Source organism: Phyllostomus discolor, chromosome 12, assembly GCF_004126475.2.
Source record: "Phyllostomus discolor isolate MPI-MPIP mPhyDis1 chromosome 12, mPhyDis1.pri.v3, whole genome shotgun sequence".
NCBI lineage: Eukaryota > Metazoa > Chordata > Mammalia > Chiroptera > Phyllostomidae > Phyllostomus > Phyllostomus discolor.
Genome location: NC_040914.2, coordinates 76,962,771 through 77,216,265, shown reverse-complemented (window position 1 = coordinate 77,216,265; position 253,495 = coordinate 76,962,771). Strand labels below are relative to the sequence as shown.

Below are 253,495 nucleotides of genomic sequence, written 5' to 3'. Positions count from 1 at the left end.
TGTCACCTTGGCTGCACTCTTGCCTCTGATCCCCTAAACATTTAAAGAGAATTCCAAGAATTTGCTTTCCACCAGACTCACAATGGGAAGAGGAACCAGGTTACTGTGTACATGCATATCCTATCATCATGCCTCCAACCTCCACTGAGTAACACAAGACTCCCACGCTTCCACTCCCTTGGTCTCCCAGAAGTGTAAAAGACAGACAGGCAGCTGTCTGCAAGCCAAGTGTGCCCCCAGGCATAGTCCAGGCTTGGGCTTCTCGGCAGAGCATTTGCTCTCCTGTAGTGCACATGCTCGTGAGTGTTGGGGGGAGAAGAAAAGTGAATAAACAGACAAAGAACCAAGTAATATGCCAGGTGATGAAGTTATGGACTGAATGTTTCTGTCCTCCCCCAAATTCACAGGTGGAATCTCGACCTCATAATATGGTGGTAAGTGAGGTCTTGGGGAGGCAATTAGGAACAGAAGCAGTCTTGAGGGTTAGAGGCCTCGGGATGGGATTAGTGGGCTTAAAAGAGTCATGAGAGAGCTTGCTTCCTCTCTGCTCTCCGACAGGTGAGGACACAGCTTGGACTTGACATCTACAGGCAGGAAGTGGGCTCTCATCAGATACCATATCCACTGGCACCTCCATCTTAGACTTCCAGCCTTCAGAACTGTGAGAATTAAGTATCTGTTGTTTAAGCCCGCAGTCTGTGGCATTTTGTGTTGGCTACCTAGTTGATGAAGTGAGAGGGTAAGTGCTCTGAAGGGAAATCAAGCCAGGCAAGGTGATGGAGAAGGCTTTCAGGCAAAGAGGTCCCAGGGCCTTTCATAGGGAGGGGCATCCATTGGACCAGGGACCTCAGGGCAGTGAGGCCGTGAGCCATGGGACTCCCTGGAAAGGGCTGTGTTGTGGCCATTGCACAAATGAGGAAACTGGGGTTCAGAGAAATTGTGTCCTGTGTCCATGCTCACACTCCTACAAAGTCACAGAGGTAGGACTGGAATCCCAAACTCCATGCCCAGTCTCCCTGCTATATACCCCTCACCTTTTCATGGCCAGGAGACTGCATAAATAAACAGACATGTGTGCCCAAGGGCTTAAAATCAAACTGTTCCCCACACAACGCTAGACCAACCCCTTTCATAAAGAATGAATCATCTGCATAAGCTGCATCCTTGGAGGTGTTCGTGGCAGTGTTATTTATTACAGCCACAAACCAGGAAACAGCCTAAGTATCCTCCTGCAGGCTTAGTAAATTAGGAGAGAGTAAAATACAAGAGATAACATAGTCATTAAAAGGATAATAGTGAAGCTATGTAGAAACACTAGAATTGCTCATAGCTATCTGTGATTGAATAAAAATAGCATGAAATAATTTCCTAAATTCTGCAATTTAAAAATAAAGATACAAAATTGTGTGTGCTCTAGGATTTCCCACAATGTACTTGAACAAGTTCTAAAGGAGAGCATGGAAAATGGAAGTAGTTGTCTTCCCAAGAGACCAACTCTGAGATCGCTGCTAACTCTGCCTCATGAACCCATGCATTCTCCCCACCAGCTGCCTGTATGGTCAGGGGCTGGCATGGCCTTAGGGGCCTTTCAAATTGATGGGGAGCTGGCCCTGAATGTAAAAGTGCTAAAAGCCATCTTGCAGCTCTGCAGCTTAGAGCTGGGAGGCCCTTGTCATCCAGGAGGAGATGAGCCTGCTGGGCTGAGCTCCTCACTGCTCCTGGCCCTCTCTGTTCAGGACCTGCACTGCACTTGCATGTGACCCTTGGAGGACAGGTACTCTGGGGAGAGAGCCTTGTGTGCATGTGGCCTTAGCACTGCTGTGTGCCACTGGCCTCTCAGTGCCCAGCTGCATCAGGCTGGGAGCCCCTCCACAAATGTAAGGAGCATTGTTGGTGGCCAACTGCTATCATCTATAAAAGGGGCTAATGACAGTGCCCACCTCAGGTCCTGGCTTAATCCTGCTGTGAGAATCAAGGAGCCAGGACACTTAAAGCTGTTCATAAACAGCAACTGCTGCTCTTCTTCGCTGCTGTCATTATCAGCATCCTTATGGCCAACCCCTCAAACAGAGAAACAAGTGCAGGCACTAGTAAATGGATACTGAGGAATGAGGATGGCTTCTCTGGAGATAGACAAGAGCAGCTGCAGCCTCTGTGCAGGGTGAATGACTCCCGTCTGTCCCAATAACTTGGGCAGAACTTGGGTGTGGCTCAGCCTCGCCCCAAGGACCCCCATCCACTCCCAACCAACAGCCTTTCCCAGAGAGAATCCTTGCAGCTGGAACATCCCAGGAACTGGCACAGAGGTGGGTAGGAATTCCCCCCACTTTTCCCTCAATTCCATTTACACCTCTAGCTTAATGAGCCCAAACTGCTGGGGGCGTCTGGGTCACACCTTTTCACTTGATTAGAGCAAAACACAAATCTGGCTGGCAGCAGTTTCCTCACAAAGGGAGCTTCTGCAAACTGTGAACACATTACCTTCCTGCTGCAGCTCTCACACTGCTCAGGAGATGGGATTTGATGGTGCTGTGTCAGCTCTGGAAGCACTTACGATTTTGTAGTCAGCTGCAGCCTGGGGTAGGGGTTATAGACCCCAGTGTTAGAGTCAGGCAACCCTTGCATTGGCTGCCAGTGGCTGCCAGTCTCCAAGATGGCCTCAGTGGACCCCACCTCCTGGTATCTGTGCCCACATGTAGTCCCATTGCAACTGAATAAGACTGACTGTGTCAACCATGGGGTTTTGAGGAATGGTGAGTAGCTTCTGGGTGAGGTTCTAAAAGGCATTAAGCTTCCTCCTGGCTCTCTCTAGGACCACATGCTCTGGGGGGACCAGCTGCCACGTTGTGAGGATACTCAAGCAGCATAGCAGGGAGGCCACATTGGGAGAAACAGATGTCTCCTGCCTACCTTGGAAGCAGCTCCTCCAGCCCCAGTTGAGCCTTCAGATGAGACCTCGACTCCTGCTGACATTCCAGCTGCAACCTCTCTAGAGCCCCCGAGCTAGACCCACCCAGCTGAGATTGTGCCCAAATTCCTGACCCACAGAAACTATGAGGTAATAAATATTTGTTATTTTAAATATTTCTTAATTTAATGTTTTAAAATATTTAAGCCACAAAGTTTTGGGAGTAATTTGAACATAGCAATAGAGAACTAACACACTGCTCCTGTCAGTTATAGCCGTGTGATTTGGGGCAGGTCAATCTCTCAGAGTCTCAGTTTCCCATCTGAAGAATGCCTACCTCTGATGGATGTTATACAAGTAAAATATTTCATGTGAAGCTCTTAGCATAGTGCCTAGAATCTATCAAATGCTGAACAAATATTCACTATTACAATAAAACTTCTATGTAAATATCTATATCATAAGCTAGGAAAGGGTCAGGAAGACCTAGGTTCAGACAGATGAGTTCAAGGAAAACTTTGTGGACAAAAGAACATTTGAATTGGTCTTTAAAGGATAAGCAGGACTGGCACATGGGGAGAGAGGAAGAGCAGGCAGGCAGGGCCTGCTGTGGATCGCTCATGCTCAGTGGAAACTTGGGTCTTGAAGAGGTGCTTATGGGAGATAGGACTGTGAAGGGTAGTTGGGGTCAGTCTGGAGTGCTGGATTTAAGGAGCCTAGAACTTACTTTGCAGGAAGCAGGAAGCCCATGGAGGACTCTGAGTCAGCCATGGGAAGCTGGAGGGACTCCAAAGTGTGGCACTTCATGGCAAGGCCACACCTTGTTCTCGTGGTCCGCCCAGGTTGAACTTGGTCTTCTGTGAGGTCAAAACCAGGTGCATAACAACACTAAGACATTATTTGTGTTTTTCACAAGTTGACCTTTGCACTGATGCTATAGATGCAAAGTTGACAAAAGTACAGCTGCCTGAGCTCATTTGAGGCCTCAGGACCAAGGTACGCTCATGGTCACTGCATCTTTCATACTCTCACGTGCAAAGACACGCTGCTTCCCCTGAGACTGTCCTTGATGAGGCAGCAAAGTGATGGTATACATTAAATCTCAACCCTGAGTAATCATCTTTTAAAATATCTTCTGTGACAAATGGGAAGTCCACATAAACTCGTTCTGGTTCTTAATTTTATGTGTCAGCCTGACCGGGCCCAGGGGTGCTCCGATGGCTGGTAAACTTTAATTTTGGGGTCTCTGTGAGGGTGTTTCTGGAAGAGATTAACATTTGAGTCAGGAGACCTAGTAAGGAAGATATGCCCTCCCAAAGGTGGGTGGGCCTCATCCTTCCACTGAGGGTTTGAATTGAACAAAAAGGCAGAAGGGCAAATTTGCTCCCTGAGCTGGGCTGTCCATTGTCTCCTGCCTTCTTCATGCCAGCACTGCTGGTTGTTGGGCCTTCAGACTTGGACTGAATTACACCACTGGTTTCCCTGGTTCTCTAGGTTTCAGATGGCAGATTGTGAGACTTCTCAGCTTCCATACATGTGTGTTTGGCATGCACACACATGTATGGCCATGCATACCATGCATGGACACACACATGCATGTCACAGATGTATGTATGGGTGTACTTATGTTTACCAGCACACACTTAACAGGGACATCTGTGAGTCTCTCCCCATTTTCTTCCATCTGCCTCTTCCTTTTCTGCCACATCAAGGAGACAGGATTACAGAACCTGATCAGAGCATCTGCCTGCCCGGACTTGTCAAAAGTCCTGTGTCAGACCCGTACTTTCCAGGCTCAGCCCTGTTGGCACCTTTCAAAGGGCCTGAGCACCACTGGATGTTCATGCCTTTACCTAGAGCCACACAAACCATGGGGAACAGGACCTGTGGCTGACCTCCCTCCCAGAGGTGTGGTAAATAAGGCTGACTGTTCAGGACCAACACCACAGGTATAGGCACCCAGGGAAAGGCCCGGCGGGATAAAGCAGCCCCCTGCACAGGCGAGCCATAGCCCCAGTCCCCTGCTGGCAACACCTCCCTCCATGGAGCCTGGAGAGGTGAAATGGTGCCAGTGTCTCTAGACCGCCCAGTGTGGCTTCCTGCACACGGCACAGCAGCCGTGCTTTAGAAGCACTTCAAGAGTGGTCCCTGCCCTGGTTGGTGTGGCTCACGTGGTTGGAGTGTCATCCCATAAAACGAAAGGTTACAGGTTCTATTCCCAGTCAGGGCACATACCTCGGTTGCAGGTTCAGTCCCTGGTTGGGGCATGTACAAGAGGGTATGCACGAGAGGCAACTAATTGATGTTTCTTTCTCCCATTGATGTTTCTCCACACCCCCTTCCTTTTCCCTCTCTCTAAAATCAATAAGCATGTCCTCCAGTCAAGATTGAAAAAAAAAAAAGAGTGTCCCAACCCATGTCAACCATGCAGGTTGGAAGGTGGCCACTACTTCAGCAACTACTTGTGGCTAGAGATGAGTTTTCCGGCAACTGAAAATTGAACTGGTCTCCAAATCCCTCTTCCTCCCACTGTCCTCCTCCTCTTCCTCAAGCCCTCTATCCTTCCTCCACTGTCACCCCCAAGCACCCACCCATCCCCACCCCATCTCACATGCCTCTTACTGCACAGTGCCATGTGTACCCCTGAAGCAGACACAGTGTCCCCTTCGAGGGCTCCTGGCTGAGGCCCTGTCTTCCTCATGGTGCTGGGGTCCCTAAGCATGTTTTACCCTCAAGAGAGGGGACAGTTGGTGCTGCGGGGGAGGGAACCTCCCCAGAAGTGGTTCTCGAGAAAGGAAACCTTGGAAAGTTGCAGGGCTCTTTCTGAGCCAAGGGAAACCTGGACTTTAATGGGGAAACACAGAGCCAGTGACAGGGAAGTTCCTGTGAATCTCAGTGTGTGCAAACCAGATGGCCCCTGCCTGAAAGGAGCCCCAGAGATGAGGAGAACGTGCCTTCACTTAGCACTTTCCAATTTACGAAGCTCATTCCCAGATGCTGAGCCACTTGAGCTGATCTTCACAGCATTCAGAATTACTGCCATCTCCACAAAAGTCCTGAGAAGGGGGTGCCAGGTGGGGGCATGGGGTCTCTCTGGGCACAGCATCTGATCCATTGAGCTGAAGTCTGGCTGAGTTTGGAATGTCTGGGAAGTAAGGTGCTCATTCACTCATTCTTCCCCTCAACCAATATGTGGGGGGCAGGGTGAGGATGAAAATGTGTTGGCAGCTGTGTGTGCTCTCAGTTCTTCACTTCAAGCAGGAAAGATTCCACAACACGAGTCTAGGTGATTTTGAGAGTACATTGATTAAAGCTGGGGACAGTGAAACAAGGAAAGGCTTGTGAGAGAAGAGGCAAGATCATATCAACAGGAGGGAGCCTGGGCAGAGCTGCCTTGGTCCTTTGGAAAGAAAGGCATAGAGGCAGAAGAAGTGAGCCAGCTGGCTGTGTGGACTCAGGAGACAAGTTACCAAGGCAAAAAAGGGCCCTTGGAGAAAGAAAGCAAAGACATGTGCCTTAGGAAAAAAAAGGAGTGGGGGAGGCACAGGTGTGCTCCAGAGGGCGAGAGAGTGCGCACACTGGGTCCTTTGCCTTAAGGGCTTTTATGTTTCCTAAAGGCAGGAATTTTAGAAGAGGTCTCAGTGGAGGATCTCCATAGAATATTCATCAGCTTTCCAGGTGTGTCCTTTCAGGTTCATGTTCTCTACTCATTGGTTGCTGCTAGGGTAGGGGGCCATCGGTCATTGCATCTGGTCCTGATGTCAGCCATGGTGTTGGCTCATCTGGTTTTGCTGCTTTTCTGAGCCTGGTGCTGAACATAACTGAGGCCCAGATGTTATCTCTAGTTTGACCAAAACTCTGTCTCTGTGGTCAACAGACTTGAGGCCTTGTTCCTAAGATGATTTGATGCTGATCAGAACCTCGTTGTCCTGAGGGCTTAGTGCTTAAGGAAGGGAGTGACTGTGTGAGAGAGAAGGAGGCAGGTGAGTCAATGTGCTGGATGGGGCTGGTTTGAATCAGCCACCTGTCCCAGTTTCCCTGTTCCACTTGCCAAGGAATTTTCCTCGCTGCTTAACTATCCAGCCTCAGATGGAAATGGAGTAACCTGGAGTATTGAATGTGGAAGAGGCCCAGAGGTGGGCCAGGCCCTGGGAAACCATCTCATTTGCAGAATGCTTTCAGGATGCCCGGGCCCAAAGGCTGAGGGGTGCCCACCCACCAGAGGTGGGTCAGAAAGGCCCAGGCCCCTTGGCCATGGGCTGGGACAAAGGGAATGAACCACTGAGGGAGGGAGAGCTGCATTAAAAGCAGTGAGGTGAAACCCTGAACATAAAATGGGATGACTGTTATTAAAAAATAAGAATGATCCTAAGAAGGAGTGAGGAGGCCCCAGGAAACTGGCACCAGGGCTGCAGGAAGAGGCGAGTGCCTCTGCTGCTTCAGAATGGGGTGGGAAACAGGATGGGGGTGGGGTGCTCCGCCTCTTTTGGGCACTTACATCCAGGGTGCCTGGAGTCCCTGAAAATGGGGGTGTATACAGAATGAGCTGCCAGCTGGATTCATGTATGTCAATGCAGGGTCCAAGGTCCAAGGGAGAGGTTGTGCAGATGCCCCTCCTCTTTTTCCTTCTCTCTCACTGTGAACACTCAGGGGGATGTCCCCCTGCAGGTCTCCCCACAGCAGGAGGAAGTGAGCCAGGAGTCTGGGCACGTGAGGTGGAGTGTGTGGGCCCTGTGGGCAGGCAGGGCTAGTCTGCTTTATCCTTAGTTTTCCTGGCGGGTGAGCCAGACCACCTGAACACTTGGACACCCGAATAGCCCTTTCTCCTGCCATCAAACATGAGCTGAGAGCTCCAAGAGGGGACCAGCAGCTGAGAGATATGTCCCTCAGGTGACACATCTGAGATGTGTCTCAGAGGCCACGGTGCTCTGAGTCCAGGAATTTCTGAGGTTGCCCAGGGCAGAGCCGTGGGACTGAGTGGCTGGAGAGGATGCCTGGGAACCATGCTTAAAAGCAACACCCCAGAGCATGCTTACTGTCAGGAAAATGAGAGGCTTGGGAAGCTTCCAGACAGTTCCATGGCCCAGCTCTGCCAGAGTCTGGACCCAGCAAGAGGCCCTGGAGGGGGCCTGCTTTGCTTAGGTCTACATTCCAGGTTCAGCGTGGACATGGGGTAGGAGGTAAGCGGAGCACAGTATTGGTCCACAGAGGCCTGCCTGGCCCCCTCAGCAATTCTAGCCACCCACTGCAAAGGCCCAGGCCCCGAGGAAGGCTGTTGACAGAGCTCCTGGCCCAGCCTCCATTCAACATGCTTGCTGGGGCCTGCCCTCACACCCACCCCCAATCCTGGGGTCTGGACTCAGACTCCACCCTTGGCCTCTTCTGCTGTTCTATCAGAATGATTTTTGAATCCAGGTCACTTTGGGTCCAGTGCTCCATTTCCAGACCCAACATGGAATCCTTGGAAGAAGCTGGCCACGCTCCACCTAGGCTTCTCCCTGGGAAGCCCTGGGTGGGGGTCAAGGTGGCCCTACACCCAGTCCCAGCACCTGCCTGCTCCTGGCCCTGCAGCATGTGTGGGCTGTTCTAGTGGCAGGAAGCAACCAGCAGAGGCCAGTGGATGGAGGGGCTGCCGTGCACTGGGCCTGGGACTTCCACAGTCTGATTCTTGCAGCTTCCTCCTCCCCCCAGGCTCCCTACGAAGCTATTCCAGGAACACTTCTCTATCCTTGTGCTTTTCATTTGCATGCTCCCAGAGCACATTTGCATGCCTAGTAGGGCATCTGTGTTTAATCAGAATGACAGCTGAGCAGTCACAGCCCTTTACCTTGGGCCGTTCCGGAGTTGGCGCCATGCCAGCCAGTGTGTAGCACAGCCTCCTGTCATTGTACCCTTCCAGCCACCCCTCTGGGCCCCTCTGAGCCTCAGTCTCTCTTCCTAGAGTGCAGGAGATGGGACCAGAAGGTCCCAAGCCCTCCCAGGACCCTTTCTGTACAGGATCTTATTGTTTCCCCCCAGACAGAAGATGCTTCCCCTGTGTTACCTGAAGTTGGGAGAGTGCACAGGAGCCAGCCAGCCCCTGGGCAGCCTTTATTGTCACAGACACAGTGTCAGGTTGCTTCTTGGCCCAGGAGAACGTCATCTGGGGAGATGGGGTGGGGATGTACATGGAGGTTGTGTGCACACTGCTAGGCAACTTACTGTCCAGAGCAATACGGGAAGGGTGCTTGGGAAACTGGAGAAGACACAGGCAGGATAAGGTGACAGTAATGGTGAAAGTGACAATGATGACAAGAGTGACAATGGTGCTGAGGGTAGTCCACCAAGCTCCCATTCCAAGTACATGGGCCAAATGATTCTACAAACCCATCCATGCAAACTTCTCAGACCCACGGAAAGGGGCTTCTACGGTGGAGGAAAGTGCAGCATAGTGAGCAACTGGCAGGGTCCAGTACCTGGCAGGCACTCCTCATAAAGGTGACACATGGGTGCCATTGCATTCAAGTCCAGTCCAGTTCCATGAGCAAAGGGGAGGACAGACCCATCCCTGGCAGAGGGTAGGAGGGAAGGTGGAAAGGGAAGGAACCCCACTAGCTTGACCAGGAGTGGCTGCATGAAGGACTGGATGGCCTCAGGCATCAAAAGATATGGAAGCATCCCCTGGACCAGGGAGGGGCAGGAGAGGAGAGATGTGGGTTTTGGGTCCTGGCTCCATCAATCACCACTTACACCTCACTGAGCCTCAGTCTGCTGGTCTGTAAAATGGGTCCAATGTGGCACCAATTGCACAGTGGTGGGAAGACTGGATGAGAACTTCTAAGGGAGGGAGGCTGGATAGACATTGTTTCTGTATTTTCTTTATCTCTCTATCAAGCAGAGGCCAGCTGGAAAGAAGTTCAGGAAGGAGCCAGCAGGGGCTCAGTGCCCACTTGATGTTCTGCCTCCCAGAGCAGATGACACAGGTGTCCTACTCCTGTCCCAGTTGATCCTCTAGATAGGAAAACAACAGGGTAGGTGGCTATGGGCCTCCCTGGAGGCTATTCCCTCCCTGTCTTAGCCACAAGGTTCATGAGGAGATCCTCCCACCAAAATACTAGACAAACTTCCCATTGAATGAGCCTCTCCTGGGCCAGCTCTTTACCCTTGCTGAGAATGCAGCCCCATTTTACAGATGGGGACACAAGCTCAGAGAGGTCTAGCAGCTTTCCCAGGGCCACACAGCAAGCCCACAGTAGAGCAGGATCCAAGCTCAGACACCCCAGGAAGGTCTGGCTTCTGCTCCTGGTGTGTTCAGAACATGAAGCAGGTGCCTAATGCACCCTACAAATATTTGCAAATGGTGGCGATAAGGTGGATGGGGTGTGCCCATGTCCATGTGCAGAGGAAAGAGGACCTGCAAAGGCACTGGGTCAGGCCTGAGCTGCAAATCCGGTCCAATCTGGCTGTTTATTTGATCAGCACAATGATTACATCTTAAAAGTGTGATTTTCTTTGGGTGTGGTGTGGCCTCTTATTCCCCAACCCCACTCACCTCCTGGTCTGCACCTGGCTGTGCCCCTCCTAGACTGTCACTGCACCTGGTCAGTGGCTGGTGTGTATGGGGACAGTGGCCAGGTATGAGGGACAGTCAGACTCCTGTCATCTGCCCCTCCCTGACTCAGCCAATTTCACACACCTGCAACTCGAGACACAGTGACGTAGTCCTCCGGCCTTCAGTAGGAAGAGACCTCAACCAGCCTTCACACATGCAGGTATACAAGTGCCCCAAGGGCAAGCAGTGTGAGGGCTCCCTGAGTTGAGCTGGGACCTGTGGCTGTGATAAGGAGGGACATTCCAAAGAACTTCAGACTAGCAGGAAGTCCTCCAAACTCCCACTCAGGGGACCAGCTCCTATCTCCTGTCCAGCCAGACTCCAAGACATCAGGGATGATCAGCTATCTCCAACTGACCAGCTGGGGACCTGGATTCTATGTTGGTTCAATAGCCTGCTCTTGGGCCTCAGTTTCCTTTGTGTTGAAATATGGGGTTGGATGGAATCCATGGTTTACATTTTTAGCATATCTATCTCTATGAACCATCTTCCCTCCCAAAATTTTTTTTACATGGAATCTTAATATTCACTCATTCCAGATAATATTGTCCAGAAATATGTAAACTGGACAGTTGGAATTCCAGGGACCTGGGGTGGGGCTAATGGTTTTGCTTGGGCACCCTCAAGACAGCCTCTGATGGACTCACAGAACCCCCATTCTCTAGGGAATCCAGTTTGGAATGCTTGCACTGGGTCACATATCAGAATCCTCCCAGCTTGGTCTGGGAGTATGTGGTGTTCCAAGCTCCCCACAGGGGCTGGGGACTGATCAGGAACAAGCCCTGCGTACTTGGCAAGGCTCACGAGATCCAAGCTTGGTTTATGTTCTGCTGTCAAAATCTTGAAATGCTTCATACTTTTTAAATAAGTGGCCCATCTTTTTTTTTTTTTTTTGGTCTGGTCGCGCCTGTTACGTATGAGGGGCGGAGCCTTAGGTGTTCACCAGGATGGGGCAACCCAGTCACTGGGTTGTGATGCTGTAGGTAGGCGTGGGGTCCAAGAAGGAACAATGGTGGTTGCTCTGCTCTCTGTGGACTTCAGTCCCTTCCGCCACTTCCCCCAAGCAAACTGGACCTTTCTGGTGCTGATTCCAGTGTGGGTGGGCTTGTGCACCCCATGGGTCTTTCTGACAACCTCTCCTGTGAAGCTGGGAGTCTCTCCCTGCACCTCAACTCCCACAGGTGTTTTCAATCAGTGCCCCAAGGCTCTATTTCCCAGCACTGGGATCCTGGGTTGTGCACAGTGCCTTGCTTCACAATTGCCACCTCGCTGGATCTGCTTGTTGCCACCCCTCGGCGGGGGTTTGCCAGCTGCCGCTTGTGTGCTCAGGGTCCTCCCACTGAGGTCTTTCATGCCTGGTCCCAACGCTCTTTGTGTCTTGACCCCTCTCTGACTGGCTGCCTGACTCCACCCCTCCTACCAGTCTGGATGAACGTGTCTATTTTAACTCCTTGGTTGTCCGATTTCCATACAGTTCAATTTTCTGTCAGTTTTGGTTGTTATTCTGTTTCTAAATTGTTGTTGTCCCTATCTTGGTTGTGCGAGGAGGCACAGTATGTCTACCTATGCCTCCATCTTGGCCGGAAGTCAACAAGTGGCCCAAACATTCATTTTTTAATGGGCCCTGCAGATGATGTAGCTTGTCCTGCCTCTAAGCCTCAGTTTCCTCATCTGTAGAAGGAGATAGGGTGGATAACGGCAATAGCTGCTATGGGGCTGTGCTGAGTGACACATGCTAGGCGCTGAGAAAAGGTCATGGTGCAGGAGTGTGGCCACGTAGCCCCTCTCCAGCATGCTGCCCACTTGGGACCCTGGGGCATGGAAGCCATGCATGTGCACATGTGCCCTGCTGACCTGGCTGCAGAACAGCCTCTTCTTCTGGCAGGTGGGTCGGCGATGTGTCAGCAGGCTGGGCAGGGTGGGGCCCCTTTCCTACACTCCTGAAGTGCAGCCTTTTCAGACCCTGTGCTGAGAATACCCAGAGTCCAAGCAGAAGACTGGCCCCCATGCTTTCCTTGAAAACATGCCTGGTGGACCCTACTGGCCCTCACCCAGATGCCTAGCAATTTCACTTCTTAGTCGTGGGTAGGTGCGGGTTGGCGCTAGGCGGAAATCCCTGCACCCACTCACTGCATGCATCAGTTCAGATGCAGATGGGCTGGGTCAGCCTCCAGTGGCCCACTGATCAATATGGGGCTGGCTACCAGCACAGGGGTCTGCTGGGACAACCCTCTGCTCTCATAGGCCTGGGCAGCTACAGGAGCGGATGGTCCCTCACTGGGGCTGATGGCAGCAGAAGAGACATGCTGGAAGAGGACTGGCCAGGGGCTCCAAACCAAGACGGGGTCTGGGACTCCCTCCTCAGGCCACTAGACAAAGTGAGTGTATGATTAGCACATTGCATATGCCTTCAAGTTTATGGAACCTTCTAGAAGCAATGACCTGGCCTGAGGCTGACCAACTCACAGGTCATCCTCAGAACTCCTCAGGATAATTCCTATAAACTCCTGCAGCCTCCTGGTCTTCCTAGGCCCTGGAAGAAGGGCCATGTAGGCCAGATGGGAAACTCCTCTGTGGGATGTGAGGCTTGGTCCTTGTCAGCAGACTGTGGACAAGCACTCCTCTCTCTGGGTCTCCAGGGGCCCTTCTGGCTCAGGATGACCATGGAACAATGGCAGGGGACTGGCTCCCTATAGGCTGGCTGCCTAGGGGACATTGGTGGGACCTCTTGGGTCTGGGCTATGCCTTTGATGTTCCTGCAATCTACTGTCCAACCAGAGGTCAACTTGCCCAGGCCCTGGGACTTTGACCCTCTGAGGGTTGGAGCTGAGCCCTGGGCCCCAAAGGCCAGTGGATTCTTGGGTCTGGCCTGTAGGCAAAGGGAGCCACTAAAAGGGGTTTGAGTGGATCTTAGGAATAACAGTGGTGACAGCATATGTTTCTCACTCTTGAAGGTTTGTAAAGCTTAGAGGGTCAGGTGTAATTGGCACAAAGAAGATACTTGCTTAATAAACATTTTCTCCTTGAATCACTATATTCAAACAGAGTTCACTCATGGAGGAAAGAAAGGATGATTCCCATAGCCCTGAACTGATGTTTGTGCAGGGCAGGGGAGTAGCAGGAGCTGGCAGGGGGAACATCTCAGATGGACCAGCTGTGTTAGGGACCTTCATTCCCAGCTAGTAGATGAAGAGACTGAGGCTCAGAGATAAACACAGGCAGAAAGTGGGTGGTAGGTCTTGGACTCCAGTGGTTACTTTTCCAGGGCCCAGTTAGGGCCCTGGTAGGGCCAGCTGGACTCCTTGGTGGCCAAGAGGTCTTGCTTTCCCACAGAGCAACTGAGACCCCAGCCATTCCCCATGCCCACCCCTACAGAAAGCAGTAATGACTCAGACAGGAAGGGCCCAGCTGTGGTGGTTCATGGGGCTCTGGGCTTGGGGGTGGGGTGGAGTCAGGGATGTGACTCCTACAGTGAAGAAGCAAGACTCAGAGCTGCTGGGGCTTAGAGGGAGCTGGGGGTCGGCAGAATGGCCTGAGTCCCCTGGGAGCCACTGTGCCCCTCCTCCACTCCCCAGGTCCTTGCTGAGTTGACCATTAGGGCATCCCAGGTCAGAGTCAGGGTGGTCTCCCTTCCAGTAGGCCCCAGGTGCCCCTGGTGACACATGGCTCCAGCCTATGGCCACCTGTCCTGCTATCCCGTGATCTAGAGTTGGTAGGCTATGGTGGGTCACGAGCTCAGCTTGATTGCAGACCAGCCCACATTTCCGGGGCCCCACTGGGTGTCTAACAGGGCTGGCTGTGCTGCTGGGAAACTCCCGTGAGCCGGGCCCTCCCCGTGCCCTTCCTCTTTCCCCTGGCCTGGCCTAGCTGGACTACACCTGGGGACCATGGCCTGCTGCCTGTGCCTTCCTTTTTCTTAGGCTCTATCCATTCAGGTCTCCCTCTGGGGGCTCTGTGGACACCCCGGCATTCCAAGGGCTTAAAAGCCACCAGCTTCTTCCCACAAGGAGGGGATGTGGGATGAAGTTCTCTCAAGACCTCTGCACCACTCCAGGTAGAAAAGGGAGGCTGAGGCCCAGAGCATAGGGAGCACCTGTCTCCAGCCATGCAGCCAGCCAGGAGCCCTGCAGTGACCCATTTTTAGACAGCATTGGGCCTGAGGTGGCTCTAATGCTCACTGGGTAAGGCCACATGCACCTGTTGCCCAGAGAAGAGAGTGACACCCAGGTCCAGGAGCTGGAACAGGGGACAGGCCACCACACACCCTCTAGCCTTCTAATCCCGCTTTCCACCTTCCCTTACTTGGCTGGGCTTCCTTCCTGTAACCAGAGAGCCACCATCATCTCCAGCCCTTGGGCTAGTGGTCCCAGCCTAGTGGTGCTGGTCCAGAAGACTAGGGCCCCACCTGGGGACCCATCTGGCATGGGGAGCGAACCCTTCAGGGCCAGGTGTCCTGGCTCTGTCCTTGTGTCAATGCACAGCTGCCAGGGATACACTTATACTGAAGATGATGACAGACTCAGAGTCCCCACATCCTCCAGGACTAACCTTGAGACCCAACCACCACACACAGCCCTCCTTGGACACACTCAATATTCCTCTTTGAAACTAAAACCCAGAACTGACTGTTGCCCTACAGGTAGCTTCAGATGAGCTCAGAGTAGAGAGTGACACCTGCCCTTTATTTGATGTCTTCCCTGGAAGACATCTGCAACCCAACATGTTCAGCCTCTCTCTAGGGCCTTGGTGTGCCTCCCTAGGCCTGTGCTCAAGGACCCTTCCTCTCTTTAGCTCCCACTAAGCTCATTCCTTCCCTGGGCTCTACAGACTAGGTCTTGCCAAAACCCACCCAGGTTGCTCTGTTATCATGGCTCCAATGACCACACATAGGGGGCACATTTGCCTTTTTTATTCCACCATCTGTGTCCATGGCACTCCCTGCCATGCCCACCTGTGGGTTTATCCATGTGCTGGACTCCAGGACCTCCACCTGAGTCCCTTTCATAGGTCTCTCTCTTCACAGCCTTCCTACACATTAATTACAGTTGCCCAGGCTCCATACCCAACTCCTGGGTGGGGGAGGTGGGAGGAAGGGTTGTAAGGGGGCACACAAGGAAACAAGAAGATGAACATGTTCAGTTCCCTGGTTGTGGTGATGGTTTTGTGACTGAATGCATAAATGAAAATGTAAATTGTACATTTTAAACATGTACAGTAGATCATATGTGAATAATGACTCAATAACACTGTTTAAAGAATGGTATTAATGGTCTGGACAGCAGACTTGAAGAATATGCAAGAAAGCCATGAGAAGGAATGCAAGGGAGAAGATAGGGTATACACAGGGCAGCACACAAGTCCTACACAGGTGGCTGACCTTCCTGTGAAGAGCCAAGAACAGGTGAAACAGAAGCAACAATCTGATGTGACAGAAGGAAACTTTCACCATCTAAAGAAGGTACAGCTTACCTTGCATCTGTGAAATTAATGAAAGAAAGAAAAAAAAACACCTGGACTTCTGGCCAAGATGGAGGCATAGGTAGATGCACTGTGCCCCCTTGCACAACTAAAAGAAGGACAACAACAAATTTAAAAACAAAAACAACCAGAACTGCCAGAAAATCCAACTGTATGGAAGTCCAACAACAAAGGAGTTAAAACAACATTCATCCAGACCAGTAGGAGGGGCGGAGAGGGACAGCCAGGGCAGAGACGGCTGGAGGTAAGGCTGGAGATGGCTGGAGATGGCTGGTGGGCCAGGTGTCCCACATTTGCATGCAGATAAACCAGGAGGAACAACTGGGGTGCTAGACAGACTGAGCAACCCAGGGTTCCAGCTCAAGGAAAGTTTCAAAACATCCTACTGTAAAAACCTGTGGAGGTTGCACTAATGGGAGAAACTTCCAGCCTCACAGGAGAGTTCATTGGAGAGACCCACAGGGTCCTAGAACATATACAAAGCCACTCACCTGGGAATCAGCACCAGAAGAACCCAATTTGCTTGTGGGTAGTGGGAAAAGTGACTGAAAGCCAGTTGAGGGCTGAGCAAAGCAGCATTGTTCCCTCTCTGACTCCTCCCCCACTTACAGCACCACAGTGCAGTGATGTGGGTTTCCCTGCTTTGGTGAATACCTAAGGCTCTGCCCCTTACAACATAACAGGCCTGCCAAGACAAAAAAATATGGCCCAAATGATAGAACAGACCAAAGCTCCAAAAACAGAACTAAGCGATAGCTAACTTATCAGATGCACAGTTCAAAATACTGGTAATCAGGATGCTCACAGAAAGGGTTGAGTATGGTCACAAAATAGAGGAAAAAGTGAAGTCTATGCTAAGCGAAATAAAGCAAAATGTGCAGGGAACCAACACTGATGGGAAGGAAACTGGAATTCAAATCAAAGATTTGGAGCAGAAGGAAGAAATAAACATTCAACCAGAACAGAATGAAGAAACAAGAATTCAAAAAAACAAGGAACATCCAGGACAACTTTAAATATTCCAACATATGAATCATAGGGGTGCCAGAAGGAGATGAGAAAGAGCAAGAGATTGAAAACTTATTTGAAAAAACAATGAAGGAGAACTTCCCCAATCTGGCAAATGCAATAGATTTCTAGTAAGTCCAGGAAGCTCAGAAAGTCCCAAAGAAGTTGGACCCAAGGAAGCACACACCAAGGCACATCATAATTACATTACCTAAGATGAAAGATAAGGAGAGAATCTTAACAGCAGCAAGTGAAAAGGAGGCAGGTACCTACAAAGGAGTTCCCATGAGACTCTCAGCTGATTTCCAAAGAAACCTTGCAAGGAAGAAGGAACTGGAAAGAAGTATTTAAAGTCCTGAGAAGCAAGGACCTATATCCAGGATTACTCTATCCAGCAAAGCTATCATTTAGGATAGGAAGGCAGATAAGGTCTGCCTTCCCAGATGAGGTCAAGTTAAAGGAGTTCATCATCACCAAGCCCTTATTATATGAAATGTTAAAGGGACTTATCTAAGAAAAAGAGGAAGATCAAAACTATGAACAGTAAATGACAACAAACTCACAACTATCAACAATGGAACCTAAAAAAACAAAAACAAAAAGTAAGCAAACAGCTAGAACAGGAACAAAACCACAGAAATGGAGATCACATGGAGGGTTATCAGCAGCGAGGAGGAGAGGGGAGAATGGGGGAAAAGGTACAGGGAATGGTAGGTACAGAATACACAGGGGGAGGTTAAGAATAGTGTGGGAAATGGAGAAGCCAAAGAACTTATATGTATGACCATAGACATGAATGAAGGTGGGGGGAATGCTGGTAGGAGGGGGGTGCAGGGCAGAGGGGAATAAAGGGGAGAAAAAAAGGAGACAACTATAATAGCATAATCAATAAAATATATTTAATTTTTTTAAAAGTAAAAACCTTAGATGATTCTTAGAGGAAAAGATTATTTTAAATGTTGAGATTAAAAAGATAATTCCATTAACTTTCCAGCCAAAAACATTTAAAATATTATACTAAATCTGTCACTTCTTTAAAAGAATAAATTTTGAAAACATCAGAGCAATACAATCAGAGTTTGAGAGAAAATAATTCTGATACAAGATTTTACATAAAACCAAGATGTTATCCTGTGTGGTGTTAGCACAAAGACATTCTCAATTATGCTAAAATGCAGAAATTATGCCACAGGTGAACCACAATCTAACAACCAAATTAAGGGTGGGGAGCATAGAAGAATAAGGAAGTAGTGGTATTGTAGACCATCTGAGAGCAACAAATTCAAAAATAGAAGGAAATCCAAATAATCATTATAGTGTGGATAAAAAACAGGATACAAGTGCCAACAATAATTTTAAAAGAAAATTGAATATATTAAAACAAATAACATCAACTGAGCCTTCCTTTTCCTAAATGCCCATCACACTAGGGAAGGGCAGAACTGGATGGGATGGAGGCGGAGTCTGTGTGGGTGAATTTCCTGAGAGGACGGCTCGAACATTCGTAACTGATGCAGCTACTCAGAACAATAGGAAGTCAAGTATGTTTAAAAATAAGGTAACTTCAGGATAATTTAAAATAGAAAGAATATCTCCAAAGAAACTAGTGAAAATAAACAAAGAACAGTCTATCTGCCAGTAGTTAGAAAATGAAGGGAAGAGCAAACATATGGGCACATGCCTGTGTGTGTGCACACACCCCCAAAACAAACACAGAACAACAGCCCTAGGATGGCAGGAGCAATAAACATGTCCCTGGCTTGTGTGACAATAAATGCAAATACATTTGACTCATTTTTAAAAAGACAAAGCCTCTCAGATTTGAAAAATAAAAACCTACCTGAAATCTATAAGAAAATATCTAAAAGAAAGCAAATCAGAAAGATTAAAATTGGTAAGTTAGACAAGGCAGGCCAGGTGATTCAAACAGAAAGAAATAAAAGTTTCAGTGTTGAAAGTGGAATTCCACACACAAAGCTTAAAATAACATAAAAGAGATACATTCTTATTGATGAAGGGTATAAATATAGCACAATGATAACCACTTAAAACCATTAATATTATTAAATTAATATTTAAAGATGGTCATTGATATTCAAAGGGTATTCATTCATATGTATTAAACGGAAAATGAGTTGCATAGACCACATATCCAGTGTTTGACAATCCTGAAGGCAGAGTACCCAAAATAGACTGTTTTCAATGTTTTCTAGGCCTTAAGAAAATTTTTTAAAATTAAACTTTTTATTTTGAGATAATTAGAGATGCACATGCAGCTATAAGAAATAATACAGAGAGGCTCCGTGCGGTCTTCACACAGTTTCTCCCAGTGGTGCCATGTTTCAAAACTGTAGTGTGATGCCACAACAGATGCGGACACTGATGCAGTGGAGACACAGAACGTTCCCGCCCCAGGAGGACTCGTGCTGCCCTTCAGCCTCCCTCGCTCTCCCACCTTCCCCTTAACCCCTGGCAACCACTTAGCCCGTTCTCCCTAATTTTTGTCATTTCAGGGATGATACACAAATGGAACCATGCAGTATGGACCTTTTGGGACTGGCTCTTTCTCACGCAACCTATTTCTCTTGTGGTCCACCCAAGCTGCTGTGTACATCTGTTTGTTCCTTTCATCGCACTGGGGCAGACAGACCGCAGTTGGTTTAACCTTTCACCTGTGGAAAGACAGATGTGTTGTTTCCATTTTTAACTATTGCAAGTAAAGCTACTATGAAAGCTGCTATGAACACCAGTTTTAGTGTGAACATAAGTTTTCATTTCTCTGGGATCAATCCTCGCGGGTGCAACGCTGGGTAATATGGAAGCTGCATGCTTGTTTTAGGAGATACGGCCAAATCGTTTTCCTGAGAGGCTGTCCCATTTGCCATTCCCAGTGGCATCGTCTGAGAGATCCAAAGTTTTCCCCAATCTCACCAACCAACATTTGGTGTGGTCGTTATTTTTTATTTCAACCATCCTGAGATACGTGTAGTGAAATGTCACCATGGCTTTAATTTTCACTTCCCTAAGGCTAATGATGTGGAGCACATTTTCATGTGCTTATTTGGGCTGTCCTCCTTGTCCCTTCGTTTTTCCCCTTTCTAATCGGATGGTCTCCACAGTGTTGAGTCTTGGGAGTTTTCCATATATTCTGCACACTTGTGGTTGGCAAGTGTTTCATCCAGTGTGTAGCTTGTCTTTCCATTCTCTTAACAAGGCATTTCACAGAGAAAAAGTTTTTAATTTTGATGAGGTTCAATTTATCAACTTTTCCCATTTGTGGATCATACTCTTGGTGTCAGCTCTAAGAATGAAAACTCTCAGGTAGCCCCAAGAGATTTTTTCCCTGTGTTTCTTCTAAAAGTTTTATAGTTTTACATTTTACATTTAAATCTATGATCGATTTTGAGATGATTTTTATCCTGGTAACATAAACTTTACCATTTTAGAGTCTACAGTTCAGTGGCATTAAGTACATTCATAGTGTTCTGCGATCTTCAGTACCAACTCATTCTTTTCCATTATTTCAAATGTAAACTCTGTACTCATTAAGCAGTCACTCCCCATTCCCTCCTACCCCAGCCCCTGGCATTGCTCATTACACCTTTGTCAAAAATCAGTTGGGCATATTTGTATGAGTCTGTTTCTGGGTTCTCTATTCTGTTCTATTGATTTATGATCTATCCCCCTACCAACATCATGCTTTCTTAATGCTGTAGCTGTATATTAGGCTTTAACATCAGGTAGAATGATTCCTTCACTTTCTAGTTTTTTTTTCAGTGTTGTTTTTAACAATTCTAGCCTTTCTGTAATAATTTTAGAATAAGCTTGTCTTTGTCTTAACACCTTCCTGAGGTTTTGATAGGAATTGTGCTAAATCAGTGTGGGGGGAACTAATGTCTTTACTACATTGAATCTTCTAATCATGAACATGGTATGTGTTTCCATTTACTTAGGCCTCTGGTTTTTCCTTTTCTTGCCTTATTGCACTGGCCAAAACATTCAGGACTCTGTTGAATAAGATTTGTAAAGGTAGAAATCCTTGCCTTGTTCTTGATCCCAGGGGAAGGATTCAGTGTTCACCATTAGTATGATGTTAGCTGTAGGTTTTTGTAGATGTTTGTTGTCACATGAGGTAGTTCTCTTTCATTCCTAATTTGCTGAGAGTTTTACCATGAATGGGTGCTGGATATTTTCAAATGCTTTTTTCTGTACCTATTGATATAAAAATCATGTGATTTTTTAAAAATCACATGATTTTTTTAGCCTGTTAATTGGTTTTTTTGAATGTTGAACCAGCCATGCATAGGTGGAATGAATTCTACTTGGTTATGATGCTTAATTATTTTTATGTATTATTGGATTTGATTTGCTAATATTTGGCTGAAATTTTTTGCATCCAAGTTCATGAGAGATATTTGTTGGAAAGTGCTCCCTCTTCTTCTATTTTCTGGAAGAGTTTGAGAGGATTTAAATGCTTGATAGAATTTTCCAGTGAAAGCATCTGGGACTTGGAAATTTATTTTTGGCAGGTTTTTAGGGTATGAATTAGATTTTTAAAAAATGGTTGTATAGCTATTCAGATTGTCTATTTCATCTTGGTTGAATTTTGGTAGTGTGTGCTTTTCAAGGAACTGGTTCATTTCTTCCAAGTTGTCTAATGTGTGAGTGTAAAGTTTTTGTATTATTTCTTTTTTTAATCCTCACCAGAGGATATGTTTATTGATTTTTAGATATAGAGAGATAGAGATAGCTGGATGGATAGATGGATAGATAGATAGATAGATAGATAGATAGATAGATAGATAGATAGATAGAAACATTGATTGCTTGCCTCCTGCACAAGCCCCAACTGGGGATCGAACACAGCCTAGGTATGTGCTGTGACCAGGAATCGAACTGGCGACAGTTTGGTACACAGGATGATGCTCCAACCAGCTGAGCCACCTGGCCAGGGCTTGTATTATTTCTTGACAATCTAATTGCTGCAGGGTCTGTGTTGTTATTCCCTAGTACATTGCTGATATTGGTGATTTCAGTCTTCTTTCATTTTCAGTTTTGTCAGTCTTGCTAGAATTTTATCAATTTTACAATAATAAACTTTTATGTGAAAATAACAGTGCTAAACTATACAAGGCAAAATTTGTTTGAAACAGTGTGAAAAAATTGATGGATAGAATAGCAGTGGTGTGATGTATATACTTCTCTCAATTTTTGACTAATCAAATTAGCCAAAAAATAGATATAGAGGAACTGAGAACTATTATTAATTAAGTTAATTAAGTAGACCTAAATTTAAACTCTGCACCCCACAATCAGGAAACACATTCTTTACAAGTTCCCTTGTAGCAAGTACTAAAACAAATCACATTTTAGGTGATAAAGAAAGCCTTGGTTATTAGGGTGACCAGCTCATTCCAGTTTACCTGTCACTAAAGCACTTATCCTGGGAATCCCCTCACCCTCAGGAGAATCAGGATGGATGGGCATGCCAGATTTTGTCCCAGCAGAATTTAGAGACCACAGTACATTAACATTTTTGTTTTTTAAGTTTAAATATTTTATGGCGCTATTAGAGTAGCCTCAGTTTTTTTCCCTTTACCCCTTCCACTCAGCCTGCCCTCCCCACCACAGTCAACTCCTACACCATTGTCCCTGTCCATAGGTCATGCATATATGTTCTTTGACTAATCCCTTCACCTTCTTTCAACCAGTTCCCACCTCCCCCATCTCCTCTTACAGCTATCAGTCTGTTCCATGCATCTCTGCCTCTGGTTCTATTTTGCTTGTTAGTTTATTTTCTTCATTAGATTCCACTTATAAGTGAGATCATGTGGCATTTGTCTTTCACCAACTGGCTTTTTTCCCCCAAAAGGTTAGAGGACTTTTATTTTTTTAAGTATATTTTATTGATTATGCTATTATAGTTATCCCATTTTTTTCCTCCTCTTTATCCCCCTCAACCTTGGACCCACTGTCCAGCATTCTGCCCCCACCCCTTAGTTCATGTCCATGGGTCATACGTATACGTTCTTTGGTTTCTCCATTTCCTATACTATTCTTAACCTCCCCCTGTCAATTCTGTGCCTACCAATTATGCTTCAACTATGCTTCTTATTCCCTGTACCTTTACCCCTCATTATTCCCCTCTCCCTCACCACTGATAACCCTCCATGTGATCTCCATTTCTGTGGTTCTATTCCTGTTCTAGTTGTTTGTTTACTTTTTGTTTTTGTTTTTTTTAGGTTCCATTGTTGATAGTTGTGAGTTTGTTGTCATTTACTGTTCATAGTTTTGATCTTCCTCTTTTTCTTAGATAAGTCCCTTTAACATTTCATATAATAAGGGCTTGGTGATGATGAACTCCTTTAACTTTAACCTTATCTGGAAAGCACTTTATCTACCTTCCTATTCTAAATGATAGCTTTGCTGGATAGAGTAATCCTGGATATAGGTCCTTGCTTCTCAGGACTTCAAATACTTCTTTCCAGTTCCTTCTTCCTTGCAAGGTTTCTTTGGAAATCAGATGAGAGTCTCATGGGAACTCCTTTGTAGGTACCTGCCTCCTTTTCACTTGCTGCTGTTAAGATTCTCTCCTTATCTTTCATCTTAGGTAATGTAATTATGATGTGCCTTGGTGTGTGCTTCCTTGGGTCCAACTTCTTTGGGACTCTCTGAGCTTCCTGGACTTACTAGAAGTCTATTTCTTTTGCCAGATTGGGGAAGTTCTCCTTCATTATTTTTTCAAATAAGTTTTTAGTTTCTTGCTCTTCCTCTTCTCCTTCTGGCACCCCTATGATTCAGATGCTGGAATGTTTAAAGTTGTCCTGGAGGTTCCTGAGCCTCTCCTCATTTTTTTGAATTCCTGTTTCTTCATTCTGTTCTGGTTGGATGTTTATTTCTTCCTTTTGTTCCAAATTATTGGTTTGAGTCCCAGTTTCCTTCCCATCAGTGTTGGCTCCCTGTACATTTTCCTTTATTTCACTTTTCATAACCTTCACTTTTTCCTCTATTTTGTGACCATACTCAACCATTTCTGTAGATATCATGATCACCAGTGTTTTGAACTCTACATCTGATGGATTGTCTATCTCCTTGTGGCTTAGTCCTTTTTTCTAGAGGTTTGATTAGTTCTTTCATTTGGGCCATATTTCTTTGTCTTGGTGCACCAGTCTGGATGAATATTTCTTCTTTAACTCCTTGGTTGTTGGACTTCCATGCAGTTTGACTTCCTGGCAGCTCTGGTTGTTTTTGTTTTTAAATTGGTCATTATCCTTCTTTTGGTTGTGTGAGGAAGTGATGTGTATCTACCTATGCCACCATCTTGGCCATAACTCCTCCCAACTGGCTTATTTCACTTAGCATAATAGTCTCCATTTCAATCTATGCTGTTGCAAAAGGTAAGAATTCCCTATTTTTTTTACTGTTGTGTAGTATTTTTCATTGTGCAAATGTACCACAGGTGGGATTTTCTTTAGCCATTCGTCTACCGATGGGCACTTAAGTTGTTTCCAAATCCTGGCTATTAGAAGTAGTGCTGCTATGAACATTGGGGTACCTAGGTTCTTTTGAATTGGTGTTTCAGGATTCTTGGGATATAGTCCCAACAGTGGAATCACTGGATCAAAAGGCATTATCCATTTTCAATTTTTTGAGGAAATTCCATACTATTTTCCACAGTGGCTGCACCAGTCTGCATTCCCACCAACAGTGACCATTTTAAATGAATAATTAAAAGGTTTTTACAATTCTCAATTGGAATTTAAAACATAATCTAACTGACTATCTTAACAAAAAGAAAACCAAAACTGTAATTACAAAATACTTAGTAAATAATGAAGTTCTTAGATTTTTATACTTATATGATATAGTTCAAATTAGACTGAAAGAGACATAGTAGTGTCCTGAAATATTTTCATTACTAAGTGTGGGGTAAAAGGCATCTGAATTAAGTTAGAAAAGAGAAAATAAACCCAGGCAAAATAGATAAATAAATAAAGCACAAAAATAAGGAGACAGAAAAAGTCATATTGATAAATGCAGCTGTTTGATTGAGAAATTGACTCAACAAACAATAAAATAGTTTAATTTACACCTAATCTAGTCCAGAAAATAAGAAACTGGGGCACAAAGTACAGAATAAGAAAGGGGATATATCTACCAATTAAGAGGTTAAAAATCACAAGAGAATATGCATAATTCTATCCTAATATATTCTAAAATATTATTGAAATACATAGTTTGGTAGAAATGGGAAATGACCTTAAGAAGTAGAAAGTGCAAACACACCAGAACCAGAACCAGAACCAAAGAAGAAACTGAAAAAAAATTTGAAAGTTGCTCCAAGGAGGGCAGTAGGCTCAGAAGTTTTCACAGGCAAGTTCTTCTGGCAAGGAACATCAATTCCTGATTTATTTTATGAAGACAGCCTAATCCTGATATCAAAGTGAAACACACAAAAAGAAGAAACTATAGACTGCTCTTACTATGGATATAAACCAAAAACTGGAAATAAATACTAGACACTGAATTTAGCAGTGCAGTGAAGAATACTGTAGTGTGACCGAATGTGGTTCACGCAGAAATCCAAGGATAGTTCAATATTAGGAAATCTATTTAAATAATTCAAATAATTCATTATATCAACACACAAGGAGAAAAGTCCATTATATAACATTACCATTCACTACTTGGGGGTGGGGTGTTTGTTTATTATTTTGTAACTTTCTATTTTGAAATAATTTTCAACTACAGATGATTTAGAGGAATCGTATGAAGAATGTCTACACACCTTTCACCCAGTTTCTCCAATTGTTAATTTACTGCAGTTCTTTATCAGTTTTTCTCAACATAAACATATTATTATATTTTTCTGACCATTGAGAGTAAGTTGCAGACAAGATGCCTCTTCAACCCTAAACACATCCAAGTAACTTCCTGTCTTAAGGAAAAACAACAACCTTCTTAGTAAACTTCCAGCACAGATGTGATTGCAGAACCAATATGTGACAGACAAGTATGCAACTTTCCCAACAGGCGTAAAATAAGGCTTGAACGAAGTCTCACACCCAGCTTGCAGAAGAGGTGACCACACCGCCCGCCGCCTGTACTATGAGGCACATACACACTTGGGTAGGCACATGCAGCCTGTGGTCCTGGAGCCTGCCCAGGCCAGCTTGGGAGAGCTGTTGGTGTCCATCCCCTTCCTCTCCAAGTTCAGTGACATCATGTTGGGGCTTGACATCAGCCACATTGGGAGGACTCATACCCAGAAGTTGGCAAATGCTGCAAAGCAGTGTTTTGATGTTTTTTGTTTTTGGGGTTTTTTTGCAGTGCTTGCTTACCAGCATGCTACCACAATCCAGCTCACATAAACCAGTGCACACATGTGCACACACAGCCATAAACCCCAGCTGGGAGCGCCCATGCCGCTCTACCCATGGAGGTAGCTGCAGGGGGCTGGGGTGCTGGGAGTGTGTCAAAGTCAGACTGCCTGGGCTTGGAATTCATGTCTGCCCCTGACCGAGTCTCTAAGCCTCAGTTTCCTCGTGTGTCGACAGCATGCTAGTGTTTCAGGGATGTTAGGAAAACTGACTGCAGGTAAAGCCCACCTAGGGTAGGGGGTAGTGTGGTTGGCACATGGTGAGTGCCTCACAGATGTAACTGTCATCCTTCCAGGAGCTGGTGACATAATGCCTACCTCTTGTCTGTCCTGTGTGTCACCGAGCAGGCCTCGGGCAAGCCCCAAGGAACACCTTACAGGCCTCGCCCAGGTCAGCCCCAGGGCAACCACACTGAGGGGCCTGCCCACAGGACAGGGAGATCACCACTGTCCACAGGAGCTCTTCCCCCATAGCTACTGTGGCTGGGGTCTATGAGGGGCAGGAGCTCCATGAATGGGGATGGGCCACCCTGTTCGGGAGCTCTCCCTCATCTGACTCATTCAGTCTCCACCTGGCACCGGTTGTGTGACAGGGGATGCAGTTAGAGCAGAACTAAGACCTTCCCACTCACAGAGCTGCCATTCTAGTGGGGGACAGTCAGCAAAGAAGATGAGTAAGTACTGTAAACATCAAGCAGGGTACAGGTGTGGGGCTGAGTGTGTGTGAAATGTAGAGAAGGCTCCTCTGGGAAGGTGTTGCTGCAAAGTGGGCGTTTTAGCAGAGAACTGGAAGATGTGAAGGGAGCCACGCAGATTTCTGGATGAGGAGTCTTCCAGGCAGATGGAACATGAGCGAAGGCTCTGGGTGGTGCAAGAGCTGGGGGGGTGTGTTCCAGGAAGAGCACAAAGGCCTGAGTGGCTGGAGGGGAGAAGACAGGACAGGAGAAGGAAAGCCTGCAGTTGGTCTCTGTCACTACTGCACTTGACGCTTCCTCAAGTCTTTCAGGGAAAACTATGACAGAAATAAACACAAGATCAGGAAGCCAGAAAGGCTATGGGGACTGGCCCAAGTCCTCCTGTCCTGTCTGGGGTGGGAGAGATGGGGACACGCATCAAGACCCTGGGAAGCAGCATCTCACCCTGATGTGTCACTGCTCACACCCAGAAGAGCTGGAAGGGCCCCAGGCAGGGGTGGGGCGACCTCAGGGCTGATGACTACCTGCAGGGCTGGGTGGGCCAACCCCCGAGGTCTCTGCCAACATGTGGGGCCCCAATGGTGAAAAGGAGCGGGGGTAGAGGATGTGAAAGGAAGACCCAGACACACTGTCCAGGTGCTCAGCCACAGAGGCACACCCTCCGGGGCATGCCCATGCATGCTCACGAGAGCACATGGCAGGCAGGCAGGCAGGCAGGCACACCCCTCACAGCCCATCCTGCACTTAGATGTGAAAACAGGGGTTTTCACCCGCTCCCACACTTATGTCTGGAGTTCCACTGAGGCCTCACCTAACTTGTGAGGAGTACCATCATTATATGCTAGGGGAAACTGAGGCACAAAAGGTGCAATGTTACAAGGCTGCACCTCAGAGAAACTGGATCTGGCTGGAGGCTGTCGGCCAGCACATCTCTGCACTTGCAGTCACCAGAGTGTGGACAGCCCCTTCCCCCTCCCCTCTCAGTTCTGCCCACTGCACAGCCCTGGAACCGGGCAGCTGCAGAGCTGTAAGCAGTAGGTAAGCCAGAACACCCTGGGGAATATCTCTCCTGCACCCCGACCACCAGAAGAAACCCCTCTGCCAAAGTGGCACCTGGCCAGTTTTCTGGGAACCAAGGGAGGCAGGTATGGCTCAGCCAGCCACACACCTACCCTGTCTGGGGAGGGGCTGAGGGTGGGAGGCACTTGGTACCCACTGGGTAGCCTCTAAAGGCATGCACCTGGATGGCTCAGACAGCTGCTGTGGCCCACCCTGCCAGCAGCCCCCAATGATGGATGAGGCGTGAGCCTCTCAGGCAGCAAGGCGCTGACCCCAGCTGGGGGTCCTCTGTCTCAGCCCATCTGTCAGGGTGATGGGTGGATCCCAAGGGGGCTGAGGGGTGGGCAAGTGTGGGGGCAGCTACGCCACCAGCAGGCTCACACACAGGCATCCAAGGGGGATAGGGCTTGGGGTCATTCTGTGCCTGGTGTAGCTCTGTGGTCAGATTGTGGCTGCCCTCCCCCAACGTTGCCCTAAGTGTGGCCAGTCTCACCCCCACTGGACACCTAGTCTGTTATTGCCCTATGTCCACATAGGCTCTCCCCAGCTCAGTGATCAGTGAGCCCCTTTTATTTCATCTTGGCAGGTGTTCTGCTGCCGCCCACCCTTCACTTGTGCAGTGACTGAAAATGGGCAGGGGTGCAGGGAGATGGGAGACCACCACAGTCCTGGCTCCCACCACCACGGCCAGGCAGCAGGTGTCCCTGCCCGGCAGAGTGGCCATAGACCTTGGGTGCCGCTGCAGCCCCGGGAGTGCTTCCAGCCCGTCAGGTGCCTGCAGGATGCAGGAAACAGAGCTTGGTGGGGCGGAGGGAGCTGATGGGGGATGGACTGGCATAGGATGACCATCCCAACCCAACTGAGCCTGGGTCTCTGTGTTCACTCATGGGAAATGTGAAGTCCTCCCATCCCTTAAGCCATGGCCACAGCCCTTCTCATGGAGCTGAGCATCCTCTATTTCTAAAAGTGCTTCTCTTCTAATTCAGATGAGTCCGGCCCACCCCAGCTGAATCCTGAGGTTGGCTAACCTGGAGGGAACATGGGCCAGGCCCAGCTCCCAGAGACATAGAGCCTTCCACCCAGAGGAGAGCCTTTCTCCTGGTGGAAGGAGAGCACAGGAGCCTATGAGGAGGATAAGCAGCCCGGGCCACTTAAAAAGGAGATGAATCAGCTACAAGGAAAGGGAAGAAAGCTCTGACACAAGCCACAGCGTGGATGAGATGGCTGCGCCAGAGAGGGAAGCTGCGTGTGGATGATTCTACCCAGTGTGAAATGCCCAGCGCTCGGAATTCCGAGGACAGGAAGCTGCTCTGTGGCGGCTGGGGTGGTAGGGGCGACTGGGGGTGGGGACGGATTTCCTTTTGGGGTGATAGAAGTGCTGTGGAACTAGGAGGGGGTGGGTGCCCAATACGGAATGTGCTAGATGCCACTGAATGATGCACTTTCAAATGGTGACAGTGGTGACTCTTACGTGTATTTTACCACGATTTAAAAAAAAAGAATGGTCAGGGAAGACCTCCTAAGGGGGAGGCATGTGAGAGACCCCTGAATGAAGAAGGGGCATTGGGCACTATGAAGGAGAAGCATCTGGAAATAGCTGGTACCTCAGCAGGAGCTGTCAGAATGTTCCGGAAGCAGCAAGGAGGCAGTGAGGAGAAAGGGGGCCCAGTGGGCCCAGGGAGGCAGTAGGTGGGAGGGGTTTCAGGGAGGCAAGGCTGAAGGGTCAGGAAGCCTCCAGGTGAGGCCATTCCATCTAGAACCTCCTCTAGCCTGCAGCCTGGGCAAACCCTACAGAGAGGAGGGTCCAGTGGCCTAGAGGTCAGAGGTTGCCCTTGGGGGGGCGCTCACCTCAGAGCCTAAATGCCAATTGTGACCAGCAGCAGCTGGAGCTTGGGTGGGCATTGACTCAGTGCCGAAAATCAGCACGTATTCAATGTAGAATTTTCCCTGTGGTCCCTGGGCCTCAGCCCCATGGGAGAATGAGCATCCTGTGGTGGCCTTCCCTTCTTGTCCATTTGGGGCACTTCAGGGAGTTTTGAAGATAATTAAGGCTGTCAAGTCCTTAGAGTAATTGGTAAGGAAAAAATTAGTACCAAGAAAAGCAAAGGGATGCCTGAAGATAGAGGCGCCCACCACCCAGAGCCCAGAGGTCCATCCGCCACCCCTTCCAATCACAGCTGCAGGGAAGTGTTCAGGCGAGCCGTCTGAAGCAGGTGAGTTGGCTTGGGGTGACCTTTGACCCAGAGTCATCCTGGCCTTGGTGTTTCCAAGTGGACCACAGCAGAATGGCCCAGCCAGACCCTGAGAGGACCCCTCACACCTGCCCTCTGGCTGTATCGACACCCTTCCATGGGTGCCTCCCTCCCACCTGCATTTGCAAGGATGTCGGTCACCTGCCGGGCTCACGGGAGGCTTGGCAAGGGGGCTTGCAATCAGGGTTGTTTTTCCTGGATGACAAGAAGGCGGGAGGTGGGAAGTCTGTGGAATGGTCACTCCTGGGGTCACCCAGACCACTCCTTCTGGCTCCACCTTGAGGCCTTTACACAGCCTTTACTCAGAGCAGGGAGGGGGAGGGGGGCCACATGACAGGGGCACCTGCCCCCAGTCTTTCTTCATCCTTGGAATCAGTCACTTCCTGCTCCAGGGACCTGGCGGAGGGTGCGCTCACCCACTGGGACTGTATAAGTGAGGGAGAGGGTGCTAACGGCTTTGAGCAGACAGCTGGTGCCATCCCCCTGCTGCCCTCCCAGCTGCAGTCCTGACCAAGGCCTCTTACTGCGTGTCTGTCCCGGCCTGAGGTTGGCCTTGACCCTCTCGTCCACTTGGGACCCTGCTCTGACCTCTCAGGTAGACTCTGCACAAGGCTCTGGCTGCAGCCAGGCTTGTACGTCACAGCGTAAGCATGTCTCCTCGCAGCCCATGTGTTTAATCACGTCCCTGGCTCAACTGCCAGCTCCAGGAGGCCAGGCCCATGTCCACCTAGCTGGCTGCTCAGCATGTGGCCTGCAGTGGGCACCCCATAAATAAACACACCTAGAGAAGGGGCGGGAGCAGAAAGGCAGAGGCTGGCGGCTGGGGCCAGGGCGGGCGGAAGACCAGGATGGTGACAAGGTGGACCCAATCAGGAAGCTCCGAAGTACGACACGAATGTGAAGTTCTTACGTAAGAGGAGGGTGATGGGAGAGGAAGGGACGGGCTCTGGGCTGGGGTTTCCACTGCTCGGCAGCCCGGCTCTCTGCCGCCGCCCGCTTCTGGGCTTTCTTGGCTGGGGCTGCTCCTGACAGAAGGGATGCATGTTGTCAGGGGCGGGGGGCTTGGCATGTGTGTGTGTGCATGTGCGAGTATGTGTGTGTGTTTAAAATACAAAAAAAAAAAGCGTGGCTACACCCAGCTGCGAGAGGCTGGCCGGGCTCCGTCCGTGCCAGTTGCCTCTGAGCTGGCACTGTGGGGACAGGAGGAGGGAGAGGTGAGAGCCGCCACGGAGGGAAGATGGACGCTTGCCATGGACGAGCAGCGGGCTAGGTGCCTCCTGGGTGCCCGTGGGCTCACGGGGCCAAAACCCATAAACAAAAACCACAGAAAATCGCCAGCAGCCCATCCTGGGGAGGCAGCAGCCGCTTGGCAGCGGAGCCGTGGAGGACCCAGCTGGGAGCAGGTGGACAGTGGCAGCCAGCGAGGCACAGGTATGGTGGACTGGGGCTCTCTGGGCAGGTGGCTGGCTCTTGGCCTGGGTGTGGGTGATGTGGCCCGGCAGCCTGCAAGGGACAGCTGTGTGCAGCGGGGTTCTGGGCCAGCATGTTCAACCCCCGCTCTGGCTCCCTGTGCGCTGCCATGGGCACAGGAGGTGGCCTACCACCCTGGGGCCCACGTTGGCCAAGTGTAGTGGCCAGGAGCCCTTCACACAGCATAGGAGCTGCTCCTGTGCAGAGGAAATAAAGCAGGGCTGGCTGGCTGGGTGTGGGTAGAATCAGGGTTTGAGGGGACAGCAACCACACCTAGGGGCCCTGGCACAGCAGCGCCTCTGCCTCTAGTGCTTGGGCCCCTCCCTCTGGGCTCCTGGGGCTGTATTGCCTCCAGCCCATGCCCTGCTGGCTCTTAGAGCAAGGTCCTCTCTGTCCCATTTTTGGAATGGTGTCCCCAAACCGTCCTTGAATGTCTGTCTGTTTCTTCTTGCAGTCCAACCCAGGGACTCAGGTGGGGATGGGAGGAGGGCTGGAGGGTGACACCTGGAGGGGCTGGGAGATCCCAGGAGAAGCATCTGACTTCCCTCCCTCCCATCTGCCCAGAGCCCTGCAGCCTGGCTTGGCACGGCTGCGCCTGTGTGCGGACCGGTGGGACCACAGCCAAATGTGGCCATCAGAGGGAGCTCAGGCGGCTGTGCCAAGGAGCCCAGCTGCCGAGGGCACGGGGGCAAGCTGCCCGGGTGGGGAGGAGCCGTGCATGGGGGAGTTCCTAAGACAAAGCCCTGCTGGGCAGAAAGGGCCAAGAAAGCAGGAGAGGCTATGTGGGCTTATTGCTCGCCGGGAGGTGGTAGTAAGAGGGCTCGTGTGGAGTGCTTCCAGCCACGATGCCAAGCCACCCCTCCCTGGGCAAGATCCATAGTGGAGGCGGGAGGGAGCCTCCAAGCTCATCAGGCAAAGGGTAGAGGGACTTATGCCTTAGGCTGGGGGTACAGGAGCAGAGGGACATCATTGCTGCTCAGAGGACTCTAGGCTGGATGCTGTACTGTGTGATGCTTGGAGCAGCCAGAGTAGCTCCAGAAAGAAGGTACTGCACAAGGATGCCTGGGGCCCGTGGCAGGGAAGGATATGAGCATGGACCCCTGGGGCCCATGCCCTGGGCAGTGGCCAGTCTCAGCTCTGCCAAGTAAGAAGGGGTTTGAGCTATGAGAATGTGAAGGCCAAGGAGCCTAGCCTAGGAGGCCAGTGAGGAGCTTCCAAGGTCTGTGCTGGCTGAGGGGGAGTAATGTGGGGGTGACCCAGTGCTGAGGGGCACAGGGAACACAAGATTCGGAGATAGGCAGGTGGAAACGGAACAGGAGGTGCTTTGGGACTTCAGGCCAAGGCCCAGCCACAAGACTACTCAGGCAGAGAGCAGAGGCTCTCAGTGGTAGGCCGTCCTCCCCGACCAGCAGGTGATGGGGCTTCCAAAGAGGGTGCCCAGGCCCAGCCTGACCAGCCCCTGGAAGCCAGTGGGATGGTTCTGGGTGCTGGCCAGGAGCTGAGTTCAGGGTCTGCACACCAGAGGCCAACCTAAGGTCTCAGAGCCTCAGCTTGGTTGGCTGTGAAGTGGGTGGGCACCCCTCGGCACATAGGCTGGCATGGACCAGGAGGGTCCTGTGGATTGTGCCCTGGCACCAGCCCAGGTTTGTCCAGGTCTGTGAGATTGGGGGGATCCTTCCTGACCCAGCCCTAAGACTCTCCGTCGCTGCCTCTGACACCCCCACTAGCAGGGTAGGTGCTGCCCTATTCCAGGTGAGCCCTGGTCTGAGCACCCAGCACGGGGTTTAGAACCGGAAGGGCTGCAGGCAGTGGTGACTGGCCACCACACCTCCAGCGATGGGAGGCAGGAGAGCCCCAGCCACAGCCTCATTCCACGGCCCAAAGCCTATCAAGCCTGGATGGGCTCCTCTGCCTCCCTGGACGGCCCCTCGTCCCAGCCTCACCCCAGGCTGTGGCCTCATCTGAAAATTCAGACCCCGCACCTTCTCCTCTGAGCAGCCCTGACCTGGCCACGGGCCTGGGTGGGGAGAGTGGGCACAGGGAGCCGTGGTGCGGGGGAACCAGGGAGCTGACCCACGACCCACCCTCACAGCCGCCCCCACAGCAGGTCTGTGTGCCCAGACCTGGAGCGGATGACCCGAGCCAGTGTGTGACAGGGAGAGAGCTGCCCTCAGCGGTGGGGGCCGGGAGCCCCTCATGCCACCTCCAAATTTCACAGCCCTGCTTCCTGCGCGGGCTTCCAGCTCCCCGGAGAGCCCCACCAGATGTTCCTCGACCGCCACATTGCTTCCCTAATGAAATATTCATGAAGTCTTTCTGCCTCTTGACAGAAAAGCCGCTGCAACTCCCACACCTCCCAGAGGGTCCTGGGAGTGAGCAGGCACTGACCATCCCCACCCACCCTGTCCTCTCCAAACCTTGGTCACCCTGTGTGGCACCAAGCCATCCTACTCTGTGGCCCAGCAGGAAAGGGACCCAGAGCTTCCAGTGGTCCCATTTTAACCCAACAAGACTTGACCCACAGCCCACCGAAGTCCCTCCTGCTGTGTGGTGGCCAGCAGCTCTTACTGGCACTTTGGTCATCTGGCACCCATCCATCCATCTATGCATCCATTCCTCTGTCCATCTATTTGTATGGGATCAGTTGAGAGCCTACTACGTGCTGTTTCTGGACGTGGAGATTGGGCTCCATAATGCCAAGGGAAATGGACCAGCCCTGGTCTCCGGGCCAGACACATGTGATATCCTCCACGCTCCAGTCATGCTGGGCATCCCCCAGGGCCTCACAAAGCCCATGGAGAGCCCCGGTCATGGTCCACAGCCTGAGCCTGCCAGTGGCCAGCTCGGGTGTCCTCCCAGGTTTCTGAAATGTAATGGACAGGGTCTCAGTCACTGTGCCCACTCCCCAGCCATGCCTAGGGAGAGTGAGTACGGGGAGGCGGGAGGCTGTGGTTGGGGACTAGCACTGGGGCCAGCTGAGTGAGGGGCCTTGGCAGGGTCGCTTCTCCAGGCCTCCTCACTGTGCAGACCACTCCTACATGTGGGGCCAGGTGCTCCACATGTGCGCATCCCAGCCTGGGGGGGGGGGAGTGGGGTGCTGTGCCCTGCCCCCGGCTCCCTGGTCTTGCTGTAGCCCTCTACGAAATGAGTGCACTAACTGGTGGCTGGGACTGAAGGCCCAAGCCCTGCTGTCAATGCCTGTGGGTGGCCAGCTAAGAGCCACCTGCTGGGGTGAGCCCTGGGCAGACACTCACCAATGGTGCCAGGTGCATCCCTGATGGCACTGATGCTGGCTGCCTACACCCTCCTGTTTGGCCCCACCCCAGCCCTTCAGCCAGCACTTTTGCATCTCTGCTCAGGCAATAACTGAACTTGCGTGCCCTACCCTTCTCTCTCTGAATCTGACTCATGCTCCAAGGTGCCACAATGCTCCTCCTTCCTCATGGATCCGTGGGGTGTGTCTGTCCAGGAAGGTGAGACTCAGGTGGTTCTCATGGCTGGGTTGATGGATGAGAGGGTGGGGGCTGAAGAGACAGGAGAGGAGGGTGAGGGTAGCACACCCAGAGCTCAGTTGGTTGCCACAAACCCTCTCTGCAACTTGGTACCCATGTTCACTTAGCGCTCTGCTCACAGTCAGGGGCAGGGTGGTGATGAGGGGCGGAGGGTACAGGAGGAGCACATGACCTTCTGTGAGTGTGGGGGGCGGGCAGTGCTGACCCTGAGTGCACAGCTCGGGGCTGGCCAGGCCCAGTTCAAGCCCCAGCTCTGTGCTTGCTGTGTGAGCTTCGGCCCCTCTGAGCCTCCACTTACTCATCTGTAAAGTGGTGAATTCACTAGAATTCACAGAAGGGTGACTCTTGGCTTGGTGCCTGGCCCAAACCGCCCTCAGGGAATGCCAGTAGGTAGTGACCAGACTCCATTCGGCCAAGGCTGGCCCCTGACATCAGCAGCCCTGGGTTTACACAACCCCTCGGCCCCCTGTCCTCTGGGTCCGCCCTCAAAGGGGACAGGGGAGCATGGGCCCAGAGGAAACTTCCAGTTAAGCTGCCTTCAGGAACATTGGTGCTGTTGGCAAGGAGAGGGACTCGGGAACCTTGAACTCTGTACCAGACCACCCTCTCCTGAGGAGCCATCAAGGCCACCCAGCACCCCCTGCAGGGACCCGTTGACTCTTGTTGGGGGAACAGGGTGCGGTGTGCAAGCTTCCAAGCACTGTCTTGCTCTGGCCCCCACACCTGGAGTGGCCAAGTGCAGTCCCACGAGTGGGTGGCTCAAGGAGCTTGGAAGGAGGGAAAGCGGCCTGTCAATTTGTCTTACTTAGAGGTGTCCTTCCTTCACTTGGTCGCTCTGCTCAGCCAGGGTCTCCCTGGTCTGAAGGAGGGTGGTGGGGACAAATAGCTGCCCCTGAGGCCCCCCAGGAGGCAGGGAAACAGTGAGGCCTAGTGTGTGGGGGTCCATCACAGCCTGGGCCCCGGTCCACAGGTGGTGGCCATGGGGAAGCCCAAGTCCTGCCCCATAGGCTTCTTCAGGTGACATGTGTCCCTTGGGTGCCCTCAGGGAGTCACTCGCTCTAGGACACTCTGCCAGGGTCAGAACTGGGGCTTGGTAACTGCCTGCTCTGTCCTTGGTAACTGTCACCTAGAGGGACAAGATGAAAACTCTGTAATAGGGCCACTCACTGGGAGTTGAGCTGGAGCTTTGCCCCAGTGGTTTTGTCCTGTTGCCTGGGAGGCAGGTGCGAGGGTTCTGCACGCGAGGCTCAGGGAGGTGGAGGCACCTGCCCGAGTCTACAAAGCTGGACAGTGCAGGGACGAAGCAGCCTGGGGGTGTCAGGCCTGGAGCCCTGGGTGTTGTTACCAAGATGGGCAGACAGAAGCTGGGACCCTCCAGCAGGAATGACCCCCAGAGCTGGACCACAGCTGTCCAAAGATCATGGTCCAAGGATCCAGTATCAGTGCCCTCCCTCTGCAGGCGGTGAGCTCGGGGGGTGCCCCCAGGCCCAGCGGCCCCTCTCCTGCGCTGCTGGTGAGGTAATAAGCTATGCGTGTAGTGTAGAAATAGAACATGTTCTGCAGAACAAATGGTGTTAATTTGCAGCGCGTTCTGCAGCCTGGTGTTACTGAACGCCTAGAGGGCGGGGGCAGCAGCTGCGCCAGAATTAACAGCCGTGTGCAGTGAATTAGCGGGGCCATGCATCACCCTCAGAGGCACAAAACACCCCAACCCTGACTCGGGCAGACCTGCATCTCCTGGGAGGAGGCTGGTTCCCGGGAGGCAAAAAGAGTGGCTTTCTGGCACTTCTGCCCTGCCAGGGGTCCCGCCTGGAGTGGCCAGTGAGTGCCCACTGCTGGGCCCATCCAACAGCACCGGCATAGTCTGGTGTGGGATCAGTTGTTTGGCCCCGTGGAGCTGGCCATTGGATCCCATTGTCCAGAATCCTTGTCTCACTGGGTGGCATCGAACAGCGAGAGCAGCCTTGCCTTTTCTCAGGGGCCGATCACCAGCTGGGCTCCAGGAAGGGATTCAGGCTTGGACACTGCGCTCTCGGGCCTCCTCTCCCTGGGGGCTTCGGCTGACACCCCAGCTCCTGTCTCCTTTGTCACCCTAGGCTTGAGCTTCTGCCCCCTCCCAAGACCTTCCCCACAAGGCTCAGTTGACCCTTCTGCCTATTTGTCTTATTTATTTATTACTCACTGTCGCTGCTCAGAGCCGCAGGTCTTTATTGATCCGTAGTGACGTTAGCTGCTCTGAGATGCCCAGCTTCTCCCGGGTAATCCGTCTTCCTCGGCTCCCCGCCCCATCCCACCCTGTTTGTCTGACTGGTGATTTTCTGTCTTGGGTGTGAGGGGGGAGCTGGATCACACATCACAGCTTTGTGGGAGAGGCCAGCCACTTTATTGTACCCAAGGACATTTGATGTCAACCCTCCACCTGTTGGACTGACCCTCCTAACTCTGGAGAACTAGGCTGTTCCTGGGGCAGGTAGAAAGAAGGCAGGTGCCTAGGGCAGAGGTGTCTGCCTGCCCTGATGATTCTCACTGGACCGGAGGGACTGAAGATCCCATGACAGGCAGAGCTGGGGGCACCTGTGCCTTCCAGCCTTGCTTTCCCTACATCCCTCACTCCCCTTCTCTGTGGAGAGGAGGGTCACTCTGGAATTGCCCATCCCTCAGAACTCCACCCAACTCTTCTTCCTGAGGTCAGTGCTGGGCACCCAGAGGGCTTATGGAGTGATGGATGGACAGATGGACACATTAATTAACAGAGTCCTGGACTGAGAACTTTACATAAAAAAGGATCTTTTGGACAGCGCCTAGTCCAATAGTCCTATAGCGCAGGTAGGGGAAGCTGAGGCCAGCGAGAAGCCTCTTCTGTGGCTCCCAGTGTGCCCAGCAGCATGGGGCACCAAACCAGTCGTCTCACAGGCCTCTTCGTGGGCAGCCTGCACCCCCCTCCACGTGCAAAGCTGAGGGCCCTGGCTGTTAGAGTTCGGCACAGGCACTGTTTTGCGGGGGCTTGCAGGCTAGCTGGGGAGACCCTCTTGACTGCAGGGCGTTAAACCCCACACTCAACATGAAAAAATTCAGCATGACAAGGCTTCTCAAGAGAAGTGGGCTAGGGAACCCCGGGGGGAAGGGACAGAGGCTTAGGTTGGGGCTCCAGGTCTGGTGCTTGGCCCAGGGTGGTGACTGAGGCGGAGGTGAGGAAGGTGAGGCTGCTGATGGGCACAGGAGGAGGCTTCAGGGATGGGTCAGGAGGGCTGGGACTGCCTGGCAGAAAGCCCAGGCTTCATTGGCAGAGGATGGAAGGGACCCTTTAAGAAAGAGAGAGACTGTGTGTGTGTGTGTGTGTGTGTGTGTGTGTGTAGGTGCGGGGGGCAGGGGGGGGGCGTCTGGCCTGTCTTTAACTCCCAAGCCTCACTGCTTCCTGATGACACCATCCACCCTGGTGCCCAGGGGGTCTTTGTTCCCTCCTCTTTCCTGCTGTTCAGACTCCCACTTTGCAGAGAGACACCTTTTGGAATGAAATTTAACCTAGAACCACAATATATAAAACAGCTTCTGAGAGGCACACCACTGAGAGGGAGTTGGGGGTGAGGGTCGCGCATGTTCAGCCCACTCCGCCTACCCCACAGGAAGGCCTCTGGGGCCGCGCCAGGGCACATCCAGTGCAGCACGAACCACTGTCCTAGACCTCGTCCAGCAGAGCTGCCCACCCTGCCCGGCTCCGGGCCATTGTTTCGTCCTGCCCACAGGCACCGTTGGGATCTTGTGGGGGACTCTTGTTTCCAAAGAAGAATGTGGGGTTTGGTCATTCAAGTTCTCCGTTCAGGGATGGCAGTGGTCAGGGTCTCCCCTTGCCGGGGTCAGAGTGTGGAGGGGACCCTGTACCCCCTTCCTGAGCCTGGGTGACTGGTGGTCACTGCCGGGTCACGTCTGCCGGGCACACGGGAGCAGCTCTGGATGCACCAGAAGGACCATGCTCGAATGTCAGTTCCACCTTCTCACAATCATTTCAGCATCCTCTTAGCTCTGAGAACGCAGCCTGCTCGTTTGAATGCATAATTAGCTGAGCAGTCTACCTCGCTAATTTCAAGGCAGGGTAAGGGAGTAGGAGGGGGTTTAGGAATTTGCATATTAATTTAGCCGAGGGAGAGAAAAATTGTTTACCACTTCCTTCTCCAGAGGCTTACAGAGGATTTAACTCTTTCCTGTTTGCTGTTTGGAGCCTTGGAAAGAGGGGGGGATGAGGGCGCAACCAGCCTACCCAAAGCCTCCTGGCTCACCCAGGCTTCCTGCCGTGTCTCACCTCCAGGGTGGCTGGCAGCCCACGCTCTTTTTGCAGGTTCCACTTGGGGGCACCTCTGGGGCCAGATGATGCAGGCACTGGGAATAAATCTGCTACTAACCCCAAACTGTTCTCACCTGGCCCTTACTTATGGTTTTCAGGAATTGGAGATACCTGGGTCCTCCTAGCCTCCCCTTATCTTCATCTGTTTGTTCCACAGTCTCCACAGCACATCAAAGCCAGTCTCAGCACAGTGGTGGGGGCCGTGGGGGGTACTCACTGATGTCCTCTTCCCCCTGTCTCCAGAGGTAGGCCAGCAGAAGGTTAGGCAATGATGAGAGCCCTCTAATTTCAAAGAGGAAGACAAGCTTCTGGTGAAGTAGTCAAGGCAAGCTTCCTGGAGGAGGCAGCATTTGCTTCAGTCCTTGCTGGAGGAGTGTTCTTACTGGCAGGGAAGGATGTCTTTTAAGTGATGGAGCTGGAGAAGTGCCTGGGAGGCAGAGGGCACAGGGAACTGTCTGGGGACCTGGACTCTTTGTTCCGACCAGATTCAGGGCTTGTGAGGTGTCAGAAGCTGGAAAGAAAGGCCCCTGATGACAGACTGCACAAGGCGTGTGCCCTGGCAAACAACTAAACCACTCTGAGCCTCTGTGTGGTTTGCCAGGCAGACAACAATAACGTTGAGGTTGTTGCAGGGTGGAATGACACGCCCTGAAATGTCAGTGTGGTCGGCATGGGTTGTGTCTTCAGGCAATGCCACCATGTGCTGTGGTTGAGATTCCCACTCACTGGCACAGCAGCAGCTGCCGAGGAAAGTACGATGCATCACAGCGAGGCGGGCAGCTCTGTGTCCCCAGAGACAATGTGTAACGGGAGCAGCGTTTCTAGCCGAAGGCCTGATCTTCGCCACGGCAGACGTGAAGACAGGCACCGTATTTTGTCCCCCCCGGGGTCTGGTGAGGACCAGAGGAGGTGAGCTGCGGGGAGCCTGCTCATTCATGCTCGCCCCATGCGTGGTGACCTGGGTAAGAGCGGCCCACTGTCAGAGCCCGGCAGCCGCTAGGAGCACAAGCTGCGTGTGGGACAACAGGAAGCGCTTTCTAAAGTGCACACACACTCCTCAGCCATAGCAGGTCATGTAGCATTCCACCTTCCTTAGCATCAAGGTGGTGTGCCCCACAGCAGGAAGTAGCCAGGTGGGGGCTGGAGGGCAGCTGGTGCGGCACCCTGAGGACCCATGGGGGCTGTGGGCATGAATCACAACACACAGGGCTCTGGAGAGGATGACCAAACAGATGGCTACCAGAGTCCACGGGGCAGAGTCCGAGCCACACACCTGTCCTCTTAAAGACTCTGTTTCTCAGCATCACCAGAGGCCTGGCCCATCCTGACCCAGTACAGACATCGCTAACCAATCACAGGGTCTCTCCCGCACCACCTAGGGATTCCCGGAGTTGCTCTTTGCTACCTGAGTTAGATGAGCTCCAGACACCGGCTCTTGGGGCTAGTCTACACCCCATACACAGGTCACTGAGAAGCCTGCGTGTCTGCCAGCGTCGAAGGTCTGGGCCACAGACCCGTGGGTGTCCTACTTCGTCCAAGCTCTTCCGCCGCTGTCACACCTGTGGGCAGCTGGCCAACAGCACACTCTCGGGTCTGCAACCTGGAGGGCTGGCCTCCCACACCAGATGCAAAATCCGCCCCACCTACTGCCCACCCCCTGGCTCAGCAACACACTGTGACCGAGATCACAGGCGTGGGGTCAGAGAGCTGGGATCTGGGAGGCCTGGGCTCTACCACTGCCTGTCCCATGGCCCAGATGGGAGGCCTACAGTGGGGTTATGTATGTGCCAGCACACAGCACACACGCAGTGAAGTCAGTGCCAGCGGGCACTGACACACATGTGCAGCCAGTGAAGCTGGCTTGGAAGAGCTGCAGAACAACCAGCAGGCCGGTGGGAGTGAGTCAGAGCCGGACAAGTCCTGGATGCCCCTGACCTGGCCGGGCCCTCAGCATAGACCCCTCTGCTGGGGGTGAGGCATAGAGATGGGATGTACAGCCGCTGCACAGCCCCCCCCCATACACTTGGTTAAGCTGCCAAGATGTGTGCCTGAGGTGTAGTGGAGACTAGGGCACAGTGGCACAACCTGCCCAAAGCACACAGCCAGGGCAGAGAGGCGAGGAGGCCCAGGGTCAGCAGGTGGCATTGAGGGAGCGTGTCCACAGGGCTTTGCAGGGTGCCCCAGCCACCCTCACAGAGTTCCCTAAACACCTGCTGAGGAAGCAGGTTCCCAGGCCCACCCACCCAGGCCCAGTGAGTCCAGACCACTGTCACTGCCCCACTGACTGACTGTCACGTCCCAGAGCCCAGTCCCCTCCCATCTCATGCGGGGCAACAGCCGCCCACTCCTGTGCCTCTTCCTTCAGGGAAAAAGCAATGGACTCAAAAGCTGAGTCGTGGGCAGAGGTGAGGGGCTGTTGCCAGGGGAGGGAAGCCAGTGGGGCGTGGGCCCCTACGCGTGTGGACACGGGCCCTCAAGGAACGGTGACTGGTTGCACGGGTGCTGCCCGGCAGGGGAGCAGGAGCAGCTTTCCCGGCCCCCCGCCATCCCCGCTCATCCAAGTGAGCCGGGATGGCTCCTTTGTTTGGCTCCGTGGGTGATGTGGGCTGGGTCTGGAGGTAATCTGTCTGCTTCCTGCAGCTGGCTGTCAGCTCACATCTGCGCACCAGCTTCATTTTCACTGTCATTAAGAATCCCAGGTCTGACAGGTAGAGAAAATCCAATGTAAAAACAACCACCCAGGGACCAACCGAAGCTCCAGGGGGAGCCTGGCTTCCAGCCCAGGGCCAAGCCCCTTTGGGAGACAAGTGGGGAGACTGTCCAGCTCCCCATTATCCTGGGGTGTGCTGGGTAAGCTAAACAGGTGTTGGCCTGCCATCAGACAGTAGGACCAAAGGAGAGACACAGAGAAAAGGCAGAGGGAGGGGATGGAGGAGGGGGAGAGTGAATGCAGGCAAGGACTTGCCCTGGGCCTCACCTGCACACCACACTGCCCTCGTGGTCAGGGGCTGGGCACTGCACCGGTCACGTGGCTAAAACCCCCCTGTTCTTGAGGCTGTCAGACTTCCTGATCTTCTGGGTGGGGGAGGTACACCTGTTGGGGGGTCTCTCAGCGCCCTTGGAAGAACCTGGCATATCCCTCCCTGGGTACTAGAGGAGTCCTGGTACTAGGGGTATTTGGACACTGATAGAGATCACAAGAACACATACCAGCTTTGTTTCTTGAGGTTTCTCCATCATTTGGGCAAGCCACATGTCCCTTCTGAACTTCCAGGGCCAGCGCTGTAGATGGTGGCAGGCAGGTAGGTGGGTGCACCCAATGTGGGCACACGAAGGGTGTCAGGCCCTGGTCTGTGTGGTGAGACTGGCCCTACAAACCACCCCAGGACCCTGCACTTGCTCCGTTCCATCAGGCCCTGGGCTGCGGTGACGCACTTAGCTCCTGGAGGATCCTGCCACCATCCCTGTCTCCCATGGGGTTGCAGTGTACACAGGAAGCTGGTCCCCAGGTCACAGACCTGGGAAGTGGGTCCTCAGCACTCAGCACCCTGAAGCCCTCCCTCTGTGATGGGACAGGAGCATCAGGCCTCAGGCTTTCTCTGCCGTTGGCCGGGGCTGCTGGTAGCTAGGGCGAGGCCACCCCCACGAAGAGCCCAAGGACAGGCCAAGTCCCTGCTGTCTGGGGCCTTGGTTGGAGCCTGAGGTGGGCTCAGAGCCTAGGGTGTGGGCATTCAGGCTGCTGTCAACATCTGGAAAAAGTTCATAGAGGGCTTCGGGGGATGTGACCCTCCCAGCCTGGCCAGTCCCCACCCACTTGGGAAGAGGAAGACCTCCTTAAGGCAGGACCACCCACCCCCCAGAGCCCAGGCAGCGCGGGAGCTGAGAAGTCAGCATGTGAAGGGTTAACCGCTGATTATAGCTTTGTCTCTGCATCGGGTGCATAATGTGCTCATTTGCATACTGCAGTGTGCGCTCAATTAAAATGAACTTTTAATTTCTTCTAAGTAAATTACTTCTTGCTGGTACGTGATGTGCACAAATGTCAGAATAATGGGAGAGCCTTAATGAGCTGGGGAGTGGAGTGGGGCGGGGGCTGCTGGGAATAACCCCGGAACATGCATGTCTACAGAAACACACATGCACGAACGGATGCACAGACCCGTGACCCAACCAGCACCCTGATTCCTCTACACACAGCCTGTCCCCACTCACCCTCAAGTGAGGGCATGCCCACGCGCACAAAAAGGCTACAGGCTCCCACCCAAGATGGACAAGACACACGGACACATTCCTCACCAGCCTCAACCTCCCTTTCTGCAGCTTCTTATTTAACTTATAAGTAAGGATGTAAGTCTCAAGGGGTTGAAATAATGAAACAATCCAGGGTAACAAAGACGAGTGGCTATTTCCCTGGCCAGGGACTAGAGGGAGCTCAGGGCTGCACTCGGGAAGATGGCTGAGCCCCCCAGCTGCAGAGCTGAGCAGCAAACATCACCCCTGGGGCGTCTAGGAGCCTGAGCTCCTATCTCTATCATCCTTCCTTCTGTGGCATCTGGGTGAAGTAGGCGGCATTACTCCCACTGGAGAGCAGGGGAAACTGAGATTTCGACAGGTGATGTAATCTTGGGTCACACAGCTCTGTCCCGTGAGAGAGCAGCATGGGGACTATCTGCCCTTTCCTGTCCTCACCCCTGGGGGCCAAGATCAGAGAATGGGGAGGTGGCATCAGCCTTCTGCTGGGCGGGCAGGGATAAGAGGCAGTAAGAGAGGAAGCCGATCGATGCTCCCAGTTCCCAGTTCCCTTGCTCCAGCTCGGTATTGTTTCAGCACCTTGGAGAGGACCAGACACCGCCTGGCACCCTGATCCTGGGCAGGGCAGGGGTGAGGAGGAGTGGTGGTAAGAGCACTAAGCTCTGCCACCCAGCAGGGCCAGAGGCCATGAAAGGGCTGAGGCCTGACTGCAGGTGGGACTTGAGTTACCAGGAGAGTCTCAGGAGGGGTTCCGGCATCTGCCCAGAGCCCTGCTTGAGATCTGTCCCCATCCAGAGGAGGCAGCAGGCAGGGTCTGGGTCCACATGGCCTGACATCAAGCCTCAGCTGCAGCCCCCATGAGCTGAATGGCTCGGGACCAATCGTGGAGGCCCTCCATCACCCAGCTGTCTCTGCTGCACTTGCCTGGGCCTCCCTGGGGCCATGTTTAACCGCTGACCTGTGCTGTGATAAAACCACTACTGGGTGACTCTGCAAACAGCAACCGCCCTGTGGACCTGGGCTGGAGCCATGGCTGGACGCCTGCAGAGCCACTGCTCAGATGCCCACAGACAAGCACCCCCTGAACCCCAAGGCGTCAGTCTCGGGGAGGCCAATTTTCTCTGCCTTCTCAGGGCCCAGAAGGGTTGCAGAAGAACCAGTGACATTATAATGCATCTCAACATGTGCAAACATGGCTCCTAAGAGGACAGAGCAAAAGCAGAATCCTGCAGGCATGAGCCCTGGGCCTGCAGTGCAACTTGCAGTGTTTGAAGTGGCCCATGACCCTGTGGGGAGTGGCGCAGACATCACTGACAACGCAGGATGAGGGCCTGCTCTTCAGAGGATGGTCATGGAGGGCCTCCTGGATGAGGATGAGGACTCGCCTGGGGAACTAAAGGGCTGGCTGACCCAGGCTGATGCAGGGTTTGTATCCAGATGAGTCAGGATGAGGCAAAGGTGGTGACTAAGTGCACCACCCAGGAGAGGCACTCATGGGTGGGAACAGCGCGTGATGGGCATGATGTGCAATGTCCCGTCTCAGGGCCACCCACCAGAGTGCCTCAAAGGGATGTGCTGGGAATGACCAAACTGAGGGAGGTGACCGGAAGGCTTAGAGGCATAGAGAGGCCACAAAAAGTGGGCGGCAGGGCCCTGGAGGTCCGTGGCTCAGACTGGAGCTCCCAAGTTGGGCTGCAAGGTGATTCCTTAGCAAGGGGTCGGGATCGCACTGATAAGGTGGCAGGTGCTGCATTTGCAAATAATTTATTATTTGTAGGCTAGAGGAGGCCATGATGGCAGCCAGAGGAAAGGGCAGAGGCCCCCAGGGCCATAGCTCCTGCCTCTGACATGGCCTAGGGCACCCAGGGTGCAGGTGGAAAGCCTACTTAGCCCTTACTGAGCAGATAGGTAAACTGAGGCCCAGAGGGTCTCAGCCAGCTCAGCCCGGTAGAGGACAGCCTCATAGGGGTGGCCCAGCTTATACTGGCTACAGGAGGTGGAGCCTCTGCCACATCTGCCTGCTGCAGTCTCTTTGAGGTGGCAGGGTGAGGAGTGGTGGCAAGTGGGAGAGTAAAGGAGAGAAGGAGGCAGCCCAAGCTAGGAGGCTCGGTGAAAGGAGCATGTGGGTGTGCTCACACCCCTCCCCCTGCTCAGGGGCTCCCTGGCTCCCTAGTGCCCCCTGAGCCAGAACACTGCCCTGGCCGGGCACCCACCTCTCAGTGCACCTCGCAACCAGCCAAACTGAGTGACAGCACGCTGTCCCCAGACTTGCGTGATCTGGCCTCCCTGCATTTGTTCACAGGGTCTTTGCACCTAGATGGTTCTGTCCTACCCCGAATGGCTGACTGAAGCCCTGGAACCAGCTCAACTGCTGTCCCTGCCCCCAGAGCACATTTCTCTCCCTTCTGACTTGCCATGAAGCAATATCACACCACGCTGATGGTCCTGAGCAGTTGTGCCCTGTAGTCAGAGGACAGCTGCCACAGTGGTGGTGCAGGGACCCCCCGCAGGGTGAGAGGCAGCACCCAGCTGTGTGTGCATCTCTCCCAAGCTGAGGGCAGCAGTGCCCTCCTTGGGCTGTTGTGGTAACAGAGGGTTTGAGCTCGAACCCTGACCAGCTGGACAGTACCTCCAAGCTCCTGCCCTCTCCTTGGGGGAGGGGCATTTCTCCTCCTGCTCATCTGAGCACCTGTGTCTTTAAGAGGAGGAATCCCCCGCCCTGCCACTGCCTCCTTCCTCCCTGTTTTTCATGCCAGTCTTTCCCCCTGGATAGGTTCTGACAATTACCACTTTCCTAGCAGCTGGGGTGTGCTGTGTGTGTGCATGTGTGCGTGTGTGCGTGTGTGCATGTCTATCTGTGCACATGAGGTGACTGAGCCCAGCTTTCCCCCATTGCTGAAATTTACATTGAACCACAAATTAATTTCATAATTTTTTCCTCTCTAATTATGCCAACATCTGCTGCAAAGCCAAGCTGTGCACATGCATTTTAATATTCTCTCCCCCTCCTCTCCTCCTCACAGCATTGCTGTCTGTCTCTGCACTGAACTTTTCAATAATTATCACCAAGAGAAGATCTTGACTTCTATTCCCCTTGCCTTTTAAGAGGGGAGAGAGAGAGGGAAGAGGTGGGGGGGGTGAGGAGGATGGAGAGAAAGAAAGAATGAGGGAAACAGAGAAAGTGCAGGAGAGAGAAAGAGGAATAAGGGAAAGAAAAAGAAAGAATAAGGGAGAGAAGAAAAGGGGAGAGGGGAGGGTGAGGGAGGGAGACAAGCAAAGGGAAAGGAGGGGGGAGGGGAGAAGAGGGGAGGGAGATTGGCAAGTTAATAAACAGGTCTGCGCATCAGTGTCTCTGGGAGAGAGCCGTGGGGTGGGGATGGAGGGGTGGCTGACAGTCGGTTTCTTTGTTGCTGCAGGAAGAGAGGGTGGGTCTGAAGGGAGAGGGAAAGAGGAAAGGACAAAAGTGGAGGGAGAAAGAGGAGAAAAGGGAGAGAAGAAACTGCAGGTGGAATAGGGAGCAGGGTGTGGGGAGGGGCAGGGTTAGGGCTGGGCAGGGTGCTTGCTTGCAGGCACACCAGTGGCGGAGAGCACAGTCACCCTGGGGCAAGGAACATGCTGAGGGGGACCTGTGCGGGTGCCTGTCCCTCTCTTGTTGATGAGTGTAGTCAAAACAAAGTTGTTTTCCATTATCAAAAGCACAGGACCAGACAAGCTTGTGGGGACCCACTCCTTCTTACCGTCTTTCCTAAGAGGGGTGGCCACCGTCAGGCAGGGTGCACTTGGCCTTGGTGCTGCTGTCTTGTGGTGAACTGGGGACTTCACTGTGAGACATTCTGTCACGTCTCTGAGGAGAGCTGGCCTGGCATATGTATGTGGGCACCCACACCTGGCAGGTGTTTCCCCATGTGCACCACCCCTCACCCCCACCCTTTCCCCCCACCCTGTGCCCACAGCCAACCCGGCCTCCACTGCCTTCTTGAGAGTCTTTTCTTGAGACTCAGGGGCCAGGGAAGTTCCCCATATGATTCCTCTCCACCTGAACTCAGAGTGGGTGTGCATGCACACATGTGTTCGTGTGTAAACATGTGTGCGCGCACGTGTGTATCGTGCATGCATGTGGGTGTGGGATTGTGGGGGTGTGTGCACACATGTGTGACTATGAGCATGTGTGAGTGTGTGCATGTGTGTGAGCGTGTGAAATGTGTGCGCATTTGTGTATTTGTGGGAATGAGTGTATATGTATAAGAATGTACATGCACTATAGAGTGTTCACAAAGGCACGGGAGTGTGTGTGTGTGCATGTACATACATAAGTCTGTATATGAATAGGCATGCATATGTGTGCATGTATGAGAGCGTGCACATGAATATGTGCATGCACATGTGACCATGGTATGTTTGGGTACATATATGTGTGTGTGTGTGTGAATGAGTGCGTGAGCACCTGTGTGAATGCACATGTGCATGGGGATGTGAGCACACATGTATGAGAGTGCATGTGCATAAGGTGTATACAGATACACATGTAGGCACACACACATGTGACAGCATGTGCATGTATATTTGTATATATGCATATGTGCCGGTGAGGATGCATACATGTGTGCATATACAAGCATGTGTGTGGAGTTCTGGCTGCATATCATCTCTGCTGAGCCCTCTAGTGTGGGGATGGACACCCAAAGAGAGTGCACAGCAGAGCACTCAACGAGAGTCAGGGCTGCATTTTGCCCCAGCCGAGTCAGCTGGGCTGTGAGAACGGGCAAGACATCAGCTGTCTGTGAGCCCTGGTCTCTTCAGGTGGCCCCCAAGATTAAAACATCTTTCTGTTCACATGGAGTACCTGCACACAGTAGGTACACCCCAACACGTGTTGAATGAAAAGTTGTGAAGCTCTGCTTTTTTCCTGTGCCCTTGGGGCTGGCCTTGGCTTGAGGACAACTAGTTGGCATCCAGTGGGTGGATCTTCTTTCCTGTTTATCTCTTGCTCCCCCTGAGCCTACCCTCTCCTCTTCACCCCTGTGGCTCCTTGCCCTAAGAGCTCCCAGTGCTCCCCCGCCTCCTAGCTCCCTTTGCCTCCAGCCACGGCGGCTGGAGGGATGCATACATTTGACCATGTTAACCTGGTTTGAAGCTTTCCATGCTTCCTCGCTGCCATTGGATTAAGTCCATTCTCCTTACTGCAGCACGAATCCTGCTCCTCTTCCTAGGTGTTTTACAACTGAGCTGTAGCATCCCTTCTTCTAGAGGAACTTCCAGGTCCTTACCAGACTGGACGAGGCCCCTCCATGGACCTCCATGGACCTTGTAGGGTCCCTGGGTAGATGTCACTTTTTAAAAAATCTTCATCCGAGAATATGTTCATTGATTTTAGAGACAGAGGAAGGGAGAGAGAGGGAGAGGGAGAGGAACATCAATGTGAGAGAAACATTGACCTGTTGCCTCTTGTACATGCCCCAGCCAAGGACAGAACCTGAAACCTGGAAACTTTTTGTTTTGGTTTACAGGACAATGCTCCAACCAACTGAGCCACCCAGCTAGGGTGCACATCGCTTATTTTTTCCTCTATTTCTCCCATCTCACCTTAGTCTTAGAGATTTTTCAAGGCAAACTATTTTATCTCTAGCCCCAGCACCTCGCACATGGTTGATGTTTGAAAACTTTTTGTTAAATAATGAATAGATGAACAACATAACTGAATAAATCATCAAACTTCCCTGGGTCCATCACTTCATATAAAAAATGAAGGGGCTAACTCTCCTATAATGAAGGACTCTCAGCCTCACTCTTTTTGATGTCTGCTCTGAGAGGCAGTGGTAAAGCAGTTTCCTCTGCTTTAGTAATTAATTAAATGAACCCACATTTATTGAAGCTAAAATGGGCCAGACACTGTGAAGGGTTTTTACAGAGCACTGTGAAGAGACCCTGTCTTCCCAGGTGCTCACTGTCCAGAAGAAGATGCACAAACAGCCAACCACGCACCTGTGATATGGTTCAGTGTGGGGACTGCTCCACCCCAAAGGGATGGAGGGGAAAGTAACTGATGACAGAGCATCTGAATGGGGTCCAGAGGAATGAGAGGGGCTTTGACAGAACTGGGGTGTTTTCAGAGAGGACATTGCAAATGGAAGGCAATAGGTTGCAAAAGTAAATAGTGGGTCTCTGCTTCTGGCCATGATAAAAACAGTGGGTGTCATAATTACCCTCCTGCTACAAATAACCATTGAACTGGACAAAGTATGTGCTACAAATGTGTTCGGGTGTTGCACAGCAATCGGCTCCACATTCACCCCAGCTTTCTGCCTGGAAGCCCTTCCAAAACCAGCACGAGGATGCAGAGCTTCAATACAGTGCAGTGGTCTCAACAGCAGAGGAAACACAGATGGAAGTCAGGGTTCTGAGGTGTCTGCAATTTGCAGAGTACAGGGAGTAGGGAGCTGTGTAAAGGAGGCCCAGAAATCTACACAGGTGTCCCCTGAGTCTTTGCATTGTAAGGTGTAATATGCAAGGCGGGGCTCTGCAACACCTGGCACAGAACCACTAAGGGCTGCGAGTAGACTGGAGAGTCTGAAGCTGATGCAGTGCTGGGGGACACTGTGCAGTCCAAACAGCTGGAGCAGACAGACCACACTGAACATCTCAGAACTCAGGAGTGGGGCTATCCTGACATCCTGCCCTAACAAAGCCCCAAACCAAGCTCTGATAGATCAAGCCAAGCTTCCAGTAACCTCTCTACCAGAACAAAACTCAACACCCTTTCAAACACAGGTGGCAAACACAAGGCCTGTGGGCTGAATCCAGCCCCCCGCCTTGTTTTGTCTGGCCTGGCACCCTGTTTCTACCCAGCGGCAGCGCTGAGCTCTCTCTGAACTACTAAGGTGTAGTTACATTTTTACAGTCCTAAAATTACCTTCAGCTCTTTGAAGGTGACCACGAGGCTGACGTGGCCCCTGGTGAAAGTGAGGTTGACACCCCTGCTGTAAAGAACACAACACAATCCAGACTCCCAACAACGCAGGGTTGGCAACGGCTAGCATACAATAAAAATTATTAAATATTCCAAGAAGCAGGAAAGTTTAACTAGAAAATAAAAAAGAAACTCTGGTCAATAGAACAGACCCACAAATGACAAAGATGTTGAAATTACAAAAGAAAGATTTAAAACAAAATGAAAATGTGAGTGAAGAGATGGAAACTCTCAACAGAAGAGAAACTGTGAGAGGGGAGAATTGAATGGAAAGTGTAGAACTGAAAAATGCAGAATCGGAAACGAAAATTTCACTGGGGAAGCCTAACAGCAGATCAAACTACAGGAGAAATAATTTGTGAACTTGAAGAGATCCATAAAACACATCCAAATTTAAGCACAGAGAAAAAAAAGAGCCTTTTTAAAAATCAAGAAAGACCCTCAGTGACCTGTGGGGCAATGCCAAACAGTCTACGTGTGTATACAATTTAAGTCCCACAAGGAAAAGAGAGTTAGCAGAAAAAATATTTGAATAAATAATTGATAATTTTCCAAAATTGATGAAAAGTATAAACCCACAAATCAATCAAACCTAAGGAGCATAAACATTAAAGAAGACATACTGAGTAACATCTTACAATCAAAGACAAAGACCACCTTAAAAGCTGCCAGAGAAAAAGACACATCACAAGGGAACAAAGATGAGAAACACAGCTGACTTCTTTGCAGGCCAGAATACAGTGGAATGACATCCTTAAGAAAAAAAAATGTGAACCTAAAATTCTATACACTACAAAAAAAAAGTTCCTTCAAAAATGAAGGTAAGCCCTGACCAGTGTGGCTCAGTTGGTTGAGCCTCATCCCACAAAGTGAAAGGTCACCAGTTCGATTCCCAGTTGGGGCACATGTCTCGGTTGCAGGTTCAGTCCCCGGTCAGGGCGTGTATGACAGGCGACCAATCAATGTTTTTCTCTCACACTGATGTTCCCCTCTTCCTCTTTCTCCCTCCTTTCCCCCCTCTCTCTCTTTCTTAAAAAAAGTGAAAACAGGTATTTTCAATACATCAGGAAGGCAAAAACAATCATAAATGAGTATGCACTTGATAAGAGCTTCAAAATATATGATGCAAAAACTAAGAGATCTAAAGGGAGACAAATCCACAATTACAGTTGGAGATTTTAACACCACTCTCTCAGTAACTGATTGAATAGGCAGACAGAAGATCAGTGAGGATGTAAACAGGGTCGAACGACATGACCTGACCAATGTTACGGGGTGCTCCCCGCAACAAGGGCAGAGCACACACATGCGTTTTCAAACACATGTGGGGCATTTACCAGCAACTGTCTCAGTAAATAGGGGGGAACTAAAATCATACAAGATATATTCTCTAATTATAGTTGGAAATCATTTACACTAAGATATCTGTAAAGTTCTCTGAAATGTTTGGAAATTAAACAAAAAAACTTTTCAATAACCAATGAGCAAAACAAATCACAAAGAATTAGATAATATTTTGAACTAAATAATAATGAAAACATGAAATATCAAATTTTGTGTGCTATAAACAAAGCAGTGCTTAAAGTAAAAGTATATCTTTAAATGCTTATGTTTAAAGAGACCAACAGTTTTAAATGAAATCTCTAAGCTTCCACCTTGAAAATTTAGAAAAAGATGAGCAAATTAAGTTTAAAATGTAAGAGAGGATATAAGGAGCAGAAATCAATGAAATAGAAATTGAACAAACAATAGAAAAAATGAAAAACCCAGAAAGTTCTTCAAAATATTAATAAAATTAACCCCTAGCTAGATTAGAGAGAGAGACAGAGAGAGAGAAAGACACAAATTTCCAGTAAGGAGTGAAAGGCGGAACATCACCACAGATCCTATAGACATTAAAAGGGGAAAAAAGAGAATATTACAAACAACTTTAATGCCAATAAATTTGACAAATAGAGGAAATGGACAAACCCCTTGAAGAATACAAATTACCAAACTGACCCAAGAAGAAATAGAAATTCTGAAAAGACATATTTCTGATAAAAAAATGAATTTATAATTACCCACCTCCCCCACCACACTCAGGAAAAGGTGGAAGCCATCTGGTCCCAGGAAGGGTGACCCATAGGTTTTGCTGAAGAAGAAAATTGTGGAAAGGTTAATGCACATGTGGTAACAATGACAGGAGTCATAATGCCACCTGCCCTTTCTTCTTCAGGCATGACGCCCGGTGATTTACCCCACAGTTTCTCACCCTCACAACAACCTTGATTTGCAGACGAGAAGCTAAGGGGAAGCTTAGAGGAGTTCCATTTCTTGCCCAAGTCACACAGGAGGTAGCAGAGCTCTCTGCAACTGCCCACAGCAAGGAGTGTGCAAGGAGCTGCTTGGAGCCTGCTTCCCACATCTTTTCCTTCCCACTCCCAGCCTTCAAGATGAAGCACTGAGGCCCCTGTGAGCTGTGGAATCAATCTATGTTTTCAGCGTGGCATTTTTCAGACAACATCCCTGATTGCCCTCATGATTCAGTGTCTTGTAACTCTTTCATAACAGGTGCCCCTGGAAATCAGTGGCTCCATTTTATTGATATATTATTAATAAAGTAGAAATATAAGTGCATACATACACACACACATATGGTAACCATAAAGTTTATCCTCCAAGTCAAGACACTTGGAGAGTGAAAGGAGGTTCTCCTGATAGTTACATCGGGACAATAGGCACAGACCTGGGCTGACTTGGAAACACAAGGACGAATGACTGACCTGACCAGCAGGTGTGACTGCGTCCTTGCTTTCAGGAACTTACTGTAATACAGTAACTTATACTGAGAGTCCCACAATCACTTTACAGTTTGTACTGTGCTCCCAAGCCTGCCCACTACTCTGGTAAGCATGTAACACTATTATTAGTCCTGCTTTAGGCAAGCTAATTGATTTTCTTGAAGTCAGAGAAAGGGGGCCCATTCCAGGCCTTTCATGGGTTTTGATCGAGAGCTCCTTCCTCTCCTACAATTTTCTGAAAACCTTAGCATACAAACACAAATCTTCCCTGGCTGGTGTGCCTCAGTGGACTGAGCACCAGCCTGAGAACCAAAGGGTCTCCAACTCAATTACCAGTCAGGGCACATGCCAGGGTTTCGGGCCAGGTGCCCAGTAGGGGGCGCTCAAGAGGCAACCACAGATTGATGTTGCTCTGCCCCTTTCTCCTTCCCTTCCCTGCTCTAAAAATAAATAAATAAAAACTTTTTAAAAACCCATAAATCTATAGCTAACACATCCTTCTTGCCTCCATTTTTGCCTTAGGTGCCAGGAAGTTCAGAATAAAACTTCAGACTGATGTGGAGTATAATAATTTATGTAATCAACCTGTTACTTCTCTTTGTGAAATTCTGTTATTTCCTTGCATGTCCCAAACCCCTTTTGGAAGGCAGTGGCGTACACATTATACATAACATTTTGAAGGAGCCAATCTGAGTGCACAGGAGGACCTCACGATTCCCTAACCGGCCCTGTCCAACACTGGGTCTCCTGAAAAGTGCCTTTTTGGGGTGTGTCCACATTGTCAGCCCCCTTCTCTGGAGTCAACTTGAGAGTGCTTCCCAGAGGATCCCCGACCCTCACTTTGGGGAGGTGATGGGTATTTCTGGTGCCTTGAATGGAGCATTAGCTTGGGAGTCAGGCAAGTCTCCTGGACGCTCCAACCCTGCAGGCTGGGACTCGGGCCCCTCCCAGAGCCACCTCTGCAGAGTGCCAGATCTATGAGCAAAAGAATTCATGGAACACAAGGCCATGGGCCTGTCCAAGGGCAGCGCTGGCTCTGTGGCTGTACCCAGCCCCTGCTCCAGCTCCTCCACTCGCACTGCCTTTGCCCACATCCCCCTTACAGAGGGCCAAAACATCATCAGCAAAGCCCTTCAATTCCCACCCAAAATCCGGCACACAGCCCCCCAGCCTCCCTACTCCTGAAACATACAGCATGGGGCCTCCACAGCTCACGCGTCATTCTGCCTGGACCCAGGTGAGCTGGGAACTTGCCCATTCCCTGGACAGCCACAAGGAGACTCTGCACATTATGAGTCTCCTAAAGCTGGACCTCTTCAGGGTCCCAGGTTGTGGGTGGACCAAGCCCAGCTCATAAGAACTGAGACTGTGGAGTGAGGCTTCTGCTCGCACGATGAGGACACAGGGGCACCTGCAAACCAAGGCCACTGTTCCAGTCAAAGAACGTCAAGCACTGTTCAATCAGTCCCTGCACTGGTCTGGGACAGTGAGGACCTGAGAGCTGCCTCCGGAGGCTGCCGCCCACTGCCTGCCTCTTCACACTCCCTTTTTGGATGTTTGCTATTTTGTTATTGTTGTTAATTCCTTGCCAGGTGGAACCTGGCACTGTGGGGCTTAATTAAGCTCAACCAGCTGTTGCCAAACCTGGGAATGTGATGCGTGGAGGAGCCAGCCTCAAGCAGCGGTGGGGAGGGGGTGGGGTGGAGGCAGAGAAGCGGGTGGGGCCTCAGAGGCTTTGGGGACTGGTAGCCCCAGGCCCACAGTGGACAGGGTCTGATCTGGGGAGACATGAGGTTGGGCTGCCAGAGGGGGCTTCTTGGAAGGCCTCAAGATGTGGACAGACCAGTCCCAGCTGCTGCCCCCACCCTCTGTCGATGCATAGACCCCACTCCTAAGAACTAAGACCCTACAGGACAGAGGAAGACTTTGCACAGGGAGCTCCTGTGCAGGAGGACAATTGCCAAGGTCCAGCACCAAGGCTGTGCTGCTCAGCAGCCCCCAGGGAGCACAAGGTGTGGTATGTGGATACATGTGTGTGTGGATGTGTGGTGTGGTATGCATGCATATATGTGGGTTGTGTGTGGTATATATGTGTATATGCATGCATATGGTATGGTATATGTCATGTGGATGTCTGTGTAGTGTGTGAGTGTATACTCATATGTGGTATATACATGAGAAGATGTATGTGTGTATATGTGTGAGTGTGTCTGTATATGATATGGTGTGTATGTGTGTGTGTATGTGTGTGTACAAAACTGTCCACTTGCCCTGAGATAGTTGTGTTTCATGATTTTGCTTGTCACTAGGGCAATTCCAACTTCTGTGAAAAGAACTAGTTGGTGGGGCCTCCTTTGCATCCAGAAAACTAGCTGCAAGGGAGTCCAAAACCAAATGTTAGCTTTTCAGCCTCTCCAAAGAGAAGAACAGTAGAATTGTGGTTGAGAGAGCAGATCTACAATATCCTCCCCAGTCTACCCTGTGATGGCCTTAAAGCCATCTTTTATTCAGACTTGAACTTCCAAATAACAACAATGGCAACCAAGCATGCTCCCAACTAACGCAATGCAACTTTCCTATGTCCAAACAAGAAGAAACTCACTCTCTCTCCAACGTCCAAGACTTTTATACTATATTCTCTCCAAAGACCTAAAAAAGGACAATATCCAAATGAATTTGAAATTCACATGCCCTTCAATCCACCAACTCCACTTTCAGAAATTCACCTCCAGTGTGCTTTCCCTGGGCACTCAGCATGTTTGTAGAGGCAGAGGAGTGAGAACACCCCAAACATCATCACTGAGGAATGACTATGAATTAAATACAACCAAAAGCTCATGTTCAAGAGGATTGTAGAAACAAAACTAGACATGTCAAAGGGAAAATGACAAGTCACACAACTGGGTTCCACCGTGGGGTTCTCAGTACTGGCTGAATACTGAAATTATCTGAGAAGTCAAACACAAAATAACTCCTGCCCCAGACACCTCCTGGGATGGGTTTGGAACTTCTGGGCGGGGAGGGGGGGGGCTCCTTTCCCTTCGTCAGTGTGATGTACAGCGAGAATGGGACTCACTGTTCTGTACTGGCTGCCGTTTGGGAAGGTCCAGGATGTAAGATGCCAGACACAGGCAGGTTGCTCCCACACTTGCATACTCACTTGGGAATTGTGCAGTCACACACACACTCTAGCTCACATGGGTATCACGTGATCATATACGTTTGCACACCCACATCCTTGAGCACCATGTGATGCCACGTGGTCACACAGATACTTGTCTGTGTGTGGCTGTCTCCAAAAGGGTGTGGGGACAGAGGTTCTGGAGTGGGAATCGAGGAGATGTTTTGGGGGCTGCCTTACAGTGCTGGGAATTTGGCATCCGTTGTTGCTTTTGGCATTTATTCTCCACTTAATGTTAAAATTTTTAATAAAAAGGGTGCCTCCTCCAGGCACTGCTCTCTCTCCAAGAATGGATTTCTGACCAGCAATGACCTTGGAATATTATTTGGGGGCGGACAGGCCACCTCAGCACCTCCACTGTGGGGCTCCCATCTCAGCCCTCGGGACTAGGAGCTTGTCATGCAAAGGACCAGATGCTGCTCTGGGTGTGCAAACGACACTGGCAGGAGCTGATCCCTCTGCAGCCTGCCCTGCTGATGGCTGTGAACAGTTCAGTCTCACTGACACAGGCCTGCTCTGGGTTGGGCCCTGGGAAAATAGCCTCATGGAATTAAGCCTGGAATTCAGTCCCCGCCTGGCAAACAGCTGTGTCCCTCACCTGATAATGGATGTTTCAGGGGAGGAATGTGTCCAGATTCCTGAGAAAGCCCATTCCAGCAAGATGGTTCCTACCCAGGCCCTCAGACGCAGAAGGCATCCTTGCTTTCCTCACCTTGACCCTGGGCACTGGCTGCTGCCTGAGGTCCCTCTCCACGGCTGAAATCCCAGTGCTGCTTCTCTGATAGGAGGGCAGTGGACTAGGACCACCAGCCATCAGAGTTGCCGGGGCCTTATTGTAAATTCAGAGTCCCAAGACCACCAGCCAGGATGGATTGAGGGCAATGAATCTACATTTAACAAGCACCCAGGTGGTTCAGATGCCACAAGTGTGAAGGTCACAGATTCAGAGGGTCTGGACACAGCCCTGAGCGAATGCACTTTGGATGATTTCTTGGTTTTCAGGTTGACTGGGGCAGAGTAGGACTCACCAGGCACCCTAAAGGGAAAGGGGGCAACAAGGAAGTGACCCGGGAAATAGGAGAGGACAGCAGGGACCAGGATGAGGAGAGTGGAGCACAGGCCCCTCAGAGGTGCTGTGGACGCCAGCCACCTTTGTTCCACCTTCTCAGTCCAGGCCGGTGGGCACTGGGAAGACTGCCAGGGCAGGTTGGAGGTGGGCTGAGTTTTCACGGAAAAACAGTTGAAAATAGCAGCCATTCAGCAGTCCCTAGAAGTTCCCTCATGGTTTGTTTTTAATTGGATTTAATTATTTTCCATTTAATTGCATTTTTTAAAGCTCTCCCCAGTGGTTTCCTGATCTGAGGATCTCTCCACTTCCCTGTGGGCTGGGGGCTTAGCATGGGTGGGGATGAAGAGACAGAGTCCAGGCTGCCACAGGTCGCTGCGGTCCCACCAAAGCTCCTCGGGGCCCTGGGAGGGCCCTGGGGCTGGGGGCAGTGGAGGTGGGAAGTAAGCTGCCCCGTGCTCCCCAGTGGGCCAAGCATTGACCAAGGCTCCTGCTCACAGGTCACAGGCACAATCATGAGACACCTGGGGCTGTCCTCCTGGGGTCCCAGCTCACACTTGGGGTGCCGTGTATTCCCCTCCCTCACGCCAGAGCCTCCTTTCCTCCAGACAGCAGCCCTGAGAGGCTGTTTAACAAGATGCCAGACTCAGCCAGCTTGCCGTCACAGATCCACATATATCTGCACACACACAAGGGGGAACCCAAAAAACCAGGCTTTGTTTATAAAAAATCGTGTGTTTATCCTTACACGTTTAAACTTCAGTCACCTTCAAAGTGCTCTCCATTTGATGCAGTACACCTATTGAGACATTTTTTCCACTGCTCAAAACTGTTTTTTGACTCTTCGATTTTGATGCCTTTCAGTGCTTCTGCTGTTGTTTTATTTCATCTCTTCCACGTTGGCAAAACATTTCACTTTGAGGACTTTTTTCATCCAGGGAAACAAAAAATTTACTCAGGGAGAGAGCAGATTAATAGGGAGGATGGGGTACGGGGGTCATGCTGGTTTTGGTTAAAAACTGCTGAACACTCAACGTGGTGTGAGCAGGTGCGCACGTAAATCACCCATCATCACATGGGCAAACAAACTGAGTTTTCAAAAATAAATTAACTGAAGCTGAATTCAGCCTCTCACAACAACTCCAGCTGGTACATGGATACAGACGGGTTCCTTGAACACTCACCTAGAGAAGCCTGTACAAGGGGCCCACCCTCCAGAAAATAATTCTGGAGATACACACACACACACACCCCCACACACACACACACCTCCATACATCTCTAACAACATATGCACACATGTGCACATGTGCACATATATGCAGTGGGTCAGCTTCTCGGGCAGAGCTGTGTTGGATTCTTGCACAGACTTGCTCAGGAACGCACAGGTGGAGCATGTGAGAAGGAGAATCATGGCAAGTAACCCCCTGGAAAATATCCTCCTTAGGAACCGTGATTATTGAAAAATGGCATCAACACTGGAACTCCTCTTCTTTTCTGGAGACATGTCAGTGAAAGTGTGCCGCCTTGTCGGAGTCCCAGCCCATCGCTGTCTCTGTCTCTCTCTCTGCTACTGTCTCTTTGTGTCTCTTTCTCTCCTGCTCTCTTTCTGGTTCTCTTTCTTTCCTCCACTCCCCCATCTTTCCTGACACTTTCTCGCCTCTCACCTGGCTCAGGCTGCCTGGAAAAAGTTGGATGGGGTGTTAGGGTCCCAGGGTAAGGGAGAAACATTTCCCACAAGGCTGTGGTTCAGCACCATGGCCAGAGGTACAGTTCTAGAAGGACCTCTGCCCCCAGAGGTTTTACACCATGCTGGGCCCCACACCCCGTGCCATCACCACCTAGTGCTGCATTTATTTGCTTGTCATTCCCTGGGTGAGCACAGCCAGCGCAACAGAAACAGCTGTGACCCCCTCTGTGCTGGTGGTGCTGCCTGTAGCTCATGCAGCTCATTTAAACCCCATATCTGTCCGTGAGGTCAGCACTATGATGCTCATTTTGCAGATGAGAAAATTGAAATTCAGAGCAGGAAGTGATTGGCTCAGGGTCCCACAGCTTGAAAGAGGAGGAGCCAGGGGTCACAGTGACCACATACACTGCCTCCCCCATAGTTTATGCATCTTCCTTGCAAGGCTTCTGCTCATCTACCCACAGTCTACATCTGGGCACACTGGGGCTGCGTATCCATCGGTGCCACACCTTCTAGAGAAGGTGGGCCTGTCCCAGAGCCACAGGGACTGTGTCAGCCACCCAGAAGCAGCCACGGCCCAGCCTGTCATGAGGAGTAGGGGAGGGGCAGATGGGTCAGCCATGGCTCCCCATGCCCACTGGGTATCCACTTTCAAGAAAGAGAGGTCCTATTATAATTCTCATTAATGATTACTAATGATTGCTGATATTTGCTCAGAGCTTGCTGCTGACTAGGAGCTCTGGAGCTGGGTGAGCTGGCATTTGCTTATGAATGAAGCCAGATGCAGAAGCATACCAGACCCAGGGGAGGCGAGAGATGGCAGTGGCGGCCAACGCGATGGGGACCAGTTACGAGGACGAGAGCTGGCAGAAACGGCCACCACTGGCCAGAGGGCAGTGGCCCTAATGTGCAGAGTCCAGTGCTTCCAAGGATGTGGGGGGCTCTTCACAAGCACACGTGTGCCCCAAGAGTTAGGGGAATTGGGGATTTGGCTATCCTGTCCCGTGCTTTCTGAAACATGTCCTCTTTGCGTTCTGTAAATTTTCCTTTGAATGTGCCTGCGGACACTGGCTCAGCCGGGATGCCTCGTCGTCCCATCTGCCACTGGGATCCCAGAGGCGGGAGAGCAGAGAAGTGCTGCAGAAGGGCCTGACGGAAGCAGCGCCCGCCTCCACAGGTGCGCCCTGCTTACCACTCGCAGCACCTTGCTGGGGAGTGCCCAGGGTTATGCCATCCACAGACAAGGAAACAGAGGGTCAGAGAGGAGAGGGGCCTCTCTAGGTGCATTCCACCAGGAGCATGGAGCCAGCGGACCGAGTGTAGCTAGCCTGCCTGCACGTCAGTCCCCTCAGCTGTGGAACAGATGCGACAGGAGCGCCCACCTCGCCGAGTCGCTGTGAGCGTCGACCAGTGAGTCTGTGAAGCGAGAGAAGAGTGGGAGTGGCTCGTGAGCGGGATCGGTGATCCTTACACTCACACCGCACCCCCAAAACTAAAGCTGCACAAACAGTGTTTACTTCCTCTGTGTGTGATGCACACTGATGTTTTTAAAAATGTTGGTCTTTACCCACAAGTTAACCTCATGGCTCATGCGTCTAAAAAGCCCTGCTGCTGACATGGGAAGAACCTCACCTGGAAGAAGAGTGCCCCTGGGAGAGAGCCTGGGACCTGCCCACCTCCCTCCGAGGTCCTGTCTGCTCGGCCAGGGGTCTTGGTATGTTGTTTTGGGAAAATGAGGTCCTCCCTCTTCCCTTTGTCCACTCCGTGGAAACCTGCCTATGACATGCTTGACAGAGGAATGCGGGAGGTGCAACATGGAGAGAAGCATGCTCAGGGAAGGGGAGACAGAGGGCGGGAGCCACCTTGGCAGGGCTGTGCTCAGTGGCTTCAGCATCTTTTCTTTAGGTGCCAGTAAGTAGGACCACCTCGTCCACGCATTCAACAGCTGTCACTGAGGCTGGAATGCCACCAGTGTTCACTGACGTGGAGACACGCCAGTGCTCTGCATGTCCCTTCGTCTCTTGGCTTTTCAGTGCACAGACCCCAGGCATTCACCTGCCAGGCTCAGCATCTCTCTATCTGGCTGCTGGAGCTCACCTGAAATCTTGCTTCAGGGGTAGCCCAAACCAAGACGGCTGAGCATGAGCTTTGTGCCTGGGTGCTACGTGCCAGGGTGCAGTCAATATGCCAGGGTGCTGTGTGTTGGGGTGCAGTCAGTATGCTGGGGTGCTGTGTGAAGGGGTGCTGTGTGCTGGGGTACTGTGTACTGGGGTGCAGTCAGTGTGTCAAGGTGCTGTGTGCACAGGTGTGGAATGCTGGGGTGCTGTGTGCCCAGGAGGAGCCGGATGTGTTCTTGTACTCCTATTGGGAGAAGCCCTCCAGGGTCTTCTCCGGCCAGAGGTCTGGTTTGTTTGGCCCACCTATAAGCTCACCTTCTCTCTCTCTCTCTCTCTCTCTCTCTCTCTCTCTCTCTCTCTCTCTCTTTCCTGCAGCCATCTCACCACAGGAGACCACCCCAGGCCTCTGCACAAGCCAGTTCCTCTCCCTGCAGGTCCTTTCCTTCCTCCTGCCTTTTGTCCAAACCCAGCTTTTCTGAGGACGTGGCATCTGAGCAGACTTGAAGGAGGTGAGGGAAGGAGCTGAGTAGACATTTGGAGGAAGGGGACTCTTAAAAGGCAATACAGCATGTGCAAAGGGCCACTGCAGACCAAGCCTGGCAGTAAGCCCGACAAGCACACAGGAGGCCAGGGCCTCAGGATCAGGGCATGGGAGTCACAGAGCGATCCAGGCAGACCGGCTGGACCCCTGTCACATTCCTTACTTTCCCTTTGTAATTTGTTTGTGTGGTTGTTTGTTCAGCCTTTGTCTCTGTCAGCAAGCAAGACAGCTCAGGAGGAAAAGGCTACACCCCATGCACAAAGCACTCGGAAGGGCGAGGCCGCCGGCAGCCCCGCCTGCAGAGTCCCAGGGCCAAAGTCAGGCCGTTTCCTTCCGGAATCACTGCAGCCTCCAAAGACCCCGTCTGGGACACCACTCAGCCCCCTCTCCTGACAGCAGTGACCTCCGTCAGGTGTCTGGACCGCCACCACCCCACCACCACCACTAATCTCGGTCCCTCCACCTGAGTCTGCGAACTTCACTTCCAAGTGAAACTACAGACATGGAAACAATGGCTGAGGAGAGGTGGGAGGGAAGGAAAGTGAGGAAGTGTCAAGCTCTTGACGGATGCGCCCTAAACTCTGTATTTTCCACGGCATTTAAATGCCTGCAAGCGGATTAATAAGGTCTCGGTCACAGCAGCAGCGGTCTATATTTAATCTATCTGGAACGCCAGTTGGCCGGGCTATGTGAATATTGATGGCCGGGAGGGATTGAGGACGGGCAGCCTGGCACCGGCTTTATCTCTCTGGCGCAGGCGGCCTGGCCCTTATCAGGCCGGCCCGGCTGCTGCAGCTGCGTCTTCAAGGGCCCGCGCCCCGCCTTCCGCTGCCTGCTTTGTAATCAGAAGAAGAGAAGTTGCTGCCTTGATATTTCCATTTTTATCTCCTTTATTTACTTCATTTTAATGTCTTTCAGGGAATATCTTCTTTGCACCAAGGCAAGGCAAGGCTGACGGTCGCTCACATCTTTCGGCTGCCCCTGGCCAGGCTGGGACATGGGGGAGGAGGAGTGAGGAATGCGGTGAGGGGTGCCATCCCATCCCTACCCTGCTTGCCCTCAGTCTCCCTGCTTCTCCCAGTCCCGGACGCCTCTCTCCTGTCTGCATTTAGTTTCCTTCTTTTTGTGGGTTCTCTCCCAAATGATTCGCACCCGCCAGCTCCAAGCCCCCTCACTCTGCCTATCCTCACCCCTCACCCACATCTTGAATGCCAGCCCAGCCCTGATGATGAGGGATTAATTACAAGCAGCCTTAACCCACAACCCGGAGGGTGATCCCAGGAGCTGGGGCAGCTCCTTTGTTCCTGAGAGGAGCCTGTCACGGTTGAGGAACAGGCAGGTTCAAGCCTCCTGCCCCCCACCACCGCCACAGATCTGGGGGAGCCGTGATTATCTCCTTTCCCAGAAGAGGAAGCTGAGGTTCCGAGAGGTTATCAGTCATAGTCACCTTGCTCAGCGCTGGCAACTCTTGACAGAGAGAGGAATTGCCAAGAGGCCGGGCCTGCGGAGACAGTCTTGGTCCAGCACGGGGCAGGAGCCGAGGTCTGCTCACCTCACCTGTGTCTCCTCCCTCCTCTGCGAGGCGGGACAGTCCTCCCCACACGGCAGCGAGCAAAGACAACCTGCGCAGCAGCTCATGGGAAGGGCCCAGCCTGTGGAACAGCAAAGGGGGCCGCCTCTTCTGTGCCCCTGGTTTAGTGTCATCGGTGCCCCTGTAGTAGACCGAACAGTTTCCCCAAATGATATGTCCGCATCCCAACCCCCAGAACCTGTAACTGTGACCTTGTTTGGAGGAAGGGTCTGTCTTTGCAGATGTGATTAAGTGAAGAATCTCGAGATGAGGTCATCCTGGATTAGGGTGGCCCCAAAGCCATTGACTAAGGTTTTCATAAGGGAAGAGAAAGATTTAGACACAGAGGGAGAGGCCATGTGAGGACAAGGGCAGAGGCTGAATGGATGTGGTCCCAAGCCAAGGAACGCCTGAGGCTCCCAGGAGCTGGAAGAGGCAGGAAGGACTGTTCCCCAGAGTCTCCCGAGGGAGCGCAGCTCTGTGACACCTGGGTTTCAGACTCTGCCTCCAGAACTGGGAGGGAACAGATTCTTGTTTTAGGCCTCCCATCTGACCTCACAGCAGCACCAGGATACTCCCAGCATCCCCCACCTGGCTGGGAGCCCCCGGTGGGCATGGATAGCAGTATTCCGATCCACTCTAAAGCCGCAGCAACAAGCCTGGTGCCTGCAATCACAAAGATGCTCAGTGGAAGTTCATTGAACAAGTGAATGAACCCAGGGGTAGGGATGGGGTCTGAGCATGTAAGAGCTCAGGTGACTGGGAAGCCACACACAACAGGTTAGGGTGCTGAGCTCAAGAAAACCAAAGGCAACGGGATGGCATGCTCCCCCCGCAAGTCCCATGTGCACCCACATTTCTAGCTCCTCATATTGGGGTACCTGTGCCATCTTGGGGTTCCACTTCCTACCCGGAGACGCAGAGATGCTGGCTCCGGAGACCCTAGCAGGCTCTGTTCCAGCCACCGAGTGGGGGACAGCTGAGTGGGGGGGGGGTTCTCCATTGACATGGACATTTCTGTGAGTGGGAAATGAATTTTGGGGAGCAACTTGCTCTGGCAGCCGGCCTGGCCTTCCCTAACCAACAGCGGCCGTCCTCCAAGAACAGCGATCTTCATGTTTGTGAGCATGGAACCCCATCCGCAGCATGTGGGAGACATTTTGCGTCCTCACAAATGGTGTGACAGCCAGGGGCTGCCCCAGGAAGGGATTGGGATGGAAATAATGCAGTTGATCTAAAAAGCAGAAAGCCAGTGTCCGTGGGGAGGGCAGCCGTGTGCCGCTTGGGATGTGTTATTTTCCAGATTTCATGCTGCAGAACAGAAAGGCGAGGCACTGGTGGGGATCGATGTGGTTTCTGTCACTAAAGAGAGAAAGGTCAAGGCTGGAGATGATGCATTGCCGCACCGCCGGGAGCCACAGAGGTTCTTGGCTAAGCTGTTGTTTCCCGCCAGCGGCCTGAGGAGACCACACCGTATGGGGTCATCCCCTCACCCCCGCAGGCCCAGGCCTGCCTATCACCAAGACCCCTCATGCACGTGGGAACAGGCATGAGGGTGGGTATATGAGGGCCTCTCTCATGGGGCCTCCAGTGATTGCATCTGGGAGGGGGTGGGCAGAAGCGGGATACTCAGCGGTGGTCAGAGCAAGAGAGAAGCTCCCTGGCTGGAGGGGAAGGACCCCCAGGAGGATGGAAGTAGGAAATGTTTGGGCCCAGGACCCATGTGTCCCTGCACAGAGGGGAATGTTTGGGGAGCTGTCCATCTGGCCAGGGTGGCAGACACGTGAAGGAGAGAGCAGACAGTGAGAAAGGATGAGTATTATTGGGTTAACCCATTGGGGTCCAGCGAGGAGGCCCCCCAAAGAGGCCACAGTGGGAGATCTGGGGGAGCTGCTCACACCTAGATTGCTCTTTCTTACACACCTGTGTCCCACACCAGCGGGGCACTAGGGGGGTGGAGGAGCAAGTACAGCGGGCCCAGGAGACCAGGCTCGGAGGAGATGGGAGCTGGAAAAGCCCGGAGGAAGCTAGAGGACATACAGGTCATGCAGGGCAGTGACAACACAGCCAGAACAGGCCTCCTATAGCCCGGCAAGGGTGTGAGTGGGCAGATGACAGCCCCTAGGATTGCATCCCAGCTGTCACCCTGATTCCTCACAACCAGCACAAAGGAGACACTGTCATCACCCCAGTGTGCTGCCAGAAATGCGGGGGCCAAGAGCTGGAAGGTGCCGTCGGTCAGGACGAGGCAGAGCCACGGGGCAGGCCTCCTGCTCCCAGACGGGGCCAGGCCCCTCCACAAGTAAGGGCCATTCAAATGCAAGGTGAAAAGCCCTCATTAGCTAATAAAAAGTGCTTGCCACGTAATTAGTGGGATCTAGGACGTCAATTAAGCTCTGTCCAACTTGCAAAAGGCCACAGTCACAGCTCCACAGACAGGCCAGTGCTGGGCAACTCCCAGCCTCACCCACCTGCCTCTGCCTTAGCGAGGCCGCTCCTTGCTCCTCCCTTTCCCTTTGGACACCCTCCCACCAAAGATGGGGAGCACAGCTGGGCGCTGGGGCTCTTCCCCCTCTTTCAGCCGGGATACAGGCTCCAGCCCTGGTCAGTCTGCTGTGACTTGGAGTTTTGTGCTCTTCCAGTTAAACTTAAACCTGCTTGATCCTCCTTGGAGCCCTCCCGCCACCCCCCCATCCCCTCCCAGCCCCCCACCATGCCCTTCACCCCAAGCCCCCAGAGATGGCCCTTTCCTTCCCGCCTCACCCTATTTGATCCCAGGGGCCTCCCCAGTGAACTAAAACCCTCAGACTCTCCCCTCTCTGCTCCTCACTCCCAGAACCAGACCAACTTCCCGGCCTCTCCAACCTTCCTTTCTCCCTGGCCTGCCACGGAGACAATGTCAGACCCTGGCCTCCTGCCCCAGTCGCCCCTCCTTCCTGACCCCCCATCCAGTTCCATCCTAGCTTCTGCTCGAGGTAATCAGGCCTCAGAGATTCCACCTGCAAACACCCCTTGGGTCAATCCAGGTGCTTGGTCTCTGGGGCCTGAGTCCAGACCAGGGCCCACAGCCACTCACCTGGTCCTCCCAGACACCTTCCGGCTCCAGAGCTGTGAGAGAAGACATTCAATTCAAGCTGCCCTGTATGGCCCTTTCTTGTGGTTGCCCCAGGACACTCATCCAGTGGGCAAGGTAGCCCGGGCCCAGGCTGTGGAACACCCTTCTTTGCACATGGGGCGTGGACACTGGGATGGACACCCCAGACTGGGGTGGGGGCAGTGGCAAGCACCCACACTGTCACTTTCACAAAAGTGCCAGGGAACTTGATAAGGAAAGGAGGTCCTTGCCAGGAAGTGCGTCATTAGAGATGTACCACCCGTCACCTGGGACACCATCAAAGGCCTCCGAGGACTCTGAGCTGGGGCTGGGAGGCCAGGTGAGGAGGGGACACAGGCAGCCCAGGGGAGGGGCTGTCCCTAGAGCTGAGAGAATGAAGGTGCAGATGGGTTGGGGACAAGGATAATCTCCACACTTAACGAGCTCTACATGCCTCAGCCTTTGCTGGGCACATGGCATATTTTAGCTCCTAGATTCTCACACAGCCCCACAGGGTAGGTGCTACCTGGAGGACCTAGAAGTACAGGCAGAACACAGGACCTGCCCGAAGTGTGCGGTGAGCAGAGAGGCCTGTGTGAGGCCAGGTGGCCTGGCATCAAGGTGAATGCTCCACTGCTGGTTCTTGGGGTGTGGATAGTATAGTTGAGGCTGAGGCCACCCCCGGGGCTGGCATGCCATGTTGCCAGCCTCCTCCTCTGCCAGGAATGTGCTGGGATGCATCAGGCCACAGGAGAGCCAGCCCAGGTTGCCCGGCCTGCTGCCAGCAGAGTGAGCTGCCAGGCTGGCCAGCTGTGAACCAGGATGCCGGTGGCCAGGGGGCACCGCTTCCCATCTGTCTACTCTCCCAGGTGGCACCTATTTTTAGTGCCAAGGACTGAGAGCTGTGGGGTGGGCTCAGGCTTTGCAGGTGGGGTGCCCAGCACAGGGAAGCTCAGTCGGGGCCACGGGCCGAGAGGCCAGCAGGCTGGAGAGGGTACCCTGCCAGGCCTGGCTGCCCCTTCTCCTCCTGAGCCCCCGTCTGCATTCCCTGGACTTCCTTCCTCCTCTCTCTCTGGTGACACCCTTGCCACCTGGACATTGGGACACCATGCTCCCCAGCTCTCCCACAGCCTCTCTGCTGGCCCCATAATTTAGGAAAGTTCAGGACTTGGTCCCTGGGTCTCTTCCCTCTCATTTGCACCTTCTTCCTGCCTGGCTTAGATCCCCCTTTCCCTCGGCAACTCCCTCACTCACACACAGGACCAGAGTGTCCCTGAGCGCTGCTGCCCAGCCATCTCCCCAGCAGGCGTCTGCAATGAAGCACTCGGGTGAGCTCCCAGCCCTCCTCCACCAGCCCACCTCACCTGGGTGGCCACCCTCCCACACACCTAAGTGTCCTTCTAACCCCTCCTACTCCCCACACCCACCTTTCAGCTCTACCTTCACCAGCCCCAGAATCAGCCTCCCCGATCCCTGGCACCCCTGGGTCCAGGTCACCATCAGCTCTTGTGGGCTTCTCACCACTGCTGCTCGTTCCCCTCGTCCCAGTTTGACCAGTCCATAGCTCCACCGTGGTGACAGCCTTACCTACGCAAGGCCCTGTGGCTCTGCATGAACTCTGACCCCACCTTCTACACCCCCACTCCAACCAGGATGGCCACAGCGGTGAACACCAAACCACCTCCTGCCCCAGGTCCTTTGTGCCTTCTGCCTTGTCCACATCCTCCCTCACCTTCATGTCTTTGCTCTAACGTCCGCTCCAGGGGCGATCACCCCAGCCTGGCCCCCTCCATCTGCTGCACTCCTGTACCCCACTCCCCTTCCTGGCTGCAATTTCTCCACAAGTGCATCACCCGCTAGCAGAGTATAGATCCCACTTGCTTGTTTTGTTTATTTTCTGTCTCCCATCATGGGGATTTGTGTCCATTTTGCTCATGCTGTGTCCCCACTGCCTAGAACAGCACCTGACACACAGTAGGTACTCAATGAACCCTTGTTGAGTTAGTTACTCATAATCGCTCAGACTCGGGAAGAAGGAGACAGATGCACAGGAAGACCACTTCTGAACAGGGAGATGCTCAGGTGTGGCACCGCATGGCATGTCCTACGTAGATGAAGATACCTGGTTGGATGCAGCCAGATGCTCAGCCTCCCAGAAAACAAGGCAGGTCCCCCAAGTTGGTACCTGCCTCCAGATTTCACTACCTTTCCCTTCTGACTCAGACAATGATGAGACCAGACCCCAGGCCACTCCACCCTGTGGGGGCACCTAACCCAGCAAGAAGATGTGGGGTTTGGCTGGCCCGTGCTGGAAGGCCAGGCGCCAGGCAGATCGGACCCTGAGGCTGCAGGACAGAGGGAGGTGGGATGACAGGTTGGGTCAATGAGAATGCAGCTCCATGACACAAGATTGTCACCCTGGCAAGAACTCCAGAGGCAGTTAGTGCTCCTCCCCCCAGGATGGCACTGGGAAGAGGGGAGAAAGGGAAGCTTCCCCAAGTACAGAAGGGTCACACCTGCTGTGTGGATGCCGCCGAGAGGCATCAAAATCCCGAGGGAGGGCCAATGAAGCCAAAGACACTCTGTGTGCAGTGACAAAGAAGGCGCAGGTGGGGGGCACCAAAACCCAGGAGAAGCCCAGTGACAGCTGTTCTCTGCAGGCCAGGTGGCTGACGGAGATGGTGCCCAGAACTGGCCTCCCTGCTAGCTACAGGGACTATAGGAGCCAAAATAACAGAGGGCAGGTGGGCAAGTTGGTGATGCAATAGACACAGGTTGAAGTGGCAGGTGGGGCTCAGCTGCAGAGACCTGTGGAGGGTAATGGAACAGGGTGTCCAACAGGTGCTGCTAATCCACGAGGCCAGAGTGCCGAGAGTAGCCACCCTCCTCCCAGACAAGTGCTGCTCCTTTGCCTGGTTCTCAGACTGAGCCAGTTTCCGGATACGGAAGGCACTGACAGGGTCAGTGGGCCTGATGAGGAAGGCCCTGCCAGGGTGCAGTGAGTACATCCACGCGAATCCTGTAGGCCTGCCCCACAGGCCATTGACCGAGTGTCCAGTCATCGAGGAAAGCCCTCGCCCACCTGAGGGTCATTGGAAACAGGGCCCAAGCAGCACCTGTGCCCTGTGAGAGTGGGGACATGTGGGGGTCTGCTGGTCATCTCCCTGGCCGCTGACTGTGTAACATGGTTAGCACACTTGGGAGGTGCAGAGTCCTCACGTTGGTTCCTGGTGGGGCAGGCCAAGTGGAAGTCTCTAAATTTTCAGCCCCATGCCCCACAAGACAGTAAGTCAAAGACAATACAATTTCCAGGGAATAGCAGATTCATGTCACCCTTAAAGACTTAGAGAGTAAAGGGGCTAGTCCTGTCTTACCCCCATTTAACCCTCTAGTCTGGTCCCTACAAAGGCCAGATTGTCAATAGCAGATAAGAGTGGACTGCACGCATTTAAGGAAGTGGCCTGAGTTGTAGAAAATGGGCCAGGCATGGCATCTTTGCTGGGTGACGTCAGTGCAGCTCCCACCTAACGTGGTAAGCAACCACTCACGTAGCAAATGAAGGTTCTTTTCATTCCATCAGGAAAGGGGTCTGCAGGTGTGCACAACAGCGTGCATTTCAGGTCTGTCCCAGCACCATGGTAGATCTCCAGCCCACTGTCTACTTCACCTGCATACTCAGCAGAACATCACAATGGTCCACAGAGCAAAGACACCGGGCTAACTGGATCAGATGAGCAAGAAGCACACTGGAGGCCTGGGTGAGATTTATGCACACCAGACCATGGACATAAATCATGCAAAGATTCAAGGGTGCACCATATCAGTGAAAAAATGCAAGGACCATGTTGTCTGGGGTGTGCTAGAATGTACCCTCCAGAGTGAAGAACAATTTCAGCTTGCACATCCCACCACTAAGAAGTGGGGCTTGGTCAGGCACAGGAGGTATGGAGACAGTGTACCGGAGAATAGTGCTTCAGTGCTGGGACCGTGTTCCAGGGGCATAAATGCTGCCAGCTTTGAGGGGCCCAGGCAGGGAAGGGCTCAGCAGCAGGTCCAGACTGTGGTATAAGCAGTCCTGCCACTGACCATCTGGCCTGGTGTGTCCTATAGCCCAGGGGCATCTGTGGCGAGAAAAGACACCATGTGGTGTCCATGGAAAACTCCAACAGGAGAACCAAAAGGCAGACACTGAGGGTTCTGGAGAAGGGCATGCCCTCTGCAGTAGAGAATGATATCCCACTCAAAAGGAAGCTCCTGCATGCTGCCAGGTCTTGAAAAGACCAAACAGCTGACCAGATATAGCAAGTGACAATGCAGCCAGAGCTTCCCGTCATGAGCAAGGCTGTGTCAGCCCCACCAAGTCCTAAGACCAGCGGCCACCCGTCATCTGACGGAAGTGGTACAGGCAGGATGGGTGGGTACAGACAGCTGCATGAGGAAGCAGCCCCCCACCTCACCCACCGGCACCCCTCTCTCAGTGTACATCTATAGCTACATGGGGGCTGTATGATCACCTGACAGGGGAGGTTCTCAGGTGGGTCATTTCTGGGTGTCGCTGTGAGGTAACAGTGGCAAGCTGCTGCTCTACAACCCCACTAGGGCATCACCTTCAAAGACAGTGGTGAGCAGAATCCTCCAAGGTCAGGGCTCTGAACGGCACACTCACTCATCCACTTCGGGAGGAGAGGGGACTGGCTCAGGGTAAGGATAAGCATACAAAAGCATGGGCAGTGGACAATGGTCTGGCCTGGTCATGGGCCTTGAAGGAGAGAGATTGGAAATTGGGTTCTGAGCCGAGGCATGTGGATGGACACATGGGAGTGGGGACTGAGTCTGAGGCTGTGTCTCCCTGTCTGTCACACGTCCTTTCTCTTTGGCTACTGTCATGATTGTCTTTAGCTTTCAACAGTTTGACTCTATGTGCCTATGTCTGGTTTCCTCTCTGTTTATTCTGTCTGAGGTTCACTGCACTTCTTGGGTCTGTACATCGATGCTTTCCACCTAATTCAGGAAGGTTTGAGTGTTATTTATTTAAATATTTTATGCCCAGTTTCTATCTCCTTCCATTCTAAGAGTCCAATTGTAAATATATTAGAGTTTTATATTGATCTACAGATCACTAGACTCTGTTCTTTTTTTCAGTGTTTCTTTAAAATCACTACTGTTCAAAGGAGATTATTTCTATTGCTCTGTCTTCAAGTTCATGAACACTTTCCTCTATGATTTGTAACTGATGTTAATTCCATCTGGTGAATTTTTAAACTTCAGATATGTACTTTTTAGTTCTAGAATTTCTACGTGTTTCTTTTTTCATTTTTATTTTTTCTGCTGGGAAATCCCATTGTTCCCTCATTATGAACATCTTTTTTAAAAAAAATCATTTTAACACATTTGTAATAGCTGCTTTGAAGTCCTCATTTACTAAGTCTAATATCTGGGTCACATGCATGCCTACTACTACTAACTGATTTTTCCATAGACTCTGGGTTAAATTTTGCTGTTTCTTCACATGCATAGTTATTTTGTTATAGTATTTTGAGTATTGGGGATGGTGCCTTATAGAGACTTTGGACTCTATTTTTCTTTAAAGAGTAATTCCCCTCCTCTTCATCTTTTCCTCTGGTTGTAATTGAGTATTTTATATGATTCATTTTATCTTCTCTCTTAGCATATCAATTCTACTTTTTAAGAAAGTATTGGTAGTTCTACAACTTACCATACATTTTAAACTCACTTAACCACCTTCAAATAACATTATACTGCTTCATGTGTATTGCAGTTACCTCACGTAGCGCATTTCCAATTCCTCTTTCTCTTCCCTTGTGACATTGCTGTCATTCACTTTACCAAACAATAATATCACCCAACACATTATTAGTATTACTGCTTTACACAGTTCTTATAGATCCATTAAGAATGAGAAAAACACCCCTGGCTGGTATGTCTCAGCGACTGAGTGCCGGCCTGGGGACCAAACGGTCACTGGTGCGATTCCTTGTCAGGGCACATGCCTGGGTTGCAGGCCAGGTCCTCAGTAGGGGGTGTGTGAGAGGCAACCATACATTGATGTTTCTCTCCCTCTCTTTCTCCCTTCCTTCCCCTCTCTAAAGATAATAAATAAAATCTTTTAAAAAAACTTTTTAAAAAAGAATGAGAAAAATAGGTCCTGCTGGGTAGCTCAGTTGGTTAGAACGTTGTCCCAATACATCAAGGTTACTGGTTTTACCAGTTTGATCCCCAGTCAGGGCACACACAAGAATCAACCAATGAATGCATAAATAAGGGGAACAACAAATAGATGTTCTCTCTCTCTCTCCCGCCTTTCTCTCTCCCTAAAAATTAATAAATATATATATATATGGTTTCCCTTCAGAGCAAATAAACCTTTTGCCTTTTACTTAAAGTTAATAAAAAATAATTTAAAAAATGAAAGATTTTATTTTACCTTCATTTGTTCCTTCTTTGATGCCTTCTTTTTTCCTTTCTATAGACCCAAGTTCCTGACCTATATAATTTTCCTTCTGCCTGAGCACTTATATTAACATTTCTGGTGATGAATTCCCTCAGTTTGCTTGTCTAAAAAGTCTTTATTTTTCATTCACCTTGAAGAATAATTTCACTGATGTCTAGCTTGGTGATTTTCTTCACTAGACACTTGAAATATTTCACTTCACTCTCCTCTTGCTTGTGTGGCTCCTGACAAGAAATTTACACTTATCATCATTCTTCTGCAGGTGAGGTTATCCCTCTGGCTTCTTTCAAGACTCTTTCTGCCTTTGGTTTTTTGCAGTTTGAATATAATATGCCTAGTTGTGTGCTATGTTGTTGTTGTGTTGTTTTTATCCTGTGTGGTGCTCTCTGAGCTTCCAGGATCTGTGGTTCAGTATTTGTCATTAATTTTGGAAAGTTCTTCACCATTAATACATCAAATATTTCTGTTTTCTCTTGCTCTTCCTCTGGGACTCCACTTATGTATATACTACACCTTTTGATGTTGTCCCATGGTTCTTGGATGTTTTCTTGGTTTCCATTGTTTCTTTTTGTTTTAGTTTAAGAATTTTCTGTTCCCCTACCTTCAAGTTCATTGATTATCCTCAGCCCTGTTGAATCTCCTAACAAGACTGTTGAAGGCATTTCTGCGTTTGTGTTATAGTGTTGATTTCTAGCATTTTTCTTTTCATTTTTTTAGAGTTTGCATATTTCTGCTCGCATTGCCCATCTGTTCTTGCATGTTGTCCACTTTCTCCGTTAGCTCCCTGAGCACAGTAAGCACAGTCACCTTAACTCCCTGGTGTGTGCTGAGAGCTGCGACATCTGTGCCACGTTTGAGTCTGGTCTGGTGCCTGCTCGGTCTTTTCAGACTCTGCTTTTTCTTGCCTTTGGCCTGTCTCCTGACTTTTTTTTTACTGTTTTATTATTTTTATTTTATGCTGGATTGATCATAGTTGCAGAAATTTTGGTGTGTGGGGGCTGCAGGGGGCAGGTTCTGACCTGAGCATTGGGAGACAAGGGCAGAGAAGCAGACGAGTACCCTCAGGGGCCTGGGTACCTCGTGCTGTTTTTGTGCCCAGTCTTAGTGGGGACAACACAGCAAGTACGCCCAAGAAGAACCCAGTAACCAGAACCTCATTCCCTCTGCCAGGCAAGCTGCCCAGGCAGGAGATGCTCATCAGGGGAGAGGGCGTGCAGAGCGGGTGGGGTCAGCCACGGGCCCAGAGTCACCGGCAGTGGTTGTCCATGTAGTCCTCCACTTCTCCTAAAGCCTTCCTCAGGAAACAGGAGCAGCCACAATGCTGGAAGGGTTGTCCTCAGCCAAGGCAAATTTCCTGTACAAAGCAGTGGGTTCACCAGCTCAAGGGGTGGAAACTCTGCGCTCCCTAAAACCCCATCTTCAGGACTGACACACTCGGCACACACATGGCTGCGTTAAGTGCATGGAGAGCTGGTGGCAAAGTGGAGAGAGGGTGGGCTCTGGTTCCAGAAAAGCTGGTTTCAATCCCAGCTCTGAGACCAACAATCTGGGCCATGGGCAGGTGCCCAGGCTCAGCCTCCTCACCTGTGAATTGGGCACAACAGCGACAGTGCTGCCCACAGGCCCTGCAGATGCACAGAAACTTCTGGGGGGAGGTTTCTCTTATAATTCCCGGTCAGGAGGGAAGGTCGGCTGAGGGATGGTAGCCAGCCATAGTGAGGAAGAGTGACACAGCAATGGGACTACATTAGCACAACTTTGGGGGGGGCATGTGGCAAGGAGAGTGGAGGCAGGAGTAGAGGGTCTGAGAGAAAGAGAGACAGAAAGAGGCAGAGAGAGAGAGAGAAACAGTGATGGGGAGATGGAGACAGAGAAAGAGAACCAAGGGGTAACTGTGCAGGCAGAGTTCAGACCCCTCCTACAAGGGGCAAAGCTCTGAGGAGCCAGCCTGCCTCCACTCCACAATGAGGCTGTGGATGGCATCATCCAGGTAGGTGAAATGGTGTAAACAAAGGCCAGAGGTCAATTTCACAGCAGCCCATTGACCTTTCGGTCTGGCTCACCACCGTGGGAACCTTGGGCAGCCAGAGGCAGGACAGGAGACCCTGGATGACACCCTCTTAAGTCCTGGCCCACCCTGGCAGTAGCCCTATCACAGACCCAGAAGGCCTTAGAAACTGGTCCTTAAATCGAATGTAAGTGGTCTCAGTAATGAAGAAATAATTCACTCCCAATCGGCCCAGGGGGTGATCTCTGTAGCAGCCTTTTCCAAGCTCCAGCAGGAGGTCCTTCTGCATTGGGATCCACCAGGCCCCACAGCTGGGCGGCAGGGGGGTGGGGGGTCTGCAGCCCAGATCAGCAACCCCTGAGGGGCAGCAGGAGGGCATGTTCAATCAATGCTGCTTTTGACTTAGTCTCAAAACCTGTATTATTGGCCCAATGGGGTGTGACTGGATGCTTAAGGGTTCGTCCAAGCCTGTTGAGTGAGACTAATGCGAAAGGCTGTAACGGTGGCCAGCAGAGCAGTGCCTGGGCTGCAGCGGGTTATCGAGCCGCAGCAACACTGACTCGCCGCAGCCCATCCCCAGGGGTGCAAGCCCGTTTTGCCAGTTTAAACCTTACCCTGGCCCTGCATTGCACCAATCCTCTGGGAAGCCAGGGTTGGCACAGGGGTGAAATGCAAGATATTTAACTGTCCTGGATTGAACTGAGTTTCCCCCAAATGCATGTCTTAGGCCTAACCCCCAGGACCTCAGAAGGTGGCCTTATTTGAAAATAGGGTCATTGCAGGTGTAATCAGTTAAATGAGATCACTAGGGGGGTCTCAGCCAACATGACTGGTTTCCTTATACGACTGGGAAATTTGGACACAGACAGACGCCCACAGGGAGGACACCCTGTGAAGATGGAGGCAGAGATGAGGTGATGCTTCTACCAGCGAGGAACATCAAAGGCTGCCCGCAGACCAGCAGGACTGGGAGAGGCCTGGACAGGTCCTCCTCACAGCCTCAGAAGGAGCCAGCCCTACTGACACCTTGATCTCAGACTTCTGGCCCCCCAGAGCTGTGGGAGAGCACATTCCTGTGCTTGAAGTCACCCAGTGTGTGGGGCTTTGTTTCAGAGCCCCGGGCACTCCCACACATACCATCCAAGCAGGCCTGGCCATCATGTGGGGCTGGAGCAGGGTCCCAGAGCACCCCCGACCCTGGCCTGGCATCACCCCTTTAGTTGCTGGATGGTGGGGGGTCTTGGGAGCCTCGGTGGGAGGGGCAGGGGTAGCCGGGACAGGGTGGGGGTCCAAGGGTCGTCAGAGGGCTGGGCACGGCACCTGTTCACAGATGTCTCAACATCACACCCAGAACGGTTTCACTGGGCTCCGGAGCATCTCCATTCTCCCATCAGGGAACTCTGGACCAATGGCAGCCACTCCCCATCTTCCCCAAAGCCCCAGCCCCTGCAACCACAACCCACTTTCTGTCTCTGTGGATTTGCCTCTTCTGGACATTTCATACAGATGGAATCAAGCACATGTGGGCTTCTGTGAATGGCTTCTTTCACTCAGCATATGTTTCATGATCAGCATTTTTATAGCAAAATCCTATAGAATAAAATGGAAAATATGGGAGCTCGATAGCACAAACCTAGGACCCAGCAGGTCACCCCTGCACCAGGAGATGCAAGAACATCAGTGAGCATGCTTGTCACTGTGCAAACCCAGAGCAGGCCAGGGGCTGGAGAGAGGCCACTCCTGAGAAAGCAGCGTCAGGTGGGATGACCGTGCGCACATAGCTGCTACACTCAGCACCACGGGACAGGAAGCAGAGCTAGCTCTTGCAGCTCCAGTCACACAGTGACAAGACTACACTCTGCATTTAGGGAGAAACAGGGGGTGAAGCAAAGCAGGGACGTGAGCCTTGTGGAAGTCAGGAGAGAGGCTATGGGGGGAAGGCAACAGAGCCGCTGGAACCTGTCAGCCACTGTGACACAAAGATGTGTTTTTTCACAGTGAAAAGGTTAAGGAAATGCTAAGCTACATAAAATAGAAGCATCACCACTCCCGGAAGGGTAAGGATAGTGTCGTCTTACACAACTTTTTTGACATAAACATATACATATATACTACGCATACAGATTTTATGTCTACATATACATCCACACATACAAGCAATGTGTTATTTATGCAACACACATGAGCACGTAAATGTCGGGCAGGATATAAAATGTATTTCTCACTACCGCCCTGGCTTGTGTGGCTCAGTGCCGGCCTGCAAACCAAAGGGTCACGGTGCACTTCCCAGTTAGGGTGCATGCCTGGGTTGCGGGTCAGGTCCCCAGTAGGGGGCATGTGAGAGGCAACCACACATTGATGTTTTTCTCCTTCTCTTTCCCCCTCCTTTCCCCTCTCTCTAAAAATAAATAAATACAATCTTTTTTAAAAGATCTATTTTTCACTATAGATTGTTCTCAAAAAGACTTGAAATTCACAGACCCAGGCAGTTCTTAATAAAAGCACCAAGATGGCCCTGACTGGTGTAGCTCAGTGGGTTGGGCGTCATCCCGCAAACCGAAGAGTCGTCAGTTTGATTCCTGGTCAGGGCACATGTCCAGGTTGCAGGCCAGGCCCCTGGTTGGAGGCATGTGTGCGAGGCAACCAATCAATGTTTCTCTCCCTCTTTTTCTCCCTTCCTTCCCCTCTCTCTAAAATAAATAAATAAAATCCTTACAAACACCAGGATGCCCATTTGACCGGTGAGGACACTGAGGTTTCTGAGGGGTGGGTGACAGACGGGGGCCTGGGCTCCTTGTGTGGGGAACCCTTGCTCGGAGAACCTCCTCAGGGTCTGCAGGAACGCTGAGCAGGATGGCCCCTGGCTCAAAGTCTCTCCCACAGGCTCTGGGCTATGACCGCTGCTGAGAGGACACAGCCTGGGGCACCCGGCCTGGCAGCTCAGCAAAGCAGGGCTGGCCTGGGTCCCAGATCTCTGTCACTGGGGCCAGAGGATGTGGATGCCTGGAACTTGAAGGAGACTCTGGTTCAAATTCCAAGTCTGCTGTCTCCTGCCTGGGAGATTGCGGCCCTCAGTACCCACCTTGGTTCAGTGGATGGGGACGCAGGAGAAAAGAAAGGGCCTTGAAAGGAGACTACCCTCCCGCCCGCCACAGCCCCCATAGCCACAGCGAAAGGTCACTGCGTGCCCAGTGAGAGCTCGGGTGAGACCCAGAGGGACAAGTGGACAAGGCCCGAGGTGTCCTCCCAGGGCCTGGGTGCGGGTGTCCCTGCCTGTCCGAGGACGGGCCTAGTCCCTAGAATTCGGCTGCAATGGCCTGTCTCCCTCTGGGACAAGCCCCAGTTCATATCCAGCTAGCCACCCCCTAGGCCTGGAGCCACCACTCACCTGGCTGTCCCTGGAACTGAACAGGCAGTGACCGCGGGGGAGCCTTATGGGCAGGGACCTGGGAGGAAGTGGGCACCTGACAAGAGGAAGGGGCCTCGGTGCTCTCATCTACAGGCTGTCCTGTCATTCCTCCCCAGGCACATCCAGACCCCAGCCCCTGCTGCCCACGCCTCCCCCACCCCACGACCTTGGTGGTCCAGCCCTGTTCTCCACTCCTGGATCACAGCCTCCTCTCTGGTCTCCGTCTTCTGCCGTCGTCCTCCTTCGTGGGGGTTCAGGGGAGAGAGGGACATCTTCCTTTTTCCTTTATCTTCCCCTCTTGAAATAACACCAGTAAAGGTGTTCATAAGATGTTGTAGACAGGTCTGATCTGAGCCTCAAAGCAAGATAGAAACAGTCCTATCTGTTTAGTAACAACCTCATCTGAGCAAGGATCTGAAGGAGGTGGGGGAGTGGGCCACATGGCCCCCAGGGAGAGTGCTGCAGGCGGAGGGAACCGCAGGTGCGAGTGCCCTGAGGAGGCAGTACCTGGTACCTGGCACTGGGTTGTGCTACGTCTCCATTGAGAGCAGAGTCCTTGGCCCTGTCCCTGCTGTGACCCCTTGGCCAGGCTCACAGAGTGGGGGCTTGGGGCAAAGGGGCCAGCTGAACTTGGCGGGGGTGTCCTGCCTCCCAGCTGGTGGGTGAGGCTGTTTGTGGGTCCTGATCCAGGTGCGGGGAAGAGTCAACCTCTTCCAGAGGATGGGGTTGTTTTGGCCACCGGGATCCTGGGGCGGGGAGGGCAGCGGAAGTGGGGGGATCGGGGCAGCAGGTGCCTCTTCTAACAGCCTTGACTGGCTGCCAGTCGCTTCTGAAATCCAGAGCACATCTGCGTTCATCAGTTGGCTGACAGATGGGCCCCGGTTTAATATTTTTGGATTCGGTTAGACTTGGGGGCTGATGTGAACCCATACTGAGTGCAGGTGTGAGCAAAACAGCATCGTGCAGCAGGGTGGGGTGGGAGGAGGTTGTCATGGTGGGGGGCAGAGGGGAGGGGACAGGGACTTCCTTGGGGCAAGTACCTGGGAGCCTGGCTAAAGATGCCCCTGGGGAAGGATCCTCATTTGGCACCTTGGATTTGGCTGAGGATTTGGGTAGAAGCTTCTTGAAAAGACTCTGGGACATTGCAATTCCCAGTCCACCCTGGCAGTGATAATGGGCAGCCGGCAGGGCTGGGCCAGGGGAGATAAATTGGGAGAGAGGCAGAGCAGGGCTGGGCAGGGCCAGATGGCGGGTGTCAAGGCTGATTTTCCCACCAGCAACTGCTTTTGTTACTTAATCATGTCACAGACAGGAAAGCACCCACCCCCACGTCTAGTATCTCGGGGGCCACCTTCGCTGCCAGCCCGGGGGAAGTTCCCAGGAACCGAGATAAGGCTGCCGGATGCAGCCTCCAGACTTCAGAGCTCCAACCAGGATCCTGCAGACAGCGACCCCTGGGCAATTGTTTGGAGTGGGAATGGGAGATGGTGCCGGCGGAGGTGCCGGGAGCCCAGTGCAGGAAGATGTCCTGCAGCCAAGGTCCTCCAGCAGGTCAGCTGCAGCGCCAGGCCCGCCTCGCCCAGGGCTCTTTCTGCACTCAGGGCTCTGCAGAGAACAATGTGCTTCCTCTCACAACACCCTGTTATTCCTGGCTGATGGTAGGGAAACTGAGGCCCAGGGCGGTCCAAGAGTCTGCTCCAATCACAGCCGTGCAGGCCGGGCGCAGCAGGCTGAGTGCCAGGCCGTTGGCTCCACCAGTATGCGATGTTGCCTCTCCTCCCAGCCTTGGTGGTCCCATGAGATCAGACGTGTTTTGTGCATGTTCCCTCGTTCCTAAGGAGGGTGAGATTCTCCAGGCATTAGCCAGCCGTCTCCCAGGGCCCCCACAACTGCAGCTGCAAGTGCAGTTCTCAGTCGTGGGGAGGTCTTGGGGAATGAGCTCCTCCCTCGGCTCCGGTCCAGGGGAGAAAGAAAAGACACACAAGGGGCCACCACATGGAATCAGATGTGAGCCATGCTGGTCACATCCAGCTCCCCGAGGCCAGTACAGAGGAGACTGCAACTCACTCATTCATTTCCTGCATTCTTCCATTCAGCAAGTGCTTATTGATCACCTACTGTGTGTCAGGCACAGCTCCAGGTGTTGGGGACACGGGGGTGAAGAAACAGTTAGGCCTGCCCTCCATAAATATAAACATCATTATCTGGTGATTGGAAGAACAGCTAAAGGAATCAGGGACACATCGCTTTAAAGGTAAGAATTGAGATTTTAAGTGGAAATGGTGAAGCTAGCCTCTTCTAGGCTCTTTGTGGGCACCAGATAGCAGACCTGGCATTAACATGAAGCCACGCAGGACTCCTGGAGGCCTCTGGGAGGAAGGATCGCTGAGAGGACACCAGGCCACCGCAGGCGCCCAGCACATATTCTTCACCAGCCACAGCCAGCAGCAGAGTAGTGTGACCAGGTGGCAGGGCCACCCCCGGCAGAGGGAAATACCGCTGTTGCTCCCCAAGGGGCCTTTGGAGGTGAGAGTTATACAGTCTGTCTGGCAAGGAGAGTTTGCTGCCTCCTGACCCTCCACCAGGAAGAGAAGGGCCCCCTCAGTCTGCAGGTGTGAGTATGCTCCCTGGCCCCGGGTGCACACTTCATTTGTCTACGTCCCAGCAGAGCTACCCTGAGCCTCTTGCCAGGAGAGACTCCTGTACCCCACTGCCACCATTTGAAGATGTATTGCCCATACCCAGAGTCCACCATGAAGGGTCATCTTCTCTCCTAAACCCACCCCTGCCACAGCCTCAGGGAAGTGCCACCTCTCCCTCTAGTCCTGCCTCCTCTGAGCCCTCCCTTCCATCCCCACCCTGCCCGGTGAACATGGAGAGCTCATCCCTCCCAAGCAGAAGGACCACAGGGATGTACCCAGCCTCCCTCCCTCCTCAGCATAGCCATGTGGACCCATGTAGCCAGTAAACTGAAAGGGGAGAACTGCCTGGTAGTTCTGGGAAAGAGTTTCCTCATTGGATCCTTTTTTTCTGTCCTTGAAAGCAGTGGTCAGAAATGATGGTAGTTGAAACTACAGCAGCCAACTTGGAAGCCCGAGGCAAAAGCCAGTGCACCAGAGATGGCAGAAGGTGGGATGGAAGGAGCCAGGGTCCCTGATGACATCAGTGACTTTCTGCACCTAATCTAGCACCCTTCCTCCAGGTTGCCCAATAATGAAATGTCTATGTTTGTTAAACCACTGTTAGCTGGATACTCTGGTACTTGCAACAGAAAGAGTCCCAACAGAAATGCAAAGCTTTGTGCCCATGAGCCCCTGGGCTCAACCTGGGCCACTGCCATCCCTGCTTGAGGACCAATGGTGAAGGGAGAACATGAGGAGGAGACGAAGATGGCTCTGCCACTCACTGCCTGGTGACCTTTGGCAAGTCACTGGACCCCATTCCCTAACTGGGCCTCTTTCTCCATTGGAAATTGGAGAGGGCCCTGTAGCCCCCTTGGGAACCCTCCTCTAGCACACCCCAGTCTGGAACCATGACACTGGGCTATCTCAGAGGGTTTTGCTAGCTTAAATCACCCTAACACCTTGACTTTAGGACAGGACACTTGAGCTGGATGTGGGGGAAGGGGCAGTGCTGGACATCCTAGAGAAGGGGATTTCACAAAAACTGCCTGGAGCCACACATGGAGGATGGTTTGCTCAGGGCCTCCCTGGAATGCTGAGCTCTGATTTGGCCTGGCTTCAATGGGAGATGGTGAGCCAGTGACTGCTCTTGACTAGAGGAATGTCATTGGCCCAGCCTGAGTCCTAACTCTGTTCCCATCTTCCAGGGTTCCCAGGCATCTCTCAAGCTGTGCTGGGAGGAGGCTCAGTCTGGCGGCAGGAGGAGGCAGGAATTCAGAGGCCTTCCATGTGGCTGGGGGAGGCACCTGAGCCTGCCTTCTTCCTCAAGAAGATGATCCTGTGACAGGCCATCTGGTTTACCCGCTGGGCCACAGGCAAACACCTGGTTCTTCCCCTGACCTGGATCAGAGCCAAGAGTGAGAAAGAGAAAAATAACAACAATGCTGCTTGGGGCTGCCAGGCACATCACTCACTGTGGCCAGCACTGGGCCCAGCTCCTGTACTGCCCCAATCCTCAGCACCAGGGCTCTAGGCTTGGTCATGCCCCATTCAGCAGATGGGAAAAGTGAGGCTTGGGGAGGTGACAAAGCAGCTGGTGAGACAGAGGGCCAGGACTTAGGCCCAGATCATCAGACTCCAGACACTCCCAGGGGGCCCCCAGCAGCCGCCAACCCCTGACAGTCTGTCGTGTGCATGCCTCTTCCCTGCTGCCACCTTCACAGGAAGGAGAGGCAGCTTGAAGAGAAACCATATGGCCCAGATTCCCAACTTCCTAAGAGACACACAGGAACAGGACCTCACCTCCCAGCTACTCTTGCGGCTGCAAATATTTACATCCAAATACATCCCTATATGCCATATTTTTGCCTTAAGCAGCCTGGGAGTCTATCCTCACACACTGGGAGGAGGCGAGGCCTGGCATAGGAGGGACTTGCCTTCCAGGGGAGCTGATGGCAATCTTGTAAATGTTATAGAAGTCTGGTTGGTGTGCCCGAGCCATTCTCCTCCCCTTTTAACCTGCTTCCAACCCTGACGCAGGGCAGAGAGGAGAAAGGGCAAAAAAGGAAAAACCTATATCAAAGCCCAGAAGAGGCTTCTTTCTGTTCTTTCTGAAGCAAACACACTGTGCCCGGGTCAGCTGAGCTCATGGCCTTGTGGACTCAAAGGGAATGCAGTTACAGCCCATCACTAAAGCAAGGACCGGATGCGGCTTCTCTGCAGGCAGGGCAGCTTGGCCAAAGGGCGTGGGAAACTTCAGTCCAGAGTCAGAGAGAAACCTGGAGCCAGGACAGAGTCAGTGCTCAGGGTCTCGCCCTACCCCACCCTCCACCTGGGGCTCCTCAAAGGGAAAGTGTTGGGGAGGGGCTTTCCCCTTTGAAGCATGGCTGATCAAGAGAGCAGAGTGGGCAAGACCCCAGGACCCAGAGGATGCGGCTTTGCAGGCACGTGGTCTGGGGCCAGACCCATCCCCCCACCCCCAGGAGTGCTGGGTCATACAGAAGTAACACTTTACAGTGTCCTTCTCTGGGCCTTGGTTTCCCATTCTGCTGAATGGGCAGCCTTGCCTGCCACTGTAGGAGGTGAGCGGCTGGTGAGGAGCAAAGAAAACTAGAGTGGGGTCAGAGGGGCTGTGTGTGGGAAAGTTGGGGTCTTCATCGCAGAAAGATCCTCCACCTTGTTCCCTGGCACCCTTCAGGGTCTGGTCCGGAGGCAGGCTGGGTCCCAAACCCCAGCTGTCTGAGCAGGTGACATGAGGAGATTGCTCTGAGCTTCTTAGTGATGGGGTGTTAACAGTTCCAGTCTCCTTGGGTGCTGAGCAGCCTCAACGAGACCTTGAAAAGCTGTCGGCACATTTCAGTGCTCAGTAAATTGGAGCTTTACTGTCATAGCTGTCACTGCTAGCATTTTCATTTCCTTTCTCTGACTCGCCCAGGCACACACGTGGCACCTTCCCCATAGCCCTGAGTTTGCTCAGCGGCACCCCGAGCTGGGGAGTGGTGGATGAGGCACCCAGCCCTAGGGTGCCCTGAGCAAGAGCAGGTTTTACCTGCCCCATCCTTGTCACCCACCACCACCTGGTGACACCTTATTTGGGAGCTGGACACAGAGTTTGGCTGCCTGCTAGGCACTGTGTTAGAGGGTGCTAGCCTGACTTGGCTCACATGGAGCTGCCCAAATCTCCCCATTCAGCCTCTTCCGGGGCTGCCTGGTGACTTATATCCCTCTTCGGGGGCTCTGTGACTATGGGTGTCACCTTTCTAAAGAAGCACCCTCCCCTTTAAATAGGACTGGTGTAAGATGTCCATTGCATTGTGTTTCCACTGATGTATTCATCCATCCATCCACCCATCTACCTATCCAGTCAGACACCCACTCACCCATTTACCTGTCCATAACCCTTCCACCTATCTGTTCATCCATCCCCCTTTCTAACCATTATCCATCCACCCATCTACTCACCCACCCATCCACCAGTAGTCTCTCCAGCTACCCACACCCCCATCCATCCATCAATCCATTCATCCACCCACCTACCCATCCATCCATCCACCCCTCTACTCAGCCAGCTAGCCTGCCACCCACCTACCCATCTACCCATCCACCCCTTTCTGTCACTTATCCATTCATCCATCCATCCACCATCATGAACCCCTCAACCCAGTTACCTATTCACCTACCCAGCAGTCCCGGGACTCCTATGTGCTTAGAGAAAAGGCAGAAATATGAAACCCAGTCTGCTGGGCTTCCCTGCCCACCTCCACCTAGGGTAATTCCCCCTCTGGCTTCCCTCCAGCTCCCTGACTTTTTTGAACCATTCGGAAAGCCTGAAGGTGAGACCATCTCAGGGGTCTCACCTGAGCTCTCCCCACCTCCCTACAGGCAATTCCTAACTGATCCCTCAGTCACAGCTTCCAAATCACCTCCGCTAACACCCTCATGGGCCACATCTGTTAGGGGCTTACTGAGCAGGAATAGGGCTGTCCTGGGCCCGTGTATCACCCCGGAGTGGACCCTCATAGTATTTGTAGGAAGGCAGTAAAGGAAAAAGTCGGGGAGATGGGAGGAAAGGAAAAGAGGGGGGGTCCCTGGCCCTCTCTACTCTACTCCCCTTGCAGATAGCAATGGTCTCTGAGGGAACCGCTCTGGGACCAAGAGGGACCAGCCCAGGACCCCACCCCTTTTCACCACCTCCAGCTGCAGCCGCTTCCTCCTCAGCTCCTTATCTCCCAGGCCGCCCAGCTCCAAAAGCCACAGCCAACGTCCGCTTCCCCACAGACACCAACTGCCCAGCCTGGGGCGGGAGGTGGGGGAGCAGGGAGCAGGCAAGTACCCCCAAGGTGCCCACCAAGGGACCAGGGCAGACCCCACTCATGGGGAACTTTCTTCTCTTTCTGACCCAAACTCTGGCAGCCCCAATAATTAGAAAACCAGGCAGGACAGAGGACTCATCACAAAAGTGGAAGTATCCCATCTGTTAGGGGTGCTCCTGCAGGTGCAAGACACCCAAACATCTGCCTGGAGCTGGGCGTGGGGGCTGCCCCACCCAGGCTGCCATCCTGTTGGCTTCACAGAGGGCTTCTCAGTTCCTGGCTCAAACCACCGCCCCCCCCCCGGCCTCTTGAGGCCTAGAAAACAACAATGACAGTGACAAAAATACTAATACCAGCTCTCAGAGTCACCGCTGCATCGCTGCACGCCGATCATGTGCAGACCATGCTCAGAGTTTCAGTGCAGTGTCTCCTCTCCCAGAAACAATCTGGGAGCTGGGACCACTACAATCACCATGTCGTGCCAAGGAGGACACTGGCCAGGGGAGGGCAGCTGGGCTGACCCTCAGACCCTGAATCCCAGTCTGAGTCAGAGCATGGGAAGCAAGGAAGGGCTATGAGGACAATGGTGATGCCGAGGGGCTGGCCGGCCTCACAGACCCTCCTCTGCACCTGAGCTCTGGAGCCATGTAGGGAGGCCATGCATGTGGCAGCCCCTTCCAGGAACAGTCTTGTCCCTGCACAGACTCTAGAAGGATGCCCAAACTACTGTGACAGAACTGGCCTCTGAATAATGACAAGGGGGAGGGGAAGTGTGTACTTTTCTCAGTGCTTCCTTTTGCACTGCTTGAATTAGTCACCATGTACAGGCATCACCTAAAAACTCAACTCAATCAAAATAGCCCAGAAGCCTGTGTGCCAGCCCTGCGTCTACAAATTGCACAGGGTGGCCTGGGTGAGGCCACTGCACCTGCAGCTGTGGTTGATCCCCAGGGAGTGGGCCACAGGGCTAGCAGAGGGGCATGGGTAATGGGGCACATGTCTCCTTTGTGAAGTACTTGTTATCTGCTGGTTTCCCACAGTGGTGACCTTTTTAGTGCTTATGATGTGCTTCCTCTTTGCCAGTAAGGTGCCCAGAAGGGAGGGGACTCAGGATACCCCCTGGTGTCCGAGTGGTCACAGAGGGCTCTGATGTGGTTTGTGGAGTCCCTCAGACTGGGAAGCAGCCCCAGCTGCCCCAGCAATTCCATCCGTGAGCCAGAATTGGCCCCCGTTCCCCCAATGTATCTATTGAGAGGTGGGTATAAGTGTCTCAAAGGAATTCCCAGCCAGGAGGCCAGGACCCTCACAACGCTGTGCAGGTGGCCAAGTACAGAGGGGGATCCTGGCAGGCGGTGCTTCCAGGGGGTGGGGCCAGCAGCCCCAGACAGCTGCTGCAGAACCCTAAGTGGAGAGGGGCTGGCCAGAGCACCCGGACCAGACCAGAACTCACCTTGAGATCTGACTCAAGGGCACAGCTGATACAGACAGAGGGTTGGCCCCAACGTTGGGACTCTAGGAAAAATCTGGCAGGAGGAGCAGGAGGAGAGCCTCTGACCACTCCATGCTGAAGGCAGGGTCAGGGCCAGGAGGGTGGGAAGACAGGTGGGTGGGACTGGCAGGTGGAGACTCAGTCAGGATGGACACTGACCCCATGTGCTACTCTGAGCCCCCACCCATGTCAAGAAAACACACCCAGCAGGCCAGGGCCCAGGTGGGTGGGGTGTCACCGGCCTGCGGTAGGAGGAAGTTGTTGGAAAGTCAGACCGGAATGGCTGAGAGGGAAGGCTGGGCAGGGCCGGGCCCAGATGGTTCCTGTTGAGGAAGCGGTAGGCACAGCTGCATGGCTGCTTCCCTGTCCCCCAGACACACTATCACGGTGACACAGCTGGCTGCCTTGCCTGCAGGCTGCAGGGAGACCTCCCCCCACCGCCAGCCTCCCCAAGCCCGCCCCGAATCACATGAGCCCCTGTGGCCTCCCACCCCTTCCCCAGGCAGGCGACAGCGGCTGCCTGAAGGCCCAGAGCTGACTGGGACACAGAGGCCTCTGGTTCTCAGAAACCCCAGCTGGCCAGGGCCCCTCATCTGACCCTCGAGGCCCCACCAAGTCAGTAAACACGCTCACAGCCAAGCTGGACCCCAGCCCCACGCTGGCCCCTGCTGGCCCCTGGAGGGCTGTCCACCTTGCACCCAGGACTCAGTCTCTCGGATCCACCTCCAGCTCCATGTCCTACGCGTCCCTGGTGCTGGATAGCAGGCTCCTGGCACCTGCCAGCTGCTCAGCTCCCCGGGGTCCCAGGAAGGGCAGCCCAGGTAAGGGGATGGGGGGAAGGGAGAGCAGCTGGAGCAGGTGGCCGGAGAGGGTGACATCTCCAAGCTGCTGCTCGCCCAGCTCTGTTGACAGCTCCAGCCTGCTGTGTTGACTCACCTCAAACATCCACACAGCCTCCCCACAGGGCACGTCCCACACAGCTGGGGCAGGTGGCTCCGGGAGGACCCACCAGGTGCCAAGCTGGGCGTGTGGGCCCCACCCAGAGGCAGATGCTGGAGGCAGGGGCTGCTGAGCCCCATTAGGAGAGTGTGCTCTGCGTTCCTTCATGGGTAGGGTCCTGGATTCACTGAGGGAGGTGAGGTACAGACGGCTGGGGTGCACAGAGCCCTTCTTCTGAGAGACCCCAGGATGTGGAGATTGGATGAGGAAACTGAGGCCAGAGGGGAGAGGGCTAGCCCAGAGCCCCCGGAGCGAGTGATGGTCCACACCGGACCCCACCCCTGTCCCTGCCCAGGAGCAGCCCTGCCAGTGTTCCCGCCCTTTTTGGCCAGTGTCAGAAGGAAGTGGGGGCTGTGGAGACCCTGGCCTCTCTCCTTCCTCACATCCCTGACTTAAGCTGTTCAGTCCTTGGGGGCCCTGCAAGACCTCGTCCCAGGACACAGGGGCTGGAAAAATTGCAAGCAGATGGCCCCCTTCCTTGACCCACAGCCACATGAACATGCTCCAAGGAGACTTTGGAACCTTCCAGAGCTCACTTCTGCAGTCTTCTCCAGGGACCAGGCAGGCCCCTGACAGCCATGTTCAGCACCCCAACTCAGGGGCAGCCCTCCCTCCTCTGCAGAGAGACCACGTTCCTGGTGCAGGTTCCCACCTGCTGCCACATGGGGGCCCAGGGGCCACCCCCTGAGCTGGGACTCTGCCAGTCACTCAGACACATCCCAAACTGGAGTGGCCTGACTTCACACACAGTAACCAGCATGTTTGCTGGCTTCTCCTAGTTGAGGAGAAGGTGCCTGCGGGGAGGTGTCCAGTTGTTGGCCCTGGGGGTGCTCTGGTCTGGTCCAACTCCTGGTGGGCACCACAGGCAGCCCCACCTGACCCCTCTGTCCTGGAACCAGGAGCCCAGTTCTGCCAACCGCCACTGTGCCCTGGGCCAGCCTCTCCTCACCTGGGCCTCAGTTTCCTAGTGTGTCAACCCCCATTGTCCTGCTTCCTGATGGAGCATGGGAGTGGCTCTCGGGCCAGGGCAGGAAAGAAGGGGAAAGGAAGGTGGGGTGTGCATGAAAACTGCCGGCTGCTATTTTGTTTGGACGGCGGGGGGTGGGGGTAGTGACCTGTGAAAAAGTGTGAGGCCAAGAGGTGGCCATGAATCCGGCTGCACTCACGTCCCCCGCCGTGTTGGTTGGGCTGCAGATACCTGGGGCCGACGGGCTGGGTGGGCCTCTGACTCAAGTTCTCAGCCATCGGTTTGTTGACCTCACGGTCACTGTGCATCCCAAGAAAGGCACTGCTTGCTTGGGGTGGGGAAGCTCACGGGGAGGGGGGAAAGCAGCGTGTATTTGTTTCGTGGGTTGGGTTGAGGGCTTACCTGGGCACGAAGGTCCCAGCCTTGTGACACTGGCTTTTAGAACCTCATGTCCCATCTTCTCTAAATTACCTGACCCCAAAGACAGCCACAGCAGGAAACATCCTGCCCCCACCCCCCAGCTGCCTCAGGGGAGCAAACGCCGGGCTCTGTGGTGCCAGGAGGCAGCCAGGGAAGAAGCCGTGGGCCGTGCTGCAAGGAGCCATCCGGGGGCCCTGGGGTCGTGGGGGTCACGAGAGGCCTTTGGGTGGCATAGCTCCCCACGCAGCGTCTGGGCCTGCAGCCTTCCCCAGCGTCCGTGAAAACCTCTGGGACCTGAAACCATGTTCAGTGGCTCTATGTTCTTTCAGTGGAAAGAACAGCAAATCCCACCTTTTCAAGCTGAAGTGTAAGATTCCTTCTGTCTGAGAGCAAACGTAAATAAACGCTGCCCTGCTGTTCTGTAGGAGAGGGGAGAGGAGGGGACTCAGGGCTGAAGATGCAGAACTGTCAGACCCCACGGCCAAGTGCAGGGCAGTCCTGAGCAGTTTGGCCCCTCTCTGGCCAACCCCTGCAGGACCTAGCGTTCTCATCAGCCTGCTGTGGCCGAGGGTCCAGGACCCATCAGGACCCCATGGTGCTGAGGAGCCGCCGAAGGCAGGTAACAACCTGTGGGAGGAAGGAATAGCCCCATTTAGAGGAGCGTTTGCTGTGCTCAGGTTTGTTAGACACCTACTGCATTCACTAGGAGCTACGCAGGAACTGGGGGCTCGGCCCCACAGCCCACCTTCCGGATGTGCAGACTGGAGGTCAGGGCGCCATGCCCCCACAGAAAGGAGAGGTGGGCCCCAGGACACCTGGAAGAGGTGTGGGTAGTGGAGGCCTTGAAATCTGCTCATGATTTAGCCTGAGGCAGAGGAGGCTCTTTTGTGTGTGTGTGTGTGTGTGTGTGTGTGTGTCAGGGGGTGTGTGAGTATTGGGAGTGGCGACCACCCTGAAACACGCTTGCTCGGTATCACCTGAGAGGCTGGCATGAGATCCAGGTAGCAGAATTCAGCATAAGCCCTGGCTAGTGGGCATCCCGTCACCAGAGGATTCCAAGCAAAGCAGGCTGAGATGTTCAGGGTGTCAGGACAAATCCCATGGAGGGCACTGTCCTATGAGGGAGTCTGAAGCTGCCAGAACCCAGCCTTGAGTCACCTGGCCTGGAGGCAGGGTTCAGAGGCCACCACAGTCACCGAAGGGCATGGGCTCCTCCTCCCACCTCGCCTTCCCTCCCCCATGCTGCTCCTCCCCCTCTAGCTGCTACCTGACCACAGGCTTTTCTCTGGCATGTTCTCTGCCTGGAACGCTCTTCCTGCTGCATTAATTTTCTGGGGCCTTATAACAAATTACCATATACCGGTGACTTAGAACAACAGAAATCTATTCCCACCCAGTTCTGGAGGCAGAATCTGAAACTCGGGTGTGCGCAGGGCCATGCTCCCTCCAGAGGCTCTCGGGGAGGGCCCTTCCAGCCTCTGCCCGCTCTGGGGGGCTCCAGGCATCCCTGGCTTGTGGCCGATTCACTCGTCTCCGCCTCCACCATCACGCATCCTCTCCGTGCGTTTCTCCGTGTCCTCTCCTCTTATAAGGACATGTCATTGGATTTGGGGCCACTGCAATCTGGGTGACCAGTGCTCCAACTGCCCTGCCTGCACTGCAGGCAGTGGGACTGGGGGGAGGTGCCCAGAGCCCACACAGCCCGTACTCTCACAGGGCACGGCTGGGGGGTGGGCGCATGGCCTCCAGCTGCAGGGGGGCTGGGCGCCTCCAGGGGAGCAAGCAAGCTGAAGCCAGAGGAGTCTCTGTCTCAACAGACTCTGACCCACTTTTTATTCAGCCCTGGTCCCTGTGGGGAGATGGTCAGCTATGGACGCTGGTAGACTCACACAGGGAAGGCCCAGAGCGTCTGGGATTAGAGCGTGTATGAAAGTACACGGCCTCTTTCTGCCACGAGGGACTGAACACGGACCCCACAGTGACCGTCTGACCTGTGACATGGGAGTGACCGACCATCCATGTCTGTGCAGACTGCCGTTAGCACTTACTCGGTTTTGCCTGCGCCATCACTCTTGTCCCTACTCTGCTCACTTGCTGCAGGGCTTCCTCCCAAAGGGGCGCACCTCGCCCCCCACCGCCTGTTCCCTCCTGGTTGGTCACACAGTGCTGGGGGCTCCTGTGTCAGGACCGAAGCTCAGGGCCTGCCAAGCCGCTGTGACTGCCACCACAGGAGGCACTGAGGTTCCCAGGGGCACACAGCAGGCAAGAGCAGAGGCGCAACTGAGCCCAGTTCCGCCGACCCCGAGGATGGATGCAGAGGCACGCGGTGTGAGGGCACATTCAGGGTAGAAAGCTGGCCCCAGAGCCCCTGCCAGATCAGGTGGTCCTGGCAGGCTGGCAGGAAACCAGCCGTGCAAGGATGGGGCAATGGAGTGTGGGCAGCTAGCAAAGGAGCCATTTTCCAAGGCCAAACAGAGTGGCAGGGACAGCACAGAATCTGGGAAGGGGGTGAGTGGAGATAGAGGGGTGAGGGCCAGGAGAGGGAGTAAGGGCTATGGACGCCCAGAAGGTAAACTGTGGAGCAAACGCCCACCTCTCTCCCGCCCCAGCCCCCCACCTCTCCTGAAGCCCCTGGACAGTCCCCGGGACCAACATCCAGGGCACAAAGCAGTGGAGCAGAGGCTCAACTTTGGGACCAATGGATGTTCTGGGCTGAGTCCCTCAGCCGATTCCAAGGGCAGAGCCCCCGCCCCCGTGTCCTTGAGTCAGGAAGGGGAGGAAGCCTGTGGAGGGAGGACTCTGCTCCCCCCCAGATCGTAGGAAAGTGGGCCTCCTTTCCCCCGCTGGTCAATGTGGAGTGCTCTTTCCCTGGGACCTGCAGTTTCTGCTGAAACTCGCCCATTCCCTCCCCATCCCGCCAATCCTCAGGGCAAGCCTTCTGGGCCAGTCAGCAAGAGGCCGCTGATCACCGATGTCCTCCTCATCCATCAGACCCTGAATCTGAGCCTAGGAAGACAGCCCCCCAGGGCAGGGTGTCACCCAGAAGGACAGGGTGCAATCCAAGCCAGCTTCCTGGAGGAAGTGGTCCCACAGGGGCAGCTGGAGGAGGCAAAGAACACTTTCACTTCTTGACTGGTCCTGAGAAGAAAGGCACACTTAACCTGCCTGCACTGGGCCGCGTGGGGCTTTCTTGTGCACTTTCACTTCCGCGACGGCAGTTGGCCAGAGGTTGCACAGCCTGGAGGAGCGGCCTGGGGAGAGGCCCAGCCTGGCTGTAGCTGAACCAAGGCTCCTCCTCCAGTGCTCCTTCCTCCAGAAGTCCACTTGGGATGGGGCTGAAGGTGGAGAGAGGGCCAGGGGCAGCCACAGTGAGAGAGAAGAGGAGCTTCTTCCAGCGCCGCCCACCCTCTAAGTCCACTCCAGGCTGGCCAGGCGCCTGTGGACTCCAGGTCATTCCTATCAGTTGTTATGGAGCCAAAGTTGTTTCGCAGCAGGCGCTAACGAAATTCTCGTCATCAAAACCACGTGCACATTCCGCTGGCACGTGGCTCTTTTCCTGTCCCTTGTCCCAGCACCCCCTTGGCCACAGGGCCCCAGGGTGTCTGGGTCAGAGACCCATACTTGCACACACCTCTTCCTCCGAGCTGGCAGGTCAGCGGTATGGGGTGCAGCCTGCCTTCAGGTGCGCTCACCTGAGTTGGCACCTGAAGATGTGGACATCTGAAGGAGTCCCTGCTCAGGCTTGGCTGCCTCTACTGCAGGTGGGAGGACACAGGTAGACTTGCCAGGGGCTCAGCAACCCTTGGATGACTAGTGGGGAATGCACCAGGAGGCCCATCTCTCAAACAAGACGGGTCTTCTGAGTGGGCCCTGACCGAGGATGTGGGAGAGGGCCTCTGTGGTTGTCCCCCCCACGTGCAGGCTGCTGGCAGGGAGGGGACAGGCAGAACGGGACTGGTGATTCCATTCCAGGCTCCTTTCTAGCCCCAGGGATGACTTCCTCCCAGCCACACTTCAAGGCATCATTGACTTGGTTGTACAGGAGAGGGCACAAATCAGAGAAGTCAAGGAACCTGCCCAAGGTCATGCAGCATTGCTCTTAGGGCTGGAGACCTCCCCTTCTGCTGAGCATCCTCCCCAGGAGGAGATCTAGCCCAGGTGGGACTCGGGATGGGGGTCCCTTTTGCACCCACAACTTCTCATGTGAAAGCCACCCCCTGCAGTCCACATCCTCAGCTGGACCCTCCAAGAGCCTTCAGTAGGGTCTGCCTGCTCCACACCAGGGAGCCCAAGGCAGGTGCCGCTTGGTGCCCACAGTTGACACCCGGATTAAGCATATCCCAGCTGACGGGGCATAGCTGCTTGCCCGTCCCAGGATCCTCGGGGAGCCTCTGCCCCTCTCCTGGTTGCTGTTTTGAAACCTTTTGAAAAGTGGGCTCACCCCTGCCCAGGTCTAACACCACCCACCACGGAAGTGTAACAAGGGTGCTTGAGTGCCCACTCCATCAAGCTGAGGGTTCTAGAAGGGTGTGGCCCTCTGAACTTGACTTTCACTCTTGGTGGGGGGGCGGGCAGGTGCAGAAAGGAGTCCCTCCTTGAGAGGGCCACTAGCCAACATGGAACTCACAGCCCTGAGGGACACGTGGCCACACCCCTTCCCTGGGTCTGCACAGCTTCACAAGCACGTAGAGGGGATGGAAGGTGCAGGGCGGGCTCGGAGGCCCGAGAGGAACAGGGAGGGGTCAGAGGGGGCTGCTCGAGGACGAGACCTTGGGCAGGGTTCTGTGCTCTGTCTCCGTAGTCTGGCTTCCCTGAGCCTCATTTTGCTCCTCCGCAAGGGCAGTGGGTTGGACCAGAGCAGCAGGTGAGACAGGAGGGCTGGGCTGGGAACCAGTTCTGACATCTGACCCATGACCCAGCAGGCTTGTCTGGGGTGTGGGGATGACAGCCAGCATCCACAGCGGCTAGGGGATGGTAAGGGACGCCCCCTTCGCCCACACCCACCTGGCCCGGTGCCCAGCTCGCCTTCCAGAACCGCCTTGCTCTCCTGCTCATGCCTGTCCCTCCCTGGAATCCCTGCTGTGCCCCCCTGCAGTCCCTGCCTGGGCAAAGGCCACTTGGTGCAGCCGAGACGGAGCCATGGAGAAGGAAGTGGGGGATTTACTCTGCCCTGCGGGCTCCCAGCGCTTCCTCCTTCCTCCCAAATCGTGTGCATTTTGAGTGTTGTGGAAAGCCCCAAGTTCACAGACACTAGGAGGGGGGAGTGAAGTGGGAGGAAGGACAAGCAGGAGGGGCAGGAAAGACCTTACACACTGGCCCACCCTCCAGGCTGCTGGGGCCTGGGATCCCAGGCCAGCCAGGGCCAGCCCAGCCATCTCTGTCTGAGGCTCCGGCTTCCTCAGAAATGGGGCCCCTCTGCCGAGTTCTGGGGCTGAGAACCCCGGGCTTTCTCATGGCTGGGTTCTCTTATTCGAAGATCTCAGATCTCCAGCTCCTGCTCCGGGCAGGGCTCCTGCCAGCCGGGGCATGGGACCTCAAGGCCCAGAGCTCAACCCAGAGCTCAGAGAGGTTGTAGTTTGCCTGGAGGCCCCAGGTCCCGCCTCCCTCAGGACCCCACCTTTGCTGGCCTCACACCTACTGCCGTCTCAGCCAGGCGAGGAAAGAGTCTTGCTCCCTAGAAGTGCTGCGCAGCCCGACTCCCTCCTTCTTCCCGCTTGTTTCCCAGGCGTCCTCAGGGCAGCGGGGTGTCTCTATGTCCTCCTGGCCCTGGACAGACAGACAGATGGAGAGATGTCAGAGCTCATTCTTTCCCCTCCAGCACCATAGCATTGTCCAGACCAAGATTCTAAACACAGCCGAAAAGCAGCTGAGAGTCCAGTGACAAAAAGTGCAAGTCAGAACCCATGTCACTCTCCTGTTTTGGGCCCTCGAGGGCATTGCACCCCAAAATTCTCCAAGGCCCGGGAGGCCAGCTGAGGGGCTGAGCTTGGCCCCAGACTCTCAGCCAGAGCTCCCTTGTCTGCAGCTGGAGGGACTGTCCCCACCTGGGGGGCTCTCCAGACAGGGGCTCCACCCAGAACTTCGGGGCAGAGAGTGCAGCTGGTGCAGGGGAGATAGGAGCAGGCAGCTTCCTGTCGGAAACTGAAACTGCCAGGTGCTTCCCTCCCTCCTGAGGTGACCCAGAGACAGCTGGACCCGAAGTCCCGCAGCCCCGCCCCTCAGGGATGCTGTCCTTGGCGGGGTCAGGAAGCTCCCCTTTCGGGCAAGCACCTGTGTCCACCCCGACTTGGCCTCTCACCTCTCCCCACACCGTGCACCTCTGAGCCTCGGTTCACCACTTGTGACATGGGCCGAGGTGGCCCCTGCCCCCTGGGGAGGGCACGCGCCCGAGCCCCGAAGCCCTGCCTCCACCTGGGGCTGCCAGTCCGACCTGTGCTGCCCTGACAAAGGGTTTCAAAGTCTTCGGACAAAGCCAAGGAAGCAGAATACCTTAATCATGTTAACCTGAGTCCTTGTAAAAATGGTAGCATTTCAGAGAGAGCAAATTTAACAGACAATTAAAGCCTGTTTTTGCTTGATTCTCCTTACTGCTTCACTCTGGCTGCCAGAACAGGAAACAGTTCACACGCGGCTCACCTTCAAGTCCTGCTCCAGGAGCTGCTCGGGCCCACCGCCCCTGGGAGACAGGAAACGCAGTCCTCATCTGCCACCAGCATCTGGGTCTCCAACGTGCTCCTTGTGCGTCTCACCCCTTTCTTTTGGTGGCCAAATCTTTAATTTAAATCATGAAATAATTCACACACACATCCCCCAGAAAAGCCCCATCAGGGAAGCCAACAGGACAAGCAAGCTGGCTCCCTCTCTGCCCTTTCCTCGTTAAAAAGGAATTTTATAGACTCAGTGCCCCCGACCGGAGGGCCGTCCCACTCTGGGGCGGTGAGACGGGCTCATGAGCTGTTTCGGGCCAGCCTGCTGGGGCTGGACCCCCTCGGTGTCCAGAGAGGGGTCTTGGCCACGCTGCTCGGCCCCCATGCCCAGTCTCCATTCTCTTGTCAGTAAAGTGGAGCCAGGAACGCGTGTCAGCGCTCAGAGCCGCTCTGTGTGTCTTTCCCAGGTACATTGTGACTTTTTGTGTTTTACATTGTTACACGTTCTGTGCATTCTTTTGCAATTTTCTATTTTCTCTCCTCATGGCCATTTTACAGGGCCTCGGTGCCAGTAGCTCCTTCATGGTTGTCCCCATGATGACACAAGCCCAGGCGGGGCCAGAGGATGGAGGCATAGGGAGAGTCCCTTCCAGTTCTGGGGGAGAGGCCTTTTGTACAAAGTGTCCAGCAAAGTTTCCGGAGGCCGTGAGCGGTAGCGCGTGCCTCCTGGGGGAGTTCCTAGTTCTCCGAAGCCCAGGCATGAGGCAGGGTGCTGAGGGGGGCGCCTCTGAGCACGTAAGGGGCCTCAGGCAATGGAGCTTCACCCTTTCTGAACACAGGTTCAATAGTCAACCCAGGTGAGGACATGCGGGGAAGTCCAGCTTCGATGAGTAGGTGGGAGAGCGGCCAGGGAGGCGGGGCACCCAGCCCGGCTCTGCTCTGTGCGCAAGCGCGCTCACAGCAGCTGGGGCCCTCCTCGGCTCTTGCGCGCTCCTGCGCGCTCCTGCTGGGGACGGGTTAAACCTGCAGTGCTCCCGGGGAAAGTCCTGGCATCGTGTGAGCATGAGAGATGTGACCTTTGAAGCATGAGGCCTCCGAGTAAGCTGGGAATCCCCACTCCACTCCAGGAGGCAAGAGACGGGGTTCCAGGTGGTCAGGGGAAAGGCCTTGCCCCCCCCCCCCCCCACCATGGTGCTGGAAGGAAGAGGAGGCTGAGGGGACTTCTGTAGCTACTGTTTGCTGGCAGAGCCCCTCGCTGCCTCCTACCCCCCAACTTCAGCCACAGCACACATGAGGGGACCTTGGTCTGTCCTGGAAAGGTCAGGAGGCTGAGCTAGTGGGAGGACGCCCCTGCCGGTCCCTTGATGAGCCCAGGAACATGTGATAGAGCAGTGCCTCACGCTGCTGGTAGGGCTTGCCCAGCTCCTAGGATTGGGCCTGGAGTGGGCAATGCAGGAGACTGCCGCTGCCTCTGACGTCACAGCAGCCAGCTGGGGCACGGGGGTCTGTGGGAGCCCAGTGGGGACCCTGTGGGGGTCCGGGCCAGAGGTGGCAGTGGTCCTAATAACGGTTCCCAGTCGCAGAGCTCTTAGGGAACCGCTTTCCTTCATCCTCTGGTGTCTGTGAGGGAGGCCAGCTGGCACCCAGCTTTGCGCCTGCGCACCAAGACAGCACAGCGGCCCCTGGGGGAGGGGGAGGAACCTGCCACGTGTTGGGCATCACGGCCTGTTCTCCAGGCCAGTAGTTCAGGGTTTGTGCTTGGTTTTGCTTGCAGGCCTTCTGAAGTGTTCTTGAAAAGCCAAGTCCGCTTTAAGGTGACATTTCTTACAAAAGGGCCTCGCTCTGCTCAGTCACACCCAACCCTAGGGTTGCCTCTTTTTTGGTGGATGACAGTGGCCCATGGGTGCCAGAGAAGTTTGCAAAAGTAACAGTTAGCTGCATCCCACAACCTGCCACGGGGTCAGGACTTGGCACTCCCCCACCGTCCCCACGCACCCCTGCATCAGTGAGCGCCGCACAGAGAGCACCCCTGTTTCACAAACCTTCTGCCCTGGAGGTGCCGGGCCCACTCAGTATGAATCATAGCAACGCGGCAGAGGAAGGACCCGGGGCCCCTGGGGATCATGAACCTCAGATATTGTTCTGAACCAATGCCTGGGGGTAGGACCCGTGCCATGGTGCCCGTGCACCAGTTTGCAAAGTCTAACTATTGTTGTTTAAACAGTCACAACAGTTGTGTCGTGCAGTGTGCTGTGTGTTTTCTACTATACTACACACCTATTTTATGAAAACCTTGAAGTTACAGATTTAGTGCTCTTGATTAATGGAAATGTTGCCACAGAATTCAGCTTCCCGGTTGGTCTGCACTGGAAACCATTCTCCCCAGACTGATGCTTGTCTGCTTTAATTCAGATAAGCCTGTTATTAAATGACCCAACTGTCTCACTTCTGAATTCCAAGTCTGATATAAGTGGATGGATGCATGGATGGATGGAGGGGGATGTGGTGGGATGGGAAGATGAATGTGGTGGATGGATGGATGGTGGATGGATGGTGGATAGATGAACTGGTAGAAAAGAAAGAAAGTAGGCAGGTAGGCAGGAAGAAAAGCTCAAAGTATACCTTTCAAAAAAGTGAAAAGCATACATCTTAAATGAACATGTGTCAATGACGTGTCTCTCTCATCGATAAGGGCACCAGCAGAGGGCAGGGTGGATTCCAGGGAGGACGAAGTAGATTTCGAGAAGGGTTAATGCCGCCTGAGGACCTGTAAACTGATCAGTAAACTGATCAAATTTTTCTATAGAACAAAAGTAGTTTGCAACTTGTGCATTTCCTACAACTTAACACCTAACTTGCAGAGTCTGGGACCCAGTCAGCAATAAATAGAAAGTCAACATAGGTGTGCCCCCTAAGGGCCACTGACCCTCGCGGCAGCTGCAGGCTTGACACCCAGAGGACATGAAGAAGGTGACGGGGGGCAGGGGGCAGGGGACACGGGAGGCTTGGTGGTTTTTATGCCTTGAGGCAAAGCCCTGTGGTTGGGTTTAGGCTGCACACAGAGAAGGGTCAGGAGAGGCAAGGTGAGGAAGGGGAATGGGCAGACCACAGGCCCCTTTTCCCCAGAATAATCTGGAAGTCGAGGGCCCCACAGATTCCTTTAAGCTCTCTTGCCCAGGTGCCTGGCAAGTCCTGAGTGCATGCTCATGTTGAAGATCCCAGAAACAGGGCGAGAGACATCCTGCCTCCTGCATGGGACAGGGCTGGGTGGACAGGGCGTGGGGCGGGGGGTTCTCTGTGCTCTTTTCACTAGAAAACGGAACCCCTATTCTTTCTGACGACACCACTGCAAGCCCACCGCCCTCCATCCAGTGTCCCCCCTTCATGGTGAGGAAATAGGGACTCCAAGAAATGAGGAACCCCTCCACCTTTGGGCTGGACCCCAAACCCTGCCTGCTGCCTCCCCACCCACTCTCTGCTACTGTCTGCAATTCAACAGAGGTATTGTCATGCAGGTCTGCATTTTTGCCTGGTCATTTCACTGCCAAAACAGTGAAGTGGCAACATTAGCTGAGAGAATTTGAGAGAATGAGCTGGTAGAAGCATGGATGAACCTGCGAAAATTACACTAAGTGAAAGAAGCCAGACGCGAAAGCCTCATTCCATTCATACAAAGTCCAGAACAGGCAAATCCGCAGACACAGAAAGTAGATCAGTGCCGCCAGGGCCTGGGGGAGGGGGCAGCGGGAAGTAGCTGCTGAGGGGGACGGAGCTCACTCTGGGGGCGAAGGAAAGCCCCGGAACCAGAAAGAGGTGATGATCGCACGGCCACGTGAATGCACGACTGCCACTGCACCGTTCTTCTTCATGTTTTCTGTATGGTTCCTTTTTAAGTGGCTAAAAGGGTAAATTTTATACTCTGTGTATTCAATCACAATAGTCTTCCATTTCTTTTTGTAAACATGCACGGAAAGGGAGCACTTCATCCAGGCTTCAGGGCTTCTGCTGACCCATCCAATGCGCATCCTGCAAACAGGGAACCCTGTGTCTCCTCCCCCCTCCAGGGCTGTGGTCCGTTATCTCCCTCCAGCTCTGGGCCTGTGCAGCTTCCTCTGGCTTCGCTTCCAGATTCCAGATTTGCTGTGGGAGGAGCCAGCCCCCAGCATCCTGCCTGCTGCCCTAGCCAGGTGCTTATCTGCCCAGGAGCCTCCCCGCTGCCCTTGGGGGGGGGGCACTAAGAAGAGAGGGCACAGAGGCCCCTTCTTTATCTCCTCCTCTGCAGGCTACGGAGCACGTTAGTTCGAGTGTGTTGTCCGACCTCCCCAAGGCACCTCTGCACACCTGTGATTCAGGGTGCACACCCATGTCCCCTTCTGAGCAGGAGGGATCAGGGTACATCTGTGTGCAGAAACCAGTCAGGGGGCTGGAGCCTGTGACTCTCAGGGTGCAGGGCGTCAGGGTGTGTCCTCCCCATTATAACACCAGGCTTCTGGGGACACCTGTGTTGGGGGCCTGCCGAGTGCCTCCAGCAGAACAAGGGAGATGCTGAGCATGCGCTCCGCAGGGCTCACCCAGTGTCACGTCTGAAATGCAGCTGTGCTGAGAACCAGTCGGGCATCCGAGTCCAAGTCCACCTCTCAAGTGGCTTTGTGGGTGATTGCCCGCAATGGCTGGTCTGGGCTGCAGGTGTGGCCCATCGATCACCGCACGGTTCTGCTGGGCTTGGATGAGGCCTCAGCATTCTTCACAGCACAGGGCTCCCGGGGGGGCCAGGGCGCTTCCTGCAAGTCCTGGGTCAGTAGTCACACACTGTCCACAGGGAGCAGTTGTCCACCCCCCACCCATGGGTGGCCGATACTTTTAAAAATGCAATTGAAATGTCACGTCATGGCAAGTTGCGGTAGAAGCATCCACCACTCTCACTTTCCGCAGTTCTCCTGTCTGAGCACCACCCTTAGTTGCTCTGTCTCCGGTGAGGAGTCACGTGGCTTTTCTAAGTCCTCTTCACACACTCATTATGGCAACTTTGGTTGAGCGCTGGCCTGCGAACCAGAGGGTTCCCGACTCGATCCCCAGTCAGGGCACATGCCTGCGTTACAGGCCAGGTCCCCGGTAGACAACCACAGACTAATGTTTCTCTCCCCCTCTTTCTCCCTTCCCCTCTCTCTGAAAATAAATAAATAAAATCTTTTTTTAAAAGTGTAGTTTTAAAAAAAAGAAAGCACTAGCGACATTGAGCAGGATGGGAGTCAGGGAGGCCCAGGACAGAGAGGGCACAACTCGCTCGGCTCAGGACAAGGCCCCGGACAGACCTCTCTGGGTTCTGATGCTTCCTCCACAAGCGGGGCCGCGGTTGAAGTCAGATTCCAGGTAAACAGAGTTTCGGTGTAAGTGCATCCCAGCTACTGACTAGGGCACACTTACACTGAAAATTCTTCACTGTTTATCTGCAGTTCTAATTTAATGAGGCACCTCGTATTTTTATTTCTTAAATCTGCCAGCCCTGAACACGAAGGATTTGAACCCTGTGTCTATAGCGGGGTTACCTTTAGCTGCAAACAGCAGAAAACGAATAGTGGTATGAACAGGGCTGTTTGGTTCAGTCCATAAAACAAAAACTCAGAGGCAATTCTGTCAGGCTGGTGCAGCTATGATGCCATCTGGAATGCAGGCTTTTTTTTTTTTCTCATTCTCTTCCACCATCCTCTGATTTGTAGCTTCCTAGTTGCAAAGTGGCTGCACTACCTCCAGGCATCACATTTGCCTTCCACACAGAAAGAAAGAGCAAGAGAAAAGGTGCAGAGGACAAAAACTAGGCTAGTCCTTTTTTATAAGGAAACTTTTTTATTGTATATATTTTTTAAGATTTTATTCATATATTTTTAGAGAGGGAAGGGAGGGAGAAAGAGAGAGAAGGGAGGAAGAAAGAGAGAGAGAGAAAAACATCAATGTGCAGTTGCTGGGGGCTGTGGCCTGCAACCCAGGCATGTGCCCTGACTGGGAATTGAACCTGAGATGCTTTGGTTCACAGCCTGTGCTCAATCCACTGAGCTACGCCAGCCAGGGCTATAAGGAAACTTTTGTAGACATCCAGCTCAACAGTCTTGATAGGATCCCAGTCCAAATCTCTAAGGCCCTTCTCACACCAGGACTTTCTGGCTTCTAATTTCACATCTCCTCAACTGTCTTCAAACAATCCCACACCCATAACCCCATCAACCCAGCTGTGGCCCCGTGGAGTCAGCATAGCAGGGCACACTATGACCATTTGACAAGTGCAATCCTCACTGAACTTGGAGGATGAGGAGAGACCATACTGCCTGAGGCCCCTGCTCTGAGGCATCGTCACACACCACTCTTGTCTAAATAGCCATCCCAAGAGAGTGGGTGGTGGCAGCAGTGACCTAAGGTCCCCAGGCTCTTCCCTGAAGGGTCGCATCTTTCTCTGCAGGTTTCTATTGAACATCAACCAACGGAGCAGCAGACTCGTCTCCCCCGGAGTTTTACTAATCTTTTTAAACAAGAATCCAGCCTCCTGCCTGCACTGGGGCCGGGATGGGGGGGTGGGGTGTGTGGGGGTGTCTGGACACCAGAGCTTCTTTTTTTCCAGTTTTCTTTCCGTCATTTTTCCAAGCTGCCAGGGAGGAAAGAGGAGAGGCGGGAGCTCCCCTGGGGCCCTTCTCTCCTGACTTCTCTCCCCTTCCACCATCCCTGCTCCTTCCCAGCTTCTCTGACAACCATGGGGTTGTGTTGATTTATTTCTAGTGCCTTCTCTCCTGTGACTCCACTTTAGTGGGGGGACATGCCCCATGCCACCCCTGCCTCTGTCCTCACCAGCGGCCCTCACGATAACACCCCAGGCCTTGAGCCCCGCTCCGGCCCTGAGCACCCCACGCTCCTTCCAGGCCTGGCTTTGCACTTGCACTCTGTTAGCTGCACCCTCCCCCCACAGACCCACCTTCATCTGCTGGGGTGACTCTGATCTCGATTACCAAGGAGGCCTCCTCTGTTCTCTGACAGGGAGGTACCCCGACTGTCACAGCCCCCAGTGATCACAGCACCTAACTGTGTGACCGTCCGGTCCCCACCTGAGCAGGGGGGTGTCAGTCCCACAGGTCAGCACCCTTGGCACCTGGCACACAGCCTGCCCCACAGTGGGTTCAAGTCAGCAGATCTTCGAGTGACCCCACCCCTGAGAAAAGGGTCTGGCCCCCCTCCTGCTTCGGTCCTGTTGAACTTGAATGCTTGTTGAACATGAACGGCATGAGGCGAGGTTTTCACTCTGCTCACCTTCAGTCTCCAGCCCTGGAGGGTGCCTGGCACAGCTGGGCACTCGGCTCACCGTGGGCGAGCAGATGAGCACCCGGAAGGCCTGGCTGGGGCAGGGGCTCAGAGAGGAACCCAAAAAGTGGCCTCAGTCTGCAGGGGGTGCCAACCGAGCTGGCTCTGGCCTAGTACAATGCAGCCTGGGACACCCGAGACCCCAGGGCTGAGTTTGCATCCCTTCTCGGGCCAAAGCAGACGGATGAAGGGCCACTGAGCTGGGCTCTCCGTCCGCACCGCCCCCCGCCCCTCCCCTGCCCCCCGCCTCACTTCCCTACCCCACCCCGACCCTGCATCTGAGAAGTGGGAATCTTCTCCTCTCCACCACCAGGGTTCTTCCACAAGCAAACCAGCATGCAGTGCCAGAGGATGTCCAGAACCTGAGTGTTTCCATGTGAGAAACCTTTCCCCCTCCATCCCCACCGCCATCCCCTGCCTGGCTTCGCCCTAACATCCCTCCCAAACAAACTTCTCCTTTCCCTCCAGGAGGAGTTCCCCATTCGAGGCGACCACACCACCCTCAACTTCTCCCTGGAGTTTCAGGTTCTCTGTTATTTTAGGTCTCCTTCCCCACACGGCCGGCGCACAGAGCCCTTTCCCTCCCAGGCAGGCACCGTTGCTGTGGTTCCTGGGACTCCAGCTCCCCGCCCCTGGGTCTTCCAGCGGCCTTGCTGCCTGATGCACTGCTGGCTGCACCCAACCCCACCCCCCAGCCCTCCTCCCTCCCCTCCCCCACCTGCACCCTGGTTTCTCCCCTTGAGCCAGGGAGAGAGTGCGCGCTTCAGAAGGTGCTTTGGTTCTGGGCGTACTTTGATTTTAAAACTGCTGTCTTGAGATAACTCACACAGCATACAATTCAGTCACTGGACGTGTACAGTTTCAGTGGCGGCAGTAGCATCCGAGCTGTGCTTGCAGCATCGTGATCTAATTTTAGAACATTTTCATCTCCCTTAAAAGAAACGGTGTAGCCTTAGAAGTCAGCCCTGGCCCTGGCCAGCCACCCACCTACTTTCTGTCTCTGGATCTGCCTGTTCTAGACATTTCACGTGAGTTGCACCATACGGTTCGCAGGCTTTGTGTCTGACTCCTCTCACTCGGCATGACGTTCCCAAGCTTGGTCCACACTGCAGCATACCAGGGCTTCATCCTCTTCCTGGCTGAACCATATTCCGTCACCGGGACTGTGCCAACCTTCGAGTTAGCGTTGCTCGGCTGGGAGAGCATGGCATCCTGGGTGTGTGTGAACCAGCCCTGCCACCTACACGCAGTGTACCTCTCTTGCGAGTTACTGCCCCTCTCTTGGCCTTGACTTGCAAGTTGTGTAACGGGGACAATAAGAACAGCCACTCAGGACTGGCTTGAGGACTCAGTGGGGCTGGGCAGCACGCATGTGGAGTGGCCTGCCAGTGTAGGTGGGAGTGACACGCAGATGCTGTCTGTCAATCCCACCACCATGCTACCTGCGTTGCCGGGAGAGAACGAAGGTGCCCTGAGTTTGCGCAGTGTGCACAGCACTGTTGCCCGAGCTGTGTCCCAGGCCCTCGGCGAGTATCGAGTTTGCTGTCAGAGGGGGGCCCAGGGACTGCAGCCGTGAGATGGAGGTGTTTTCGGGGAGCAGGCACAGCAGCAGCTCTGGTGAGGGGTCCCAGCAGTAAGCTGGGTTTTCTGACTAGTGAGCAAGCTCTAGAAGCTTCCAGAGCACTTGGGGAGAGTAAGGATTCTGGGCTCCTGGCAGAAACTCATCCTCCGTGGGTCTGACCCACAGCTGCCATGGGACACGGTCATGGGGTGGCTTCCATCCTGGGGGAGAGCATGGCAGGTTCTCAGAGAGGCACTTTGGGCTTCAGCTACTACCCTGGGAGTGAGTGGTGTGTTCTGGGACTTCAGACTCTGCACATATACCCTGGCTGATGCGCAGCAATGAGCCAGGAGGTAAGCCCTGTGGGGGCTAGTGGGAGAGCCTGCAGAGTCTTAGCCTCTGTCCTGAACCACCTGCCAGGGGCTGACCGTGCTCCGGGGAGCAGGGTGGTCCCTGGGGACAAAGCTGACTTCAAGTTCCCCTAGGAAGAAGCTGGGGGCACTCTGTGTCCACGGGGCCAGGAGGTTTTGCTTGTGGTGACCTTCTCACAATGAGGACTGTCATGCACAGCAGCCCCGACTCAGTGATTATCCCTGCCCCCCGCCCCGTGCACAGAAGAAATGCAGCCCTGCTCCCCAGGCATCCGACCTCTCCCTGCAGAGGGGCTGCCAAGTCTCCAGGGGCTGGGAGCCCAGGCCACGGTCCTCTCCATCACATGGCTGACACCCCAGAGCCCCCTCCCCAAATTCCCAGGGGACAGTATATTGTGCTGTCCTGGCCTGTCGGCTGTGGCTTGGCGGGGGGGACCACAAGGTAGCTCTTGACTATTAGTGCGACGGAAGGGGGAAGGGTCGTCCTCATGGGTGGGAACTGTGGCATGTTGTTTGGCCTCTACTGTGGTTGGCAACACCTGTAAGAGGCCTTGACCACACTCAGGCACGTGTGAGGTGAGATGCACACAACAATCACTAAGGAACGTGACTGTTTAGCTCAGAATTTGGGAAAGAGCCTTGAGCTCTTGAGCAGGGATGGGCGCCTCTGGGTTCTGCTAATCCCTGTTCCCCGCAGGCTCAGTTCTGCCCGCCAGCACTTGCCCCACCGCAGGCAGGCAGCACTGGGGGCCCCCATCCTAATCCCCCTGATGAGCAGCGCAGCAGAAGGAAAGCTTCTCTGCCATGCTCAGCATCAGACTCCAGGAAGGATCCAGGGGTTGCTAGTCGCCCACCCCCCCACCTGCAGGAGGCCAGAATGGAGGTGTCTTCCCAATGACCCTGTCTGGTCAGGGGCCCACCTCATGGCCAGAGAGCAGGTCTATTTCCAGAAGAAAAGGGGCACCATGCCATCTGGGCACCTCAAACCATATGTCTCCCCACACCCAGTGCTGTTTGCACGCCAGGGTAGGAGCAGGTGAAGGGGTGTCCTTGCCCCTGTGCAGCACGCGGACACTGAGGCTTAGAGAGCTGCTGGACTCCACGAGGTCCAGGGACCAGAGAGAGGGTGGGGGCTGGACCCCTCCAAGGAACCCCACAACTTTATGTTGTTAAGATTCATGAGACTTAGTCACAGCAAAACAAATCCAAATATTTATTGTCCCAAGAGGAAATTATGATGTTAATAGGCAGGGATTCCAATCCCTGAACACTGCGTAGCAATGAAAGCTGCTTTGCCATCCAGCTCTCTCACACGCAGCCTAAACACAGAGAGAGTCACCTGTCAGCGCCCCTGCCCCGCTCCCCAGGTGGGCCCCGGTGCCTGCGCTGTCCCTGCCGGGCACTCCCCTCCCGCCCTGCAGTCAGGTCCTGTCCAGATGCTCTTGCTTCCAGGCTGATCTAGGAATCTGTCAGCCCCTGAAAGCAGCATCTCAGGGCAGGATCCACGGCTCCTCTTTCTGGGCGAACGCTGGGTGCCCCGAATCAGCTCTCCCTGCACTCATGCATTCCTTCACTCATTCCTGGCACTGCCTGGCCCAGAAACACAGGGCAGGAGGCAGAAGTCAGGTGTGGTGGTTCATCTGCTGTGGGTATCTGACTTTGGGGACCCAGGGCCTGCTTCTGGTCTTTTCTGCCACCCTTTGTCTCACAGGTGCCCCGGCAGGGCAAGGAGAAAAGGAGGAGGGGCCCTGGCCATCTATAGCCAATCTCTTCTGTCAAGAAAACAGCTTTCCTGGCAGTGCCTCGGCCACGAGTGGGTGAGAACGCAAGGGACAGCCTGGCCCCCATGGTCAGACCCTCTGCTGATGGGCTCCTGTTCCTCTGAACACATGGGGACCCCATGCCTTGACAGACCCCAGCAGTGACTCTCCTCATAGAATTGAGGCACAGGGACCGGGTGGAGGGAGCAGAGACCCCCGGCCCAAACACAGAGCTTCCCTCTCTGAGGCTCAGCCTCTGCATTTGTGAAATCAGTGGTTTCACCTGGCAACCTCAGGGGTCTCTTCTCCTGTATGACAAGCCCTCCACCCTCCCCTCCTCAGAGCCAGGGCAGCCCGGCTGGCGGCATCTTTCCTGCTCTGGGTCCTGCCATTGAGGGTCACAGACGGAGGACAGTGGTGGCAGCGCCCTGAATACACTGTGGACAGACTGAGGGACGGGGGGACGGGCAAGGGAGACCTAGGGAGCCCGGAGGACAAGAGGGCGCACCACCAGCACACACTTCCTGCTCTGCTTCCTCATCCCCTATTGTGGCCCCTAGGGCAGGGGGATTTTTATGGGCATACTTAAGGCACAAACCAGGAACAGGTGGGTTTCTCTTTGTGGGCAAGGATGGCCATTCATTTCCTCAGCCACTCATTCAGCAGCAAACAAACACAGCTAGCCCTCTGTGGGTTCAGGATTCTTCATATCCCAGAGCATAGTGGGGGCAGGGAGCCAGAGCTGTAACATCAGGGGTCCCCTACTTCCTGGGGGGACCCAGGAATAGCTGTGACTGGGCTGTTTGGGGGTGGGGCACCATGCAGGGGCCCTCAGCAGCCCTGGGAGGAGCTTGCTGGCAGGAGCGGGATGTTTTGGAGGCAGCTGCGTGCTCATCTGAGGGGGCTGGAAGCGGAGAGCAGTGAGGCGGGGGACTTTATCTCAGGTGGAGTGACAGGACCAGATTCATCTTGTGGAAAGCTCTCCAGGTGCCCTGCAGAAGGACTGGAGGCCATCCCGGCTCCAGAGATAATAAACGGCCCTGTCGGAGAGGGAGATGGATGCGGGCTTGGAGATCATCCATCCTGGGGCCTGCCCAGGTCTCAGGCTGACAAATGGACCTCTTCCACCTTGGCACCGCAGCAGGCAGGCCTGTTCTTACTGCTCACGCTCACGGAGCTCAGCAGCCTGCAGCAGCTCCCAGCAGCTCCCAGCAGCTCCTGCCCAGCGCTCAGTGGGCACAGCGGGGCTGCCAGGGCTGGGAAGTGCCGGGGCACAAACTGCTTCCCTACAGGGGCCATGGAGTGAGGTGTGTGTCAGGATGTGTGGTGGCAGGTGACAGAACACCCCTGCCCCCACATCACTCAAGGGAGTGCAGGCAGGATCCAGGATCTGAAATGTGTTGGCCCGAGGAACAGGCTCTAGGAAGGGCAGGATGGGACTGCCTCAGGACCCCCCGGTACAGCCAGGGTGCTACGGGAACACCCTCCCTGCTGTCTCCAAACAGGCGGCCCAGCAGTTCTAGGCATGCCTTCTGAACAAAGAAAAGAGAGAGTCCTCTGTTCCAGGTCAAAACATTCCAGAGAAGGATTGTAATGGCTCAGCTTGGATCACATGCCCTCTTTTTTAAAAAATTATATTTTATTGATTATGCTATTGCAGTTGTAGCAGTTTTTCCCCTTTGTGTCCCTCCACCCAACACCCCACACACACCCTCAGGCAATCCCCACACCATTGTTCATGTTCATGGGTCATGCATATAAGTTCTTTGGCTTCTCCATTTCCTACACTGTACTTTACATCCCCATAGCTGTGCTGTACCTACCTATTTGTACTTCTTAATCTCCTTCCCTCTTCACCTGTTCCCCACCCCCCCCCTCCCATCTGGCAACCATCAAAATGCTCTCTGTATCCAGGATTCTGTCTCTGTTCTTCTTTGCTTAGTTTGTTTTTTAGATTCAATTGTTGATAAATATGTATTTGTTGCCATTTTATTGTTCATAGTTCTGGTCTTCTTTTTCTTAAATAAGTTTCTTTAACATTTCATTTAATAATGATTTGGTGATCATGACTGGTTTAGTTTTTTCTTGTCTGAGAAGCTCTTTATCTGCTCTTCATTTCTAAATGATATATTTGCTGAGTAGAGCCATCTTGGCTGTAGGTCCTGCTTTTCCTAACTTTGAATATTTCTTGCCAATCCCTTCTAGCATGCAGTTTCTTATGGGAAATCAGCTGACAGTCTTATGGGAACTCCCCTGTAGGTAACTAACTGCTTTTCTCTTGCTCATTTTAAAATTCTCTCTTAATCTTTAACCTCTGGTATTTTAATTATGATGTATTTTGGAGTGAGCATCTTTGCATCCATCTTGTTTGGGACTCTCTGTGCTTCCTGGACTTGCATGTCTATTTCCTTCATCAAATTAGGGAAGTTTTCTTTCATTATTTTTTCAAATAGATTTCCAATTTCTTGCCCTTTTTCTTCTCCTTCTGGCACCCCTATGATGCAAATGTTGGAACTCTTGAAGTTTTCCCAGAGGCTGCTTACACCATCCTCATTTTTTTAATTCCTTTTTCTTCTTGCTATTCTGGTTAGTTGTGTTTTGTTTGTTTGTTTGTTTGTTTGTTTTGCTTCCTTATGTTCCAAATCATTGATTTGATTCTTGTCTTCATCCACTGAGCTGTTGTTTCCCTATAAGTTGTTCTTTATTTTGATTAGTGTATCCTTCATTTCTGACTGGATCTTTTTTATGCTGTTAAGGTCCTCACTAAATTCCTTGCACATCCTTATAACCAGTGTTTTGAACTCTGCATCTAATAGATTGCTTATCTCCATTTTGTTTAGTTCTTTTTCTGGAGTTTTGATCTATTCTTTCATTTGGGCCATGTTTCTTTGTCTTCTCGTTTTGGCAGCCTCCCTGTGTTTGTTTCTATGTAGTAGGTAGAGCAGCTATGACTCTGTGTCTTGGCAGCATGGCCTGATCTAGTAGGTGCCCTGCAGGGTCCAGTGGCACAGCCTCCCTATCACCCAAGGTAGGTACTCCAGATACACCCTCCTTGTGGGCTGAGTACACCCTCCTTTTGTAGTTGAGCCTTGGTTGATGTTGGCATGTCAATAGGAGGGATTTACCCAGGCTAGTCAGCTGCAAGGACCAGCTGTGACCACTGACCACCAACCTCTGCCCTCCATGAAGGATCTACTGTGAAGGCGCAGGGTGGTGGTGATCTGACATGGTCTGTATCTGTCCACTGGGTATGCAGGCTCTCCAGGTTCATGGATGGTGCAGAACAAGGTCAACCCCCACCTGTATTCTGTCCTCAGCCATCCTGCATGAGCTATAAAGCAGTCTGAGATGGCTGTCACTTTTGCTGGGCTTGGAGATTCCCAGGTGAAGCCAAACTCTGAATCTAGGCTGGCTGCTGCTAGTGCCAGGCCTAGGGCCACTTAGCAAGAGGTTTGGGGGCTAGGGACTCATTGAGGCCAATTGTTGCTTATTTGAAGAGATTTAGGAAGTTGTGAAGCATGATCCAAGACTGGCCATTCATATGGAAAAGTCACTAGGTGGGCCCCTAAGCTGGGTGGAACGGAGTCTCGGGGAATCTTCAGGCCAGGGTAAACAGTGTTAACTGGGTTGGTGGTGTCTCAGATATGGTACCCACCTGCCAGCTCTGTGGCTTTGTGGGGAGACGGTTCAGAAAAGGAACAGTGACCTCTACCCCCCCACTTTCTGTCTGGGAGAAAGCTGTCCCCCAGGTCTCCCCTTGATGTCAGATACTTCAGTTCCTCCCCATATGCCACTGATGCCTTTCAAGCTGCTATCTGGTGTTGGAGCCCTGAGGGAGTGAGTCTGAGCAAGTCCATGTGTGGGTTCTTTAAGGGGAACTGCTTGGGACTCCCGAAGTTTCTTCTACCGACTCAATCCCCACTGGTTTTTGCAGCCTGAAGTTATGGGCAATTATCTTCCTGGCATGGAAGCCCTGGCTGGGAAGCCCTGGGGGACTCCTCACTCCCAAGAGATCCCTGCCAAATTTTTATCCACCACATGTAGATGTGGGACTGGCCCGTTCTACATCTGTGCCTCTCCTATCTGTCTTTATGGATGTGGTTTCTTTAATTCTGTAGTTGTCAGACTTCATTCAGCTCAATTTCTGACGGTTCTGAGTGATGGTTGTTCTAAAGTTTAGTTATAATTTTGATGTGGTAGTGTGAGGAGGCAAGCTGTGTTTACCTGTGCCGCCATCTTGACCGGAAGTCTCCATAAGCTCTCTTCTTGGCCAATGACTGTGGCTGTGGGAGTGGAGCCATGAGACTGGCCTTCTGAGTCCTGGGGCCTGGGAGCAGGCCTGTGACCTGAGTGGGGGCTGAGAAGCCCAGGCCTGGCGCTGACCCATTGCATACTCCAAGTGCACTTTTAAAACCAGCTGCTATTTTTCTTTTTTTAAAAAAAAGTAGAAATAGCCTTTACTGGTGTGGCTCAGTTAGATAGGCATCATCCTGCAAAGCAAAAGATTCAATTCCCATTTAGGGCACATACCTGGGTTATGGGTTTGGTCCCCAATTTGGGCACATATGAGAGGCAACTGATCAATGCTTCTCTCTCACTTCAATGTTTCTCTCTCTTTATCCCTCCCCTCTCCTCTCTCTAACAATAAACAAATAAATAATCTTTAAAAAGAAAAATAAAACAAAATATGAATCCAAATATGCAGATAAGAGGAAAGAAGGTGAAAATAAAACAAGTGCAGAATAGTAATACCTCTCAGAGAGTTACAGGAAGGTTAAATGAGATCACACCGTCACTAAACAAATACTCATTGTGAGTGCACTACTTGAGAGGCCCTGAGGACATGGTGGTTGAGACAGGCATGCCCTGCCTGGGGAAGAAAAAAATAGTGAACAAACCACAGACAACTATGCTAGAAATGCAATGAAGGAAGGCAGGTCCCATAAACCAGCTCAACAAGAAGGCCCCTTGGTCTCTCTCAGGCTGCAGCAAGGGGCCCTGAGGGTGTTTCTGGTGGAGGGGATGGTCTGTGCCAAGGCACCGAGGGAAGTGCAGGTGAGCGAGCAGGCCGGCTGGGTTCCAGTGCATGGCGAGAGCATCAGAAAGGTAACTGCTACTCCTGTTTCATTGTCATCCGACCCAGTCCAACTCTAGCCACTGGCTCTTAAAGGAAGTTTGGGAGGAAACCCTAAAAGTGAAAGTTATTGTGTCTTTTGTATTTTTCTTGTGAGATACATCTATTCATATATTTTGCCCATTTTATCTTGTATGTTTATATTTTCCTTCTTTGTAGCAATTTTTGTATATAAGTGCTATTAGTCCTTTGCTATACATGCTGCTAATACCCTCTCCCAGCCTACCCCTTATTTTTTAGGCTGGTTTGTCCAAGTTACTGTTTTGGCCCCTTGAGGGCTGCCTCCATTCCAGCACGGCCACCTCCCTGCAAGTGCTGGGTCTTCTGGGCCTCCTTACCTGTTTGTAACTTGCCACAGACCTTGTTCCCAGATTTGAGTGAGAGGGTGTTTGAAAGCACCTAGCAACGCACCTGCACAGATGGGAGACAGCAGGCGGCTGCTCTGCCCAGGAAAGCTCCGTCTCTGAGGCTGCCTGGCTGGGGGCTGCATTTGGCCCAGCCTAGAACTGGGATTTGAGCTGCCTGGTTCACACACATAGTAATTAACGACCTTGTTGGGAGAACTCGACTCCATAACTCTCTCAGCTGGACCACCATCCTGCTTCTTTCTTTAGTGTTCCTAACGAACGCTTAGACATAGCTAAAAACACACGACCTGGAGTCAAATGGTTGGGAACCCTAGAGGCATCTCCCAGGACTTCAGGATTCCAAAGCACGCTGAGTTAGGTTGGGGGACCCGCACGGAGGAGGACTCAGGGGTCTGGGCTGGCGAGGGTCTGTCCAGGCACTGCTGGTGCCAGCTGTCCCTATGCCCCAGCCACATCCTTAGTCCCTGCCCACATGCCGTGCCCCCAATTCTGTGTGCACCCTCTGGCTCCTGGCCACCTGCCCCCCTGCCCTCTTCTATGGCTCTCCTTGGCCACTGCATAGGAGGATGCAGGCAGGGATGAGGGCCTGGGCAGCCCTTACTCAGAAGGGACAGGAGCTGCTGCATAAGTACACTTCCTTCAGCCTCTCTGGTGATGGCTCTGAGGGCTTTTCCAGGGTCTCTCGGGATCCCCAGAGGATGGAACTCCAGCAGCCCTAGGAAAATGGGCTGCCTTTGGCGGCTCCCTCCCTCCTGGCTCACTCCCACTCCCCTGCCTGGGCCTCCTGGCAGCACCCACTAGGCACCTACTGGCTTTGTCCATTTCCGCCTCTGGGGGAACCAAGGAAGACAGTGCCCAGCCACTTATGTGCTTGCTCCCTGCCCCCTGGATGAGGCATTTCACCTCTTTGAGCCTGCTACCCAATCCCAGAATCCGGGTAGGAGTTTAGCCCACCTGCAGGGCTCGTGTGATGGGAAGGGGGAGCCTGCCTGTGAATGGCTTGAGACTTGCTTTGGGGTTGTTTCCCAAATTCTGGCCTTAGACCACCCAGAATCACTTGCAAGAAAACGCAGACTGATGATTGATTGTAAGAGGCAGGTTCCTGTCCTGCCAGCCCTTTAATCCCATCCCAGGGGAAGGAGCTGGCAGGGCCAGGCTGAGCCATCTGTAATAGAAATCCTGCCCTCATTTAAAGTTTTGATTATTTGCTCATCATGGGTTTTTGTCATTGATTCGAATATTTTCAATATTGGGTTTAAGTGTGATTTATCTCAAGTGCTGAGTTATTTGGTGTCTCCTTAAATTTTGCTGCTGAGCACGTGCCACCCTAGTCCCGAGCCTGCCAGAGTCGGCATTTCACGGTTGCTCTAGGTAATTTGGCTGTATATAAAAGTTGGGGACTTTGTGCATCAAGGGTGATGATTAATAAGTCACAGTGGTTCTCAGATGGCTGAGATCAAGGAAGCCATATCATCAGGGTGCTTTTGGTTGCAAGAAACGGAAACCTCACAAAACCATATTGAATAATAAGGAGATGTATTATCAAAATAGCAAGTCCAGAAGTAGGATGAGTTTCGAGCTTAGTTGATTCAGTAGCTTGAGCAGCATTCTGAGGAACCCCATTCTTTCTGTCCATTTGTGGCCCCCACCCCAATGTCAGCGTCATCCTCAGAATGGTAGCCACAAGGTGGTGGCAAGTTCAGGGTCACCTCTAGACATTGCAGTCCAGGAGTCTGCAGTTTCCTTCTTGCAAGTTGGAGCTAGGGAAGTACCCAGAAGCCCCTCCCCTCACATCTTACTGGCCAAGGTTGGATCACATGCCCACACCTGAGCCAATCACCAGCAAAGATATGAACTTCTTTCTGAACAGCCAGAAGGGTGGGAGCTGCTGGTCAAGGGCTGGGTGGAGTCCTGGAGAGGCTGGAGTGGGGAGAATAGGAGACCTGAACCAACTGGGGTTTGCGCTTGCCAGGAGGAAGGAGGAGATAGTGCAGGGTGGGGTGGTGGGCCAGGGCCCAGGCGGATAGTGTTCCTCATGGACACCCCAAGAAGGCCTTTCTGAAGAGTCTGACAGCCTATTTCTTGCCGACAAGCAGAAGCACCTCTGCGTGCACAGAGGGAGGTGCTGTTGCCCCTGGCACCGCTGCACCCGCCATTCCTGACGGTGGGCTGGCACAGTACTACTCTACGCTGCTGCTCTGATGCCAGGTGGACAGGCTGATCCCATGGCCCTCTGCTCAGCCTTCCTGGTGTGTCTCTGCCTGGGCTCTGGGTGGACCTCCTCTTCTGCATGAGGGACCATACCCTGGATCCCGATTGGGCCAGTCTTGGGCAAGGGGCCAGGGGAGAAAGCCAAGAGATGCTCCTGGGGGCGGGAAGCTTCCTAGCTAAAGACAGGACTTCTGCTTTAAGCTTCTTTCCCTCCACAGTTGACCTAAAGCCCTGGAATCTGATGGCCACACCTGTTGGCAAGGACAGGACGCCCCACCTCCAGTTCCCCTCCCCACACACACGTGCCTGAGCATTGTCCCTTTTCCCAGCATCTTTTCTATAGTCACCTCTCCCTCCAAAAGAAGGCCTGGACCCAGCCACGGTGCCTCACCCCTGTCTCTGAGATTGTAGCAAACACATCTGTTAGCAATTCTGGAGATTTTCAGGCTTTGCTTGAAACAAAATTGAAGGGGAACTATGGATTTGTCAGCTGATAGTCATTCAAAATCATTTTTATGGCCAGTCACCATGTGGTTCAGGGCATCCGACTGTCGGAAGGAGGCCACAGTGATGTCACTAGAGCACGGCAGCCTTTCGTCCTGATCTGTTTCTGTGATTGAGGTTTCTCAGGTTTTCATATTAAAATCACACCATAGGAATGGAATTAATGCCCAGCCCTATCTTTTCCTGGAAATAATGTACATGCACAAATATACAAACTACTCAGAAACGAAACCCCTGTCTCATCCATCTTTTCATAAGTATTTTCAGTAAAAATATATTTTTTGTTTTGTAATTCCCAAAATGCATACTAAATTTACATTATTTGTATCAGTTACATACTATTCATAATTATGACAACTCAATTCAGAAGACAAACAAATTTTAACATATGAAAGTGTTTAAATCTTGACTTTTGAATTTATTTACATCGTTCTCTGTGATAGGGGAGTCAAAAGACTTTCAAACTAAATATATGTTAGGATAAAATTCTATCGGGCGACAGGGAAACACGCAGCCAGAGAAAAAGGAGCTGTGTGAAAGTTCAGGTGTTAAAGAGGCTATTCGTGTATATTTTCCCAACTGCGCATACCCTTTAAAATGTCATTGATATCTCTTTTTAATTTGGTCTGCTGCCTTTTTTAATTAATGTAATTTGTTTTTAGAGTAGTTTGGGGTTTATAGGAAAATTGAACAGAAGTCACGGAGTGTTCCCAAACACCGCCATCCCCCAGTCCCCTCTATGATTAACACCTTTCATTGGCGTAACAACTTGTTACAGTTAATGAGTCCATACTGATACGTTCTTAGGAACTAAAGTCCAGGGTTTACACCATGGTCCACTCTTGGTAGTGTACATCCTATGGGTTTGGACAAAAGTATAATGACATGTGTCTACCATCACAGTACCACGCAGATCAGTTCCACCGCCCTAAACGCCGTCTGTGCTCCATCTACTGATTCCTTCTTTCCCCCGGTTCCTGGTGACCACTGATTTTTTTTTCTTTTCGGGAGGGGAAGGGAAATAGAATGAGATCAATGTGAGAGAGAAACATCGATCAGCTACCTCTCATACGCTTCTCGACCAGGGACCAAACTCGCAACCCAGGCATGGGCCCTGACTGGGACTCGGACCAGCAGCATCTCACTTTGTGGGACAGCGCCCAACCCACTGAGCCACGCCGGTCAAGGCAGCCACTGATCTCTCCACTGTCTCCATAGCGTTGCCTTTTCCAGAATGTCATTGAGTTGGAATCATATGGAATGTAGCCTTTTCAGACCGGCTTCTTTACTCACAATATGCACTTTAGTTTCCTCCAGGTCTTTTCATGGCTTGATAGCTCAGTTCTCTTCATAGATGAACAATATTCCATTGTCTGGATGGAGCACAGCTTATTTATCTCTTTACCTTTCCAAGGGCTTTTCAATTTCTTCCAAGACTGGGCAGCAAATGCCCATGTGCAGATTTGTGTGTAGACATGTGTTCAGTCCTTTGGATAAATAGCAAGCAACATGATTGCTGAATCACATGGTAGGAACAGTTCCACTTAGAAAGAAACTGCCAAACTCTTCCAAAGTGGCTGCATGGTTTTGCGTTCCACCAGCCGTGAGTGCGAGCTCCTGTTGCTCCCCGTCCTCATGGGCATTGGCTGTTACTAGTGTCTGTGGTTTGGCGATTCTAAGAGGTATATAGCGGTATCTTGTTTTAATTTGCATTCCCCTGATGACCTGATGTTGAGCATCTTTTCATGTGCTTATTCGCCATCTGCGTATCTTCTCTGGTGAGGTGTCTGCTCAGCTCTTTTGCCCATTTTTCATTGACTTGGTTGTTTTCTTGCTGCTGAATTTTAAGAGTTCTTCATATATTTTAGATAACAGTCCTGGATCAGATACGTGTTTTGCAGATATGTTCTCCCAGTCTATAGTTCATCTTTTCATTCTCTTAACAGTGTCTTTCGCAGAGTAGAAGTTCCCTCTCCAAAATGGAGTGAGGGTGGGCACTAGATGCTGGTGGAGAGCTGGCTTCCCCTGAGGAGGCCACAACCCAGGAAGATGAGAGGGTAGCTCCTCTTAAGTGACTTGGACTCCTGCCCCTGTAGACACGGGCACATTGGGACTGCCAGGGGCAGGCACTCACTCCCAGCTCCACGGCTCTCTGCTGCCACCCGCCCGCTCTGTGCCCCTCTGTCCAGGACTTCAGGGTGGTGCCTTGCCTTGGTGCTGCCTTGCCCATGATTGGGTCCCCTGGGGAATGTGCTTTGCCTTGCTCACTAGACTGCATATGTCTTTGGGACAGGGATGGGGTTTTTCTCCCTAAATGTCATCTCACAGTGCCCAGGGGCTGTGACTGAGCCATTGTAATGATAGAAGCCAATCCACAGGAGGCAACAGGGAGACCAAGTGGGTGAGAAGGCAGCGTGGGTATTCAACCTCCACCCGTGTTGGCTATGTGGCTGAGAACAATTGTGCATCCTGTCAGAGCCTCGGTCCCTCCACCTGTAATGCAGAGGTGCCAGCAGCATCTGCCTGGCAGATGGGCGAGAAGTGGGAAGATGAAGAGGGTGCTCAGCTCAGTGCCTGGCTCTTGCAAACTCTGTTCCATGCCGGACAGCTGCCGGCAGGACTAAGTCTGCACATCCAGGCTGCGATGTGGCTGGGCTGGACTGGCTGTCAGTCTGACCAATCACAGCGGAGGAAGAAGCCCTGTCTCTGCAGGCTTCTTTCTTCCCATCAGCCACCGTTTCCTCAGGTGGGGACGAGGGAGCCCTTCAGATGACACAGGGCTCAGGGCATGGTCTCTGTGATTGCAGTTTTATTCTCAGGGTTTTGGGATCAGTCATGTGTCAGGTGGACATTGCGACTGGTAATCTAGCACAAAGAACTGAGACAATGATGTGTTGTTTATAGGGGTCAGGTTGCCAAGGACCCCCAGCCCAGGTTGGGTCCAGATTCAGCTAATGCTCATGGGAATTCAGTGGTTGTTTGGGGAAGTACTTACCTCCCTACCCAGCTGAGAGTCCCCCTGAAGCTGCTTCAGACTGTCTGTTCACCGCTCATCACCCAACCTGGCCCACGTTTTTGCATGTGAACATCTCTGAAATCTAGACACCTAAGGGGTGGAGCATGTTCTCAGTTTTTTAGAGGCACATAAAGTATTGGTGCATCTTAAAATCAGTGCTCTCCCAGAGTCCGTGGAGTGAGGGAGTCAACACCAACAAACACTGGTGCATAAAGCATGAAGTCTTGAGCAACACGCCCGCCACTTGCAGACCTGCACTCTCCTGTGAAATGCGCTCAAAACCCTCTGCTCTTCTGCAGTGACTGGACTGAACCCAGACTGAAGCACATTCTGAAAACCAGGGGAACAGTAGATGTCAGACACTTGTGTTACAATTAAGTCATTCACCTCACCCCCTCTTATTTCTACAAGAACAGAGCCCAGAGCCTCAAGGATCTAGTAGGGGGCCCTGCAGTTACCTGGTGACTCAGCTGACTAGACCTCTGCCTAGGTCCTTGGTGGGGGGGGGAGGGGGAGGAGCAGTCCTCCACTCTCTAGGAGCCTCTCACTCCGCTTCTGATTGCCTCCTTCGCCCAGTTTAGCGTTGGTGGGCAGAGCTCAGTCAAAGAGAGGCCAAGGGTTGGAGAGAAACAGGCCTATGGAATAAATCTGGAGGAAGAGGGACATATTTGGCACATCGCTGTGTTTTTATACTCGAGAATTGGAGACCTTGAACCTTCGCATGCAGATTTATGCCAAATGAGATGCAAATCAAGGCCCTGCTCTTCTGAAGTTGTGACCCCTCTGTTGCCTAAGACTGTGACCCTGGGACCCTTGCTTGCCTCTAAGAAATAAAGTGTGGGCGGGTTGGGGGAGAAAGGAAAGAAAAAGACAGCGATTTTACTAAAGTGTACCAACTGGGCAAATACATCAGTTTTGCCACAAATCACTTGAGGTAAAGAGGTAAAGCAGGTGGGGATGGGGAGGTAGGGCCACGCGGGGGAAGAGGAGTGAAGTGGGTGCGAGAGGTCCCCAGGCAGCAGCGGGGGGCATTTATGCGGGTTGGCAGTAAAATGAATGATATGGAAATGAGTGCAAAGTATGTGCAGTTGCCGGGGCCTCAGAGGCCCAAGAGCACGGGATTCCGCGCTTCCTGCATCTTCTCCTGGATTAACTCCCGAACCCCCCCGCGCCTGGGGTAAGCGGACCCAGGCGGGCGGCAGAGGGAGGGCGCCCCCTTCCGGCCCAGCGCGGAGGCGACCTGCTGTTCCCGGGCCACGCGGCAGGCGGGCAAGCGGCCGGAGGAGGGGCTCCTGCCGCTCGCCTCCCGCCCGCCTCCCGCCCGGACGCCAGACGCTACCACTCCTAAAACTGCGAGGCGGGCGGCCGCCGACTGCTAGAGGTGGGTGTGTGCGGCTACGCGCTCAGCTTCAGGCCCCAGCCCGCCCGGGGCGCGGCCTGTGGAGCCCGCAAGGGTGGGCGCAAGCGTAGGGCCCGCCACCCGCGGCACCTGCGCTCCCTGCACGGCGTCCACACTGCTAGCCCCAAGGCAGCCGCGTCTCCCCCGCGTCTCCCCCCGAGGCACCCCGCGCTCCCGCACATTCACTCGGCGCTCCCCACTTCGCGGCACTGAGCGAGCGCTACTATCGCGGGCATCCCCCGCTTCAGAGGAGCGTGCATCCCTCTCTCCACCGCACCCCGCGCTCTCTCTCTACAGAAAAGCGCTCCCCCCAGGATCCGGCAGCACCCCCTCGAACCCCACCCCCCGCACGGCACCCGGCGCACCAGCACACACATCCCACTCCCACTCGCTGGAGCGGCCCCCACAGGGCCGCCGGCTGTACCCCCCAGAGCCCCTGGCACAGTTGGTAAGGCGCGCCCCGAGGTCCGCGGCTGCCCCAGGGCAAGGACAGGAGAGGCGGCGAGCCGAGGCCCTCCCCCGAGCCGGCCCCGCAAGGAGCCTGGGCCCCTCTCCCGCGGCCGGCGCCCCGGGGCGGAGCCGAGGGCGATGGGCGCGGAGAGGGAGGCAGGTGGCGCAGCGGCAGCGGCGGGGGGCAGGAGGCGGAGGCGGAGCGCGCGGGGCGGGGGCCGCGGGGCCCTGTGAGACAGTCGGGCGAGCGCGCGGCAGCGGGAGCCGGGCGCCCGCGAGCCAAAGGCGCGGCGGCTGGACCCGGCGCGGCCGCGGAGGCCAGAGACCGCCCGGGGCGGTGCTCGCGCTTTGTTCCCGCTCGGGCAGCGGGGCGGGCGGAGCGAGCAGCCTGAGCCCAGCCGGGGAATGGCCCAGGCGGCCGCCCCGCGCGCCTCGGCCCCGCCGCGCGCCTGATTCTGGCACGGCGGGAGAAGACGGCGCGTGGATCGCCCCCAAGTTACGGAGGTGGGGACCGAGTTCGAAGGAAAAGCCACTTCAGGAGCCAGGTCGCGACAGTGCGATCGCCTCCATCCGCCGGACCTCCGGACCGTAAGTGCCCCGTCCTTCCCGCGCGCCTCCTTCGCTGTCACCCGGACTTCTCTCCGGCTGCCGTCCTGGGATCTTCTTGCAGCCCTTCTGGCAGCCGCGCCGAGTGCACCGGCGGCCCTCAGCACCCCCCTCCCCACTTTGCAAAGTTGGAGCCCATGGCAGGGTGGGGCCAGACCACTCAGCGCCCACCCACTTGGGCTGACTGTCATCCCCACCGCCGTGCCCCCCAGGTGAACCGGGAGCTTGACCGCCGGGGATGTGGTCAAACTTAAGGTGGGAACTGCGTGTGGAAGGCGGAGAGTCCCGCAGGCTCCCCTGACATATCTGGGCTTCCTGACAAAGGCCCTGGGCCAGGTGACCGGGGATGGGAGGGGGCGCAAAGGGCGACCCTAGGAGTGATGGAGGTGCCGGTGACCTGGCTGAGGAAGGTGGTCAAAGCTCCCTCGAGCGCTTCCCTCTCTTGTTTTGGTCCGTGGCTCCGTCCTTCAGGAGAGTGGTGGTCAGGAGTTAGGCCGTCTTGGGGTGAAGTCTTCGCAGACACCCCCAGGGGGTCCTGCCCACTCTGAATGAATGGGGAGGGGCTTGAAAGCTTTCCGGGGTCCTGACAGCCCGCGGTGCCTCGGCGCAGCCCAGTGGCAGCGATTATGCTCACACCCTTTGGGGCCGGTCCATCTGCGTGCAGGGCAGGCTGGGAGCCAGGCTGTGGGAAGGGCAGGGAGGGAGGTGTGAGCCGACGTGGAGGGACAGATGGCTGGAAATTCAGCCCTAGATGGGGTTACATGAAGCAGAAGACAGTGGGGCTGGTGGCAAGCCTCGTTGTGAGCCACTGTCCTCCGTATACAACCCCCAGCTGTCCCTCCTTCCAGCCTCTGGGAACTGTGTGTGTCCTGGGCCCAGGAGCCACGGAGAAGTGGGTAGACCCCCGTATTTGTGGGAATATGCACCTTTTCCTCCCCCCCAGAACTGTATTCCCCTTTATTAGAGCTAGGGCCTGTTCCAGAGGCCAGGGAGAAAAATATTTCCTTTGAGAACAGAGGAGACCTTATGCGCTGGTGTGTGGCGAGCTGAATAATCGTCGGGCCCTGTCTTTGGCCCTGTGGCCAGGACGCTGCCTCATTATGTCTGACTGGGCGTGTGTTTCCTCCCCTAGACCCAGAGACAGGAGGTTCCCAGGGTGGCCACCCCCGGAGGACAGGGCTTGGCTGGGAACAAAGGGGGGTAGCTATTCTGTGTGCTAGCATTACAAGTTGCTGCAAGGGTCGAGAAACTTCTTGAGGCTGAGACCCCTGGAGAAAGGTGGGCTGTGCCTGAGAGGGTCCCTCCCTCACCTGTGCCAGAGGCAAGGTGGCCCCTGGCACCCTGGCTGCAGCACAGGGACAGGAGGGTCCTGCTCTCAGTTCCCGGGGAACAGTTGTTCATAGAAAGCTGGCACTGTGACGTGCACTGGGGTCAAGCTGCATCCTTTGCCCCACCCCACCCTTCTGTCCTCTGGACAAGGAAAGCTCAAAAACTCAGCAGGGCCCAGCAGGCGCAGGGTCTGTTCTGTGCAGCCAGTGCTGTCATGCCCGCACAGCAGCACTCTCTGGGGGGCTGGTGGCCAGGCTACTCTCATGCGTTGAAAGGGAAAAGGAGAGAAAGAAGATAAGCGTAAGCAGCGGGGACAGATGTGGCATTCCGTGCTCCCCAAGAGCTAGGCAGACTCCGGGGGGGGGGGGGGGGACATCACATTAGGGCCAATTTTCTGGCGGAATCCGACTCTCTCTGGTGGTGCCTTGATCTGTGTGTGATGGGAGGAAGGGACAGTCGCATGTGTGGTACCTGCTTGCTCACAAGCCCAGCTGGGGCTGGTGGGCTGGAGGACTTCAGCAAGGCATCTCCCTCCAGGACCCTCTGGGGCCGCCTCAGGCCACCCACCAGCCCTTTCGGTCTGCACGCTCTTCCTCTGTCACCAGGTTATCCACATAATTGAGTTACCACCTCCAGGAAATCTCTCTGATTTGGCTCCACATACTTTCATTTCTGCATGACTGGAAGAAATTAATTTTCCTTCCTACGCAAGGATCTGGAGACGCCGGAAGGCTGGGTCACTAATCCAAAAGATTCAAGCCAGCAGGGCTGCCACTTCTCAGAGGACCAGCCAGCCGATTATCCCCCAGGGCAGCAGGAAGGGTGGGGTCTGAGCAAAGCATTTCCCTGCTTCCCAAAACCTTCCTGGGGCTCCTGGCCTACCTCCCCCTTCCCTGTGGCTTCGTGAGCAAGTGGTGTTTGAGGTCATGTGATTCATCCTCAGCCTGCTGTGGCTCCAGGATACTCAGGGTAGTGGTTGAATTCCGCTGACCTGAGTCGCCTCCCCTGTCAGTGAGTGGGGTGCACACATGTGTGTGTTAGGGATCCAAAACAAGGAAGAGGCTTTGCAACCCACCTCCCTGGGGTATGCTGAAGAGCTAGCTGCATGTAGTAGGTGCTTCGTGAAGGGAGCTCTCAGGGAGGGAGCTGGCATTTCCATGGGGCAGCTCTGTCCTGCTCATTGCCTCCTGCACTCGGCTGCCCACTGCACTGCTCTGACCAGCCCATGCCATCTGTCAGTCACATCAGCACTGAGTGTCAGCACCTTGTTGAGAGGTTACTATTGGCCGAGCCCCACTCAGCACTTGCACTCACTGTCTGAGTCTGAACGACACCTGCAAGCCTGGTGGAACCTTCCCTGTTTCACAGATGCCCAAGAGAGGTGCAGGCTCTTCAGGCCCAGGAGGGGAGTCTGGGTTCTGACCGTCCCCTCCCTTCCCCACACAGCATGAAAATGGCCACCTGGCTTCTGGCCCCCACTGCTGTGCTGGCTTCCCTTTGCCTGAGGCCCTCCTGCCCTCATCCCTGGCCTTCCTCTCAGCATTCCTTCTGCACCTGTGGGGACAGGTGGCTGGCTGTTTTGTGTTGACAGGGGTTAATGCCTCAGATGTCGGAACTCCCACCTGGACGGGCCTCAGGCATGGGACGCACAGCTGGGACGCACAGCTGGGACTGACACAGAGGGTTCCTGAGGTCGGGGGGAGGAAGAGCACCTCTGCCCTGGCCAGGTCACGGGTGCCCAAAGCCAGCCCCGTCCCAGCTATTGCCAGTTCACACTGGAGCTGGGAGAGGATCGTTGCTGTCCGAGGCCCTTGAGAAGCTGCTGGACGTTGTCTGGCGTCCAAACGGGGCATCCCATGGATAGGAAGGAAGCACGTCTGGGCAGCTGGTGTCACCTCCCAGGCCTGGAAGGAGGTGGGTGGCCTGAACTCTGTCACTTGTAATGCAAGAGTACAGCCTTGCCATGATTTCACTTACTGCCCAGAACTAGCTCCAGGCAGTAGCCGTCACCGGCTGCCCATTCACGGAGCAGACAGCGAGGGGACACCTGTGCCGTGTGCACCAGGCAGGGGCAGAGCAGTAATAACACAGTACCGACAAAAACTCACTGTGCTAGGCTCTGTGTTGTCACGCTCCCTGGCATTTGACCTCATAACAACCCTGAAAGTAGGTACCCTGGCTGACTCATTTTCCAGACAGGGATGCTAAGGCCAGAGAGGCTCACGAGAGACAGGTGGGCAGGCTCCACACTGCTGCTCCCATAGGGTGGAGGTTGGCCAGGCTCCTGGAGCTTTCTCTGTTTGGAACCCTGACCGCCAGTATGGGGGCCCCAGGCACGTGCTCACTCAGAGCGAGCCACTGGAGATCTGATGTGCACCCACGCCTGAAGCCACTGCCTGGTCCAAGCAGGGGCAGGAGGAGGCTGGGAGGTCCTGATTGGTGGGTGTGGCCTTGGAGGGCCAGGGCTCACTGGGAGCAGTGGAGAGGGGTTGGCAGGCTCTTTTCGGGACTGTGTAACACGGCCTCCAGGAGAGTGGGTCTCCCAGGTCCCGGCCAGGCTGGGCAGGCACCACGCTGTGTATTACAAGAAATCAGTCACTCGCTGGCTTACTTTGGCTCATGCTTGCGGCTCTCGGTCTCCTCGGGACTGTTTGGAACAATGAACCGCACCTCCAAATCTTTCCCTGGGGTCTTGTCCCCAGTCTTACAGGCAAAAAGAACAGGTCTGTTTCTACTTCTGTGGTCCCCCAAGGCTGGGACCTCCTCCCCTTTACATGGGGCCCGGACGAGGCTGAATGGAGGGCAGGGGCTGCAGGAGAAGGCCCAGCCCCCAAGCGCCTCTGAGGGCCTCCTTCAGCCAAGAACACTAATGCAGGCAGGGCTCTGCTGTCTGGAAACAAATTCCTGGAGTGGAAGCCGCCCTTGCAGCATCAGTGGAAAGACCCAGGCACAGACCTGGCATCCAGGATGGAAACTCATGATGACAAAAGTGATAAATAATTGGTACCTGGTTCCCACTTCTGAGTTCACAGCCAGACCCGGGGCGTGGGGCGCAGGGCTGGGCTGGAGCCTCAGGCGTGCGAGAACCAGGACACGCTTCCCGCCGCGCTGTGTGCAGCTTGGTTTCCTGCAGCAATAAAACAGAAGTTAAGACTTCTGCTTTTTGTAATTCGTGGGACCTCACGGTGAGCCAGATGTCACTGGAAGGAAAACAAAGATGCGTAATAAGGAAGATGTCTCTTCGCCAAGGCGCCAGCGCCCCCTCTGCTGCTCAGCCACATGCTCTCGGCTGCCTGCCTCCGTCCTGTTCGCTGTCCACACACACTGTCAGCCTTCCAGAGCCCGAGGTGCTGGGAGCCACCCGGGCTGCCCCTGGGGCCAGGAGTGGGCAGACGTGGCAGCAGGAGGTTTGGAGAGGATGTCCTAGCTCTGGGCATTCTTCTGTTTACTTGAGCAGAGGAAAGTCCACAGTGAGGGCAGGGCGGGAGGAGGACAGGCAAGACAAAGGGCCTCTGGACCTCTCAGGAGCAGGTCAGGAAAAGTGCTTGCACACCAATGGCCCTGGCTGACATGTGGGACTCACAAGGAAGCTCTCTCCCTGTGGCCCTGACCTGGGAGCAGCCAGGAAAGGGAAGTCCTTTGGCTGCCCCGGGTCCCTCTTACAGGCAGGGAGGGGAGGTGTTGACAGGCAAAGGGGGGTCTTCAAGACCAGAGGAGGCCACAGCTCCCAGCTCAGCTCCAGGAACCCCTTCCCCATTCTCTGAGGCAGTGGGGAGGGCAACAGGCAGCAGGCTGGCTTCTCTGAGTCCCACTGGCTGGATCTGAACCCCCGATTCCTCTCCCAGTGGCTGCGTGACCATCAGCAAATCACTCACCCTCTCGGCATCTTTGGTTTCAAAAGCAAAATGCAGACACAGGGCTCCTGTGTCCTCAGGTTGTGATAAGGTATGAAAGATCCACGTGTGTCTGACTTGTGGTTTCTGGCTCGTGGACGTGGTGTCACATCTGCCACAGGGGGCGGGGCACCGTGTGTGCTGTCCTGGGGCTCACTGGCCGGTGGGGCATCAGACGGCTCTGCACTCGGGCACTGTGTCTCCCTCCCTGCCTGCCAGCCCGTGCGCCGGCCTCCTCCTGCACAGCCCAGGCCCCTGTGCCTGCTGACGCACCCCCTCACATGGGAGGACACAGCAAGATCAGAGCCCAGCTCTCTGTGCCCTGTGCCCCCTGAGGACACAAGCTTTACTCCCTTCCCTTTCACAGCGAGGACCCTGAAGCTGGGGTCATCACTCCTTATAGCTGCTTGGTGGCAGAGGTGGGGTTTCCACTCGGGAACCTGGTCATCTGATTGTAGAACCTCTGTGTTTCTGCCATAGCAGGTCCCCAAACAGCTGGTGGTGACTTCTCCCCAAGCCTTGCTGTTCCGAGGTCCTGGTCTCCTGCCAGAGGGGCAGCAGCTCCTCTGTGGACCACAGCCGGACTATCCCCCTGGCCTCAGGAGCCCTTGTATGTGTGACTGTGCCCGTGGGTGTGTGTGAGTGTGCGCATATAGTGTGTGTGCATGTGCAGGTGTGAAAACCAAGCAGAAGACGGAAGTGTGGCCTCCACTTGACCTCAGTGGGGTGCTCACAGGGGAGCCCAGGCCAATCTAGGCAGCCAGAGCTGGTAACAGCCAAAGCGTGTTTGCTGGATTTCAATCCCCAGCTGCTTGCTCCAGCCCAGCTGCACTGTGACAACATGGCAACTTTGTCTAAGTGTGACTGAGGGTCGGGCGGGAGCCGGTATAGAAGTCAGAGCAGACTTGCCCCACCCAGAATCCCACACCCCAGAGACCTAAGCCAGTGTCCACTGCAGGGACCAGCAAAGGCCTTATCTCTGGGCCTCTGTCACACACACCCACATGGACATCTCAGGACATCTGTTACTACACACCCGCATGGACAGTCTCAGGATGTCAGTCACTACACACCCACATGGACAGTCCCAAGATGCCTGTCACTACAGAGCTACGCGGCCTGTTGCAGGGTGCTTGTCAACACACTATTACATGGACAGTTCCCAGATACCTGTCACTATGCACCTACATGGGTTCTTGCAGGACACCTGTCACTCTACATCTACATGGTCTTTCCCAAAATGCTTGTCACTGCACACCTATGTGGACTGTCCCATGATGCCTGTCACTAGATATCCACATCACTGTCCCAGGACGCCTGTCACTGTACATCAGCCTGGGTTTGTCATGGGACAGCCTAGTTGTGGGGTTCGGATGCCCAAACTCTAAACCAGCTCACCTGCTAGCCCTTCACTGTGGTGTTTTTGTGGCTCCTTGGAGCTTTAGTTTCTTCCTGTCCACATAAAAACCTCCTTTGGAATTTCAACAACCGTGGCTGCCACACACCTGGTCACAGCACGTGGCACAGTCTGGTCGGGTGGCTCCCTTTCTCTTTCTGAGTCAAAGGCAGAGCCTGCAGTGGCCCTGAGAGCTTCTAAGCTGGGGAGATAACTGTGAAGTCCTGGACTCGGTAAACCTTGATGTCACGTGGTCAGAGGGCTTTTATCTGATTCCCAGAGGCCTGAGACCCCTCCAGGTGCCCCGCAGCCCTTTCCTGTGTGGTGTGCCTCACGTCACAGTGGCCTTCAGCCCGGTTAGACCTCCTGGTTCAGGAGATTACTTGGGCAGGCCATCCCCTAGGGCCCCTCCCGGCCTGCTAAGGGCATGCCTGCATATGTGGGGGGGGGGGGTCTTTAGATAAAGACAATAAGACACCCACACCACCAGCCCAGAGCAGCCGCCCTCCCTGCGCAATTGCTCAGTTCCCCGTGGACAAGAGCACAGACCCTGGAGGGAGGGCAGCTGTGACTTTCCCACATCAGCGCCGCCCACAGGTAGGCCCCAGCCCCTGTGAGAGGAGGGTCAGCCTGGTCCCTCACACACCTGTGTCCCTCACACTGAGCTCGGGCCTCCCAGTCCTGTGCGGTCAGAACACGGGCAGGCTCCTGGAGGGAGAGGATGGAGGGGCTGCGGCCTCCTGTCTCAGTCTCCGCACTGGGTTTTTTACATTGTGCTAAAATACACAGAACATAAAATTTACCATCTTAACCACTTCTAAGTATTTGGTGGCAGTGAGTACCTTCACATTGTTGTGCAGCCATGGACCCCCTCCACCCACAGACCGTCTCGGCTTCCCAAACTGAACCTCCGTCCCCATCAGACACCAACCCCCACCCCACCCCCCAGGCCCTGGTGACCATCACTTCGCTTTCCATTTCTGTGGATCTGACTTCTCTCAGGACCTTGTAGGAGTGGGCCCATGTGTTTGTCTGTCACTGGCTCATCTCACTGAGCATAGTGTCCTCAGGGTTCGCCTGCGTCGTAGCCTGTGTACAATGTGCCTCTTCTTGAAGGCCGAATACTATTCCATTAGACGGAAGGGCGCGTCTGGTTCATCCCCTCTTCCGCTGCCGGACACTGGAGCCGCTCCCCCTCTGGCTGTTGTGAACGATGCTGCTACGAGTGTGGATGTTCTTAATTCTTTTCGCTGTGCACCCAGAAGTGGAATTGCTGGGTCGTGTGGTAGTTAGTTCTATTTTGAATTTTTTGAGGAACCTCCATTCCACTGTTTTTAACCCTTTTTGGGTGTGCAATTCAGTGGCATTGCACATTCACGATGTTGTGCAACCATCACCACCGTCTAGTTCCCCGAAATTTTCACTACCCCCAACAGAGACCTCACGCCCATTTGTGCTCACGCCCCTCCCCCTCCCCCGGCACCTGGCAGCCACTAATCTTCCTCTCTCTGTGGATTTGCCTGCTCTGGACATTTCACAGAAGTGGGATCACACAACCTGTGGCCTCTGTGACCGACTTCTTCCACTCAGCACGATGCTCCTGAGTCTGTCCATGTCACACGTGTCTGCACCTCGCCCTTTTCTAGTGACGGACTAAGCTTTGACCCCACGGATGGGCACGTTTTGTGTGTCCGTCAGCAGCTGATGGATATCGGGACTGTTCCGACCCTTTGGCAGTTGTGAATAATCTGTTGTGAGCATTTATGTGCAAGTTTTCCTGTGGACACGTGCATTTAGTTCTTTCAGTTATCACCCTCGAAGAGGAACTGCTGGGTCCTGTGGTTACTCTAGGCTTAAGTCATTGTCCACTGGGTTTCAAGGGGTGAGCGAAGCGGAGCCACCTGCCCTGATTGCTCGGGCTTCCCTGCATGGGTCTCTGGGTCCTTCCACAGCCTGTGAGAGTGGTCACGGCCATCGTCTTTTCACAGGTGTCCACGCCATGGCCTGGGGTGGTGAACACAGTTGCCCAGGGTCACTGGCTGGTGGGGACGCCCTCGCCAGGTGCTTGGAGAGGACTGTTTGAACAGCAGCAGCTAGTCTGCCTGCAAGCTGTCGCTGTATTTGGTTCCACAAACAGTTAGTATCTCCCCATTACCTGCGTCTAACCTCCGTGGCATGAACAAGACTCTGCATCTGGTCTCTCGGCTTCTATCCTTGCCCCCTCACCTGGGAGGTCACTTGAGGTCCTCGCATGGCAGCCAGAGGGATCTCCTTCAAAACCAGTCAGATGTGGCCCCTCCAGGGACAGACCAAATTGTCACAGTGGCTTTGAGGCCACACAACACCCCCGCCCACTCCGTTTTTCACCGAAATCCACCTTTCCTGCTGTTTCCCAAACTCGCAGGCATGCGGCCACCCAGGGCCTTCGCACTGGCAGTCCCTCTGCCTGCAGTGCTCCCCCCCCCCCCCCGACACCGGCATGGCTCCCGCCTGCCTCTACCAGGTCTCGCTCAAGGGTCTGCTTTCAGTGAGTGCCCGTCCCTGCTGCTTCTCCACAGCACCCCCCACTGTCCCTGTGCTGTGCCTTTTCTTCTGCACGTCACGGCTCGTCTCCCTCCTAGAAGGTCAGTTCTGCGAGGGCAGGACTTCTGTCTGTGTGTTCGCCCCCACGCCCCAGTGCCCAGAGGAATGGGAACGGGTCCCACCTGGCCCCCACCCCCTGCATCTCACAGCACTGATGCCCAGGGTCCCTTGCTGGTGGGGACGCCCTCACCAGGTGCTTGGAGAGGCTTGTTTGAACAGCAGCTCGTCTGCCTGCAAGCTGTCACTGTATTTGGTTCCACCAACAGTTATCTCATCACCAAGTCTGTTTCCCAGCGCCGGCGTCACCGGGACGTGCCCTCACGGGGCCATGGAGAGGGATCAGCAGAGGGTCAGCCTGGGCGGTCTGCACACCTGACATTGTGCACCCCCTAGCAAGTGTTTCTTGAGGGCTCGGTCAGGCCAGTCCTTTCTCAGAGGCAGGGCAGGGCACGTCCCCACCCCGAGTGATCCCAGAAACACTTGCCAGAAGGGACGTCCGCGCTTACAGAGGAGCCGTCCAGTCCCTGTAGCTGTAGACCAACCACCACCCCCAAGCACGGAGGGAACAACCATGCACCCACCATGTGCCGGGGTGCTTGGGTCAGCAGTTTGGACAGGACCTGGTGTGGATACTGTGTCTCTGCCTCGGGATGTCTGGGGCCTCGGCCACTGGCCGTGGCCGTTGGGACTACCCGCACAGGAGGCCTGGTGATGCCTGCATCCCGGGTTAATGTTGGTGCCAAGTACGGCGGCTGTTAACAGAGCACTTCCGTACGGCCCCTCCCCCAGCCGCCCAGAACAGGGGACTCCTCATACATAAGGAGCCCATGGAGCATGGGTGGGAGGGGACTGGAGCCCACCTCCTTCAGCAAGATGCCAAAAAAAGTGTGGAAGCTGTCAGACATGAAATCAGGACAGGACCCTGGCAGTGTGGCCCGCAGCAGCTCATGCAGCTGCTGTCCCTTTGGGCACCCCAGGCTGACCCCACACAGGGCAGGAAGCCTGCGGAGAGGTCCCTGGAGAAGCACAGATAGACCTCCCCCTCCCCCAATCTATCTGGTCACAAGGAATAATCGGAACACCTAGATCCTGGCCAGAGTGCACAGGATAATCACTGTTCACTTCTCTCCAAATCTGAAGGCAGTGTGGCCTTCCACGTGCAGCAGAAATCCAGTCCCTCCTTCCTCCTCTGACCACACGTCACAGTGGGGGTCTGGACGGTGGACCACAGTGACGCCAGTTTCCTACTGTGGTCTCCTCCCTGACGGAGTCCCAGCAGGCTGACTCTGGGGTGGGGGTGGGGGTCACCGTTACTCAGCCTGTGAGATGCTGGCAGGCGCTGGGTGACACAGTTGAGACGAGTCTCCCATTGGAATGCAGCTGGTGTGGGTGCGTGTCTACCCCTTTCACAAACAGCCATTGAGCATGCAGACCACTGCCCTCAAGGGGCTGCTGCTCTGTGTGGAGAGAGACAGACAATAAATGAAGGAGACGGGTGACATTTTCTCCGCCAAGGGCCCCAGGGAGGGTCACAGGCTGGCTGAGAATTTGCTGACCAGTCAGGCCCAGCCTTCCTGATAAAGCGACAGTGAGCTGAGGCCTGGAAGGGGAGGGAACCAAGTGGCCATCAGGGCACAGCCTCTCTGGCACAGGTGATGGCAGCACAGAGGCCCGGAGGTACCTCTGAGGACCAGGGAGGGGGACTGTGGGTGCAAAGGTGCAGGGAGGGGGGCAGGGAGATGACAAAAGGCCAGGAGCCAGTGGTGGGCCCCGAGGGCTTTGTCTGGCCGGAGGCCGCACGAATGCTAAAGCCAAGAAGACAGTGTTTCCTGCGAGCCAGGCCCTGTCTTATCATCCCGTGGGGTCTGCCTGACCCGCCCCCCTGGTAACTACATGGCAGCAACCCATGTCTGAGCCAGACCGGCACCCACAAGCCTTCCAGATGGCACCCTCAGCTTGAGGGGCCTGTGGGGACCCTTTGGGTTAACCAAGCCCCTCTGTGCAAGAGCCTGTGGTGAGGCCCCACAAGGGCAGTCCTGCTGGCCTGTCTTGTCCTCCACCCCACATCTGGTGGGTTCGGGCCTGACCCATGCCCTTCCTAAATAAAGCTCTTGGCTGACCACAAGTCATCTGTGTTGATGTGACACGTGGCAACCCTCCATGTCAAAACATTTCCCCTAGTTTGGCCTGGTGACCACCACCAAGCGAGAGGAGGTGGAGGGATGGCTGTTTGTCCCCTGAAACCTGCACTACACAGTGATGGGCACAAGGTGGACATTGCAGAGACCAGACAGGGCCTACGGGCATTCTGCTAGAGTTTGGTGCTGGAGGGGGAGGCTCGTCCAGCTCGATATTAGAGGAGAAATTCATTACCCCTTTTAGGAGCCAGAATAACCCCGACCTGCCCCTCACCGGTGGGCACTGGGCATGTTGCTCCTCTGATCAAACCCACTCACCCCAGCTGCTGGAAGCTCTGTGTCCTGGATGGAGAGTCTCATCTGAGTGACGGGGAGAGTGAGCCCTGCAAACATGCCTGGGGCGTGCACCGCAGCGGGGCCACCCTGCTGCAGGAACCCTCTTCCTACCGTGTCCAGGGCCCACTGGCAGGGGCCGGCCAGTGTGAGGACACTTTGGAGACGGACAGGGAGCCTTGCCTTTGCCCATTGTCCTCCTCGGCCTTAGAAACAGCCCTACGAAACTTTCACCCCCACCCTGGGTGGGGAGGGTGTGTGCCCCACAGCCTGGGCAGCAGCCGGGGCCTCCCCACTTCCCAGCCTCGGGCAGGCTGTACTTAGGGGCACCTGGACATAAGAGTGCAGTGGCCCCAGAAGTCAATATAGCTCTGGAGCCTCCAGAAAAATGCATGGCCCAGGTCTCGACATGGCCTGGCCCAGCCCATCTGGGGTCAGAGGAGAAACACTGGAACCAGTGGGGTGGCCTCAGGCATGTCCCCACCCTGTCAAAGCCTCAGTTTTTCTTGTTGTCAAATGGGAGACGGCAGCCCCCAACAGCCTCTCAGCCTCTTGCCTTAGGATGAGAAGAATGTGAGGAAGGCCCCCTCGACTTGCGCCCCCCGCCCCACAAAAAACCCCTGAGGGCTGTTTTGACTCAGCAGATCTCCTTAGAGGTTCTGAGACCATTTGGTGGAAAGAGTCAAAACATCCAGAAGGTTCCCGCACTTGGGAGGGAGGCAGCGGAGCCTGGCTCCTCGCTCTTCTCCCCCAGAGCAGCTGCCACCGCGGCTGCACCAGCCTCAGGCCCATCTGCCTGCCTGGCACCTTCCCAAGACTAGGGGGAGGGGCCCAAGCAGGGCTGGGCACGGACCCTCTGCTGCTGGGGACACAGCCTGCTATTCTGGGGCCGGGGGACGAGGGCTCACGGGCAAGGCCACGCCGAGTGCCCCCCGCAGGCTCTGGCCCCCCTGCCGTGGGAACCAGTGCGGAGGTTCTGCCTGGGGGCTGGGGCAGCATGTGGACACTCGGAACTCTGGACTTGGCCACAGTGAGTGCTCCCTGATCGGTGGCTTCTAGTTTCTCCCAGGGCTGTCCCCCTATGTTACTGCCCACCCCACTGCCCTCGTCACCCATGAGAGGTGGCGAACATCACTCTGTGACTCTGGATGAGAAATATTCAGCCAGCTGGGATGCAGGTTTTGAGGTCAACCTCCCCTAATTCATTTACTCAACAGGTAAATTCCTTGCACCAGTTGTTTCACACAGACAGGTTACCGGTAAGCCTTTGTCCAAGGTCACTGGGGTTTAACCTAACGGTGCCGCTATCTCCACAGCAGACGTGACCTGCCCAGCCCTTTACTCGGCACTCGGGTGGGGGTGGTGCTGGACCTGGGATCCCCACAGTCTGTGTCCTGCAGCCATCTCCAATTCGAGGTCCCAACCAGCAAGTCTCTGGGCTCCTCCCTGCAAGCAGGGAGGCCTCCCTGATGTCTGGACCACCCAGGGCCGTGGGACCACCAGCGGGGTGTTTCTCGCCCAAAGGACAGGCCTTGGGGATGGACTCTGCTTCCTGGCTGCCCCTCACAGAGCCTCCCCGGTGTGGGCACCGCCCTGGCTATGTCGGTGAGCTGGTCCAGGACTGCTGCTCTGACCTGGGGAGCTCCCCAACACACCGTGGGACATCCGCAGCCCTTAATGATTTTACTGCTATTAGGCTACTTTATTGCTCAAATTGGTTAAAAGGCTCCAGAGAAACAGACGACCCTTACAATGGCTGGTGGGTGCTGAAAGGAAACGTGCGTTGCCCTGGCCGGGTGGCTCAGTTGGTTGGAGCGCCATCCCGTACACCAAAGGTTGAGAGTTTTCTCCCTGTTCACGGCACATACCTAGGTTGTGGGTTCAACTCCCATTTGGGGCATATATGGAAGGCAACTGATAGATCTCTCTCTCTCTCTCTCTCCCCACCCCACCCCTCTCTAAAATCAATGAGCATATCCTCAGGTGAGGATTTAAAAAAGAAGAAGAAAGGAAGGAAATGCATTGCAGAAGGCCCGAAAGAGGCTGCTGTCTCATCTAGGTCTCGAGGTGCAAGTCCCCCAGCCAGGAGTAGGGTGGGCCCACGGCAGCTCGGGAAACCACCAGGCAGCATGCTTGGGTGTCAGTTTGGAGGCCTGCCTGGAAGGGGAGTCAGGCAGGGCGCAGAGGGCAGAGTGGGCTACAGGAAAGCCCCAGAATCCTCACATTCACACTTCAAGGCAGGGGTGAGGGTCCCCCCATTTCATGAGGAGAGTTCAAGCCCAGCCATGCCCAGGGACTCACTCAGAGCCCGTGGCCAGACAGTGAATGGACACCTGACTTCACACCCACAGCTGTGTCTACCCTGCACCAGCCTGCAGCCAACCCTCACCATCTGGGGCATGTTGTGAAGCTTCTCTAGGTCTCTCCCACCCCATTTGCAAAACTGGGGAGACTTGACATTTGGAGAGACCACAGTGGGTCCAGGCAGTTGTGTGAGCTCAGGCTGGGGACCCTGCAGAGCTGCACTGACGGGGTCTGAGTTCCAGCTCTGCCCTCCTCCCCAGCTGTGTGCCTCGGGCAGTTACTTAACCTCCCTGTGCCTCAGTTGTCCCATCTATAAAATGGGAGTGTACTGTGTTTTACTTTTTCATCACTATTATTGTGTAACAGAATGACCTCACAGGGCTCTTGGGTTAAATGAATTAATATTTTGTCAGCCACTTAGGGGTGGCCGTTCCCCTCCCCTCTCTGCAAAGTTGGGACAGGATTGCAGGCAGGTGCCCACAGCTGGCGTGTAAGGAATGCAAGCAGCCTGGGGAAGGGGTTTGCCCCTGGGGATACGTGCGGGGTGGGCTCTGGCCTGTCCCTTTGTGCATTGTTGACCCATCCCTCGGAGAAGGACCCTGGTGCAGTCAGCCCCCTGAGCAGACACCCGTGGGTAGTTGAAGAGGCAGACTATTCTAGAACACTGGGGGTCTCTGGTTTCTCACCTATGGAGTGAGGGGTGGACTGGACCCTAATCCACCGACGTGTGGGGCGCCTTTCATGCTATTAATCTGGTGCTCATGGTGGACGAGGCTAGGGCTCCTCTGCCCACTGTGACGGTGGGGCAGACGTCACTGATGGGTCGCGGTGCCCCATCCCCTCTGAGCCTGACGGAGGCGGCAGCCTACTCCCAGGGCCGAGCCAGCACCTGCGTGATTGGACTTGCATGTGAGCAGAACCCCATTAGCCACTCTGGTTGGATGGGCTCAGAGGGCAGCCCGCTGTGATCACCTCAGCATCCACAAGCCTCGGGAACCCGAGGGCAAGATGGGGAGGGTGACAACCACTCGTGTCTGTGTGGGGAGGATGTGCGGATCTGGGCCAAGTAAGGATCAGGAGGTGCCTGTGGAAAGAGAGGCCTGGGGCGTGGAGACGGAGCACCCGCTGCCCCGTGTGGCCCCGAGACATGCAGACTTGAGGGCCTACCCCACACCCAACTCCCAGGGACACATCAGCACGTGAGTTTGGCCCACTGTGATACGAATGGTATGTTCACCGTGAGCCCTGGAATTGGAGTCCGGGTTCCAGTCCTGCTCTGGCAGACACGGGGATAGGACCCCGGGCAGGTGGTCGCCCTCCCGGCCTCTGCTGTAAATGGGAATAATGCACCCTTGCTGAGTGTGCACGGGTGAGGCTCCTGGCTCACTCAGTGAGCATGTGCTGAGCGCCTCCTGCGTGCCCCGGGCTGGGTGACAGTGAAGCAGACGGGAGGCTGAGGGGGAGGATAAGCCAAATGATAGGCGTGTGCGGGCCGTGGGTGAGGATGCTCACCGGGAGGCCCGCAGCCCCGTACAACACTGTGAGCACTCGGCAGGTGCTCCGTAGCAGAGGAGCCCGTTAGGGGGGCCCTGGTGCCCCCCGCTGAGGCGGGCCTTCCTGGATGTGATCCAGGCTCCTGGCCCCCAGCTGCTTCCCTGCCCCACAAAGTGTGGCCAGGACGTGAGTGGGGCCCCCTTGAGGTTCCTCCTTCCTCTCCACTGACCACGGGGGCCGTAAGGCAGAGTCCTGGGGCTGGAGAAGGCTGAGGGGCAGGAAGAGGTGGGGCAGAAAGAGCATGTAGGAGGGGGTTCCACCCTCCCTGGGTGAGCCAGGACGCGGGACACCCTTGACCGACTGGCCCCCTACGCAGGAGGACCCTGGGAAGAGGCGCCCACTCAGCAGCCCCAATGCGGGGAATCCCGGCTGGCACCGCGCCACCACCTCCCTACCACCCTCGTCCTCCAGGAGCCAGACACGTTCAGGATCCTTGCCAAGTTGGGGGTGGCACTCCGCTTCTCTACTCCAGCCATCCTTTCTGCTGCCTGCGTGTAATTAACAGAGTAATTAAAAACAGGATGAGTTAATTGGTATTCATTTATGTGGCAGATGTTTTTAATTGAGGCAGGAAACAATTTACCTGTTTACATAAACAATGGCAAAGGCAGGCTTGTAAAACACGTTTTTTTAATATTTTCCTCCCCCTGCTGCAAAAGAAGAATTGGAACCCCTTGGTCTCCCCTGTGCCCTGCCTAGAGTGAGAGCCGAGCAGGCCCCGCCCGGAGGGGAGGCCCGGCTGGGTGAGGTGCGGGAGGCTCGGGCCAAGAGGAAACATCTGTTTGAAAGCTTTGCTTCCAGAGGAGGCTGTTTTCCTTAAATTCGGAGAAAGGAGGTGTTGTTCCCAGGTTATGGGGATGCCAGCAGGGCTGGGAAAGAGCAGGGGCCCCTGTCCTGCTGGGTTAGGTGCCCCTCTGGGTGGGGAGGGAAAGGCTTACCTTTGCCACAGCCTTTTTGGTGGCTTGCTGTTACACGGCGGAGCCAAACCTGCAGTCACCATATTCCTCCATCACCCCCACGGCCACCTTGCTCGTGGTGACCACGACACGTAGGGCAGACCTAGGACCTCCAGCACCACATGGTCGGTCGGCACTGGCGCTGAGCTTCTCAGTGACCAAGGAGGCATGTCATGTGTCCAGCACATGCTGAGCGAGAACGGTGGGCCTGCGGCCTGACCTGCCCTGACTTTTCGGGGTCCAGCCCTGGGTTCAGGGGCAGGACGGGCGAGCTCATCTGCCTGGGGAGCCCAGCGGAGGGCCTTGGAGAAAGCAAGTGCTCAGGAAGTTGCCTTTTTGTAAGCGGGCACTAATTTAGCCCTTGCTGTGTGCCTGGCCTCAGTAGTAGGCTTTGCGTGTGTGCCGTCTACTCTGATCCTCCTGTTAGCACTCAAGGGACAAGATCGCCGTCCCCGTCGTACAGGTGGGGACACGGAGCGCAGCCTCCAGGTCGTCACCAGAAAAGACACACGTTCCGTGAAGCGGGAACAACGCTGATGACAGAGGAGTCTGACCAGTTGGCACCTATGTTTGCCTGTCCCTACAGGGTGAACCTGCACAGGATTGTCTTTGCACAGAAATAAATGGAAGGATCCATAAGAACTGTCAACAGCGGTGACAGAGGAGGAGTGGGGGCCCTGTTCCTTGCCCCCATCTCTTTCTCGGCTGGGGCGGCGCTGCCAGCAGTGGGTGTGCCCTGTGTGATTGTGACCGTTCCCGCCAGGGTCAGGCTGCCAGGCTCACCGAGGACACGTTGCTGACTTCTCTGGAAGTCGTTCCATTGTGGGGCTCTTATGAGAGGTGACACAGGAGAAAGACGCAGCCCAGGGTCCAGAGCGAGCGCGCAGCAGCTCTGCACTGAAACCGGGCCACGGGTGCACCTGAGGCTGTCAGCACGTCCGCAGTGGGGGGTCGGGCTGTGCCCTCTAGGTGAGGTGCAGTTGGAATTTCTGGGACCTTTGCCGGTCCCTGGGGCGAGAGGATGAAACACTCTGGAATCTGCCAGGGAGAAGGGCCCTGGGAAGTCAGTGTCCCAGAGCACCAAGCTCAGAATGCCCAAGGGGTGTCAGGCCTCTCCGGTGCTGCCGAGGTTACATCCTAGAATCACCGGCAGCCAAGGACACCTGAGGAGGTTGGGGCCTGCAGTGCCTGCAGCGTCCTCAGGACTCCAGCCCCAGACCAGCACTGCGTGATTTCGTGAGGGTCTGCGCCTCGCTGGGCATCAGGGAAGCAAGGACAGGAGTGGCCTCCCTGCGTTGTGAGCATTGACCTCAATCACGACTTGGCTGAAAAGCCCCAGCGTCGGATGGGCCCCGAGGGCTGCCCTCCCCCACTCTCTGCAAGGGGAAGAGTGAAGGCAAGGCAGGGGGGCCACCCTGTGATGACAGGGGCAGAAGGGCCTAGGCCCCCAAAGGGGGTGCCTTCTTGTAGGCCCGGCCTCATCCTTGGGTGTGCAGGGTTAGGGTGGGCCCTGGCTGGTGCCTTCGATGACAGAGCTGAGAGGACTCGGAGGAGCATTTGGGAGCGAGTGTGCCCCTTCCCAGGTCCTCGATCTGCAGGGTGCTCCCTGTGGGGTGGCCGCAGGCAGCGCCACCTGGGGCAGATGGTGCCACGGCTCAGTCACACCAGCTCAATGGTCGCCCTTATGCAATGGGGAGGCAAAAGGGGAGAGGTGACCCTGGGAGCAAAACCAGCCCAAACCCCAAACCGCCTCTTCACTCCCTGCCTTTCCCAGGAAGTGATTTCTAAAAATCCGTTTTGGCCACTTGTGTTTGAAGATTTCATACACATCGCAGCCTATAGTCCCACAGGCCCTGTCAGCGGGGCCTGTGTCCCCGCCCTTCAGGGCAGGACAGGAGGCTGCACCAGTTGCTGTGTCCTGGGTGCCACACCCCTCACCCGGGTCTGGGCTTCACGTTGCACCTGGTGGGCAGGGTGGCAGGCCCACGGGAGGGGGTGTGCAGGGGGGCAGGGGGGTGCACTGGGCCGTCTGGCTCTTTGGAGAGACACGTGCGGGATAGACCGCCGGGCCCTAATTATTATTTAGCATTCATACGAACAGCATTATTTTAAAATTTGGCAGCATTTCTCTGGAGAGTTCAAGGTGATATGCAGCCAATTTGCACGTTTTTTAAACAATGAAAACATTTTGGGAATTGGTTAAGCCTTCGTGGCGCCTCGCTGCCGGCAGAGGAAAACCCTCACTGCTTGGCCTGCTGTTCCAGACCCTCCACGGATGGGCTGGGCCTGCCCCCCACCCTCACCTGCAGGCAGAACTTTATGCCTCTGGTTCATTCCTGACTTCCCACGGCCATGCCCGCGGCAGAGCTGTGCCCTCTGCCGGGGACACCGCGCCTTCAGCCTGCCTTCAGGTGTGCGGGCTTCACAGCCCGCAGGACCCAGCTGTGTTACCTCTCCCTAGAAACTTCTCTGACCCCCAACCCCCACCCCCACCCACGCCCAGGGTGTGCCTGCAGCTGTCAGTTGGTGAGACTTCCCGCCTCATCCCAACTCTGAGCTCAGAGGACAGCGTCCATGGCCCCCTGAGCTCCTCAGATTTCATCAGTTCCTTTTCTAAATAAGAAAACTACACCAGTGTATGTTTGCTAACTTACAAGACGGTTTGTGATTATCTCTCTGTTACTTAATGTGACCATCTCCTTCCTGGGTGGGGGTGCCCAGGGCTGGCGGGCAGCAAGCCTTCAAAGATAAATCAAGGACATCATTTGAAAGGAGGGTCTGGTACGAAGGGAAGGCAGAGAGCAGGAAGCCGTGCTCCCCTCCTCCCCAGGCGCAGTTTCTGTTTCTTTCTGGGGATACTGTGTACATACTAGATCATCGCTAGGTATCTCAGGGGTGTTCTGCAACCTTTCCTGGGCTCACATCCCCTCCCTTCAGGACATGCGCACACAGACGCCACACACACACGGGCTTCACAGATGCTGTCCCTCTGTCGCAGCCCTTGGGGGGACAAACTGTACCACTGGACTCTGTTCAAATCTCAGCGTAGGTGTCCTTTACTCCAGGAGGCCTTTGCCGAGTCCCCCAAGCCAGGCGAGGCACCCTCCTGGGGTCTGCAGCCCCCAGCAACCTGTCCTGGCTGTGCGTGCACACAGGTGCATGCACACGTGTGTGTGCACAAAGCGGTTGTGGGTGTTCACTTAACAGACCCTTACATCATCCTCACAACACCGTCCTCAGCGTGCAGATGAGGAAGTCAAGGCTCAGAGAAGCAAGGAGCCTTGCCCACAGCCGCGAAGATGAGGTCAGGAGCTGATCTCGTGTTTGTCTGAGCCCAAAGTGGGCTTTCCCTGCTACCACACCACCCCGTGGGGTGGCCTGTGTCTCCACCTCCCCAGCACCTCCATCACACTCAGGTCACAGCACTACCCATCCACTCACCCACACATCTACTCATCTGTCTATCTACCCACCCTCCCGCCCATTCCTCCATCCCTCCACCCACCCCTCACCCATCCATCCATTCACAAATTCATCCACGTGTTCTTCCATCCATCCACCATCATCTGTCCACCATCCCTTCATCTATCTATCCACCCCTCTACCCATTCATCCACCAAGCCACCAATCATCTATCCATCCATCAGTCCATCGTTCACCCACCCATCCAGCCACCTCCTACTTACCCACTTATCTCTCTCTATGTACCCACGTCCTGTGCCCAGCTACCCAGGCAGCCACACCACCACATTCATTGTCCCAGCCCCATTCACACTCAGCGGGTGCACCAGTGCAGAAGGGCCACTTCCCCTTGGTCTCCAGTGTGCATGGTGGGGTGAGAGGGGACTCCAGAATACCAGGACCAGTGCTGGGCGAGGAGGGTGTCCCCTACTTTCTCTGTCCCTCCCCCAGCCTGCCAGCCCCCCTTCTGCAGCAGGGGCCCAGATGTCTGGCGCCTCCCCTGCAGCTCACAGCCCCAGCAGCTGGGTGAGGAATGTGCTTCCTTTGTGTGCTGGCTGCAGGGCGAGCAGCCTGACATCTGGATCGTGTTTGCTGCCCTTTGGAGAGAGGGGAAGGGTTTCATTCCAGCACTTGAAGCTCTCCACCCTCCCCCACCTTTTAACTCTTTGCTCAATGCCCAGCTGCTGTAGAAGACTGGACTCCAGAACCATTCGGGACTCAGGTCCGAGGGACTGGGGCATCGGTGGTCCGTTGGAGCTCTGGGCTTCATGGCTAGCCAAAACCACAGACTGTTTTTGAAGACGCCAGTAAGAGCAATAAGGGATCTGACCCGCCTTCTAACCAGGAATCATAGCCACAGCTTGTTTCTTATCATTTTTCTGCGCATACGTTTAGTTATAAAATGAAATTACATGCTTTTGCCACCTTTTTTGATTTTCACTAATGGGTCACTTTTCCGTATCATTAGATAGTATTCCATCTATTGTGCATCATTTTTGTAAGTGGGCATTTGAAATGTAACACACACACAGAAAAGTATGCAACCCGAACTTCATAAACTGTTCCCAGTAACAGACATTACCTGCCCCGCCCCCAGGCTCTGATCCCCTCCCTCTTTGTCAGGGGAACACCCATCCTAACGCCAACACCATAGACCAGTTTGCCTGTTTCTGGCCTTCATATAAATGGTGGCACGTGGCATGTCCTCCTTGATGTCTGGCGTCAGCCACATAGCTGCATGCATGTTTGTGACATGCATCCATGTAGGTGCATGTCATGGCACCTCTCCTTTTTCTTTGCTGTATAGTATTCCATGATGTGTATCTGCCATGACTTGTGACTCTTTGACTCTTCGTGGGTGTTTGGGTCTTTGTAACAAGGTGGCTGATGAACACTCTTGTTTCATGCTGCTGATGCACATGTGTTGCACATCTGTTGGTTCTGGGCCTAGGAGTAAAACTTGTGTGTGGGGGGGGGGGGCGGTGATAGTACAGCCTGGTAGGTGCTGGAAAGGTTTCCAAAGCGAATGTACCTACAGTTTGATTTTTGAGGGCTCTACAGTGTTGCGTTGACCAGAGAGTTTATTTAACTGGCCCTCTGTTGGAGTCATCTTATTTGTTTCCTGTTTTTCACTCTCATAAATAACGCTGTGCTGAGCATCCTGGCAGGTACCTGTTGGCAGTCATCCTGATGATGTGCTTTGATCGCATCCTGATGATGTGTTTTGATCGCATTTGCTCATCTGTGCCAAGTCACTACCAGAGGAGGGGGTGCTGATTCAACTGCAGTTTGCCATCTGTACATTCTGATTGGTTGATCTCTAAGCTCCCTTGCATTTCTAATATGTTGTAGTTCTAAATGCCAAAGTGTATTTGCTAGCTACTGCTGTGTAACAGACTATCCCAAAACTTAGTGGCTTAAAACAACTACCATTATTTGGCCCATAGTTCTTTAGGCTGGCAGTTTAGGCAGGCTCATTTGGATGGTTCTGGTCCCGGCTGGGCTTGCTCTTGGGACTGCGGTCAGCTGTGGGTTTCTGATTAGCAGCTCTGCTGTGGCCAGGGCCCCCAGCTGACTGGGGCCTCAGCTAGGGCAACTGGGACAACTGCCCAGCATATGTCTCAGCCTCCAGCAGGAGGGTCAGCAAGAGAGCACGTAGAGCTGACAGCCAGCCTGTGCATCCAGGCTCACAGTTGGCTGACCCTACTTCTGCCACCTCCCATTGGCCACAGCAAGTCCTGGGGCCAGCCCAGATCCAAGGGCAGGAAGGCAACTCTGTCTCTGGGTGGGTAGAGCTGCAGTCACGTCACAAGGGGTGTGGGTCAGGAAGAGCAATTGAGGCCACTTTGCAATGCATCTACCTCACAGGTGGAGGGGATCTTAGTAGCCATAACCAAGCTTCATTGCCGAGGGTTAGACTCCGATGGTTCGTTGGTCCTCAGGCACCATGAAGGGGTGTGTTGCCCAGTTACACAGGGGGGCTGCTTGAAGAGGAAGGCAGGAGCGCTGGTCCTGACCCAAGCCCAGCCCAGGTGCTCTGCCACCACTGTGAGCTGAGCTCTCAAACATACACAGACGGCATCCCGGGCAGCAGAGGGCAGGTGGAAACACGCTCTTCTTTAGTGGTCAGCACACCAGCCTTCACGGAGCACCTGCTAAGTATCAGGCAACTGTCTGGGCTCTGTCTGGGGCCAGTGCACAGAGAGACAAGACCACACCTTTAGGAAGACAGGCGGTGGACACAGGGACCCACATGGCCAATGATTGATTATAGGCGCCGACAAGTGCCCCAAAGCAGGCAAAAGAGGCTGACGTAGCTGGAAGTACAAGGTGGGAGCAGTTCCGACTGGGTGGGCGGGGAAAGCCGCTCTGAGGAGGGACATTTGAGCCCAAACCTGAGCACTGAGAAGGAGACAGCCTAGAGAAGGTGTGAGGGAGGCATCCCTGCAGGTGCAGAGGGTCCGCGCAGGAGACGCACGTGCTGGGCAGGAGGGACTGGGGGGCAGGCTGAGCACGGGGAGGGGCACAGAGAGCACTCTCAAGCCACCTGCCACCCGTCCAGCGGTTTTGCCCCATCTTCCCAGCCCCTTTCACGAGCCCCAGGCTCATCTGCAGGTGCAACGTGGGCTGTGCTCTTCCGGTCCCAAAGGGGCGGGGGGCCGGCTGGAGGGAGCTCTGCTGGGGTTGGGTCTGGGCTGGCTTGGCAGCCTCTCGGTGGTAGAGGGGACCTTTCCACCCCGGCACACCGGCTCCCTTCACCACTGATGGGACGTCATGACGGGGGGCAGCCTGGCCACTGCCAGGTGCCCCCTGCATCTGCAAGGGGCTTCCCCCTGCCCCTGGGACATCCTCATGTGGACTCGCTCAGCATTGGACAGGGGCTTGCTGCCACCCCTCTGGGCAGGCGCTGAGCACACCCACAGCGAGAGACAAGCTGTGCCACCGGCCAGCTGGGAGTGCCCCCCTCAGAGCTAGACACACACGGTGGGCTCTGCTGTGACGGCCGTGTGCCTCGGCAGGTGACGCCACTAATCTGTGCCTCAGTTTCCCCACTTCTAACTCGGGGCCCTAACCCTCAGGGCTTTGTCAGGGGAGTTGAACGAGACGGGTTTCAGAGCCCGGGCACAGAAACAGCTCTTGGCAAAAGAGAGACTATTCAAAATCACAGCTGAGCCCGCGTGCTGAGGACAGACCCTTCCCTCTGGGGCCCCACAGCAGGGCCTCCTCTGTGCCCCACGCGTGCTGAACGCTTTCTGTGGATTAGCGAGTTTTGCCCACCTTCGCTTTGTGAGGCGGGGTCTGTTCTCATCCCCATTCTACAGGTGAGAAAACTCAAGCCTAGAGGAGCAAAGCCACTGACAGGTAGCTGAGAGAGTGAGGCGGTGAGGAAGAAGGCCAGCCAGAACCGGCCCGAGGGTGGAGCCAGGTGGTTTCCAGTCCCCAAGCCCTTCTGGGTTCCTTGTCTGAGACCACCCCCACCCCCAGAAGCAGGCGTTATGGGCCCCATTTTACTGATGGGTAAACTGAGGCTCAGGGGCAAGCTGGGTTAATTTCCCCGAGTTCATAGTAGTTGGTCCCAGAGAAGGATGGGAACCCTGGTTTCCTGACTCCTGGCCCCATGTTGCCATGGTTACCAGCCCCCTCACAGTCATCACCCACTGGCCTAGGGCTCGGGGTCCAGACAGCCCGGGGTGGCTGGGCACTGTGGGGAGGGCGGCAGCAGGCAGAGGAATAGCCCACTCGGGTCAGGCCCCAAGGACCGAGAAGGGCTGGGCAGGCTGGGCCAATGTTAGGGAAAATACTAATCCTTGTGTTTTTATATTATTATTCATTGGGTGGCGGAGGCCTTAATGGAAACCAGATGTGGGAAGTAATTCGAGTTCCAGTGCCTGGGACTCATTAGACTGCACCACCCCCAAATCCCATGCATTGCCAGCCATCAAAAATGAGCGTCCCCCTGACACTGGCCTTGGGGAGTGGGGGTGAGTCCCTCCTGGTCAGACCTGTCCATCTGGATGTGGGGGCCACAATGCCCTGGGTTTGCCCCGAACACAGCAGCCCCTCCGCACCCCTCCACCGCTGCCCCAGCCTGGGAGCCCCTGCCGTCGATGTTCTCGAACGTCTGTGACGCAGCCGCTGCCTGCGCGCCGCAGCCTAACTTCTCCCTCCGCGTATTCCCATCGTGAGGGTCCAGAAGAGTTGGGGTGTCCCACTCCCCCCAGGAAGTTTGCTCTCAGTGGGGAGACCACCGGGCTTACTGGAGACCCCCAGGGTCCGGGAGGTGTGGGTGGACCACAGGGTCCAGGAGAGAAGCCCCTACCCACCCTGCAGGAAGGCCTTGTGGGGAAGAGGGGAGGCATTCTCGGGGCCTAAGCTAAGGTTTGGAGGCGTAAGCACCTCGTCCTCTGTGAGAGAGATCGGCCCCCACTCTGTCCCGCACTCCCTTTGCACCCTGAGTTCCGCACGCTCCGGTGACGGGCCTGTCTGGGAACCTGCAGTGTCGCCCGTCCCGTCCTGCCTTCAAGGGATGCCCTGATGCATGTGTGGCCTCTCTACACGGTGCGGCCTGAGTTCTCCTCAAACACACGTTTCCTACCTTTCCCATGAGTTTAGTGTCGGGCTCACAGGGGGTCAGGGTTATTTGTAACTAGCAGGGGGCTGCGGGCCTGAGAGGGCCGAGGGCCGTTGTAACAGGAGGTCTCTGAGTGAGGGAGGGAGGGAAGGAGCAAGTGGGCGAAAATCCCGGCGGCCCCGCACATCAAAGAGTTGGAGCGCTGGGCCAGGCAGCCTTGTTGAGCTGTGGTCTTGGAGGAACCCCTGACCTTCCCACCCCTGACACCCACCTAGAGCAGGACTTGGCCACAAGAGAAGGTGCCTGGGGAGGTGGCAGTGTTTAGGGACAGGCTTTGAGGGAGAGGAGTCAGTTCTCACGTCTGCTAAAAGGAAGCCTGTGGGGTCAGGAAGCGTGGAGCAATCTTGTGTTGATGGACTATCTCCCTGGGTCCCCTTGGTCATAATGCAACAAGTATTTATTGAGCACCTACTGTGTGCCTGGTACTGTCTTGGACTCTCGGTTTTGCATTTGGGCAAAGACATGGAGGGTGCAAGCAGACCTCCAGACGTCTGGGGGGGAGGAACACTTGGCAAAGGGAACAGCCAGTGCAAAGACCTGAGGCAGAAGCAGCTAAGCATGCGAGGGGGGATTGCGGGAGGTGAGGGCAGAGGGGACAGCCCGTCACAAAGAACCCCGTGGGCTCTCAGGGCACTGGCTGAGGTGCAAGGCAGTCACCTTTCCTCGTCTGGGACTGTGCCCTAGAGGGAGCGTGCTCACCACTCTGGTTCCCAAGAAAGTCAACCAGATGGGTTTGCCTTGGCAGGAGTCTCAGGGGAGTGGCCCACCGCCCACTGAGGCAGAAGCTGGGAATTCAGAGACCGGGGCCCAGTTCCCAGCTCTGCTCCCCACCCACCTGCAGAGCCCTCAGCTCCCAGGAGATGGTGGGGGTGGTGGGGATGTGGGTGCAGGCTGGTTGGTGTCACCTGTTTGTGGAGAGCATGGTGGGGGTGGTCTTGGCCGGACAACCTGACAGAGGGCCTTCCCTTCCTTCTGCTCATATGCCCCATCCCTACAAGGAAGATGCACTCTGTGCAAGATGTAAAAGGAAAATAATGGGGCAACTGTTACAACTTTGGTTTCCTTGTGTTTTCACCATCAGTCACTGCAGTCCTCACGTTCCTGTGCACGTTCAGTGCTCTCTCCTTACCCCTACTAGCAGCAGTGGAAACTGAGGCTGGGGGCAGAGTGCCCAGGGGCCCCACCAAGCCCCATGTTCCACCAGTTTACAGAGAAGGAAACTGAGGCACAGTGTTATTCTTAGGGTGCAGGGCCCCGCACTGAGCTCACTTCCTGCCCGGCAGCCCCGGGAAAAGTGTCTGCTCACACACTCAGTACTTCTGAGACCAGCCTCTTCATGATGCTGGGGACTTGAGAGGCCAAGACCTTCAGGGCCCCTCCGCACACTCCCACGGGCCTCAGGAACCCCTGCCTGTAGGTCAACTCCTGGAAAGTGGCCTGGGGTGGAGCTGCGTCCACCCCAGCATAGCCAGGCCCCGGGAGCAGCACCTACTCGGTTTCCTGACCAGATTGTGTCCTAGGACCCCACAGAGAGATTGGCATCTGGGGCCAGACAGCCTGGCTTTCTGGCTTCACGTCTTCCCTCCCCTGCACCTCAGTTTCCTCGGCTGCTCGCCTCATAGCCTGCTGTGGGGTCAGGACGAAGTGGTTTGTGCGGGGTGCTTAGGTCAGGGTCCTAGCTTTGTTACCTGTCAGTACCTGTGCAAAGGGCCTGAGGCAGCAAAAGCTGCGATTAGTTGTTATTACCTGTCATTACCTGCCACCGTCCTACATCCCACCGCTTTTGTAAGAGTCAGATGAGGTAACAGCAGAAATCAGACTCTAAAAGATCAAAGCGGCAGCTCGTTGTCTGGGCAGCAGTGTGGATTCGAGGAGGGCAAAGCCGGGAGGACAGCTACACTGACGCTAGCAGGTCCTCCTCCTAGCAGAGGGTTCTAGAACCCCAGCGCTGGGAGCGCTGGGCTGCAGCCAGTTCTCAGCCAGGCATGGCGGGCTGGGAACCACAGGCAGACACGGACAGTGATGGATAGGGTGGCTTGTTCCGGCACATTCTGTGTTCTTTCCCACCGACTCCGCCTGGCCTTGGAGCGCTGCTTCCTCTGTCAGTGGATTAGTGACATTTAGCTGGGAACTGGATACGCTGTCTGGGAAAGACAGGGTGTCCCACGGGCCCTGGGAGCACAGGGTCTGGGAATGTTCCTTCGTGCTGTGAGTGGCGGGGCAGGGGGTGGGGAGCTCTGACAATGCAGCTGGAGGAGGAAGCCCAGATCCTGGGGGCTGGAGAGGACAGGGCACCTCTGCCTACCCCCTGCCCTCTCTCACCCTAGGATGTTGTGAATTGGCTCTTGCACCGTCAGACCAAGATTGAAACGCCACTCAGCAGGCCCCCATCCCTGAGCGTCCGTGGTGGGAAAGACAATAAAGAAAGCCCCTTAAGGGGACAGACAGTTGGAAGGAAGGCACCTTGAGCAGCAGGCCTTGCGGGCAGTGAGACACTAGGTCCACATCCAGCCCCATTCTCAGCTCTGGGCTGGACAGGTCTCTGAGCCCCTCTGTGCCTCAGTCTCCTCCCCTGTAAGACGGAGAGGAGCATCCTCTGCCTCCGGGGGTTTGCGGGAAGGCTACACAAGGCAGCCGGCCAGTCTCGCCACATAACAAATAGTCCTTTCCATGTGACCTGGGGCTCCCTGGTGCTGCGGGTCCCTCGCCTCCCTACTGTCTACCTCTGAGCCAGAACCACGGGGTGAGGGGTCCGGCACTCCGGAGCTGTGCCCCACCTGCATCAGGACAGGGCTGCTGTCCTCTGGCTGCGACACCATGCAGCACCCCTGGAGGGCTGATGGGACCCGCGGTGTCAGGTGGCAAGGCTCTGAGCTCCCGAGAGGTCAGGCCCTCATTTCGCTAAGCAGGTTTCTGCACTTGCAAAGCTGGGCCTGATGGGACATTTAGGAAGAAAGAACCAGGGTGCCCATGTCAGCAGGGTCCTGGGACTGTCGCCAGCACTGGTTTTGCCCCCTGGCTGCTGACAGGCTGGGAGAGGCATGGGGATGCTGGTGGCTGGCTCTCATTTCTTCTCCCCTGGGCGCTCTGAGATCCGGAGAGTGCCCCATGGACTTGGGGTGATGGTGCTTGCACTCGCCTGCCCAGAGTCAGGGCACCTGGAGCATCACCCACTGACTCAGAGCAATGGTGGCCTCCCGCCTCCCGCCCCAGGCCCCAGGTCGCTGCCTGCCCCTTCCTTGTTCCAGGCAGCCCACGTGGCATCCTGAGCAATGCTGGATCTGAGCCCGGCCGGCCTGGCCGTTGAACTCTCTGATCTCCCCAGTGACTGCTGTGTGCAGGGAGCTTGAGGGGTTGTGGACGCCCGAGGCTCAGGACCCGCTGTCCATCTGACTCTAAGACCCTGAGCAAGTCCCTTGCCCTCTCTGAGCCTGTTTCCCCAGCTGTAAAATGGGCGTGATAATGGATGGGACCTGCCTCCTGCTGTGAAGGTGCAGTGAGTCCAGCTGCTGGGATATGAGGTTCCTAATACAAGCCAGTTCTGGGGGTTGCCTCACTTTTCCTGACCTGAGGGATGGATAAGCTGATGTGGGGGCAGGGGGGGGGGCGCACCTGGCGAGCCCTTCATGGAGGAAGCTGTTATCTGTTCTCCTTATAAGAAAGACAAATGTCCAGCTGCCTGGGCTCTGCCCCAGACCTGCCGAATCAGGGCCCCCTAGAAAGGGGACATATTCATGGGGGCCCCCACTATTGGGTAGAGGGTCTGTGGGTACTGAGAGCCCCCAGCTGACCCCAGAATTGAAGCCAGGGAAAGAGAGGCCTGGGTGGGAACAGAGGGGACTGTGCAAGCTCAGGGTTCTGGTGGACCAGGCAGGCCCGGTCTGCCCCTCACAGGCAGGTGACCGGGGGGCCCTGCCAGAGCCTGCTGGGGAAGCTGCGAGGATTTAGCAAGCTACTGTGTGGGTGTGCAGGGCACAGGCCCAGCTGCACCTGGGTCTGAGGGCACCTGAGAGTGGGTGCTGGAGGATGGGGGCACCAAGAATGGGGAGGGAAAAGGTACCTCTCGGGGCTCGCCCAGGTTTCCTGGGTCTGCACTCGCTGGGAGCGCCGCCCGCTGAGCCAGCTTGTGCTGGCTCCCTCAGCCACCTTGGTGGTGAGCGGCAACTGTACCCCTCACCTGCACCCAGCATCCAAGAGTAGGCCCCTCCCCTGCACCCTCACATTCCCCCACACCCAGGCCAGCTTCTACTCTCACTGACTTATGGGACAGGGTCCCTCCTGGCTACCTTGGGTGGAAAGTTCGAGTGAGTGCTGCCAGGGATCTGAGCCTCCAGGTGGGTCTGGGCCCCCACCCCCCGGGGCAGCCTTAGCTCTCTCCCTACGAAGCCTTGAAGGGGGCAGGGCAGGAAGCCAGCACCAGGAGAATGGGGCTACTCCTGTCTGGTGGCTCCTTAGGGCCTAGAGAGGCACCTGCTTTGCCCTCAGGCCACACGAGCTCCGTAAGGTCTGGTGAGGCCCCGTGTACATGGAAGCTGCCAGAGGGATTTAGGCCAGACGAACGATGTGCACGCTCCAGACCCGCTCCAGCCGCCGTGCAGAGCCTGCAGTGGCTCCCGCTGCCACGCAGTCGGTCCTTCCCCACCAGCCCGGCCCCAGCCGGCCCTCCTTCCCCACTGTCCTGCACAGCTAGAGCCCTGAACACCCTCGCCTCTGGCCTTTGCGTTCTTTGTTCCTTGACCACAAGTGCTGTTCCTCGCTGTCTCCACAACACCTCTGCCCCTTCCTGAGGGCCCTCATCATTGTCCACCTTCTGGGACAGGGTCTGTGCTGAGGGCAGCCCCGAGGGCAGGGTCCCGACGCATGAGTTGCCTTATAAACTGAGTGCTCGAGTGTGCCAGCCCATCACCTGGTAGTTTCATCTAACCTCCCATCTGCCCAGCGAATGGTGCACAGCCTTGCCCCCTGTATACAGGAGTAGAGAGCTCCAGATAGGTGCAGTGACTTGCCCCAGGTCCCATAGCCAGGAGGCAATAGAGCTGGGACCCAAACAAGATTCAAGAAAGACTCATGAGGTCCCAGGGTGCACCTGTGGTCCCACCACACTCAGGCCCCAGAACCTCCCCCTGCAGCCTCTGTTTGCTTGGGTTTGAATTCCAGACCTGACGCCTCTTGCGCAGCGAGAAGAGTGCCTGTTGGAAACGGCTGGTGCTTTGAAGCCCGCAGACCCACGTGGCTGCCGGCATGCCCTGAACTTGCTCTGTGCCCTGTGTGCTTGGCGCCTGTACACAGGGCTCGGGTGAGAACGAAGGAGCAGATGGCCTCCGATCTGCCTTCCTCTCCTTTTCTGCCGAAGGAGGTCGCCTGGCACCCACGGAGCCCAGCCTGCTCCATCCTCAGGCCCCAGCAGGCATCGTGGGATGAGTGTGTCCAGAGCCCATCTCTCACGGCTCTGAAGATAGTGCCACGTGTGGAGTTGGTCCCACCTGGCCCCTTCCTCCACCTCTCGCTGACCGTGAGGCTGTGAAACAAGCACCGTATGAGGAGGGCCAGTTCACTGAGGTGGCCCCTCCCAGGCGGGGTTGTCCTTTATCTGCCTCTCTGGTCTGTTTGATCAGAAACAGTGTTCCTGCCCAGCCCCAGTGTGGAAGGGCCTTGGAAAGTCGGAACAGGCCCTCTGTCCCATGGTCCAGCCTCGCATCTGAAACTCTTTTCCAAGTGTGTTGGTGGGACTGCCTGCCCTTGGGTGGCCTGGTCAGCTGAAGGGCTGGCCAGGACAGCCTGCACCCATGGGGTGGCCCAAGGTCCACAGTGGCCAGCCACACTTACCTTCTTTGGTTGTCACTGGGGATTGGCCACGGGCCCTGCAACCAAGTCTGGTGTTGATGGGCCCCACAGCTGTGATGCATGTGTGCCCAACCGTCAGACTCCTGACAGGCAGGCCGTGGGGGAGGGGCAGGGCGCCCAGCAGGAGAGAGGCCAGCAATTGCAGCTGAGTGGACAGCAGGTGCTGCGAGGCTGGGTGGCTGCTCACTCTGGCTGCTTCCCCTGCTTGGGGCCCAGCAGGGAGGGCCTCCGCTCTCACCCCACAGGGCCCTGCAGTAAGGACAGCTCTGAGAGCCCCTCCCCAGTGCTGTGGATGGGTGGGCATCTCCACTCTGTGAAGGGAGAGGTAGGGGCAGATGAGGAGAAATTTTCACAGCCTTGGGCATGAAATAATGGTAAATGCCATTTGTTAGCATTATTAATCACCGTCCCCAAAGCCAAGCCACCCCAGACACTCATGTGTGTCTGTGCGTCTGCCCTGACACCCCCCCAATCATGGGGGGCTTCTAGGAGGAAGAATGCAGGGGGAGAGCCAAGGGGACAAGAGCTGTGGTCACAGAGACTGCAAAGGGGTGCTACTCCTGACAGTGGTTCTGCCCCACCAGGTCCCAGGCCCTGGACGAGACCCCCACGGGGTTAGCAGGATGAGCTCAGGGCAGTGGGGGCTGCGCCTCTTCACGTATCAGGAAAAGAACATCCCCCTCAGCAGCCCTGAGCAGCGGGGCCGCCCGGAATCCCAGCCATTGCTCCCAGGTCTTTGCGGCTCTCCTGGGGCCCCGGCTGACCTGTGTTAAGATGTAGGGGGAGACCCAGTGTTCCCCCTTTCACCTGCAAAGGAGGCCCAGGCAGCAGCTGGCTCAGGGTATGTGTGGCTGGTCAGGTTCACTCAGAGGCCTTTTTCTCCGGGTCCTCTGTGAAGCCAGGGACTCAGGCCCCCACCCAGGCTTGGTTTTGCCGCTTCCACCCCTTCTCCTCATGTCTGACCGTGCAGGACTCCAGGCGCAGTGTCCAGGGCCACAGCCCTTGGTCTACGGACAACACTTTGAGTGGCCAGGCCTCAAACGGCCTGAAATTGACTATGTCCCCAGCCTGGCTGCTCCCAGGAATCACCCAGGGCGAGGAGATGGTTAAGTTGAGGTTCCCACCACCCAGACCATCCCAAATGGGGCCCCAACTCGCTGCAGTAGCCTTATCTGAGACCCTGATGGAAATGCAGATTCTTGGGCCCACCCCTCACCTGCTGAATCAAAATTGGGGGTGGAGAGGCCTGTACACATGTCTGAACAGGCCCTGCAGGAGGTACTGGTGGAGGCTGCCCTGGGGGGTGCTGCCCGACCCCTGGTCTCTAGGACCAGGGCCACCCACCCCTCCAGTGAGGACCTCAGCTCCGTTCTGGCCAGCCCGGGCCTCTCGCAGCTGTACCCTCCAGCTTCCCTGAATGGACTGACCCGAGCCCACCCTCTGGCCCAGGTGGCTGGAATGTCAGCCACCTGGGACCACAGCTGGGACTTATCTGCAACTGGCCAGGCCCTGGGACTGGACCTGGCTTTGTGGGCGGAGACAGGAGCCACCTGGGGTCCAGCTGGGTGTCCCCTACTGGCCCAAACCCAGCTGCTGGTGGGGGAGGAGGGGCATCGGCCAGGTGCCAGGTTGGGGGAGGCCTTGCTGATCCCCTTCCCTCTCCACCTGCTTCACTGGCTTTCTCTTCTCTCCTCCCCGCACCTTCCCCACAGCAGCGGACAAGAAGGAGAAGAAGGCTGCAGCGATGCCCGACTCCCCCGCTGAGGTGAAGACGCAGCCCCGGTCCACGCCCCCCAGCATGCCGCCCCCTCCATCCTCTGTGACCCAGGGCACCACTCGGCACCCCTCCTTCACGCCCCATACAAGTGAGTAGCTCCAGGGCTGGGCCGAGCGGAGAGGTGCTTCTGGGGCCCCTCCAGTTGTCTGAAGCACCAAACCGCATTCGTGTGAATAGAGCCAGTGCTGTGGTCCCTCCACCCTAAACCCTTAAACGCCACCCAAGAGGCTCTTGAGAAGGCAGATCTGAACATGGCTCAGAGCCCAAGCTGAGGTCCAAATCCCAGGTCCTCTCCTCTGCAGGTGTGTGTGCCCTTGGGCTAGCTACTTAACCTCTCTGGGCCTGGCATTCTTCTTCTATAAAGCAGGGCTGGCCATAGCCCCGCCTCACCCAGCTGCTGCGAATACAAGTGGGTTAACAGAAGTTCTCGCCCAGTGGCCAGCACGTTGTGAGCATCCCATCAAAGTCGGCTGTCGTATGTGCAGCTCAGACACAGTCAGGCGGCAGGTCACCGGAGCACAGGTGAATTCGGTCAGGCCTGCGCCCTGCCAGAGAGCCTGTCAGAGGCGGCTCTGGCCTTTGAGGAGCTCCACGTCGGCTCAGATACACCAGGGGTTCTGCAGCCGGGCCTCGGCAGGTCAGCCAGAAACTGGGGTTAGCAGGGCCTCAGCTACCAGCAGCAGGGCAGGTATGACAGACCCTCGGGCAGTGTCTCGCCAGCCTGGGGTAGATCCAGGTCGATCATCTTGGCACTCACCACCGCTCTGGGATCTCCGGAGCCCACAGCCACTGCTAGGTCCTATTCCACAGAGTCAGAAGTTGGGGACTTGGTGACCCTGGGTGCTGAACAGTTGGGAAGGAAACCCTTGGGCCTGGGCCAGTGTGGGGATGGTGTCCCCTGACCCTAGCACCGGGGCTTAGCAGTGTGTTCCAAGGGTTTCTGGCGGGCAGTGGGGAGAATCCATGTGCCACCCCGCCCCGATGTTCAGAGGCCAGAAGCCCCACACCTGGGAACCCTTCCCCAGGCTTTGAAACCCGAACAAAGCTTCTCTGGGGGAGGCAGGAGCCTCAGGCTCCTTAGCCTGGGGGTCCTAGTCCCCACCAGGCTGGGAAGGAAGAGCTGCTGCCTCCAGCCGGGGCCCAGAGCCTGGGGTGGGCCGCAGAGCCTGGCCCGGGTTTATTTGTGCCTGCACGTACAGGAAGCTGGTTCTGCCACCCAAAGCCAGCCCCGGCTTCGTCGGGGCCCAGCCTCCTTCAGGAAAAGGGCACTGGCTGTGGGCTCGGGCTCAGCCCCTTGTTTGTAGGATGTTGGCTCAAGCTAGTCTCCTGGCCTCTCCGAGCCTTGGTTTGGTAAATGGGTTGAGATCACCCAATTCCATGTGTGGCAGCCTGGAAGCACTGCTCCGATTCCACGTGTGGCAGCCTGGAAGCACAGAAATCCCAGCACATAGTAGGAGCTCAGTGACCAAACACCCTTCTCTGTACCTTCACCTGGCAGAGAAGGCGCCAGCTCCCCATTTTTACCAGGTCTGGGCCGAGGTCTCCATGCAGCACAGAGGCTGGAGCAGGTCCCCGACCCTGCCTTCTGCACCAGGACAGGGCCCCGGGCAGCAGGGTGCTCACAGCACTGCTCTCAGCCCTCGGGGCCTTGTCTGCCTGTACCAGCCACCTCAGAAGGGGCCAGAGGCTGCGCTGTCTCCCACACACTGTTCTTGCAAGGCCACTGTGGCTGCCTGGCCATTCTGCCCTCCCTTTCGGAAGAGTCAGTCCTTACCTGTGACCGAATCGTAGCCAGCATCTCTGTTCACTCAACAGCTGCCACCCTGTCAGGGCCCTATAGGCAGAGAGAGGGGACATGAGCTGTGCTGAACTTCACAGCCTGCACCTCAGCCAGGGGGAAGAGGCATGCATTGCTTATGACAGGGCGGCAGCAGCAGCTCCCAAGAGAAAATGCCGCAGGCCCCCACCTAAAGTAACAACCCCGCTCGTGTTTGCTCCAAGCAGAAGAAACCAGCAGGCACCTGGCGGTCAGGCCAAGGCTCCGAGCTGCGTCTCCCTCAACCTGCTTTTCTTCTTGGTCCAGGAGCCCAGGTTCCAGAAAGCCGTGGTCTGGGGGCCAGATGTTCCAGGTTGGGGATGGGGCTAGGGTCAGTGGACGCTGCCCCTGTGTGTTTGATGAGGCCTGTGAACAGACGCGCATGTGGGCAGCAAGCCTGTGTGTGGCTCGCGGTCCTCCCCTCACACCCTTTGCATCCCCGCGCGCCCCAGCCTCTGCGGGCTCGTGCTCCTGGATCCGAGGTCCCGGCTCTATTTAGAGCGCAGAGGTCATAAGAGACAAGTCGTTCTTTTTTAAGCCGACACTTTAGTTTTATCGGGCTGCTGGGACCATCTATCCAAGTGTCAGGCCACCTCCAAGGTGGCCTCAGATTTTTTCCCTGCCGAGGAATTCCCTGAAAGCGGGGTGGTTAACCACGTCCAGCACCTGGCTGGTGGCAGCCCAAATGGAAGGTGCCCCTGCGCTCAGCCACGGATCCCTGCCAAGAGCATCCCAGCTTCCCTGGGACCAGCCTGTGAGCCAATCTGACCAGGGGCTGGCCTTGAACCAGGCTGTGGTTTTCTTGCCCAGTGACTGCCCTGGGCACAAATTCATTTTGGAGTTGAAGCTGTCGTGTGGCCAGGGAGGTGGGCAGGAGGACTAAGAGAAGTCTGTGGGGAATGTAAGGAACTACTCTTTAGCTGGGAGGACCCTCAAAGGGCTAACACTCCATCCTACCCTTGATTACTCCCTGTGATAAGGGGCTCACTCTCTGATTAGGGCAGGACAGTTTGTCTTCTTGCAGCTTCCACTCACTAACTCCAGCTCAGACACATCAAATCTCCTTTCCTGTTTGGTGCTTTCTCCCCCACTGGCAGCTCATTTTGGAACCACCACTGGGTTGTCTGTCAATGGAGACCCCAAGCCCTGATTCATGAGTCAGTTCAGGCTCCAGGTCCCTTGAGGATGGTGCTGAGTGGCTTCACCAGGTGCGTGGTGCACCAGGAAGAGAGCTTTTTAAGGGCCAGGGTGTCCTACCCATGCAGATGGAGATGCCAAACCTCTTACAGACCCCTAGAAGGTCCTGCCAGAAATGTCCCTGAGAGATCCCACCATCCAGCCTCATCATTTTACAGAGAAAACCGAGGCCCAAAGAAGGGAATGACTGGCCCAAAGTGGTGACACTCCCGATCCCCAAAACTGCTGTCAAGAAGCAGAGAGGGCCAGGGCCAATTGCAGACACCCCACAGGGCAGAGCCACCTGCCCACGGCCCCTTTCCTCACAGAGTGTTTTTCTTATTTTGCTTACAGATCGAGAGGATGGGCCTGCGATGTCTCTGCCCCATGGCCGTTTTCATGGCTGCTTAAAATGGTCCATGGTCTGTCTTTGTAAGTAAAATAACAAAAACCACAGGCCTCGTGGGAGGTTCTCACCTGCACCCTCCGCCCTGAGAAGGCTGTGCCACTGGTCCCTCTTGCCTGCACAGTCCACTATTGCAACTGTATGTCAGTGAGACCTGAGCAGAGGTCTGAGGGATGGGCCCAGGATAGCAGAGCAGTCCAAGTCCTCGGAACCCCAGTCACAGCCCAGCCCTGCTCCTCACAAGCTGTGTGACCTTAGACAAGTGGACACCCTCTCTGTGTTCCTTTTTCCCAATCCACAAACGGGGTGAATATAGCAGATCCCAGAGTTGTAAGACAGTAAATGTCAGTGCAAGTTCGTAGCTCAGCATCTCAAGGGCAGATGCCAGCCTAGGTGGAATCTCAGATCCTTCTCTTCCCAGTCAAGTGAACTTGGGCAGGCACCACGACCTGTGCCTTGGTTTCCCCACCTGGAAGTCATCAGCTGTCATTAGTGGAGCCTGCAGGAGGTATGGCACACACTGGGTGCTCAGTGGGTACTCATCACTAGTGGACCTTTCTGGCACAGTGCTCAGGCCACATCCAGTGTCCATAATGGGAAGTTTTCATGGAGCGATGCCCCATGCCAGCCAGCAACAGGACAGGTACCTGCTGCAAGCCAGTTGGACTGCACAGCCCAGGCATGGCTGCTGCATAGCTCTGGGCTCCAAGAAGAGGTGACATAACAATTTTGTGGTGTTCATGTCTTGTGATGCGTGGTCCCCCTTGCTGCTATTCTGTGACGCCTGGCCTCACTCCCGTGTCCAGCTCGTCCTCTGAGCTTGTCCCGTGTCCAGTGCTCTTAGGACTGTGTGATTCCCAGCTGCAGAGCCACCCTGAAGCAGGGAGAGGGCTGGCGTGGAAGCTGTTTTTGGTTCATCATCCCAGCCTGACCCCCACCCAGGCCCAGGGCTGGGGGAGCTGCAGGGGTGCTACTGTGTGCCCCCAAACTTCAGCCAGGGACACGTGTGCAGTCTAACTTAGTAACACACCTGTTGTGGAATGAAAGCACTTGTGGCTGGGGTTATTTTCGGCGTCTCTTTAGCAAGCTGCTGAGACTGCCCGGCAGCCCGAGGGAGGGAACACGGGCCAGCGAGGGCAAGCAGGCCTCCGAGAGGACCCAGGCGCCGAGGGCAGGCTGGTAAGGGAGCTGCAGGCTGGGCCAGGGGCCGTGGGTGGGGACCCAGGCCGTGTGGACAGCCATACATCTTAGAGGCCTCTGAAAGGTCCAGACCCCAGGTGATAGCCCAACTCTGCCACAAGGAATGAGTCCCCCACTGTGGAGAGGTCTTCCGTGGCAAGGGGCCATCTCTTGACCTGGCTGGAGTGACCGCCAGTGGCTGTCATCTGTCTTGACCAGGGCGTGTGCGTGTCAGGGTCCACCATGGGGTTGGCTGGAGCTCGCCGGCAAGACAGAAAATTAGCACAAAAGCAGGATCTTCTGGTCTAAGCGTCCTCTAGATGATGCCTCAGACAGGGTGAGGGGCAGGGCTTCTTCCCATCCCGTGTCTGGAGTTTACTCTCCATCCAAGAGCGAGGAGCACAGTCTGGGCGAGGCGCGCCTCTCCTGTGGGACCGTCCCAGAGCCCACATGTCACTGCTGGGGCCCACACGGTACTTCTAGGATCATGCAGACCAGGGAGGCAAACAGGTTTCAGCTTGCACAGCAGCTCCATCTCCGGGGCAGGGGAAGCCGCGCTGAGAAGGTCTCGGGCCTCCGCAGCAGGGTGCTGGGCTCCATTCCTGCGCCCAACCGCCCCTCCCCGGGAAGGAGGCAGCACATCTGCTCCTGTGCAAACCTGGCCTTCAGTCCGTGGTTTCCAGACTTCTGCCAAGTAGGGGCTGGTTACTGATGAGTGATCACCCGCACATAAAAGCAATCAAGGTCAAGCGTTTCCGGTCCTTCCAGTGGTGGAAGGACAACCTTGCTCTCTAAGCCGCAGAAGCCCGGTGTGTGTGGAGGGGCCAGGTACCTGTGGAGCGGAGAAGCTCCACCCCTGCTTTGGGCCAAGGGCTATTTGCATATGAAGGAACTGGTGCCAGGCCCCAGTCTCACCCACATCTAGGCTAGTCCAGCTGGTTTGGGGCCTCAGGCAGGATGTCTGCTCCCAACCCCTGTGCCCGGAGTGCCCACACGTGCAGGACAAGGGAACCGGCAGAGGAGCGTACAAGGGGCTGAGTGTAAAAACGTAAGTGAGCCGCCTAGAGCAGGAGCCTGTGCAGCAGCCGAGGACACAAGGTGTGACAGGCCCCCAGGTTTAGCAGTCGAGCCTCAGGCCTCCCAGAGGTGCCCTGTCCCCCAACCCTTGGCCCCCTCCACCATTACCAAGGGCCCTGAAAGCCTGCGACCTCTGACCTCTCTTTAGACCCGAGAGATCACAGCTAGGGTTTCTGAGGCTGGGGGACTGGCATACAAGTGGTCAGACACAGAGGCCTCCCCCAGACTGCAGTATGAAGGCCCTGTCACCCAAGGGCGAGGGAGGACATCCTGCCCTAGGACCACTTCACAGCACCCCTGGCCTCTGCCAGTCCTGGGACTCCCCGGGACAATAGCCCCAGTGGGAGGGCCTGGGGCCCCGGCAGCGTGCTCACGGCAGGCCTCTCAGAAAACTTGCTCGTCCTCCACATTTGGCCTGGGGCCCGTGTGCACACGTCTGGCTGTGCAGCAGCCACACAGCAAGGCAGCCCAGGGCTCCCCTGCCCAGCTCCAAGCCCACCTGCCCTGGGGTGTCCCTAGCCTCAGGCAAAGGCATTGGGGTCCTTGTGTGGGCAATGGCACCTCTTTGGGAGTGGGCACCTCTCAGAGCTGTCGTGGTGCAGGTGGGGTCACCGGCCCCCCCAGGGTGGATGAGTGGCCCCTCCCAAGAAGGGCTGAAGTGGCCCAGCAGACCCCTAATATTGGAGAAGCCCCTCTGCCCGTCTGCAGTAGACACTGAGCAGCCTGGCTGGGAGGTAGGTGGAGCCAGGCGGCACGGGGCCTGGCGTCCCCCTGGGGTATGGAGGGCCTGAGCACACAGCCCCGCCCACTGAAGACCTGGGGCGAGGCTGCACCTGTTCAGGCCCCAGTCCGCGCATCTGTAAAGGGTGTTGGTGCCCCCGTCTCGTCCTTGTGACTCTACTCGGGGACTCCGGCTCTCTGCTGTGCTCCTCACGCCTCTCTCTTCCCCTACAGTAATGAACGGCAGCAGCCACTCACCGACGGCCATCAACGGCACGCCATCCACGCCCAACGGCTTCAGCAATGGCCCGGCCACCTCGTCCACGGCCTCACTGTCCACACAACACCTGCCCCCAGCCTGCGGGGCGCGGCAGCTCAGCAAACTCAAGCGCTTCCTCACCACCCTGCAGCAGTTCGGCAGCGACATCTCCCCAGAGATCGGGGAACGTGTGCGCACGCTTGTGCTGGGGCTTGTGGTGAGTCCGGGCAGCGTGGCCTCGGAGGATGTGTGTCTGCTGAGCAAGGACACGTGACACGGGGCCATGCCCAGCCCTGGGGCCTGCTGCCCCAGGAGGGCTGGGTGGACGGGGCTCAGGCTGATGCCTGGTGGTTTTCTCCCCTCAGAACTCTACACTGACCATTGAGGAGTTTCATTCCAAGCTCCAGGAGGCCACCAACTTCCCGCTGCGCCCCTTTGTCATCCCTTTCCTGAAGGTAACAGCAAACCCTACTCCCTCGTGCCAAGGCCTCCCCCCAGAATCCCCCAGTCTGTTCCCTGCCAGCTCTGACCTGCATCACGCTCAGCCTACCGGTGCCCTAGGGGAACAGCTCTGACCAGGCAGGAGGGGTTGGCTGCTGAACCAAGTGCTCTAAGACAGAACCCCCCGGTCAGTCCCATAGTTATTGGCCAAAGGCACTCATCCACCAGATAGCTGTTTCTTGAGTGCCCACTATGTGCCAGGTACTGTGAGAAGCTTAGGGATATAGCTGTGAGCAATGCAGACATAGTCCCTTCTGGAGCCAGCCAGTGGCCTGGAGGGAGGAGAGGCAGCTGACCAGCAGTAGCTGTAAACTCTGTGGTGTGTGATGTGAGGCGGGGGCAAATGAGGAGGACTGAGGAGGGATGAGCAGGAGCCTGGTGGATGGCAGGGCACAGAGCTCTCCTTCCAAGCATGTGCAAAGGCCCTGAGGCAGGGTGTGCCTGCTGTGTGTGAGGGACAGTGAGAGGGCTGTGTAGCCAGAACACAGTGAAGGGGAAAGGGACAGTGGACAGATGGAGGGCCAGATGGGTGGACAGACAGGTGGTGGGTGGTTATGTTGGTGAAAAGGTGAAGAGCTGAATGCTATCAGATATAAAAAAGGTTGTGTGGTCAAACATGGAGGGTAAACTGCTGACCAGGGCCTCTCAGCAGAGGCAGCAGGGGCCTATGGGCAATGCAGGTCCGCTGAACCAGAACCTGCATTTTAACTAGGACAAGCACAGGTCTAGACCGTGTTAGAACAATGTCTGCAGTGCAGTACTTCTCAGGGGCTTCCCTCCCCCAAACGAGGCTCAGCTACCTCCCAGAAGGGCCCAGGTAAAACAGTTCCCAAGTGTATTTTCCCCCCAAGACCCTTTGCTGCTGGGCACCTCCCAAGGCCAGGTTTCCTCGGGGCTCCCTTGGGAGATGCCACACTGAGTGTCGCTGGCTTGCCCCTGGGGCTCTTGTTTCCCAGGCCTCTGAGATGTGTCCAGAGCAGGCCCTGCCCACTGCACGGCAGGCCCTGGTGGGGCTGCCTTCCAGAGGGCCTCGAGGACAGACCAGACGCTCCCAGGTTTGGGTGCTGCCCCTGCAACTGAGCCCCTGCTGGCCTGGGCCAGGCTGGTTCACCCTTCCATGCCTCAGTTCTTGCAGCTGTAAAATGGGAATCATTTTCAGGTTGTAGGGAAGATCGCATAAAGCAATGCACATGAAGAATTGGCTATCATCATCTGGGGATTTTACAGTGTTCTGCAAAGGAAGCATGCTTTGCAAAGCTCTTTGGATACCACCCCTGCTGACCCCCAGCAGCCCTGTGAGGAGGGGCAGCACAGGCTCAGTTCCCAATTAACAAGTGGAGAAACTGAGGCCCTGAGGTCTCCCCTGCTGGTGGAGAGACAGAGCCAAGGCTGGAACCTGGATCCATCAGACTCCAAATGCCCTGCCTTTGCAGGGCATGCCCCAGGTCAGCACCTGGTTCCCTGCACCCTGTGGCCAAGGGAGCTCCACATTGTGCCCCCACATCTGCTTCCTCCCTCCCCCCCTTCCTGCCCTCCCACCCACACCCCACTGAGCTCACACCCTGAGCTGGCGACAAAGAGGCTGCTGGCATGGATCGGGTTTGGGCCCATCTGGCAGTCATTTGCAATTCATTAGGGGCCCTTCCCTTCTCGCTCCTCCTTTCAACTTACTGCTGACTCCACCGCTCCCCATCTTTGGGGACACAGCGCGCCTGCTTCTGCTGTTGGGTCAAATATTTACAGCAGATGTCCCACCCGCCCGCGTCAGCTGCCCTTGTTTATCTGAGGAGCAGGGGTAGGGCCGACATCCGTGTCCCCTGCTCGCCTCAGCTAGGCCTTGCCCACTCGCTGCCCACTGCATCGTGCACCCCAGCACCTTCCCAGGCACAGCCCATGAGGCACTGGACAGGGCGTGCCCCGCCTAGCACTGCCTGCTGAGGTCCCTCTCTGCCTCAGTTTCCCCTTTGCCCACAGCAGTTCTTGTGTGTTATTAGGGCATTCATGCCTAGACTGCTCTCCCTGTAGGGTGCGGGGCCTGCCTGCAACACCCAGGGTCTGGGACCCACCAGGGCCCTGAGTGGACGGGACTAGCAAGGACACAGAGTCCACTCCTCTCACGGACATGCGGCTCCTGAGGCGCAGCCAGTTCTGTTTCCAGGGCTTGTTGACAAGGCTCTGGCCTGGTACCATGGTCCTGCCTGAGGAGTACCCCTACCCTCGCATTGTGGGAGCTCTGGCTGCTTTAGAATGCAGAGCACTGTGGGGGACCCCAGTGGTAGTGCCCCCTGCCCGGCCCACCGTGCCCCTCGGTTCCTCCTCCATGACCTTCGCTGGCACAGCAGTAGTGCACCAGGCCCACCGTGTGGGCAGCGCTGATGCGCCCTCCCGGTGGGGCCCTTGTTGCGCTGCAGAGGTAGGAACCATGGCCGAGAGTGCAGCTCGGGCAGCTGCCTGGCTCAGACCCTGGCTCCTACTGTGGGCTTCTGGAAAACTCCAGCCTCGTTCCTCTCCCCCATCACCTGGGATGTGACGACCCATCTCATGGGGCTGGAAATGGATGAGTTAATTCCTAAGGAACTCCCAGGAGCCCCCTCACATCCAGGATGTGAGGACCAGGTGCTTTTCACAGCTCCAGTTGCAGATGAGGCAGAAAGAGGAGTTCAGTGACTTGCCCAAGGTCATGCGGCAGAGCAGGGCCGGCTGGCCACAGGGCCCGCAGTCACACAGTCTCTGTGGGTATTAGAGGAGGTACTTGGGGAAGCAGCTGAAACATCATAAGCCGTCGTTAAATGGGAGAGGTCAGCTAAACTAACCATCATTGTGGTGGTTTTTGCAAACCCTGATTTCCCTCCGGCTGGAGTTCCCATCTGTGGAGAGGGCAGTTCCAGGCTTTTCTGCAGCATCAGAATCTTCATTGAGACAGTGGCATTGAGGCTCAGAGAGCTTTTGCCACCATTTTAGTCCATCCAGCATTGCAGTGCTGAGGCCTCCCCAGTGCCTGGGCCTTTGGAGCACAGTGGGGACCGCCGCCTGGGGGCAGCTTTGAGACATGGCTTTCTACAGCTCTACCCATTTCTTCTGGGCTGGAGTCCCCGTTCCCTCCAGCCAAAGACCCCAGGCCCCCTGCACCCTCTCTTGAGCTGAGCACTGTGCATGGCAGAGTGGTGGAGCTTTCCAGAAGCTGGAAGAGGCTGCCCCACCCAGCCAGCCTCCACCCATGGCCCTGGCTCCCAGCTGGCCCCAGCCGGCCAAGAATCCAGATGTTTCCACCACCCCGACAGCGACCAGCCGGTGCCCGTGCGGTCCCCACCCTGCCAGGCCAGCCAAGGGGAGGCTGCTCAGGAGAGGAGGGGCCAGCGAGAGAGAGGAGGATGTTTGGCATCGTCAGACCTCCCGGGACCTCCTTTCCCAGCTCATGCTCCTAACATGTTCGACAGATGGCGGGCTGGCCCCGGTTCAGCTATCCAAATAGAAAAACAGGCCTGGCAGCCGGCGCTGCTTGACAAAACTGCATCGGCTGCCTGATTGGGTCCGGGTGTGCTAATGGGTTCTGGGGAGGCAGAGGCAGGAGGGAGCTGTGTGGCAGCTTTGAAACGCCATGAGAAAGTTGGGGAATTGTATTTATTTACAAATACTTAGAACTCTGGCTCTCCCAAGTGGCCTGCCACTGGGCCTCCATCCAGCCTGCTCCCCCCTCCCCACAGCAGCCCTGGGAAGATGCTTCAGAGGGCGCATGAGGAGCCCTCCTACTGCCCAGCGGTGTGCATTCCGGGTGGCTGGGAACCGGGGCAAGGGCACAGGCAGGAGGGCACAGCCATTGTGTGTGGTTGTTCCAGGCGGGATCTGCGTTTGAACCTGCGCTCCCCTCAGTGTACCATACCCCCGCCCCGTGCTCTGGTGTCCTTCCCGTGAATGTGGAACCGAGTCACAGTCCCCTCCCCCAGTGGTTGTAAGGACCACAGGTGGTACAGCCTCGGGCAGTGACACGCGTGACTGCTCAGAGCAGTACTGGCACACTGGCGTGCGTAGGGCAAGCTCCAAGCTTCATTCCAGGCCGTGCGGGGCTTTCCACCAGCACACTCCGGGTCTAGAGCAGGCATCCTGGGGTCCTACTCCCTGCGCCCTCCTCTGCAGTCAGCTGCGTGCAGGGCTGTCCGCCGATCCTCTCAGAGCCCTAGTTTTCTTCTCCATACAGTGGGTACTGTGGTGCCTGCTTCCACAGGGCACAGGTGAGGAATCGTCACGATGAGCCCCTCCTCGCCTTCTCCAGATGCCACATGGCTCAGGTCCCATAGCACCCGAAATCACTGCGTGTCCCCGGGGGCAGGCACAGTCCTGCCTATTCATCCTTCCTGCCCTCATACCCAGGTTGTAGTGGAGAAACTCTGTACCCAGAGAGGTCATGCAACTTGCCCAATGCCACACAGCAAGGCCAGCCATCCACCTCCCTGCCTGGTATCAGAGGAAGGCTGTGCACCCTCGTGCCCTGACCCCCGTAAGCAGCAAGTCCGAACCCCCTGTCCCCGCCACAGGCAAACCTGCCCCTGCTGCAGCGGGAACTCCTGCACTGCGCCCGCCTGGCCAAGCAGACCCCTGCCCAGTACCTGGCCCAGCACGAGCAGCTCCTGCTGGATGCCAACGCCTCTTCCCCCATTGATTCCTCGGAGCTCCTGCTCGAAGTCAATGAGAACGGCAAGAGGAGGACACCTGACAGGTACCTTGGGGGCTTTCTGTGGCTGGGGAGGGAGACATGGAGGAGACCAGACTTGACTCTGGGACCAAAGCTCCGCAGGCATCCTAGTTCCGGCACTGAGGGAATTCGGGTCAATGCTATCGCCCACAGCGAGTGAGCAGGCTGGCAAAGTTCAGCCTTTCCTGCAGGACCCACTGCACAGGCTGAGTTCTGTGAGGCTGCTCTGTCCGGCTGTGGTGAGGCCTCCTGAGGACTCAGCTGTCCCCCTGGGTAGACAAGGGAGTAAGCAGGAGGGGAGTCAGTCTGGAGAAAATTCCGTGGCTATTCCCTTTGTGCTGGATGTGGACCCCAAGTGTCTAGGAGCCTGGGGTACCCAGGCACACGGGCTGGCCCTCACCACGGGCTCAGAGAAGGGTTCTTGTCCTGCTGCCAGGAGAGGGTGCCTCCCTCTCTTCATTCTCTCGATAGAGGCTCAGGCTTCATGACCGCTGGGCCTGGAGCCTGCACACCAGGGATGGGAACCAAGGCTGGGCCCACACAGACTGATCTAATCTCTCTCTGTCTCTGTCTCCCCCTCACTCTTTCTCTGCCCCCCCACCTCTGTCTCCCTCTCACCCTTCCTGCTCGGACCTCTATCCACGGTTCCTGGTTCCGTGACCACTGGCCTCCTGCCCACTCTCTGGGCCAGGACCAAAGAGAATGGGTCAGACCGAGACCCACTGCACCCTGACCCCCTCAGCAAACGGCCGTGCACCCTGAGCCCCGCCCAGCGCTACAGCCCCAGCAATGGGCTGCCCCACCCCACGCCGCCACACTACCGCCTCGAGGACATGGCCTTGGCCCACCACTCCCGTGACCCCTACCGCCACCCTGACCCCCGGGAGCTTCGGGAACGCCATCGGCAACTCAGTGAGCAGTGCTCTGGGGGCGGGGGTGGCACACGTGTGCGTGTTAGCGGGAGCACCTGTGCACCTGTGGGGGAGGGGGCGTTCAAGAGCCACTGTGTGCACGTGTCTGTCCAGGAGGGACTCGGGAAATGGGGATAGAGAAAGGGTTTGAGCGGGGAATTGGTCCCAGGGCCCAGAGGGCATCCCCACCCTGGCTGGGCTACACCGAGAAGCCTCTGAGGGAGAGCCGCCTTTCCTGGACCTCCCCCTCGGGGGAAGTTCAACATCCTCACCCTCAGGTCCCAAGGGGTCCCTTTGCTCCCCAGGGGCACAGTTGTGGAAGTCACCTGTCCTGGGGCCCCAGCTGGACTGAGGCAGGTACAGACAAGTATGGGGCCTGGGGGGACCTAGAACCACTCAATTTGAGGGGCTCTGGCTGTCGGCTGGGCACACACCCTTCAGGGGCGCTTGGCCCTGCTCAGCTTGTTCATCTCCTTGCAGAGTCAAGAAAAGGGAGGCTGCCAGGCTCTGCGGCTGGGGGAGAGGGAGGGCGGTAAATTAGGTTGCTGGGCCCAATTTCCACGTTGGGGGCGGGGTTTGTTTCCCACACCACACCCAGCAATTCTTGGACACCAGCATAGTGTCCTACAATTGAACTCAGTTCTGACACTCTCCACCTGGAGATAGCATTAGGTCCCAAAGGTTAAGGGTTTCAGTCCTACAAGACTGCCTACCCCCTTCACATGCCAGTCACAAGTCCAGGGTGGCACCTGTGCTTCTGACCAACCGACTGTAAATCAGGGGTTCACACAACCTCCACCTTGGTGTCAATTAATTTGCTAGAATGGCTCACAGAACTCAGAGAAACATTTCCTTACCACAGGGCAAGCTGTGGGGGAAGAGGGAGGAAGTTCCATGTCCTCTCCGAGCGTATCACTCTCTCAAAATCTCCGTGTTCAGCCACCCAGAAGCTCTCTGGACCTTCCTGTGAGGTTTCATGAAGGCTGTGTTACGTAGGCAGGACTGATTGAACCCTTGGCCACTGGCAGTTGATTCACCCTCCAGTCCCTCGCCCCACCCTGGAGGTCATGGGTGGGACCGAAAGTTGAACCTTCTATTCACATGGTTGGTTCTCTGAGCAACCAGCGCTCATCCTGTTCCAAAGTCACCTCATCACCATGAACCAAAGATACCGTCTTCACTCTTTGTGATTAGGAAATTCCAAGGGTTTGGAGAATAGTAAGCCAGGAACCCTGGATGAAGACCACGTGTGAGAGATATGTTTCGGTCATCTGAATGACCAAATATTTCCTACAAGTCACACTTCACAGGTGGGATACACAGGTCAGCCAGGAGGAGACTGTGGGCATTTCTAGCATGTGAGGTCCCCATGTCACAGGAGCTGCAGCCCCTGCCTCCAGCGCACGGCTGGGCCCTCTAAGAGAAAGCGGACACTCCCTAGGACTCATGAGCCCTCCCTGAGCCCCACTGACCGACCACACGTGCCCATCCTGCTCTTGGAGAGGGGTGAAAATGAACACGGAAACGCCAGATCCGTGCGAGCGTGGTCACTGGATGAGCCGTGTGGAGGAAGAAGATGGGGGAGGCCCAGAGATTGGAGGAAGCAGGGCTTTCGTGGTGGGAGCACAGGCTCAGGACTGCCTTGTCCTCTGAGCTCTGATGATTGATTCCCAATGGTCTGCCCTTGGGCCAGTCACGTGACCTCTGTGCCTGTTTCCTCCTCAGTTGGCTGGCTCTAACCGGAGTCTCAGCCCTCAGGGTCACGTAAGGACCGAGGCAGTTAACCTGGAGCAGAGTGGGTGCTGTGAACCCCAGCTGTTATCGCTAACAGTGGCAACAAGTCTGGGGCGAAGCACTCACCTCTTGCTTGCATTGTTACCCCTTACTCAGTTCTTAAAGTGGGCCATGATACGTTCTGGTACGTGTGTGATGTGTTAGCACACCCACGTCACAGATGAGGGGGCTGAAGCCCAGACAGCGTAACTGACACACCCAAAGTCTTTTAGCCTCATCTACCTGACCATTGACCATCTGCTGGGGACAAAGAGATGAACAGGACCAGCCTCTATCCCAGGGTCTCCCCGGTGTATTGGGAGAGCAGCCTAGAAACAGATGGAGGCTCAGGGCCCCAGTGAGGGGCCGAGAAGCAGGGTCAGCAGATCCCTCACCCCGTTCAGGCCGTCCCTTCATCCCCACCCTATGTGAGCTCCCGGGGCCCCTGCCTAGGCAGCAGGTGACAGTGTCTGGCTCCCTGTGGCCGGGTCAGGCAGGTGCTATTCCCACCCGCTCCTGCAAATGCAAAAATAGATGCCAGCTGTCCAGCAGATCTCAACCACTATTTTGGTCGGGGCATTGGCAGAGCCCCTGGCTCTGTGAGCAACAGGGCAGGGCTGTGGATAGCGGACTGTGGCTGCCACCTCGTACCCCTTCTGCAGTTCGGGGAGGCAGTTTGAGTTTGTGGGGCCAGAAGACCCTTAGGAGGAGGAGAAGGCCTAAATAGACCTCAGCCCAAAAGCATCCATGGCATTGCATCACCCACGCAGGCAGGAGCACCCAGAACGGTGAGGGTGAGAGCACACAGTAGGTCCAAAACCGTAAGGGGGGTCATGGTGGGGACACCCGGATGCTGCTGCCCCAGCATCCGCTTCACAGCTCACGGCAGCTTTGTTTCTGACTGGGGGAAGGGCACCCCACTGTTCAGTCCCTGGAGCCATACCAGCCAGCACGAAGGCACAGCTCTGCTCAGCAGGACCTTGGGCAAACACGTCCCCTTCAGCGGCCTCGAGTGTCCTGTCTGTGAATTGCAAGACAGCAGAGCCTCCTTCGAGGTCTGCGCAGGAGTGAAAGATGTAAAGCACTTGTCACAGAGCCTGCTTGTGCCCGGGCTCTCCCCACCAACATGCCTCCTCACTGTCTTCTTACCACCCTCCCCAAGACAGGCAAGGTGGGGGAACTGAGGCCCAAAAAGGCTAAATGTTGGTCCCAGGTCCCCTGGGGAATGGTCATCAGGACTACTGGCCTCCTGTCTCCCGAGAGACTTCAGTCGGACCAGTTCCCCTGAGACCCAGCCAATAAGCTGGAGCACATGCTGGGCCAGCTCAGCCAAGGGGACACAGGACGGGACCTGCCAGCCCTGCCCTGTGGACTGACACAGCCTGTTGGGAGTTGGGGGGCAGGACTGAGACTAAACAAGGAAGCACCTACAATCACTAGAGAACCAGAGATACATGGGGCTTGAGGAGTTCTGAAGGCCCAGGGGTACTGAGGAAGAGGGTCCCGTGACCTGGGTTTTGATGGATGCATAGGAGTCCAGCTGGCTGAGAGGAAGTGGTAAACCTTGGGCTAGAGCCAGGCAGTCATCACATGGAGATAGCCCTGGGGACTTCTGAGAAGTCATGAGGCCCTGGAAGTGAGGTCTGAGGCAGCCTTGGTTGGCAGTAGGGGACAGAAAGTGTGAGAACAGTGGGATTTGGAGGCAGGAAGGTAGCGGAAGGTTGGCCAAAGCCAGAGCAAGGGATGGGGACTCGGGTGTTTTCCTCCCAAGCCTGAGTAGAGGCCAGGCCTGTTTCTGACCCCTCAGTGCAGTGGGCAAAGGGTCAGTGCCTGGGGTCCTCTTCTTCATCCTCTCTATCTTACCCAAGGGGGCACAGCATATGGAGGAGCCTAGGGAGCACAGGGTGGGGCTTGGAGGAGTGCGGGGTGGGGCCTGAGCATCCGCTCCCTTCCTGCAGCGGTCCACGGGTCACGGCCAGAGGAAGTGATTGACCACAGGCTCACAGAGCGTGAATGGGCTGAGGAGTGGAAGCATCTCAACAATGTGAGTGTCCAGGCCCAGGCATGGGTACCACAGCTACTCCAGGGGCTTTGCCCAACCTGTGGGGCTATGGGGACGGGGCTCAGGGGGTTCCCACTTGCTGTGTACCCAGCTGGGAGGCACACAGTGGGGCCTTAGGGAGCAGGGGCAAGGCCTTGGGGAGGGCAGGGTCTGGGCAATGGGGGCGGGGGAGCGCCCGTCTCGGCCCACCCTGGGCTCCCAGTCAGGCCTGCAGAACCTTCCCCTCTCTGCTCCAGCAGAGAGTCTCCCAGTGGAAGGTCACTTGGCATGGGGGTGGGGCACCTCCAACCCCATTTCCAGGTTTATCATTGACCCCGCTTCCTTTTAGGGGGAAAGTCTAGGCAGAAGATGTGGCCCCCAGGGTGGTAAAGGGGCAACTTTTTTGCTCTAGTCCGTGGGGCAGATCATACCTCAAGGTTGGCAAGCAGGGCCCCAAGCCCCTGCATTCACTTAAGCCTCCCCCAAGTCTGGTTCTCTCTGGGGAGGGAGCAGTGGGCCATCTCCAGCCCTGCCCCAGCTGTACAGGGGTCTTTCCATGCAGTGGGGCTGGCCAAGGCCTAACAGTGCAGGAAAAGGGCCCTGCACGCTTAGGCGACCCAACCACCGTCCACAGCTCCTGAACTGCATCATGGACATGGCCGAGAAGACACGGCGGTCACTCACTGTGCTGCGCCGGTGCCAGGAGGCTGACCGCGAGGAGCTCAACCACTGGGTCCGGCGCTACAGCGACACTGAGGACAACAAGAAGGGCCCCACGACCACCACCGCCCGGCCCCTCGGCAGCTCGGCAGCAGCAGAGGGGTCTCAGCTAGGTACGTGGTGGTGGGGAGAGGGGGCAGAGGGAGCAGACGGAGTGACACAGAGAGCAGCACGGTGGTGTGGGGGACCCTGCTCGGTACACGAAGGGGGTGCCCAGGGCCCAGGCCAGCAGGGTCCTCATACAGGCTCTGCATAAAACACCACCCAAAGCAGTCTCGCTTGAAAAAGGGGCACCTTGTTTGCTCCATAAAAAGATGCTGCCTGACCCACTAGGAAGCCCAGACTCAAAACTCCAGCGGCCTGTGGGTCTCCACGTGTCCCCTGGATGATGATCATGGAAACCCAGAGAGGCTCCCAGTCAAATCTGAGGTCCATCCGTCCAAAGCGTCTCATTTCTGGACACTGCCCTGCCCTTGCCCTAGCAACCAATACAGCCTTTCTACCTGTGGGCGCCGGGACCCCTGCCAAGCGCACGCTCACACTGTGGCCCCGTGGCCCGTCCTGTGTGTGATGCTGCCCCTGTGTTTCAGATGTGCGCCGGGAGTTCGTGCCCAGGACCCTCTCCAGTTACATGCCCGAGGAGATCTGGAGGAAGGCCGGTGAGTGGGGATGAGGGGCAGGGGGCGCAGGCCCAGATCCCCTTGCCCTCTCTGTCTGTAAGGAACTCCTTTCTCTCTGGGGCGGGGCGGGGTGGGGCTCAGGTGGGCCCCCAGCTCAGGATGGAGTTCACAGGGCTTCACAGGTAGGGCTCACGGAGGGGTCACAGTGCACTTAGTATCCAGGGTAGAACAACTGCCACCCAACACCTGCCGGGGAGCAACAGCATGCTCAGGTAAACAAGCAGGGGTGCAGGCCCAACACACCCACAAGTGTGCAAGACACTGCACATACGAGAGAGGCACTCAGAGCTGGAATCTGTGGGCCTTCTGGGCACAGTGTTGAGTGCAGCATCGGGGAGTGCCGTGGGGTCATTCACTGCATTTTGGGAACAGACTTTGGGGAGGGGTTGAGCAGAAGCTAGAGCCCATGGGCAATAAGCGCCCAGCCGGTACTCAGGGGTGGGGGCAGTGCAGAGAAGAGGCGGGATCCCAGATATGTTTTGATTTGTGGGTGGATTCAGTGTGAAGTGTGACTTAGAGGTACACAATCTCAGGATATTGAAAGCCCAGAAAGCCAGGGTTCCAGCTCAGAGCTGGAGGCTGAGGGGCCAGACAGGCAGCAGCTAGCTGCCCAGACTGAGGCAGGGGGGCATCCTGCACAGGATGACAGGCGTCCTCATTTCCCTCAGCCTCTTCCCTTCACATCCATCTGGCCCACAGCAGGGCCTCATGGGACTCTTGGTGACAACCATGAGGAGCTTGAGTGGTGACATGGGGGCAGGTGGCTACAGATGGCACTGCCAGCAGCTCAGCACACAGTGTGCAAACACTTGGATGGGAGGACTAAAGGCCCTCTTTGCCCCTTAAATGGGGGCCCTGCTTAGTCCCACCCCAGCCTCTCTCACACCATGCTGCAGGGCGGTGGTACCAGGTGAGCTGAGGCAGGCAGAAAAGGCCGTGGGGGTGGTTTAGTAGCAGGTGGGGCCACGTTGTTCCCAGGGTCAGAAGGCAGGGTGTAATCTGAGCAAGCTCTCTGGCCACAGCAAGGACAGTGCGCTGGATCCTTAATCTTGAACAGGCACAGGGGCAAGTGTAGGGGAGATAGCAGAGGGCTTTGGGGGGAAATTACAGTGCAGAGCCCTGGATGGGCATCCTCTGGGCTGTTGATGTGTGGCAGGGCGAGGCAGACAGTCCACAGGGCAGAACAATACAGCTGTGGCTCTCAGAGTGCATGCTGAGACCAGCAGCAGCAGCCGCACTTGGAATTTGTTAGGAATGCAGATTCTAGGGCCCTCCCAGGCCTCCTGCCTCGAAACTGCCCCTGCACACAGGAGTTTGAGCACGCTGCAGGAGTGGATGAGCTTGGAGATTTGCCCCATGATGATGCTCGCACACCCATATGGGAAAGTTCCTTTGTGCACAAGCCCCACTCCCAGGGTTATGGGTGGAAGGCCCGGGAGACGTGGATAGGCTGGCCCATGTGACCATGGCCACGTGTCCTTCTGCAGAGGAGGCAGTGAATGAGGTGAAGCGGCAAGCGATGTCTGAGCTGCAGAAAGCCGTGTCAGACGCCGAGCGGAAGGCCCACGAGCTCATCAGCACAGAGCGTGCCAAGATGGAGCGGGCCTTGGCCGAGGCCCGGCGGCAGGCCTCGGAGGATGCCCTCACTGTCGTCAATCAGCAGGAGGACTCCAGTGAGGTAGGGGCCCACTCCACAGCCTGAGGCCAGGTCCAGGGCTGCTCTGCCTCCTGGTGGCCCTGTGAGCCCTCAGCACCCCATAGCCTGGTTAGGTGGGTCCTGTGGGTATCCCCATTGTACAGATGGAAACCAAGGGCTCCAGGGGGGCAGTAACTTGGCCAAGGTCAGCCTAGGAAGTGGCAGAGCCCTTATTTGCATCCAGGCTTGCAGACATCAAAGCGCATGCTCTCTCTAACCTATGAAAGCAGGGGGCAAGAGGAGGGTGTAAAGACCCCAGGTGGCATCTAAAGCACCTTCTCAGCTCCTGACACAAGTTCACATGCAGGAAAGTTTTAGTTTGTCATCATGCTGGTGTTTGGACATGAGGCCTAGAGCATTTCAGGCTGGACCTGCGTAGGGAAAAGGGTGGGGTGTCAGGCAGGGCTAGTAGCAGTGATACCTGAGCACTCCTGGAGGAAGTGGGCCAGCATGCAGGGATCAGGGAACAGTGCTGTCTCGGGAGGGGCATCAGGGACAAAGGCCAGGTGGGGGCTGGGCAAGCCTGGCTCAGTGAGCATTGCAGGAGACCAGTGTGGCTGAGCAGAATGGGCTGGGGACAGCAGGAGGTATTGGAGTCTGAGAAGCTTTGGAGGCTAAACAGGCACGTGGGCCCCTCTCCAGGGCAGGTTTGGACTTCCTGTCCCATGACCCGGGGCCTTCAACAGTGTCCCCACCCACCTGCCACTCACATGGCTGGAATTGTGCAACACAGCAGTGTGAGCCCACACCCCCAAAATGCCCCAGCCAAGTGGCCGTGTCCTCCAATGGTCACCACAGGCTGTATCACTTTGAGGTCTTTCTGTCTCACTTGACACTCTGGCTGGGTCTAAGCCGGTTTGTTTAGAGGGTGTATTTCCCCACTCTGCAGCCAGGCTGAGTTCTCTGGGGATGTGGAGTGGCCCAGCCCTGGCTCACCCCAACCATCTCCTTCCCCCAATCCAGAGCTGCTGGAACTGTGGACGCAAGGCCAGCGAGACCTGCAGCGGCTGCAACGCAGCGCGCTACTGCGGTTCCTTCTGCCAGCACAAAGACTGGGAGAAGCACCACCACGTATGCGGCCAGAGCCTGCAGGGCCCCTCGGCAGTGGTCGCTGACCCGGTGCCAGGACAGCCGGATGCCACTGTCAGCCTGGGCCCCTGCTTGCCCACAGGTGCTGCCAGTCCCAGCGAAGCTGGCTCCACGGGGCCATCTCGCCCAGGCTCCCCCAGCCCACTGGACGCCGCACCCCGCTGACCCCTCCCAGACCCGCTGCTCGGCCCACAGACATGCGCCCACCAACCCTGCCTGGCCCCGGTTGCCGGATGCTTCGCCGGGTCCTGGGAGCCCAACCATTGGAGTCACTGCTGCTACTGCTTCTCTCCAAAAGAAAACACAGAACCAACAAAAACTGCATTCAACGCAACTTCCTCAGCTACCTGATGATCTCACGCAACAACCTCTTCCAGCGCCCTCAGAACCTCCCACTGAGCTTTAGACAGCGGAGCAGAGCGGACGCCAGCTGGAGCACCACCGGCTTGTCCACTGCCCTCCCTCCCTTCTCTCCCCACCCCTTATTCCTGTCTTTATGACTTTCACACACTTTCTCTTTAATGAAAAAAAAAACTAATTATTTGGGGGCTTATATTTTCAGTGAAGAATTTTGGGGGATTTATGGCAAAAAAAGCTACTCAGAAATGGACAAAGAAAACTTTGGGGGTTTTCCCCTTCCTGATTAAAAAGGAAAAAAGAAAACTGTTATTTTATAGCCAGAGATCTGAGCCTCTGCGTCACCGAAACTACCCCAGGGGTATGTGGCCGATTCGGTGAACACAGTGAGAAAGACTTCAGTTTCTGACCCAAGCATTTTTGGTTTCGGTTTTGGTTTTTTTTTTTCCTTTAATGTCAAACTCTTTGGCTTTAAGTAGAAATCCAAAAAATTTTTTTAAAAAGTAAAGGAAGCATACTGTAAACTACCTTGCCAGCTAGCCAGCCAAGGATGCCGCACACACCTCTGCTCCAAAGGAAATCCAAAAAGCAGACAGGAGAAGTCAAAACCCAAAATTTGTTTCTCACTGCCAAAGGACTTTTTCACTGTTTTCCTCCACCCTTGGGTTTGTTCAGATGTTGGTCTTTTCCTTCAATTCTGTTTTTAGAGTTTGGGATATTGAGGTTTGGAGGGTTTAGCCAAACAAGAAGCGACTTTTGTTTCTTTTCAACTACACAGCAGCACCTTGCTGGGCTCAGGGTGGTGGGCCTTGTGGCCCTCAGCGCCCCGCCTACCAGGGCGAGCAGGCATCTGCACGTGCTCGAACTCGGGGCAGGCCCAACTGCGCGTCAGTTCCGCCACGAGTGCAGGGGAAGATGCCTCTGTCTGTCCTCACGCCCTCTGTGAATTTCCATCCCATTTCATTTCTTCTACTTGTGAAAAAAAAAAGTGCTAACGTGACCTTCCCAGAGAGAGCATCATTCAGAAACAAAACTGTGACAATCTTTCGGGTTGATTCTCGAGTGCTTTCCAAAGCACACAGAGACGACAACTGCACCTGTAACCACTGCTTCTCCATGCTTTCTCCTCTACCTCTTCTCCCTCCTTGGCGCCGCCCGCCCAGCTCGTCTTTGCCCCCGATGCCACCCGCCCCCAGTGTCCCCTGAACCTACTCTTCTTTCCTCACACTTTTGCAGAAAAAGAAACTACAAACAACAATCCGCCCTCTCCACACCTTCTGAAGACTTAGTCAGCTGCGTATAACCTCACTCTCTGTCCAGCTGATCCTCAGGGGGAATGTCCCCTCACTCGATCCCTGTCCCTCTCTCTACCCAACACACGTCCCCCAGCGATCTCAAGGAGGAAATCAAGGAGTGAGGAAATTCTCACGCGTACTCGATGGGAGTACAAACAGCAGCATGGTCCTCAATCTGGCGTTTCCTTGCGTCGCTGTGAGAAGTTCCCAGGACTGGAGTGCAATATGGAGAGTGACCAGCTACTGAAACCGGGGTTCCTGGGGGGCCCCACAGAGAGGCAAGAAGTCGACAGTGTACGTTAATGTGAATGTATATAGTCCTTGCAGAGGTCCAAATAATGATACTCATGATGATAATAAAGAAGAGATGTTTGCCAAATAAAAAAAAATTTCAGAGAAACTGCAGAAGTACGTAAAGTGTAGGAAACCGGACTCTCAGAGAAACCTGAACTGAGGTCCCACGGGGAGCGATAGGTTTGTGTGGTTCCTGCCGTTGTTTTCAGAGTTGTAGGAATTCACTCTGTGAGTCTGGAAAAGAGAGATTCCATCTGACTCCACAGGCCAGGTGCCGTCCCACACCACACCTGACAGTGAAAACCCAACTCTGAAATAGACCTAACTCCGAGATAGATCTACCTTATCCTCCAGAAAGATCCCCATCCCAGCCACCATCTCTGTTGCCTGGAGCGTGGGCCCACCGGCCTCTCAGAGGTTTGCTTTTGTGGATTTCAGAAAAGCAAGGATCAGTGTGGGATTGGGGCTCTCGAGACAGCGGAGGCCCGCCTGTCGTGTTCCCAGCCTGCTGTCTTTCTCTCCTGTAAGTGTTGACCCTATTAAAACTGCGGCTTCGGACGTGCAGTGGAATGGGTTTGCCTCCTTGCAGGTGGGCGCTTTGGACTCTGTTCCCACCAGGTTGTGCCGGTAAACGGGGCGTCTAGACAGTGTGTGCCCTGGATACACTGAGGGCCTGGGGGAAGAGGGCTAAGACTCCTAATCACTCGCATCCCTGCTGTCTGGACTTAGGGGTGAGGCTGCCAGTCCAAGGTGAGTCATGGAGGAGCCCCTCACCTGGGAAGACCTCTGTTTCCCTTCCCCTTGCATGGTCCCCCTCTGGGGACAAGCAGGCGTGCCAAGGACACTAGCATGTTGACCAGCTGGCAATGTCCAGGCCAGACCAACCTCCAGGGCAGGACCATGGGCTGAGGGCCTGAGGCAGGGCAGCCCCATCCACCCCAGCTATTGGGAAGAGGGTGCCCTCAAGCCAGCATAAAAGACTTCCTGGTATGTTTCTCGCATCCAGAACCCACATACCCAGAAGCACCCCCTGGCGGGGCTGCAGAAGCCTAGCATGAGGGGCTGGCCACAGGCCCACAGACAGAGCCCCTGCCAGCTGAGAGCATCCTCAGGAACGGGATGGCAGCAAAGTGGGGTGGGGCTGGCAGGGAGGAAGCCAGGCCCAGAGTGGATGGGGGTAGGGGGGAATGACTTGATGAAGGCAGCTCCTCCAGCCCCGGGACCTTTGAGGGAGGCGCTGGAGCTCCCATCCATGTTTAGGGAGCTGGTGTTTGTCAGTCACGGTGCTTAGGCCCCATTTGGCCAAAGACCTCTCAACCAAACATGGAATCAGTAGCTCTGGAGGGAGGACTAGTGATGCTGATCATGACTGTCCACGCAGCACCTGTGTCTGCAACTGGAGTGCCTGCCTTTCTTCTGCAAGGAAGGAATGTAGCCTCCTGCTCTGTCAGAGGCCAGGCCATCCAGCCCTGGCGCCTCCCAAGCTTACAGACCACCGACCAGGGCTGTGGTGTGCAAGGGCCTTCTCCCCATAGGTGACCGCCAAGATCCAACATGCAGGAGACCCAAAAGCCCTGTGAGATGCCGCTGCTGGAAGCTCCCTTCCCCACAAATCAAACCAAAATGGCAGCTTTACCTCTCCTGCTCCGGGACCAAAACTATGACAGGAAGGCAGCAGCCAGAGCCCGCAGCCCACAGGCCGGGGGTAGCACCCTGGAGTGTGACCCTCAACCTTTCCTATCCCCTCCTCTCACCATCTCTTTATTTTCTGTCCCGCCCTAGACGCAGGCTGGTCTTTCTCTTAGGGTGTGTCGCCATCCCAGGGTGGTCTCTGGGGGATATTTTGTTTGCAAAGACCAGTGCCTCCCATTCCGGGCATGGACAGGCTGGTGCACCCCAGACCTCATTGGAATGGAGAGGGTGCCCGTTCCCCTGGCCCACCAGGACACGGGAGGGCCTGGGTGTTACCAGGGCAGAGAGGAAAGCTGGGGAAAGTCTTGGGGGTCCTGGAGGGTCTGGACTGCAGGACGAGAGAAGTCTGCCTCCCAGGAGGGGCTGCCCTGTGGGCTCAGCAAATGGGGTCACTCATCAGGTTCAATGGCAGAGGGAGACAGACGGGAAAGGTGCAGGGCAGTGTTGGTTTTGGTTTCATCCCGACAATGAGGTGGAGAGAGATCAGCTTAGGCCCTAACTTTCACCTGTTTGCCAATTTTTTCCAAATATATTCTCAGAATGACACCAAAGCCTTGTTTCTGTCACCCATGCACCTTGCCTGTCCCAGCTCACTGCAGCAACAAATCCAGCCATCATGCTGCCCGTTCCCTCAGGCCATGTGCAATGACTTACTGATTCCTTTGTTTCCTCAGTGCATCCTCTGACCAGCCCAGTCACCTGTCTGGCCACCCATTAACCCTCCCACCCATCCACCCACTCACTCACCCATCCACTCATCTGACCTTCCATCTGCCACCTATCCACTCACTATCCATTTATCCAGCCATCTACTCATCCGCCCATCATTCTATCCATCCATTACTCGATCCCAGCTGTCACTTGATCCCCTCCTCCCCCATTCATCCTTTGACTTATCCCCCTGCCCTTCCACCCTTCCCCCTTATACACGCCATGCGTGGGTCTGTCCACCCATCCTCCAATCCAACCCACACAACCCTGCCTCAGTCCACCCACCCACCCACCTCTGCACGCACTGAACCCGGCAGCACCACCAACCCCTCTGCATTCCAGAGCTTCCAGGGTGCTTTGGACACTCCCATGACCTTGGCTGCCCTAAAGGAACCCACCTGTGGGTATGGCCACCCCCTCCCAGTGCCCCGATTGTTGTTCCAGACCTGCTCCAGAGACAGACAAGTCGCCATTGCAGGCATTATGGGCAGACTGGACCGAAGTCCTAGCCATAGCTCTGGCTAGTCGGTGCCCGCCGTGGGCCAGGAGTGTGAGTTGAGAGGTAGCCCACATACCTGCTCAGGAATCCTGTGGCCAGAGCCACCAGTCAGGGTGACCACATTCCCTGACAAAACCCCAACATTGTGGGGCGGGGCTGCCTCTCCTCTCCTTGCCTCCAGGGGTCACTGCACCCAAGGAAGTGTCCCCAGGAAAGGAGGGGAAGGGGAAGAAAAAAACCCAATGCTGGCCTCCCCCCAGACACCAGCTCCTGGAGGCCCTCTTCTCCCTGGTGCTCATGGTCACACCGCCCCACTCCTCTCCCATCTTCCATCCTGGGGTCCTGGGCGGATGGGAATCCACTCTTCAGAGCTCTGGATGATGCAGGAACAGGCCCTGCTCAGGCTGAATTTGGCTGATGGTGATAGGTGTTCCTGGGAACCGAGAGGCCTCCATCCAGCCCTCCCCAGCGGCCTGTTTCCACAGGCCCTCAGGCTGCCACATGGGGCATTTTCCAACAAAGGAGGGGGTGGTAGGATCAAGGTCCTGGATTATACCTCCACTGGCAAGAGGGGAAAGAGAAAAGGAAAGCAGCGGGGGCCCATGTCTGCTCCCTGGACACCTCGCAAATGAGTCCTGTGGGAGCTGCATGTCTGTGATAGCCCTGGTACTGGTGCCCCGGAGTTCCAGAACACCCATCTTGCACGCCTCCATTCCTCCTGTTTCAATTCAGCCGGCCCTGGAGTGCCGCCGCAAATGCCCCTCGTAGCAGGAATGCAGTGTTAGGACTCTGGGTGGAGCCTGGTTTTTAGGTATTAGAATGAAGGCATCAGGTGCCCTCACTCCCAGCCTGGACAGGGGGCTCAGCCAGGCCAGCTGTCAGCTCACCCACTGTGTCCTCCATGGGCCAAGGGGTTCGGGCCATGGGAATGGGGCTAGGGCACAGCCTCACACAACCTCTTGGGGAACACAGTGGTTTTCCACTTCGTCTTTCCTCTTCCTCTTCTTGTTTTTTTTTTTTTTTTTTTTTTTTTTTTTTTTTTAATTCCCCAAAAGGAGTTGGACAGCGAGTGCTGGGCCATTTTCCTGTGACAGGTTTCCCTCGAGCTGTGCAGGACCCGTGGCATGCCACCCCTGTCACGTGTCCTCGGATGTACTCTGTTTGACCCGGACGCTGTGAGATGTTACAGTTCAGGTCACGTCAGTTACCTCTGTGTTGTGAAATAAAGCCCAACATTTGCCATCCTGGCTCTGCCTCTCCTTGCATTCCAGGCAACTCTGGCTAAGCCCCATCTCGCACGTGCATTCACTAAACGTGTGTGGGGAGCTTTCTCAGTTCCAGGCAAGAAAAACAAAAGCCTGCCCCAAGTGGGTGGGCAACCAGGTGGCGTAAGTCAAAGTGTGATGGGACATGAGCAGTGACCCCTGCTCCGTCCACCCACAGTCTCTCGTATGGTGCATTTTCCAATGTTGTGTCCTCAAAGTGACCTGGACAACCTTCAACCCTAGATGACACCCATGGCTTCATGACCCCGAGTCCCACTGCCTGTGGCAGTGCTGGGCACTTCCCACAAGACCCTGAAGTTGGACACCAAGGGAAGGGACACCTTGACCCCCGAGGAGCCAAAGTGTCAGCCATGGGGTCCTGGTTCCTAGGGGAGGTCCCATCCAGAGTAAGGTGCCCAGTACTTAGTACCCCTGTTTCACGGGCGGTCCCTGGGGAAGGGGTGTTATTAATACACAGGCCCAGGCTTGGAACATAGCGTATTTTGAAAGACGTCATTGCAAAGGCCAGTGTGGGGGCGAGGCTGTCCACACGCCAGGCGGCTGGCTGGAGCCTCAGCTGGGCCCAGTGTGCCAGCAATCTCAGCATACAGCAAGATGACCACGTTTTTCCATTGCAGAGGTCTGAGCTCAGAGGGAGGCTGCTAGGCACTGGGCCTGAGTCCAGTGGCTCTCGCCTAGAAAGAGCTCCATGCTGCCCCGCCCCCCCATGTGGAGGTAGAGGAACGGGCCCTGCATGGGGCCTCAGACCCACAAGAGGGCGGGCACCAACTGCCTCATGTGAGGGAGAAAGACATGGCAGCTGCACTTCCATCCTTGTCCGGCCAGCCTTGGGCCGAGGCCCTGTCCTCAGTGCAGACATGGACGCTGCCCTTGAGGCACTCTGGCCTGCCAGGGGAGACCTGGGGATGTGTCGTGTACGTGTGACAGACAGAGGGTGAGGCCCAGGAGCAGTGACCACAAGAAGGAGCGGGAACAATCAGGGAGGCTCCCTGGGAGCAGTGGAAGCGTGGCACTAGTGTCCCCTGGAGTCACGCGCACATGAGTGCAGGCAGCCGTATGGAGGCGGAAGGGGGGAGGTGAGGAGGACCTGCATTGGAGCTGAGAGACCTATGCATTCAGGACCACAGCCAGCTGGGGGCCCCGAGACTGCCTGGAGACCGCCTTTCCTCAGGAGCAAAGAGACAGAAGCTCACCCAGGGCTAAGGCAGCAGCCACAAGTGTCCCCACTTCCAGGACACTTGCCTTGTCCCCCCCACAGCCCCCAGGGGAGGAATACTCCCTGGCTCTGGGCTCACAGTCCAGCTCCACTGTGGCCTGCAACGCTCCTCCCCAGTAACAAGTTCCTAGGGAACAGCCCCGACTGGCCCAACTTGGACCTACCAGCTACGGCCTGGGGTGAGCATATGTGCTAGAGGGGTCCTCTGTAAAAATGTCAGGATGACAGAAAAGCCACAACAGGACCTCCACCAAGACTGAGCCAGGCGAGGCCAGATGGAGGCGACCAGGGCAGACAGGGACACGGCCTTGCAGCTGCCCTCCATGGGCAGCCAGTGAGGAGTCCCAGAGGAGGCAGAAGCAGGCTTCACAAATTGCCTTCAGGCCCGCAGTACCCACTGTCTGATTTGCACCTAATTCAACCATTGTGCCCTGTAGCCTGAGCAGGGTTCTGGCTTCATTTAAGTGGCTCCCACCTAAAAGCTGGTCCAAAATGAGAGCAGGGATGGGAGGGTCCATGGGGAACAGATGGAGGGGTCAGGAGAAGGGACCAAGGTAGACCTCTGATCCCTGGGCACCCACCCTGTCATCACTACTCCAGGCCCTTGCTCAAGCTGTTCCCTCTGCCCAGGCCATCCTTGGCCCTGACTGTACCTGACCCAATCCATCAAGGTTGGCTCAAATGCCGCCTCCTCCAGGAGCCTGCTCTGACCCCATATGCCATTCTTCCTCCTGCACACTCAGATCATTTGCTCATATCTGCGTCAACTGAACAGTGGCCTACCATGGGTGTGTGGACAGGCGCCTCCGGTTAGCTTCCCGAGCTGTCACTGCCCCTAGCTCAGGTCTCGAAGCAAGCCTGGCTGAGCTGATGTAGGGGAGGCCCTCCTATGCTCCACCTCAGCTACACTCCTCTCTCCTCCTCCAGTGTCCTGGAGATGCCTGCCCCAGTGAGGAAGAAGTGGGCAGGGGCAGGGGCAGAGGTCCACAGCCTTTGATTCCTCTGGGCCCAGAAGCCAGGGCTGGAAGCTTGGCTGCAGCTGGTGGCCTTTTAAGCGCTTACTGGGAGCAGCTGGCCTGGAGGAAGGCTTAAAACCCAAGGAGGGCGCCAGTAGGTGCTAGCGCGGAGGCAACCATTGGAGGTCCTACCTGCGCGTCCCCTCATGTGGCCTTTTAGTAGCCGTGCTCTCTTCCCACCCCCCACCGAGGCCTGGCTCCAGAGGGTTTTGTCGGACCCTGAGGCCCAGGGCTGGGGAGCCTGGAGCCAGACCGAGAAGACCCCTCTGGAGCCGGAGTATGGGGACAGGAAGGAGGAGGAGGAAACGGGGAAAGAAGAGGACAATGAGGAAGACTCAGACTTCCCTCTGTTCCTGCTTGAGATAGAGAACCTGCCCGAGGACCTCCTGGAGGACCTGCCCAAGCACCCGGTGCCTGACCAGGTTAACAGCCTCGTGGAGCACAGCTGCTTGGAGCATCGGGCGAGGGCTGGCGGGAGACCTCGGCACCCTGTGTGGCGAGGGTGGGGGCAGGAGCCTGGGGTGGGGGCAGGGGATGAACTTCTGTAGCTCTGACCTCAGAGCTGTCCCCAGCCTTGAAGGAGGGAGTGGGGGTGCCATTGTCCCCTGCCTGGAAGAGGGTACTGGGGGTGCCCAGCCCTGCGCAGGCTGGAGGGAGCAGGGCGGCCTCTCTGGAGAGGCCTTGCTGTGTTGGGGGAGGATTACAGGGACTTCTCTGTGCTCCAAGTCCTTGTGGCCTTTGCGTTTCCCTTGGAGAAGCCCCCAGCATATTCCTGATGGGTCCCCAGCCCTGAAGATCACTGGGATCAGGCCTGCCCACCTCTTCCCTCCCTCGAGAGAAACTGGGGCTCAGCCTGGGGCTGTGTACTGGCAGGAGCTAGAGGCCATCAAACTGAACCTGTGGGCAGTGGAGCAAGCCCAGGAGCCGGAGCTGCCCAGAGCACAGGGCCGGGCAGGAAAAGAGGAGGGAGCTGGGTCCGTACTGGCTCCACAGCTGCGGGGCCCTGAGACAGGTAGGAGCTAGCAGGCCAAGCAGACCCCTTCCCTGGGAGGGGCGGGTGGCCCCCAAATCCTTGAGCGTGTGGCTCTGAGCCCCCTTCCTGCTCTGTGTATCGGGGTGGGCCGTGAGCTGCTGCTGGGAAGGGGCCAGCTAGCTCCCAGGGAGTGTCAGGCTGGCAGGTGACAGAGGTCCTTCCAGAACAGGCCCAAGGAGGACCTCTGTCCCCAGGATTGAGGAATGAGCCATAAACATGAACAGCGCCCCAGCCGGCAGTGAGGCCCCCACGCCCAGTCTGTCCTGAGGCTGCTCTCTCCGCAGGCTGCCCCTGCCCCGAGGCCCCTGTGGAGAAGGCAGAGGCAGACCCCAGATCCATCTATGTGGGCAACGTGAGTGCGGAAGGGGCGTGAGATGGGGTCTTTTCAGGCACCACCACAGGTCTGCTGCCTCCTCCTGGCTGTGAGGGTTAAAGGAAGGGACACGTCTGGGGCACGCTCCAAGGCACACAGGCCTGAGGGGAGAAGCGGGAGGGCAGGTCTGCCCTGGCAGGGGAAGGGACTGCGGGCTGCGTTGTCACGTGCTCTGATTCCCCAGGGAGCTGGGGGTTGGCATGTCCACACGAAATCTCCCCGGTGGTCAATCATTGGCAACAAATTCCACTTTAAAAAGCCATACACTCTTTGCACAGGCCAAATGCACACAGGAGTGTCACCTGACATGCCGGGGGTGGGGGGGTGCCAGGGGTGGTTCATCTCAGTCTCCAGTCTGCCTCCAGCAGGGGTGGGGGCCGAGGCCTCCACTACCCCCACAGCCTGGGCTCCAGCGAGCCCCTCTCTAAGGAGGAAACACGCTACAGGAGGGCCAGGAGGGGGAGGCCTCTGCAGGAGCACCACCCCCCCAGGCCGTTCCTCTGCCAGGTGGACTACGAGAGCACTGCCGAGGAGCTGGAGGCCTATTTCAACCTCTGCGGGGAGGTCCAGCGGGTCAGCATCCCGTGCAACAAGTTCTCCGGACACCCCAAAGGGTCAGCACAGGGCCTTGGGGAGGGGCCAGGTGCCCCAGTGCAGTGTGCTGCATGGGTGACCTGGGTCGGCACTCACCAGCCCTTGTTGCACCCCAGCTACGCCTACATAGAGTTTGCTACTGAGAGCTCAGCCCACGCTGCTGTGGGGCTGGACCAGAGCGTCTTCCGTGGCCGAGTCATCAAGGTATGTGAACCCTGTGAGTCACCAGGACACCTTGAGGTGGGGGTGCTGGGGTGTGGGCTGTGTTCTGAGTTTCTCTACATTAGCCCATTAACCCCTGAGGTGCTGGGAAATGCAGGCCTAGGGAGGCTGACAGAAGGGCCCAGCCTGACCCTCCTCCAGTCTCCCAGCATCTCTGGGCACACCTGCTGGGCAGCAGGGGTGGGGTGAAAGCCCCCCAGACTCTACAGGGTTTGGCTTGTGTGTGGCACTGGGGAGGTTCCCCTCCCAAGCTGGACCCCACCCCATGAAGGGGGAGGTGTTGGCTCAACAGGAACAGATCACGTGCTCACCGCTGCGGCTGGACACTTCAGGCCTAAGTGGGGATCTTGACGAGGTTGAGAACAAGGGCCAGGTCTGATGCCTCAGGAGGCCCCATGCCATGGAGGCCTGGTGGGCTCTGGGCCACCCCCTGTGGGCCTCTAGCAGAGAAACCCAGGAAGACTTCCTGGAGATAGCCTCAGTCCTGCGATCTGCCCTGGGAAAAGGATTTGGGCTGCACTGAAGAGGAGGGTGTGAGAACAGGGTCTTGGACCACTCAGCTTTTGGTTCCAGGTAATGCCCAAAAAGGCCTGCTTACCAGGAATCAGCTCCACAGACCGAGGGGGCCTGCAGGGACACCCAGGTGCCAGGGGGACACCCAGGTGCCAGGGGGGCACCCTTCTCCTACAGCAGCAGCCTCCGGAGCGGGGCCCGCTTCAGACAGCGAGGGCAGAAGAGGCGAGTGCTGGTGGGAAGGACTTGGCCCAGGGTGGGCAAGGCTCTGGGCGGGCGCTCACCTCCCATTCTCTCTGTGCACAGGAGGCGTGGAAGAGTCTCACTGTACTAAAGGAAGGACCAGATTTTGAGAGTGGGGCTGGATCAGGAGTACACAGCTGTGCTCCGTGGGGGACCGTGGACTCCGGGGGGCGGGGCTGGGGTGCTGTGGGGTCCCAGAGCAGGCTGGCAGGACAGCAGCAGCGGGGAGAGAGCATGAGGCCAGAAGAGAAAGGAGGGGGTCAGTGGAGAGCTGCTTCCTCTGTGCCCAGAAGAAGCCACCCTGCGGGAAGACGGCCCGGGCCACGAGTGCCACGCATGGTGGCCCAGACTGACAGCTAAAGCCTCAAGTCACTAGCAGGGTACAAGATGGAGCCGGGGGAGAACGTAACTTGGATCTTTGTGGGGCACCCGGCAAGCTGCGGGCGCGGGGGGGCCCAGGCAGTGCTGAGCCAGCTCAGGGCTGTCACACTCAGGGCTCCTCGACTACCTCCATTTAAGGAAAAATAGAAACGTGGGTCTTAATGGTAAAGCATTATTAAATCTGAGTGATTTTTTGAAAGCACATGACAACAGACCTCCCTTTATTTGTCTCTCATGGACATGCATTCACTCTTTCTCAGGTGCAGATGCCACAAAGAAAGGCAGGTGGTAGGATGTGGCTGTGAGGCCAAGACCCGCCGCCACCCACTTCACTGCTAAGAGCCAATGGGAGGTGTCGGGGCTTACGGTGTTGCCATTGACCCCCATACTACGGGGGACGCAGCAGCTAATTCTGCCTTCACTCCAGGTTTGGTGGCCTGCAGGACACGTGCTCCCCCCACAGTGAGTGACCCAGACACTAGCCATTGTGTGTCCTCACTGTGAGGGAGTGCAAAGGGGCACGCTCCTTGGGCACCCAGCACAGGTCCGGCCTCATCAGCAGTTCAGGAAGCGGAGGGGAGTTTGCCGTGCCTCCTGGGCACCCTGACTGCTGTCCTCTCTGGCACAGACATGCTGGCTTTCTCCCTGAAGGTACAGCATGTTCTCCGGCCCCCAGCTGCACTCGGAGCTGGGAAAGGAAGCCTGGAGCCAGGTGCCCGCACACCTGGGTCTGGCATGAACTACTGCGGAGCCCTCTCTGAGCTTTTCAAAGGCAGCTCTCTGCCTTGTTATGCTTATTTGATGATCAATTCCTTAAGCTTCAGACAGAATTGGCTTGTGCTTCAATCTACAGGTGGGGCCACCCAGTTAGTCCTCAGATGGGCTGGTCCCTGTCTGTGTCCCTGGCTCCCATTCTCTAGCACTGGCGAAGGCAGGGGATGGTGGACTGCCTCCTGGCTCTCCACCCATGTGTCTTTAACTTCCTCCCCCAGGCCAGGTTCACTGGTCCCTTGTGATGGAGTGAGCGATGGCCTTCAAGAAAAAAGATGTCCACATCCAAAACTCTGTGAGTGTGATCTTATTTGGAAAGGGGGTCTTCAACAATCTTGAAATGAGATCACCCTGGATCATCCAGGAACAGGCCCTGAACCCAGTAACTCACACTGGATCTCTGAGACAGACACGGATGTCGGGGTGATGCATCTCACGTGGAGCCCCGAGGGTCACGGGCAGACACTGGAAGCTGGAGAGAAGCCTGGAATGGAGCCTCCCCCGAGCCTCCAGGCAGACTCCACTCTGCCGATACTTTGGTTTGGCTCTGGCCTCCAGAGCTGCGAGTCAGTTTCTACAGTTTTGAGACCACCCCACCCCCTGCCCCAGGGCAAAGGTGGGCAGGAGGTCTGTCAGGAAGCCTTGCCGAGGTCCCTCAGCAGCTCAGGGCAGAGCCGGACTGGACCGTGGGCCTCCTGTGCGGGGTCGGGACCAGGAGCAGCAGGGCTGCCGGGGAGGCACGCCCTCAGACACAGCTCCCAAAGCTGCAGGCTACGTAGCACCCGGCAGTGACCCAGCTCCTGCTAGCTCAGCACTTCAGGCCTCAGTGGGGGGTGTCCTCGTGGGTCTTGACACACTCATTGTGCACACTGGCTGTGCTGCTAAGGGCCTGCTGAGTCTTCTACCCGAGTAGTCGGTTCCTCCTCAGAAGCATTCCCCTGATGCCCTCTGTGTGCCCACATCAAGAAGAGAGTGGGCCTGGGGATTCCCTTTCCAGTGGGTCTCAGGCCTGAGCAGGCCAAGGTGGAGGGGGGCAGAAAGCACTCCTGGATGGAGCCACCACGTGGGCAGCGAGGGCTCTAAGCAGACCCGAGTGGCCGTGTCTGGAGAAAGCTGAGACACACATTCCCCTCGCCCCATCCAGCCTGGGGCAGAGGAAGGAGGGAGAGGCACTGGTGCCAGGTGTGGAGGGGACCGCCTGACTGCCGGCAGGAACTTCAGCCGAAGAAGGCGCCTGGAACCACAGTCGGGGCTGACTAGGAGACACACCCGTGGGGCTCAGCCATGGGGGTGGCACAGGGGACAGGCAGGCAGCAGGGCCTCAGGGAGGCCACCTCCTATATAAAGATGTAAAAAGATCATGTGAAACTGCCATCTGACAGTTCTGCTGGCAGAACGAAGACTAGCAGATTAGTTCTAACCCTTGATCTCCTCAGGCTTAATATGCTAATGCTACCTGACAGTGTGTGCGGACACTCCCTAAGTAGACAGCATTCATGGGCTGGTCTGGCTGCACCAACAGAAAAATCCAAATAGCAATGGCTTCAACAAGGGTTTGTCTTTGTTGTTGTTTTTTTACATAAATTGCTGAACATGAGTAGCCCAGGGCTAGTGTCCCAAATCGGCTCCTGCTAGCTTTCTGCTCCCTGTCCTTAGTGTCTGAATCTTGCTGTGTTCTCAAGATGGCTGCCAGGGCTCCAGCCATCAGATTCAGGTTCTAGACAGAAAGGAGGAAAAAGACAAAGGAGGCAGGGGACTCCATCCGCCAGATGAACGTCTTTAAAGCATCTTTCCTGCAAGTCCCTCCCACCACCACCCACTTACATGCCCTAACCACCTATCCTGTGTACTATGAAAGGTAGGAAATTATCGTTTGTCTAGGCAACTGTCCTCAATAATACTGAGGAAGTTAGAAAGAAAGCAAGGAAGAGTGGATGTTGGGTCAGCAACTTGCAATCCCTACTCAGGCAGGAGAGATCGCTATCGGAGCCTCACCCACAGACTGCAGGGAAGACACCCTGTGTGCAGGCGGCCTGGGGACCCCCAGCACTGCAACCAACACCCACGTGCGGGCACTTCGCAGCCCTACTCTAGATCCCCAATTCCATCTGCAGTTGAGAATGGGGGCGGGGGCTGGAACTTGTTCCTGACTCACATTCTCACTTACTTTGTTTACTTCAGTAAGTTAATAGATCACTCCTGTGCTTGTCAGACAGGAGAGAATCCCAAAGAGGTATAGAGGAAAATCCATCCCCCAGCTCCAGCCTCAGGCTGACGGATGCTACGTGTAGCCTCTCCCATTCCCCAGGGGGATCCGGGCTACCCTCCTCCTGGTCAGGGACCCTCTCCCCAGCCACCGAGGCAGGGGAGGGAGGGACTCATGACTGCCTTGGGGCACTGACTGGAGAAAGCCAGCCACCAGCTGTGCTGAATACGATGCAGAGCAGCCAGTGCGGGTGGAGTGCAGGCTCAGCAGGTCCTTGTGGCCTCCCCCACTTCACGGGGCACAGTACCAAAGTGTACAGGGTGTTAGAACGTGGGCTGCCTGGCCCCAGGAGGGGCTGACACCTCAGTCACAGTCAACTCTCAGCACCTGTCCTCTGGACGTGGCTAAACAAGCCTCTGGGGCAGCAGGACGCAGACAGACACCCAACTACATCAGCGGCTCCTCAAATGTAAGCCCCGCCCCACCCAGGCAGCTTGCCCACGGGCTGGAGGGCAGCAGGGACCTCATTCCCTAGCCCTCTCTGGCCCTCAGGCCACTAGAAAGCCCAAGCACTAATAGGCAGAAGAGGGCTCCTTCTGCACAGAAAGCAAACAGCCATAGGCACGACGCTGCCGGTACATGAAGGGTCCTAGACCTTGTGACGTCTGCCTCCCAAGGCTGGGCCAAGTCCAGACCTCCGGCTGGTGTGAGACCAGAAAGAGCACTTTGCTGTCCCTTGGGCCCCTCTAAATCCAGCTACAGGCACAGGAGGCCCTATACACCACACCCCCTGGTCAGCCACTGGAGGGTGCTGCAAGAGCAGTCGGTGGAGCCGAGGCCGGCCCACAAGTCCCTGTGCAGCCTCCTCTGCTGCCCCATGGGCTCAGCCTCTCCACCGCTGCAAGCTCTGTGGACTCCCGCCACCCAGCTCCCGCTGCCCCTTCATGCCTCATGGGGACCGCAGTTCCCTGCTCTGTCTGGTCCCTCACCTCTCCCCCTCCTTGAAAATTGCTGCATTAAACTCTGCAGTTAAACCCTCTGGAGACACAGAAGGAAAACACCAAATCTGATGTCACAAAACATTTAGCTGACATGTGCTACATCAGGCCTTGCCCCCATACGACACGTTCAGAACGTCTGTGACATTCGGGGAGAGGGAAAGGATAATAAATACACCTCTACACCACATGGTTATATACAAAACACTTCTCTTCAACCGACGGGCAGCACGTTCTCACTCAGCAGACCTGTATCATCATCGATGTCACCATGCTGTCAAAGGCCCTGAAAAGAGAAACAGACCCGTTGGAGAAGAGACCTGCTCCATGCCCCTTGCCAACGCAGGGACAGGCTCGGTGGCACTGCTTGCGTGCGTCCCAGGACACTTCGGGAGTCAGGCTCGACCACCCAGATAAATGAACTTGGCTGAGAAGCCAGGACGTTGTCCTGCCATACCTGGCAATGGGAATCTAAGTCTCCTGCCTCCTACTCCCCTTCAGTCTCCCGGCAGGGGTGGAGGAGGGGCAGCACGGGCACGCAGGGCTGTGGCTCAACAGGAACAGGGGTCGTTGAGGCCCTGCATGGCCCAGGAGACACAGGGCTCTATATAACGGCGCTGGCTTCTCCCCCGCCAGGACCCAGGATGACCCAGAGCACAGTGTCACAGCTAAAAGGGGGCGCCACGGAAGGACCTGGCTCAGGTCACTGCACTGTCCTCTCACCTGCTGGCTATAAGAAGACCCTTGGGAAACGTGTCTAGAAATGTAGGGGATTCGCAGGAGCAGGCTAGGAGGGTGGCAATGCTTCTTTATGAAGCATCTTCACGATGTTCCAGTATTCAAAGACTGTTTATTTGAAGGTGATTTGAAGATCTCTGCAATCCACTTCCCTCAACATCCAAGTTCAATATCAAAGAATTAGGCAATGACAGGAGGATGCTTTCCCAGAAGGCTCTGATCCACATGCCTGGGCCCTCACTGGGTTCTGTGATGGTGCCCCAGGAACAGCTGGGCACACGTGGGAAAACAAACGGACAAGCTCCGCCCCCCAATTCCCGTTTCACGTGAAGATTTGTGTGAGAGTCTGTTTGGAAAACACAGGGTTCTGCGGCACCACAGCTGCCACCTTAGGAGGGCACTGCGCGCTGCCTAAAAAGGCCCCCTCCCTTACTTTCAGAACCACTGCCCCTCAGCGCGCCAGAGCCTGCCAACAACGGTGGCAAACCTAAGAGCAGCGGGCCCACCTGGACTGGATGCGGTCCCCTGGGTTATAGAAAGGGTTACACATCACGTCTGTGTAGGAGTTGTGCAGCTTCCGGAACATCTGAAACAAGAGCCAACGGTTTTAACTCATGTGTACCCACGATTACTGCTGTATTTTTTGCCTCCCAACATTTTAAAACAAAGAGAAAACAAACAGCCCCAGGCACGGCTTCTAAACCCCTGCACTTACACTGCGGATCTCATTGTCTCGAAGCGCTGGGTTGGAGGAATCCACCACCATAACAAACTTCACCTTGGAGTTGGTCACGTAACCGTATCTGCACAGCTGGTTAGGGAACACACTGTGAACACAGGGACTCTGCGGCAGCACGACACACGGCCTCACTGTGTGGAGAGTGTGAAAGCAGAAGGCCATCTGTGCACGTCCCTGGCTCCGAGGCCACTTTGGAGAAACATGAGCAACCTTGCATCACAGGAAGTGCCCCAGGCTAGGCCTGTCTTGCAACGCCAGGAGGACTACATGCACCACACAGGGCGTGACTAGACACTTCCTCGGGACAGCTTCTGGTGTTGACTAGAAAAGCAAAAGGCAGGCGGCTAAGCCACGTCCTGATTCAAACCTCGGGGCTGCCTGCCTTGGCCCTGCCCTCTACAAAAAAGTAGAAAAGTAGGGGTCTCACAAAGGGTAGAGCCTACCCACCGCCCTCAAAGCCACTCCGTCTTGTAGAACACGGGCTCCCCGGCAAGCGTCACTGTGGGCAAGCTACACTACTGCTCATGGAACAGCTCTGAACTCCTCAGGTTTCAAGCCATTTGGCCCTAGGGGAGTGGTCAAGATTCTACAGTGACTCGTAGGAGGATGAGCCTGACAATGAAATAAATGAACTGATCATCCCTTGCTCAGAGGTGGCAGCCCCTCTAAGAAATCCTTACAAGCACAAAGTAGGAACATCCCCAGCTCTTCTATAAACCTAACAAAGGACAGATGCAGACTGTCCTTTGCACAATTCCCTAGGTAATTCAAACCTGGCTTTTCCCACATTATCCTCATAAAGGAAAAGGGACAAGGTCTGAATCAGCCCCAAGCTGCCCTAATTTCCCATGGGCTGAAAGCTCTCACCTTTTTTTTCAATGAATGATTGAAAATGCCTTTCAAGATTATCTGATCTTACATAGTACACCACACAACTGCAGGTGTAGTCCCTGGATTCGAACCCTGTGGGGAGAGGCCCGCCAACAGGCCCCTGCTGGGCGTGAAGGATACACCTTGTAGTCCTCTGTGGGGTACAGCAGGCCCAGGTAGAGCTCCCTCTGGTCCACCAGGGCCTTCCCCATTGCGGAGATCTTCTCATCCACCACGTCCAGGGACGTGTGCACCATGTAGTGGAACTTCAGCTCGTTCTCCGTGGGGACACTGCGGATGTAAAGGGGGTAATTCTGCAAGAGAGGATGACAGCAACTGAAGTGATGAGAATCCACCCTGTGTGCACCGATTATGAAAACGAGGCCAGAGCACTCAGGGTGGAGGACCAGCCAAGTGCCAAGTAGCCACAGAAAAGCAATGCCTTCAGGGAAGGTTTACATATGGTCTACACAGGGGCACCAACAGGGTGGGCAAGAAAAAAAGACGGCTCACAAAAATGGGTTTGAGCACAGCCTGACAACTAACCATGTCACCTGGATGGGTCACTCACCTTATGTGTGAGGCCCAGCCCCAACACATGCTCTCCTCCTGGCCCTACAATACTGGCTGTTTGCTGATAAGGTGAAGGAAGTTTCCTGCAATCTCGTCACCTTAGCAGAGGCGCTGGCATGTCCTCTCACTTAAACCCTTCAGGGCTTGGCTCAAACCTCCCTTCTCTCTGCACATCCATTGCTGACCATCTTAATCCAGAGTTAACAGCATCTCCCCCAGGTTCCCTCATGTCACAATTCACTGCTTCCGTCCCTCACCTGGAGCTGCCCAGATGCGGTGAACACTACACCACCCCTACTCTAATAGGGCTGACATCTGGTAGACAGGCAACAAATCCGCCACCTAATAAATAACGTGTTGTAGCACGTGCTAAGAAGGAAGCCGGCAATCAGGAGCTTCAAGGTGGCATACCTCATAAGCCTGATGCAGAGGACACAAAAGGATCTAGTTAACAGGAGCATGTGGACAACTACCCAGCGCAGTGTCAGGAACAGCTTTCTAGAGGAAATGAAATCTATAGTGGCCAGTGAAGGGGATGGAAGGTGGAGGAAGGGGGTTAAGGGGAGAGGAGTTCCAGGTGCAAAGCTGGAGATGAGAAAGCAGATCCTGTCAGGGAGCTGCAAGTGCTTCGGCTGGGTTGAAGCGGAGGGTGTTAGCGGCATGGGGGAGGGGGGCGAGGCGACCAGATTATTCAGATATTATCCTAAGGTAATGAGAAGCCACTGGAGAAATTTTAGGCGGGTGCATCACACGATCGAATTTGTTTTTAAAGTAGCACTGTGAATGATGTGTGAGTCAACTGGCCGAGTGGGGGATGGCGTGGCCGGCTGGTGTGCGCGGTGGAGCAGGACGAAGTGGCAGGTGACTCTGGTGCAAGATCTGTGGGGGGCAGGGAGGGCAGGGGCCCGGGGCCGGGAGAGGATGTCCCGGCTAGTGGGCGCCGACGGATGACGCTTCCGCAGCTGCAGGAGTGGGCGTGGGCGGCGCCTCCCCCGGAACCGCCCCAACGCTGTCGGCTCCGGGAAGCCCACCGGCCATCCCTCCAGGGCCCTCAGAACACGGGGAAGTGGGAAGGCCGGGAGCCAGGGCGCGACCCAGGGAAAGGTCCCGGAGAGCGGCGAAGCACCGCAGCGCCCACCGCCCGCTAGGGTACGCACCTCCTTAGCGATCACGGCAACGCAAACCGCCATCTTGGGAGGCCGGGGCGGCCACGTCACGTGATACCCCGGCGGGTCACGAGGCCCCCAGGCCCCGCCCTCTGTCAGTCAGCCGGTCCCGCCCCGTCCCGCTGCCCTAGCGGGCGAGCCGCCGGCCCTGCCCCGGCCGCTCGCCTGGGCTCGCCGGAGCCCAGTGTGGTTGCCATGGCGGCGGTTGCTGCAGCGATGAGGTGGCGGGTGCTGCGGGTGCTGCTGGTGCTGAGTGTGGCGGGACTAGGGGCAAAGGGCACCCCGCAGCCACCCAATATCCTGCTCTTGCTCATGGACGATGTGAGTGCGGGCCGGGCTCCCGGGGAATGCTGCTCACGGGGCAGTGGGTTGGGACGACCATGGGTGGGGAAGGCCCGTGGAGGGTGGAGTGTGGGTTGGAGGAGTCCCGTTGGGAGAGCGGCCGTGGGTGCGTCAGCCCGTGTATGGAGGGGTAACACCTGGCCCTGTGAGCTGCAGCCTCATAAGCAGGTGAAACTGAAGCGAGGTAGTCGTGTCCAGGCTGGGAGAAGATTCCCCTGCATTGTTCCCTTTCTTGCCCCTTTTGCTCTGGAAGGGTTGAAGGGCAGCCCAGACCAGCTGCCACCCGGGCCAGGTGAGGACTCGCTCCTTAGCAGCCCGTGCTCACCCCTGTCCTCCCACCCAGTGGGGGAGGGGGGCAGGGAAGGGGGGTGACAAGCCCACTACGAGCCAGGTTCTGCGTACCTAGAAAGCCGATTCCTCTGCACCTGCCCTGCCCCAGGGCTGCCCCTGTTCGCCTGGGCAGGCTGCTCTGACCCTGTTGAGAATTCTAGTGAAAAGTCTGATCTTTAGCTGAAGCAGGACGAATGTCACCTGTCAGGTGTATGTGTTCAGCCCCAGGCACACAGTCACACTTGTGGGTCAGCCCTTTGGAGAGTAGGAAGATAGCAGGATTGCTGTCAGGGAGCTGAGTCGTTCAGCTGTCCCTTTGCAACTTTATCCCCTGTGCTCCTTTCCAGAAGAAGCAGTGAGTGAAATGCAAACTCTGAAATTAATCAGCGTGAGGCTTTGTGGTACTCTGGGGATACAGACAGCCTGGGTGGGTGGATCCTACTCCCTGAGCCTGGAGAAGTGACTGAAACTGATCGGGCCTTGTCTCCGTTCTGTCCAGTTCTCACGGTGACGTGAGGACCAAGGCAGGGCAGAGGACAAGCTGTGATGTTGGGTCCCATGGTATGATATAAGACAGCGTCCTGGCATACGGCTCCTAAAACCCTTGGGGTGATAGCGGTGTCTGTGGTGTGCTAATGAGACGGCTGGGGCCCTGGGTAGCTTCAGGAAGAGGTCCTCAGAAGACCCAAGGTGTGATCAGAGGGTTGATGCTTTCAGCGCAGCCCTGACCTCCTGGGGGAGAAGAGTGGCTAGAGATTGTGTGCCCTCACCAGAGGTTGATGATGATGATTCAATCAACTGTACCTTTGTAATGGGGGGGCCTAAATACAGGAACACGTGGAGGAAGTGGGAGGACAGCAGGAGAGGGTGGGGAGCCCCTTGCCCCTTCCCCATACCTCAGCACCTCTTCCTGAGGTGTGTCCTTTATAATGAAGTCATAATAGTAAATACAACACTTCCTTAAATTCTGTGAGATGTTCTAGCAAATTTTGGAACTTGAGCAGGTCTGTACCCCCAACTATAGTAGGTTGGTCAGAAGTTCAGGAGACTGGGGACTTGTGATTGGTTGAAGGGGGGCAGTCTTGGGGGACTGAGCCCCTGACCTGTGGGGTCTACGGCTACATTCAGGTAGATAGTGTCAGAACTGAACTGAATTGTTGGACTCGCAGCTGGTGGTGCCTGGAGAGTTGGAGAAGTGGCTGGGGTGGAATCCCCCACATAGCTGGCATCAGGAATGTGAATAAATATAGCTCGGAGTTCCTCAAAAGGCCAGCACAGCACTCACAGGAGCCTTTGGACTAAGGCCAGGAGCCTCACGTGGCTGTTGGAGAGTCATCGGTGGTCGGAATTGAGAGGTGCCAAGTGTGTGAACTACTCTCAGATTTTAAAGAAGACTCAGTACAAGAAAGGGAATGCTTAAAAAATCTCAATAATTTTTATTACAATAATGATTTTGATTATAAAATAATAACAACACTTAGGTGAGCTTGCAAAGATCACGGAAACCCATCCATAATTCCACCACCCAGAGATAACACTGGACCTGCTTCTTTTTATTTTTTAAAGATTTTATTTACTTGATTTTTTAGAGAGGAGATGGGAGAGGGAAAGAGGGAGAGAAACATCAATGTGTGATTGCCTCTCGCACGCCCCCTACTGGGGACTGGGAATTGAACCAGCCACCCTTTGATTCGCAGGCGGGCACTCAACCACTGAGCCACAACTGCTGGGACTGGACCTGCTTCTTTTTAGTCTCATAAACACATCCAGATGATGACTGCTTCTAAAGCAGGCCGTGCAGCCCCTCAGCCAGTCCCATGCTAATGGCCAGTAGAAAAACCACTTCCTAACAACACTTTAGTCTTGGAAGTGCTTGCTTTTTGTTTCAGTATTAGTCTTCTCTGAGTTGGAGTCCCTGCCAAGGCTTGTTTAAGCAGTCTCTTTTGGATGGTGAGACTCCAGCAGAGTGCTCTTTCAGGTTTCTGCCCCTTCCCTCCCGGGTGGCAGTGGGTGTGTGAAGCAAGTCATGTGCCCTCCAGTTTATTGAAGGCTTGTTAACACTGTAATATTTTGGATATACACACATACTTCAGAGACTCTGCAGGTCTAGTCCCACCACCACAGTGGAGCAAGTATTGCAGTAAAGAGAGTCTCACAATAAAGCAAGTCGTGATCTTCTTGCTGGTGGAGAGTCTTGCTTTCAGTTTGTTTAAAAAAAAACCATGAAACGTGTATAGCAAAGTGCAATAAAGTGAGGCTACTAACTCAGGTAGGTCCTGTGTATTTCTGTTGATTTAGGCCCTGGAGGTTCTGAGTGGTGGAGCGTGACCAGCGCTGGGAGTGTTTTCACTCAAGGGCGCCGATGTGGGGAGCCTCCCTGTGTGAGTGTGCCAGGGTGGGGTAGCAGGAACCAGAACTGTGACCAGAAGCCCCAGTGCCAGGCCTCTCTAGTGCAGGTTCCTTCTTGTGGCTTTGGGGTTCTCTGGCAGCTGAAACCAAAGAAGTCTAGAAGACCTTTGTCCCAGTCAGCAAATGTGAATAAGCCAGGCAAATAACAGAAAATGCATGCAAAGTGCCTTAAGCAAAATAAGAAAACCAGCTCTCCTGACTAGACAGGCTGGAGCAGCTGTGACTTCTGGTAGCAGCATCCAGAAGCCCCTCAGTGTGTCCTCACCTGCCCTTACGGTCAGCAGGCCCAGTGGGAAGGTGAGCTGCCTTGCAGACTCAGTCTGCACCCCTGACCCAGGCCCACTGGTTAGGGAGGGGTCTGCTGGCCTGTGCAGCCAGGGCTCCAGCCCATTCCCTGCCCCACCCTCAGAGAGCCAGTTGGGGAGCAGGATGGGATAGGTGTGCAGACCTTTTCATCCAGGGGGGTCCTGGTGGGGGAAGGGATAGCTTCTGCCTCCTCTTTCCCCAGTGTGCCCTCAGATCCGAGACAGACCCCTTGTAGACATGCATTGGCTGAGTTTGGATGTTGAGAACCATTTCTTTGGTGAACCTGGCTCAGCTCTGTTCTCCAAGGCTGATGTGGCCGGGGTCAGTGGGGACAGAGTTCCCTCCTGGGGCATCTCAGCCCAACTGGGTCCAACACCACTCCTGCAGCCGGGGCCTGGCTCTCTTCATGTCTGGGTCCCTTGTCTGTAGAACAGTACTAAGGAGGGCCGCCCTGACTGCCGAGGAAGTTGAAGTCCAGCTGCATGGAGGCCAGCTCTGAGGTGACCAGGGTGGGCCCATCAAGCAGGTGCCCCCAACCTGAGCCTCCAGAGCCAGTCATCGGACCCTGGGAAGTCCTTCAGTCACATGTGTCTTTATAACAGTCCCTAGTAGCCAGCGGTGAGTGATGCCTGCATTGCTCTGAAGTGTTGAGATTCTTGGTGAAAGGAAGGTGGAAGGCAGGAAGAAGATTAAGTCCAGAGACCCAGCTGGCGTTTGTTCCCTGTGAGCGTGGGTGGTCCTGTAGGAGAGGGAAAAAGATACTAAACACTGCATGTGAGATGATTTCATTCATTCCCTAATAATTGCAAAGTGGATGTTAAAATTCCTATTTTTGTAGCTCAGAAAGCCAATCAACAAGTAATAATAGAATGGTATTGAGCTGAGGAAAGTTAACACAGTGGGCCAGCGACTGCTGGCCGCAGAAAGGCCTCCCTGTGAGTAGGCTGGCCCTCAGCTGGCGTCCGGGACCTGAGATTTGGGGAGTGTCCTACCATTCCCCAATAAGAAGGGCTCCCTGTGCTTACACTGTTTGTGCAAATGTGATTGATACTGAGCACCTGCCTTCCTCCTAGGAGGCTGGAACTTGGGTGGGTGCCAGGCAAAGGGTGCCATGTGACCAGCCCCCCTGCCTCTGTTCCTCCAACTCCTAGAGGGACTGCTGCTCACTTGTGCCTGTGAGGACAAACTGCACACGGGGTGGCGAGGGGTGGGGGCAAGGAGGACCCTTGAGCATGCAGCCTGGGCGCCTTCTCCAGGGCAGGCCTCACACAAACTGTGTTGTCTCAGCCTGCGCCGGGACTCTTGCTAAGTCAGCAGGAGCCACTGAGGATGCTTTCCTGCTGTCTTCCCCTCCCCACCGTCCCCACTTGGGAATGCAGGCTCTGTCCCTGGACACGCAGACTTCCTGTGGGGCCTCAGGGACTCGGGCACATTATCCCTCGTCTCCGGAGAGCACCCCACCTTCCTTTCTTCTGTCATCCATCCTTCTCCCCAGGCACATTTTTATTTCAGCTCCTCTGGTTACCAAATGGAAAAGCCACTTCAGTGACTTTAAAATAAACCATCTCCAAAGAAACCCAAAGCTGCAAGGGCCCAAAGCAGGGCCCCGCAACCATAAGGGCCTTGGAGAGCAGACAGCACAGTCTGAAGGCAAAGGCCCTGGGTGGGCTCTCAGACCCTGTGTGTCACGGCCAGCCCACAGCTTGGAGACAAGGACAACTGGAGATGGTGGTGCCTGGGAGAAGTCTGGAGGCCAGACGTCACCAGAGGCAGTGTCACCCTCCTGCGCTCAGCCTTACGGGGAGGGTGGCTGTATAACCATGCATGCAGAGAAGGGGCATTAACGATTTCAGTCAGAGAGGAGACTGGCTGAGGCCATCCTGGACAAATTTGCGCTTGCAGCCACCCACGTGTGACCCAGAGCTCCCAGATCCCTTGATGAGATCACTGGACCCGACTCTCCAAAACCTCTGCAGAGTCAGCCCAGTGTTTCGGAGTTTTCCGGGTCAGCACACTGCTGTGTCCAGTCTTAGGCGAGCCGTTCAGACCCCTGTTCTTGCATGCAGGCCTGAGACTTCTCGGCCGACTCACCAGAGCCCAGTGAGTGAGAAGAGCGGTAAGAGGCCCCTGGTGAGCTGGGGAAGCACCAGGGTCTTACAGACTTCAGCAGAAACCAGGTGCCTGCATTTTTCTCACTGCCCTGTTGAGATGTGTGGTTCACAGTAAGTGCAGTTCACCCAGTTGAAATGCACAACTCAGCCTTGTCTGGCATGGCTCAGTTGGGCATCGTACTGCAAAGTGAAAGGTTGCCAGTTCGATTCCCCATCAGGGCACATGCCTAGGTTGTGGGTTTGGTCCCCGTCAAGGCACGTGAGAGAAGCAATGATGTTTCTCTCCCTCTCTTCCCCTCTCTCTAAAAATAGATAAATAAAGTCTTTTGAAAAACAAAGTGTACAATTCAGTGATTTGTAGAATAGTCACAGCCTTGTGAAGTCATCACCACAGGCAACCTCACATCATTCTCATCACCCCAAAGAGGAGCTGCATCCCCACTAGCAGTCACTGCTTCTTCTCCCTTCGCCCCTGGCAGTTCACAGTCTGCTTTCTATCTCTGTGGTTTGCCTGTTCTGGACATTTTAAAATAAGTGGAATCATATAATATTTGTCCTTTCGTGATTGGCTTCTCTCGCAAAGCATCATGCTTTTGAGGTTCGTCCATGTCATAACATGCGTTAGTATTGAAATGGCCAAAAAGTTCATTTGTTTGTTTCTGTCAGATGGCTCTAGTAGCGCTTAGTTGTCTTTTACGTCATTTGAAACAATTTTGTTAGATTGTATTATGACAGCTGTCATATCAGCATGCATTTAAAAAAACTTATCAAAATTGGTGAATTTTGGGGTAGCCATTTTAGTATTGAAGATGGAAGGAAATAGTCACCATTTTCAACATATTATGCTTTATGATTTCAAGAAAGGTAAAAATGCAAAAAAAGACTTGTGCAGTGTGTGGAGAAGGTACTGTGACTGCTCGAATGTGTCAAAAGTGGTTTGTGAGGTTTCATGCTGGACATTTCTCACTGGACGATGCTCCACGGTCGGGTAGACCAGTTGAGGTTGATAGCGATCAAATCGAGACATTAATTGAGAACAGTCAACATCATACCACATGGGAGATAGCCGGCATACTCAAAATATCCAAATCAATAAAGTTATTGATGAAAATTAAAAATATGTCTTTTATTTTACCAGAAAAAAACCCTAAGTGGGCTTTTTGGCCAACCCAGAACTTCACTCCTTTTTTGCAGCTGAGTAGTATTCCAGTGTTTGGACGACACGTTGTGTTCGCCCATCCTCAGCTGGCACTCGGTCGTCTGTACCTTTGGCACCTGGGAGCATGCTGCTGTGAATGTCATCTGTACAATCATGCACAGACACGTTTTGGCCTGTGTTGCAGAGACACTGGGAGTGGAATCGCTGGGTCCGAGGGTCACTGCAGGTCTGGTGCTCAGACACCTTGTCAGGAGGGAGAAACGTGTCTCTGCATGAGGGGAGGCTGGAGGCTGGAACAACCTTGGTCTCTGGGTCCTGTTCCACAGCTGGGGCTCTTTCCCCCGCTGCCCCCATCCAGGAGAAGAAGGGACAGCAGTTAACCACCATGGAAGTAACGCCCTGGGGGCCTGTGCTGAGGGGACATCTAAAGAGACCCAGCCTGGAGGGACTTTGTCACAGTTCACCTAGGCCGTAGTCATGCTCCACAGTGTGTGCATTCATTTCCTGGGGCATGCCAAATTACCACAAATTTGCTGCCTTAAAACAACAGAAAACTTTTCTTTCCCAACTCTGGAGGTCAGAGTCTGAAAGCAAGGTGTTGGCAGAGCTGGTTTCTCCTGAGACTCCGAGGGCAGCTCCCCCCCACCTCTCCTCCTCGGCTCGTAGACACCTTGCCCCAGTCTCTGCCTCCGCTGTCTTCCTCTGTGTCTGTGCCTCTCCTCCTCCTATGAGGACTCTGGTCCCTGGGCTCGAAGCCCACTCCACCCCAGCATGGCCTCGCCTCAGCTGGTGACATCTGAACTTCCTTGTAAGATCTCATTCACAGGTTCCAAGTGGACATAAACTTGGAGGGCTGCTATTCAACCCCGTGCCAGTTGGATAGACCACATTGTGTTTATTTATTGCCCACTTAATGGACATGGGGGTGTTCCCTCTGGGCCATCACAAACCATACTGCTGTAGATGAACATGGAGTTTTGTGTGGTGTGTGTTTCAGGGGTGGAACAGCTGGGTCACATGGCCACACTCCACTGAGCTTTGTGGGGAGAAGTTCCGTCTCAGCCTGTGCAACAGACTTAGAGGGCTTCTCCATGCCAAGGCCAGGGTGGAGCTGAGCCCCGAAGCTCAGCCATTGCCCATGCTTTCTGTGCCCCGGCCAGGCATTGGGTTGTGAGGAAGCTCTGGGGCCCAGACCCCAAAGGTAGAAGGAGGTTCAGTCCACCTGTCCATGCTTTTTCCTGCAGATGGGGTGGGGTGACCTGGGCGTATATGGAGAGCCTTCCAGAGAGACCCCAAATTTGGACCGGATGGCCGCCGAAGGCATGCTTTTCCCGAACTTCTACTCGGCCAACCCCCTGTGCTCACCATGTAAGTGAGGGCTAGCCCGGGGCACAGGCAGGTGCAGGGGTGAGCACAGCAGGGGAGAGCAGACACAGTGAACAGGCATGGGCCGGTGGGGTGGGGGAGGGTAGGCATGAGGAGCAGACAGCCCTGACAAAGGCAGCAGCTTCACTGCATCTCTGAGGGCCAGGAAGTCGGGCAGGCATGTTCCCCCTTCCCATTGGCTCCGTGCCATGAGGGGGCGGGGCCTGAGGCCACTGAGGGCTTGTCCCCTGTAAGGATCTTTGAGGCCTAAGTCGCTGTATGTGGTGGTGCTGATTTCCAGGTGCTAAGTGCTGCGGCTTATTCAAAAGCACTTGACTGGGAAGTGGTTCTCCACCATGGAGAGGGGGGTCAGGGTCACAGGGCTGTGGCAGCCTATTCCTTTCCACGCCCCCCCCCCAAGAAGCACTGCTGCTGGGGGGCTTCTACACAAATGCTAACCTTGAGGAAGAGAATGACTGCTGGCTCGGGGAGGGGGACGGACATGAGGGGCCATGTGGGCCCCACTACTCGGTGTCCCGGGAGCCAGAGAGAGTAAGAGGGGGCTGGATGGTGCTGAGCTGCAGGGCCTGGCCAGAGCTCCCCGGTGGCCCCCCTGAGCCAGTCGGTGCTGGGATGGCCTGCCCACCCAACTCGGAGGCTGACGCACTGGGAAGCTCCACAGAGTACCCTGACTCGCCAGGTGTTCTCACCATGTCTCCATTTTTTTCGCCTCCACACAGCCAGGGCGGCCCTGCTCACTGGACGTCTGCCCATTCGCAATGGCTTCTACACCACCAACGGGCAGGCCAGGAATGGTGCGTGTGCGCTGGGCCGTGCTGAACATCTGGGAGGCTGGGGACCAGAGGGGGCAGGGCACCATCTATCCCCCATTCTCACATGGGACCTTCCTTCTCCAGGACAGCATTTACTACCCATGGTTAAGGGCTTTGTCTGGGATAAAACAGGTCGCAGCACTTTCATCAAAAATTGTGCATTTTAGGCAAGTAGAAAGGAAGGTGAGGTTAATGTGAGGTCTTAGGGACTCGGGGCAGAGCTTGCTCCTGCCTCCTGCTTTGAGGAGGGTGGCCAAGTCCGATGAGCATGGCACACTGGTCCTTCCCTGCCGTATCCTATCCCAGGACTGCCTGACAGCCTGTGAGTTGAGCACTCTGCCCCCCGCAAGGGGCTGCTGCCGGAGGAAGCCAGGTACTGGGAAGTTAGTAGGGCACAGCCCTTGGAGAAACATAGTATAGAAAGCAGAGGGGAGCCCAGCATGGGTGGGACCCTCATGGCATCAGATGGCATTTTCTGGAGACCTCTGGGCAAATCAGCAGAAAGGGTAAGAGCTGGGGACTCTGCCTGATAGTCCCAGCTCTTCTGGGGTAAGGGGCACAGTCTGCCCTGTCCATCCCCACCCAGTACTGTGCTCACTCTGGGGAGGGACCTGGAAGGCCCTAAAAGTACCATGCACCAGTGTCAGCTCCTCACCAGCTTTTCCCATTGACTCAGAAAGGCCAGTGTTCAACTCTGTTATCCTCTGCAGCACAGCCTGCTCTGTGGGTGTGGGTGGTTCACACACTGTGGTGCTCTTCCAGCTTACACGCCACAGGAGATCGTGGGCGGCATCCCAGACACTGAGCTGCTCCTGCCCAAGCTGCTGAAGCAGGCCGGCTACGTCAGCAAGATCGTGGGCAAGTGGTGAGTGCTGACACTTGCCGGGCTGGGCGTGTTCACACAGAGCCATTGCTAAACATCTCCAAACAGGGAAACCTCCTGGGTGGGAAATGGTGTCTTTGGGTTCCAGGTCCATTTAGATGCCTGAAGCATTACTTTAGAAGCTGGGGTGGCCGTGCCACTGGGGCTTCCCATCTCCAGACCAGAGTGTGGTCGGGAGCCCATCGTTCTCGAATATTGCACACCCCCACCACCTGTCCCTTCTCTCCGTCTGCTCCCTGTACTGCCTGCTGCCACGGCGTCACCAAAGGAGCCACACCATGACACTCGCGGTACTGCTGTGGATGACGCACTCCATCAGCAAGCACAAGGGCTCTGTCTGGTGGTGAAATGCAGAAGCAACCAATGGTCAGGGTAGCAGAGTAGGTCAATGTGCTCACAACCTCCCACGACCACTCACATTGCAGCTGAACTACAGGACAGCCATCACTGAGAACTGCCTGAGGTCTGGCTGCACAGGAGCCCAGTAGCTAGGGATGCCCAGAAGAAGCCATGCTGAGACTGCTGTGGTTACAGAGGTGTTTCTGTGTCATTCGGAAATATTGTATAATAGTCTTTAAAATCCTGGGATAAAAAACATTGAGAAGCAAAAAAAGAAGCAGCAGCAAACAGAAGGTAGAGAATCGTCATGTGGTCATGCAGTATGGAGTCCCTGGTGTTAAATGATCACGACTGAAGAGGCTCACATGACCACATGTGGTGTTCACGCTGTTTTAAGCATGTTAAGTGGTTCCTGTCGCTTACTCCCTGAGGATGCCTAAGTGGGTTAGTGTAAAGGTCAGACATCCTCATTTTTTTTCTGGGTGTTGAGGCCTTTGGGAAACAGGAAGCCCACTTCCTACAGGAAGCCTCCCATGATTTTCAACACACTGTGAATGATTTTCCCGTAATCACTCTGACACTCAGCAGTATTGCTCTCTCAAGGATGAACGTCTTGTCTGTGCCCCTTGGGAACTGCTGCTCTTTGCATGTTGATCGTCACAGGGATAGGCGGTCTGCAGACACTGGGAGAGTAATCGTCAGAGGTGATCTTACGAGGCTGCCTAATGAACGCTTTCTGCCTCCTGAGACAAGCCGAGAGCTGTCTGCCAGGCAGGCAAGCCCAGAGGAGGTGGCGGCTGCACAGCAGAGCTGGTGGAGGCATATTTGGCTGCAGGAGCCCTTGTTGCCCGCACGGTGCAAAGCATTAGAAGGCAGAGGCCAGCTGTGAGGCCTGCCAGAGCTGTGTCAGGGCTGCGCTGGCAGAAGGGAGAACCCCCAGTGACCAGAACTCAGTGCCTGGCCTGGCAGCTCTTCCCTGGGTCTGGCAGCCTCCCACTCATAGTCATTGATGGGGGTAGCCAGAGCTGGAATGGAAGTGTATCTCCATGAGGAGAGGTGAGCACAGATGCAGAAGAGAATTGGGCAGGGCCCAGAGAAGTAGCTCTGGGTGAACTCGAGGAGGTGGACACAGCGCTGGCTGGTGGGCCAGGGTCAGGGCGGCCATGGCCAGAGTGAGGATGGGGTCTGGGAGGCCCAGCAGAGTTCCCAGTCTCAGTGGGGGTCCGTCCATAGTGGGGGGATGTTGGCTGGCATGGTTGTGACTGCCCTGACATCCTGCCTCTGGGCCCCAGCACCACGGATCTGGGTTTCCTCGGCCTAACCAAGGCCTGGGGTGGATGGAATTTGGTCTCCTGTAGAGGCCACTCCATCTTCCCTGAGCCCCAGCAAGCTGAGATGTGATGCAGACCCCACTTGCCTTTGGGTAGGGCTGGCCCTGCTGCTGCTTTGAAATAAGCACTTGGAATTGACAGCTTAGCATGAACAGGACCCTGGGTGGTATTTCTGCCAAGCAAAGGCCATTTGAGCTAAGGGACATAGGAACAAAAGAGAGTCACACACTGCCAGTGCTAGAGTGAGGCATTTGGAAATGACTGGGCATGTGGCAGCAGCCCAGAGAAGACACAAGTCATAAATAGGAAGCACAAAGCCCAGAGGTCACCGCAGAGCCGACACACACCTGGCAGAGAGGCTGCAGAGGCCCAAGGTGGGCACCAGGCAGCTGCGTGGAGGCAGAGCATTTTGGAACCAGCAGTGGGGAACTGGGGTCCCAAGAGACACACTTACTGTTGCCCAGACTCAGGCTGGCTGGCTCAGTTATGGCCTGCACTGGGCCGGCCTCTCTCCCTGCCGAATGTCGGGTTCTCTCTGACTGAGTGACTGACTGCGGCACTGAGCTCACGGGGACTTGGGACTTGGGACTTGTGAGACCCGCTGCAGGGCCTCTTGAGTGGTCATGAAGGGGCCTGCCCAAGTGCAGCAGAGGGACAGGACCCTGTTCCCTGTGCTCGAGGGATGCAGCTTTCCAAACTCGTCTCTGCAGGAGGCTTTCCGCAAACAAAAACCTAGGAAAACCATCCATTCTGCAGGGTGGGGTTGGCGCTCTCTGCAGGGCCAGAACCCAGAACCGCTGTGCTCCAGAACTACCTTCATAGCCCTGTACTCCCAAGAACACGTGGGGCCGGGCTCAACCACCAGTAGATCCCAATTCGGATGGGTGCATCTCAGCACCTCTCATTGGCGAGAGGACCCTGCATTAGGCGCCCCCAAGAGTAAGGGGCATGTGAGGAGGGGAGAGCAGGGCACGACCCAGCGAGAAGCGCTCTCGGTCTTGCATGGCACCCACGGTGTGTGGCAGGAGCTTGTAGTCAGCCACTCGGTTCCAAGCAAGCACCTGGGTATCTGAGCAGTTGGCAGTTGTCACCCTGTAGACGCATTGCTGTATTTTCTTCTGGTCATGCCCGTCCTCCTTCCTGGCCGGGGCACCGAGCTGGTGAGCAGCAGCAGCAGCCCGTCCTGGCCCTACTGCAGCCTGACCCTTAGCTGTCAACCTGGCGGAGTTCGCTGGGGGAGGCAAGTGGTCCTGATGCCGCCTTGAGGGCAGGGTCTTTCTGTGCCGGGCTTAGCACGCTTCGGGTGCTGGGGAAATGTTTACCTCATTGACTGCTCTGCGAAGGTACTGGGGTGTTGCTGCTCGGAACTTTGGGGTGTCCCTGTGCGGGGCTTCCTGAACTGTCCTGGATTCCTGTTCCTAGGCATCTGGGCCACAGGCCTCAGTTCCACCCCCTGAAGCATGGATTTGATGAGTGGTTTGGATCCCCCAACTGTCACTTTGGACCTTATGACAACAGGGCCAGGCCCAACATCCCTGTGTACCGGGACTGGGAGATGGTCGGCAGGTAACAGTCCCTTCCCTTCTCGCCCTTCGGTGCCGAGCCCAGCAGCCTTGCCCCTGTGGCTGCCCAGGAGCTGGACGGAGTTTCTGGAAGCACCTTCCCACCAGCACTGGTGTCCCGGGACGCTGGGCCCTGCTTTGGCAGCTGGTGGCCCTGCCCAGAACCTTCTAGGACTCATGGCCTGGGCTACTGCTCAGCCACACCTAGGGGATCTCTCACCTTTTTAGGAACTATGAGCTTTCTGTGGTTTGTAAAATTCTTACCTGATAAACAATTTAGGACAGTGAGAGAAAGAGACAGAGAAAAAGAGGACGAGAAAGAGAAAGAAAATAGGAGAGCCAAAGATGCTCTCCAGAACAAGGTTTGTCCACACGGTAGCCATTCACGCGGTTTCCAGGCTCAGGTCCATGCAGCCCATTGGCAGGTCCTGGGCCCGTTTCAAAGGCCCTCTGCCCTCTGCCCTCACAACGTTGACGTTTCAGCTGCACGCTAGGTGCTGAGGACATCGGCATCAGCACAGAGGGCCTGATGGGATGAGGCTTGCTTCCGAGCCTGCCAGGAGTGAGTCGCCACCTGAAGGCCAGGCGGCCCCGGGACAGCCCTGGTCTTGCCTGCAGCCTGGCAGTGGGGTGCCGGAGTATGGCCATGGCAGGCGGGACCCTGGTCTTTCGTGAGTCTTGCTTGGCTTCATCTTGTTTCATCCTTTTTCATTATTAATTTTTGGTTGGACCTCATTATATATCAGTAGACCAAGACACTAGGCCCATTTGTTGCCTTTTTCTTTTTTTTTTAAGATTTTCTTTTTAGAGAAGGGGGGAAGGGAAGGAGAGAGGGAAAGAAACATTGGGTGAGAGAGAAACATCTATCGTTTGCCTCTCATGTGCACCCCAGCGGGGGACCAGACCTGCAACCCCGGCACGTGCCCTGACCAGAACCTAACTGGTGACCTTTCACTTTGCAGGACGACGCCTAGCCAACTGAGGCACGCTGGTCAGAGCCGCTCATTACCTTTTTCAGTAGTAGCTTTATTAAGAGAATTTGCACACGAGACAGTTCACCCATTTAAAGTACACAGTTCAGGGCTTTCTGGCACACTCACAGCCATGCAGCCGTCACCCACACATCTGGGATGTTTGTGTCGCCTCAGAAAGCAAACCCACACTCATTAATGTCACCCCAGGCCCAAGTGCCTCCTGCCTGCCTCTCGCTCACTGTCCTCTCTGTCCTTTTACGGCGCTCCCCATCCTTCTCCCAGACAATGCCCAGGCTCAGCCCCACGTTGACCGTGACCTCAGGAGCAGCGTGAGCTTCCAATTGCATTTGTTCGTAGATTGAACGTTTCCGTCATTCTTTTAAATGAGGCTCGTGAGTTTGCCTATGAAATCATGGAGAAGAGGCTTTTTTTTTACCTGAAATCTGATTTCTGTCTGGGTGTGTTCATTCAGATTTTATGAAGAATTTCCAATTAATACGAAAACTGGAGAAGCCAACCTGACCCAGATCTACTTACAGGTAACTGAAGCCCGGCTGGTCCGGCTCCGGGGCGGCCGGGTGGGGTGGGGTGGGGGGGTGTCCGCCTCCGGGCAGAGGCTCACGGTGTGTTCTTCTCCCCAGGAAGCTCTGGATTTCATTAAGAGGCAGCAGGCAGCCCAGCGCCCCTTCTTCCTCTACTGGGCCATCGACGCCACGCATGCACCTGTTTATGCCTCTAAGCCTTTCTTGGGCACCAGTCAGCGAGGGCGGTGAGTCCTTGGTTGTGGAGACATAGACCCCCCCACATACATACACTTGGGAGGTTCAGCCATGCTTGATTACTTCCAGGGACATGGCATTCAATGCTGTCATGTTTTTAATGATCAGTTGTAGAGAAAGACAGAAGCATTTGTGCCTCTGAAGCTATCCACCAGCCCAGGATGAGTGGGAGGAATGCTACAGTGGTGTGGGCAGCTCTCTCCTAGACCAGCTCTGAGAACTTGAACTTTCCTCCTCCTCTGTGAATTTAGCCAGTCCATTTCATCGTCCGTCCCTGAAGTTACGATTTAACTGCTGTTTGATCACACTGGTGCCCTCGGGCACCTGGCAAATCTTCCCCATAGGTACGGGGATGCTGTCCGGGAGATCGACGACAGCGTGGGGAAAATCCTGAACCTTCTTACGGACCTGAGGATCGCGGAGAACACGTTTGTTTTCTTCACATCCGACAATGGTGCTGCCCTCATTTCTGCTCCCAAACAAGGCAAGTATTCAGGGTGTTCCCTCCCCAGACAAGGCTGCACTCGGGAACTCTGGCCCCCTGAGACACTCTGGGTCCCCTCAGGCACCCCTGGGGGCAGAGTGTGAAGGGGGCTCAGCCCACAGGGCCCAGCCACGGGGGAGGTGCCCACTCTCCCCCAAGAGGGCTGCTCCGTAAGGGAGATGCGCACTGTCCTCTCGGGCCCCGTCTAGTGGGAGCAGATGTGAGGAGGGAGACGCAAGAGCTGCCCCGTGGGATTGGCTGGGGCCCAGCCACTCACAAGACGGTGGGGCTGCCTGCCAGCACCTGAGTTTTGTGACTCTTCTCCCCAGAAAGGCTGGAGCACCTTGGCCTTTCCTGGCCCAGGAAGGGTGTGTCAGTGTGTGAAACAGCAACTGCCCAGGCCCCTCTTCTGAGTTGTTTGTTGTTTCAGCTTCCGCAGAGGGGCCTGGTCAGGAGGGAGAGTCAGTGGGGGGAGATGGAGACGGAGGCCAGGACTGCCACCCTGTCCTAGCTGTGCCACTGATTGGCCCTAGGAGCAGGTCACCTCAGCTTCCTGCACATTTAGGAGCTGAATGAGGTCACTTCTGGTCTTTCTTCTGTGAAGCGCTGATGTTCTCCATCAGCGTTTTTATTCCAGACATGGTGGCCATTGTCCTGTGCCTTATCAGCCACACTTGCCCCTTTTTCTGAGTTTAGGGACCCTCCCTGCATGTGGTGGCAATGACCACCTCCCTCGGGAGCTAAAAATGCAGCAGACACACTTCCCAGCCCCCCTGACAGCTAAGCCCAGACCCCTGCCCCCCAAAGCTCCCTCACCACAACCTCATGAGGGGTGGTGCCCACGAAGGAAGGGACCAAGGCCCCCCCACGCAGTGCTGGCTAATGGAAGCACCCAGAGCCCCACATCCCCCAGACCTGCTCTGGGTCTCTGTGCAGGAGCCAGCCAGGCCTGCAGGCCTCCCGAGGCCTGTGACCCCAGGTCCTTCAGTGATCTCTGACCTCCATCTCACAGAGTGAGCCAGCCGCATGCACTCTGGCGTTTTGTTGTCCTGTTAGAGTTTCACCTAGTGGCTGCTTATCTTTTGACCCCATTCTTCTAACAAAATGCTGGGGCCTGTGGAGGGCCCTGAGGCACCCAGACAGCTCTGGAGGGAAGGCCACAGATAGCAGGAAACCCCCCAGGGACAGGCCTGCATGCGCAGGCACTGGGAGACCCTGTGGTCGGGGGCTTTCAGGGGCTTCAGGATTTCAATTGACAGGAACAGCCCAGCTGGCTCAAGTCAAGAAGAAACCCTGCTGAAGACAGAGCAGCAGTTCCGGGTCCAGGCCCAGCTGGTCCAGGGCCCCAAGGATGCTGTGTGGTCCATCCGTGACCCAGCCCCACTTCTGGGGGGTCTTCGTCTTCTTGCAACTGACAGTCTCGGAGAGGACTGGACCCCCATCTCCTAGCAGAGGCCCCGGGCCAGCTGAATGTTGATGTCACCACCAGCCCCCAAATGGGATCCTCAGGAGAGCCCTGCCCTGAGAGCCCAGCCTTGCCAGAACCACCAGCCTCCCAGTGCAGGCTTCAGCCTAATCCACCGCAGTCTTCATTTCTGCAGTGTGGAACGGCACGTGCGGACAGAAACGTCTGTGTACAGCTCTCAAGTCCAAGTGACGATGCGGTGAAAATCCACGCACCTGCCACCAGCCTGAGGAACAGAAGGAGAAGGGAACCCCTCGCCAGCACCCTGAGCCCTGACTTCCCAGGACGAGCAGGTCCCCCGAGTGGTGCTGTGCGTGGCCTCACTCTCCCTATGCTCACAAACTCAGAATCTGTCCACGCTCCCGTGCCGCCCTTCATGTGTAGGCGCTGCTCACCCGAGACTCGCCCATGCCGATGCGTGGAGGCGGCGTTCAGGTTCCGGTGCAGGGATGGGCCGAGGTGCTTCCTGCTAGAGACACGCTGCTCCAGTTCGTTTTCTCCGTTTTCTGGGGGCCTGAGGCGAGCCCTGGGAGGTTCATGCTGCAGCCTCTGCACCCTGTTTGTCCTCGGGAGCCAGCAGGATGTCCAGGCAGCCAGGGCTGGGGCTCTGCCCCCTGACACTTCCCCGAGCATGGGTTAGGGACCACCTGCGCACAGCAGGGCCTGCCAGAAACGACTCTGCATCTCGTGCGCAGTGGGACACCCCTCCGGGGCCCAGGGACTGGGCTCCCCAACCCCAAGCACACGTGGACACTTGTGGGCACCAACGTTTAAGAAGGGTCGTACCCGAACAGCAGCGGGAGTCCCGTTGACCTGGGTCAGGGTGCGCTCCGTGGCTCCGCTGGGAGCGTGTCTGCATCCTGTGCCAAGAAGGGCGGTCACGTTCTCCAGCCCTGCATTCTCCAGTTCTGAGTTCTCCAGTTCTGCACTGAGTTTCTCCGGCTCTTCATCTTAGGACGGAAAAAATGGGACACGATGTACAACCAGAACACCTGGGGCCTGGGGCGGGCGCCTGGGTCAGAGCCATCTGAAGGTGTTCCGACCCTGTGGCCGGCCCTCCACCTACGTGATGGTCTCAGTGCCTCGGTGCATCGGCAGTGCCACCTTCCAAAGGCTGGGTGGGGCCCAGTGCCCAGCAGAGCGTGTGTTGTTGCCCTGGGGGCTCAGAGCAGAGACAGCTAATGGGCAACACCTCTCCCTCCCTCCCTCCCCAGGAGGCAGTAATGGCCCCTTCCTGTGCGGGAAGCAGACCACATTCGAAGGTGGAATGAGGGAGCCGGCGATTGCGTGGTGGCCCGGTCACATCCCGGCAGGCCAGGTGAGTCAGAGGTGACCACGGGGCCGGGCCTGCGGTCATTCTGGCGCGTGGAGACTTGGCCCCCTCGTGGGCCTGCTCGCTCGCTCCCTCGCTCCACTGGCTGCTCTTCTCCAAGCAGGGCGCTTCCTCGGGGGGATGGCTAGTGAGTGGAAGGTGTGTGGGGTGGGCACTGGAGGGGCCTCCCACGGACACGGCATGGGGTGCTTGTGGCTGCTGTGGGGGGAGGAGGCTTCTGTGGTCAGTCTGCACGGCAGCCTCGAGCACCGCCGAGTGGAGCCGGTTTCTTTCCCACAGGACCTGTCAGAGCCCTCCCCAGTGTGCTGATGAGTACAGTGAGCTGCCGGAAGGGGCATAGAGCAGGCTGCGTTTTTTAAGTCTTGTTTGGCCCTAGAACCTTCGTTTCCAAAGTTCACCTCCCAGGCCACCATTCTGCGGACGCGCTCCCAGGGACCGCAGCCGCCCGACCGTGTGGCTGGGGTCTGCCTGCAGCGCGCGGTACAAACCACAGGGCTGGGTGGCCCGGTCCTCCCGCTGGACAAGGTGGCGTGTGTCCTGCTCCTCAGAGCCCTCACTCGGTCCCCAGCAGCTGAGGGCTCGGGTCTTCTATAACCAGGCACCTTGACTGAGACACCCTTGGGGTGTCCAGACTAACGTTTGAAAGCTGTGGGTCACTGTTTCGGCTGGCCGTTCCCCTTCCAGTGAGCTTCCCCAGAGAACACTCACAGCAGAACCCCGAGGGGCCTCTGAGTCCTGTGGCCACTGAACAGTCACTGCGACAAAGGGCTGGAGCCACACACCCGAGTGCTCTCTCAGCCTGGGGGGTGGGGTCCAGCACCGTCTCCCGGGGCTAAAACCAGGGGCCTCAGGGCTCACTCCTCCTGGAGGCTCCGGGGAGAACCCACTTCCTCATCTTTTCTGGTGTCTTAGCCCTTGGTGCCTCCTTCCCTCCATCATGCAGGCCGGCAATGGCCGTTCGAGTGTCACCCTGTCACCCTGGCCCTCCTGCCCCTGTCCCAGTGTTAGGACCCTCTGACTACCCTGAGCCCACCCAGGTGCCACCAGACAGGGGGCCTGGCCCTGAGCGGGGCTGCCCAGGGTCAGCTGGAGTGTGTGGGTTCTTGACTTTGTGTAGGACAGACTTCACACCGTGAGTCCAGGGGGCTGTGAGGGCATGTTTATTAAAACCGGGGACAGAGGAACAAAGAAGGGCCGAGCATAGAAGAAGCAACAGGAGAGCCCGGGCTGGGCTACCTCAGCTCACTGGGCAGTCAGAGAAGAGGGGCTTTGGGGACAGGTTCAGGGGACCAGCCTGGGACAAGCTGCCGCTGCCCACTGCCTAGAGTTCAGGAGACCCATGCCTGTGGGGGAAGGAAGTGTGGGCAGAAGACGGTAAAGGGAACAGTGGGGGCTGCTCCCCAGAAGGAGAATGGTGAGCTGAGTCCTTTGTCTTGAGTCTTGAGGCTTTTATCTCTCTCTTGCAGGCGGGAATCTTAGGGGAGTCTCGGGGCGGTTGTAGAATATTCGTCACTTCTCCAGGTGCTTTCAGGGTCGTCGTCTCCACTGATTGGTCAGGGACAGGGCAGGAGGCCTTCGGTCATCGCAGTTGGTTCCAGCGTCACCCACCTGGTTCTGCTGCTTTTCCGGGCCTGGAGCTGAGATGCAGCTGAGGCCTAGATGACACCTCCAGGGAGGCGACCTTTTGTATCTGGCCGTGAATTGCTCAGCCACTGTGTCCAGCCGTCTGCCTCCGTTTCCCTGTTCTCCTTCCCAGGGGATTTTCCCAACTTCTCACTGTCCTGTCTCACAGGGCCCCAGGATCAGCCCCTGTTTAAGGTCAGCTGATTGACAACCTGAGTCCCCTCCTCTGGCAGGGGTGTCCAACCTTTTGGCATCTCTGGGCCATACTGGAAGAAGAGTTGTGTTGGGCCATATAGTAAATACATTATGACACCTAATCACAAAAAAAATCAGTTTTAAGTAAATTTACAATTTTGTGTTGGGCCGCATTCACAGCCATCCTGGGCTGCATGTGGCCCGTGGGCCCCAGGTTCGATACCCCTGGTAAGGTAAACTGTTCAACAGGGCCCAGAGTGGGGGCCTGTCTGGAGCCCACCCAGCTCGTGCACTCCTGGACACTGGGCCCTGGGGCGGGAGCCAGGTCAGTGGGGAGAGCCCAGAGAGCCTGTCACCCTCATCACCCCCACTCTCCATGTGGGCAGCTGAGGCCCAGCAAGAGGCAATCTCTGGTCCGGGACCCCCAGCTGGCAAGTGGCAGAGCTGAAGCAGACTCCCAGGTGTGGGGGGTGGAGCCCACCCTCCTTCCCCACCCCTCCCCGCACTGCCTCTCTCCTAGGACCCCTTTCCCCACCTGCTCTGCCCCGGGGAACCTCCAGCCTTTGGGATCCTCTGCATCTTGCCTGCCTGGCTCCCTGCCCCTCCGGGCCCTGCTCCCTGGAGGAGGAGCAGTGCACAGAGCTGCTCGCTCAGCCGCCTTGCCTGCACCGCGTTTCAGGGCGCACACTGAAATTGAATTAGACGGGGCTATCAGGCCTGCACCCTGTGATAACTATGAGAGGATTTCATTTAAAAACACCCTGCCATTTGTCCAACCAGTTTCAAATATTTAACTCTCCCCTTCACGCCTGGCGGGGTGACTTTATTAATTGTAGCCTTTGATTCTGCGTTAAGTCTTGAAAGTGCTGAGAACAGCCTCGGTGACTTCCTGCCACGGGCCCGTGGCAGACAAATTGCATTTTCTTCAAGGCATTACGTGCACATGGAGAGCGTCTATTTTTCAAAAAGAGCATCTTCCGTGAGTGCGCACAGCTGGTCTGTGCTGATATGAGGACTTCAGATACCCGCTCCTTCCCACGCTGCCCCCACCCGGCACTGCAATCTCTCCTCCTCATTTATTTTTCCAGAGGGCTTAAAGTATCTGGATTTCCCTTCCTTTTTCTTTCTTTCTTTCTTTCTTCCCCTCCCTCCTTCCCTTCCTTCTTTCCTCCTAAAAAGAAAACTGAGAAGAGAGGGGAGCCTCCGTCTCCTCCCCGCTTCAGACTTTTTGAGCCAAATGCTGACCTTCGTGCCCCAGCCTACCCTGGGCTGCAGGACAGATGACACCAGTGGCTGTCACGCGTGTGCACGGTTTCCGCAGCTTCTCCCTGTGCAGAGGAAAGGAAGTGGAACGTGCGCCAGGGTGTGGAGAGCACTGAGCTGGGCAGTGGCTCCAGTTCTCAGCGGGCGGCAGGAGTGAGGGGTGATGGCCTTGCCAGACCTGCCCACAGGCTCCCTGGGGCCCTCCCTCCCCACCTGCTCTTGCTCCCAGATCCAGAGTCTGGGAGTAAAAGGGTGGGAGCAGTTCTGGACAGGCGGAGCCGTGCTCGGGAAGCAAACGTGCGCCTGGCCCTGTGGGCAGCCCCTCGCTGGGAGCGGTCTGCTCCTCGGCCTGTCCAAGAGGTGACCTCCCCCCGGCCAGCTTTGTGCAATTGGACCATCATGTTTGGAGGGTGCAGCCTCTGGGAGAGGGGCCAGCCTCACCCCCTCCCCAGTCCATCTGCTCTCCCCTCTGTCCCCGCCCCCACCCCTTGCTCTCCATGCTGCTCTGGGCCTTGGTGTCCTGTTTTCTACCCGCACTCGTACCTGAATCGGGAATTCACAGTGTCAGTGTTAAAACGACATGACAGCCGGGCTCAGAGAGGGCAGCCTCCTGAGGTGGGATGCTGCTGCTGGTGGCTCCCTGGGGGGCCGCGTCTGCCCCTTCCTGTCTGGCTCTCACTCACAGACACCGGGCAGTGACAGGGGCTTGGCGTGGGGGACAGGACAGGGTCCTGCCTGTCTGGGGTCAGACAGCTTGTCTGATGTCCCCAAGGCCACTCTTCCAATGAGGAGAGTCGTCCCTCCCTCTCAGGCCCTGCGGTGGGAGAGTTGTGTGGTGGCCACACTCAGCCAGACACCCGGGGATGCAAGGAGTTCTAGGAGGCCTGGGGTCAGGTGGGATGGGGGCCCGGCCGGGTGAGGTGGACGGGGCTGGGCGCGTGCAGACACACGCACATTGTGTTCTCATGTGCGGGCACGTTGTAAGGGATGCAGCTGCCTGTCCGTGTGTGTGAGCACGCATGCCTCTATAGACCCAGCTGGACGGCGGCAGGGCACACACACAAGGGCAGGGTATCCTGAGCGAGTGGCCACACGTGTCCATTTCAGGTGAGCCACCAGCTGGGCAGCATCATGGACCTCTTCACTACCAGCCTGTCCCTTGCGGGCCTGGAGCCACCCAGCGACAGGGTGACCGATGGCCTTGATCTCCTCCCCGCCATGCTGCAGGGCCAGCTGACGGACAGGTTAGTTCTTGCTGGGTGCTGTCCCCTGCCTAGCCTCACAGCACCCAGTGACCCAGAGACGGGCCTGGGCTGGCTGACAGAGCCGGTTTCCTCACCTGGCTGGCTTGGGGCAGCGGGAGATAAGACCTCTGGGACCTTCTGGCATGAGATGTGTCCTCCCTGTGGGGTCCATCACTCTGCCCTGCCCGTGGGAGCAAGGAAGGGACACCCCTCTGCCAGGGTGACCAGCTACCACAAACCTCAGCAGCCTGGCCGAGTCCTGCCTCCCTCCTCTGCACCAGAGCACCTGTGTCCAGAGTCAGCTGCTCTTCAGCTTGAGCTGAGACCTGCTCCCCGTTCTGGGTTTAGGGCAGGGATTAGATGGGCTTATGTTCTTTCCTTTTTTCATTTTACTGTGGGGCAGGGAAGGTGGGCCCAGTGAGCCGTCTGCCCCTCAGGAGGACCGAGCTCTGGCAGCTGTCCACTGCCGCCTCGTCCCACCCGGGCCTCCCGAAGCCGAGGATGATGAGCACCGTGGGCTCACCCCGCAGCGCCAGGGGCCTCGCAGCCAGTGCCCATGTGATTTTGGCATGGTCACTCCCATAAAGCCTCAGCCCTGACCGTGTGCCCACAAGCTCCTCACGTCTCCTGACCCTCTCCTCCCTCCCTAACAGGCCGATATTCTATTACCGTGGCAACACACTGATGGCAGTCACCCTTGGCCAGTACAAGGCCCACTTCTGGACCTGGACCAATTCCTGGGAGGAGTTCAGTCAGGTAGGGAGGCTCGGGGCTGTGACTCTGTACCCCCATACCTGGTCCTTGAGGGGACACAGCCGGGCAGAAAGGGCTGGCAGCAGGCTTCTTTGGAACGGTGACAGCCATGTGGTCTTGTGCTTCCGCCCTTGCATGTGTATCCATGGCAAGAATTGGGGGCACTGTGGTGTGGCTATGAGGACGGCCCCTTAGGATCCTGGGCACCCCACCCTCTCAGGCCACCCAGCACCCAGAGCAAGGAACCTCTAGGCAGGCTCGGGCTCAGACCCAAGCCAGACACCTCCAAGTGCAGGGGAGCCTGGGGTGCCTTCCCCCAAACCCCTCCTGCTCGTCCCCCTCCGGGCCTGGTCAGGGGCTCTGTGGCCCCTCTGAAGGGCTGTCAGAGTGCACGCATCATGGTGTCTGCCCCAAGGGCTTGTCGGTAAAATGCCACATACAGGCAGGGCTCCAGAGTTCTCAGCTCTTGGTCCTCGATTCCCGCTGCCTCTCAGGGCACCTTTCCGCCACTGCCCGCTGTGCCTGCCACTGCCTCCTCCTCCACAACCCCTCCCTGCAGCGTGCAGGTCTTTAGGCACAGGAAAAGCCTGCTAATGTGCTGTAATTGGGAGGAAAAGCAATTTAAGTTAATGAAAAACCTAAGTACTGGAACACTCCGCATCACTCGGGACGCAGATCGCAGATTTCGTAGCCCCAGGTCTGGTCCCGGGCTGAGTGGGCGGCACAGCCAGGGGCCGCCCGTGCGGTGCCCAGACCCAGGTGCCTTGCGCAGACCTGGGCACTTGGGCAGAGCCGAGGACGGCGTGTGCTGCTGCCGTGTGGCCCAGTGCCTGAAACACACTCTGGCGTGGGGACGGTGCAGCTGGACCAAGCGAACCTTTGCTTCTCTTCTGCCCTCTGAGCTCCTGAGCGGCCTGTGGGCTTCGTGAACTTCGTGACAGCAACCCCCAGCCTGGCCTCTTCCAGAACTCTCAGTGTGCAGCATGGCAGAGCCATGTCCCCTGGCCACACTTACCTCCCCAGCCCCCACTGGCCCTTCTGACTTGTGGCCATCACCTCCTGTCCCTGTTCCCCGGCAGGCTGGGCCATGCCTGGCTTGCCCTTTTTGAGAATCCGTAGGTGCAACCAGGAGGAGCCCAGGGGCTGGCAGTCTGGGGACCCTAGGGGGCAGCTGTGAGGCCTTGCTTCTCCCTCCCTGCCCCTCCTAATCACACCCACAGCCCCCACCTGGCCTCTAGGGTCCCCATCATTGGCTGTTTGGGAGTCTGGGAGGCCAGCTGGCAGGTGTGGCTGGTGTTCTGAGAGACCCCCCCCCCCCCCCCCCCCCCGCCAGGCCTCCCTGTGGCCATGAGGACTCTCACGGCCTCTCAGGGCAGGTCTGGACCCAAGTGAGACAGTCCAGCTCCCACCCACCTGGGGCTCCAAAGGGCACACGGCCTTCGTCCCTCGGGAGGCGAAGCACAAACCACCCCACTCCCGAGTGTGCACATACCAGAGGGGGCCTTCCTCAAGAAGGCGTTCTGCTGGGCACAGGGTCAGGCTGTGGGTTCACTGTGTCACAGCACACACTTGGGGACGGCTGCACTGTTGTTTGATGGCCCTTCTGCCCCCAGGGGTCAGTAAAGGGATCAGTGAAACTAAGGAGTGTACAAAGTTTGAAGGGCCCTGTGGCCATCAGCACCCCCCCCACCGAGCACCAGCAGAGACTTCGAGCCTCCTCCAGAGGATTAACACCTTAGGGACAGCTCTGTTCAGAGGCTCCAGAGGGCCCAGCTGGGGCCCAGCAGCCAGTCCTGGGCTGATTCTGCCCTGAGGGGGGGGCCCGGGGTATGGCCTAGCTGTGGGTGTGCCAGTCTGGTCCCCAGGTCTGGGGGTCACCCAAGTGGACCTTTTTAGCTTTCTGGCTATATGCTTGTCCTGGGGCATCTCACACCCCCTATAGGAACCCCCTCCCCATTCCTGGAGTCCTGTTGTGTGGCAGCCGCCAGCCCAAGCCCCGGGTCTTCCCTCTCCTCAGGACCATTGGATGGTGGAGGCTGGACTAGAGGCCACTGCCCCAGGTACGCATGCCCACGACCTCCCACCATGGGGGCCGCCTGAGTCCCTGGGTGAGAGGCCAGAGGGAAGCACCTTAGAGTGCCTGCATTTCCAGGGCACACTCCCCCCCCACACTCCTTCCCACCCTCCAACAAGGCCAGGGCGGCACTGCGGGTTCACTCGGGCACTGCAGGTTCACTTGCTTGGAGGAGGAACGAGGAGCGGGAGGCTGGCTCAGCTGTGATGCCCCCAGGGCGAGGCCTCCCTCACAAGACAACAGTTGTAAGAGAAAAACCCTGTACTAATTAGCGGGATCTTAATTAAATAGCTTCTTTGATTTGCATCCAAATTATAATTTGTGTCTTCTGTCTAGACTTAGATACTTCTCCCTGAACTGCTCAGCATTTTTACGCTGACTGCGGTTACCTCTCCCGCTGTTCCGTCCACGTTTGCTCTCTAGCAGCTCTGCTCCCGGAAGGCCAAAGGGCCTCCCCGTTGGTAGTCCTGCGTGCCCGCTGCTGGCCACCCTCAGTGACTTGGACCGCAGCCCCTGGCGCGGGAGTGGACTGCTCAGTGCAGATAAATGGAATTTCGTGGGCTCCTAACTTCCCTGCTTTATTGAAAAGCATAATGTTAACTGCTCCAGTGGCCAGCTGTCGATTACAGACAGACACGCCGGGCTTAGAAATGGTCTGCCCATCAGCAGCACTAACACAGAAAGCCCTGTAGGTGGTTACCATACGTGAGTCGTGGCCACATCTCCGGACCCATCGGTCGTGCCCTGTGTTGGCTGGGGACCGACGCCAAGCCACTCGTGGGACCCTGGGGTCACCAATGCCTCAGGACGCGGCCCTTGGCCTCTTCCGATTTCCCCAGGTGGCAGGGGAATTTTTCCAAGTCGGAGAGACCCAGGAACAGCCTTCAGGCCTTAGGGACAGAGTTCCAGACTGCAGGCCACAGCTTCAAGGGAGCCCCTGGCCCAAGGCCACCCTGGGGCCTCAGAGCCACCCCAAGACCCAGGCAAAGCTCAGACCACACACAGACGTCGGAAGCCCATTCCAGATGCGCATCAGGCGGTATAGCCCGAGTACCAGGGGCCCTGGGTGCCACACCTGAGCCTTGGGGGGCCTGGTGTTATCTGCTCTATCTCTTCCTGTTTCTTGAAGATATTCACTGTTGTCATTTTAGGGTCCCTGCCTGTTAACTTGGGTCCCCCGAGGGCCATTCCTGTCTCTGTGTATCTCCAGCCTTCAGGCCGTGTGAAAGAGCCTTGAGCAAATGCTGAGCCTTGAAGTGGATTGAGTGATGGTGAAAAGCTTTGCTCTGAAAGAGCGATTTTCAACCAATGCACCTCGAGAGTTGAAACATGCACACCTGACTGTGCAGTAGAGGGCACTGACTTCTTTTCTTTTAGACTGTCACATTTTTTAAAACGTGTCAACAGCCGACACAATAGCCATCTGGTTCAAATGAATCAAAATTATATCAAAAAATTATATCAAAAAAATATTATTTTTTGTCAGATCAGCAAAAAACATTTTTTGGTGTGCCACAGAAATTTAGTAACTAGTTTATGTGTGCACGAAATGAAAAAGGTTGAAAATCACTGCTCTAGAAATTAGAGGTAGTCAAGCCAGGTGGCTCAGTTGGTTAGAGCATCATCCGGTACACCGAAGGGTTGCAGGTTCGATTCCTGGTCAGGGTACTATGTAGGTCTCAGTTCAACCCTCAGTTGGGTGTGTACAGGAAGGAGGCAGCCAACTGAAGTTGATGTTTCTCACGTCCATATTTTTCTCTCTCCCCCTCCCTCCCTTCTTTTCTCTCTAAATTCAATAAACTGGTCCACAGGTGAGATTTAAAGAAAGAAGGAAAAAGAAATTAGAGATAGTCAAGATGTGAGATGGGCTAAAATAGTTGAAGAAGGGGGTTCCGGAAAGTCCAGGGGTCAGTACATGGGGCATCGCTGCTCGGCAGCCCTGGGACCAGGGGTGGCTGGTGGGAAGGCTCTGTCCACCCTGTAGAGCCCACCCTCCGGCCTGCTGGGCCCTTCACCACTGGGACTCATTCAGGGCAGACTGGCCGGCCTTGTGGCAGGTGCTCCCTCCGAGACAACGCTCACCCGCCTTCCCTGCCTCTCCTTTCAGGGCGTGGACTTCTGCCCCGGACAGAATATCTCGGGAGTCACCACCCACACGCAGGAGGAGCACACGAAGCTGCCTCTCATCTTCCACCTGGGACGAGACCCGGGGGAGAGGTACCCCCTCAGGTGAGCAGGGCACAAGGAGGCCTTGAAGCCCCAAGGAAACGTTAGCCAGGCCCAAGCAGTGCAAGCCCACACCAACGTGCTGAGTTTTCTAGAAGGGACAGCATGCTGTGTGGACACCGGAGATGCATGAACATAGGAAGGGAGGCGTGGGGCCTCCCCTCCCCCTGGAGCTCTGACACCTGTACTGCAGTTTTCCATGTGGGGCGCGAGTGTCGTGGCCTTTCCTCCCCAGGTGCCCCGTCTCCCCTGTTTGTCTCCTCACTCTGTGTGGCCCAGTGACAGACAGGACTCCGGCCCCAAGCTGCTTTCGGGGATGGCCTCGGTGGAGAGGGATGGTCCAGGCATGGTGTGGATGGGAACCTCCCCACATGGCCACCCTCTTCCATGACAAGCAGCACTGAGGACATGGACGGCAGCACTGCCAGCCCAGAAGGACCCCCTGGGGGTCAGATGGGGCCTCTCCGTGCTATTGGGGAGCCCTGGGGGATCTCTCAGCAGCACCTCGCTCTATTGGAGCTCTATCCAGCTCAGTGGCTGGGACCTTGGGGAAGAAACGTGGAGGGCCAACACCGTGGATGAAATAGCATTCCCTCAAGTCAGTGGCCACCAGGGCTTTTTTATAGGCAGACTGGTCAGGGCGCACATTCCTGCCCTCGCAGCCTCTGAGCCTTTAGCACACCTTGCTGATCCCCTCGCAGCTAGAGCGAACATGAACACCCAGGCTCGGGACCCCTCGAGGTCAGGAGGACAGAGGGGGCAGCTGAGCCTCTGATCACCCCGCCCTGTGGCAATGAGTACAGTGTGGCCTCTCAAGAGTCAGATGTCCACCTGAAGGTCGGTGCAGTGAGCTGGCTGAGGTAGACAAGGCTGGGTACAAATGCTGCTCCTGCCCCTGCCCCTCACTGGCTGTGGGTGTGGCCAGAGGGCACCACTTCCTGCCTCCACATTCCCAGGAATGCGAGGTGGTGGCGCCCGCTGCTCAGAGTGAGGTTGTGTGGACCTCACCCTCCTGAGAGGGCCCTCCTTAGATCCACACTGTCACAGTGCAGGGATGCTGTGGCATTCAGGCTTATTGCCCCAGCTATAATTGGACGCCCCCTTGGGCACCCACTGACATGCCCTACCCTCACAGGCTCACAGCACCTCGATCCTGGGCTCCAGAAGAGGAGGCCCGGACCTGGGTTGGGACATGACCTGCCCAGGGTCACTTAGGGGGCACGGCTCTGGGCAAGAAGACCCTGGGGCCACCGCCTGGGCCGGAACTGTGCAGGGCTGAGAGCAGAGCCTCCCGGAGCCTCCCACCTGTGCTCACACTGTGTTTAGAGGAGCCTCGTCCCCAAACTGCTGGACCTGGCTAAGCCCCTTAGTCAAATGGACCCAGTACATTTGACGAATCCTGGAAAGACATGAAACGCGCCTGGGACCTACTTTGAGTAGCCTGGGGGCTGTGTGGGGAAGGGATACAGCCAACAGAGCAGGGGCACCAGCCTGGGGGGGTTGTTGAGGAGCCGGGTTGGCCTGGGGGCAACAGTGTCAGACGGGCGGGCGAGATGCGGCAGTCGAGGCAGGGCCAGCCACACCTGAGAGAAACAGATCTGGGTCTCCTGGTCCCCAGGCCTCTTTCTAGCCCAGCTGGGAGCCTAGCTGGGTGTCCCGCCGCACCCACCCTGTCATATCACGGCCCTCCCCACCTCACCGGTCTGGTGCTCTCTCGTCTCCAGCTTTGCCAGCACCGAGTACCTGAACGTCCTCCACAGGATCACCCCAGTGGCTCAGCAGCACCAGGAGGCCCTGGTCCCCGGGCAGCCCCAGCTGAATGTGTGCAACCGGGCGGTCATGGTAAGGGTTTATGCGTGGCTACTGGTGCTGGGAGGGTGCAATTCCTGCGTGGGGCATCTCCAGAACCATGAAAGTGCTGTGGGGTCTGTGCACCCTGGCTCGAGAGTCCCAGCGACTGGGAAAGAAGAGTCTTAGTGACTGGAGGGGAGGGGAGGCAGCTGACCTGGCCAGGACGCTGCCGCCATCTCCTGGCCACTGCAGGAACTGCCACAGCCTGACTACCCCTAGAATGGGAGAAAGTGGGGAACCCCCTCATACGTCGAAAGTGAACGAAGACAAATGGGAACAATGTGGGTCAGCCTCCAGTTTTAAAATGAGCAGCCACTGAGGAGATGTGTGGATTTACGTGTGTGAGCACAGGTGGGTGTGTGTGGAGCGTGAGGGGTCCCCCACGTGTACTGTCCATATCCCTGGCCCTCCTCAGTCCCTGGATGGAGGAAAGGTCCCACTCTATGTTCTTGGCCCTTCCTTCACACATACCCGCAAGCTCCACTCTGGCCCCCATACTTCCACCCTCCCCGCCATGCTTCCAGGCCCTCCAGCTAAGCCCTGAACCTCCCCCCCCGCCCACACACACACTTCCAGCCCCCCAGCTCAGCCCTGGGCCTCATATACCCAGCCCTCCAGCTCTGTACTGGGCTCTCCTCACTTCCAGGCCCCTCAGCTCAGCCCTGGACTCTCCCACACACTTCCACCCTCCAGCTCACCTCTGGGCCCCTCAGTTCCGGGCCAGCCCACCTGAGGACTCAGTGTGGTGGCCTCTGGGCTGACAAGCCCAGTCCCATGCAGCCCCCTGTGGCCCTTGAGCAGTGGTTGGCTGTCCTGCCCCAAGGCCCTGGCCCTCTGGAAACCCCAGAACTCACAGGCCAGGCCCAGAATCAGTTCTTCGGGAACTTGCTGCCCTCTCTGCTCTACCTGAAAAATCGAGGACAGCTTCCTCATGCACACCCAGCTGGACACAGATGGACAGCCCCTCCCGACATTGGCAGCCGGGGCTGGACAAAGCTTTCTCTGTTGTTGATGCTCCAACTCATTAACACTCAGGTCTAAGATCCTGTCCCAGGGTACTTCCCCCAGTGATTCTGAGTCTCCCAACTGTGGCACAGGGACAACCCCTGGACACTACGGGACATGGCAAAGCCAGGAAGACTCCCTCTTAAGGTTATGGGGGTGTGTCTGTCTCTCTTTCTCTGTCTCTGTCGCCAGGAAAAATAAGGCCACATACAGTAAGTCCGCATGTCGAAGGACATGGCTGGGCTAGGGCTGCGCTGGAACGGGCCCGCTCTCCACTGGAGAAAGGGTTGCTGACAAGTAAAGAGCTCTCTCTGGGGAATCGTGCGGAGGTGTGTGGAGCCTCCCCGCCCCTGCTGGAGCGCAGAGCTCCCTCTCTATCACAGCAGGCTGTGTGCAGGCCCTGGCCTTGGATCTGCTTGGGAACATGGCCAGGAGTTGGGGCAGCTAGCAGACGGTCCTCACCCAGACGGTAACAGAGGGCTCAGGGGCGGGCCCCGCGGGCCCCACCCAGTGCCACTCACACCATAAGGCCTCACACTTTTGCCCTCATGGGTGTCCGGGAACCAGGGGGCCTCCTGTGCTGACATCACTTGGGTTGCAGTGGAGACAGTGGTGGCTTCCATGCCACAGCCATCGAATAGGCCGGGTCAGGGGCCAGGCGAGGAAGCCATCTGAAACCTGCTAGGTCCAGAAGTGCTCAGTGTCGCATAACTGAACATTCTCTTTCTGAATTTTCATTTTCCAGAACTGGGCACCCCCAGGCTGTGAAAAGTTAGGGAAGTGTCTGACACCCCCGGAGTCTGTCCCTGAGAAGTGCTCCTGGCCCCACTAGCACCTGCTCTGGCCCAGGCCCTCCCACTGGCCCTGCAAGTGCCTGGGGGTAGGAGGGTCTGGCTACACACTGGAAGAGCCTCAGCTGCCCTTTGCCCCGCCACCACCAGAGGGACGTCGCCTGCAGCCTGCAGCTGGACCTGCAAGGCTACACTGCCTGGCCCTGAAGTCACTCCTCAGCCCTCTTCCTGGCCCACCTGGCCCTGCTGCCTTGAGCCCTACATCAACCTCAAGCTAAACGCTGTGCTGCCTACAGGTCTCGGTCCTCCCACCTGTCTCTTCCCCCCGCTTGGCTCTTACCACCTTCAGACTGGCCTTGTTCAGGCCTGGCCTTCATCCTGGACCTGGAGGTCATGACTCACCGTGGATGCCCTGGCCTGTCAGCTCAAGCCCTTCAGCACCAGTGTCAAGGGAGGCTGTGCCAATCCTATGTTAAGCCCCTTGGCACTGCACAGGGAGATCCCGGCCCCACCTCCCTGCACCACACCACATGGGGAGACAGAGGGCCTCCCTGACCTGGATCCTGCATTGCCAAGGCCTCCCCCGCCCAGTGGGGGCCGCTGCTGCTGCTGTTTCCCTGCGACATGAGGAGGTCGGCACCCTCGATTCTCCACCTTCCATAGGGATCTAGACCCTGGACTGGAGGTGTGTCTCTCCCGCACAAGCATCCTGACTGCCCGCCTCCCCTTGGTGCCTGCTGCGGCAAAGCACAGGCCCGGGTCGGAAGAGCCCAAGCAACCGAGCACAGACTCCAAGGTCACTCCCTTGAAGGCATATGGAGCTCCTTCCATTGAGCGGCTTTTCATACCTGCAGTGATTATCTGCCCAAACTGTAATGCTGTAAGTCAGGAAATTATGAAGAAAACAGTTTCAGAATAAAGTAACAGGCATTTTCGCTCTTGTTTTTTTAAGCTGAGATTATGTTTTAGGGGAACTGTACCAAGGGTACCATGGTGGGGGGCTTCAGTGGTGCCGCTCTTAGCCTCCTCCACAGACACAAGCGCCTTGCTCTCAGGGGCAGGCCTCGGCCAAGCCAAGCATTCCAACTTCCCTCCTGCCCCTTCTGCAGAAAGGCAGGCAAGGCCTTCCTCCTACTGCAAACCCCACCCCAAGCCAGGCACCAGGCACCCTATGTTCGGGCTTCCACCACTGGTTTGGGTCCTTCCCTAGCCTACCCAACCCAACCCAGGCTCTCTGGTCCTCCCCGAACTGTGCCCCAACTCTGGCCCTCCCCTCCAGGCTACTGTACAGCACTGCTCTCCTGCTCAGTATACCTCCCTCCATCCTCATTCTCGCCCTCTCCCCCGCAGTTCCTGGAGGGAAGGCCCAGACCACTCCTGCACGTGTCTGCACGTGCATCTTTGCATCTTCGGTGTGCATGCTGCCTGCCTGCGAGCCACACCCACGGGCCCACCCCCTTGCACCTCTCAGCAGGAGATCAGCCAGACTCAGGGATGTCAGGAAGGGCAGGGCACAGCAGCAGCAAGAAGAGTCCATACCGAAAACATGGCAGGACCAGAATACATATGCCCCTGGCCTGGGGGTCCCTGCCAAAGCCTCCCAAAGGGCCTGCCAGATGTACTCAGGAAGGCCAAAACCAAGCGAGGGTCTCCCCCCAAATCCGACCCAGCCTGCGTAGAGGCTCTATCCCATTGACTTTGATTTGCACCTTGTCCCCACACAGACGTCCCCAGGGCAGGACGTGTGTGTTCAGGGTAGGAGAAATAAGCAGGCAACTTCTGGTAAAGATGGCAACATAGGTAAATGGATATTCAAATCTTCCCACATCAAAATACATCAAAAATAAAACTGAACTACTGAACAGCCATCAAGTAGAACCACCTAAAATCTAGCTGAATGGAAGTCCTGCACTAGGGATTTAAAGAAGCCACTTGGAGACCAGAAGAAGGGGCAGAGAAGGGCAGAGACGGGATGGTCCCACACCCACATGTGACGAGAAAATTGGGAGGGATACCTTGGCTTCAGAGGTTCCCCCTAAGGAGCAAGCAAGTCCCAGTCCCACACCAGACCCCCCAGCCCAGGGTTCCAGTGCTGGAAAGACAAGTCCCCACAACTTCCGGCTGTAAAAAACCCAGCAGGGATTGTGGCTGAGTGAAACACAGGGCTTCTGGAGTCCCAGGCAGGTCCTCTTAAAGGGCCCACTCCCTCTGAGCTCCAGCCCTGGGGCAGCAGCTTGAAAGGAACCAGAGACATACAGGGAGGAACTGAATTATCTAGAATCAGGGCCAGAGTTGGGAGGGGGCAGCTTCCTGCCAAACAAAATTGCTGGCAGAGGCCACTGTTCCTTTCATGAGGCCCCCACCCGAAACACAGAGCTGACAGGTGGGCACCATATCCGAGTCTCCATCAGCTTGGCTCACACAGTTTGCCCCCCCGCCCCCCTCCCCTCCGTGATTCCCTGAGAACGGGCCCCATCCAACTTGCAGGCTCATCCAAGTGGTTTCCCTTGGCTTTTCCATACAACTGGCCTCTTTTGCCACATGCTTTGGACTTTCCTAAAATCCCTCAGACAAGCAGCATCTGGCCTCTGCATACTGCTAACCTCTTGCTGAGTGGCCCCAGACCTGGCATTAGCAGCAGCTGGCCTTGGTTCACGGCTTGGCCTCTCTTGGGCACCTCCAAGCCCAACACAAGTAGCAGCCATCTGCAGATTGGTTTGGAGCTCATGCTGGGTGGCCCCAGGCAGGGCACAGGCAGTGGCTGACTTTGCATCTCCCAGTAGGCCCCAGAGCCAGTGCACCCTCAGACCATGCCGGCTCACGACCCCACCACCTCCACCAATGACACATTCCTCACAGATGATTGACTGGCCTGAGGGTCAATCCCTCCCAGTGACACCAACAGCAGTCAAGGTTCAACTACAACAGGACAGTTCACACAGCCTACACAGGTGCACCTGGAACACCCAGCTCCGGGGACTGGGGAGACTGGACCATGGGGCGCTACAGGACACCTACTGCCACTCTAAGGCTGCTCTAAGTCCAGGGGATTAGCAGCTCTACACAATACATAAAAACAAACATGGGGAAGGGGCCAAAATGTGAAGGCAAAGAAACAGGTCCCAAATGAAAGAACAGAAGAAATCTCCAGAAAACAAAACTAAATTAAATGGAGGCAAGCAAACTACCAGACACGGAATTCAAAATAATGGTTATAAGGATGTTCAAGGAACTTAGGGAGAACCTTAACAGCATGAAAAAGAACATAGAAACCATTAAAAAATGGTTTCTCCGAAACGAAGGATACACTGAAATAAAGAAATGAAGGATACACTAACTGAAATTAAGAATAATAGCCCCTGGCTGGCGTAGCTCAGTGGATTGAGCGCGGGCTGAGAACCAAAGTGTCCCAGGTTCGATTCCCAGCCAGGGTACATTCCTGGGTTGCAGGTCATAACCCCCAGCAACTGCACATTGATGTTTCTCTCCCTCTCTCTCTCTCTCTCTCTCTCTCTCTCTCTCCCCCTCCCCTCCCTCCCTAAAAATAAATAAATAAAATCTTAAAAAAAAAAAAAAGAATAATTTACAAGGAATCCACAGTAGAGTAGATGATGCCAAGAATCAAATCAGTGATTTGCAATATAAGGAAGCAAAAAAAAAAAAATTAAAACAGTAAAAAGAAAAAAGACTCCAAAAATATAAGGATAGTGAAAGGAGCCTCTGGGACAACTTCAAGCCAAAATATGCATAATGGGGATGCCAGAAGGACAAGAGAGCGAGCAAGAAATTGAAAACCTATTTGAGAAAATGACAGAAATCCCTGACTGGGTGGCTCAGTTGGTTGGAGCGTCATTCCGTAAACCAAAGTCTGCAGGTCTGATCCCCAGTCAGGGCACATAAGGGAGGCATATTTCCCTCTCACACTGATGTTTCTCTTTCTCTCTCTCTGTAAATACATCCTTGGGTGAAGATTTCTAAAAATAATAGAAAACTTCTCTAACCTGGTGAAGCAAATAGACATACAAGTCCAGGAAGCACAGAAAGTCCCAAACAAGATGAATCCAAAGAGGCCCACACAATGACATATCAAAATTAAAGTGCCAAAGGTTAAAGAGAACCTTTAAAGCAGCAAGAGAAAAGCAGTTACTTACTTACTTACAAGGGAACTCCCATAAGACTGTCAGCTGATTTCTCAACAGAAACTTTGCAGGCCAGAAAGAAATGCAAGAAATATTCAAAATGATGAAAAGCAAGGACCTACAGCCAAGATTATAATACTCAGCAAAGCTATCATTTAGAACAGAAGAACAGATAAAGAGCTTCCCAGACAAGCAAAAGCTAAAGCAGTTTATCACCACCAAACCAATATTACATGAAATATTCAAAAGTCTTTTTTTTTAAGGAGAGGGGGAAAAGATAACAAATGTGAATAAAATGGCAATAAATACATATCTATCAACAATTGAACCTAAGAGTTAAAAATAAATGAACAAGCAGAACACATACTCATACAGAGAACATTTTGACCATTGTCAAATGGGAGGGTGTTGGGGGAACAAGTGAAGGAATTTAGAAGTACAAATAGGCAGTTTCAGAATACTCATGGGCATGTAAAGTACAGCCAAGCCCCAGTCAATAATATTCTAATAACTATGTATGATGTCAGATGGGTATGAGATTTGTTGGGCTGTTATATAATGTCTAATCACAGGGGTGTACACCTGAAACTAGTATAATATTGTATGTCAACTATAACTGAAAAATAAAAAGTGATTTTAAAGTTTAAAAAAAGCTATAAAAATACGTAAAGGCAGGTCTTAAAACCTAAAACCAAAGGCACGTAAGATTCCAACAAATACGGAACTTCCTACAGGAGCCAGCGAGCCCCGCCCCCTGGTGTCCAGACCAGACCAACTTTCCCTCCAAGCAGACGCCAGTTCCCCTCGCGCTTATCCGCCCTGCGCAGGCGCAGCCCTCCGCCCCAGGACACGTGCGGAAGCAGCAATGGCGGACCCTCAGCTGCAGCTGGTGGCACGGCGCATCCGCAGCTTCCCCGACTTCCCGATCCCGGGCGTGCTGTTTAGGTGCTTGCAGGCGGGCGCGGGTGGGCCCCCTGAGACCAGGCAACCTGAGGGCCCCGCTGGGCGTTGGGCGGGTTGTCCGGGTGCCGTGGATCCTCCCCAGGGTACCGCCGCCTGCACACCGGGACCCATTCCCAAAGTTACCAGGCCTGTGTTTGCGCACCAGGGACATTAGTCCCCTCCTGAAGGACCCGGACTCCTTCCGCGCTTCCATCAGCCTCCTGACCAAACACCTGAAGAAGACCCACGGGGGCAAGATCGACTACATTGTAGGCAAGTGGAGGGTCCGGGGCGGGGCTCCTGTCCTACTGGGATCAGGAGGTGAAGGGGTTACTGGATTTGGGCCAAGCCCCAGTAGGCGGGTTGTGTGGGGTTCCTTTCCCCTAAGCCAAGCAGAAAGAGGAAGGGGCGGCTCCACCTCTGCTCGGGGGAGGTCTTTGGTGGGGCTTCCTCAGGGGACCCGCCTGCAGGGTACTTAGGTACTAACTCTGGCGTGGGCTATAAGGATAGGCCCCCACTACTTCGCAGCCTTACGAGGTGTAACAGGCCCCTCCAGCTCCCTGGAGAATGGCCTCTGCTGGGTGGGTGCTGCCTTGCGGGCTGTGGGGCAGGAGGACAGCCCTCCCGGATGCCCACCCAGTTCCTGGTCTCCAGCTCCAGGGATTATCTCTAGGGAGTGTCTAAACCAAAATACACTGGGCTGGCTGGGCATGCTCTCTTGTTCCCCTTCTACAAGCACGTATTGAGCACTCACCCTGTGCCAGGCCCTGGACCCAGTGTGGGGCCTCCAGAAGGGAGCAGAGGAGATCAGGGAGGACCCCGGGGTCTTATCTCCCTGTGGGAGCCCCACCGGTGACCCTCCCATGGAACCCACCTGCCTTGAGGACACAGCACTGCTGTTCCCTCTTCACTTGGGTGTGCCCCCTAAAGGATTCTCTGAGAAGCCCTCTCTCACCCCACTCTCAGCACACTGTGAGAGACAGCTTGTCACTGCCTCTCCTGGAGAAGCTTCTGGGGCAGACACTGCTGTTAAAGACAAGAGTACTGTGCTGAACGTGTTTCGTAGTTACTACCAGCCCCATTAGAGATACAGCTGAGCTTTGGAAAAGAGGTCAGGTGACTTCCCCAGGGTCACTTGGTTATTTACTCAACAATGTAGGATGGACTTAGTCCCTGGTCCCAGCTTCTCTAACGTTCCACTCTCCAGCACCCAGCAGTCCGTGCATTTTAGGTCAGCTTTTTCTAAATGGATGGATGTCACTGGCCTTTTAGCGGGCACCAACAAGGTCAGGCACCCGAAGTCACTGGGGCGACTTCTTGTCATTACCCAGCCCTGACCAGTGGGAACCCTCAGCTGCCTCCCAATACCTTGGCTCTCTCCAACAGGCCTGGACTCCCGGGGCTTTCTGTTTGGCCCCTCCCTGGCCCAGGAACTTGGCTTGGGCTGCGTGCTCATCCGAAAGCGAGGAAAGCTGCCTGGCCCCACAGTGTCCGCCTCCTACACACTGGAATATGGGAAGGTGAGAGGGCAGGGGGCTGCTGCCATGGACCTTCCATTCCAAAAGGGAAAGGTGTAGAATCAAGGAGAGCTGCCACAGTTGGAGTGGACATTGGAGCTCAGACAGGCTGACACACTGGGCCAGGTTCACACAGCCAGGTGTGTTGAAATTGGGACCCAGGAGGCAGCCCGCCCCCCGTCAGCTCCTGGGCTCCGCACACCAAGGCCATTCTCAGATGTGTCGACCACACGCCTGCTTCCCATCCACAGGCTGACCTGGAAATCCAGAAAGACGCCCTGGAACCAGGGCAGAAGGTGGTAGTCGTGGATGATCTGCTGGCCACTGGCGGTGAGGGTCTCTCCAAGTTCGTGGGGGTGGAGGTGGCTTGCTGTGAGAACTGGACTAGATCCTTGACACTAGTTCATCTGCCTGCCAGAAGGGAAGCCGGTTGCAATGCCAGCTCCTTCCTCCCCCAACCCCCGGGGTGGCCTAGGCCATGTGGGGATCTCACTCTGCTCCTCTCCCGCCCTACCAGGAACCATGTGTGCAGCCTGTGAGCTGCTGGGCCAGCTGCGGGCTGAGGTGTTGGAGTGTGTGAGCTTGGTGGAGCTGACGTCACTGAAGGGCAGGGAGAAGCTAGGGGCTGTGCCCTTTTTCTCCCTCCTGCAGTATGAGTGACTCAATACCCTGCCCACGCCAACTAGGAAAAGAAGAGGTCCGGCCTCCACTGCCTGCCAGCAGGCACCCACAGCCCACCTGGACTTCATCTAGCACCCAGGGACCTTCCTGTGGGTTCTGGAAGTACAAAGGCCTGGAGCCCGTAGCCCAGAGCAAAGCCAAGCCCAGGCTGCTCAGGTTCATTTACGGTGAAATAAGAACATGTATGACCAACTTTACTAGAGTGGTGTTCTTCAGTGCCCAGGATGGGATGTGGGCCTCAGGACTGGGAGGGGTGCAGGGACCCTGTGGCTGGCCTGAGTATGCATGTGCATGCTTTCAGAGCATTTACAGCAATTTACGGTTCTCACCTCTAGTAGGGGAGCAGGCTAATGTAGGAAGCAGGTGCTGCTCAAATTGGCTTGGTTGCCCATTGCTGCATCAGAAGATGCAAATTCAGTGGCTTAAAACTTTAGAAGTCCTTTGTATAAAATGGCATATTATTTATGCCTCAGCCAGTATTGTTTGGTTGAAGTGTCCCATAACCAAAAGGTGGGTTCGATCCCCAGTCCAGGCATGTACTAGAGGCAACTAATCAATGGCTGTCTCTCACATGGATACTTCTCTCCCTCTCTTGAGCAATGAAAAAAATGTCCTTAAGCAAGGATTTAAAAAAAATAGCACAGTATTTACATATAACCTCTGCACTAAATAGTTGTTATACTCTACGAGAGAATAGACTCATCTGTACATGTTCAGTCTGGCCTCAGGATCCCTCCATGGGTCTGGGGGAGGGGGTTATTCTGCCAACCACACTGCCCAAACCTACTCTGGTAGGCACTGAAGCCACCCTACACCTGTACGCCATGCAGCGAAAGACAAAGCCTAGTGAAACCAGTTTAATGACAGCATACTATGTGAGGTGGGCACACCACCCACACTGGCCAGAGAATTCCCCCAGGCCCTGCAGCCAGAGCCCAGCTAAACCTCTGACACTCATAGGGACTCGGGAATGGGAGAACAAAGTGCATTACATTCTTCGAGAATAAAACAGGCATCTGGGGCCTGGCCGGACCTTGAGCTCACATGTGTGTTTAGTGCACAGCCATCAAGTTCACAGCACCTCCTCAGCACGGGTAAGGCGAGCCAGCCGTTCAGTGACACCTGCCAGGTCAGCAGCCTTATCCAGCTTGACATATGTGTCTGTGCGGATGTGGTGCAGGCTAAGCCAGTCTGGCAGCAGCTCATACAGGAGCTGCACGTGTTTCTCCATCTCCCCTGCAGAGAGAGGAGGCCTGTGAGCACATCTATAAGAGGGTGCACACAGGTGCTGCTCCCAGTGTCCTCCCCCCAGAAGGACTAGGGTTAGGGCAGTGACTGTACAACTTTCTCAAGGAGGTGGCTCTCCCACCGGGCCTGTCACATGTCCCAGCCCTCCAAGACGCTAAAGCAGACATATCCTGAAGCTCTGGGACCAGAAGCCTCAAGGGGAGAGGGTGGTCTCCTGGGACCTCAAGGGCAAAGGCCAGGTTTGCAAGGTAGAGGCTGCCTCAAGAGGCTACAAGGTTAAAGTGACCAGGTGGAGACTCGGGAGATGACCTCAAGGGCGCTGTGCCCAGTCAGTGCACACAAGTGTGTAGAGAATGGTTCCCACCCTCAACTGGGACTCAGGGACACAGGGATTGGCTCCTGCTCCTGCACGCACCTGGGCTCATGGCCACGTGGTAGCTGCTCACCATCCTGGCACAGGCCACCTCCATAGTGAGCGCTGGCTTGCGCTCGGACACAAAGATGCTACGCAGCACCCGGGCCAGCTCAGGCAGCCTCTCAAGCCGCTGCAACCTCGGCTCCTGCTCTGGACGCCGTGTCATCTGTGCCAGCTGCTTCTGCATCTCCTTGGCCCGGATCTGCATTGGGCATGGGGAGTGGTCAGTGGACAGCTGGCCCCACTGCCCCCATCCCTGGATCCCAGACACTCACCCGCTCCAACAGGTCCTGGGACACCCCCTTCAGGGGAGCAGGTGGAGTGGGCGGCGGGGTGGCTGGCAGGGCTGGGCTGGTGGACAGAGGGCTGCTGGGCTCAGCTGTGCGCAGGGCCAAGTCACTCAGGGCCTTCTCCATCTGAAGCAGGTCAGAGAGGAGAGCTCAGGAGAGGCCTCTCCTGGCCCAGCCACAGAGGAGGCCCCTCACACCCTATTTGTGTGGACCCCCTGCCCACAAGGCCCTCTTATGTCCAGCCCAAGTTTACCCCAGAATACCAAGAGACCTGTGCTGGGCACCCCAGGGTAAAACCTGCCAGTGGGCAGCACTCTGAACACAGCAAGGGCACATCCTACTACCATTGAGGCCCATGTGGGGGGTCAGGCTACCCCACCCTGGGGGAGAGGGTCCAGCCCCACCCTGGGTGACATCAGGCTGCGGGCTCGGGCCAGCACGTCCTGAGCGGTGGCCAGCTTCTCAGTGGTGGGTGGCTGGGGCAGCTCAGCAGGCTCGATGTCAGGCACTTCATCCACGTTGAAGCGGGGGTGCCAGCGTGTCAGCTGGTCCTCGGGCACCACCATGGGGGGGCTCAGGGAGGCCAGGAATACCTGTCCAAATAAGGGGGGCACAAGATGACCCTAGGCTCATCTGGCTGGGGTGTAGCAGGGCTGTCCTGGTTTCCATTCCCAGCTGGGCACCCTCAGGCATGAGTAGAGGACCCACCAGTACCCACTGAAGTTACTACAAAACATCTAAGCCTTGAAACGGCATCTCTGAGCTCCCTGCTCCTGTGTTCAGGGCAGCCTGCCTCCCTCAGCTGGGAGCCAGGGCCAGGGTCCCCATTCAGCCCACGCCCACCCCATCCATGAGAGGACGGCCCAGTGGTAAAGAGGAGAGCTCGAGAACACCGCCTCTCAGGCGGGCCCATCTGCTGCTGGGTAACATGGGGCTCTGACAACAGGACAGAACAAGCACTGGCGGAGGGTCGGAGCACAAGGCTCGGCACAGAGGAGATAACTCATACAGCTACGGCTGAGCTAGTCACCTCAGGGCTGCCGGCTCACCCTGTGGTGCTCGCGGACGCGCTCCACCAGATTCTGGCTGAAGACCTGTCGTCGCTGCAGAAGGTGTGAGGCTGTGAGCTGGGTGGCTGTGCTGCCATCCTCTGCAGGAAGAATCCAAGCCTGAGCCCCCTGGGCCAGGCCCGCCCAGTCGCCAAGCCCCACAACCATGGGTCTCAGACCACGGGCCCCGTGCCCAATATCTCACGCCCATGCTCAAAACTGCAGTGTCACAGGTGTGCCCACAGCACACTCACCCTGGTCTAACAGTGGCTCAATGGTGAGCTGGTAATCAGACCTCTTGACATCATCCTTGAACGTGGGAACATTGCGCTCCTGACGGAAGCGGTAGGAAGCAGGATACACGGTTTTGATCTGGCCCACATTGCGCTCCTCAAAGCGCCTGTGAGATGAGGGGGCCACAAGTCAGAGAGCTGGTCCGCCTCTACTGCATGACATGACCCTTACCCTCCCAGGGACCCCACTCACTTGCGCATCATATCCTGGACACCCTTCTTGACCTTGGCAAAGGTCACAGTCTCCAAGCGGTTGTAGAGCATGCCCACAATGGTGTCCATACTGCGAAACATCTCAGCCAACACCTGGTACTTATAGGGCAGCACAAGGCCAGGAGGCCCTGGCTGGGCCAGGGCATGGAAGCGCTGATAGGCAGGTGCCTTTTCTTCACTGCCAGGAATGAAGCCAGGCATTGAGAGAAGCATCAGACCCACACCCCCTCCAGGACCCAAGGGCTGGCAAAGCAGCTGGGGATACCCCAGAGCTGGGGCTTACAAAACTGCCCCCACGACACACTGCATACCACATTATAAATTCCTTGTATGCCCAGCTCCCCATGACAAGCACTATAAGGGATGGAATCAGAAAAGGGTGGCTTCCAACCCAGCTCTGCCATGTCCTGCCCTGTTACCTAGGGAGGTCCCTGGCCACCCCCAGCCATGGTTTCCTTATCTCTAAGACACACATGATGACCACAGGAACTGGGGAGAACAGACATAAAGACAGGACTCAATAACAGCTGGCAGTCAACATCATTCGAAATTCACAAGGGCCCACTGAGGCAGGAATTGAAGCCCTCTTACAGATGAAAGAGGTAGGGAGCTAGTGACTGGCACCCCTGGGGTCTGAGTGCCCTATGGACTGTGCTGGCTCTTTTACATAGCAGCCCCAGCCCTGTCCACCCCTACCCCTACCAGGCCTCCCACCAGCCTACCCTTTCCTGGGGTGCCTGACCACCCAAATTAAAACTCACCTTGGCCTGGATGAGTGCCCATCGGCCTCCAGCGCGCCGGGTTCCCCAGCATCATTCCTCTGGGCACTTGCCTTCAGCTCCTGGACCCGTGCGCCCAGCTCCCGGGCCCGCTTCAGGCACGACTTGATTTCTGAGAAGGTGATTTTTGAGGGGACCTATAGACACAGGGTGCTGTCAGCCAGTCAGTCACCCATGCCCACCCCCAGCCCTTTGTCCAGCCGCCTCACCTCGTCCTCCTGGGGTGCCAGTCTGGGCAGTTGATCTGCTGAGAGGGCAACCTTCTTTGTCTTCTTGCTCACAGAGGAGTGCTCCGGGGAGCTAGGGGCCTCTGCAGAGCCAGGGCCAGGGGGACCTGGGACCTGGCGGAAAGGGACCTGGGGGAAAGGACCCCATAGGTGAATGAATAACAAGACTCTGTGGGGTGCTGGCTCTACACAAAGAGAATTTTCTGCTGCCCTCAGTCTGGCCTCTTAGAAGCATCTCCATTAAGGGAAGGACCTGGCCCACCCACCTGTTTGTTCTTTTCATGAGAGTTACAGGGCTTGATCCCCAAGCCAGCCGCAGATGGGCCTGGTATTTACCAGCCCGCTCAGCTCTGGCCCTCCCCAGCATTCGTCAGATCCGCCAGCTCAAAACTGCTTCCCTATCATTCAAGTCCTCTCCAAAGCGAACCCTTACGGTGGCCCCAGTACGCCGGCCTGGCGGCTCGGACTTAGGTCCTGCAATGACTCCCAGTCTGTTCTCTCGCCCAGACCAATTCCCAGTCCTCTCACTTGGTGCCTCGGTGTACACCCCTGGTCCGCGTCCTCCCTCCAGGGTGTATCTCTGCAGAAGCTCTCCGCGTCCTGCCACCCTCCCCGCACCGCCCCGGTCTCCTTGCACCCTCACCACATCCGCGGTCAACTTCAGCTTCCTGCGTGCGGGCGGCGCGGGTTCGTCGCGCGTGGGCTCGTTGCACGCGGGATCGTCGGGCAGGCGGGCGCGCTTGCGCCTGCCGCCCGAGCTGGGAACCCGGACGTGGGGCACGTTCTTGGCGGAGCTCGGGGTGCCCCAAGTCGGCTTGGTACGCGACAACGTGGCTCGGGGTCCCGGGCGGCGGTGCGCAAAGAAGTCAGTGAGGCGGCGCTGAGCCATGACGAGGATGAGACCCGGTCCGGGAACGGGAACAGGGCAGGGGAAGCCAGACAGCGGGAACGGAGAAGCAGGAGAGACAGCAGGGAACGGAAGTGAAGACGCGCTTTGCTCCGATTCTCCCGCCACTCGTGGCCCCGCCCCCTACGCGGGCGGAACCATGAGCGTGGGGGTGGATGGGAAATGGACGCGTCCAGGCCCCGGCGCTTGAGCGCTCTCTGGATTTGCGGACCCTGCGCACGGATCTCAGTGCTGCTCTTTTTGTGGGTTCGCTGGTCTTCCGCTTTTCAGGTTCTCCGTGGAGTCTGCGTGGGATGGCGCGATTGGACTTGGATACCAAGCCAGTGCAGTATGGGAATACGATACAGTGTGTTTCATAGGAAAATGCTACGCCATTTGCAGCTTAAGTTTAATTATATTACAATAAAACTAACTGCGCTGCGCAGGGGCGCTGGGCTAGGTGTCCGGGCGTCACCCGACTGTACACGTGACCTAGCTGCGCACGTGACGAGAGCGGGGCGCCCCGTTTACTCCTTGGCGCTTCCTTAGCACAACCAGGGCTCTGTGCGCGGGTACTATAGACAAGGAAAGTCAGGTCCAGATCGTAGGCGACTTCTCCAAGGTCCCCCCACCTGGAGAGTGAACTTGGCGGGGGGGGGGGGGGGGGGGGGGGGAAACAATCCGAAAGAAAAAATGTTCTGGAATTAGAAACATTAAAACACAGAATTATATACTGTTTTATTCTTTTTATTTTTTTTTAGAATTGTATACTTTTTAAAGAGTGAACTCTATCATGGGAATTATAGCTCGTTTGTTTTTATTTTAAAGAGTTTCTGTGAAGTTAGCCGAGTTTAAAAGAAGTGTTCTTAAAACCCAAAGCTTAGTTTGGATGACTTGAGAGCCTGATGGCAGATAAGCAAATCCCAATGCCTCTGTGATTCCAATCACAGAAAAATGCCGTTCCTCCGGTCCTGAAGTGGGCCTACAGATCTGAGAGAAAAAGAAATCACAGGTGTTGCCTTTGGGAAGGGTAAGGGCTGAGAAAGGGGCTTTACTTTCTCAAGTTTTCTGTAAAAAGCATGAATTGTGCCTATTAAAAAAGAAGTTTAACAGAAATACCAGGTGATGCCATTGGTGCTTGCAAAACGATAAGAATGAAAGTCGGAGGTTGATGAAACAGTTGGGTGAAGCATCACATTTCCTATATGTACAAAGGGTGGCAGCGACTAGCACCTTGGTTTGTAAACAGCCAGTGGCAAAGTATTAGCAGAACAGAAAGCAGTGTGGAAGGTTGTGGCCAGCATGTTTAAGGCCATGTCTTTGTTAAAGTTTTGTTTTGGTATGTGTGCTGTGGGCCATCACTTAAAATTTATTTCTTAAAACAGCGGTAGGCGGGTGGAGACAGGAGCTGACCTGAGTCGAAGTGGAGCACTCCCAGTGAAGCCTACTGTTCGGTAAAGAGGGAAAGCTTGCGTGATTCTAGACCTGTAACGGGAGCATAATCTCTTGACTCACACCTGATCATCAGGAGAAAGAGAGTTATCTACTCGCCCAGTACATGGTGGCTCCCCACTCTGTCTCACATTTAGAAAATAAAGAAGCACCTGTTATTGGAAAGGTAAAGGCAGCTGGATCTAACTGCAAGAGGTATGTCAATTCCGGCTGCTGGCACTTGGGCCCTGCCCCTGCCCTCTGTAGATAAGCTGATGGTCAGGATGTGACCAGTAGGCCTCCTCAGGGCTTCCAAAATGCTGAGCAGTCTCCAACATTTCATTTGTCTTGCTACCTGCCCACCCACAAAGTGGTGGAACCACAGAGTTCTTTCCTGGGCTCATGCCATCCCAGTGCTGTGCGAAGCAGTTGGAGGCAGGTCCCAGGGTTGTAAGAAATGCAGGAGACCCCCTGAAGAGGTGACTCCCTTCCCACCTGACCACCATACAGCTGTGTGACGGGCATGCACAGCCAGGCACATCCACCTTAAGGGGACTCCTGGGAAGGAAAGAGTCAGGCACAACATTGCAGTCATTTTGGCCAGCCCCAGGGCTAGAGCCTGGAGGCAGGAGTGGGCCCTAGCAGCCCCAAATGGCTCTGAGGATGAGCTGAATCCTGGAAGGACCATCCAAGGGGTCTTGTAGATCTAGAACGTGAATGTAAAATGAGTCTGTCTCATGTGGGATGAGGGGCCAGAAACGTTAGCACTCTGGGGACCTAACAGTGTGGTCTGCATTGACCCCTCGTGATCAGCCAGCAGGAAGGGGGCATGCCACACATCAGGGGCCTCGGTCCCCTCTCCAGTGCTATGGCCAGGATCTGTGCCCAGACACGGGGTCTGGCTGGGCCACTGTTACCCCTAGGGAGTAAGCCTTTTGGGGGCAGCACCTTCTCAAAACTTTCCTACCCACCAACAATGGAATGCAAAGTGTATGACAACCCCTCACCCCCAAAGAGAGGTACAAAGCCAGCCAGGCAGATCCTTCCCTGGGACCTGAGATTCTGGAGCTAGAATCACCTCTCTGTCTTGTTTGATTTCAAGAAGTGAGATGGAGTAGGGTGACAACGTCTACCATGTGTGTCTCCAAACACAGAAGAGTGTGGTTCTATTCCATAGTGCCAACACACAGTAGAAAAGCCAGTGAATGAAGAATTAGTGCTGTGCCTTGCTTTAACTCATTTCTGGCACATAGCAGGCACCCAAATATATGGTGAATATGTGGCCCCAGAGAAGGTGCACTGGTCCTCTACTGCTGCATGGCAAATCTCCCCAAACTTAGCAGCTTAAAATAATCCTGTTACGTTGCACAGCTTATGTGGGTCAGAAATGCCAGGGTAGCTTGGCTAGATGGTTCTGACTCAGGGTCTCATGTTGCTGCAGTCAGATGGCAGCTGGGGCTGGAGACGCCTGGGATGCTCCCTCCCTCAAGTGTGGCACATGGGAAGAGTGCGGCACCCGGGGCTGGAAGAGTGGGGACTGTGTGGGCCTCTTCTCTGTCCCCCACTTCATCCCCACCCCCATGGGTCTCCCCTCCTGGTGTTCAGCATGGCACCCTCAGGGTAGCTCTGGGTTCCCCAGGTGAGACAGTGAGACAGCATGCAGGTTGCATTCCCCCCCCACACACACACACTTTTATTCAAAGCCAGTCAAATTTAGCATTGGGGGCTTGTATACCAACTTCAGTGACACTGACAGTATCAGGTTCTGGTAACCCACTACCATCAGACCAGCCAGGCTGTATACCTTTTTTTTTTTTAACCTTTTTTTTAAAAAGATTTTATGTATTTATTTTTAGAGAGGGAAGGGAGGGAGAAAGAGAGACAGAGAAACATCAATGTGTGGTTGCTAGGGGCCGTGGCCTACAACCCAGGCATGTGCCCTGACTGGGAATCAAACCTGCGATATTTTGGTTTGCAGCCCGCGCTCAATCCACTGAGTTACACCAGCCAGGCAGGCTGTATACCTTTTTATGGCTGAACCTTGGAAGTCCTTCAGCGCCACTTCTGCCCCTCCTGAGATGGAGGGGTTGCACAGGTCCACCCAGGCTCCAGGGGAGGGAATGTAGGCCTCGTCTCTTGATGGAGCAAGGCCCCGTCACATTGCAGGAAGAGCAGTCTGGCGGTGAGGTAGTGAGCTCCAGCAGTGAAGTTCCACCAGGATGGGATCCGAGCACTGAATGTTGACTGCCAAAACGCAAATGCTTCCTGTGCACCCAGCATGGTCCTAAGAACTTTACATATATTGTCACGCCTGATTCGCAAAAGCCACCTGGGATATGGATTCTACAAATATGCTCATTTCACGGGTGAGGAAATTGAGACTAGAGAGGTTGAGCCACTTGTTTCTGACCACACAGCCTGCAAGTAGCAGAGCTGAGATTCAGGCCCCACCTGGCAGGGCCACTTCTCTGGGCTACGCAGGTGGTCCCCGTCCTGGACTGTAACGGCTTGGGTCTTCCCCCGACCAGCTCCCGGAAAGCTCATCAACTTCATTTCTTTGCCAGCAGGGTCTGTGCTGGAACTGGCATATGGTTGATACTCAGTAGTTGTAGGATGACCTAAACTGTTGACACACAGTTTGGCCTGGAGGACTGTCATGGTCTCTGGTTTGCTTTTCCTGCAGAGTTCTGCAGCCCCATTGTTGGTGTTGCATCAGTAAGCAGCTAAACCTTAAAGACCTAGGGAATCTTACGCTTCTCACTCTGTTTCTGCACCCTAGTCTCAGCCCACGTCCTCTCCCATCTGGACATCCACAGTCGCTCTCCACCGTGTCCCTGTGGCCACCTGGCTTGGCTCAACCCTAAATTAGAGAATCTATAGTTTTAGAGTTTACTGAGGTGTCAGTATTCCGACATACAATATACACACAGGAATAGTTCACAGTCTTTATTTGCATGCCCCCAGAAGCAGACCCTGACTCAAGGATTTGGGAGCAAGTCAATTATTTGGGAGATGGTCCCAGAAAGGAGGCACTGGAGAAGTGAGGCAGGGAAGGGCCAATATGCGGTGAGTTCCTGAACAGATGATCACCTAGGGCGACGGCTGAGGATGCTGGGGCTTCCTTTCTTCAGGATCTCTGGAGGATGCTGTAGAACACTCTCAGCATCATCTCAGCTGGGACTAAGGAAGCTGGGTGTTTGTGCACAGACTCTGTCCTCGCTGGGTGGGGGCTGCTCCCAGGGGCCTTAGCCAGCCCTTCATGCCTACACTTTGCAGGTCCGGGCTGCTCCACCTTTATGCAGAGAGACATGGGAAGCCGTTCTCATGAAGGGAAACTGCTTACAAGTCACCCTCAGGTTACTCCTTGAAGGAACTGGGGTGCACTACCATGAGTGCCTGCTACACTTACAGACAGTGTGAGTAAACGCAGAAGCATGTCTGTACAGTTGAGCAGTTCTCAAAGTGCACCCCTGAGGTCAAAACTGTTTTCATAGCCTTGGCCAGTGTGGCTCAGTTGGTTGAGTCTCATCCCACAAAGTGAAAGGTCACCGGTTTGATTCCTGGTCAGGGCACATGCCTGGGTTGCAGGCTTGGTCCCCTGTCGGGGTATGTGTGAGAGGCAACTATCTCACATTAATGTTTCTCTCCCTTTCCCCCTCCCTTCCTCTCTCTCTAAAAAATAAATATTTTTTTTAAAAAACTGCTTTCATAAACTTACTGAAAAGAATGTCCTAATTATCTGGAGAGGTTACTGGAATACTTTCCCCTGTTCCAGCTACTTCCTGTGTGAGGCCAGATTTCCTTCATACTCTTTGACCAGAACAGCTCATCACAGTCATGAGCTGCAATGTGGAGCAGCTGTGAGAATCCAGCTGTCTCCTACGAGGCCAGACATTAAGGAGATTGGCAACAAATAATTGAATGCCACTCTTTTCACTAAAAGTTTTGGCTTAGAAAATACAATTTGTATTCATAAAAAATGTTATGGGTTTATTGTTATTTTTAATGACTTACTATGTAAATGTGTTTTTTTAGTTTTATTTTAATCATTGTTCAAGTACAGTTTTCTCTCCTTTATTCCCATCCCAGCCTACCCACTCCTTTCTCCCCACCTCCCTCCCATTTCCACCCCCCCCTAGTTTTTGTCCATGTGCCCCTTATATTTGTTCCTGTAAACCCTTCCCCTTTTCCCCTGACATTCCCCTGAAATTCCCTCCCCTCTCCCCTCTGGTCACTATCAACCTGTTCTCTATTTCAGTGTCCTTGGCTATACTTGTTTGTTTTGTTGTTTAGGTTCCTGTTAAAGGTGAGATCACATGGTATTTGTCTTTCACTGCCTGGCTTATTTCCCTTAGCATAATGCTTTCCAGCTCCATCCATGCTGTTGCAAAGGGTAGGAGCTCCTTCTTTCTTTCTGCTTCATAGAATTCCACTGTGTAAATGTACCATAGTTTTTCAATCCATTCATTTACTGATGGGCGTCTACGTTGCTTCCAGCACTTGTCTATTGTAAATCGTGCTGCTATGAACATTGGGGTGCATAGGTTCTTTTGGATTGGTGTTTCAGTGTTCTTAGGATATAGTCCCAGCAGTGGAATTGCTGGGTCAAAAGGCACATCCATTTTTAGTTTTCTGAGGAAGTTCCATACTGTTTTCCATAGTAGTTGTACCAGTCTGCAATCCCACCAACAGCACACCAGCGTCCCCTTTTCTCCACAACCTCTCCAACACTTGTTGTTTGTTGCTTTGTTTATGATGGCCATTCTGACTGGTGTGAAGTGGTATCTCATTGTGGTTTTAATTTGCATCTCTCTGATGACTAGCGATATTGAACATCGTTTCATGCGTCTTTGGATCCTCTGGATGTCCTCCTTGGAGAAGTGTCTGTTCAAGTCCTTTGCCCATTTTTTAATTGGGTTGCTTCTCTTCTTAGAGTGGAGTCATGTAAGTTCTTTATATATTTTGGAGATTAAACCCTTGTCTGAGGTATCATTGGCAAATATGTTTTCTCATTCAGTTGGTTCTCTTTTTATTTTAATACTGTTTTCCTTAGCCATGCAGAAGCTTTTTATTTTGGTGAGATCCCATTTGTTTATTCTTTCCTTTATGTCCCTTGCTCTAGGGGACATGTCAGTAAAAATGTTTCTGTGTGAAATATCTGAGATTTTCCTGCCTATGTTCTCCTCTAGGACTTTAATGGTGTCACAGTTTATATTTAAATATTTTATCCACCTTGAATTTATTTTTGTGTAAGGTGTAAGTTGGTGCTTGAGTTTCATTTTTCTCGCATGTAGCTGTCCAGTTCTCCCAGCACCATTTGTTGAAGAGGCTATTTTTACTCCATTTTATGTTGCTGCCCCCTTTGTTAAATATTAATTGACCATAGAGATTTGGGTTTATTTCTGGGCTCTCTGTTCTGTTCCATTGGTCCATGTGCCTGTTTTTATGCCAGTACCAGGCTGTTTTATTACACTGGCCTTGCAATATAGTTTAGTATCAGGTATTGTGATCCCTTCTATTTTACTCTTCTTTCTCAAAATTGCAGCAGCTATTTGGGGTCATTTATGGTTCCATATAAGTTTCTGAAATGTTTGTTCTATATCTGTGAAGTATGCCATTGGTACTTTAATGGGTATTGCATTGAATGTGTAAATTGCTTTGGGTAGTATGGACATTTTGATGATGTTAATTATTCCAACCCATGAACATGGTACCTGCTTCCATTTGTTTGTGTCTTCCTTGATTTCTTTCTTCAGTGTTATGTAGTTTTCTGAATACAGGTCTTTTACCTCTTTGGTTAGGTTTATTCCTAGGTATTTTATTTTTCTTTTTGCTATATCAAATGGGACTTTTTTCTTGATTTCTGCTTCTGCTGTTTCATTGTTGGTATACAAAAATGCCCTTGATTTCTGGATATTGACTTTATATCCTGCTGTTTTTCCAAATTCATTTATTAGGTCAAGCAGTTTTTTTTGCCTATTAAACAAAGTCTATAGGATTTTCTATGTACACTGTCATGTCATCTGCAAACAGTGACAGTTTTATTTCCTCCTTTCCTATTTGGATTCCTTTTATTTCCTTTTCTTGTCTGATCAATGTGGCTAAAACTTCCAATACTATATTGAATAGAAGTGGTGAACATGGACATCTTTGTCTTGTTCTGATCTTAGTGGAAAAGATTTTAGTTTTTGCCCATGAGTATGATGTTGGCTATAGGTCTCTCATTATGGCCTTTATCAAGTTGAGGAATGCTCCCTCTATTCCCACTGTGCTGAGTGTTTTTATCATAAATGGGTACTGTATTTTATCAAATGCTTTTTCTGCATCTATTGATATGATCATGTGATTTTTGTCTTTGCTTTTGTTTATGTGATGTATTACATTTACTGATTTGTGAATATTGAACCATCCTTGCATCCCTGGGATGAATGCCACTTGGTCATGGTGTATGATCTTTTTAATGTATTGTTGGATGTGGTTTGCCAATATTTTGTTGAGGATTTTAGCATCTATATTCATCAGTGATATTGGCCTGAAGTTTTCTTTCTTTGTTGTGTCTTTGTCTGGTTTTGGGATTAGGATGATGCTGGCCTCATAAAAAGAGTTTGGGAGTCTTCCACATTTTGGATTTCTTGGAATTGTCTGTGAAGGATAAGGGTTAGCTCTTCCTTAAATGCTTTGTAGAATTCCCCTGTGAAACCATCTGGTCCAAGGCTTTTGTGTATCCACAGTTTTTTTTATTACTGCTTCAATTTAATTTGCTGTTTTTTGTCTGCTTCTTCTTCATTGAGTTTTGGAAGATTATATTTTTGTAGAAATTTGTCCATTTCACCTAGGTTTTCAAATTTCTTGGCATACAGTTCTTCATAGTAATTTCTTACAATCCTTTGTATTTCTGCGGTATTAGTTATAATCTTTCCTCTTTTATTTCTGATTGTGTTTATTTGGGTCTTCTCTCTTTTTTTCTTGATGAGTCTGCTTAAAGGCTTGTTGATTTTGTTTATCTTTTCAAAGAAGCAGCTCCTGGATTCATTGATCCTTAGAATTGTGCTTTTAGTCTCTATGTCATTTAATTCTGCTCTGATCTTGGTTATTTCCTTCCTTCTACTTACTCTGGGCTGTCTTTGTTGTTGTTCCTCGAATTCTTGTATACATAGGTTGGTTGTTTGTTTGAAATGTTTCTATCTTTTTTAGTTACACCTGTATCACTATGAACTTCCCTCTCAGGACTGCTTTCTGTGTGTCCCATAAGTTTTGGGTTGTTGTGAGTTCATTTTCATTTGTTTCCAGAAACTTTTTGATTTCTTCCTTAATTTCATTCTTGACCCATTCATTGTTTAATAGCATGCTATTTAATCTCCATGATTTTGAGTGTTTTGGGTTTTTTTCCTTGGGGTTGGTTTCTAGTTTCAGTCCCTTGTGATCTGAGAAAATGCTTGGTATGATTTCAATTTTCTTGAATTTGTTGAGGCTTGTAAATGTTTTTAAGTGTTAATTTTCATTTCAAATATGAGAAATATTGATAGATATAACCCACATCAACAAAAGCCCTGAGGGGTCCTCAGTAATTTCTAGGAGTGTATGACCCATGGGGAGAAGAGGGTCTGACTCTGACTTGTAATGAGGGGAGGAGTATGGGCCAAGTCTGGGACCTGCAGTCAAATCACCCAAGTGGGATCTGTGAGACTCTGCAAAGGTGGGTTGCGCCTCTCTGAGCCTCAGTCTTCCGATCTGTAACAAGGGGTGATAGTGATACTACTTGGCTCATAAGGAGCTTATGAGAATCAAATGCGGGTAAAGTGGTTAGCACAATGCTGGGGCCACAGTCACATCACCATCATTATCATCACCACCACCACCATCACAGTCATCAGCACTATTGTCATCCCCGTCACCATCATCTCCGTCACCACCATCATCACCATTTCAACCACGCTCCCCAAAATGGTTCGAGTTGCAGTAGGTTCTGAGTTTGGACCTCAGCCATGCCTGACCTTCCCTACCATCCCCAGAGGTCACCCCAGCCTGAGTCCTGCCCTGTCAGTTTGCTACCCAGCATACACATGGCGAGCATGGCTGCTCCTCAACTGCTCTGACCTGCTGCCATAACAGCAACCACACACGGGTGTGCAGTGCCTTACAGTTTTCAAAGCAATTTCACAAAACAAGAACTGCTGACCTCTTTGGAGGTGTGCTGTGTGCAGACCCCATTGCCATAACTGGAATGCCTTATTTGCCTCACCCTCAAAGTGAAGGTACACGTGGGTGAAGAAACCGAGACTCACAGGGCACAGAGCTGGTGCACCAGGGAGCTGGTTCTGAGCCCTGACCTCTGCCTCTCAGTCAGCCACTCTCCCTTTCCCAAGAGACCAGACAGGAGCCAAAGACTAATGGTGGAATGCAGGCTTTCAGGGACCCCTGTGCCCTGCAGAGAGCCTGTCATCTACAGCCACGAGGGAACTTTTTAAGGTCTTGGCTTGTAATTCAAAGTCCACGGCCGAGTCTGGAGGCAGCTTTCACCCTCATTGAGGGTGTTTGGGTCTCAGCCAGGATCGATGTGCACTTGTCTCACTGCCCCGCCACACAACTTTGGAATCCATTACGGAAGGGACAAAGAGAGTGGACAAGCTGCTGCTGCCCATAAACTGAGTGACCCTGGAATTCTTTCCTCCTCAAGCCTCAGTCTTCCCATCTGTACCAGAGGACCTCAACCGAAACTGCTCTCAGCAGGGCTGGCTGCTGGGAAAGTGAGCTAAGCTTCTAATTCCCACACGGTAATGACAAACCCCTCACCGCATACTGGGTTTCAGAGAGGATCCGGGAGGGAGAGGGCGCTCTGGGCGTTGGTCCACATGTGAACATCTGGAGCAGCACTGTCCAGTAGACATGGAGTGGGAGCTACAAGTGTCACTTGAAAACTTATAGTAGCCATATTTTAAAAAATAAAAAGAATCAGGGGACATAATTTTTTTACACCATTACATTCAAAGTGTTATTTCAACAAGTAATCAATATAAATTTCATTAATGAGTTATTCCACATTCTTTTGCTCGCCAGCATCACAACCGTTATAATCATGGCTAAGTACCATCACTACCACTAATCATACAAATGTAGTGTGTACTTTACACTTGCAGCAAATCTCAGTTTGGAGCACGTTCATTAAAATACTTGATCTTTATTTAGATTTCATGAAATTCACAGCTGGAAAAGTAGACTCGCACGTCCAAGTTGTTCTAAATAGACTTAGAAGTTTTCCAATAACTGCATAGGGTGTTTAAAATTAATTAAAAATAAGTGCAAGCGCAAGCCCAGTTCCCTGCTCGGGTCAACAGGGGCAAACCAGGTCTGCCCTCCCGGGTCCGCGGGGACTGCATGCAAGTACAACGGACAATCGAGGACCCTTCCACTCGTGGGCGCCCACGACCAGGCAGCCAGCCACACGAAAAAGACGGTGCCAGGGTCCTAGAGCGCCAGTAAGGCACCCTTGGCAGCCAGAAACACTTGGGGACTCCAGCCCCGGGTCCGCACAAGAACGCGAGAGCTGGCTTGAGGCCGGGGCCTGGTGCTGTCAATCAGTCAGTCACGCGGTTGCAAAAGTGGGAGGTATGGGGCCGGGCTTAACTCTCAGGTTACGCGGGGTCAAACAGGAGGGGCGTGAGGGGGAAGGGGACCAGTACTGTCCACGCAGCGGATCCCGCGGCTCTCTGCAATGTGGGGCGGGGCTTAGCGCCTGAAAGGGCGGGGCCTTCTGGCTGGCTCAGGGCCACGCCAGCGAGGGGCGTGGCTGAAGGCGGGGCAAGTCTGAGGGCAGATGAAGGCTCCTGAGTGCGGACTCCACAGATAGGGTCCACAGGCTGGCCCTGCGGGCGCCGGCTACAGGGGTTACCAGGGCCATTCTGGGTCACTGCAGCCCTAGGGTCCTGCCAGATCTGGCTAGGCTGCAGGCACCTCCTGTCCTGATACCTGTTGCGCTCCAACGCACTTAGTGTGCTGGGGGATGGCCCCTCCGTTGGAAGGCGTCCTCCGCAGTTATAAGAATCCATGGAAGAATACCTGGAACTACAAGAACAACCTAAGAAGCACGGCTCAGGCCAAGCCTGAACCCGAGGACTGTGTCCCAGAGGAAGGCCAGAACCACCAGAGCCTCTGCCAAGCCACTAGATTCTTAACCCCTCCCACAGAGAAGGTGGGCATCTGCCCTTCCAACGGCAGCCGTCATTGACTATTGTCGCAGTCAATGGACTGCTCTTGAGGGACCTGTAAGTGCCCCTCATTTAACAACGACTTTGAAGGCCCTGTCACAAGCCACTCCTGTGCAGCATGCGTTAGATATGTCCTGCATGTGTTAGATATGGCCCGGCAGTGGGAGGCCATTGTCCACCCAGCAGTGTTCATTGAGCTCCCAGTACATGGCAAAGCCCCAAGTGTCTGCGTACAGGAGGGGAAAGGCCAGACCTTGGAGCTTTGGAAGTTGAAGGGATGGCATAACTGTGCAGCTGGGGAGGAACGGTCACCAGACCACAGTGGAGTTGGAACTTCCTCGTAAGGCTGGTGGGGAGGGAAGGCGAGCAGGCCTCTGGGAGGAATTCTTGGCATGCTGGTTGCGAAGCACTGTGCTAAGAGGTGTGTGAAACTCCCCATTGCTCCTTGAGCCTGCAGAGCATCCAGGCGCTGGGTGCACTTAGAGCAGGGGTGTCAAACTCATTTTCACCCGAGGCCACGTCAGCTTCGAGGTTGCCTTCAAAGGGCTGAATGTAACTTGAGGACTGTATAAGTGTAACTACTCCTTAACTAGGGGCAAGGAGCTCCGTGCTGCTGGTGCCACCAGGTAGAAACAAGGCCAGATAAAACAAGGTGGAGGGCTGGATTCGACCCTCGGGCCTTAGGTTTGCCACCTGTGACTTCTCACTGGAAAGGCCAATTCAGATAGCAATTGATCCTGCATGTGGAGGGGTCTGGGTGGTTTTCTCTCTGTAAGAGGACCAGGACGCTTTCCCAGTAAGCCTCATCTGTGCAGTTAGTTCCCGCCGCCACCATGCTGAAGTTGTAAGGGGGCCACTCAGCTTGCAGGCACTTGTTACTATGTTGCATAGATTACTTCGAGTGTCCCCATGACTTCCACAATGAAAGACTAGGTAGGTGCTGAAGCCAGTAAAGACTCAGAGGAACCAGAGAGGGTCTCCTAGTGAGGGAGCAGTCAGTGTGTCTGTGGGGAACACAGCCCTCGAGTGGGGGTGGGACCAGGGGCTCCCAGCTATGGGCTCTGCCCTGTCCTCAGACCAACTACTGCTGGGGCTGCCCTGGAAATCACACATGTGTGTTCTTAGTGGAGGACTCTCCTCACCAGAGAGTGGAGCCCCAGACAAGGCCTGGTGTAGGAATTCCCTAGGGCAGTGCTTCAGGGAGCTCATCAGGGGCTCGGGGAGCAAGGCAGGCGGAGAGAGCCAGTGGCAGACTTGTCTGAACACAAAGTTGATGGCTCAGTGGCACATGACCTTCCCCTCAAAAGTCCAGTAGATCACCTTTCAGGACTCTCCAGGGGAGAAAGGTGAAGAGTTTATCCACTGACTTCCATGGATCGAAGGTCAGCTTTGCTCCCCTTCTGCACTGTGCATGTGTGGACATAGTCAGGGTCGAGGGCCATGGACTCTGGGCAGAAGGGGGGGCAAGAAGGTGCATGGGAGGGGCACTATCAGGGTCGGGGGTACTCCGTGACTGTTGTCTGTTGCCACCTTGAGCTGGTTGCTTGGCAGCTGCTGTCAGTGGTCAGTCCTCTGCAATGGCATCTGATAAAGGCACTGACCTTACACTCATTCTGGATAGCTGGGTGGCCCTTCTATTTTCGGGTGCTGTGCTGGCCCTAGGGGTGTAGCGTCACCTCAGGCAGAGCCCCAGGAAGCCCCCATCTCATGGCTACAAGTAACCACACCCTGAGAGGTCAGGGCTGTCAAAGAGAGGTGACCACCTGGGCGGGCAGGAGGGCTGGCGGAGGAGAGACTTCCGGGTGTTCCAGAAGAGTGAGGAGGAGTCCGCTGCGGGGGCAGGGGGAATGGCACTTCCAGTGGAGTGGGACAGAGTGGGGCCCTGCAGGCTCCCAGCAGCCCCCATGTGGTTGGGGCAGGTGCAAAGGCAATGGAGAAACGTGGCTGGTGGCCAGGGTGCTGGAGCAGGGCACCAAGACCCTGTGGGTGATCCAGGCTGTCAAAAACCCTGACAAGAGGAGTGCAGTGGTCAGGTTCCCAGTGCCCAGAGGCTCACGGCCCCCTGTCTCCCTCTGCTGCCCTAGTTAGTGCCCCTGGGCCCGGGAAGTCACTATTCCACCTGCTTTTCCTCAGCCGTCACTGTCCACCTCTGCCCGCTGTCCACCTGGCAAGGGGTGCTTTCCCTTCCCTCGGCAAGCAGGTGACATCCACAAGCAGGTGACATCCACAAGCAGGCGTCCAACACAAGCAGGAGCCAGCAGTCAACACCTCACCAGTGTTGGGCCGGGACAGGCAACAGGCGGGAACCTGAAAAGTGCTTGGGCTGGAGGGTGCGGGGTTCATTGGTTAAAACCTCCGTGGGGAGCTTCCTGCATGCGAGCAACATGCAGGGTGAGCCCCGCCTTCCCCGTCCACCACCAGCTGATCCAGCCAGTCCAAGCCCAGGAGTAGGAGCAGGTTGAGGGCCAGGTCCTGGGGGTGTATCTCTTTCAGCTCTGACCAGGCCCCCTGCATAGTGGGCCCCGATTTGAGGGTGGGCAGGTCGGTCGGCAAGGCCAGAGGAGCTAGCATCTGATGAAGGCTGGAGAGTGGGCAGGCCTTTGATGAGTGGGCATTTGAACCCCCTACCCGGCACCCAGCCTCAGCCTGACAACGCCTGCCTTGACCTGGTTGGGAAGGCATGGTGGCTGAGGCTGCCCAGCCTTGACTAGCCCGTCTGCTGCTCTGCCTGGGGTGGGCTGGTGGATCCATCAGAGTGCTGTTCTGGGGGCGGTGAGATTTCCAAGTTTTGCGCCAAGACCAGAGTGAAGAAGAGCGTTTTGAAGTTGGGCCAGCCTCCTGCTGTTGAGAAATATTCTTCTTCCCACCCACGCCCTCAGCACCTGGCTTGACCTGGCAGAGTGGATTCCAGAAGAAATTAATCCTTTGCACAGAGTGGCCCCAGTCCCCCAAGGCGGCCTGGGCCTCGCCCGTGGCAGGGCCTCCCAGCCGGAGCCCTCACTCTCGCACCCCCAGGATCTGGCAGAGGGTGGGCAGGTTGACTGCCCTTGAGCCAGGCATTCCCCTTTCCTGAGCTCAGCTTTTTCACCTGACATACACCCGTTCGGTCTTATTTGTTTTTTCTTAAAGATTTTATTAATTTATTTTTAGAGAGAGGGAAAGGGAGAACGAAGGAGAGGGAGAGAAACACTGAGGTGAGAGAGAAACATTCATTGGTTGCCTCTCCATGCCCTGACAGGGGCCCGAACCCACAACCCAGGCACGTGCCCTGACCGGAAATCAAACTGGTGGCCTTTTGCTTTGTGAGAATGATGTCCAACCAACTGAGCCACACCGGTCAGGGCTGGCTTATTTCCTGTAAAACCAGTGGTGCTCTTTTGACCCTGGCCCCCAGGCCCTGGTGGGTGATGGCCCACCTCACTCTCAAGTGCTTTCCTGTCTGCCCTGGGCACGGCCTTGGGGAGGAGCAGCGCCCAGCCCACCCTGAGGAATGCTGAGCTGGAGGGAGCCCCAGTCTTGCCAACAAGGATTTCCCTGTGGTTCCACTCCAGCATCAACCTGATCCTTCTCTTCTTCATTCCCCTGCTTCGTTCACGTTTGGATGGCAGGCATTTTGTACAGCCCTCACCCCCGAGTCCGAATGGTGGAAATGATCCCACTTCACAGGGAAAGCCCGTGGTCTTCTGGCACTGAGAGCCACACTTCAGGCCACTCTCTCAGCCAGCCTGGCCTCGGTGCTCTGCGGCTCCATGCCACGTCCTCATCTTCGCCCTGTCCCCACTGCTCCAGAGACAGTCGTCCCTCTGAGCTGAGCCTTCTCGGGCACAACTGGAGAGGCCCCAGGTGCTGGTGTGGGTCAGGCAACAGGCGGCTGGGCGGAGCCCTGTCTTAGCTGTGTGTCCCCTCTCTGAAG

At 55.1% G+C, this 253,495-nt stretch overlaps 6 protein-coding genes across 13 annotated transcripts; 4 read left to right on the top strand and 2 right to left on the bottom strand.

Moving 5' to 3' along the window:
- The first annotated feature begins 87,784 nt into the window (after positions 1-87,784).
- Positions 87,785-175,383, top strand: CBFA2T3 (CBFA2/RUNX1 partner transcriptional co-repressor 3). Of its 4 annotated transcripts, none has more exons than XM_036012402.1 (12): positions 87,785-88,084; positions 153,653-153,805; positions 157,064-157,141; positions 160,326-160,567; positions 160,716-160,805; positions 165,384-165,565; positions 166,233-166,453; positions 170,184-170,269; positions 170,901-171,099; positions 171,577-171,645; positions 173,154-173,344; positions 174,326-175,383. In XM_036012402.1, the coding sequence occupies exons 1-12, from the start codon at positions 87,997-87,999 to the stop codon at positions 174,614-174,616; spliced, it is 1,890 nt and encodes a 629-aa protein (XP_035868295.1). In that variant the 5' UTR covers positions 87,785-87,996; the 3' UTR covers positions 174,617-175,383. The 4 variants fall into 4 exon arrangements, with proteins under 4 accessions (XP_035868295.1, XP_028357717.2, XP_035868296.1 ...); XM_036012403.1 differs by lacking the exon at positions 87,785-88,084 and adding an exon at positions 120,594-120,999 and having other exon boundaries at positions 153,656-153,805; XM_028501915.2 differs by lacking the exon at positions 87,785-88,084 and adding an exon at positions 120,595-120,999.
- Positions 175,384-182,963: 7,580 nt separating this feature from the next.
- PABPN1L (PABPN1 like, cytoplasmic) lies at positions 182,964-186,915 on the top strand. The gene is made up of 7 exons (XM_036013571.1): positions 182,964-183,239; positions 183,691-183,817; positions 184,135-184,202; positions 184,731-184,837; positions 184,934-185,021; positions 185,613-185,812; positions 186,828-186,915. The coding sequence occupies exons 1-7, from the start codon at positions 182,964-182,966 to the stop codon at positions 186,913-186,915; spliced, it is 954 nt and encodes a 317-aa protein (XP_035869464.1).
- A 3,303-nt stretch (positions 186,916-190,218) lies between these two features.
- On the bottom strand, positions 190,219-194,359 carry TRAPPC2L (trafficking protein particle complex 2 like). Of its 2 annotated transcripts, none has more exons than XM_028501926.2 (5): positions 194,229-194,359; positions 192,640-192,812; positions 191,605-191,692; positions 191,396-191,475; positions 190,219-190,437 (listed from the first exon to the last, which is right to left on the bottom strand). In XM_028501926.2, the coding sequence occupies exons 1-5, from the start codon at positions 194,259-194,261 to the stop codon at positions 190,392-190,394; spliced, it is 420 nt and encodes a 139-aa protein (XP_028357727.1). In that variant the 5' UTR covers positions 194,262-194,359; the 3' UTR covers positions 190,219-190,391. The 2 variants fall into 2 exon arrangements, with proteins under 2 accessions (XP_028357727.1, XP_035868294.1); XM_036012401.1 differs by having other exon boundaries at positions 192,640-192,789; positions 194,229-194,291.
- Positions 194,332-231,326, top strand: GALNS (galactosamine (N-acetyl)-6-sulfatase). Of its 4 annotated transcripts, XR_004900118.1 has the most exons (15): positions 194,353-194,558; positions 202,139-202,262; positions 203,000-203,074; positions 203,855-203,957; positions 207,068-207,211; positions 208,654-208,720; positions 208,823-208,950; positions 209,305-209,444; positions 212,124-212,227; positions 216,431-216,567; positions 217,221-217,323; positions 221,502-221,623; positions 223,345-223,462; positions 225,222-225,952; positions 231,315-231,326. XR_004900118.1 is itself a non-coding variant. In XM_028501924.2 (14 exons), exons 1-14 carry the CDS (start codon positions 194,433-194,435, stop codon positions 225,306-225,308), a joined length of 1,578 nt encoding a protein of 525 aa, XP_028357725.1. In that variant the 5' UTR covers positions 194,332-194,432; the 3' UTR covers positions 225,309-226,201. The 4 variants fall into 4 exon arrangements, 2 of the variants coding, with proteins under 2 accessions (XP_028357725.1, XP_035868293.1); XM_028501924.2 differs by lacking the exon at positions 231,315-231,326 and having other exon boundaries at positions 194,332-194,558; positions 225,222-226,201; XR_004900119.1 differs by lacking the exons at positions 217,221-217,323; positions 231,315-231,326 and having other exon boundaries at positions 194,351-194,558; positions 225,222-226,201.
- Positions 230,209-233,025, top strand: APRT (adenine phosphoribosyltransferase). Its single transcript, XM_028501866.2, has 5 exons — positions 230,209-230,351; positions 230,515-230,621; positions 231,735-231,868; positions 232,117-232,195; positions 232,383-233,025. The coding sequence occupies exons 1-5, from the start codon at positions 230,272-230,274 to the stop codon at positions 232,523-232,525; spliced, it is 543 nt and encodes a 180-aa protein (XP_028357667.1). The 5' UTR covers positions 230,209-230,271; the 3' UTR covers positions 232,526-233,025.
- Positions 233,026-233,388: 363 nt separating this feature from the next.
- On the bottom strand, positions 233,389-238,406 carry CDT1 (chromatin licensing and DNA replication factor 1). Its single transcript, XM_036012399.1, has 10 exons — positions 237,702-238,406; positions 237,043-237,163; positions 236,816-236,970; positions 236,035-236,232; positions 235,803-235,948; positions 235,549-235,649; positions 234,904-235,092; positions 234,485-234,625; positions 234,210-234,411; positions 233,389-233,782 (listed from the first exon to the last, which is right to left on the bottom strand). The coding sequence occupies exons 1-10, from the start codon at positions 237,947-237,949 to the stop codon at positions 233,619-233,621; spliced, it is 1,665 nt and encodes a 554-aa protein (XP_035868292.1). The 5' UTR covers positions 237,950-238,406; the 3' UTR covers positions 233,389-233,618.
- Between the last annotated feature and the right edge of the window lie 15,089 nt (positions 238,407-253,495).

Coding starts and splice junctions, on each gene's coding strand:
- CBFA2T3 (XM_036012402.1), top strand. CDS start 87,997: ATGTCCTACGCGTCCCTGGTGCTGGATAGCAGGCTCCTGGCACCTGCC. Junction 160,806..165,383: donor TTGTCATCCCTTTCCTGAAG/GTAACAGCAAAC, acceptor TCCCCGCCACAG/GCAAACCTGCCCCTGCTGCA. Junction 171,646..173,153: donor GGAGATCTGGAGGAAGGCCG/GTGAGTGGGGAT, acceptor GTCCTTCTGCAG/AGGAGGCAGTGAATGAGGTG.
- PABPN1L (XM_036013571.1), top strand. CDS start 182,964: ATGTGGCCTTTTAGTAGCCGTGCTCTCTTCCCACCCCCCACCGAGGCC. Junction 184,203..184,730: donor GATCCATCTATGTGGGCAAC/GTGAGTGCGGAA, acceptor TTCCTCTGCCAG/GTGGACTACGAGAGCACTGC. Junction 185,813..186,827: donor AAGGACTTGGCCCAGGGTGG/GCAAGGCTCTGG, acceptor TTCTCCCTGAAG/GTACAGCATGTTCTCCGGCC.
- TRAPPC2L (XM_028501926.2), bottom strand. CDS start 194,261: ATGGCGGTTTGCGTTGCCGTGATCGCTAAGGAG. Junction 191,476..191,604: donor GAGACAATGAGATCCGCAGT/GTAAGTGCAGGG, acceptor CTCTTGTTTCAG/ATGTTCCGGAAGCTGCACAA. Junction 190,438..191,395: donor GGGGACCGCATCCAGTCCAG/GTGGGCCCGCTG, acceptor TTCTCTTTTCAG/GGCCTTTGACAGCATGGTGA.
- GALNS (XM_028501924.2), top strand. CDS start 194,433: ATGGCGGCGGTTGCTGCAGCGATGAGGTGGCGGGTGCTGCGGGTGCTG. Junction 221,624..223,344: donor GGGGAGAGGTACCCCCTCAG/GTGAGCAGGGCA, acceptor TCTCGTCTCCAG/CTTTGCCAGCACCGAGTACC. Junction 223,463..225,221: donor TGTGCAACCGGGCGGTCATG/GTAAGGGTTTAT, acceptor TTCATTTTCCAG/AACTGGGCACCCCCAGGCTG.
- APRT (XM_028501866.2), top strand. CDS start 230,272: ATGGCGGACCCTCAGCTGCAGCTGGTGGCACGGCGCATCCGCAGCTTC. Junction 230,352..230,514: donor ATCCCGGGCGTGCTGTTTAG/GTGCTTGCAGGC, acceptor TTTGCGCACCAG/GGACATTAGTCCCCTCCTGA. Junction 232,196..232,382: donor TGATCTGCTGGCCACTGGCG/GTGAGGGTCTCT, acceptor CCGCCCTACCAG/GAACCATGTGTGCAGCCTGT.
- CDT1 (XM_036012399.1), bottom strand. CDS start 237,949: ATGGCTCAGCGCCGCCTCACTGACTTCTTTGCGCACCGCCGCCCGGGA. Junction 236,233..236,815: donor GGGCACTCATCCAGGCCAAG/GTGAGTTTTAAT, acceptor CATTCCTGGCAG/TGAAGAAAAGGCACCTGCCT. Junction 234,626..234,903: donor GCAGCCTGATGTCACCCAGG/GTGGGGCTGGAC, acceptor GACCTGCTTCAG/ATGGAGAAGGCCCTGAGTGA.